This window comes from Sceloporus occidentalis, unplaced genomic scaffold, assembly GCF_023333645.1.
Source record: "Sceloporus occidentalis isolate IW3139 unplaced genomic scaffold, rSceOcc1.0.p SCAF_11, whole genome shotgun sequence".
NCBI lineage: Eukaryota > Metazoa > Chordata > Lepidosauria > Squamata > Phrynosomatidae > Sceloporus > Sceloporus occidentalis.
The window spans coordinates 2,689,015-2,977,372 of record NW_028316991.1 but is presented as its reverse complement, the minus strand read 5'-3'; the positions used below and the strand labels follow the sequence as shown (position 1 = coordinate 2,977,372).

The 288,358-nt window shown below is 38.9% G+C and overlaps 4 protein-coding genes and 1 pseudogene across 5 annotated transcripts; 2 read left to right on the top strand and 3 right to left on the bottom strand.

Moving 5' to 3' along the window:
* Positions 1-9,692: 9,692 nt before the first annotated feature.
* On the bottom strand, positions 9,693-28,597 carry LOC149305439 (YTH domain-containing family protein 3-like). 2 transcript variants are annotated; one of them, XM_089477338.1, is made up of 5 exons: positions 28,574-28,597; positions 27,657-27,681; positions 21,507-21,592; positions 15,856-17,439; positions 9,693-9,716 (listed from the first exon to the last, which is right to left on the bottom strand). In XM_089477338.1, exons 1-5 carry the CDS (start codon positions 28,595-28,597, stop codon positions 9,693-9,695), a joined length of 1,743 nt encoding a protein of 580 aa, XP_089333464.1. The 2 variants fall into 2 exon arrangements, with proteins under 2 accessions (XP_089333464.1, XP_089333465.1); XM_089477339.1 differs by having other exon boundaries at positions 21,507-21,586.
* Positions 28,598-37,086: 8,489 nt separating this feature from the next.
* LOC149305438 (alpha-tocopherol transfer protein-like) lies at positions 37,087-51,114 on the top strand. The gene is made up of 5 exons (XM_089477508.1): positions 37,087-37,290; positions 46,101-46,254; positions 47,012-47,205; positions 48,947-49,057; positions 50,941-51,114. Exons 1-5 carry the CDS (start codon positions 37,087-37,089, stop codon positions 51,112-51,114), a joined length of 837 nt encoding a protein of 278 aa, XP_089333634.1.
* Positions 51,115-73,900: 22,786 nt separating this feature from the next.
* LOC149305437 (gamma-glutamyl hydrolase-like) lies at positions 73,901-88,153 on the top strand. Its single transcript, XM_089477479.1, has 9 exons — positions 73,901-74,009; positions 77,256-77,370; positions 78,231-78,281; positions 79,874-79,958; positions 80,556-80,694; positions 85,915-86,021; positions 86,897-86,987; positions 87,172-87,309; positions 88,035-88,153. The coding sequence occupies exons 1-9, from the start codon at positions 73,901-73,903 to the stop codon at positions 88,151-88,153; spliced, it is 954 nt and encodes a 317-aa protein (XP_089333605.1).
* Positions 88,154-101,169: 13,016 nt separating this feature from the next.
* On the bottom strand, positions 101,170-282,023 carry LOC149305435 (sodium/potassium-transporting ATPase subunit beta-1-interacting protein 3). The gene is made up of 7 exons (XM_089477506.1): positions 281,970-282,023; positions 200,161-200,298; positions 199,297-199,377; positions 150,065-150,262; positions 115,474-115,591; positions 101,942-102,117; positions 101,170-101,268 (listed from the first exon to the last, which is right to left on the bottom strand). Exons 1-7 carry the CDS (start codon positions 282,021-282,023, stop codon positions 101,170-101,172), a joined length of 864 nt encoding a protein of 287 aa, XP_089333632.1.
* LOC149305436 (5S ribosomal RNA) lies at positions 216,850-216,968 on the bottom strand (annotated as a pseudogene).
* Positions 282,024-288,358: the final 6,335 nt, after the last annotated feature.

The window sequence follows — 288,358 nt, the reverse complement described above, 5'->3', positions numbered from 1 at the left end:
CCCTTAGCCATACATCTATCCACACCACCCAAACCTAATATCTGTCATCCAAAATTATTTCGGATTAATTTTTCATTTTGTTTTTACTAAACCATTTTCACGTTCCTGTTCAGAAGAAATTCTTTTAATTAAAAGTTTTTTTAATTTCTTATTTCCACTGATTTCTTCATGGAGGGGAGGGGGCAGGGGCCAGTATGAGAGACAGTGTCCTGCTGCAAAGAGGAAAAAGTGGAGGGATGCATAATGCGCGCACACAGTGCCGGTAATAGAAGCTGCTCTAAATTAGAATATAATCCTTGCTTGTCTGTAAAGGAAAATTAATGCCCTGCTTTCTTTACAGACATTGAATTGGTTGGCATTTGCTTATTGGCTGTTATACTCCTGCTGAGATTTTTACTTTAATTTAATGTAATAATGTTTTACTTCATGCAAGACTGTATCTAAGGAGATTTGTAGCTATAAAGTCCTAATGTAAGGGAGATTTACTTTACTGTGGGTGTGGTTGATATGTAGAACAGCCTCTCAGCAGAACTTGAGGTCCACAAAACCTTATCTATTTCTCACTTTTGCACCTCTTAAATATAACTTGGTTCGCTGGTTGAGATTTTTAATTTTAAAATGATCTGATATGATTTTTTAAATATATACAGTATCTCAAAAAAGTGAGTACACCCCTCACATTTTTGTAAATGTTTTATAATATCTTTTCATGTGACTGAAGAAATGACAGTCCGCTACAATGCAAAGTAGTGAGTGTACAGCCATCAAAATAACAACACACAGCCATTAATGTCTAAACCTTGGCCACAAAAGTGAGCACACCCCTAAGTGGAAATGTCCAAATTGGGCCCAAAGTATCAATATTTTGTGTGGCCACCATTTTTTTTCCAGCACTGCCTTAACCCTCTTGGGCATGGTGTTCACCAGAGCTTCACAGGTTGCCACTGGAGCCCTCTTCCACTCCTCCTTGACGTCATCACGGAGCTGGTCAATATTAGAGACCTTGCGCTCCCCCAACTTCCGTTTGAGGATGCCCCACAGATTCTCAATAAGGTTTAGGTCTGGAGACATGCTTGGCCAGTCTGTCACCTTTACCCTCAGCTTCTTTAGCAAGGCAGTGGTCGTCTTGGAGGTGTGTTTGGGGTCGTTACGTTGGAATACTGCCCTGCGGCCCAGTCTTCGAAGGGAGGGGATCATGCTCTGCCCATATATTCTGCTTTGCTATACTAAAAAAAAAAACAAAAAAAAAAAACAACCTATTGGGACCCAGGATTTTTTTTTACCATGTTTGTTAAACCATGATTCCCTGTTTCCATATTTGATGAACCAGCACGAATTACACATTGATTTGTTGAGTCGATTCATATAAATAAAATCATACATACACTTGGAACCGAGCTTACTACAGATATCTTAGTCTTTAATATCTTAAGCATCTTCATGTGGTGTATTAAAGCACATTAACTCTATAGACCATTAGTTTTTAATAAAGGAGCCATATTGAAAGGGGATGGCCTCTTCCAGAGCTTTTAGTTTACGATGATTCATTTATCACAACTATCTAGTGTTTCTACATATAGAGTTTGAGTAATTGCGTTGGAAGACCATAATTCAGATAACCTGAGTGCCTGCTGCTCACACAAGTTAAACTGCCACGGTTTGCAAAGAACGCTACAGTGAGTGTACAGGGAATATACTTAAGTATACTTCCTCTTTTCAGTAGTGGGGGCCACGGGGGGAGTAAAGCCACACAGAAATCCTATTTTCTAACCACAGTAACAAACTAAAACATGCTGATAATCTACATTTGATATGAGTACTGGAACCCTTGCAAGATGGACTTCAGTGTGCACTATACACAAGTAGCAGGGCTGGAGTATTCCTTTGAGGGCAAGGAGTAATTGTGCGGTTCCTAAGAATATGAAAATGGTCGCTTTAATCAGTAAACCTGATTACATAGGTTTATTATTTAGTGTTTTGTCAATGCCAACATACATTTCTGTATAGATACTGTTTTCTATGCTTGAGGGGCTTTGCAGTTGGATGCAGCGCAGTTTGCCCATGGGAGAAGCTTCAAACATCTCTTGCAACACTAGCCAAAGACCTTTGCAGTACTGTTGCATTGTGCCACACTGCCTTAACAGCTGGGGAGCCAAGACCGTAAGTTGTGCCTGAGCAGTCAGGGCAATGAAGACACGAAACAAAAGGAAAACTGCATTGTGTAGTAGTGCTGCTGGGGGTGCTGCTCTGGGTATGCCTGGGGCAGCTCACCTCTAATATACTTAATTCAACATGACAATTGTTCCACCCTTACAAAATGTAAAATCATCTATTAATTGAAACAATGGATCAAGTTAGGCTTAAGTGTAACATTTTATTAACACAAGAAAGTATATTTCATAGCATATAGTTCAAAATGTTATACATAAAGCTCAACCCCTATTTCTATGGCATTTTAACACATTTCATAGGCTTTATTCTTACTACTACTCTAGAAGGTTTTTAATTAACATATTACATTATTTTTTTTGGAGTTGTAAAGACCTTAGTCCACCATGTGATTGATTATAACAAAATAAACTTCTGTTATGTACTTCTCAGATGATACTGATCTTTGTCAAACATCTATGTTTTTATTTATAAACTTACATTCTCTTCAAAGTATCACCTAATTAATATGAATGACCTTTCACGAGAGCACTTTGCAAGTTAAGCCGCACGTAAATGGGCACACACCTGTACTTCACTTTCCGCATATAAATTCAAAGCCTCCACACCCTGGAGAATAGCAGCTTTTACATTTACAAAACGTCTAGGACAAAAGAAAGGAATTTTCAAGGATGTCAGGGAAGTAAATAGAAAAGAAAGCTATGTGTTGTTGATGAGAAACAATGGTACTTACCAACATACTTACTTGGAAAAAAGGCACGCTGGACGGTACAAATGACATTGGAAAAAGCAAGACATACATTTTGCTTAAAGTTTTTTTTTCCCTCAAAAAATATCCTACCTTGTGTTTTTTAGATTTTTGTCTAGTGAAATTAAGAATTGATGGGCATCAATAAAAGCAAAAGTTCACCTATTTAGTGAACCTAGAAGAATTGAGAGTACAAAATCGAAGTTTATTCCACTGGGGGCTAGTAAAATTAAATATTATAGGGGTACTCTAGCCATCGAATGGACTTCAAGGCATATGATGGCTGGGTGTCACCCTTGTGTAAGGGCCATTAGCAGCAGAGGGGAAAACTCACCTCCAGGGTTAATTTCTGGTGAACAAAAGATCTCTAACACACAAAACGAATTAACTACATTACCACACTCTTATTCTACTTTTCTAAACCTCTGACATACATAAGAGTATAATGGTGAAATTACAGTCTAAAGGGATACATAAGAAAAAATATACTTTGCCCATTTCTGTAAACTGACTCAAAATTATTTTTTGTTTGACCAATTCATTCACTACTGGAGAGTATTAACCTTATTTTATTCATCAGTATACACCCACCACATACTCTGCCTTCCAATGACATGTGTGTACCATTTGTTTATTCTATTACTATTGATAAACATACCACCTGTGTCTCATGTGACATCCTTATACCCAGGCCCGGACTGGGACAAAAAATAGGCCCGGGCATTTCAGACTGAGCAGCCCATTTTTATGAAAAAACATATATGTACATACACATACATAATACTTGGTCATTTAACATGGGAAACCTGAAGCCACAATTTAGTGCGACTAATCCTTGAAATAAATATTATAGAGTAAATAACACAATACCTTAACTTTTCCACTAAATGATTTCAGGGCCTTGAATGTTTTGTCCCCTGAAGTCACTACAAATTCAGGAGGGCACACCGACATCCAAACACACACACCAGGACAGGCTCTGCCACACCGACATCCAAACACACACACCAGGACAGGCTCTGCCACACAGACATCCAAACACACACACACACCAGGACAGTTAAAAAAAGAAAAAAATGGTTCAACACTCAACTCCCAGGAAGCTGGGAGCTAGCAGAAAAAAGGGCAAAACAAAAACAGAAAGCATAACAAAAATAGCAACATTTCAGCCAAACAGGGCCTTTTGAGCTTGACAAAGACCCTGTTTGGCCGAAACGTTGCTTTTTTGTTTTGCTTTCTTTGAATAAAGTAACCTAAGGATTGGAGTGCTGGGGTTCTTTTCTGTGTTTGTACACACACCAGGACAGGCACTGCCACACCAACACCCAAACACACACCCCAGGACAGGCTCTGCCACACTGACACCCAGACACACATCAGGACATGCTCTGCCACACTGACACCCAGACACACATCAGGACATGCTCTGCCACACTGACACCCAGACACACACACCAGAACAGGCTCTGGACAGGCACACCGACACCCAAACACACACACACCAGCACAGGCTCTGTCACACCGACAAACACACACACACCCACACCAGGACAGGCTCTGTCACACAAACACCCATACACAAACACACACCAGGACAGGCTCTGCTATACCCACACCCAAACACACACACACAACAGGACAGGCTCTGTCACACCGACAAACACCCACACACACCAAGACAGGCTCTGCCACACCGACACCCAAACATACACATGCACACCAGAACAGGCTCTGCCACACCGACACCCGCATCCGGAGGGTTTCCACGGACAGTTTCACTCAGCCTGCCTGTGGTATCTTTGCCCCCAACACAGCTTGCCTGTGGCAACTTTGCCACCAAAACAGCCTGCCTGTGGCATCTTTGCCCCCCTTACACATCCATGCCATCAGACACACATATTCGTTCACAAATATTTATTCACTAATTCACAGATAATCATTCATTCATTCATACATTGATACTCATTAATTCCCTCATTCACATTCATTCACTCACTCCTTCACAGATACTCATTAATTCACTCTTTCATTCAATCTCACATACTCCGTACAGCCTCCCTCACCCCCTTACCTGAAATGATGATGTACGCGCCGCTCGCATACTTCCACGGATCTGCACAGGGGAAGCAGACATGCAGCAGGGTCATGTGACGTACGTGATGTGCGTCCCCCTGGCGGTAGAAGAGACGCTGCTCGCGCGCGTCTGCCAGGTAAGTAGCGGGCCCGGTCGCGGTTGCTGTGGGCTTAAGGGGCACGTGCCCCTTTTGCCCTGCGTTAAGGACGGCTGCATAGGCCCACTCAATCCGGTCCTGACTGGGCCTATTTTAAGGTAGGGGCCTGGAGCTGCAGCTCCATTAGCCCCTAAGACAATCCGGCCCTGCCGCGGCCCGGTGTGCCCGATGGCCAGTCCGGGCCTGCTTATACCCACAACCTGAATAGTGAAAAAGCCGTTTCCTCCAACTTTGAGATCTCCAAACGACCCTCACTTCAATCAAATCGTCACACAAGCAGTCCTTCACCTTCTTCCTCGTCTAGCCTTAACCCTCTTCTCTGCCTACAACTAACGTGTTTTAATGTTTGTTTTCACTTTACTTTTGCAACAGCAATACAGAAGCAGCTAGCCTTTTATAAATAAAATGTAATATTAAGCCATGTTATTGTATAATCGTTTCAAATATTAGACAGTACTATGAATGTTAAAACAAAAAAAAATCACTGGTTTATTTGCAAGAGACTGAGGATATGTACCGTTTGCTTATATCTTCTAATACAGATGAAAAAAAAAAGTACTTGGTAAAACAGACATTCAAATTTTGCATGAACACCTGTGGAGTACTGTCTATTAAACATTAAAAGGGGAAACTGATCAAAAGTTAGGGGATAGTTTAAAAAGGTTAACACCTGTTGGCACAGCGGCATGGCCAGCATTATCTAATCACCTTCTTGTTCTGACATTATCTCTGTCTACTATCTCCATCCTTACAAACACTATCTGAACCAATCAGTAATCAGCAACATAATAGGACGGAGGGAACATGTTCTAGAAAATATTTAACAAGGAGTACATAGAGATCTCGTTTTTAAACATGCCCTGAGAAAATAGTGTTAAGATACCTTTCCCTATGGGTTACACACAAGGTGTATTAATTAGATTCAAAATAAGCAAGGAACGTGTAACACAATTACGTATGTTATGTTGGTTTTGGGGAAAAAGCCAAGTGGAAAACGCAGAAAGATGTTAATGATTGCTTGGGGGTGAATTTAATCAGGCCAGATATACTTTAGAGGGATTCGCAGTGACAAGAAAATTCCATACTTTCACACCAAGGCTTTAAGGAAACAGAGTGAAGACAGGGAAAAAGGCCAAGCCGTTTCTTTAAACTGAATAAATGGTTAGGTTTCATCACTAACTCGGAATTTATTAAATTTACAGGTTGTCACAAAAATGGCTTTCAATTTCAATATTTATTTATTTTAGGTACGCTTCAGCGTGGGCTGGAGGAGGAATAAAACACAGAATAGTGTTAAGGGTATTAAATAGTTTTTATCTTGTTATACTGTATGTAGTCTGACACAATTGTCATAACAAACCAGAAACCACAATTCAAAATAAACTGCAATTGAATTTTAACTTTTATTTTGCAGCTTGTTAGGACTGCTTTACTCTGCTGTATAGATATACAGTATATGGGATATCTAACTTTTTTAATCGCATACATAAAATTCATTTATACAAGACTAGTTCACCACAGTTCTCACAAGAGGCATAGTGATGCAGAGGCACAAATGTGTAATACAACTGGATTTTTACCTGTTATTAGATATTTAGAGTTACAATATAGAGTTACAGATCTAAATAACCAATTTTCAGTCACGTGCAGGGCAATATCCAACCGTAATCTGGGTGCAAAAGATAAAATGTAACTTTGTAAGATATGATTTCCCTTTAAAAACAGCAACAAGTTCTGTTTCATAAAACACAACTTTACTACACATCTATACATAGGACATATTCAAATTGAATTTATTCCAGAAGCCAGTTACTTCATATATATTTATGAATATATTTATATATAGGTATATAATAAACAGTTTTATACAACCTGACCGAGTCTCAATAGAAAGATTTATTAAAATTGTTAACCTGTATCACGTTTTTGTGTTTTGGATGGATAATATGGCCAATGAGTTAAAGATAACCATTACAAAAAGGGAGTTGAAAGGCAAATATAGAGCCTCAGGAAAAGGTAAACAGCTGCTTCGTAATACTGGCAGTGCTTGGGGACCTATTGATATCTTATCACCGAAGGGTTAAAATGAAATTAACTCAAGAACCTACCACCACCCCCCGAAAAATTCCCACGCTCGTTTCAAAATGGAAACCATAAAATAAATATCCTACGTGGAGATTCTCTGAGAACTGCCTCCGGCATAGAACAGCAGTCACGTGATCTGTCATCAGACAGGTGGCTTGCCGGTTACAGCAACAGTTGCACGAATCCCTGAGTGAGCAAGGTTTAATGGTGTTGGATTGTGCTCCGATGCAAACAGCGAACAATAACATGGCCAAGTGGAAAGAATCAGAATGTTTTCCAATGGACCAAGATTAGTGAAACATGCAAACCAAGCATGCAAACCATTACATGATCGGATACAATTGCCTTCCATACATCAAACACCACCTTAAAGTAAACCTGCCCCTTCACGAAAATATTTGTGTCTTCAGATTATAAATCTGCTGTCTAAAAGTAAAATGCTAAAAGCTGTGACAGGTCCAATTTAATGGCTAGTGTTGGAGGTTGACTAAGTAGAATAAACACTGCTTCTAAAAAGACAAATTCAATTTTAAGTTGCAATTGTATGAGACTACTTGTTAATGAAGAAATACTGCTGATGTTAAAATGTCAAAAAAATTAATCCCTTAGTATTATCAGGCTCATCTGCTTCTATTTTGAATAGCAGACCAGAACAGCAATATTAAAACTGCATTCGTGGCTGGAAATGTAATTCTAGTATTAGAGGAACCTTTTCATTACCCAATCCACCCTACACTTCAAGTACAAAGTCTCTGCGTTACAAACTTACAATTTCATTGTACAGGTATGTCCTATTTTAAAGGATTATGGTGAAGAAAAAAAGGGTCAAGGGTAAAGATAAATGCGCATATATCTTTTATAAATACTTTTTAGGTATAGCTCATGTGTTCGAAAGTGAAACTTCAGCCTCTCCTTACCATTTCAATTGTCAGTCGATCTGGCTCAGTCATTATTTCTCCACCCTTTCAATGCCATAATTCCTTTAAAATAACTCAGAGGCAATTTTCTTGTAACTTAAATGTCGATTTTAAAGAAAAAAAAATAGATTTGAACAGGATGTAATTGATTGTTCCTATACAAATCACATCCATAAAACCTGGCTCCTAATTTAATAGGGGACATATATATTTCCATAAACTACCATAAAGAAAACTTTTCAACGTCAGGGTTTAAGAAGTTTGGATACAGATATGTTCAATTTGTATTCAGAAGTCAGTATACGGTTGAAGTGACAGTAAAATAACACAATCTTTAGGATTTATGACCATACACGCTTATTCAATAACAATTCTACTGCATGAAGACTCAATTTTTTTGCACTACAATTGGCTAAGCTATAAAGCAGCTTTGAGAAAATGCACAAATTACTGCCATTTTAGTGAGGCTAATATACTTTACATTAATACATTTTTCCGCAATACATTAAAAAGAATTCAAATAACTTCTACAAACTAAAAATATAAAAGGAAACAGGCACTTAAAATTAATCAAACAAGCAACTGGGCTGAGAACGTGATTCTGTCCATTGTTATTGGAGTCAAAAGAAGAAAAGAAAAAAGTGCCATATACACGTGGGTTATATTCTTGATACGCATGTAAAAATTCTACGGGTTAATTTCTCAAACATCCAAGCAACGCAATTTTATGCATTTTTAACATAAATAGGTCATTTGGACTAATTGTTTACTCAACACTGACATTTGTGACACTGTGTGGAACTAAACAATAATTCTTGTCTGTCCCCCTTCTGTTGCCAAAATCCAGGAAAGCTATTTTTGACAGCAAAATTATTAAATATGATTACAGAAATATAATAAATGTGCATTAAAACTTGGTGGCCACAAAGCTGCATTTTAATATTTTCTTACACCAAACAGTTGGAACAAATGTCTCTACAGACTTGTAGACATCAGCTTAATTTAGCTAAACTGCATTTTAAACCTCAGCTTTGATCTTACTACAGCGATATTTGATAGACAATTGAAGTTTACCGGTTGAACATGGTATGTCGCATTTTTACTTTCATCAACAGCTGATAAAATGGACACGATATAAAGAAAATGGATACAAACAGTGAATCTCACATCATCTAGCCACATTTCTAATGGTTGTTAGTATAACAAAATTCAGAGTTAAAGAATCCTTGCATTCAGTGGGTCTCCAGCGTCTTTGCTAGGATGCATGATTACAAGACAGCAGATACCAGTAAAAGCTTCAGGACAGAAAGTGCTTGACGAAGGTAAAGTTCTCAATTGTGTTTGGTGAAGAAGGAAAAAAAAATGGGGGGGGGGCTGATGTATTGATGAAAACAATAAGAAAAAGTCAATTTGTGTTAAAGTGTTCAAAGATGTCACCTTAAGCAGAAATAAAAAGCATCAATTATGTCATCAACAAAGTAGGCAATTCCAGAGTCTGCATCATTATTAGTGTTGTGATTATGGCAGGACACCTCCATACAGTTATTGTTTGTTTCTATTTCTCTCCTAAAAAAATAAAGAAATAGACAGTTTAGCCAAACAAGAGCAAAGAACCACAGAGAGCTATTACAATATGAATACTATTGGATCATAATTTTAAGCAGACTTGTCACAAGGATAAACATAAACCAAGTGGTATATATTACATAAAATATAATATGCCCTGTGTTGATTGATAAATTGCAAGTTTGTTCTCAAAAAAATATTTTAAAAAATCCCCATTTCTTTAGCAAGAGCTTTAGAAAGTACCGAGCAATGTGCACTTTGCCATCTCTCACAGTCTTGTATCTCTAAACACTTAAACAATAAAGCACATCCCATCATGCAAATACAATTTCAAATTATTTACAATTTAAATAATTTAACAAAAAATAAAGCGTGCCTTGAAAAGAGTAAAACAGAGTAATGAATTGTTTATTTAGCTTTCCATTCACATCAAACGGAAGCAGCGCTACTTTTTTTCTTTGTTTAGAAAATTATGAATCTAGACAATGCATTAATCATACAGGAGTAGTTATTAAGGGACTTTTTATTTGGGGTCTAATTCAAAGTGAAGATGAATATTATGATGGATGACAGAAAAAAAAATTACAAAAATAAAATTTAGGAAAATCTGCAACCTGTGTTTCTTCTGACTTCAATCAAGAACATTGCCAAGCTTCGTACATGGCTGTGTCACATGGCTCCAACTACTTTAATGCAACACTACATATTCCGCAAAAATGTTATTCCCCCACACTTACCAAACTGACATTTTGGTAGTGTATGAAAAGTTCATGTAAAAAGAAAATGTTACACAAAATCTGCAAGCTTAAGTTGATCTAAACTCACAAATTTCCACTTTATATTATAAAACATTAATATTTCTCATTTGTAAATTGATATACTTTTTGTGCATGTCTAACACTAATGTACAATAGGTAAATGTGTCAGTCTAACTCTCTCAGCTAAATTCCGAATTGTAGGGATACTAATATAGTCCTTCGTAAAATGTCATCACTGCATTATTGGACTCGTGTTATATGGATCACTATCAAAATACTGCTTCAAAAACAAAATGACTAGTCAAACATATACAAATGTCTAACGATGTTCCTAGCACTAGTAAATGATTATCACTAATGACACTATGCAGACACTAGAGGAGCGTAAGCCAATTTTTCATCGGCACCACCTCTCATCTTGTACAAATTATAAAAAAAAAATAATTCAGAAGTTAAGGAGAAATCAGATTCATATCAAGATGGCAGGGGGGTTGGAAAGGTGTGCAATGGAATTTAGTTACAGAGCAAAAATAGAAAATTATCTATGTAATCGTCAATTAAGTAAATGAAGAATGCATGATGCAAGTTATATATGAAAGGATTAAGGGGGGTGTGTATCGGTGTTAGAAAAACTAACTGACCCATAAGTTGGTGATTTCATGGTACCGGCATGAGGAAAAAACATGTATTACATATATACTTTAAGAAAAATATAATTTTGTTATCAAAAAATAATTTTAAAGCAAAGCTACTAAAATAAGTCTAGGAAAATGCAATAGGCATCTGTGAATGAATGAGTATATGAGTAAATGAATGTGTGTCTGATAGCATAGATGTGTAAGTGGGGGGGGATAGCATGGCATAGGGAGCCTCTAATCAATTCTAGCATGTACAGTCTGTCTGGGCATGATATGAGCGTGATTGCTGTTAGCAATTATATATATATATATATTGATTTTTTTGTAGCGTGTTACTTACTTTTAATGAAAGTGTGGTTAATATATATATATATATATATATATATATATATATAATATAATATAATATATTTAACAGCAATCGCAGTCCTATCATGCTAAACTTCCCACAGTAGAAACTTGCTGGGGTTGGGCCTTACACAGAAACATAAAATTTTGTTTAACATATTTTGTCTGCCCATCTGATGTAGAGAATTTGACCTTAATCATGCCTTGGTCTTGTCTTAAATTCAGGATAAAGTTATGGCATGCAAGTTTTAATTTCCTAACTGTTTTAACCTCTGCTGTTTATACTGGGTGGTTGTTTCTACTACCCTCTCGGCAAGGAAAAACTTCCTTACATCTAAACCTCAGGTCCCCAGAACTGTACACAATACTCTACAAAGTCTGACCACAGATCTATTAAGTGGCAGAATCACCCTTCTTCCTGCTACCAATGCTCTTCACTATACAACCCAGCACCCTGCTTGCTTTATCCAGCACTTTTGCATTGCCATATTATATAGTGAAGCCAAGGAGCTGAAACACCACTTACATTGAATAAGCCCCAATGTCACTTTTTCTTTAACCATCTGGGACAGAGGTAAGCCAATGAGAAATATAAAACATGAGAATAAAAAATATAGGGCTGCAACAACGAATCGATAAAAACGCTCTGAAAAACTCCCGTCCTTCTATAATCCGGTCTCAAATAGAGATCGGATTATAACTCTAGAATCCAGACCCCCCGCAGAGCTGCAGGAGACCTGGATCCTCTCTGCCACCCGGTGAGGGTCTGTGCAAAACACACAGACATCCTCCGCTTCTCCCCTTCCGCTTCTCCCCTCCACTTCCGCCGGGGCTTCTATTACTGAACCTGGCGTCACGTGACCTTCCGGTGCGGCTTCCATCATGGAAGCCCCAACAGAAGCGGAGGGGAGAAGCGGCTGTCTGTACGCATCACACAGACCCCTACCGGCTGCCGGAGAGGATCCAGGTCCCGCTGCAGCGCCTGCTGGGGATTTGGATTTTAGTGCGCGATGTGCACTGTGTACTGCCACTTCCACCTGCCCCAGGAACGCTGCAGGAGACCTGGATTCCCCTCACTGTCAGCCGGTCTCTCACTTCCGTCTCTCTCCCCCCTCCCATACAACCCTCTGACTCCTCCCCCTCCCATACGTCACTCTGCCTCTCTACCCGGCTCCGTTACTGACAAGGACTTTCACTGCAGCTTCATAGAAGCCACAGTGTAAGTGAAGGGCAGTAACGGAGGCTGTCTGTGCGATGCAGACACTCACAGGCTGACAGAGAATCATCCTCTGTGTCAGCTGGTGGGGGTCTGCATCGCACAGACAGCCTCTGTTACTGTCAGTAACGGAGCCGGGTAGAGAGGCAGAGCGGTGTATGGGAGGGGGGAGGAGTCAGAAGGGTGTATGGGAGCCACCCTCCCATACACCACTGTGGCTCCTCCCCCCCAGAGAGGATGATTTTCTCTCAGCCTGTGAGTGTCCGTTACTGCACTTCACTTACACTGTGGCTTCTATGAAGCTGCAGTGAAAGTCCTTATCTAGTGAAGATCCGTTGCTGACAGGAGGCAGAGTGGAGTATGGGAGGGGGAGGAATGGAGTATAGGAGGGGGAGGAGCCAGAGTGGAGTATGGGAGGGGGAGGGGCCAGATTTGTATGGGGAGAGGGGAGGAGCCAGAGTGGTGTATGGGAGGGGGGAGGAGGCAGAGTGAAGTATGGGAGGGGGGAGGAGGCAAAGTGGTGTATGGGAGGGGGAGGAGGCAGATTGGAGTATGGGAGGGGGAGCAGGCAGAGTGGAGTATGGGAGGGGGAGCAGGCAGAGTGGAGTATGGGAGGGGGAGGAGGCAGAGTGGAGTATGGGAGGGGGAGGAGGCAGAGTAGTGTATGGGAGGGGGAGGAGCCAGAGTGGAGTATGGGAGGGGGAGGAGCCAGAGTGGTGTATGGGGGGAGGAGCCAGAGTGGTGCATGGGGGGAGGAGCCAGAGTGGTGCATGGGAGGGAGAGGAGCCAGAGTGGTGTATGGGAGGGGGAGGAGCCAGAGTGGTGTATGGGTGAGTTATAGTGGTGTATGGGGGGTATTATGAATTTCAGGGAATATAGGGGGTATATGGCATATCGATATTAGGCATATCAGGGGGTCATAAAACATCTGGGGGTAAAAGGTATATCAGGGGGCTCAGTTGCATATCACTGGCATATAAGGAGTATAAGGCATATCAGGGGCACAGTGGAATCTGGCATATAAGAGGTATAAGGCATATATGGGGGCAGAGTGGCAAGCTGGGGGTCTGATGTGCATAACCGGGGGCAGTTTGGTAAATAAAAAAAATTTAAATAAGGCTTTTTTTCCTCATAGTTTTTATTAAATATGAAAAATAGTTAACATATGAATTAATATTTACTAATAACTTTGTATTAAAACCTAGTTTGAGAAACACTGTGTTTGGGTTCTTGTAGCTTTTATTATTATGTCAGTAAAATAAGAAGCTGAATAGCGAGAGGCCATTGCAATAAAGAGATGAAAGTGTAAATTGTACGTTTTTTATTACATTATTTTAAATTTAAAAAAATTGCATTTTTTTATCCGATTAATCGATTAATCGAAAAAATAATCGGCCAACTAATCGATTATTAAAATAATCGTTAGTTGCAGCCCTAGTAAGTATTATCTTTATTTTTATGCTCATTTGCCCTGTGTTTCTTCTGTTGATATATTAACCCCTGGTGGGGCAGGTAGAATTTTTGCGGGATCTATTATGTGCATTTGTGGTTTTTTTTTATGTCTAGAATATTTGATTTATTGTCCATATATTTATATATATTTATATTGTATTGTGTATTTTTTTTGTCTATATTTAATAAATATAAAAAAACAATTTTAGTGATGTCAGTTTTTCTTATATCGGGGGGCATAAGACATATCAGGGGGCACAGTGGCATAAAGGGGCTATAAGGCATATCAGGGGGGACAGTGGCATAAAGGGGCTATAAGGTGTATCAGGGGGGACAGTGGCATAAAGGGGCTATAAGGCGTATCAGGGGGCACAGTGGCATGAAGGCGCTATAAGGCATATCAGGGGGCACAGTGGCATCTCAGTGGCATATAGGGGTAAAAGGCATATCGGGCATGGTGGCATATCAAGGGTAAAGGCATATAGGGGGCTATAAGGCATATCAGGAGGGCACAGTGGCATATCGGGGCACTGTGGCATATATATGGGGCTATAAGGCATATCAGGGGACAAAGTGGCATATCAGTGGCATATAGGGGGCTATAAGGCATATCAGGAGGGGTATAATGCATATCAGGGGGCACAGTGGCATATTAGGGGACAAAGTGGCATATAGGGGGCTATAAGGCATATCAGGAGGGGTATAATGCATATCAGGGGACAGAGTGGCATATAGGAGGTATCCCCTTATACCTCCTATATGCCACTCTGTCCCCTGATATGCCTTATACCCCTCCTGATATGCATTTCTGGGACAGAGAGGCAAGCTGGGGGTGAGATGTGCATAACTGGGCAAAAATAGTTTACATGAATATTTACTAGTAAAGCTTTTTTTGGTATTCTTTGAGTTCTTGTTAAAATATAGCTTTAATTATTATTATTATTTTTTTTTTACCCGATTAATCGAAAAAATAATCGGCCAACTAATCGATTATGAAAATAATCGTTAGTTGCAGCCCTAGAAAAATATACAGTAAACAAAGGCATTCTTTCAGACGCTGCAGAAAGTGTTTTAGGGCAAGACAAAGTTTAAGGTAAGAATAATGCCTAATTTCCCATTTTTTGGGATGACTTCTTGTAGCTGATGACATTCTTGCTATTATATGCACATTATTGCACGATAGCTGAGTGTTACTTTCAAATTAACTTTGTATTGCAGGATATGCGTTTGGGGGAAAGCATCTCATATGTGCTTGCCGCCAGCTAATTCTGGCTCACACAAGATTCCAGAGTTCTAATAAGGACCCCCCTACCCATGCATGCGCTTTACAAAGTAAAGTACACTAGACTGCCCCATTACAAATTAAACCCAGCAACCCCTTAGTGCACCACTAGAACATTAGCCTGCTAAACAAGCTAATGTGCTGACATAAAGGGGTAAAAAGAAAAACATAAGACAGATTTGGTTTATTGCAGGTGCCTAACTTTTTGTGCCATTGTATATGTCCATCTTCTAAATGCTACACTGGATTTTTCCAGCACTTTACATAACATTAAATGGGCTAGTAATTAAAAGAAAATTCACATCTGTTGAATTCCATTTTACTAGACATAAACTCCCTGAATGGTGTCTTTTTAAGCTGTTAATTTCTGTATATTATAGGCATGAAATGTATATTACTTATGTCTTAAGAAAAAAAGAGCTTGAATAAGTTAGTGAAAGCTTACCCTACGCATGGCTTCCTCCTCTTCTTGACGCTTTTCATAATGTGCAAAGTCATCAAAAATAGAGGTTGTAGGCTTGAAAGTAGCAATTATTTTTAGAACTTGCTTGGCTTTTTCTAGGGGTACTTCTTGAGTGTCCCTTGAATTGGTAACAGGCTTATTATCATTGTTTTCTAGGCGAATGTGTCGCAGCTGGTTATTGGGAACGTCCTTAACAAAGACCCATTTAACATCAAACTTTCCCTTCCACTTGTCTTGGGACCACACTCCAGCATAAGCGTTATAGTCTACAACAGACTTCATCTCAGCTACACCACAGAAATGTCCACTTCCATTTACACTAAAGAGTAAATATAGTGGGCCCTTTGCATTTAAAGATCGATAAGCAGCATCCAAACGCTTATTGCCATGTTCAGTACTGCACCAGATAGAGTACTTAATAGAACGGTGAATATCGTCCTCCGAGTAGCTTTTGATTATAAACACACGTCCATTTTTCAGACTCCAGTCAAAGTCTTTGGGATTGTAGTTATTTATGGCCTTCAGTTTCTCCAGTACTGGGTGTACCTCAACACCAGAAGGTGAGGAGCTAATAGGCACAACACCTAAACTAAAGTTATCGTTGCCTGATATATTGTTCTGATTGAAGCCCATTCCCCTGTTTCTCGGTGCTACCCAGCGATTTTGAAGCTGCTGCTGCACCTGATGTTGCTGGACCTGCTGATGAGGTCCCTGTGGCTGCTGCGGTTGCTGAAGCTGCTGTTGAGGCAGTTGGTTTTGCACCATGGGTAGAGGCTGAGTTAATGGCTGAGGATGCTGTAGTACAGGCTGAGGAGGCAGAACTGGTTGAGTGGGAGGGGACTTTACCATAGCCCCTTTATCATCCCAAGTTCCAATATTGATGTTGTGTTTTATAGGTGGAGGAGGTACAGCAGTACTACCGATGCCCACATTACCCTTAGGTTTAAGCTTAGGTTGAGGCTTTGCAGGCTTTCGAGCAATGGCAGCCCATGAGGTTGGCTTAGGTGCTGAACTACTAACCGGGGGAACACTGTTTGCTGCTATGCTTGTCATACCAGCACTAGTCAAAGCTGACCCTACAGTTTTAGTTACAGCAGCTGTCATGTCCCCGCCAATTTTCAGCCCTGTCATTCCTTGCTCAAGGCTGTTAATACCCGGAACTTTGCTTAAAGTGTCATTGCCAAAGCCAGCTTGCCCATCAGCTATGGCTCTACCAAGGGAACTATGTGGGTAACCGTAGCTACTGCTATATGCAGAACTTTGTGTTGATTGTCCCTGAGATCCACTTGTCCCCCATGTGGAGAAATCTGCATTGCCAGGAAAAAAGTTAAACCCATGCTGGCTTAAGAAGGGGGGTGTGTTCCCCAAAGCTCCAGGCTGACCGAATACTCCATCCGGGATGTAATGATGTTCCCCATTACTCATCTGTCCATATGTTGTCAAATATGGCATTGGTGGATCACCTGCAGTGGACCACGCTGCTTCACCAAGGGAGTAAGGAAATCCAATGGATGGAGCATAATAACTAGGCATGTACGGGTCCGACATTGGTGGATAGCTATTACTCTGCAATAAAAAGAGGTCCCAATTAGAATCATTGTTGCATAGTAACAGATGTTTTATGAGAATGATTTCCACATAAACTTAAATAGAAATGCAACAACCATGTTTTTCAACTCAACCAATGCAAAACAAAGCATTATATTCTTACAAATTGACCAAATGTTACCTAGACTGTAATCTCATTTCTGAAGGTCTTGAAGCCGAGATAAAGCTATCAATGGAATGCCTGGCCAAAAACACAAAGAGGCAAGCAAGTTTCGGTACCTGTAGGTTTTATTCACTAAGTAGCGAGTTGCTGATTTAACATTCTCAATTAACTATTCATTATGAAGGGCCAACACTTGCAGGTGTCTAAATGGCTGAGCTGGCCCTGCGTAATGCATAATACAGTAGGTGAGACTTGAAGATATCACACTGACTAAACTACACATTATAGCAGCAAGTAACTCACTGGAGTTTGTCTTTTATAAACGGTAAAGCAAAGTCAAAGTGTTGGGACTCGCCTGTCACTTTAGTAAACAGATCCTTCTGTGACTGGCCAAACGAAAGCTCGAAGAAATTTAGAGTTGAATGTAATCAGTATAATCAATATGCTAAGTAATTGCCACAGTCCCAAAACTGTCACAAAGTCAACACAAGTGATCACTGTTAAGCTTAATTCCTCAAGTGAAGTTCTAGGGTATATGTTAAAAAATCTTCTTTTCTCCTTTAGGAGTGTTACCACCATACAGACATGAGTTTGAAAACTAAAACAGCCCAACAAATTACTCAGACGCCAAGGACACAAGTGTGAAAGTATGCCGATTCCATGACACAAAGCAGTTAGTAGTCCGTAGTATTCTATTTCAGAACGTAAACCAACAAAACAAGGAATGGAAAAGAAATGTGTAAGTATTCAAAAGTTGAATGCAGACGTATAGTCCTTTAGGGAAACATTTTTTGGGGGATATCCAAGCTTGAGCACAAGCATTTTAACTACAAATCCTTTAAAGTAAGTGTTTTCAGGCAAGGGTACACACAATTCTGGATTTGTTTGTGGTCCTCAAATACTGGTTACTAATCTGAATTTATGAGACAACAATGATACCGTGTTTCCCCGATAGTAAGACACCCCCGATAGTAAGACGTATCGGGAGTTTCAGAGGGGTCAGCTAATATAAGCCGTACCCCGAAAGTAAGACATATGTCTTACTTTCGGGGAAACACGGGGGATTTGCCTACGGCCTACGGCCGCATTAACGCAGGGCATAAGGGGCGCCTGCCCCTTAGGCCCGCCGCACCTGCGACCGGGTCCGCCACTCTAAGGGGCCGGGAAGTCCCCACCAAGGCCGGCCTTACGTGTCTGCGGCCGCACAGGATTTAAATTAAAACATCGGGGTTTTTTTTTTAACTTTATTTAACATCCTCCATGTTAAATAAAGTTAAAAAAAACTTTATTTAACATGGAGGATGTTAAATAAAGTTTTTTTAACTTTATTTAACATGGAGGATGTTAAATAAAGTTGAAAAAAACCCCCGATGTTTTTATTTAAACCCTGTGCGGCCGCAGACCCCTAAGGCCGGCCCCTTAGAGCAGGGCCGACCTTTGGGGTGTGCGACCGCACAGGGCGCCACACTCCAGGGGGTGCCAACCTGCGGCACCCGGCACCCCTCCAGAGACGGACAGTAATGTCCGCCGCTGGAGGAGCAGGCTCGCAAGGGAGCGGTATCGGAGGTCTTTAACAGACCTCCGGCTCCCTTGAGTGATTTTAAGCCGGGTTCAACCCGGCTTAAAATCACTCAAGGGAGCCGGAGGTCTGTTAATGACCTCCGATACCGCTCCCTTGTGATCTGCGCGGCAACAGCTGTTGTGCGCCGGGGTTTCTTGTCAGATCCCGGCGCACAACACTGAAGCCGCGCCCACCGCTGTCCGTGCCCTCTGACCCGGAAGGAGACAAGAACTGGCGAAGAGGAGGAAAAGAAGCTGAAAGAAGAAAGGAAAGGTAGGAAAGCATTAAATTCGAAAATTTTTTCCCAATATAAGACATACCCCGAAAGTAAGACATAGTGGGGCTTTTAGGGATAAAAAGAAAGTAAGACGCTGTCTTACTTTCGGGGAAACACGGTAGTTGTGCCCATATCTGGTCCACACATAGCAGAGGTTTAGCAATACATCAAAACGTAGACAACTTAAGTTCTAAGGGATGAGACATTTCACCATACAGCATTAGATATGCAATACATAAAGCATCAAAGTTGCTCTTTTCAGAAGAGAAATCCTCCAGCACTCACTGAAGCTCTAGCAAGAAATATTGCATGGTTTGCATAACTCAAAGAAATGTTACAGCATCTAGGCTGTTAAGTTTCTCTTTTAAGCAAGACCTATTAAGACTTGTGACTACTGAACGAAATAAAGACTAATAGCTCAACCAGCTAACTGGTATACTAAAGGAAAGCACTATTGACTTCAACAATTGGATGTAAAGTGATTGTTAAAGGGACATTGCTTACATCATATGCATTTGAAAGCATATAGCACTTTTAATGCACAGAAAGCGCTCCCATTGATTTCAAGGGAGCGTTTCTGCTTCAAGCTGACATTTAGCGGACAACAGAAGGGTTAACTGCAGCTTTGTTTTATTTTGGAAAAAAGCATCTTAAAGTACTCAGAAATACTGTGTTAAATGGGCACGAGTTCCCACAGACATTCTACAAGGTTTCGGAGTAAGTCTTCACAGAAGAGCAAAGGGTGTTGGTATCTGTAAGAAGAAGGGGTGCAGTTCCGTATTAATGCCCATCCTTTAGGACGGGGACTTCTACAAGCTCATATAGGTGTGATGGTCAGGTATCTACATACACATGGTCATATAGTGTATGTACTGCATCCTTTGTGGTTTACAGGAAATAGAGAGGTGCCACAAATTCATTAGCAGACATTTGGATGCAGCATACATTAGGATAACGAGATATTTGTCCCATAGAGATTTCATCCTAGGGCAGCTCTTCCTTTACCATGCTTGCAAGTCAATAGGATTTGTCTCCTATTCACTAATTGTGCAGAGTACAGTGATTTTATATAGACATATCTACTACACAAACCTAGCACATGTTCTGTATTGCAGGAAATGTATGAAATGAAAGCAACATTAGAGACTATGACTGAGTAGCATACATATGATAAAGGACTATACATAAATTAAAAGAACACCCTCTACCTTCAAATTAGATGAATAGACATGGTCAGAGTTTTGTATATAAAAGATGCTTCACTGTATCACACAAGAACTTTAATCCAATTACCAATTTTGGACTTAATGTTTCTGTGCAGAGTACTGTTAAAGGCGATAGTTCCCTCAGCAGCAACAGAATTAATAATTCATGGTTTCTCACAGGCCACAAAAAGCACGTTTTTTTTTTTAGTTTTTTTACACAGGGACATTCCATATCAACTAGTTTGTTAGTAGAATGACACGCAAATGAGTTGACAATAAAGCAGGCTGGTTTTTTGTTACCATGTTTCTTTGTTGAAAATAATAAGGCTTTTCCTATAGGATGCATCATTGCAAGATCAAAAAGCATTTTTCCAGGTAGGAAATAGTGATTTAGAGCACCAACAGCCAATAGACAGCCTTTCTGAAGCCATAAGCTATTCAGCTATTCACAAATCAGCTAAGGGGCAGGGTGTATTCGAATTGTAAAACAGGTGAGAGATAAAAACTATTCACTACCAGACACGACTGTTGTAGACTAAGTGGGGAAGGCCACATGGGCTTGAGCCCAACACCTAGCTTTTGAGTGAGGAATTCAGTCTATAAATGAAGATGCGCATCTTCCACTATATGGGTGTGTGATCTAACTGAATGGATATCAATGATGTAACAGCTCTAAAAGTTTTAGATAACACTCAAAAAGTCCCATACAGTCCATGGGGAATTCTCAATTTGGATAATACTGGTTTCAAAGTCCATCATTAAAATAAATACTATTATCACCACAATATGATTATTCATTATGATTATGTATTTTGTAGAGGACATACACAAAAAATGAAGCATGAAGAAATTCAATCTGTCTCCAAAATCTTGACCTACCTGATTAGTCTGGCTGCTTAGATATGGCTCAAAATCGTCATCATTTACTGCATCCTTTTGATGCATCGAACCGTTCTGTACTGCAACTGCGGGAAAGAAAATGTACATGACGGGCTTCAACATTTGCAACAAACTTTTACACTGGTCTCTAGCATTGATAACAAGTTTACTAAAATCTGCGGCACCAATGTCAACATAAAACACATGAAAACATTACATTTGGCAAATTAATGAACAGGTATTTGTTATGATTGAGGCCTCATAATATTCTAAGCAGACCATCAGCAGATGTGCTTAGTAGGACCTTTATCATTTTGCTCTTAATCTCATCTTAAATGTTCATCTAAACATCGACAAGGTTGATCTACATAATTTTGCATAGACTTGAGCATCATATACTGAAATTTAACAGAGTCCAATTGCATATTTTTTTATATTTATATATACAAATATATATATGTATACACATATATACATACATACACACAGACGCAATTAGACTACGGATTTTACAGATTTTTGGACGAAAAAGATAAAAACCTACCATTCACTCACACTCTCGTTCACCCTCTCACTCTCTAAATGTTTCCCTACAACTTCCGCATTTTCTATCTTTTTCCTTCAATCTTTTTGTCCACATTTCCGCTGATACAACCCAGCAACTTCCGCCAAAATGGGGCCACTGTGGTGACGTCCTACCCGATCCTCTAATCAGAAGAGAGGACAGCAGTACAAGAAGATGAAGAAGCGGTAGGGGAAAATTTAGAGAGCATGAGTAAGACAGTGAGTGTGAATGTGGGCAACGAGCAATGTATTTAATTCCCTAATTACAAATGCCCTCACATTTTTGGCCATGCCAAATGGACCGGGAAAGAATTGTTGCCTGAAAACGAATGGACCAAAAACAAACAAAAAAAAAAATGGGCCAAAGATATTTCAAACCTATCTGCACATGTCTAATATATATCACCGTGAAGTTATCAAGCAGATCACAGCATTAGTGCTACTAAAAACAACTTATCCTCAGAGACAGATTGCCTGAAAACAAAAAGTTATCCTTGTATGGTTTATCTCATTCCAAAAGCTTGGGCATTACTATGACGTTGGCTCCTCTACTGAAGCTGTAACAGCCTTGACTTCATTGGGAAGGCTTTCCACAAGACTTTGGAGTGTGTCTGTGGGAATTTGTGAGGACAGGCACGGCCATTGGACGAGAAGGCCTGGCTCACCATTGGTGTTTCTATGCAGGCCACTTGAGTTCCACCACACCAAACTCCAATCATGTCTTATAGACCCTTGATTTGTGCACATGGGTAAAGTCAACAGGAAAGGGCCTTCCCCAAACATTTGCCACGAAGTTGGAAGCATACAATTGCCTTAAATGTCTTTGTATGCTGTAGCATTAACATTACCCTTCAGTAGAACTAAGGGGCCTAGCCCAAACCCTGTAGTCAAATGTTACAGCAGGTAACTGGTAGGCAGTGTTCTCTTGGCATCTGCCAAACCTAGATTTTTCCATCAGACTTCCAGATAGTAAAGTGTGATTCAACACTCAAGCGAACACGTTGCCAAAGCTCCAGGGTCCAGTGGTGGTGGTCTTTACACTACTCCAGCTGACACTTGGCATTGCGCACAGTGATATTTGGCTTGTGTGCATCTGGTCAGCTGTGAAAAACAGTTTCCTGAAGCTCTTGATGCACAGTGCTTTGCGGATGTTAAATCCATCTCTCTGTAGTGAGTGATGCTACAGACGTTTTTTATATGCTATGCACTTCAGCAGCCCTGTTCTTTGAGTCTATGTGGTCTATTGATTCATGGCTGAGCTGTTGCCCCTAGATGCTTCACAATAATAGCAACCACAGTGGACTGTGGCAGATCTAGTAGGGCAGAAATTCCATGAACAGACTTGTGACAAAGGTGTCTTCTTATGACAGTTCGACCCATTCTACTGCCTATGTGCTTGATTTTATACACCTGTTAGCAAAGGGTGTGGCTGAAACACTTAAACTTATTAGGAGGGGTATCCAAATAATTGAGGCTATATAGCGTATGCGTACACCCATAACGCATTCTACCATCCCACTGCAGTCTGTCACAAAGTAATTAAGCTTGACATCCATACAAGTGCCACATGTATTGGTCCACTTAACAGTTGTCTTTTCTGTGTGGATACAAAATTAGGGCTGCAACAACAAATCAATAAAATCGATAATCGATTATTAGTTGAATCGATTTTTATTGATTTATAAAATTATGTTTTTCAGAGCAAATGCTCTGAAAAACTCCCTTCTATAATCCGATCTCAAATAGAGATCGGATTATAACTGTAGAATCCAGACCCCCCGCAAAGCCGCAGGAGGTCTGGACCCTCTCTGCCACCCGGTGAGGGTCTGTGAAAAAAGGCGCAGACATCCTCCGCTTCTCCCCTCCCCTTCCACCGGGGCTTCTATTACTGAATCCGGCGTCACGTGACCTTCCGGTGCGGCTTCCATCATGGAAGCCCCAACAGAAGCGGAGGGGAATAGCGGCTGTCTGCGCGCATCGCACAGACCCCTACCGGCTGCCGGAGAGGATCCAGGTCCCGTGCAGCGCCTGCAGGGGATTTGGATTTTAGTGCGCGATGTGCGTAACCACCGCTACTTCATCTCACTGCCACTTCCACCTGCCCCACCAGGGGTTAATATATCAACAGAAGAAAAACAGGACAAGTAAGCAGCACTGGGTAAGTATTATCTTTATTTTTATGCTCATTTGCCCTGTGTTTCTTCTGTTGATATATTAACCCCTAGTGGGGCAGGTAGAATTTTGCAGGATCTATTAATTATGTGCATGTGTTTTTATATTTTTTGATGTCTGTAATTTTTGATTTATTGTTTATATTGTCCATATATTTATATTGTATTGTGTATTTTTTTTGTCTATATTTAATATAAATATAAAAAACTATTTTAGCGATGTCAGTTTTTCTTATATGGGGGGCATAAGACATATCAGGGGGCACAGTGGTATCAGGGGGGACAGTGGCATAAAGGGGCTTTAAGGCGTATCAGGGGGCACAGTGGCATAAAGGGGCTATAAGGCATATCAGGGGGCACAGTGGCATAAAGGGGCTATAAGGCATATCAGGGGGCACAGTGGCATCTCAGTGGCATATAGGGGTAAAATGCATATCAGGGGGCATGGTGGCATATCAAGGGTAAAAGGCATATAGGGGACTATAAGGCATATCAGGGGGCACAGTGGCATATATAGGGCTATAAGGCATATCAGGGGGCACAGTGGCATATAGGGGGTATAAGGCATATTAGGGGACAGAGTGGCATATAGGCGGTATAAGGGGGCACAGTGACATCTCTGACATATAGGAGGGTATAAGGCATATATAGGGGCAGAGTAGCATATAGGGGGTATAAGGCATTTCTGGGACAGAGAAGCAAGCTGGGGGTGAGATGTGCATAACTGGGCAAAAATAGTTTACATGAATATTTACTAGTAAAGCTTTTTTTGGTATTTTTGGGGTTCTTGTTAAAATATAGCTTTAATTATATTGTCAGTAAAATAAGAAGGCAAATCGAAGTTTTTATTTTAAATAAACGAAAAATTTGCATATTGTTTTTTTTTTACCCGATTAAATCGAAAAAATAATCGGCCAACTAATCGATTATGAAAATAATCGTTAGTTGCAGCCCTATACAAAATATAATGTAGCCTTAAGAATGAGCTGCTATATTTTAATTCTGAATTTAGCTTAACCTGCTGACATGCAACATCTGAGACATTGTTCTTTATGGCAGCGCTAACAGGTCCTTGAAAAAAGCTTTTCACCAATAGGCCTTCGTTAGATTGTTTGCGAATGAAGAACTATTACACTATTTCTGTCAGTGAAAAGTCTAGTTTCACCAAGCTAACATTGATGGGGGAAAAAAAACATCCCTTCTACAAGTAGTAATGGGACCTCTAGACTTCCACTTGCAATCACTTTAAAGTGTTCAAAAAAGATGTTTTTATAAATATAAGTGAAATTTAAGTGCACCTTAAACTACCATATTGTAGTTAAAAGTCAATAAAGATGCAAGAAATCATAGTATTTCTTATATTGCTAGTCAGTAGTTAAATACTTGAAGTAGCTGCATATTGAGGTTTAAGTCAAATTTCTTTCTAAAGTAAGCAATACAACATGGAATATATCCTCAAGCTGCCTTTTCTTCTCAGACGTCATCCAGAAACAAGTCACACTACTCTTAGGGGATAATCATCACAAGTGAACTCTCAAAACCAACATATATATTATATACTCATATTTGCGCGCGCGCGCACACACGATACTATAAGATGAACACAGGGAGAAAGGTAGATATGGTTTTCCCTTAACACATCTGCATTACTAAAAAATACAGCTAAAGAAATGTAAATCTGCCACCTATTAAACTAAACAGGTAACTGATGTTATACCTAATACAAAGGCTTCATATAGCTGCAGTGTGAATATCAGGTTTTGAAGTTCAACAATCAAACCCCGAAATGTAATTGGTGGCTGTGTAGGTACATTTACATTGTACACAATAGCTTTGCCACTCACGTATTAGTTTGTGTGTTCAGCAATCACATAGTTAACAGGGGAATGGTTAAACAATTACCTAAAGCCTGGAATTAAGTATATAACAAAATTATGACTGTGCAGCAACTATGAAATAAAGCACTGTTAAACAGGGAGTGACAACTTATATAAAAGTAAGAGAAGGGAGATTTTTAAAGGAGGAAATCCCAAGCTTTAACACTAGTATCTCTAGAGCGCCCTCTGTTTTAAAACGGCTTTCTTTTGCTACTCTGTACGAGGTTCTGCATTGTCAGACTTTTAAAATACAAAAAAATGGAAAGTTACAAATGCGGCAAATTTGCACACCCTGTAAAAAGTTACTGTTGGGAACACAATGACTGTGCTCAAGCCGTATGTTTATTATTGGTTATGTGGCAAGTTCATATGTTCCACAATCACGTGGTCTGTGTAGGAAGTGTTCTACATGAACACATTACTCTATCCGCTGGATCGCTTCATAATAAAATATAAAACTCCTTTGGTATTGAAATGTATAACAGTAACAGTGCTTCAGTTATTTTTATTGTAAATCAGACAGGATAAGATTTATTACCAAAGACACGCATAGCATATCTAAGCTTTGTTCTTCTGTGTGCACCTTAGGTAAATAAGGTTTACAATTTCAATTCAATTCGCTTTAGAACATGAATCAACAAGACACTCTGAAATCAGAGCTTGGCGGGAAAGAAAAAGAGTGAAGAGACCCTGTCTTACCAGCTAAATGTATGGCAACAATGGATATAGGGAAACCGCCTCTTTGAATGCATTATCTGTGTTGGAAAATATGACCCAACAAACATTTTCCGTGCGACTGATAAGGCAAAGGGGAAATAGATAGCACTATCAGAGCCTCCACACTACTACCAGCAGCAATAGCACAGCTTTGTCATACACCACAAAAAAAAAAGCAGGAACCGCAAACTATTTAGCGATGTTCGGTACATGAATCATATTACTGCTCTACCGCTACCTATCCCATTCTTTGCAAAGTTGCCATGAGTGGGAAAGGACCAGGCACAAGCCAACACTAGGGAACGATCGGGTCTCAGACAATGCCACGACACACTCGAGAGCAACCCACTCCCCGGAGTGTAGTGACATCAAACCATGCTAAACAGATATTTAAATTACAAAAAAGTTATACAGCAAATGTTAAGGTGCTGACTAATGTATTTAGGAACATATTTAATTCTGCATGTCTAGTTAAAGAAAAAAAAGTACAGCTTAAATGTCAATGGGAAACAGGTTTAGTCACTAAACCGTTAACTTGTGGGTCGATGAAATTAAATCATAGAACTCCACATGCACTACAATGGGCTACAATCTGGGGGATTCTTCCACAACTTGTGGAAGAGTTAATTGCATTGTGCATAAAACAATTCGCTAAAATATTTTAATTGAGTAGTAAATGTAACACTTTAAAGAAAACAAAAAACACTCAACTCGCTAAACATTAGCTGTAACAAAATAAAAATCTTTCCATGAAAACATTGAACTGTATACAAATATTTTAAAAATGACTGCATTATGGTCATCAAGGAACTTAAACATACCTTTATTTCCCTGTCCTTTAGGTCTCTGCAACAACGTGGAAAAAGAAAGAAAAAGATCACTGGAATTAAATATAGAAAATTCTTTAAAAGGTATAATAAATTTTTGGCACACACTTTCCACCCAACATAATCTAATCTACAACATATAACATAATCACAACTTTGTATTTAACCTAAATTACATTAATACAGCAACCCAGAGTAGCACAGCAGTACTTACTTTTAAAAAGTAATAAAACACTTTCAGGAACTAAGTTTCCCTGTCATCAGGTAGAACTTAAACAGCTAAGACTGTTCAATGAAATCATTTTTATTTTTTTTTAAGCACACTGCTTCCTTAGCCATTGCATCCGTATGTGTAAGGATACTTTGGTTTGTTAAGCACCTATTCATATTGTACAAACTGATAAAGTGTAGTGGGGACATACCACCGGTCAGGATGATACTACTTATGTCCTGTCTACCCATTGTACAGCGCTACGGAATTTGATGGTGCTATATAAAACAAATAATGTCTGCATGCAGATCAGGATAAATCCATGAGCAGCTATTGTTTGTAAATCCTATACCCTGTCTCCAGTGAAATTCTATGTATACGGATCAATTGAGCTTAGAAAGGGACTGCAGGCAGAAAACAACCAGTCTGTCTAGTAGCCTGACAAATTGTCCTGAATCTCATCTTAGATTTAGGATAGCCCTTTCCTTACCCCATGCACGTTTAAACTCCCTCACTGTATTGGCCTCCATCACTTCCATTGGGAGGCTGTTCCACTCATCTACCACTCTCGGTAAAAACGCAAAGCAGAACACAAACTACATTACAAGAGTTGCAATGAGATTAATATTATACGAGAACTGCTCAGTCCAATGCTGAACATGGCAGCAGGACCATGCTACCAACACCCGGACTGTGTTACCTGATCCACGCTGGTCGCAGACATTCTCTTGTGGAGCCAGAGATGGTGAAGATGCCTCCTTTGGTCGCTCAGAATACCACCTGGCTAGATCAGAATATAAAAAAAGCCTGAGGCCCAGAAAAAAAAAGTCCGCCTTTGGAGTATTCTGGGTACCCGTGGGCCCTTTATACAAGCCGATCGAGCAGTACTGCTGTATCCGCGCTTACAGACCGGAGGTGCTGCGGCCGGATATCCCTCCTAGGGCTGTAAGGACAATATATACAGATGGCCTAATAACGTTATAAGGACTACATACACATTCGGTATAAGGGCGTCAGTGCATATTCACTATAACAACGTGTGACGCACTGAATATCTATACACTGCCTTCAATTCTACGGAAACTGTATTTAGATATAGATATATAATGTTCGATTTACACCTACACGATTTAAGTGGCACGGTGTGTATGTTCCTATATATATACGAGCGCCGTGAGTGTTTTAGTACAGAGAAGCGTTATAGATCCGGTGGGGGGCCGCGGCGGCCTCCTCGCTATTGCTCTCCTCGTCCCCCGGTTTCCACTCTCGCTCTGGACGGGCTCTTTTCTCCACAATGGCGGACGAGGCCTCGCACTCTCACTTCCTTTCCGAGGCGCCCTGACCTTCCGTTCGTGACGTCAGCACCACTTCCTTGACACCTGATCTACCCGGAGGGTGTGACTTCCTAGAAACAGAGATGTCATGTGACTGGGGAAATCACGCTCATAGTTGCTCTTTACATTAGCAGGGTGGTTACCTGCAGGCTTTGCCTTCTGTGTACATGGATTTTTGCGCCATCATTTTAGTTCATACAGAGGATGACGTGTGCATGCTGTCCTCGGTGTTTCCTACCAGCACCAATTATTTCTGTTGTAATTGTGACATCATTAGTGGTTCGTGATTCGTTTTAGTTGAGAATTAGATGCAGTCCAATAAATGGTTACTCCAGCAATCGTTTGAATTTGAATGCGTTTGAGTGATCCCTTTAACCCTAGGTGCCTGCTTCCAAGATTTCCATTAAACCCTATGCTGTATATATGAAAAAACAGAAAGCTGCAGATCAGTCAAAGAATGATCAGCAGCTTCTCCTACGTTTACATTATACATTTCTATAGTGCCAGCAGATTCCGTAGCACAGTGAAATAAAATTGCACACAATAACAAAATGATACAAAAGGAGAAAAGGGCAGTAAAGTGGCATCTCCAGCTTTGATATTTAGGGGGGGGGCACATGGGGGCAATTACATATATACACTATATACATAAATATATATATATACACACCGTATATATATATATATATATATATTCCTTTGACATGCATTTTTAACTACATAATATATGCTAATCTCTTTGAAGTAAAGACCTTGATTGAAATATGATTTAAAAATAACAGATGGACTGGCAGTTATTTTTCATTCTTTAATAGTAGACCCTGCTTCAGATATATATTAATATTAGACCCTGCTGCCAATATATATAAATATTAGACCCTGCTGCTGATATATAGTAATATTAGACCCTGCTGCCGATATATATAAACCTGCTTCTCTGGGTCAACATCCGAATCCTCCAGGTCGCTGGAGCGGGGTCTTTACAGGCCTCGCCCATTTCTTCTTTAAATGGCAATGTTTCCCCCGACGGCAGTGGGAACACCCGCTTACCGCAAGGGTAGGCTCCGAGTAGCCGGAACCCAGAAGTTTCCAGGTGTGGTCATGAGAGGGTGGTTAGGGGTGTATTTGGATAGGAGGGTAGAGATATAGGGGGGTGCAGGGTTGTTAAGGGCTCTGTAGATCAGAAGTTGGGGAGCCAATTGAGTGATTGGCAAAGTGTAGCAGCAGATGAGTGGTGACAGGGAAGGATTAATCTAGCTGTAGTGTTGAGGATGGATTAGAGCGGTGAAAGTCAGGAGAGGGGGAAACCAGTTAGTATAGAGTTGCAATAATACTGACGGGATATCACAAGGGAGTAGATTGACATTTTGGTTGTTTCTTGTGTGAGAAAAGGGTCAATTCGGGAAATGTTTTTCAGGTGAATGCGGAAGGATTTGTTGAGGGACTGGATGAGAGGGATGAAGAAGACAGCAGAGTCAAGTTTGACTTGGTCTTTTGGTTGGATGGTGGCGTTCTCAACAGTAATTAGACTTGTGCATTCGTCTTCGGGCGAACATGGAAACGAACACGAAGAGTGCGTTTTCGTGTTCGTTCCGAAGACACGCCGAAGAGAAGACGGCGGCGGTAAAACGTAGGCGAAGACGAAGACACACACCACGAAGATCTTCGTGATTGTCTTCGTCTTCGTCTACCATTCTCCCCCCCTCTTCTAACTTACCTTGTCTTCGCGGCAGTTCCCGTCACGGGTTACAGGGCAGTGCGAATGAGCTTATTGGTCGCCTACAGGGACCTCCTCTGGCATCAACCAATTGGTTGATGCCAGAGGAAGACCCTGCAGGTGACCAATAGGCTCACTCGCACGGTCTTTGTAACCCCTGCCAGCGAACCTATGGATTTCCGCTCCCGTTAACCCCTTCAATGCTGCGTTATCCAACACAGCATCGAAGGGGTTAACGGGAGCGGAAATCCATAGGTTAAAGGGCCGTGCAAGCGACCAATAGGCTCACTTGCACGGTCCCTTAACCCTTTAAAAAATAAAGTTAACCCCTAACTAATTGAACAGGGAGGGAGACCAGTGGGATCTGCCGGGTAAGTTGCAGCATTGAGGTTTTAAAACCCCAATGCTGCAACTTACCCTGCCGATGCCACTGATCTCCCTCCCTGTTCAATTAGTTAAATGTCCGTACAAGCGAACAATAAAGTCGCTCGTACGGACATTTAACTAATTGAACAGGGAGGGAGATCAGTGGCATCGGCAGGGTAAGTTGCAGCATTGGGGTTTTAAAACCCCAATGCGGCAACTTACCCTGCAACTGTTCAATTAGTTAAACGTCCGTACGAGCGACGTACAGACTTTTAAAATCCCAATGCTGCAACTTACCCGGCAGATCCCACTGGTCTCCCTGTTCTATCAGTTAATAAATGATAGAACAGGGAGACCAGCGGGATCTGCCGGATAATTACGGCACCAGGAGTTTAACAGTCTGAACGAGCGACCCTATTGGTCGCCAGCAGGGGGCTCGTCTGCCATCAACCAATAGCAGACGAGCCCCCTGCTGACGACCAATAGAGTTGCTCATACGGACATTTAAACTCCTGGCGCCAGAGCGGCTTTAACCCCGTTTTAACCCCTTAACCGGGGAAAACGAAGAAAACCCGAACACGAAGAATGTCCGCGAATATTCGCCCCAAGACAGGACCAGGCGAATATTCGCGGAATACGAAGTTTTTTTTTTGCCGAAGACGAGCACGAAGACGAACACGAAGAGCCCCCTGGTGCCCAAGTCTAACAGTAATAGAGATGTCTGGAATTGTGGACAGAGGGGATGGTTGGATAACCATAAGCCCAGTCTTTGAGATGTTAAGCTTCAAATGCCGTTCACGATGCAATTCCAGAAAGACAGTCGTGAGGCGAGTTAGAAGAGAGGATGAAAGGTCAGGAGAGGAAATGTAGATTAGGGTGTCATCTGTGTATATACAGGCAGCCGCGCATTGCAGTTTGCTACCATGGTAACAGACTCTGTGGTGGGGAGAGATTTTAAGTGCCATTATGCTGCCAGCTAATCAGATCTGATCTCTGGTGACAATACTCAAGTGGGTACAATCATCAATTAAATTCTTGAGAATTCACTCCCAAAGACATAACATAATTAATATGTCCAGAGGCATAACTAGAAACCACAGGGCCCTGGTGTGAAAATTGCCCCGGTGCCCCCCAATTTCAGCAGCTGGTCTGTACTATCATTGCCCCCAAACAACTTGTCTGTGCCTTTTTTGCCCTGCCCACTCTTCCAACATACACTCTGGCACACATATGTAAACACAATTACACAAATTACACACACTCATACTCACTAACACACACATGCACATTCATTCTAACACAGTCTATCTCACCCCACTTACATACACATTACACATCCATGCTCTCACACACACACACAATTACACATCCATGCTTACACGCTATATATATATATATATATATATACACACACACATATATACATGCATCCCACTTCCCTGCTGCCCCTGCTTACCTCTGACCTCTAAAGCACCTTTCTCTTTGGCCTCGGTTTCACCGCGGGGTCACGTGATGTAATGTGACCCCAATACTTTCCTGTCTCCAGGTTCTGGTTCCGACCTGGACTGTTGCGTTCCAGGTCGGTAAGGGCCCTTTCTAAACTATTTTGAATCAGTATGAGGAGACAGGAACAAGAGGTTGCAGGGGTCGCCCTGGGCCCCCTAGAGGCATGGGGCCCGCTGCGACCCCTGTAGTTATGCCAGTGAATATGTCCCTAACTCATAACATGCTTAATTTTGGCACACCCATTCACTAAACATTATGGGGAAAGGTATCCTACTAAAAATTGTGATATTCCCTCACATTCTGCATAATCTAAGCCGCTACCTTTCTTAAATTACAAGAAAACAGGACACTTATTAAAAAAATCTTCACATTAATTTTTATGGGAAAAAAATCTAAATGTAGTCCCAAAAAAATCTCCCACCGAGAGGCTACTGGAGGTTGTAATAATTATTATTATTATCAACAAGTTACACACATCGCTTCTTACAAACATATATTCAAGATGTATAACAAAACTAGAATTGACAGAATTCCAAAAAATTGGTGCAGAAGGTTTTGCTTACAAACTTACAATATAGTACAGCCAATTTATGGCTATAGGAAATAGCCTGTCTACTGGACAAATGGGCAAAAGTCCCACAGAAACGCTACAAAATCTTGTGGAAAGCCTTCCCAGATGAGTGGATACTGTTATAGCTGCAAAGGTGGGAGGACCAATTACATATTAATGTCTATGTATTTAGGATGTGATGTCATAAAAGTCACTGTTGGTGTAATGGTTAGTGTATGGCTTTAGAGCTACAATCAAGATCTTGCCCTTTGCCTCCAGTAGAGCCAATACAATATTGGCATATAACTGATAATTAGAATAATTAAGCTCCTTTAACTGGGATGGAGAAAATGTTTTTTGATACTCACTGATCCATTACATTGGTTGTTATGCTAATAAGACTCCTTTATAAACTTTGCAACATAGCCACTTTTTACCAGTGTTTATTATTATTGTTTTGTATAGCGCCAATATATTCTGTAGCATTGTACAATGGATTGATACGTGATAAATTTTTCGTAATGATCAAACCATCGCCGGTTGTTATCTTAAAATAATTTGAGAGAGTGGAGGGTACCAGAGATAACACATTCTCATTTTTTACTAACATTGTTTGTTACCAAATGAATTAAATAGAATGTTGCAATGCACATGTAAGATCACTAGGTGGTGCTACATTTAGCAACACTAACAACCCAAACAGAATTTTAAGGCTATCAATAGATTTGTGAATTTGTATTTGGGAAATACACAAATTTCCCAAATACAAATTCACAAATGTTGCGTTTTCGTTGTTCAAACAGAAAAGAACAAATGAATATGGTGGCTGAAAAGTAAACACGAAGTTGCACAACACAAAGAATCTTCGTTTCTTTATGTTCGTCTTCCTAACTAATCTCGCTGGTTCCTTACCCCATACAAGTCACTGTCTCTAGCCTTATGTTTTCCATAGTATAGCAGGGGTTAATATGGGAATCCACAGGATCGCGCCAGGATTTACAGGTCCGTAAGAGCAACTCTTATTGGTCGCCATTTGGTCTCCGCCAGGCCAACCGCTCTGAGCAACTTGGAATGGGAGGAACGGGGATTTGAGTCCCCCTGGCAAAGGGCAGGGCGAGGTACACTTCGGAGCAACATGGCTTTGGGAGACCATTGGCTTTGGTGCCAGGATTTAAACTTTAAAGGTCCGTAACAGTGTCAATATTGGTGGAAGGCACTGTTTATTTTTTAAAACTAAGCACCCGTGGGTATTTCAAATGATGGTATTTTAACACTTTCCATGCACTTGTGATATTTATTTGTTTATTTATTGCCTTTTTTTTTTTTTACATTTATTCTATATTTCATTGCCTTGACCCTCTTTCAACATTTTCACTTTTTTTTCTGGCGAGCAGAAAGGACTCTGGAGAGCAATCACACGAGGCCCTGATTTTTTTTTATGTTGCTGAATGCCTTGATATCGAGGCATATCAGCAACACTAGCTAAGCAAAGAAGCAATCGATTGCTTCCTAAGCTTTTTTTAGGAGCTGCCATGTTCAATATGGCAAATATAATTCAAAGTGATCACATGGCACCCCTGCATATTTTTTGGTGTTGCTGAATGTCTCAATTGTCTTCAACACTGGCATGTGATTGCTCCTTAACTGTATGTTTTTCTGTGATGTGCCTGGCACGTCATTGGTCCTTAAGGAGTTAAAAGGGACATTATGGATCGCAAATGCAATTGGGCCCAGGAGACCCCTGCGACCACTTGTTCCTGTCTCCATGTGTGTGTGTGAGCATGGATATGTTATTGTGTATGTGAACATGGATATGTAATTGTATGTGTGTGAGCACGTATGTGTAAGTGGGGTGAGATGGAGTGTGTGTTAGAATTAATGTGTACGTGTGTGTTATTGAGCATGAGTATGTGTAATTTACCAAGGGGAAAAGAAGGCACAGACAAGTTGTTTGGGGGCAATGATGGCACATACCAGCTGTTTGGGGCAAAATATGGCACAGATAAGTGGTTTGGGTGCACTGGCAAGCTGGGGACAAAGATTGCACAGACAGGCTGTTTGGGGGTGAGGATGGCACTGATAAGCTGCTTGGGGCAAAGGCACACACAAGCTGTTTGGGGCAAAAGGTGGCGCTCACAAGCTGTGTAGGGCAAAAGTTGCCCTTTGGGACACATTGCTTGGTAAAGTTGGGGGCCCCAGGGCAATTTCTGCACCAGGTCTCTGTTGCTTATAGCTACGCCCCTAATGGAGATTTAAAAAGTGCAGAGGTGGGCACCAAAAGTAATAAGAGGAATGGAACGTCGCTTCTCTGCCGTTTGGCTAAGATCGAGTAAGTGGCTGGGCTTGTGTGTTAGTGTATGCTTTTAGTGTGTGTGAGAACTGTGACGGAGACCCATACTCCGACTGAGTAGCTCCGCTGAAGAGATCTTCCTTGCCACTGAAAGCTCAATTGCTCATTATCCCTTTGCAATCACCCAAACACCGCGGCAACCCGAGATACCAATAGAGAGCCCAGGGTCCAAAGATGTTATGTTCCAAAAAGCATCTTGATCCGTCGTCAGGACCCTAAGCGCTGATAACATCCCTGAGGATAGTCCATAAACTAGCTGGGCCAGAGTTCCAGAGCTGTGGCTAGGTAAACCTGGTTCTAAGGATGGGCAAGAAAACCAGGTTTCCCAAATGAGCTCCCTCTTAGTAACCGCAGATTGTGACCCACCACAAGCACAGCATAAACCCAAAAGAGCAACGTGGTAGGGCAACTGACGTCCGTAGCGTCCGCTACACAGTTCATTGGGCATTGCCACGGTTCATATCTGCGGCAGTTTTGCCACTAGGTCCCTGTCAGGTGCATGAAGCATTTCCAGCCATGTAGAACTCCCATAGCCATCTAGTCCATGGAAGTCTGGTAAGGGCAGACCAGACTGGGTTTTTGGTCACCCTGTGCCCCCATTGAGCACTTAGATATAAAAGTGGACTGGGGAGGCAGACAAGGCCCCCATCTCAAACTCAAACCTACTCCCATGTGTGCTCAGCCTGAGGGGGTTAACGTGACAAGAACATATGCTGTAAACATGTATGTGCGTGGTGTGAATGTGTCTGCTTATGGTGTTAAAATGTGTGAATGTAAGTGTACAGTGTTAGCATGAGTGTGTGTAAGTATTTGGTGCTGGCCTGCTTGTATGGTATTAGACCTAAAGTATATTTATTTAGCATTATATACAAGTATACTTTGTTAAACACATATATTTAAAAAACATTCCTGAATCCACTTATTTGGCTTGAGTTTGATCCTTAAAGTCATAAGCTTACAAACCGTTACAATGCAATGCGTTATTTTTGTCTCTCTAAAAATATTCTCCCAAAATATGCTTCATCAGAAACTCTACCCATAACCAAATGCAAACACGAATGACATTAAAGAAACACTTTCTCTTTCAAATGTCTGTGTGACTCACATACAGTTAATGCAGAAACTACTACTTACTGCAGTTATTTAACTTTATAGTCTCACATCAGACTTTGAATAATGTCACCCTGCGTTGATATTGCGCAATATATCAAATATCCTGCGTTTCCCACAGCTTTCCTTTTAAAAGGGGGCGTCGTGTCCCTTTAAGTGCCTGTCATACACGTGTTGCAGAGGCTGGCTCACTGCCAAGAGACTGTTACCTCCTCACAGCAACCACAGTGAGGAGGAGGGCCGAGGTGAGACTCCCAGAACTTCGTTAGAGTGCAGGAATATGTCGGAGGATCGAGCGGACTTTCACAGGGAGAACCCCGAGCTGAATGAGCTGTCCGATCAGTCCCCTGTAGTGCAAAAGGCCATCGAGATCTTAAGGCAGAAAGCCCAAGCTGAGACTGGTCACTGGCCCCTCGGCTTATCTGATGACTTCTTACTGAGATTCCTTAGGGCGAGGGATTTCTGCATAGAGCTGGCGTTTAAGGTATGAGTGAGCTATATGTGTCTCCTTTATATCCCAGATAGAGTTTATGGATGGGAAGTTGTGTGTTTTGTTACACCATGTCTGATAGTTGGCTTCACCCCATATCAGACTTCACAACTCATTGTTAAGTCCTTAGCAGGATTCTGGTCTTCAGGGCTTGTCTGACTACTTCTGTGAAAGTGTAATGCTCTGAAAATGCACACAACATGAAGCTCTGTCTGCATTATAGATGTGAAATGGATATTGCATCAGATCACCCTTGATGTAGAGGTATTACAGAAATACTCACACCTGAGAATGTTTTAGAAGAGATTAGCTGATATACAATATAAAGAACACACATTTGTTCTTTATCTGGTTTATATTCTGAAATGTCAGGGATTATGCATTATTTTTATTAAATCGGGGCTTCTCTTTCTTTGCCTGACCATATTGTAGCGTCGTTGAAAAGGTTAATTCTGGAAATGATTGTCTTTAATTCATCCAGCAATACAAAATTTTACTAAATGTCATTTAAAACAAAAGAAGGCAACCTTGGCAACAGTCCCGTAATAGCGGAATTAGTTTCCATTTTCCAGGTTATATCCCAAAACCAAGGAATGTCAGAGTGTAATAACCTTTTTAGTATGACCTGTGGTGCATTCCCCCATTGTGTGTATTTAACAGTGGGCATGGATTAGATGAAAGCTGCCCTAAAACACTTTGGACTTTGTTAACTTTAGATTTTCTTTTGTTGGTTCCTGGTAAATAATCATCCTATCCTATTGCAATATGTGAGATTTGGGGGGATATTGCTCTCTGGTACTCAAGGGGTTAAGGGCAAATAAATGTGAATTTTTTTTGCATACATGTTTCTTGTTCACATAAGATATGATTTATTTATTTGCATGTATAACCCTCATTGTGCACTTTTCAGATTTAAAAAAATAAATCTTGGCTTCCTTACAACATTAATGGTTTCATTTTTTTATTTTTATTTTTTTTTAGCTCTGAAGAAGTCAATAGAATATAGGGCGGAGGAGGAAACTCTCTTCTGCACACAAAACTATTTTGGAGCTTTGTGTTGTAATAATATGGAATACTGAATTTATATATTGTGTTCAACATTATCTTGCAATGCAACATAGTCAGGTTACTCAATCTCCAGAGTGGAGTAGATTTGTGTTGTTTTTGTTTCTTTATAAAAGCACACAGTGGTATTTCATTTGAGAAAACATCTCAAGAACATTGCATCCTGACTAGGGCCGATTCAAGGATCTGGTGGGCCCTGGGCAAACAATATAATAGTGGGCCCCCCTCCCGTCCTGTAGTGGGGCATACAGGTGCTGTAGGTGGGGGGACAGGGCTTGTAGTGGGGGGACAGACAGGGGCTTGTAGTGGGGGGGGCAGGGGGCTTGTAGTGGAGGGCCCACTAGCCCTGTTCCCCCACTACTAGCCTCTATTCCCCCCACTACAGCCACTGCCCCCCATTCATTCACGCAATTCATCCACATTCATTCATTATCTTCCTCATTCACACAATTCTTACAGACATTAATTCATTTATTATCTCATGCTTTCACATAATTCATCTACACATTAATTAATTTATTCTCTCACACATTCACAAAATTCATCCACTCATTAACTCTTACTTATTCTCACTCTTTCTTTAAAGATTCTTACAACCTCCCTTTCTCACAATCTCCTCCCCCTTCTCACTATCTACCCCCTCTTCCCCTTCTCACAATGTACCTCCTTTCCTTACTATCTACCCCCCCCTTTGCAGTTCACTTACCCTGGTGAAGTCCTGTGGTGGGAGCGCAAGGCCTCAGTCTCTCTGTACTGCCACGGCACGCGCAGCTTCTTTGCTGAGCGTCGGAATATGATCCAAGGAAGAAAAAGCTGTAAACTGGCGACAGGGTCATGGGCGACCAGGGCTCATTGATGCATGTGGGTGGCGAAGGCTGGCCCATATGGTGAAATCCAACAGACAAGCTACTGTAGCTCAAATTGCCAAAAAAGTGAATGGTGGTTCTGATAGAAAGGTGTCAGTACACACAGTGGACCGCAGTTTGTTGCATATGGGGCTGGGTAGCCAAAGACCAGTCATGGTGACCATACTGACCCCTGCCCACTGCTGAAAGTGCCTACAATGGAAACGTGAGCATAAGAACTGGACCACGGAGCAATGGAAGAAGGTGGCCTGGTCTAATGAATCACGTTTTCTTTAACATCACATGGATGGCCGTGTGTGTGTTGCTTACCTGAAGAACACATGGCACCAGGAAGCTTCCATGGAGGCCCCACCTCATACCTTACAGGACTAAAGGATCTACTGCTAACGTCTTGGTGCCAGATACCACAGCACACCTTCAGAGCTCTAGTGGAGTCCAGTCCTCGACGGGTTGGGGCTGTTTTGCAGGCAAAAGGGGGACCTACACAATATTAAGCAGGTGGTGATGTTATGGCTTATCGGTGTGTATATTATTTATATATATGTATATAAATAATATACACACATGTATGTATGTGTGTGTATATATATATATATATATATATATAATTACACAGTGCCCTCTGCAAATATTGGCACCTTTGGAAAATATGAGTTAACTAAAACTTCTTAGTTATTGCCTTGATAATGGAAATGGGCATTGTCAATGCTTTTGCTATTTTCTTATAGCCACTTCCCATTTTGTGAAGCCCAGCAACCTCTAGCTGCACATCACAGCTATATTCCTTGGTCTTACCCATTGTGATGAATGACTAAGGCAGGGCTCGACAAATCCCAGACGCCAGGTCGCCATGGCGACTCGGAATTTTGTCCTGGCACCTAGGTGTTTGTCAGCCTGTGATCGCGGGGGGCGCTGCTGCTGTCTGCCCAGGAGTCTGGGCAGACAGCACAGCCACGTAGAGCCCGCCCCCGAGCCTGAAATCACTCCCACGGAGTGATTCTGTAGGCTGAAACGGCGATTGCAGGAAAACCTGCAATTGCGTTTTCAGCTGCCACAGGCAGCTTCAGGAAAGGGGGTTGAGTGTTGATTGGCACAACATCCCCCTGCTGCCTGATCGCTCCATGAGAGTGAAAGTGCAGCGTTAACCCCTTCAATGCCGTGGCATTTAGGGGTTAATTCCCGTTTTGTAAGGGGCTCTGCTGCTGGTGGTCTGCCTGGAAGCCCAGGCAGACCAGCAACAGCAAAAACGAGCCCCCACAAGCCCTTTGATGATTCCTGTAGGCATGGAAGCCTACAGCAGTCATCAGAGACTCCCCCTGCAATGGCTGGTCTATAGACCAGCAATTGCGTCCCAGCTGTCAGAGTCACTCCTGACCAACTGTTAGTTTAAAAAAAAATCCTGGCTCCTAACTTTTTTAAATGGTGCCTAGGTGTACTAAAAAATGTAAAATCTCACCGGGAATATTCATCAAATATATGAATATGATTTTTCTTATATGTATTCATAGGGGTGCCAATAATTGTGCGCAACATACAATGAAGACATATTTACCAAGGGTGCCGATAATTGTAGAGGACACTGTGTGTGTGTGTGTGTGTGTGTGTGTATATATATATATATATATATATATATCCGGATTTCCCCATGTATAAGATGCACCTTTTTTAGAAAAAATTGGGGTCTAAAAACTGGGTGCATTTTATACAGTGGTGGTAGATTTTTATTTTTTTTAATTATTTTTTTTTTTTTACATTTTTACCGGAAAGGGACCTGCTGCTTTCCTCTTTGTTGCTCAGCAGCGTCTCTTGATCCGTCGAGGCGACACAGGAACCCAGTGGAGTCGCATGAATGTACATCAACAGAGGGAAACAGCAGCCCCCACGGAAGTCTGCTAGCGGAACCTTGCAGTTCGTATATGTGTGTGTGTGTGTGATAGCATGGATCCGTGTGTAGGGGGCACAGGAAGGCTGAAAGTGATATGCATGTACTGGCTGCCTGAACATGATAGGAGTGTGATTGCTAACAATTGCTAACAGCTAACATCAATCACACTCATATCATGCCCAGGCAGCCAGTACAATAACTTTATGTAATTAATATATTTTTGGGGGGTATTTTTTATCGGTTTTTGTGTTTCATAGCTATATAAAACTACAGCTATATCTAATATATATGTGTGTGTGTGTGTATATATATATTATAACCATTGTACCTTGATGAATGGCTCCACCCCTGACCTCACCCACTTATAGGGGTACTGCCCCCTTCCTCTTGCTAAACACACCAACATAGGGGTTACCTTTTGGACACCTGAAATTTTGAGGGTATATGATGGGAATCAATACATGGTAATAATAAAAATGAAGAGCAGATACTTCTTTTTACAATAAAATTTGTTTCGAAAACAGTAACCTTTTTTGTAAGTAACTCATATGAATGGTATGGAATGTGTAAAGCAAGGATTGGCATAGTTAACAAATAACAAAACAGCCGCAGGCTGATCTTTGAACCATTCTTTAAAAAAAAAAAAAAAGGAACTGCAACGTAGATTGCACTTACGCGTAGATCAAACGTCTTGGCCGTTATCATTGTGAATGAGTTATAAATAAGCCTCACTTGGGTCAATAAATTTATAAAACATAAAACTATATGGCCCATGTAGTCTGTCATTACATTAAACATAACTGTGTGCCTATTCCATGCATGTTTAAATTCACTCACTGTAATAAATTCTGCCACTCGTGCTTTAATTCTTCCTTATATTACATCTAAGCCTCTGACGTCCTAGTTTTAGATTGTGGCCTATTGTCTTAACATTTATTTTCCTTTTCAAATACAATTCCCAGTAGTACTTTGTTGAAACCACATATATATTTAAATGTTTCTTTCATATTCCTTGTTTCTCTTCTTTCCTCTAGACTGCACATGTTGAGATCCTTTAGTAGTTTTTATCCTGCAAAGGATTTACCAATTTCAAAGTCTGTCTCCTGTTTGTATGTATATATAATGTATGTCTTATATACACTATATGGAGAAAAGTATTGGGACACACCTCTTTATTATGGAATTCAGTTGTTTCAATTAGACCCAAAACTGTAAGGGTAAGCTTTTAGGAACAGCAGCACGAAACCGAAGACCATGTATAATCAGAAGAGGTGCTGAGGTGTGCGGTGGCGTATGAGGCTCTGCTGATTCCATAGCTGAGGAGTTCCAGGCTTCCACTGACACTAATATCGGCACAAAAACTGGGCAGTAGGAGCTTCATGCAATGGGTTTTAATGGCCGAGCAGCTGCATTCAAGCCTCACATCACCAAGTACAATGCCAAGCGTCTGGTTTTGGCAGATGCCAGGAGAACAGTAACTACCTGACTGCATTGTGCCAACTGTAAAGTTTGGTGGAGGAGGGATAATGGTATGGGGCTGTATTTTTTGGGTTGGGCTGAACCATTATCCCTCCTCCTCCACCACCATCCCTCCTCCTCCACCACCAAACTTTACAGTTGGCACAATGCAGGTAACGTTCTTCTCTGTGCTCCTTCAAGTCTGGGTTTGGCTGATGCCAGGAGAACAATAGGAGGTGTATAAGGCAGTCTAAGATCATGAGGCTGGGTGACAGTGGCGTCGCCCCCTGTTGCCCCCCTGCCGAATTCGGAAAAAAGTCGCAATGCGACTTTAAATCCCGTCTTTTTATTTTTTTAATGCGGAGGAGAGAGAGGGGAGCCTAGCAACCGCTCGGCGCCCCCCATTCTCCTCCACGAGGCCTCTACCTCCGTTGCGGTGCCGGCATTTCATCCTGAGCGTCATATTAAGCCAGTACATGCTGAAACCTAGCTAGCTGCCTCCCTTGTGTATTGATGCTGCCAGCAGTATGGGGTCTGCACATCACTTACAGCCACCCTGCACCAGCATGTACTGGCTGACTTGGCATGTTAGGAGTGTGATTGCTAACAGCAATCACAGTCCCATCATGCCTAGGTTCCAGCATTTACTGGTTGGATGTGTAAGTGCTGGAACCTAGGCATGATGGGACTTTGATTGCTGTTAGCAATCACACTCCTATCATGCCAAGTCAGCCAGTACATGCTGAAACCTAGCTAGCTGCCCCCTTGTGTATTGATGCTGCCAGCATGTACTGGCTGACTTGGCATGATAGGAGTGTGATTGCTAACAGCAATTACAGTCCCATCATGTCTAGGTTCCAGCACTTACGCATCCATGCTATCACACACACGCACACTCATTCATTCATTTATATACTCATTCATTCACAGATTCATTCCCTCAATCACGCATACTCATTCAAACACCCTCCCCACCCCCTTACCTGCACTCGAGGTGCGGCCGCATGTTGGACGCCCCTGCTCTAGGGGCATGAATATGTCTCTCCATGACTCCATCCCTCCGTCTATCACCTCAATTTTTTTTTTTTTTTTAAATACTTACTTTTTGTGTTGGCTTTCTTCCATTGACGTGCTCTTCTCCCTCGAGATCTTCTCCTTGTCACGCGGTACCAGCATTTACTGGTTGCCTGGGTATGATGGGAGTGTGATTGCAGTGTGGACGCCAGGGCTGGCTTTGGGGTATGCAACCTGTGATCTATGCGTGTAATTTAGGGGGTTTTAAATATACCTTTTAATTACGTGTTTTTTTGTGAATTCCAATTGATCTATACCTGCAAAGCTGGGTTTGTGTGTTATTCTGTAGATCCATATCTGCTATGCTATGTTTCCATACATTATTATGTATACCTGCAAATACAGGGTTAATATGTCTTATTCAGCTGATTAATACCTGCAATGCTGTTTCCATGTATTTATTTGATCTATACCTGCAATGCTACGTTTCATATACTATTGTATACCTGCAAATACAGCATTTGTATGTCTGATTCTGTTTATTTGAGATCACAAGTGAATTTCAGTTGATCTATACATGCAAAGCTTGGTTTGTGTGTTAATGTGTTGATCTATACCTGCTATCGGCAACTGGGGCTAATGTTGATATATATGGGCAGCAGGGGCATCAATACACAAGGGGCAAAAACACTAAGGGGGGTATAAACAACAATGCAGTGTGAAAAATCCATCCTGATGTAGACGTCTGTGATGTAGATTGTGTACTGCTGTTTGTGTGTTTTTGGTAATCAGTGTAGCAGAGCCTGTCCTCGGTGTGTGTGTATAGGTGTTGGTGTGGCAGAGCCTGTCCTCGTGTGTGTTTGGGTGTTGGTGTGGCAGAGCCTGTCCTGGTGTGTGTGTTCGGTTGTCAGTGTGTCAGAGCCTGTCCTGGTGTGTGTGTGTGTGTGTATTTGGATGTGGGTGTGGCAGAGCCTGTCCTGATGTGTGTGGGTGTCTGTGTGGGAGAGCCTGTCCTGGTGTGTGTGTTTGGTTGTTGGTGTGGCAGAGCCTGTCCTGGTGTGTGTGTCTTGGTGTCGGTGTGACAGAGCCTGTCCTGGTGTGTGTGTGTCTGGGTGTCGGTGTGACAGAGCCTGTCCTGGTGTGTGTGTCTGGGTGTTGGTGTGACAGAGCCTGTCCTGTTGTGTGTCTGTGTGGCAGAGCCTGTCCTGGTGTGTGTGTGTCTGGGTGTCGGTGTGACAGAGCCTGTCCTGGTGTGTGTGTCTGGGTGTTGGTGTCACAGAGCCTGTCCTGGTGTGTGTGTTCAGTTGTCAGTGTGGCAGAGCCTGTCCTGGTGTGTGTGTCTGGGTGTCGGTGTGGCAGAGCCTGTCCTGGTGTGTGTGTCTGTGTCACAGAGCCTGTCCTGGTGTGTGTGTCTGGGTGTTGGTGTGACAGAGCCTGTCCTGGTGTGTGTGTTCAGTTGTCAGTGTGGCAGAGCCTGTCCTGGTGTGTGTGTGTCTGGGTGTCGGTGTGACAGAGCCTGTCCTGGTGTGTGTGTGTTTGGTTGTCGGTGTGGCAGAGCCTGCCCTGGTGTGTGTGTCTGTGTCACAGAGCCTGTCCTGGTGTGTGTGTGTCTGGGTGTCGGTGTGACAGAGCTTGTCCTGGTGTGTGTGTTCAGTTGTCAGTGTGGCAGAGCCTGTCCTGGTGTGTGGGTGTCGGTGTGGCAGAGCCTGTCCTGGTGTGTGTGTGTTCAGTTGTTGGTGTGGCAGAGCCTGTCCTGGTGTGTGTGTTTGGGTGTCAGTGTGGCAGAGCCTGTCCTGGTGTGTGTGTCTGGGTGTCGGTGTGACAGAGCCTGTGTTGGTGTGTGTGTTTGGTCATCTGTTTCCTGGCACTTAACTTATAGTAGGAATTATTTAATTTATATTTATCCAGAGATAAAATGCCCTCCTGAAGTTGTAGTGACTTCAGGGGACAAAACGTTACAAGGCCCTGAAATAATTTAGTGGAAAAATTATTTATTGTGTTATATTTATTTCAAGGATTAGTCGCACTCAATTGTGTCTTCAGGCTTCCCATGTTGAATGATCAAGTATTATTTTAGCCCAATAACAAAAGTATAATTCCATAGCACATTACTTTTGGAAATTATTAATGCCCCCCCAGTTTGACTGTGGTATCTTGTGTGCCTCCCCTATATATTGTTTCTAGAGTCGCCACTGCTGGGTGATAGGTGGAACATGTACGGAGCAATGGGTAGTATAATGGGTTGGGCTTAGGGGCCAGATGTCAAGTTTGTACTCTGCCTCAAAATTTCTGATGGTGGCCCTTTCCTCATTGCTGTGTTATGTAAAAAGGTGTGTAGGTTAGTGATGTGTGCACTCTTAATGTCAGAAAGAATGCTTGTAGAAACAGTGATCTGATTTAACAGTTATGCATTTATACTTCTCCTACCTAGATCAGCTCAGCTAAAAATGTGAAACCTTTTCATGCTGTGAACAATTAATATTAACTTGTAAGTCTCATGTTAAATGGTCTTCTAGCTCCTGAAAAACTATCACAAATGGAGAAAAGAATGCCCTGAAATTACTGCAGATTTGCAACCTTCCTCTCTACTTAATCTTTTCCGTTCTGGTTACCATGGAGTCTTAAAGTCAAGGGATGCTTACGGCAGCAGAGTTCTCATTTACAGGATTGGTAAGAATATGTAACATATGGAAACTTGGTAACCCAGTGTCATTTTTTTTTCTTGAACTATTACAATTAGCAGATTCTCATTTTACACAGAAAAAAAGAGAATTTTGATTCAAACAAACAAAATTTGTTGTCGCTCACTCACACTCCTTCACTCATAAACTTTCACAAACTCTCACACAATCTCTCAATGTTTCCCTACCTTCTTTGATAAGTGGTTCTGTGTCTCCACTTCTTTGTCTCCTTCTCTGCAGTTCCACTTCTTGTTCTTCTATTTCTTCTTGCAGCTCTGCTCTGCATTATCCTGTCCTCTTCTGTGTACTCCCACAATAGGGCGCACACTCTCTCTCCGGATTGGAAGAATGGAGGAAAGGCACTGGGGTTTCACCCTGTTGAGAATGGAAGTACTACACCAGGCCAGAATAATGCAGACGTATCCACAGGGAAAGTGTAAAAACTGCATTATTCTGGTGTATTGCCACTGTAACAGAGCGGAGCCTCTTCCTCATTCCTCCAATTGAGGGAGAATGCCAGAATAATGCAAAAGGAACCGTAGAGAAAGAAGTGTAGAAACATTTTGTTTCTCCACAGAGCCACTTGCATTATTCTGACTTGTTGTACACCAATCTCTTGATCACATATCAACATGTACGGGCTCACAATGCATTGTCTTAATAGGTTTAAGGACAACCCATTGTCCTTAAGGGGTTACAATATCAAAATGTGACAATATAACCACAGTGAACCAATTGTTTTCCAGAACAATGGGACCCTAAAGAGTTCAGTGCCTATGAAGTGTTTCGGGTGAGCCTTATAACCTCTGAACTCTTAGTAAAGGATGCTGAGACACAGAGGAATGGTATTAAGGCTATATTTGATCTTCAGGGTTGGAGACTTGCACATGCATTTCAAATCACCCCAACCATTGCCAAAAGGATCGCTGCTGTTATGACAGTAGGTTAAAAAGGTTTTTATACGTAATTTTTTTTGTCTTGGTTATTTTTACTTTATTTAGGGCAGTCCAAATATAGCCTTCAAAAGCTGTAGACACAATTGATATTCTGAGTCAGTGATGCCCTTGAGGCACTACAAACCTAACAATATATGCTTAACCCCTTTAGTCCCCTATGGATATACCGGTACGTCCATAAAACGCATCTCAAGAAACCCCTATGGACGTACCGGTATGTCCTGACCTTGCAGCGGCAGGGACACATCCCTGCTGCTACACGGGAGATCAGGCTGTCAAGCTCCCCTCTGTCAGCAGAAGCCGGCATCGGAAAACAGTTTTAAATGCCCGATCACGCATTCCCTTCCAGGTCGCGTCACTGCTGACATCACCCGGAAGGTCATCGGAGGGCAGGATATACCCTCAAACCCGTTATGCCAAAAGAATAAAAAATACTACCCTATAGAGTTCTATATGTAAGGGATGTGGGGTATTTCCGTAACCAGGGGATGCAGCTGAACAATTTTGTCCGGGTTTCTCTGCCGTAACACATACCCTGTGCAAAAAAATCTAAGCAACACAGAAGTGACAAAAAGCGCAGGAAATAATTTCTGCGGCCACATTTGACAGTGATTGGTGGCCAAATAACTGCATGAAGAGTGCCTAAACACCCCTTATAAGATAGTTTGGGTTGTCTGCTTTACAGAAATATATACTTTAGTGGGTATTTTTGGTTTATTTTAATGTAAAAACTCTATGGCTTTGTAAAGAATAATGTACACCTTATAGTATGTTCCCTATAAGTGCTAGGGAAGTATGGAAATTCTATATAAATTAGGTATTTGTGTAATCAAGACACCCGAATTGATAAACTTGGAGGAGATTTTCTGTCACTTTACCTAATTTTGTGAGGATTCAGAGGGGAAAATATATAAAAAAATAGTTTTTTTTTCTAATTTTCGCTAGCTTTTACTAAATGTCTCATCCTAAATTTTCAGCGAATTATCTAACTATGGTATCAAAAGAAAGCCCTCTCTCTCCTTTGAAAAAAACAGTATATAGGTTACATGGGTACACTATTTGCAGGAAAGGAGAATAATCGCTCTGGGACTTGAGGTACCAAAAACCCTTGGGACTAAAAGAGTTAAACTCTTAAATGTTACTGAATTTGACAGCAGATAACCATTTGGCTCATCTAGTCCTTGGTCTCATTCTTCTCTTTATCTCATGGTAATATAAAAGAAAAAATGTTGCAAAAGCTGTATATAACAAAATAGTTTAACGTTGAAGAAAAGTGGATACACTTTCTTTATCTGCAGATCTGGAAGCTGCTGTTTTACGCAATTTCTATATTTAGGTGGCTTTTTCTGGTTTCAACCCCACACTGACTTGGCTGATTATGGCAATGCTAATAAAGCCCTCCTTATACACTAATATTTCCTCCATGAACTTCCATTCGTCAGAGGGTCCCTCATGGTTCTTAATACCCAAGACATTCTGTAGTTTAACATAAATCAGTATGATAAATGGGCTAAGGTAACAGTGCTAGAACACATACACAAGATGTAAGCATGCAGAGGAATAGCACTCAAGATGGTGGATGTTTAAGTATATGTTGCTGATTTTAAACACCATTACATAGCTCTACTTCATTTACAGTGACATATCTGATTAATGGTGTGAGTATGCATTACATAATCTGTGAAAAGACAAGCCATGTCATAATGCCTTTATGGTTCTTTTTAGGATTCTTTCCCTCTGAAGGTCCGTGGAATACACCTTATAAATGAACCCTTGTTCTTCTATCCTGTCTTTGCATTGATTAAGCCATTTCTGCCTGAAAAAATAAAACAACGGGTGAGTGAGCAGAAAGAAATGTACAGTGCTATGGCGCAACCAGTTATTAGGGTTAGGGACAATTACTTCTTTACATGCATGATATAGGTTTTGATTTACTCTTTACCTTTTAAATGTGGTTAAGCAAAAATAGAATAAGAAATTGGGAAGGGGCAAATACTTTTTCACATCACTGTACAAAATAAGTGTAAAATGCTATTACACACCCATTCTTCGATTTGTTCTTTTAAATAGGTTATACTACACACATTGGCATCCTATTACATTCCCTTTTCTCTGCAGCTTATGTCTATAGCACAAACCAGGTTTTATTTCACTTCTGACCTAGATAATAATTACAGAAAGTAAGATGATCAGTTTCTCTTTATTGCATGATAAAGAATTAGCCGAAACCACTGTGATCATATTACAATACTTTGTGAATTTCCTTAGCAATGTTGTACAGTGAAATGCATTTCAAATCACCAAAACTATTGTCAAAAGATGAAGCAACAATTACTTAGACCTGTGTTATGCGAAAAATGGTGTGCTTTAATGCTATTCCTGCAATAAGTCTGTTTTTGTAAGATGGGAATTAGTTAACCCCTTCAGTCCCAGAGCTTTGATACCTCGAGTCCTGTTGCTTTTTTGCCATTTTTAACATGTGTGGGTTTAATTAAGATTCCCCTTTTCCAAAATCATAGTTGAGTGTCAGTATGTAACAAAAAAAAAACAACCTAAAAAAAATATTTACAAAAATGTTTGCAATCTTCTTAGGATATTTTCTACACTTTTGGTGCCCCTGTTGAACAATGACCAAATGTATGTTCAGCAACCTCCCCTGATTGCAGCCATACCCCACATACATATATCTTTTTGTTCTACAGGGCCGAATCCATCCCTTACATAGTACCCTATAGTAGTATTTTTAATAGTTATGGCTTAACCGGTTTGGGGATAGTGAACAGGGGTGGGGTTATACTTCTGACACATAGAGCTAGGGCAATAGGATGTAAGGGCTTTTGTAATTTTTTTTTGTTTTGTTTTTTCTTTTACACTTTTTCCACCTATTGGAAGAGGGAGAAACATTATTTCTCACTCTCTTCCATGAGAACCTCCTGCACTCAAAAGACTTGCAGCGGGGATTGCTATGTGTGTGTGATCGGCCACTATGGAGAGCAATTGGACTCTAGGGGAATATCCTGCCCTCCAATGACATTCTGGTTGACGTCGGCAGTGGTACAAGATCCTGTGATCGGGGCATTCCTCATGTACCAGCTGACGATCGGCATCGGCACCGGGGGAAGCACAGGCTTTCAAAAGACAGTCTGATCTAACATGTAGTGGCAGGGAGATGTCCCTGCTGCTACAAAAAAAGTCAGGACGTACATGTGTGTTCTAAATGGCTTTATTGTGTGCCTTTTTAGGACGTACATGTACGTCTACAGGAGACTAAAGGTGGTTAATGTTAATACTATTCCAGTTTATAAAGACTGTAGAAGCAATTATATCACCTCACTCTCCTCCATTTTACTTTTTTCCATTGTACCTGTCTTACGAATCTTAATTTTCCCATCGTTTAGTAATACAAATTTAAAAAGGCCTTTTTAGTAAATATAACTGTAATAATTACAGAATGGCATACATTTTCTGACCGTAAAGAAAATGTGGTGTATATCCTCTTGCGTATATTTTGATCAGCCAAATCTTATTAGTCCTGACTACACACATATTAGAGTGCAAAAATAACCTCCACATCATGCACCTGTGACTTCTTTATAACTAAAACTGTTTTTCATAAATATGGGGTTTTTACAAGTTTTATTAAATGTTATTTTTTAATAAATTAAAAAAAAAAAACATTTCATGCATGTGTAATACTTTCTTATAAAAATTTCTTTCAGGTCCACTTGCATGGATGTAACTATTTGTCGTCCCTTCACAATCATTTTTCTGGGAATATTCTTCCCCCAGAATATGGTGGGACAGGTCCACCAATGGCTGAACTTAGTGAGGAATGGGCAGATTACATCATGAGCTCTGAAAACTATCTTCTCAGTATATCTGAGACAATTTAACCCCAAGACATGAATCATCTACAATTGATAATGGAAATCTGTGGAAAAAATATATTTTTACAATTTTATGAAGAAACCCTTGAAATTACAAGGCGTATTGGAAATTTAGCATGTGATCTATATTATATAGTAGCTGAGGTACTCAATCATTCCTTAAGTGTCTCTAGTTTCTTATGAAGGAATGTTGCTGGAGAACTCAAGTAACCATGGGTGCTATTCTATAAAGAATGGTTTACATTTTTTAAAGCAATACATAATACCACTTTTCAAGATAATTAACCCGTTTGCGGTACACTGTTATACAAGGAATGCCCGAACATTCGAACGTGACATCTGACGCCCACCGAAAGTTCACTGGAGCACAGGAGAGACTCAACAGGGTCTTTCTAGACCCTGTTGGGATTTCCGATTGCTCCCCCCTTCTGGCTAATATTGCACACAATGCAGATCAGGAGAAGGGAAAAAAAAATATGAAAAAATGAAATAAAAATTATTGGGAGCCCAGTGAAGTGACCATGTGAGGTCTGAGCCAAACTGCACTAGGAACAAACAAGAGGTTTTTTTTTTTTAAATGTCACTTAGCCCTGCCACTACAAGTAAAAAAAAAAACACTAGCCCCAAAGCCCATTGTATTAATTGTATTAATTAACAGTATTAAAAAATGTCATATGTAAAGGATGGATGTGTGGTATGACTGTAATTAGGAGATACATTAGGTCACTGTTCAGCTGTGGCACCTACAGTATACAAGATTTGTTTTTCTTACTGTAGTATAGTTTGTTTTTAATCTGGCTTCACTAATAGTGATTTTAAAAGAAGGCTCTACCTCTCCTGAACAAATTGATGTATAATTTGTGCAGGTTCATCAAATATTGAAAATCATGGTTTAACAGACATATGGTAAAAATGACAAAACTCTTAACTATAATTTGATATTTTTTTAACAAAAGTAGAAATACTTTTAAGCTTTGGCATGCATAAACACGACTATACAAATACCACTAACATTGTTTTTTTTTTTTATCAACATTTTTATAGCCATGTGTATCATTTGTAACTGCTTGCCTATTAATATTTCTTGCAAGGAAAATACATTATAATTTTTTTATATGATGTAATATACACTACCATATTCCTGGCGGTGCCTGTTTTTACAGATTTTTAATGTAATTCTATGCAGATCTAAACAATGGTGCAGTTTAGAGGTTTTTTGTATTTTTAATGGAAATATTTGGTAAAACAGTTAAAATATTTTAATATCTGAACAAAACTGTTTCTCCAGTGCAGGAGGCAATTAATAACACAACTTCTAAAACTAATGTTTTAGGCAAATGTCTATAACATGAGTTTCTTATTCTAACTAAAATTTCAAGAGAAAAATGTTGTCCTGTATAATAAATAAATTAAAAATGATTTTGTATTTGATCATTGCATTGATATTGTGCTGTCTAACAATGTTAAATATCTAACTTTTTGTTGGGGTGAACACGTTGGGGTGCTGTACTGTATGAACTTTTTTTAGTTTAAAAAATAGAGTTTTGAATAATTTATTAAAGCAAAATTATTATTTTTTGTACACTTTATTAGTAGAGCCCCTAAATGTATAGCAGTTTTACTTCACACAGAAGGTGGTAAAGGCTAATATGTAGGAATGTAAACATGCATGGGTTAAGCGTTAAGCTATCCTGAATGTAAGACATGACCAAGAAATAAATGTTCTTATCTGCTGTCAAATTCTATGTTTTTATGCTGTGGTGTGTAATCAGACTAAATATTATATATGTTATATATATATATATATATATATATTAAATATGATCATGGGACACCACTCACAGGTTCTATGTGTGAATGAAGCAGCTTTCCCACGCAGTAAAATAACGTAACTTCATTGTGTAACACTGCGAGTAAAAATACTCTTGTTGCCTTAAGTCAAGTGACACAGACCGCTTCATTTGTATGTTGATGGCTAAATAAAAAAAGGCATAACCGCTCCATTTAAAGTGAAATTAAAAAAAATGTAACCCTTAAGAAAATAAATCAACAAACACACTACTGATATGAAAAGTAAGGTTTGCACAGTTGTGACATGACCTTCCGGTGCTCCATCACAGTGGAAGGGTCGGGCAGAAGCGGAAGGTTTTCTACGCGCATCGCGCAGACGTCCACCAGCTGCCCCCCACTAGACACGGGGGCAAGTCTGGGGGGAGGCAGAGTGACATATAGGGCGGGTCATAAGGCATTTCTGGGGGGCAGAGTGGCATATGGGGGGTATAAGCCATATCTGGGAGGCAGAATGGCATACAGGAGGTATAAGGCATATCTGGGGGCAGATGTGCATAACTGGAGGGCAGGTTGGCAAATAAAAACAAAAAATGCATTTTTCTCAATTAGTTTTTATTAACTATGAAAAAATGGTTTACATGGGAATTAATATCTATTAGTAAAACATTTTTCCTATAGGGTAGTCTTATATTCTATATATTTTTTCCTAAATTAATATTCATATTTTGGGGGGTTGTCTTATAATCGAGCAAATACGATATTATTATTATTTATTTTATTTATATACAAATTTAAAGCTGTTACGGTTTTATGGAATCTTCTAGTGCTTTAGGGTAATTTAAAATTCACATAAATTGTGACTTTTTGTAACATTATGACATGTTATGTCACTTATATTCTGAAAGCACAGTAATTGTGTAAAGAAAATGTTATAAATAGCTATTAGTCCTGCAATCCTCAACCTGGCATGACCCTGTTGAAAATCAGCACTGTATCAATATACCCTATATTTAGATATTTTCATATAAATCCATGGAATCAAATGACATCTCATCTGTCTGTTAATGTTTTCTCATCTATACATACCAGGCTGGTGCAAATAGACAAAAAACTAATTTAGTTTAGTTTAATGGAAAAAGCCCTTCGATTTTCATCCAAACCGAAAGGGCAAGAAACAAAATTCATTGTCAGAAAACGAATGGCCCAAAAACTAAATTAAAGATTTGTCCATCTTGTTTTGGTAAATTTGCACAAGTCTAATTTCACCAGTATAAAATGCACATCTAGAGGCGCTCAAGAAGTAACAGAGGTAAGTTTTCATTTGTAATTCTCCTAAAAATAAAACATATTTTACACTCTATCAGATTTCATGTGCTGTCTGTTTTTTCTACAAACATTTCTGTAAACCAATGTCATATTGTAAAAAGTCAAGTTGTTTATAATAAAATTTCTTAAAATGTATCCATTTGCCAAAATATCATGCTATTTTCTGCCACGAGACACTAGGTGAAAGGATCAGCCATTTCTCCACACAAGCAATGAGACCACATTGCATCACGTTAAAGCACAGTCTGTTTTACTTAAGTATGTTTTTCCAAGCAGTTGGGATGTCCACATCAGACCCCAATTTGACTGCAGCAGTAGAGTCACACCAGTCAACATATGCCCTTAATGCATTTGACAGCTGTGTGGTCCATTTTGCAAATGTATGGGGCGATTCTGCAGAATCCCCTTAAATGCATTTGCCCCTTTCCCCACCCCTACTTAAATGCTCTGCAGGGGTACACTTAGCTCAACGGAAATCAATGCACATAATGTATTCGGTGCTGGCTTTGGTAAACACAGCGTAAAGCAGTCTGTTTACACCCCTGTACGCATGAGTGAAGTCTTCTTATTGATTTCAATGAGAGTACTTTCCTGCCACTGATTGGGTGCTTAACCACTTAAGGACCAGGCTGTGTTTTACCTTTTGTACCCTTTGGGGCCGAGACTGTTTTAACACTTTTACGTTGCTAGTGTTTAGATGTAATTTTCTCCTCAGTCATTTAGTGTGCCCACACAAGTTATGTGTTGTTTTTTTCAGGACAAGAAGGGCTTTCTTCAGATACCATTTGTTTGATCATATTATCTAACTTCCCATAAAAAAAAAAAAATGACTTCTGCCCGAAAAAAATCTTTTACTCATCCAAAAAAGCTAATGGAAAAAAACAGGCTAAATAGATTCTACTATTTGTCCTGAGTTTAGAAATACCCAATGTTTTTATGTTTTTTTTGTTTTTTTTCTGCACGTTATTGGGCAATAAGTACAAGTAGCATTTTGCTATTTCAAAACCATTTTTTTCCAAAGCTGGTCATTCTGCCCCATGTGCAATTTCCGGTATCTTTGAAGCTGGTCAATGCAATTTACCCCATCAAACCATATATTTTTGAAAACTAGACCCCTCAAGGTATTTCAAATGGTAGTATTTTAACCCTTTCCATGCATGAGATTCCACCACCCTTTCCCACACTTTGTGATAGCAATTTTTTTTGTATTTTTTTTTAACACAAATTGTACTTCGGGTATAAATGTATAGCTCCAGGTATACATCACTATCAAACAATACCCCAATGTCTGTTCAGCAACATCTCCAGAGTACAGTGATTGCACCCATGCATGGGTTTGTCTGGCGTTTGGGGTTAAAAGGCCACATTTGGGAAGTGCGCTCCCCCCCCCCCCATTTTGGTCAGTCTGTGCCTATGCCCTATCTTTGAGCCCGGCCACTCCAATTTACCTCATCAAACCATTCATTTTTTTTAAAATTAGACACCCCTTGGGTATTTTAAATGCTTTTACTTTAACTCTTTCCATGTCAAGACTTTTGGGAAGATACAGCGCTAATTTTACCACTTGCTCATAATAATAAACATTAATTTTTTTATGTCATTTACTTTATTCGTTTTGGACTTTTTTTTACATTTTGCTGGAACTGGATGGTTCCTCTGATGCATAATAATTTTTAAATGTTACCATTCCCCCCCCCCATTTTTTACAATATTTTACTAATCACATAGTGATTAGAAAGCTGGGCTCTATTGACTTGCATGGTTGAATGCAGTACCTGTATTCAATCTGCAGAGTTCTCTAGAGGGTCTGGGGACCCTCTGGTGAACTTTTCCAACTTTATTTATCACAGTGCGTCCTGGGGTGAGTGCTCAGTGTCACTGAATGCCTCATGATCGGGGCATTTCAGCAACACCATTGAAGTTTAGGAGGTGATCGTTGACCGCCTCCTAAACTTTTAAAACAGGCGTCCGCCACCATACAGTGTATGGCGGATGTTGAAGCCCACGGGGAGAGGCCAGACATGGCCCATGATGCCAATCTCAGTGTTGCTGAATGCCTCCACACAGAGGCATTACAGTAACACTGTTTAAGATCGTAGATCACTTTGTAAGCTTGTTTAATGAAATGACGTGTCAGGCACGTCATAGGTCGTTAAATGGCCATTTTTTCGTGGCGTTTCTGACCAGTCAATGGACGTTAAGGAGTTAGCTGTCTCTTGAGTAAAGTGCTACCACACATGCATGGGTTTGTTGGGTTGTTTTGGGGTAAAAATCTGAAAAAGGAACACCGGCACTCCATGAAGACAGAAGTAATCAAATAAATGTATAATAATAAAAAAATATCTTTTATTCGGATACTTGATCCCATATATATAAAAATATGATGAAGAAAAAATTTATATAAAAAATTATACAAAAAAAGAAATGAACAAACAAAAAAAAGAGTTTAATGAATATCATACCAGCCGCAGAAAAAGAGAGACCACTTGACGCGTTTCGCCACGTTAATCAAACACTTAGTGAAAAAAAAGTGAGAACCACCTGATAATGATAACAAGAATAGGTCTAATAATGTTTGTTCATTTCTTTTATTTGTATAATTTTGGATATATATATTTTTCTACATCATATTTTTATATATATGGGATTAAGCATCTGAATAAAAAGATATTATTTTTTATATTATACGTTTATTTGATTACTTCTGTCTTCATGGAGTGCTGGTGTTCCTGTGTCTGATTGATATCAGTGTTGGAGTGGATGCTCCTTCCTGCTTGAGCACCCGTGTGGGATAGCTGCTTTTGCCTTGCTTTTTACTGATATGGTCTGAGCTGGCCCTTTGTTTGTTATGTATGGGGGTACATGCTCAATTCAGTTTTTCAACTTGAAATTGACATTTTAAAAATTGTATTTGGGATAACTTTGAAGCTGGCAATTGCAATTGAACCCATCAAACTATATATTTTTGAAAACTAGACACCCCAGGGTATTTAAAATCCTGGTATTTTAACCCTTTCCACGCATTAATTTTACCACCAGCCTTTGTGAACGTTTGTGGTAGTATTTTTTTGTTTTCTTTTCACACGCATTGCAATTTAGGTATGTGTTTACAGCCCCTGGTATAGGCCACAGCCATTATGTATTTAGCAACAACTCCAGAGTACAGTGATATCACCCGTGCATTGGTTTGTTGGGGTTAAAAGGCTACATTTGGGAGGTGTTTATTTTTTTTGGGGGGGGGAATCTGGTCCCATGTCCTATTTAGGACATTTTTTAACCTGGCCAGTTAGATTTAACCAATCAAATAATACATTTTTGAAAATTAGACACCCCATGGATATTTCAAGTGCCAATAAGTTTAACTCTTTCCATGCAATGTTTTTGTGAATTATAGTGCTAATTGTACTACTTGCTCATAAACATAAATGTGATTCTGGGCCCTGATTCTATCTGTTGAGAGCTGGGTTATCCTAGCCCTCCATCTGTGAAGGATGAGAAGTGCTCAGTACAGTATACATGGTAAGCTGTGCTGGCTAGTTTCCCTTGTAAATGGTCATTGAGTAGCAAGCCATACCCCAAAGGGTGATTTCCCCCTGTGTTTGTGAGGGGGGCTGCTGCCACCAGGATTTACCACCATAAGTATAGTTGCCTTATACAAACACATCGTTTACATAGACTTCTAAATTAACAATGTTTAAACTAGGTGTATTGTTTATACTTAAAAACAATGGGTATTAACAGATAGGAATCATACTGCTGTTTATAAATTGTGCACTGTACAAAAAAAAAAGTGAAGGTCAATTTTAAAAAAAATCAAGTCCTACAGCTGCAGTAGTGCCCTGCCATCTGCTGGTGTAAATGTGAAGTACTTGAAAAGTATATATATATATTTTTTTTTAATCAAATCTTCGTTTATTAAAAAGAAATTGCACAGTACAATTGGTAGACAGATAAGATTAAAGTACAAACGATCAGCGTACATCAGGCAGTCGTCCAGCAGAAAACATGAGGCAGATGTCTTAAAAGGAGGTACAAACTGAGCCTAATACACATCATATGTAAAAGCAAATCAGATGGTACAGGTACATATATAAACAGAACGTAATGATGCAGGAGCACCATATCGCAGAACGTTGCCGTGTACAGAAGCTTAGTCGGAGAATAACCAAAAATGAACGGTTAAACAGAACCAAAAGAAGCTGACTGAAATTAGATGGACAGAGGGCGCGCTAAGGTAGACATGAAAATGAGCCAATAATATAAGGGAACAAAAGAAAACCCCTAATATGAAAATACATGAGCAAACATGTAAGCAGAGGTCGAGGACCTAAAGTACCAGATCTAAATCGGGGGGAGGTCCCGTATAGTTACCCAGGACAGTATGAAAGGAGGGAGACAAAAGGAATTCCTTCCATGGAAGACACTTCAAACCCTTCTTATACCCAAGGCCTCTGGAGGACATTACCAAATCTTCCATCTGGCAGATAAAATTGACCTTATCGAGCCAAGCTGAAATAGAGTTTTTTCCAGAAACGCGGAATAACCGCCTTGGCCGCATTGATTAAATGAAGCGACAGAGACCTCTTGTAGGAACCCACACTGGAGTTGTCAGATATTTTATGATCGAAAAACATGTATTTTATATATTCTGTATTTTACATGAGCACAAAATGGAGTCAGAGCCATTTTATTTTACTTAATCATATAATGATTATTTCTTTCTATCTTTGTTCCCTCTATAATTGAGAACAAAGAAGTATTCATGTATATAGATGTTTCAGTATATATGATCCAATTAACGTTATCTTCCATGAGAAAGTTAAGGAGTAGACACTACATATCCTTAGGAATGTAAATTGGAATGGGGGATACGTCGTAAGACCACCAAAACCTAATTTACTACCTAGGAGGCAACGTCTGGAGATATGGGTGACTACAAAGACCTGATTTACTATCTAGGAGGTAACATCTAAAGATAAGGTGACCAAGGATAAATTCCTAACACATATGTAATGGTCTTAAGTTATTTCTTAGACCAGAGCGTCTCTCGCAGGTAAATTAAGAAATTACAACGATGTAAATACGAGTAAAAGTCCTAATTATAATGGGTAAAACCCACCATTATGATTGGAGAATTCCAATCAAGAGGTGGAGGCTATGATAATAAGCCCTGTCTTTAAAAGCTTAGGTTTTTAATAATTAAGGGTCGGACCTTAAAAAAAAGAAACGGACCTGAAACAGACAGACCCTGACGGACTCATTTAAATTTACCCCAGAGAATTGGAATCTCAAGATCCTGGCACCATAATCTTACTCTTAGAATTACTTTGAGTCCCAACCTATATAACTTTTAGAAAGTATATTTCTTTCCACTTAATTTCTTGCCACTGAACCTGGATTAACTTCTACAAGGACCAATAGGACAACAGCAACAAGTGGTGGTAAATATAATTGTTTTATTATGCTGAATAGAGATAAATTTTGTCTTCTTCATATAGAATTCCCTGTTTCTGAGAAATAAATAATATATTGCATTATTGTATATGACGGCTTGTGAGACTGCAGCTTATAACCCGTGATAATGACAATAATGAAAAGGTATTTTTACCTGTAGATGAAGTTTGACATTATTCGCATCTATTAGGAATTTCACTAAATACTCTTAGACATTATTAAATTATTTTAATCTGTCATATTAGTTGAACTAATATAATAGAGTTAGTGATCTTTTTATTACCGCCCTGATTATCATTTTTGGTTGCTGAGTGGGATGGAAATTAATTGTGTGTGTTAGACTTATAAAGTAGTAATTCATATTGATAATATCGATAATATATTGTAATTGGAACTGATTCAATTTGACATGTTTTAAGAATTTTGTGTTTTATATCATGCACTGTGTGACTCCTATAGATATTTTATAAATTGTGTTTACAATAAATAATATTTTTGATTGATTATTATTGTGATATATATATCTAATTTGAATTATAATTTTCGGCGATCTGAAAGGATTTAGGATCGGAGATAAAATATAGGGTATCTCCTTAAATTAATATTGTGGATGTGGTACTACAATATTTGGTAGCGTCGTTATTTTGCGTGTGTGATAAAATATTGGTTTTACCTATTTTGTCTCATTAATATCCCTAACAGAGTCGGTGTGGTGGAACAACATCGTTTCGGGGGAGGCCTGAAAGTCAGGTTCATCAATCGCCCGAATAACCGCGGTCACAGCCGACCACAAGGGTTGTATGAGAGGACAATCCCCCCAGAGATGAATATAAGTGCCCGTACTAAGTCCGCATCTCCAGCAGTGGGGAGAGACATGGGGTATATAGTGATGGAGGTCCGCAGGAACCCGATACCATCTCTTCAGCAACTTATATGCAGATTCCTGCAGTCTACTCGAAGTGGAGCCTTTGTGTATGAGCAAAACCATCTTATCCCAATCAGCTGGATCAAACGTACGATTAAGATCCCTTTCCCAGAGACCGAAAAAATACGGTTTAGTGAGAAAGCGTTGGGCTAAGAGAAGTTGGTATAAAACGGAGAGAAGATGCGAGTGTCTGGAAGCATCGGTGCACAATAGCTCAAACGCTGTAAGTGGCCGGGTCATAATGGACGTGGGGGATAAAATGTTTGATTTGATGATAGATAAACTGCACCCTAAAGGGAAGTGGGACAGTAGGCCTCAGATCAGTTATAGAGCGCAAGGAGTTCCCTGCATAGAGGTGGGATACACGCAAAACCCTCTCCCCTCCCGCCGTGAAATGCGCCATATTATTACAATCCATACCCGGGGGAAAAGCAGGGTTAGACCAGATGACAACGGACCTGGGTAACTAGTCAGGTTAAATGCAACTAGAGTCTTGGCAATAACTCTTAGCGTGGGAGTGATGGTCGGGGGGTTAGGAAGGACGCACCTGCGATGCTAGGACATAAGCCAAGGGACCGCGGCAATATCAAAGGGAAACAATGAATCTTCAATGTGGACCCATTGTTTCTGGGCGTGAGATGTCCACTCCACCACCCGTCTAAGATGCGACGCGAGCCAGTACCCCTCGACATCCGGGAGACCTAAGCCGCCCTGCTCCTTAGATCTAATGAGGTATGAAAAGGCAAGCCTAGGGGGGCGATTCGACCAAACATATGTGGTGAAGGTCCTAATCCATTGTTTCAGAAAGGATTTGGGAAGATAAACAGGTAGGGTCTGAACTAAATATAAAAAACGGGGGAGAATGTTCATTTTTAGAACACCCACTCGGCCGAACCATGAGATGTGAGAAAAAGACCATTTTTTGAGGTCCGACGAGATAGATGATAAAAGTGGGACAAAATTGGCTTCTACCAGCGTGGAAAGGTCGACTGGGATACGAACCCCAAGGTAAGTAAGGTAAGTGTCAGCCCACCGGAAGGGATGAATGGCCTGTATGTGTGATTTGGTAGTGACGGAGATGTGTGACCCCAAAATTTCAGATTTCGTAAGGTTGGTTTTATAATAGGAAAAAGTATGAAAGTGTTGGAGTTCGGCTATGACCTGCGAGAGTGAGGTCAGGGGGTTTGTTATCATGCAAAGCATGTCATCAGCGTATATGGAGAGTTTATACTCGGTCCCAGCTACCGAAACACCAGTGATACGCGGGTTGGCCCGTATGGCATTAGCCAGGGGTTCAAGGATGAGGAGGAAGTGTAAAGGGGACAGTGGGCAACCTTGTCGTGTGCCATTGGCCACGGCAAATCTGTCAGAGAGTGTACCATTAATCCGCACATAAGCGGAGGGAGAAGTGTACAGAGCCCTAATCTGCTGCAGAAATCTAGGGCCGACATTCAGTGCCTCCAGGACCTTAAACAGCGTCCATTGAGACTAAGAGAAAAGGGGTTCGACAGCACTGAGCTATCGCCATGAGATTGATCACCTTCAGAGTGTTGTCCCTCGCCTCCCTGCCTGGCACGAAGCCCACTTGGTCATTATGAATTAGTCTGGGGAGGAGGGGGTTAAGCCTGGAGGCAAGAACTTTTGCTAAAATTTTGAGATCAGTATTAATGAGTGATATTGGGCGGTAGTTGCTACAAATTTCGGGATCTTTCCCAGGCTTGGGAATAACTGTGATATGGGCGGTGTTGGACTGGGGATCTAAATGTGTACCCGTAGCCAGGGAGTTAAAAAGAGTCACCATGTGGGGGCCAAGAATTGAGAGAAATTTACTGTAATATAGCAATGTGAAGCCGTCAGGGCCAGGGCTCTTTCCCTTGGACATGGATTTGATTGCTCTCTCTATTTCTTCCAAGTGAATGGGGGTATTAAGACTCGTTCTATCCCCCTCGGGGATTCGGGTTTTGAGATTCTTATGTAAATAATCAACCATACGGAAAAGTGTGGGTTCGGCAGGGACTCCACCCCCATCTAAATTATAAAGGCTTTTATAACCCCTTCGCGACCTTTGCCGGTTCAGGACCGTCATAACAAGAAGGTCACTAAATGACCTTTGACGGTCCTGAACCGTCAAAAAATTAAATAAGCTTAGAAAGTGATCAAGGATCACTTTCTTCGCTTAAACGGCCTTGCTGCAATGCCTCGATGTCGAGGCATTCAGCAAGGCCGAGATCGGCATCGGGGGCCATGTCTGGCCCCTCCCCGGGGCGTCAACAGCCGCCATACATTGTATGGCGGCGGACGCCCGTTTTAAAAGCGTTTAGGAGGCGCTCAACGATCGCCTCCTAAACTTAAATGGTGTCGCTGGAATGCCTCGATCAGGAGGCATCCAGCGACACCAAACACTTACCTCTGGGTGGGCTGTGACCGCTCCGGAGAGCGGTCACAGCCGCCGCTGCCGGTGATCTTCGCCATCAAGCAAGATGGCGGCGGCCCGGGAAATAAAACAATAAAGACGAAAAAGTTCGCTAGAGGGTCTCCAGACCCTCTAGAGAACTGGCTCCACTTGCTGGTTGAATACAGGTACTGCATTCAACCATGCAAGTCAATGGAGCCCAGCTTTCTAATCACTATGTGATTAGTAAAATATTCAAAAAAAATAAAAATAAATAAAAAATGGAAAAAAAATTTAAAAAAAATGTGCTAACATTTAAAAATAATTATGCAGTGATGTCACTAGATGAACCATCCAGTACCAGCAAAATGTGTAAAAAAAAATATAAAAAAAGTATTAAAAAAATAAAATTTAAAAAATAAAGTTTATTATTTTGAGCAAGTGCTAAAATTTCTCAAAAATCTCAACAAAGAGTTAAAATAAAAGCACTTCAAATACCCAAGGGGTGTCTAATATATAAAAAAAATGGCTGATGGGGTAAATTGGAGTGGCCTAGCTCAAAGATAGGGCATAGGTACAGACTGACCAAAATGGCGAAAAAAAGCGCACTTCCCAAATGTGGCATTTTAAATCTGAAACAACCCGACAAACCCATGCATGTCGGGTATCACTGCACTCAGGAGATGTTCCTGAACACACATTGGCGTGTTGTTTGACAGTGGCATATACCAGGACCTGTATATCTATAACTAAAGTACAATTTGTGTGAAAAAAAAATAAAAATAATTACTATTACAAAGTTTGACAAAGTGTAGTTCTATAATTGGTGCATGGAAAGGGTTAAAATAACAGCATTTGGAATACCCTGGGGTGTCTAGTTTTCAAAAATATATGGTTTGAATGGGTTAAATTGAGTTAACCGGCTTCAAAGATATTCCAAAGAGGAGAGGGAGGCACAATGACCAAATGACCACCTGAATTACGCATGCCCCAAAAGTAGCCTTTTACCAGCCAAACAATCTGACAAACCCATGCATGTGGGGTATCGCTGTACTCAGGAGATGTTGCTGAACACATATTGGGGTGTTGTTTGACAGTGACATATACCAGCACCTGTATATCTATAACTAAAGTACAATTTGTGTGGAAAAAAAAATAAAAAAAATTACTATTACAAAGTTTGACAAAGTGTAGTTGTATAATTGGTGCATGGAAAGGGTTAAAATAACAGCATTTGGAATACCCTGGGGTGTCTAGTTTTCAAAAATATATGGTTTGAATGGGTTAAATTGAGTTAACCGGCTTCAAAGATGTTCCAAAGAGGAGATGGAGGCAGACTGACCAGATTTGTTAAAAAAGATTTGGAAATCATAAAACGCTGCTTGTACTTATTGCCCTATAACTTACAAAAAACAGCAAAAAAACATAAAAACATTGGGTATTTCTAAACTCAGGACAAGTAGTAGAATCTATTTAGCTAGTTTTTTTACTTGCTTTTTTAGGTGAGTAAAAGATTTTTCAAATAAAAGTCATAAAATGTGTTTTTTTTTCAACTTTTCACCATGTTTTTTTAATTTTTTTTATAGTAAATAAGATGATACGATCAAAATAATGGTATCTGAAGAAAGCCCATCTTGTCCTGAAAAAAACAATATATAACTTATGTGGGTACACTAAATGGGTGAGGAGAAAATTACAGCTGAACACAAGCACCACAAAAGTGTCAAAACAGCCTCGGTCCCACAGGGTACAAAACGAAAAATGAGCCCGGTCCTTAAGGGGATAATAAGTAGAAAAACAGTGGGCGATGTCCTTCGTAAGGACATGGAGTTTACCTTTAGCATCCCTAATCTGAGGGATATGAGTAGTTAACCTCTTTGCCCTAAGCGCCCGCGCCAGAAGCTTACCTGGCTTATCGCCAAGTTCGTAAAAATGGCGCTTAGTAAGAAGAAAGTTCCTTTTAACTAGGGCTGCAACTAACGATTATTTTAATAATCGATTAGTTGGCCGATTATTTTTTTCGATTAATCGATTAATCGGATAAAAAAATGCAATTTTTTTTCAATTTAAAATAATTAATAAAAAACGTACAATTTACACTTTCATCTCTTTATTGCAATGGCCTCTCTCTCTCTCTCTATTCACCTTCTTATTTTACTGACATAATAATAAAAGCTACAAGAACCCAAACACTGTGTTTCTCAAACTAGGTTTTAATACAAAGTTATTAGTAAATATTAATTCATATGTTAACTATTTTTCATATTTAATAAAAACTATGAGAAGAAAGCCTTGTTTACATTTTTTTTTATTTACCAAACTGCCCCCGGTTATGCACATCTGACCCCCAGCTTGCCACTCTGCCCCCATATATGCCTTATACCTCTTATATGCCAGATTCCACTGTGCCCCCTGATATGCCACTGTGCCCCTGATATGCCTTATACTCCTTATATGCCAGTGATATGCAACTGAGCCCCCTGATATACCTTTTACCCCAGATATGTTTTATGCCCCCCTGATATGCCTAATATCGATATGCCTTATACCCCCTCTATGCCACTGAGCCCCCTGATATACCTTTTACCCCCAGATATGTTTTATGCCCCCCTGATATGCCTAATATCGATTTGCCTTATACCCCCTATATGCCCTGAAATTCATAATACCCCCCATACACCACTATAACTCACCCATACACCACTCTGGCTCCTCCCCCTCCCATACACCACTCTGCCTCCTCCCCCCTCCCATACTCCACTCTGCCTCCTCCCCCTCCCATACTCTACTCTGCCTCCTCCCCCCCTCCCATACTCCACTCTGCCTCCTCCCCCCTCCCATATACCACTTTGCCTCCTCCCCCTCCCATATACCACTTTGCCTCCTCCCCCCTCCCATAATCCACTCTGCCTCCTCCACCCTCTCATACTCCACTCTGCCTCCTCCCCCCTCCCATACTCCACTCTGGCTCCTCCCCCTCCCATACTCCACTCTGGCCCCTCCCCCCTCCCCATACACCACTCTGGCTCCTCCCCCTCCCATACACCACTTTGGCTCCTCCGCCCTGCCATACTCCACTCTGCCTCCTCCCCCCTCTCATACTCCACTCTGCCTCCTCCCCCCTCCCATACTCCACTCTGCCTCCTGTCAGCAACGGAGGTTCACAGACACCAGGGAGCCGGGTAGAGAGGCAGAGTGGCATATAGGGGTATAAGGCATATCATGGGGCAGAGGGGCATATAGGGAGTTAAAAGGCATATCATGGGGCACAGTGGCATATAGGAGGGTAGAAGACATTTCTGGAGGCAGAGTGGCATATAGAGGGTTAAAAGGCACATTAAGGGGCAGAGTGGCAAATAGGGGGGAATAAGGCATTTCTGGGGGCAGAGTGGCAAGCCTGGGGGCAGATGTGCATAACTGGGGGGGGCAGGTTGGCAAATAAAAGGAAATAAAAAATATATAATTTTCTCAATCATAGCTTTTATTAAATATGAAAAAATAGTTTACATTAATTAATATTTACTAGTAAAACGTTTTTCCTATAGGGTAGTCTTATATTCAGGCTTTTTGTTTTTTTCCTAAATTAATATTTTGATTTTGGGGGGTCGTTTTATAATCAGAGTCGTCTTATAATTGAGCAAATGCGGTACTTTTCCTGCAATAGCAAAATGGGAGAAGGACTTAGATACTATAATAAATATTGACGATTGGAATAAAGCATTAAATATAACATATGATACCATACATTGCTTAAATTTGAATGAGCTCCAATTCAAATTTATGAATAGATTGTATTTAGTCCCTGCTGTCCTGGCAAAAATGTTTCCCAATAATCTCCCAAATTGTTGGAGATGTGGTTTAGAAAAAGGAGATATGCTCCACATATGGTGGAACTGTAATCCTATTAAAAAATTACGGCAAAGGATTTCACATCGCCTAGTAAACAAATTTGGATCAGATTGGGAACTAACTCCAGAAAGAGCTCTACTTCATTTAAATTTACCTAACAATGAAAGAAAAGATATTCAATTCATTTTACACCTATTGACTGCAATAAAAATAGCGATCGCCAGAAATTGGCGTTCACCAGAGTCAATCCCATGGGCTAAAATAAAAGCTCAGTTAATTTATCAGTGTAATATGGAAAAGGGAATTCTGACACAAACCTGTTGGAATACTAATACTTACATTCTCTGGGAGGATAGAATAAAATTTGTAGTTGAAGGTAATTTAGACCCTTGAAATGAAATAAGAGTAACACCTGTTAGATAATATTTAAAATCACACACACAGAACTTGGATAAGAAGTCAGTAGTGTATAATGGAAGCTAATGGAATCTTTTTTTTCTAGTTCTCATGTTTTGTATGTTTTGTAATGTAATTTGTAATGTAATTTGTTTTTTCTATATGTTTATAAATAAAAAAAATAAAAAAAAGTATTATAATGCACACATTAAAAGCATTCAATAAAAATAAATAAATAAATAAAATGATTTGCTTGTCCACCTACTTTGCAGAATGTAACACTTTTATCAAATAAAGCCACATTAGAAGGATCATCACTAATAACGCAAAATGTCTGTATTGTTTTCAGACACAAGTATTAAATAAAAAAAAAAATACTATAGAAAAATAAGAGGAAAAAAATAAGCAGAAAAAGCCCCTGATTGATTAAATCAGATATTAATAAATACTGATAGCAGTAACTGCAGGGGTTGTAACTGCGAAGGGGCCTGTCCCTCTAGGGCCCGATTGACCCTTGCGACCACGTGTTCCTGTCTCCTTGTGCTGGTTCAAAATTGTTCCGAAAGGGCCCATTCAACCTGAACCAAGCCTTTCCAGGTCAGAGGGGCTCTTTCTAAAAAAATTGAACCAACACGGTAAGACAGGAACGCAGCGAGGTCATGTGACATTACGTCATGTAACCCTGCAATGAAACAGAGGCTGCCCGCACATTGTGTGAGCAGCGGACCAAAAGCCGCGAGAAAGGTAAGGAGGTACTGGAGGGAGGGGATATATATGTTTGTATGGTTTAGCGCATGGATGTCTATGCATAAGTATATGTAAGCCTGAATGTCTATGTATAAGTGTAAGTGGGCATGAATGTTTATGTATAAGTGATTGCGAGCATGGATCTCTGTGTATAAGTGTATGCAAGCATGGATGTCTATGCATAATTGTGAGGATGCCTGAATATCTGTATATAAGTGTATTTGGGCATAGAGGTCTATGCATAAGTATATGTGAGCTTGAATGTGTATGTATAAGGGTGTGTGAACATGAATGTCTATGTATAAGTGTTTGGGAGCATGTGTAAAACCTCAGATGAATAACAACACATGACATATTACACTGTCATGATTTAGTACACCCTTGCTGCTTCCATAGAAATTAAGATGCTAGGTAGCAGACGTGCTGCTAATCAAATGCCCTTGATTAATTGATCATCAGCAAGTGTGACAAACTCTGGAGCACTCAGGTGTGTGTTAACACAATGCCAAAGACAAATGGTATCAGCAATAAGCTTGGAAAAGCAATTGTTGTTGCTCATCAATCTGGGAAGGGTTAAAAAGCCATTTCCAAACAATTCCATCAGTCTACAAGTCCATCATTCTACAGTGAGAAAGATTATTTAAAAGTTAAAAACACTCAAGACAATTGCCGATTTAGACTGTGCAATTCTCAGAAAAAATGCAAAAAACCCAAGAGTTACATCTATGATTCTACAGGCCTCAGCATGTTAAATCTTAAAGTTCATGACAGTAAAATTAGAAAAAGACTGAACAAGTATGGTTTGTTTGGAAGTATTGCCAAGATAAAGCCTCCTCTTTCAAAAAAAACATGGCAAAAAGGCTTAGGTCTGCAAAGTTGCATCTGGACAAACCACAAGACTTCTGGAACAATATACTGTGGACAGACGAGACCAAAGTGGAGATGTGGAGATGTTTGGTTAAAAAGCACAGCGCCACATTTGGTGAAGACCCAACACAGCATATCATCACAAACACTTCATACCAACTGTCAAGCACGGTGGTGTAGGGGTGATGATTTGGGGTTTTTTCCAGCCACAGGACCTGGAAACCTAGCAGTCATTAAGTCGACCATGAACTCCACTGCGTATCAAAGTATTCTAGAGTCAAATGTGAAGCCATCTGTCCAACAGCTAAAGCTTGGCCGAAATTGGGTCATGCAACAGGACAACGATCCCATGCACACTAGCAAATCTACAACAGAATGGCTGGCTGAATAAAAAAAGAATCAAGGTGCTGCAATGGCCCAGTCAAAGGCCGGACTTCAACCCCATTGAAATGTTGTGGCAATAGTGTACACACTATTATTTAATAACTTGTAGAACCCCCTTTAGCAGCAATACCTTAAAGTAATCATTTTCTGTATGGCTTTATCAGTCTCTCACATTGTTTTGGGGGAATTTTAGCCTATTACTCTTAATGTTGCTTCAGTTCAATGAGGTTTATGGGCATTTGTTAATGCACAGCTATCTTAAGGTCCCTCCACAGCATTTCAATCGGATTGAGGTATGGACTTATTTTAACAAAATTTTTTTGGTAGTTTCTTGTGTGACCCCAAAGCGTTATTCACTGCTACCGCTAAATACTATTTAAGGTTTTAAAAATACCTAAGGAGGCTTAAGTGACCCCGGCAATACTCAAACTCTGGTGTGATCATGTCCCACATGTTATTTCAAAAGTACAGGTATAGTATACAGTACTGATAGCTAGATGATCCACTGTTATTTCTTAGGCCTTGTTTAACCCCCTCTGGTCATGTTTCCTGTAATTGTGAAGGTGACACTGTCAGTACGAAGTACATCTTCATGTAATGATTCTACTATGGAAACTTAACCATATTTCTTAAATCATAACTCTGTAAGATTTTATGGCACCAAGGATAGGAAGTCTGGCATCCTCTGAAGATGCCCTGCTTGGGTATTCCTTGTGTTCCACTGGTTTTATAATGGGGTCTGGCTAGATTTCCAGATAACATTTATGACAGGATCTGGCCTAAGAAAAAAATATTTTTTTCTTATTCATGTACTTGTTAACCCTTAAAGAAAGGCATTTTATATAATTACATATACACAGATATATTATAAAATATTAGGAATATATGTACCTGTTTAATACACATGTAATGTTACACTCAATTTTGTAGGATAAAATAAAGTATTTGTGTATGGTATGCACTCACTAGGTCACTGGCTTATAATCAATATGACAGATCAATGATTGGTGAAGAGTCATTCATCAGATAACTTATTGTGTTAAAGGCTGTTCAAAATAAAATAAATATTATAAAATAAAACTGTTACCGCTATCAGTTCCCTTGCAAGTGACAAGTTTTGGCCACTGACATTGATTCATTGTTACTCACCCTAATTCACAATTTCATGTACCGTATTTTCTCGATTAGAAGATGAGGTTTTGTTCAGAGCCCATCTTATAATCAGGGTCGTCTTATAATCAGACCTCAAATAGGAGGTCTGACTGTGAGACTAAGATCCGGATCCCCCGCAGCGCTGCTGGGGACCTGGATCCTCCTGTCTGGTAACCCCCCTCCAAACTTACCGGTGCTTCTGACTCCCCGATGTGTTGTCCGGGCAGCGGGTAGACGTCTACATGATTCACGTAGGCAACTTCCGCTGCAGCCGAAAGGGGGTGCGGTTAGCAGCGGGGGTTGTCTGTGTCCAGTCAAGCTCTACGAAGGTGCGATCCCTAGCCGTCCGATCATACCACCTCTTCTGTCTGCCCTGAGCTCTCTGGAGAGTCTCCTTTACTAGGGTCGTGTATCTCTGGAGCCTGTCTCGGAGCCCCAATACATACGTGCCTTCCCAATGTTCCCGCAGGAGATCTAAGGGGCCTCGAACCCTCCGGCCATATAACAGCTCGAAGGGGGAAAACCCTGTGGACTCCTGCGGGACTTCCCGGTAGGCAAACAAGAGATGGGGCAGGTGGCGCTCCCAGCTCTTGTGCTCTGTGGCAAAGGTCCGAAGCATCTGCTTCAGAGTGCCATTAAATCTGTTGCATAACCCATTGGTTTGCAGATGGTACGGGGAGCTATAAAGGGGCTTAATACTGCACGACTTCCAGAGTTGTTGGGTTACCTCGGTGGTGAACTGTGTCCCTTGATCGGACAACAGCTCCTGGGGAAACCCCACCCAGGAGAATATTTGCAACAGCGCCTCCGCTATGGTTTCGGCTTGGATGTTGCTTAATGCTACAGTCTCAGGGTACCGGGTGGCATAGTCCACCACGGTGAGTGTATATTTCTTCCCCGTGCGGCTTTGCTTAGCTAACAGGCCAATAAGATCTACTGTAACCCGGCTGAAGGTCTCTTGCACTATGGGCAGGTGCCGTAATTTAGCTTTCGGATGATCCCCTTTCTTGCCTACCCGCTGGCAGATCTTGCAAGTGCTGCAGTAGTCCCTAAAAAGTTCTGGGTGATTCTGTACTTCGTTTTTCTCTGTCCTAAATGTCCGGCCAAGGGAATGACATGTCCGATGCGTAGTATGTCTGCCCTATATATTCCATGGTGGAGCACCGGAAGGTCATGTGATGCCGGTGTCCCGTCATAGAAGCCTCGGCAGAAGTGCCAGCAGCAGCAGAGGTTGTCTGTACGCATCGCACAGACGTCCACCGGCTGCCAGAGAGGAGGATCCAGGTCCCCTGCAGCGCTGTGGGGGATCTGGATCTTAGTTTTGTAGTCAGACTTCTATTCGAGGTCTGATTATAAGACAACCTCGAATATAAGATGAGGGATATTTTTTCAGAGCATTTGTCACTGTAGGAATTATCATCACAGTGGGCTTAAAGTGAACATTTAATCAGAGGGCAGGTGGTGAAGTTTGGACCTTTGCAATAAGCTTCACCTAATGTGAGTGGTAACTGCCAGTAAGGATGGCTTAGAAGAAATGGAGGGAGCATAGGCGATGATACTGGCAGGCCCGAACTGGGACAAAAAATAGGCCCGGGCATTTAAGACTGAGCAGCCCATTTTTATTTATTGTTAAAGCCCACCCTTCATGTACCATCTTTGCATTTCCCCAAATCACTTAAACATTCATGATAGACACAAACACTTACTCATTCATTCACACAAATCATTAACACATATTCATTAATACAGTCTCACAAATCATTCAAGCAATTCATCCACACATGAATTCATTAATTCTCATACGCATTCACACAATTCATCCACACATTAATTTATTCATTCTTGTACGCATTCACACTACCCCCTCTCCCCATCCCCTTATCTGCCCCTTCTAACTATGTTCCCCCTTATCACTATGTACCCCCTTCCCCATTTCTCAATATGTACCCCCTCTCACTATCTATCCCCTCTGCCCCTTCTCACTGCACCCCCTTCCCTCACCCTACTTACCTTGTTGCCGGAGTAAGCAGCAACTGCGACCGGGTCCGCCACTCTAGGGGGCCGGGCAGCCCCCACCAGGGCCGGCCTTAGGGGTGCGCGTCCGCACAGGGCTTAAATTACATCGGGGTTTTTTTGTTGTTTTTTTTTTTACTTTATTTAACATCCTCCATGTTAAATAAAGTTAAACAAACTTTATTTAACATGAAGGATGTTAAATAAAGTAAACAAAAAACCCCCCCGATGTTTTAATTTAAGCCCTGTGCGGCCGCGCACCCCTAAGGCCTGCCCTGGTGGGGGCTGCCCGGCCCCCTAGAGTGGCGGACCCGGTCGCAGTTGCTGCGGGCTTAAGGGGCAGGTGCACCTTATGCCCTGCGTTAATGCGGCCGCATAGGCCCAGTCAGTCCGGTCCTGACTGAGCCTATTTTAAGGTAGGGGCCTGGAGCTGCAGCTCCATCAGCCCCTACGTCAATCCGGCCCTGGGCCGCCCGGCCCACCGGGGAAATGCCCGGTGTGCCCGATGGCCAGCCCGGGCCTGGATACTGGGGAGAAGTAGAGAATGAACAGGATGGTCGGCAGTGATGCAAAGAAACACAGACACAGTGATAGTCCCTTCTGGAGGAGCCGATAGATCTAATGTGCTTACAAGGAGGACAGATGGGCATGAAGAGCTGTCAGGGAGTGTTAAGGGGAAAGGTGCTGCTGAACACTAGGGAGTAAATAAAATAGACATGTAAGAGATAAAAAAAAAAGGTGGGGGGTAGACCAAAGACAGAAACAGAGAAGGAGGTTGCAGGATATAGAGAAAGAGAAGAGAGAGAAAGAGAGAGTAATGAGGAAAAAGTGAGGCAAGAGGTATAGAGAAACCAGAGGGAAAAAAGGGAGTGAGAAGGAAGGAAGAAAGTGAGTGTGAGAGAAACATAAGAAAGAAAGAGTAGAGGGTGAAGAGAGAGGAAGAGAGATATACGGAGAGACAAAAGAGAGAGGGGAGCCAGGTGTTTCATTATCAAAACAAATTGGATTATATTTGTGAGGCAACATAAAGCCATCAGACTAGGGAGAATATGGATCATAAAATCAATAATACAGACATTTTGGGTTAAACTACAACTAATATACAAAAAAGGCTCCCGGTAATGGCCCAGCAAGGTGCAGTTGCCCCACGTCCCTTGGCCAAGCTCAGCCTAACCGTTTGCCGCCTCAGGCCGGCCTATGTAAAGCCAGCGGCTGTTATCTGTGCGAGTAGGGTGGGGGCCTGTGTGGCTGTGTGGCTGACACACTGCTAGGAGGAAGTGCTTTCCCCAGACTCCATTTCTTTTCCTCGGTTTGTGACATAGCAGGGCTCGCTGATGCAATGCGGACTTTTTGGTTGTGACTTCAGGAGGAGGAGGAGGAGGGGATGCCTCGTACCTCTCTGTCACACAGACGAGTCACCGCTCTCCGGCTGTTTCTCCCTCCACTGGACGGCAGGATTAAGGAAGAAGCAGAGGTGTATTAGGCACTTAGCCGTCATGGGCTCGGCTGTGTTGCTGCTGCTCGGCGCTTTGCTGCTCTCTTCTAGGTCCCGGGCATCATTTCTATATGGCAGCGTCCACACTGCAAACCCCAGACCCATCATCGGTAAGAGACCCCGGGCATAATGGTAACAGTCCCGCCAGGGACCCGCGATGGGAGGTGTTTGTGGCGTAGACTATGATCGCAGTATCTGCTGTCTGCCCTGTCCTTTAGCACCTGTTTATAGATAAGATTCTGGGTGAAACTGAATGTCTGTATCGATATAATCAAGGAAATGTGTTTATAAGAACAGATGTGTAAACAAACACACCCGGTGGAACACCTCCTCAAATATTAGCTGCAATGGTAAACAATCACTAGAGATCCTTCAAGAAGAATCTGCTTTTTAGTCACAGATAGACATTTTGTTTTCTTTAACACATATTACAAAAAGCTGTTTTGGTGGCTTTATTACTTTTTTAAACTGTAGTTGTTTTTGTCTTCAGCTTTAACAGCAGGAGCATTTTTCCAGCATGTCATATCCTGACATCAAGTTGGTGTCCTGACTAAATGTCATCACTTTCGCTGGGTGGCTTCCATATGTTTGTGTCATACACAACAGGCATTAGGCTGAGGCCTTGTGACATCATATGTAGATAATTCAGCAACAGGGGCATAGGATTGAATGCATTTATCCAATGAATGGATTGATTACCTGGAACAAAAGGGTGACTAGTTGTCTTCTATAACTTGGGATTCTTATTAAAAAATATACCATGCAGGAGGAAATGGTTCTGATCCAACCCTGTAGAAGTTCTTTTTAGTATATCAATTAGTACAGCTTTTTCACTTTTTTGTTTTCCATATTTTAATAATTTAATAGAGTAGTTTTATTTTAACAATTAGAAAAAAACCCTGAATGTGAAGGAAAATAGGAAACATCTAGGATTCTTTATGAACACCTATGATTTCAGAGGATCAATAAGTAGAAGTAACGCTATTACCCACTTTACTTGATAATAGCTAAATGATTTTTTATATCACACTCCCAAAACCTAGACTATGTGGAATCTGGTCTTTTTCATTCCTTAACTGTTTTTCTGTTGTACCTTTTTCTTTTATAAAGTAAAACTGTGTCGGTTGCATTTGGTAGAAAGGAAAATTTGGAAGACTTTGTCTAACAGAACTATTACTGGTTCGGCGAAGCTAGACCCAGATGGCAGATATGGTAAACTAGATGGGTAGGATGTGTACAGGTGTACACATGTTGGCAAGCTTCCAAGGTCCTCCCTCTCCTGGAGAACCAGTGATGATCTGTCCATACCATCACCGCAGAAACCTGTTAGACAGGCTTGGTTAATGGTGTGAGCAAAAAGTAGAGGCTTAGTAGCCCTGCATTTGTGACGCAGGTAACCGTGTCTATTAAAAAAACCATAACTGTTCCTTTAATAATCATTTATGGAGAAAAGCTTTTAGTAGGACACTCAGTTGCCTGAAATTACTCAGTGGCAAGTAGATCATCTGTAAGACTGTGTTTTTGCTCATAGATGTAGAACCTGCAATCTAACCTCACAAAAATAATCCTTATCCCTTGGCAAGATGTATTGAGCAGATGTACAGAAATATGTGTTTCAGCAAAGGCATCAAGAATTTTTTTCAAAGAACAGTGTTAAGAAACTACTACTTACACTGTTGTTTAGTCGATATTGGCCCTTTTTCACTGCTTTTATTTGTCTTCTTGGGTGGATACCTGTTTTATCAGCGTCATACATGCCTCACATGAGCACTGACTCACTGGGGCTGCTCACTTGTATATACCTGATACTTTATTTCTCTATAGTTTTGCACATCAATGCACATGTATGGTATGGCAAAATGTTTGCTTCACATGTTCACTTGCACTTCTTCTTTTATGTGTGAAATGTATTTCTGGGAATTTTTGCGCTGGAAAATGCCACAGTAAACCTGGGTCCCAAAAGCCTCGGTAGTTCATGGGTGGGATGTGCCTTTTTGCTGACACCTCTCTTCAAAGACTTCAGTGGATTCAAAGGGTTAATTTAGGCCTCAGCTTCAGAGTAAGGAGTGCTACCTCAGAACAAGAAGATTGGGGGTCTGGTTTTCGCTGTAGGCCTACCACTTTAAAGCAACTTTCACTGACTTTCACATGACTAGATACCACATGACTGACAACAATAGCAGCTTTAAGGCCTACAAATAAAAGAGCTTTATTAGATGGAAATGAGTATTCTTTTATGCTAAACTACATTACTGTTTTTATAATGTTAAAAGAAAAAAAACATTTGTTTTTCTATAGATATTCCCTTTTTTGAGTTTGAGTCAGATGCTGGACCCCCATTTAAGGAAAAATATGGGGACTGTATTTTTATATTAACTTGCAGGAGTTAAATTGTAATATTTTGTATATTCACCCCTGTGTTTGCATTGCTGTGTGCATTAAGAATGACTCACTCTCTGGTCTACATTTAGGTGTTACTTCCCTAATCCCTTCACGTTTGTTGTGTATTCGCAGTTGATAAATCTGGTGCTAATGTTGTATGCATGATCCCATGCAATTGTGTTATATAATCCCATGGTAAAGGGATTATATAAACTACGCCCAATCCCAATAAAGAGGGTTCTCTTGCATTCTGATTGGTGTGTCATGTCATGAATGATGGTACGGTACTTTGGGAGACCCTTTATCTCAGTGGTTTGTTGATTAATGGGTAGAATAGGCACAAGTTAGTGGCTGTTAAAACCGTGCTACTTTGCTTCCCCTAGTGCCTTTATAGATATATATCAATAAAATTCTTATTCTGTATTATTGAAAATAGAGCCCTATTTATTGTGTGCCAACCATGCAACCTACTGAAAAAGTGGACACATGATTTATTAAAATAGTAGTCGAAGATAAGCGTTATGTGTGTGTTTTTTTTTTTTTCTTCTCTAAAATAGTATCTCTGTACAACAGGTCACAAAGTTTACAGTCTTTATGCACTGCAAACAAATACCCTCTCCATAGCTATAAATTAGCTGCAGTAATTATGTGGTAACTCACTAGTAACATGTTTATCTTTCAAGGACTTGGCATAAGAAGTTACTTTGTATTGCTGGGAAAAGTTTGAACAAACAGTTTGGCACTGAGAATTGATTATTTTTTTTGTGTAAATAAAAGAGAATTTTCTCAAGCATGAGATGTTATGTAGTTCAGTAAATCATGAACTGGCATTGGTTCTAGGTGCTGTCATCACAGACAATAGTATTTCAAAAACATCCATAAAAGTTACGTATAAAACGAAATGATTATTATATTCTGTTAATGGCAAAAAGCGTATATATTTTTCTGAGGCTAATTCTCCATTTCCATTACAGGGATATTAGCACAAGAGACCCACTTTGAAGAGTTACAATCCTATGGAAAATCATACATTGCTGCTTCTTATGTGAAGACACTAGAATCTGCAGGAGCAAGAGTAATTCCCATAAAGTAAGCTTGCGCTTCAAGTCATTCTAGACAAAAAATATTTACATTACTCATGGGGATGCACATTCTGAAAGTGTTATTCTCCAACATTCAGACTTGCAGTAGTCATGTTAATTGTCAGCCAATTTGTATGTAAAGGATTTTAGGATAGGGCACCAAAGTGCTAAATATCTGAAAACATAGAATTTGACAGCAGATAAGAAGCATTTGGCCAATCTAGTGTGCATGTTTTTCAGGATAGCTTTATGCCTACCACACACATGTTGAAATCCCCTCGCTGTGTTAGCATACCTGGGTTTTCCCCAGATAAAGTTATAAAGTTCCCAGATAGATGTAGTAGCCCCTACAAATTCTGATGGGAAGTTATTCCATTTATCTAGCACCCTCTGGGTAAGAGTACTTAAGGTTTTGATATTTTGTTATCTATACAGATTCGATGTTACTTTGCCATTTCTTTCATTCCTCACATTGCTTATTAAGTAGATTTATTACTCTGATGGTCTTCTTTTTGAGAGTAGTTGTTTCGGTTATATATAAATCGTTATTACTATTCTGCTGTGACAATAAGCATAGTGGTTTAGTGAATAGGCTATCATCTTTATCAACAATGAAAATCTGTCTTAAACAGAAAGCACATTGTATTCTTTTATTTTGCATGTTTTTGTCGGGCTCAGTGCACTTTATTAAAAGTTGAAGAATGAAGATATTTATTCTCATCAGAATTGAGAGAACACAATACTTATATGCTTTATTTTATGGTGTGTGGTAAGTCCACTTGAAGTGGGGTACAGCACTGAATAATTAAATTGCGTGTGTGTGTGTGTGGAACTACCTATTTATATTTTACCATTATCTTTTTAAAGGCTTAATCTTCCTGAGGAAGAGTATGTGGAGATATTCAATTCCATTAATGGGTATGTATTGACATCCATTTTCACTGGATTGCAGATAGATTTATTTAATTTTGCTTTGTGAAGTCTTCCAGAATTACATTGCTATTTTGCCAGAATGTCTTGAAATACTTGCCGTTGGAGAGTTTACCTTATAATAAAGAATACATTCACATTGTGCATACCCTCTAATTTTGTAATTAATCTACTAGACAGATGTTGTTCCTTCAGAATAGCTTCTTTTCTGCAATTAGCAAGTATGACATAAATTTGTTTATATTTTCTATGGTCATTCCTACTTGCCAGACAAGGCAAGTGAGCTTTTAACTTAGCTAGCACTATGCAGATGTACAGTAAATTATATTGTGATCAGTTGTGTACAGTAAATTATATTTAGTCAGAGGTTGAATAATAGAAACTCAGGGGACCCGGATCCTCCACTCTGGCAACCGGTGGGGGTCTTTGCAATGCGCGCAGACAACCCCCGCTGCTGCCGGCACTTCTGCCGGAGCTTCTATGACGGAGCGCCGGCATCACATGAGCTTCCAGTTCTCATTCATATAAGCCCCGGTGGAAGTGCCGGCAGCAGTGGAGGATGTCTGTGCGTATTGTGCAGACCTTCACCGGCTGCCCCACTACACACCAAGGAATCTGAAGCACGGGGAGAAGTCTTGGGAATCACTGGTAAGAGTGGCATATGGGGGGTATAAGGGCTTTCTGGAGGCAGAGGGGCCTATAGGGGGTATAAGGCATTTCTGGGGGGCAGAGTGGCATATAAGGGGGTATATGGCATATCTGGGGAGCAGATGTGCACAGCAGGGGCAGGTTGGCAAAAAAAAAAGCATTTTTCTCAATCATAGTTTTTATTAAATAGGAAAAAATTGTTTATATGTGAATTAATATTTACTAGTAAAACTTTTTTCTTATAGGGTAGTCTTATATTCAGGCATTTTTCATAAATCAATATTGAAATTTTGGGGGTCGTCTTATAATCAAGCAAATATGGTAATTTAGCAAAGCATGAATTTCAAGGATAGCTAAACATTTCAACTTCACTATGCCTTATGAACACCAAAACTCATGCGAGCTTCTCCAGTTTGGAAGAGCTTGGTTGGTTTTGTATACTATACATGTACCGTTGAGATTTTACATGTTCAGTTTATTAACCAGTGTGGGTCCTTCTTAATGAATAGTGAAGGAGCTGAGTCGTTAACACAATTGCAAAATTACTGATTTGCCTTCATGACGTCCAAATCTGAATTGATTTATGACTTCATCTCAGATAGTCCTGCTTTGTGGTGCTTTACAGCATTTTTATCACACAAATAGTTTCAAGTCATATTTTAATGTTGTCCCACAATGGATCTGCACGTTTTTCTCTGTATTGATTAAGGAGTTTTTGTGTTTCTGTTGTTATGTATTCACAGCTCCTTGGCAACATATATTCTTTATATTCAAAAATGTTTAGAAATTGTGGTTTCAGTCGTTTTGGATAATTTTGTCTGTCTCCATTCTGTCTAGTGCATCATTGCAGTTTTTCTTCAAGTTGTATACCTTCTTTGAAAATGTGTTCTAAATGCTTTATGCTTTGCTCACATTGGACTTGTTACTTTCAGAATTCTTCTCCCAGGTGGTGGCGTTGACATTATACACTCCGAATATGCTAAAGTGGCCAAAATATTTTATGACTTGGCGCTAAAGGTAACATATTGTTCAAAATCAGTATCTATGTGTACTATAGAATTGACCACAAGCCAAACTTCAATTTTCTTCTTTTAAATTTCACCAAACAACAATATAAACTTAAAAACTCTGAGTCAAATTTCTCAATCTCCATATTATCAGGTTTAAGTCTCTATTTAGTACATGAAAATTAAACTACACATTTTTTTTGTTGTTGTTGTATTTTAACTAGCCTTCCCCCAGGTTTAGCTAAATGTGAGCTAGATTTGTACATGTTACTATTTTATTTAGTGTGATCCTAAATTATAGCAGAAATTGCATAGTATTATCCTTAAAGGTACTATCGAAAAAAAGGTAATTGTTTTATTTACATATTCCGTTTTGCACGGTATCATTTTCTTCCTCTCCGTGCTTGCCTCTACTGAAAGCAGGAAGCATACTTAAGCTCATGTATCGTAGCACTCCCAATTAAAACAGTTTGTGTTGCTGCTGCCTCCAATCCCGTATATGCTTGCAGAATGCTGACCCTGAAGTGCGTACAAAATGGACTTCAGTATGCACTTTGCTTACATATGAGTTGAGTAGTCCTTTAATATACTTTTTGTTTCCGTCTAGGCCAATGACAATGGTGACTATTTTCCTATCTGGGGCACGTGTCTAGGATTTGAAGAGCTAACATACCTTACAAGCGGAGAACTATTGCTGACTCTGACTAACACCGAAGATATCTCCTTGCCACTGAACTTTAGTCCAGGTAGATACTTATACCTCTTGTGTTTGTGTTATGATTCATGAAAAAGTGTGTACATGTGTGTGTACAAATTACATTTGGTGTGGTGGAAAGTGTTAAACTTCCTTATAACATTAATTAGGTATAGTTTGGGTTATAAGTAGACTTGTGCATTCGTCTTCGGGCGAACATGAAAACGAACACGAAGAGTGCGTTTTTGTGTTCGTTCCGAAGACACGCCGAAGAGAAGACGGCGGCGGTAAAACGTAGGCGAAGACGAAGACACACACCACGAAGATCAATGCGAATGAGCCTATTGGTCGCCTACAGGGACCTCCTCTGGCATCAACCAATTGGTTGATGCCAGAGGAAGACCCTGCAGGTGACCAATAGGCTCACTCGTCTTGTAAGTTAACCCCTGACAGCGAACCTATGGATTTCCAGTGGCATCTGCAGGGTAAGTTGCAGCATTGGGTTTTTAAAACCCCAATGCTGCAACTTACCCGGCACATCCCACTGGTCTCCCTCCCTGTTCAATTAGTTAAATGTCCGTACGAGCGACTTTATTGGTCGCTCGTACGGACATTTAACCCGGCACAGACTAACTAATTGAACAGGGAGGGAGACCAGTGGCATCGGCAGGGTAAGTTGCAGCATTGGGGTTTTAAAACCCCAATGCTGCAACTTACCCTGCCGATGCCACTGGTCTCCCTCCGTGTTCAATTAGTTAAATGTCCGTACGAGCGACTTTATTGGTCGCTCGTACGGACATTTAACCCGGCACAGACTAACTAATTGAACAGGGAGGGAGACCAGTGGGATGTGCCGGGTAAGTTGCAGCATTGGGGTTTTAACCCCTTCAGGTCCGCGACGTACCTGGTACTTCCTGGTTACCAGTCACCGGTAGACCGGGACGTACCAGGTACGTCTCCTCCAAAAACCGCCCCCACATCGCCACAATCGTGGTGATCGTGGGGCGCTGTTGCAATCGCGTTTTCAGCTGCCACAGGCAGCTTCAGGGAAAGGGGGTGGTGTGTTGAATGGGTCCCCACACAAGTGTGCGGACCTGACCCAACACCCCCCTGCTGCCTGATCGCTCCATGAGAAGGTCAGTGCAGCGTTAACCCCTTCAATGAAGGGGTTAATTCCTGTTTTGTAGGGGGCTCTGCTGCTGGTGGTCTGCCTGGGTGCTTCAATGGAGCATCAGCATTGAAAGAGTTAAAAAAAAATGTAAAAAATAATAATAATAATAAAAAAAAAATTAATCAAATAATAATAATAAAAAAAAAAATAACAGCACTGATCTGAAAGTCCAGGGTGCTTCCAGGTCAAATGCTGGGCTGATCAGATCGCTCCTGGCCAATAGGAGTGATCGGATCATTATGGCAGCCCACGGATGACCCTGCTCTACAAAGAGGGTTCATCTAGGTTAAATATGAAAAAACACTATTAATAAATAAAAAAATCATAATTATCTGATGACTTGTCGGTGACATTTTAAGTCGCTGATTATTGATCGGTCTCCCTGATTGATGTCAGCGGCCTAAACCTGTCACAAAAAATATTTAAAAAAATGTAAATGCACATGTTCCAGTTTTGCCCTCATAGCTTCCTCAAAAAATGCATGTGAGGCCTTGTTGGACTCATGGGATGTTGGTGAATGTGGTGTTTTCTTCCACTGTTGCACTTATGGTGTGCAAGAAATTCAGTGCAACATTGAAATGTATGCGTTAAAAACGCAATAAAATAATTTCCCTGTGAAGTTTGGCAGACATCAGTGAAGAAATGGCTGGCTGAAAACTGTCAGAACTACCCTAGTTGAACACCTTGACTCATCTACTGTTCATAAATATATACTTTTATGGGGTAATTTACAGTGGGGGGCTTCCAAAATGTCCCAAATGGGATATGGGCCCAGGAAACCAATTTCTGAAAATTCCAAATTTGAAAACTAAAATGCGCATGTTCCAGTTTTGCCCTCATAGCTTCCTCAAAAAATGCATGAACCATGCATGTGAGGCCTTGTTGAAACCGGGGGATGTTGGTGAACACAATTTGGTGTTTTTTTCTGCAGTTGCACATATTCTATACAAAATATAATATAAAATCTAAAGCAACATTGCAACATATGCAAAAAAACCAAAAAAATTTAAAAATACCTCAAAATTTGGCAGCAATTGGCGATAAAATCCCTGTTTGAAAAGTGTCAAACTGACCCTAGTTGTACACCTTGACTTATCTACTGTTCATAAACATATAATTTTGGGGGGGATAATCAGTATCTGTGACAACTATTGCAGTTATTAGACTACCATGCCTAATTTGAAAAAAATTACATTTCAAAAACGTGATGCATGCCTTGTAATATTTGCCCTATACTGGTCAAAATAGATAAAAATCCTGGCCATGTTGGGTGGTTTCCAAATCAGGACAACTTAATGAATATATTTGGGATAATTTTTTCCCATTGGTTCAATGTGTGTACAATTTGTAAAAATTTTTTTTTTTTATTTTTTCCCCACTTTTTCCAGTTTATTTCAAACAAAACAATGCACTACCCAGCTTAATATGGTTTCAAATGAAAGCCCTACTTGTGCTGAAAAAAACAATATGATTTGTGTGGGTGCACCAATTGATAAGAGAGAAATTACAGTTGAAGAAAGACATAGCAAAAACACAAAAACGGCTCCGGTCCTTTAGCGACACCCTAGTTTAAAAATCCCGGTCCTGAAGGGGTTAAAACCCCAATGCTGCAACTTACCCTGCAGATGCCACTGGTCTTTAACTAATTGAACAGGGAGGGAGACCAGTGGCATCTGCAGGGTAAGTTGCAGCATTGGCGTTTTAAAACCTCAATGCTGCAACTTACCCGGCACATCCCACTGGTCTCCCTTCCTTTTCAATTAGTTAAATGTCCGTACGAGCGACTTTATTTGTCGCTCGTACGGACATTTAATTAATTGAACAGGGAGGGAGACCAGTGGCATCGGCAGGGTAAGTTGCAGCATTGGGGTTTTAAAAGTTGCACGAGCGACTCTGTTGGTCGCTCATGCAGACTTTTAAAACCCCAATGCTGCAACTTACCCGGCAGATCCCACCGGTCTCCCTGTTCTATCAGTTAAATGTCCGTACGAACGACTTTATTGGTCGCTCGTACGGACATTTAACTGATAGAACAGGGAGACCAGTGGGATGGGCCGGGTAAGTTACAGCACCAGGAGCCTAAAAGTCTGTACGAGCGACCAACAGAGTCACTCGTACAGACTTTTAAAATCCCAATGCTGCAACTTACCCGGCAGATCCCACTGGTCTCCCTGTTCTATCAGTTAATAAATGCTAGAACAGGGAGACCAGTGGGATCTGCCGGACAAGTTACAGCACCAGGAGTTTAGAAGTCTGTATGAGCGACCCTATTGGTCGCCACCAGGGGGCTCGTCTGCCATCAACCAGTGGCAGACGAGCCCCCTGCTGACGACCAATAGAGTTGCTCATACGGACATTTAAACTCCTGGCGCCAGAGCGGCTTTAACCCCGTATTAACCCCTTAACCGGGGAAAACGAAGAAAAAACGAACACGAAGAATGTCCACGAATATTCGCCCGAGGAGAAGACAGGACCAGGCGAATATTTGCGGAATACAAGGTTTTTTTTTTCCCCGAAGACGAGCACGAAGACGAACACGAAGAGTCCCCTGGTGCCCAAGTCTACTTATAAGCTTGATATAATTAATCTTTACATTAACAAAGTATGTTCTGGGATTTGCAGGACTTTGTTTACTAACTGTGACACATTTATTACCTGTACCTATATACAATAATTTATTTATATACATGTACATTACTGTTGTTTTTATATGCATTGATTTATATTATGATAAGCACTTAAGACCAGTGGCGTCGGCAGGGGGGGCCAGAGGGGGCCATGGCCCCCCCTAAATCATGCTGTGCCCCCCGGTGTGCCCCCCCAATTGAAACGCCGTCTTTTTTTTTTTTTTTTTTTAATAGATCCGGAGGAGAGAGAGAGAGGCGCCGAGCGGTCGCTGAGGAATAAGTTCTCAGCGACCGTTCGGCGCCTCTCACTCTTTTCCGCGACCGCGAGGCCTCTGCCTTGGTCGCAGTGCCGGCATTTCAAGCCGAGCGCCGGTATATGATGTCATATCCGGCGCTCAGCAATGAAGCCGCGCACACTGCGGCAGAACCAGGAAGACAGAGACCTCGCGATCCCGCCGCTGGACTTCTACAAGCCCAAGGTAAGTGAACTTCAAAGGGGGGGGAGGAGGGTAGAAAGTTAGGAGGGGGTTAGAGAGTGAAAAGAGGTAGATAGGAAGTGAGAAGAGGTAGATAGGGATACATTGGGAGGGAGAGAGGGGGTAGATAGGATAGATTGGGAGGGAGAGGGGGTAGTTAGGATAGATTGGGAGGGAGAGGGGGTAGTTAGGATAGATTGGTAGGGAGAGGGGGTAGTTAGGATAGATTGGGAGGGAGAGGGGGTAGTTAGGATAGTTTGGGAGGGAGAGGGAGATATTAACATATATTGGCAGCAGGGGCTAATATTAATATTAATTGGCAGCAGGGTCTAGTATTTATATTCATATTGGCAGCAGGGTCTAGTATTTATATATATATCGGCAGCAGCGGCTAATATTAATATATATTGGCTGCAGGGGCTAAGTTTATATATATATATTGGCTGCAGGGACTAATAATATATATTGGCAGTAGGGGCTAATATTAATATATACTGGTAGCAGGGTCAAATATTAATATATATCGGCAGCAGGGTATAATTTTTATGTATATCGGCAGCAGGGTATAATATAAGTATATATCCGCAGCAGGGGCTAATATCAATATATATCCGCAGCAGGGGTTAATATTAATATATATCAGAAGCAGGGTGTAATATTTCTATATATTGTCGTCAGCAGGGGCTAATATTAAAGAATGAGAAATAACTGCCTAACGTGTGTGTGTATATATGTGTATATATATAGATATATATATATATATATATATATATATATATATATATATATAGTGTATATGTACCGTTTTATAATTGGCCCCCATACTTTGGTTCCTGGCCCCCCATGTGCCCCCCCTAAATATGAAAGCTGGAGACGCCACTGCTTAAGACTAATACTTTTTATTTAAGCATGACTTCTAATGTGCATTAGTGTGTTTCACATCTAATTGTTTATTTTTTACCATATAATACACATTTTTATTTCTTTATTGATACTAGATGCATTAAAAAGCAAATTATTCAGCAATATTCCAACAGAATTATATAATGTTCTTTCCAAGAAGCCTGTAACTGCCAACTTTCACCACTGGAGCCTTTCCATGAAGGTATATTTCATAAATCTATTTATCCTACTACATCGCAATTCCTTCAACTCAAGCACTTTACACCGTTCGTGAATTTGACACCTGTCACTAAGTAACTTTTCTGTTTTGTTTTACATATTGCACCTAGTATCCCTAATTCTTGTGCTATATTTTAAAGTGCAGGCCAACCCTATATTGTACTAGTGATTTTCCAGTGCAGATGTTTGGAGACAGGTGGATGTATTTATAATCTGAAGTGCTTAACAAAGAGCTGAATTTTCAGTTAGCTATCATATGTGACCTGGTATTTTCTGTTATCATTACACTACGTGTAACCAGGGTTCATTAACTATTACCGCCAGATTTCACTTTCTGTCTTAATTTGAATTCATAGTAATCACTACTGGGGTTTTACACCTCTCTCTTAAACTCTGCCTAGAGGTATACAAAGTGGTGTTTATTCAGTAAAGTAGTTGGCCGAAGATTTGTAGTTTTAATTCGTTGACTTCATTAAACATAACAAAATTTGTCTTTCATGAAACAGTGAGCTGGCTCTGCATAATGCATATTTCAGTCAATGAGCTGATTTGCTTACAACATCTCACTGACTTTTGAACTGAATTAGAAACTGCAATTTTCAGCAAACTCCCATTTTAGAGAATAAACCCCAGAAACACTTTTGAAATCATGGAGAGACCTGGGGCACACAAAAAATGATGTCACTGCTCCTGGTACTGATAAATTGCTATTGAAATTAAATGTATTCAACAAAGGCTAGTTTTTCCCCCCAAGTGATATATAGTGTGTCGAGCCCTTGAGAACTGACATGACATACTCAAGGTAAATGGAATGCGTATCACCAGTAGTTTGACTATAGTAGTTTTTTTCCCCTGCAGAACTTTACAGCCAATGAGAGACTGAAGAAGTTCTATAATGTTTTGACAACAAACACAGATGGCGTTGTGGAATTTATTTCTACATTTGAAGGTATTTTTGGAAAAACCAGTACCCCCAATATAATTATTATCGTTTATATTATACTTCAAAATGTGAAAAAACTTAAAGGAGTCATGCAGTAAGCCTAGTCTCTAGGCTTACTGTATAGTTGCCTCAGTTTCAGTTGTGAATACAATTTTTAATATGATATTTTACTGCCTGATTTCATTTTTAGCGTACCATTATCCAATCTATGGAGTCCAGTGGCATCCAGAAAAAAATCCATTTGAATGGAAGAAAACATCTGACATCTCGCACACAGCTGAGGCTGTGCATGTAGCATTTTACATGGCTGACTTTTTTGTCAATGAAGGTTAGTAATACAATGGACTATATACAAACTTTTTTTTTAATTATTATTTTTGCTTTTCTTTTTTATTAATATTTAGCAATGTGAGTTAGAGAAAGAAGTCCAAAATTATATAGCAAGGTTTTGTGATAAATGTGTAAATTTGTAAAATGTTTCAATTTGGAAACATGAAGAAACATTAACTACTGTACATAAGGAACCTTGGAAGCATCATTTAAACCAAAGAAACAATACTTTTGTGGGCAACAGTTAAGAAGAAATACATTTAGCAAAACATGTTTACAGCAGATATGCTGTATATCTTCAGTCTATATTCAGGTCAACAGAGTGCTTTAAAGTACCGGTAAACCATAAAAAAACATTGAAACATTAATTTTGAAATTCAGAAAGCATTAACATTATAGGCTACTTTTCCCAGCTGAAACTGTCTGTGAGTTGCTGCTCTTGACCAGATTTAACTTGATTACTTACCTGAGAAATGAATGTGTTTTGTTCCATGTTTCTGTTCTGGAGACTAGCTTTGGCATGTTGATTGTATCTCGGTACACCTAATTCTTCTTGCATTAAAAATAGGTTTGGCTGTTTTCTCTGCAAAAACATTGTTAATACTTGTTAAACAAAATTGTCTTTGTTAGGGTAAAGCAGGCTATGCAGATGTTTTACCTGTTTATTACACCTTTGGGACATTGTCATAAAATATTCATTCAAGTGTTTTAACTCTTTTACAGCGAGGAAAAGCTTACACATGTTTTCAAAAGAAGAACAAGAAAATGAAGCTTTAATCTACAATTATTTCCCAAAGTACACTGGAAATATATCTGTCTTTGAGCAAATGTATTTTTTCTGATGTTTTAAATGTTCTTTTAATATAGTAGTGCAAACAATGCTACGCCTTTGTTTTTTATTTTTCATTATTGCTTAAGTGTGAAAATACCGTATTTGCTCGATTATAAGACAAGGTTTTTTTTCAGAGAAAATGCTCTGAAAAATACCCCTCGTCTTATAATCGAGGTCATCTTCTAATCAGACCTCAAAAAAATGTCCGCTGGGGCCAGGTGCTTTGGTCGCGAGCAGAGTCTCTTCTACTAGCAGCAGGAGAACAGGAAGCCAGCAGAGTCGTCACATAACTCTGCCTCCCCCTCCTTCCTCTGGGGGAGGGCCAGAGAAGTTGCTCGCACAGCCGGGCCGCTGCAGAAGTCTTCGAGTGAGAGATCTGCAGTTCAGGTAAGGGGGTGGGGGAGGGTTTTTGAGCAAGTATGTGTGATTAATGGAATGAATGAGTATTTAAATGTTTGTGAATGAGTGTGTGTGTGTGTGTGATAGCATGGATGTGTAAGGGGGGTGGTGGTGTTAGCATGGCATAGGGAGGCTGTAATCACACTCCTATCATCCCCAGGCTCCAGCATGTACTGGCTGCCTTGGCTTGATAGGAGTGTGATTGCTGTTAGCAGTTATATATATATATATATATATATATATATATATATATATATATATATATATACCTCCAGAAATGCCTTTTAACCCCTATATGTAACTGTGCCCCATGATATGCCTTTTGAGGCATATCATGGGGCAGAGGGACATATAGGGGGTTAAAAGGCATATCGTGGGGCACAGTGGCATATAGGAGGGTATAAGACATTTCTAGAGGTAGAGTGGCATATAGAGGATTAAAAGGCACATCATGGGGCAGAGTGGCAAATAGGGGGTATAAGGCATTTCTGGGGGCAGAGTGGCAAGCCTGGGGGAAGATGTGCATAACTGGGGGGCAGGTTGGCAAATGAAAGTAAATAAAAAAATATATTTTTCTCAATCATAGCTTTTATTAAATATGAAAAAAATTGTTTACATGAATTAATATTTACTAGTAAAACTTTTTTCCAATAGGGTAGTCTTATATTCAGGCTTTGTTTTTTTCCTAAATTAATATTTAGATTTTGGGGGGTCGTCTTATAATCGAGCAAATGCGGTAATTAAGATACTTTTTTCTTTTCTGTGAAAGACCATTTATTCCAGTTAATAACCAGGCTAAATGAAAATGCAGTATAAAATTTAATGGCATGTATAATGACACCGAATGTAAACAAGTCAAAAGTTTATAGGGTACACCATGTTGAATGCTGTATATTTCCTGTGGATATTATTTATTCTCTGTCTTCTAGTCACGCTTGAAAAACAATGCCAATAAATATTGCTGTTTACTTCCTCACTTGCAGACCCCTCTACAGTTTTCTATAAAAAGTGTTAGCAATCAAGCACTCAAATTTATTAAAAAATGTGTGTGTGTGTGTGTGTATGTGTATATATATATATATATATATATATATATATATATATATATATATATATATATATACTATGTATATGATTTAAATGTGTACATCTATAAAATTGGCGTATGTTTATTCATTTTGTTTGTTTCTGCATAGTACACCTCTACCCTGAATGTTCTCTAACTGGGTAAAATATTTTGGTTTTACAGTAGTATTAAGTAAGTTTAAAACAGGGGCATACAAATTTTAAAAATGTAACAGACAGTGAGTAAAGCGATCATTTTTACAAACAAAATTCTTCATACAAATGAAAAGAAGGTCTAATTGGCTTTTTGCTGCACAGCAATGTATGTACTGTCAAACCTTGCAGCATATCCAAGGACGCCCATACCATACCTACATTCTTACTAGTAGAACAATAAGCAGACTAGATTTGGACGTATTTGGAAGTAGTATGTTTGAGCAGAAGTAGAAAAACGTACTCTATAACTATAGGAGTGAAGATCTAAGTGAATCTGTTGTGCTATGTGGGCAAACAACCATGTAGGCATTCAATGTTGTGCATTTTTTCTACATTTTTTTTTTATTCCTGTTGCACAGTGCTGTCTCCTCATCGTGAATTCTGTTTCTGGGACTCAAGACCGTGTCTAGTTGGATATGACATGTAGAGTTGAATCAGAGAGGGGTCTCCAGATTTCAATCAATTGTGTGTGTTTTAGGGGTCTATTCGCCAAATTAGGTTTTATGTATTGTTCTTTGTGTGTGTATTGATGTTTTTCTGCTTGCCAGAAGGGATGGGTCCACCCTTATGTTTGACATATATTTAGATCATGTTTAAATGCCTATCCATTAAGATTCAAGGATTGCTCTATAAACAGATAACTTATGATTTCCTTAGAAAAGAGGCTATTAACGTAGTCTTTTTAGGAGAGACAGATTGGTGAAAGATTGATAATTTGGAATGAGGTGGAAGACATTTTCCTCTTGTCATTCAGGCCTCCTTGGTGGCTATTGTCTTCTCTAGCTCTATACAGTTAGAGATAAAATTCCAGGATAATGAGGGCAGCTACGCCATAATAGTGCAGAGTGTAAATAATGTAATTTATACTTTAGTAAATGTCTACCTTCCAACTTAATTTTTATCTAAATCTGGAAAGAGTTGAATAGATTAGAGATGGTATCATTGCTATAGACTTTAACTGTTTCTCTAACCCAGTGTTGGATAAAAATTATCCAGTGGTATAGATAAATCTATTGTCAAACAGGCAAGACCTTTGAAAAATATTAACATTTAATCTGTTTGACGTCTGGCACATATTTAACCTGTTGGACAGGGATTTTACTCATTTCTCCAGAGTCCATCAATCATACTCTAGGACTGATTTTGGATTACACTCTAATTAAACAGACAAAAAAAATCCATATGAGTCATACTATCTGTGCCTTCGGCATCTATAATGTCTATGTTTACTAATACAAATAATAGAATTGTGGGAAAGAATTTGTGCTCTGGTTCAACCTCAGAAACTTTACCAGACAGGGTTATTCCCTATCACCCCTTCTATATATCATATCTGTTGAGCAGTTAGCTTTAAATATAAGATACAATATCCAGATTAAAGGATTTCCTCTTGAACATGAAGATTTAAAGTTGTGTTTTTATATGCTGCTCATATCCTGTTTAATCATGTTTCTTTAAGACTCCACATGCGTTAAAGAACATACTACAGCAAAGTCTCCAATTATAAATGTAGTTCTAACAAAACTGTTGTACAATTTGAATATACTATATAAACAAGTGCAAAATGAAACAAATTCATTGGTACTATAATTTTTGTAATTCCATTAAAGACTTTAACTATTTAGCAATTAAAGTTTCTAGTAATATTAACAGAACTATGGAAATTATTTTTTTAGCCCTAATCATACAAATAAACATATGAAAGAATGGAGACACATGGAAATGGGGTATAAACATCCTTAAATCTTATGTTCTGCCCAAATGGACGTGCCTCCTCTTAATTCTCCCTTAGCAGATTCCTCCATCCTGATTAAATATGATACTTGAAGTTGGCAAATTTCGTCTGGAAGGGAAAAAAAACGGATATTAGTTTTCATGGTTGAGATTACAAGTTCGAGCAGGGAGGTACATGTTTCCCTCACATCAATAGACAGAAATACCATAGAAACATAAGAGATCGGGTCTTATCTTAAGGCAACTTATTCCAATTTCATACAAAATAAAAAAAAATTGGATCTGCATAATTTGTTTTAAAGATTGACTTAATAGAAAACAGTATTGAGGATAGTGTGCTAAATAACTGGAAGAATGGAGGTATTAAGTAGTTAAAAGATCTCTTGAAAAACCTTTATATGAAATCCTCCTAACTAATGCAAGAATACTATAATCATATTGTCAAATTCAGAGATTTTTTTTAAATATCTCAGAGTGAAACATTTTCGGAGGAAACATACAGCCATACAAACAAAATAGCGAGACTAAGCTTCACTTGAACGTACAGTATCTTTTGCCAGGAAAAAGTCTACAAAACAATTTTTAAATCTGCCTGTCTACAGTACACTAGCAATTGCCAAATGGGAAAAGATTTTAAAAGATAGATTTTCCCATTGGAAACTTCATGAATAGTTCGCAACCTCTCTTTTGTAGAAACACATTTTGAGCTAATGAGTAAATGGTAGTTAGTAACAACCAAGCTCAAGAATATGGCGGAGATGTGGTGAAGTTGTGAGAAGGTTAAGAAGCTCTGGGGTATTCCTTTGACCTGTTTCATAGCTACTAAGATTGTAATAGCTAGAGATTGGAAAATAAATCATCATTTTCCCCAACAACTTTTATGCAACCAATTATTTTTTAATACAAAATGTAAAAAGGGATGTCAGTCTAACAATTCTTACCTTTTTCCATGAGGACCACCAACTCAATCCAAATGATGAGGCCCGTGAAGACTGACTGTGTATCTCTTTACATGATTTGAGCGCAGGATATACCTCATTTTTATTTTGTTTGGACTAGAGTTCTTTGGTGAATCATAAATAACTTATTTTGTATACACCTTGAGCACTGCAGCCTCTTTACCGCTTTTTGGCACTTTAACCTGTGTTGCGCTCACCATGTCACACAAGAATTTAGCTGGTTCAAGCATATAATGGGGGTAAGACATTTAGTTTTTATTTAATGTAGTAACGTATTAATTTAGTTTACCAGCAGAGCCACCTAGTGGAAAAAAGTGGTAACTGTACCACATATATAATTTGCATGTATTTTATACTGACAGATACCAAAACAACGAAAATTTGCATACTTAATGCATCAAGGAGGTTTTAATATAGACAGGTTAATATGTCCTAATGTTTTGCTAATAATGATTTCTAATGGAGTTATTGCCAAAGCATTACCCTAATCTTTTCTGGTTTGTCTGTTCATTTTTTCAGTTTTCAAAACTTTTTGTGGGATTGAGGAAAATTCAGTTAACAACTTTCACTTTATAAAGGATCAATTTATTATGTGAATGCAAACCATTGCAAGAAGGAAAACATTAGTACCATATGCAATCGCAGTAATTAATATAAATTCATACATACCTGAGAAAGGTAGAATGTAGTCTTCTTAGAAATCCATATAACGTTCCCAGTGGGGACAAATATTTAGAAAAGATATTGGGGGGACAAAAAACAGGGAAACAAGCTTGCATACCTTGACAATATACTTGGCCCAGATTTCTCATGTCTTCCTGAGCAGAGTGCATTCCAGAGGCGGCAGGAGTAAGGAGTACTGTTCCAGTTTAACTTCTGTCCACTTACGAAGAGTCCACTGGGGATGAGGCCACTGCAGCTACATTGCCAATCAAACTTGTTTCCAAGAGAGGCCTAAGAATTTACAGGGATACCTCACAGATGTTGGATAAGATGGTTGCATAGAGGAGAGATATGTTTCACAACTTGTCTTAACAATTGCAATTAAGCTAGACAAGAGGGCACCAAAGTTAACCCTATAAAATCAGTATGGAGACAAGCAGGTTAGACATATCAGGTGAAAACAAGAGGTTAAAGAAGGGGATGGTGGATTAGATGCAATATGTTTTTACATATATTTTAAAGACTACACATAAAAAAACCCTCCAGACTGTAAAGTACCTTTTGCATGAGATATATCACTAAGCACACTTTATCACTACCAAATGTTTTCACTATTGGTCTTTTTGTGTGGTTGAGGGAAACAGCAGTGCTGGTGGTGTGTGGCCTCTGAATCAGTAGCAAAAAGGGGGAGATCATAATCCACAATTTAAACTGGTACCAGCAATACAAAAGTTTAAAATCATTTTTTACTATCTTTTTTTTTAATCTCAACCTATTTATGGTTAGTGTAAAATAAAAAAGTGTCTCCACAATCTGACACAGCAGCAGTAGGGTACGTAATGGGGGGCGGTCTGCCCCGGGTGCTGCTCATCAGGGGGGTGCCAGAGACGGACAGTAATGTCTGCCACTAGAGGAGCAGGCTCGGTCAATCTAGGGAGCGGGAGGTCTGTTAATGCAGATCCTGCTTCCTTGCGATGCATGTAGCAACTGACAGAAGAAGAGCCAAGAGGAAGAACGAAGAGAAGGAGGAGGAAAAGGAGCTGTACCGGTGTTATGTTGGACCCTGTACCATTGCCATTCTTGTTCATTATATAATTATGGGAGTTATGCTCTAACGTACATCATAACTCCCATCACTATATACTATGCCAGACATTACATGAATATGAGTATGAGTATACGAATGAGTGAATTAATGTTTATAAATGAATGTTTGTGTATGAGTGTGCGTGATAGCATGGATGTGTAAGTGTGGGGGGATAGCATGACATAGGGAGGCTGTAATCACACTCCTATCATGCCCAGGTTCCAGCATGTACTAGCAATTATGCCGCACAGTTGTGCCGCACCTGTGCGGGGAACTCTGATCTCTGACAGCCGGGGAAGGTCTGCGCGATGGACGCAGACAACCCCTGCTGCTAGCCACACCTCCTTCCGGCTGCAGCGTAAGTTGTCTGCGCGAATCGCGTAAACATCTACACGCTGCCCCGGCTACACACCGGGGACTCAGAAGCACCGGTAAGTGGGGCGGGGGGGGGGAGACAGGAGGATCCAGGTCCCCTACAGCTGCGGGGGATCTGGATCTTAGTCTCATAGTCAGACCTATTTGAGGTCTGATTATAAGACGACCCCGATTATAAGACGAGGGGTATTTTTCAGAGCATTTGCTCTGAAAAAAACCTTGTCTTATAATCGAGCAAATACGGTATCTATAGCTGTAGCCCTTCTGTCTATGTAAAACAGTGTTCAGCAACATCTCCTGAGTACAATGATACCATCCATGAATAGGTTTGCTTGGTTGTTTGGGGAGTAAGAAATCACATCTGGTCAGTCTGCACCTATGCCCTATTTGTGACATCTTTGAAACCATATTTGAAAGAATATCATGAAATAAAAGTTTTCATTTTTCTTATTTCTCAGTATTGTGAATTTAGTATACATTTTGTAACCATAATGCCATTAGCGTTACAGCTCACGCTTTGATCAAATATTACATTTTAAGTTAAAAAGTTTTGATCAAATATTCCAAGTTTTGTTTTATATTTGGGTTTTTAAAGAAAATGACTGAAATTTCCTACACAGATCACCAGGTGGCAGCATCACTTCATATAAATTTGTCTTGTTAAAAGTTCTATTTACAGCCAGTTGTGCTGAAAGTATCAAATATTTATGTTTAATGAAAATTCCAGTAACAAGTTATTACTGAAAAGATAATCAAAATCTGCAAGCAAACAAATCTTTAACAGCAAAGCTTTTTCAGATATAGCAGCACATATAAGGTAAATGAATACAACATATACTTGTGAACAATTATGTCAGTATCTCATTGTGGATTGGAACTAATATCTATTTTGTTTACTCTAGCAAACCCATTCCTTAAAACCAGTATTAGGACAGAGTTTCAGCTGTCACTCAATGCGTAGGGTCTCCATTACATTACTGATGTCTATTACACACTATGGTCTCATCACTTGGTCCCCATTTACAAATGGAAACTTCATTTTGGATGTCACTGTAGGAGAGTGTTTGGGTTCCAATGATCATCAATCAATGTGTTTTAATATAAGGACAGAGGTTGTGTTGCACAGCACCAAAACTAAGGTTTTAGAATGGCAAATTTTTGTAAAATGGAAAGATATGCAGATAAGTCTTTGTTGGCTTGGTCATATTTAAGAGATGTACTGCGAAAAGGAGAAGAGCATTGCTTTAAACTTGTTAGAATAAGAGTAAAAGAAAACCAATGTGATACCCTGCAGATATGGCACAAATATCTGGTTCAGTTTGCCAATGGTTTTGCCTGGACACTACAAAGCACTTTTAATAACTTTGGGTGTCCTGGAAAAACCATTGGCAAACTTATTTAACCCCTTCGTGACAAAGGCTGATTTTACTTTTTGTACCCTTTGTGATAATGGCCGTTTTAACATTTCTGCGCTACTCGTGTTTAGCTGTAATTTTCTTCTTTCCCGTTTACTGAACCCACACACACATTAGATATTGTTTTTTTCAGGACAAGAAGGGCTTTCTTTAGATGAGATGTTTTGATTGTATCATATTATTTACTATTAAAAAAAGTATAAAATATGGTGAAAAATTTAGAAAAAAATGACTGTTTCTAACTTTTAGTTGAAAAATCTTTTACTCATCTATAAAAGGTAATGAAAAGACCTGCTAAATAGATTCTACTATTTGTCCTGAGTTTAGAAATACCCAATGTTTTTATGTTTTTTTGCTTTTTTTCTACACATTATAGGGCAATATGTACAGGTAGCATTTTGCTATTTCAAAGCCATTTTTTCCAAATCTGGTAATTCTTCCCCCCATATGCCATTTCGGGTATCTTTGAAGCCGGCCAATGCAATTTACCCCATCAAGTCATATATTTTGGAAAACTAGACAGCCCAGGGTATTCCAAATGCTAGTATTTTAACCCTTTCGAAGCACTAATTCTACCATCAGCCTTTAGCAAACTTTATGGTAGTAATTTTTTTTGCATTTGTTTTTTCACACACATTTTACTTCAGGTATGAATAAACAGGTTCTGGTATATGTCACTATCATAAAACACCCCAATATGTGTTTAGCAACATCTCCTGAGTACAGCGATACCTCACATTAATGATTTTGCCTGGCTGTTTGGGGGCAAAAGGGCCACATTTGGGGCATGCGCATTTTCAATGTTGAACTTTGGCATTTGGGGATCCACTGCCCATGCCCTATTTGGTACATCTTTGAGCCGGGCCATTTCAGTGTGCCCAACAAAACCATATATTTTTGAAAACTAGACACCCCAGGGTATTTTAAATGCTGGTATTTTAACTCTGCATGCACACATTTTACCACCAGAATTTTTTCAAAGTCTGCAGTAGTATTCTTTTGTGTGTATTTTTCCCCCACACACCTATGTTATGTATGAATTTACAGCTCCTGGTATATGCCGCTGTCACATGACACCCCAATATGTGTTCAGCAACATCTCCTGAGTACAGTTATTTTTTGAGGGAACTAAAAGACCACATTTGGTACGTGTGCATTTTTCTAATTGGAAATTAGATGTGTGGCCATCCTTCCCCCCGTGTTAATTGGGACATTGTTGAACCCGGCCAATTCAATTTACCCCATCAAATCATACATTTTTTAAAAGTAGACACCCCATGGGCATTTAATATGCCAGTATTTTAACTCTTTCCATGCGAGAATTGTTTTAAGCTAATATGCTAATTTTAGGACTTGCTCACAAAGATATATTTTTTATATATATATTTTATTTTTTTTTGCCTTTTTTTTTATTTTTTTTTAACATTTTTTCTCAACTTGAAGTTTCCCCTGATAGTGACATCAGTGGGAAATTATTTTTACATTTTACTGTTTGTTTTACTATTTTTTTCTAATTATTATTAATTTTATTTTATTTTTTTATTTATTTTTACTAATCACACTGTGATTAGAAAGCTGGGCTCCATTGACTTGCATGGTTGAATGCAGTACCTGTATTCAACCTGCAGGTGGAGCCAGAGTTCTCTAGAGGGTCTGGCAACCATCTAGCGAACTTTTTCATCTTTATTGTTTTTTTTCCCGGGCTGCCGCCATCTTGCTGATGGTGAAGATCACTCCATCCCGAGGTAAGTGTTTGGTGTTGCTGGATGCCTCCTTTTAAAACGGGCATCCGCCGCCATACAATGTATGGCGGATGTTGATGCCCCGGGGAGGGGCCAGAGATGGCCCCTTAGTGCCGATCACGGCGTTGCTGAATGCCTCGAGGTCGAGGCATTACAGCAACGCCGTTTGGGTGCAGAAAGCGAAAGTAGATCGCTTTCTACACCCGTTTAAAGGTCCTCGCACGTCAATTGTCGTAAACGACATGTTTTTCCGTGACGTGCCCGGACCGGCAATTGCCATCAAGGGGTTAATCAGTCAGTATTGACAGGAGTAGTTCAAGGAGATTGGATTTTGGCAATTGTGGTATTGCTTTACAAAAAAGACCAGTTAGTCTCATGACGGTAGTTGGCAAATTAATGGAAACTGTGCTAAAGGAAAAGTTTGTTCAATATCTGGATGTAAATGGATTCTAAGATTAGAAACAGCAAACTGAAATAAGTCTTTTGACTGGGTAAAATAATTGAGTAGAGAACAGCTCTTGATATAGGCTATCTAGAGTAGGCACTGTCCACCTATAAATACACTGAAGCGTTTAGGTTTGGGTGTTTGGGACACATACTTTTTAATATGTTTATTAGCAATATTACAAATGATCTTAATGGTACGGTATGTATTTTTTGCAGATGATACAACAATAAACTTTAATGTTGCTAAATGTAAAATAAGACACAGGATATAAACATCCTAAGGCAACATATAGCACTGAGGGGACTGAGTGGAGAGTCATTGACAACTGAAGAGAGAGATTTTGAATGTATTACTTAGGACTTCAGGTAAGCAGCCAGGGCAATAAAGCATTGCAAATAGCAAGCATGGTGCTGGGTTATAAAGCTGGAGGTATAAGGAAGAGGGAGGTGGTTCTGCCACGTTACAGATCTCTGGTCAGAACACACCAAAAGTAATGTGTTCAGCTCTGGAGACCCCATTTCCAGAAGAGTAATGACATTTTGGAGAGAGAGGAAAAAACACAGAGACGTGATAGAAAAATGTAAATGCTAACAAAGTACAAATTGGAAGCTTATTACAAAGGAGGGGAAATGCTAGAAGAGATCATAGTCTAAAACTAAAGAGTCAGAGGTTTAGATGTAATTTAAGGAAGTTTTATTTTTCTGAGAAAGTGGTAGATAAATAGAACAGCCTCCCATCAGAAGTGGCAGAGACTAATACTAGAGAGGAAATTCAAATGGGATAGGCATCTATCAGCTATCCTGAATCTAAGACAAGATCAAGGAATGATTAAGACCTGAGTCTTGCATCAGGAAAAATGGGCAGACTAGATAGGCTAAATGGTTCTTACCTGCCATCAAATTTTATGTTTCTATGAATGAATTGAATACCAATGAGCAAAAGAAGCACTACCAGTTTGTTTGAAGGACAACCTTTCAACTGCAATCAGTGCAAGCCTATCACAAAAGTAATTGGATTGTCACCCTGGTATGACCTGTAAAAACAGCTATGATCAAGAATGCCCTTCTGGATGCACTTTGCAAGGGTTTTCTTTTAGCAGCATCAACAATAAACAACCAATTTACATGACTTAATCACAAAGATTCATTATCATAAGTAATTTATAACAAAGAAATGAATATGGTCATATTGGTCCAAAAGAAGTTAGAGTCTTTAACCAAAGGGGATCGTTTTTATGGAGCCACCAAGAAAATATAGTTATATATACTCAGAGGTCTCTTCTAGCATCAACAAAAATAGACCTATTTGGCACACCTTCAATGACTCTACGTTGTAACAAAGGAACCATAAAACATATGTAAAAAATAAGTAAAGTGCAGAAACATACACCCTAATATGTTAGAATCAAAATTAATAAAAAAGATCTTAGTGTGCTCACGCTGGAGCCCCACACAAGACACCCCTTTGTTGTCAATCAGTAGTAAAGGCAGTTTGCTGCTATAGTGTAGTGGAAGCTTATTTCAAAGGAGAAATTTTAGAATAAGAAACTATAGTTTGAAACGAGAGTGTCTGATTTTTAGATTGTAAGCTTATGAGGGCTAGGAAATTTGTGTAAATGTACCATAATGCTAGATGGCAAGCTCACTTGCAGGGTACTCAATTCCTGAATGTGTAAATTAATATTGGTTATGAATGTTTTTAACCACCTCATTTAAACTGTACAATGCTGCATAATTAGTTGGCACTTAATAAAAAATAATAATAATGTAAGAAAGTTTTACTTTACTGGGAGGACGGTAGCCTCCCATCAGAAGTGGTAGATGCTAATAAGTAGGGTATATAAACATGAATGGAAATACATAAAGCTATTCTGAATGTAAGACAAGACCAAGGACTGATTAAAGTCTGATTCTGTACAGCAGGTAAAATGAGCAGACTACATGGGCTGAATGTTTTTTAACTGCTGTCAGACTTTGTTTCTATGTTCCTGGAAATTAAATTTACAGCAATAATCCACTAAATATATGTTAGGGTCTTCAACACATTCTGACAGCATTCATTATGGCCAAGTTATTGGAGTGTTTAAGCATTTAAACTGTACCATAGAAAGCCTATTTAGTACATTTACATTAATTATGTAGTCAATGCTTTCAAAAACACTCTCTGATTGATTGGGTATTTTTTCTCTGCTGCCAACGACTCTCTTTGGGAGTTTACAAAATAAGAATAAATACCTTTTCAGCAAAACTCACATATTAGTATAATTAAAGAGGAATATTTATTTTTACATCTCATATACTGAAACATCTAAAATGTCCACAAAATTGAGCCAGTGTTTTCTATAAAAAGACAATTATATTATAAGTAATCCATTGAAAATGTTTATTTGGATTTGAGGTGGGAAACACAAAACAAAATAATAATAGTAATAATAAAAAAATTACTTTTTAAATATTTAATTACAAAAACTATTTATATACCACAGATGCTAAATATCATAATTAAGAACACATGTAAATCCATGTAAAGAATGGATAACAGCACCAGTTTCTTGTTATTTGTATTTATAGTTCTGTTTATTTTTACTGTTCCACATTTTTAACTATTGGTTATTTTTATACATTCTGGAAGCAATCATCTTCCGTTACATTAACAGTAATTGTGTGAATAATACACATTTTGTTTCACATTATATCTAAGTTTGTGAAGAAGAAAAAAAAAACCAACTTCTGTACCAAGAAAACCCTTACACATATCCATTGGTTTCATGCTGCACATTATAAAAAAGAACAATTCAAAAAGTGTACAGTTTCAGTGTCCAATTAAATTTAATACTGAAAAAAGCTCCATCCAGTAAATGAAATAGGGAGTTGTGATTTTAAATAGTGTCTCCTGCAAAATATGCTGCTGAATCAGGTTGTAATCATTGAAAAAATTTGATCTCTTCCATGAGATGTTTTTTCCAGAGTTCAAAAACACCACTTAAGTTCTTTGTAGCACTACCAGCTTCATTTATGTCGACCTAAAGGATGTAAAAAAATGCACATTAACAACAGAAAGAAAAACAATTTTAAAACGAGGTTTAATGGCACACCAGAGACATTAATAATTACAACTTTGTATACAAATGGTTTATTGTCATTTTTTATAATGTTCTTAAAAAGCTTGTTCAGTCGGTTATGGGTTCCCTTAGAGATTAATAGGAAGACCCGCCATTTTCTGATGTCAGATTAAAAATACATTTTTTTTTAAAATAGTGTGCTGTTTTCTTTTTCTCTACTTTTTACCTAATATAATGTATACATTAGTATGTGTCCTATGCCCAATATACTAACCCAACATCCTGACTCCATATTATACTGCCTGTTACAAGCAATACAATGACCCATTACCTAACCAGACATTCTGATTAATGAAGATCTATGGAGGAAGGGACTACTTAGCAATGCTGTCTTTCATCAGGTCCACAGCCGGCTCATGATTTCCTTTGGACACTGGTAGACATGTGCAAATCTTTTTGTTCAACTAATTAAATTACCTGCCCATTGCGTTCGATTGAAAATTCATGGGCATTTTTAATTTGGGAACATATTTGTTACCCTGTGCCAGCATTCACTCTCACACTCTCATTCTCGTTCACTCTCTCTAACACTCTTTAAATGTTTCTCTACCCTCCACTTCCGCTTCATGCCGACCACTTCCACATCTTCATTTTCTATTATCTCTTCTCTTCTGTCTTCGCCCTTTAATCTGCTATCTTCTTTCTCCGTCCGCATCTCCATTGACATAACCCGTCGAGAACTTTCGACAAAATGAACGTGCTTGTGGTGATGTCTTCTCACCAATCTTCCAATCAGGGAAGAGTATGTGACTGAAAGTGCCAATTGAGGGCAATATAGGGGAGCTTGTGGTGACATAATCTCCCTGATTATCCAATCAGTGGAGAGGATGTCACCACAAGCACCATCATTTTGCCCTCATGTAAAGATCCCGCCAGGTTATGTTTCCATAGATGCGGAGAAAGAAGATAGAACGGAAAATAGAGAAGAGAAGGGAGAAGATGAAGAAGAAGATGTGGAAGCGGACATGGTCAGCAGAAGCGGAAGTGGTCGGCAGAGAAGGTAGAGAAACATTTAGAGAGCAAGAGAGAGAATGGGAATGAGTGTGAGTGAATGTGGACCCATTCATTTTGGACGGTCTGGCCTTGCTTTCGGTGCTTCGTACGAACCACGGAATTTACAAAAATTTGGTAAGTTTACAATTCATGCGAATCTGAATGGACAAGTTTAGACACCGGGTTGGAATGAAAGACATCACTATAATTATATGAGTAATGTGCATATTTGAGAACTTCCCAGAATTGTCCCCTACTCTGAGCTTGCCTTCTCAGGAAGGAGAGTCTTAAGGAGGCAGGCTATTCATATTAAATTAAAAGGAGGTGGGAGGGGATCAGGGCACAACCTAGGAGGACCAAATACCACTTTCTTGCCCTTAAAAATACTAAGATTTCTAGTACTCATTTCTTACTTATTCAGCATCAAAACAAAATCTTAGTTCATATATATATGGTATGTGTGCTGCCAACTTTTGCATGCATGAGACACACAGCTTAGCACATTAGTATACTTCTAAAGTTCCTAGGGTAGTCTATCCAGGGCTCCCCTTCTTCTGGATAGTGGATTTTTGAAGGGGCAGGAATGGTCATTCCTAAGAGCAGGGCTAGCCCCAGACAGTCTGTAGTTAATGGATAGTGGACAAAACAGACTATGATGATCACACCGATCAGCCATAGCATGACCACTGAAAGGTGAAGTGAATAACACTGATAATCTTGTTATCATGGCACGTGTCAGTGGGTGGGATATACTAAGCAACAAGTGAACATTTTGTCCTCAAAGTTGATGTTTTAGAAGCAGGAAAAATGGACAAGCGTAAGGATCTGAGTGACATTAACAAGGGCCAAATTGTGATGCTTGACGACTGGGTCAGAGCATCTTCAAAACTGCAGCTCTTGTGGGGTGTTCCCAGTATGCAGCGGTCCAAGAAAGGAAAAACAGTGAACCAGCAACAGTCATGGACGGCCAAGGTTCATTGATGCACGTGAGGGGCCCATGTGGTCAAATCCATCAGCTGTGATACTGTAGCTCAAATCACCAATATTTATGAAAATGCATCCTTCCTTGATATAATTCCATGACAGTAAAATTTAAAAGCGCTTAATGACAGTGGTTGATCAGTCCTTATTGTCTGGCTCAGTAAAGCATTTCTGCTTTCCTTACTCCCACCTATGACTGAATCAAGCAGAACTATATAATCTATATATATTTTAATGTTTTACCCTTTTAACCGTGAAAAAGCCTAAAGCACTTTTATCTTGAACATAATTTTAGAGGAAACAGCATGACAAAGCACCATTTTCTGGCTTCTAGGAACAAAATTAAATAGCTTCCTACTTTAACTTGTTGACATATGGGCAGACTAGATGGGCCAAATGGTTCTCCTCTGCCTTCAAATTCCGTGTTTCTATTTTTGTGATTCTATTAAAAATTATTGCTAGAAAATGCTGCTATAGTGTCCTAATTATTTTCAAATATTTTTATCAAGACTTCTAAATCGATTGGTTACAGGCCTGCAAGGAGAAAGGCAAAATTCACTATGTACTGCACAGTACTGTAATTTAATTATCTTTTTCTTTGTGAATCGTGTATGTGTATGAGTGAAACAAGGAAGGACTTAAGTTGGCTTGGGTAGAGATAAGTGGGGCAAGATATAAGTCAGAGACTTTTTTAAAGTCAAAACATAGGCTTTTACCACTTTTCTAATCAAGGGGTGTTTATCACAATTTATGCAAACATGATCAACCAATAGGACATCTGGCTGAGCTTCAGCCCACCCGATTCTTGTGATAGGTCCGTAATGGTGGAACAACAATCCCACTGTAAACCCAAGAAAGAGTTAAATAAAAAAGAAACCATCTTAAAAACTGTTTATTAATCATATAAAATTTCTAATATCCTGCAAATCACCCTGCTATACATGGCTCTAGAGATCCCAAAATACTTAGCATTCCATTTGTAAAAGATGTTCACCCCAATAAAAGCTATCAACTTTTACTAAATATTCAATTTTCTCTTGGGCTCATATTGTAATATCTATTTTTTTTAATAGTCAGCACATAGGATTTCAATGTAAGTACTGAGAGTGAATGATTTAAGAAACCACACATTCAGTTGATATTATACGTATAAAACAATTATTCTTCTAATTAAGACTATTTTTAATATAAACACATAAGAAGCTGGACAGAAGCCATCACGCACATTGCCTAACACCTGTACCCACATTGAACCTTAACCACATTTTCTGGGAACATTGCCAAAAATGCTATTTAAAGCTTCTGACCCTAACAAAAGTGATATCTTCTACCTAACAATCCTACCCAGAAAATGTGTGAGGGGGATGGGTGACTCAGCTACAGCAGGGTTAATGAATCTTAAAAAAAATTCAGAGGTTTTCCAGTCATTATGGTTTGTTTCATTGGGGCCCTCCTCCTTATCAAAGATTTGTACAAAGCATGAAATAACCAACATTTGTTAGAAATCTGAATGCACAAGTCTTGTTTTTATGTCAAAAGATCTACCTTTATCAATAGGGAAGACAAGTTACACAAAACTGAAAAGGTCATTCTGCCTAAGTGGCTGGCTAACAGGATTTGAAGAATTATCTTAATCATTTCAAATGTTCAACTGTTTAATTGAACAATTATTCATGATTCCTTCCTACCTAATGAAGATTCGTGAAGAGCGTTAACTGACTAACTTTCAAAATAACTGAGCTGAAATAGTAATTTAAGAAAACCCTCAATAATTTGATTGGAACATTTGGAGATAACTACACTATGTTGGAACAGAGCACAATCTTAGACCATCTGGCACAAACTGAGATACTGTTTACAAATATGTTATGGCCCATCAACTTCTCACTAGAGCATAAGATTTTATTTTACAGGACTGATGAAATTATTAATTCATACACACATCCAGAAAAGCAGATTTTTATACAATGACATCTGAGTAAAACATTCTATCATATGTTGACAGCAGAAGAATGCAGTTCAGAGATGTCTTATGGATTTTGGTGGCCCTAAGCAAATTATTCAAGTGGTCCCCTTAAACCCAGATAACATCCCAAATCACTACCTTGGATAAGATTCATGAAACTGAAAGTAATACAGCCAGAAGGGCATTGGCACAAAAATCCAAAGCAGCAGGCCCAGACTGGCCATCTGGCACACCGTGCAAATGCCCAGTGGGCTACTGGTTGACAGCACTCCAGCACCCGATCTGGTGCTGCAGTGTGCAGCCACTGGCTGGAAATGCCCGGCCACACGCTACGGAAGCAAAAGGTGGCCACTTGCCTTAAAGTGCCAAGTGACTCATTATCCCCAGTTCAACCCTGCAGTGCAGCATAGTTATTGTCTCCCTTCATCCCCTTGCACATCCTCTGCATACTAACCTATTTAAAATTCATACATATTTTTTGTTCTACTTAAATTTTAGTATTATTTCAAAACAGTGTGGAGATTTTATATAACAATAATTGTGTATGCTTTTTTAAACTTTACTATTATTCTTGTATTACTACCTGCAATGAATAGGATTATTTTCGATCTAACAATCCTTTCTGACTTTTACAGTTTATTTGTAATTACCTAGAGCCTAGGAATTGTGATACATTTCTAGTTGTTATTCTTCAATATATAATAGCTTTCCCAGAGGCGACATTTTCTTTTGTTTTCTTTAGAATATAAATGATTTGAGTAATGCAAGACATTTTAAGAAAACATTGCGTGTTAGTATGAATTTTTATTCTTTAATTTTAATAATAATAGTAGTAGAAATCTTCTCCATCATTATAACAACAGTTCTTAGATTTAATAGAAATCTGTGTTTGCAAAAAATATTTTTGTTTGTTATTAAACAAATGAAGAACGAAAGGAGAATTATCAATAAACATTGTCTGTAGACAAAACATGAATGCATTAATTTTTCTACAAAATTGATTAAACCGTAAATTCCACAAAAAAGACTGATGGTTTAGAGTCTATGTGTTTCCATCTAAAATCAGATTAATAAATGTTTACAATATATCTGTCCAGAATACGCCTACCTACCTCTAATTAACAAAAATAATAAATGTAACATTTTGAAACTACATAAAGCATTGGTTACATTTATTTATTATTCTTTATGTGTCTTCCAATTCTGCCAGCATTTTTTCTAGATGACTTTTGTACCCAATAATTATGTGACATAAGGAGAAGGCAATAGTAATTTTGTTAATATTGTTTTCTGTAACAAACAATATCCACTAACCTATTATTCATTCCAGGGACTTTGAAGATATATCACTTTTAACTTATCTAAATAACATAATGTGAGTGATCCAAAACAGCATCATGTCATATTTAGTAAATCCAGAGGGTATGCATGAATGAATGAATGAATGATCCATCATATGGTATATATATATATATATATATTACAGAAACTTTTGTGGAAATATTATTCCTGTTGAAAGAGTTCTAGCATATTGTGCTGCTCTGCATGTTATTCGTAATTATAGTATTTTACTCCATATGGTTATATACTTGTCTTTGAGTAATCATAGTTTTTTTTAACTACATGGGGCATTCTGTATACTGCTACTGCATATTGATGTAATGTGATGGGACTGGGAGTAAAAAAATTATGTTTAACCCCTTAAGGACCGGGCTCATTTTTCATTTTGTACCCTGTGGGACCGAGGCTGTTTTGACACTTTTGTGGTGCTTGTGTTTAGCTGTAATTTTCTCCTCACCCATTTAGTGTACCCACATAAGTTATATATTGTTTTTTTCAGGACAAGATGGGCTTTCTTCAGATACCATTATTTTGATCGTATCATCTTATTTACTATAAAAAAATAAAAAAAACATGGTGAAAAATTATGACTTTTATTTGAAAAATCTTTTAAAAAAACTAGCTAAATAGATTCTACAAAGAACGCTAGGGGGCGCTCGTGTATACCGGTAGTGAACAATGAGAGAAAAAACAAGAAAAACTATGATTGTGTAATATTCAACACAGGTGCTGTCGCTGTAAGTCTATATAATGCACTTACAGTGTTCACTTGTATTCAGGCTTTAATAGACCATCCTGTCTTCCGGATGTATATGCAGTAAATATATGCAAAAGAGCAGAGAGACAAATAGGGACCCCAATGGTGTATTATCATGCACTGTTTGTAACACGCAAATACCAAAATGCACTTACACTTCTGAAGAGGTTTTATATCCCTTACACGTCAGATGTCTTTTCCTCTGTTCCTCTTGTGGAAAATGGAATCAGGCTAGAACCACTCTCTGGTGTAGTATAAAAGCTATTTATTCGAGACTAACATACTAAAACAATAAAAATGTTCATATACATCCACCAAGGGATGCTATAAAAGTTAATAAAAAGTCTAGGTAAAAGAATAAGTAGAGCTCTGTAAAATCCTCAACGCGTTTCGCCAGTTCCGTGGCTTCATCAGGAGTAATATTCGTTGTTGCTGCGAGGTCGTTTTAAATTCTGTGCGGCGCCATCTTTTTGCCGGCGTCTGACGTCAATGCGCTCCTCGTCATCATTTCGTCCGTCGCGCCGCCCTCCCATCTGTCTTCTCCTCCTCCGATGCTCCGTGGGATCCAGAAACAATCGGTAGGTAAGTGAAAACATATATTAATAGTTCCGTTTGTGAACGATCAGATATATCGATCAAAATCCTCATTCAATGATCGTCTAATGTGCGTAGTGGGTGCCTATAGATGCCGCCCATACTGTGCATTTAGTGATCAAAAAAACCGGACATAATGTGGAGAGAGAGGGACAGAAAGGGAAGGTGACTAATGAAGTATAGTCTACAGTGTCGTTCATTATGTTTAAAAACGTAGTGTTTAAAAAACGCCCTATATAGTAGCGATGTAGACAGATGAACAGTGAAGGAAACCTATACGGACCAACTTAAAAGGAAAATCTATATTCCAATAATGTATTTGTATTACTGTTATGGTCTATTCTTTTTTAGGGTCAATGGACACAAAAAATGGAGAATCAGGGACAGTATACGGAATACCATTTCTCCATGAATAACGGATCAATCGATCCCCATATCGTTGGTGATATGTAATCAATATTGTCCTTAAGTGATGTCAATTAAAAATGTGTAAGTGTACACCGATAACATGTATAATGTATTTTAAATAATAAACCATGTATATGCAAAAAATTATGTCCTGTTTTTTTCTTCAAACGTAAATTAAATCGGTGAATGTATCTGTACTAACATATGTGGACTAGTACCTTACAATTGGCACTAAAACTTTTGGTGTGTGGAACATGAAATGTTCCCACTTGGATATTTCCATAGGGACCATATGTAACACATTACATGTTCTCACATATACGTGAATATATCTAATTCCATATTGAGGCCACCTTTTTTGAAGGTTTTCAGTTTAAAAATCCACTCGGTTTCCCGTTTGGACAAATTCTCTACAGTATTGCCTCCTCTCCAATTTGGGGGTACCCAGTCAATCCCCATAATTTTTAGAGACTCTATTGAATATTTTGGACATCTATTACAGTGTCGTGGGACACTGTGTTTTGTATAATTTTTTCTCATATTCCCAAGGTGTTCTAGCACCCTCTCCTTCATAGATCTTATTGTCCTCCCCACATATTGAAGACCGCACCCACATTTTAAAAAAACAGGATCATTAAAAACAATATTAGCCCCGAGCGTTCTACCAAAACATATAGCAATAAGGAAACCTGGAACACTCATAGGGAGCAAACCGAATGGGTTTTATAAATGTGGCCACTGTAAAATGTGTGCTTTATTACCAAAAAAAACCAATGAATTCATAGGTACAGCAACAGGCCAAACATATATCATAAAGCATTTTATAAACTGTTCAACAAAAAATATAGTCTATTTATTGGAATGTGGGTGCGGTCTTCAATATGTGGGGAGGACAATAAGATCTATGAAGGAGAGGGTGCTAGAACACCTTGGGAATATAAGAAAAAATGATACAAAACACAGTGTCCCACGACACTGTAATAGATGTCCAAAATATTCAATAGAGTCTCTAAAAATTATGGGGATTGACTGGGTACCCCCAAATTGGAGAGGAGGCAATACTGTAGAGAATTTGTCCAAACGGGAAACCGAGTGGATTTTTAAACTGAAAACCTTCAAAAAAGGTGGCCTCAATATGGAATTAGATATATTCACGTATATGTGAGAACATGTAATGTGTTACATATGGTCCCTATGGAAATATCCAAGTGGGAACATTTCATGTTCCACACACCAAAAGTTTTAGTGCCAATTGTAAGGTACTAGTCCACATATGTTAGTACAGATACATTCACCGATTTAATTTACGTTTGAAGAAAAAAACAGGACATAATTTTTTGCATATACATGGTTTATTATTTAAAATACATTATACATGTTATCGGTGTACACTTACACATTTTTAATTGACATCACTTAAGGACAATATTGATTACATATCACCAACGATATGGGGATCGATTGATCCGTTATTCATGGAGAAATGGTATTCCGTATACTGTCCCTGATTCTCCATTTTTTGTGTCCATTGCCCCTAAAAAAGAATAGACCATAACAGTAATACAAATACATTATTGGAATATAGATTTTCCTTTTAAGTTGGTCCGTATAGGTTTCCTTCACTGTTCATCTGTCTACATCGCTACTATATAGGGCGTTTTTTAAACACTACGTTTTTAAACATAATGAACGACACTGTAGACTATACTTCATTAGTCACCTTCCCTTTCTGTCCCTCTCTCTCCACATTATGTCCGTTTTTTTTGATCACTAAATGCACAGTATGGGCGGCATCTATAGGCACCCACTACGCACATTAGACGATCATTGAATGAGGATTTTGATCGATATATCTGATCGTTCACAAACGGAACTATTGATATATGTTTTCACTTACCTACCGATTGTTTCTGGATCCCACGGAGCATCGGAGGAGGAGAAGACAGATGGGAGGGCGGCGCGACGGACAAAATGATGACGAGGAGCGCATTGACGTCAGACGCCGGCAAAAAGATGGCGCCGCACAGAATTTAAAAGGACCTCGCAGCAACAACGAATATTACTCCTGATGAAGCCACGGAACTGGCGAAACGCGTTGAGGATTTTACAGAGCTCTACTTATTCTTTTACCTAGACTTTTTATTAACTTTTATAGCATCCCTTGGTGGATGTATATGAACATTTTTATTGTTTTAGTATGTTAGTCTCGAATAAATAGCTTTTATACTACACCAGAGAGTGGTTCTAGCCTGATTTCATTTTCCACAAGAGGAACAGAGGAAAAGACATCTGACGTGTAAGGGATATAAAACCTCTTCAGAAGTGTAAGTGCATTTTGGTATTTGCGTGTTACAAACAGTGCATGATAATACACCATTGGGGTCCCTATTTGTCTCTCTGCTCTTTTGCATATATTTACTGCATATACATCCGGAAGACAGGATGGTCTATTAAAGCCTGAATACAAGTGAACACTGTAAGTGCATTATATAGACTTACAGCGACAGCACCTGTGTTGAATATTACACAATCATATTTTTTCTTGTTTTTTCTCTCATTGTTCACGACCGGTATACACGAGCGCCCCCTAGCGTTCTTTGTCTCTATTTTGAAACACCTGGAGAGTGTTTTTGTACGGGTTGCAGCCGAGTATCCGGGATATTACCCACCATAAAGGGAAGTATTTTCTAATCGTATTTTTCTCTGTATACCCATTCCACACTGTTTTTCATCACTTCTTCTTTCACATAAATAGATTCTACGACTTGTCCTGAGTTTAGAAATACCAAATGTTTTTATGTTTTTTTGCTGTTTTTTGTAAGTTATAGGGCAATAAGTACAAGCAGCGTTTTATGATTTCCAAATCTTTTTTAACAAATCTGGTCAGTCTGCCTCCATCTCCTCTTTGGAATATCTTTGAAGCCGGTTAACTCAATTTAACCCATTCAAACCATATATTTTTGAAAACTAGACACCCCAGGGTATTCCAAATGCTGTTATTTTAACCCTTTCCATGTACCAATTATAGAACTACACTTTGTCAAACTTTGTAATAGTAATTTTTTTTATTTTTTTTTTCACACAAATTGTACTTTAGTTATAGATATACAGGTTCTGGTATATGTCACTGTCAAACAACACCCCAGTGTGTGTTCAGGAACATCTCCTGAGTGCAGTGATACCCGACATGCATGGGTTTGCCGGGTTGTTTGAGATGTAAAATGCCACATTTGGGAAGTGCGCTTTTTTTCTCCATTTTGGTCAGTCTGTACCTATGCCCTATCTTTGAGCTCGGCCACTCCAATTTACCCCATCAGCCATTTTTTATATATATTAGACACCCCTTGGGTATTTGAAGTGCTTTTATTTTAACTCTTTGTTGAGATTTTTGAGAAATTTTAGCACTTGCTCAAAATAATAAACTTTATTTTTTTATTTAATTTTATTTTTTTAATACTTTTTTTATATTTTTTTGACACATTTTGCTGGTACTGGATGGTTCATCAAGTGACATCACTGCATAATTATTTTTAAATGTTAGCACATTTTTTTTTAATTATTTTTTTCATTTATTTTTTGAATATTTTACTAATCACATAGTGATTAGAAAGCTGGGTTCCATTGACTTGCTTGGTTGAATGCAGTACCTGTATTCAACCTGCAAGTGGAGCCAGAGTTCTCTAGAGGGTCTGGAGACCGTCTAGCGAACTCTTTCTTCTTTATTGGTTTTTTTCCCGGGCCGCCGCCATCTTGCTGATGGCGAAGATCACCGGCAGCTGCGGCTGTGACCGCTCTACGGAGCGGTCACAATCCATCCCGAGGTAAGTGTTTGGTGTCGCTGGATGCCTCCTGATCGAGGCATTCCAGCGACACCATTTAAGTTTAGGAGGCGCCTATACAATGTATGGCGGCTGTTGACGCCCCGGGGAGGGGCCAGACATGGCCCCCGATGCCGATCTCAGCGTTACTGAATGCCTCGACATCGAGGCATTACAGTAACGCCGTTTAAGCGAAGAAAGTGATCGTTGATCACTTTCTAAGCTTATTTAATTTTTTGACGGTTCAGAACCGTCAAAGGTCATTTAGTGACCTTCTTGTCATGACGGTCCTGAACCGGCAAAGGTCGCGAAGGGGTTAATACATTAAAAAACAGCTAATCTTAACAAAATAAAATTTAAATATGGAAAAATTGGACCCTAGGCATTTCCTTGGGACCCTGCTTGTAATCATCCCCAGAGTCCCTTTGTCCCTGATTCACTAAGCCACACCTTACTCCCTGTAGTTCAGGTATAGATCAAATAAACAACACATGCAAACAGCATGTGCATGTATAGATTAACTGAATAAGAAATACAAACCCTGTATTTGCAGGTATACATAAATAATGTATGGAAACATAGCATAGCAGATACAGATCAACAGAATAACACACAAACACAGCTTTGCAGATACAGATCAACTGGAAATCACATAACAACTAAGCATTAAAGGTATAGATAAAACCCCCTAAATTACAGGCATAGATCACAGGATGTACACCCCTAAAGCCAGCGCTGGTGTCCACACTGCCCATATAGAACACGACCAGCACCAAGATAACATTAACAAATTACAGTCCAGAGTGAGCCAACTTTGTCCCCAAACAGCCCAGCATGAGCCAATTTTGTCCCCAAACAGCCCGTCCTGACACCAGTACAGGCTCTACAACACTGACACCCAAACACACACTCCAGGACAGGCTCTGCCACACCGACACACAAACAGACACACCAGGACAGGCTCTGACACCCAAACACACACACCAGGACATGCTCTGCCACACCGACACCCAAACACACACACACCAGGACAGGCTCTGCCACTCCGACACCCAGACACACACACCAGGACAGGTTCTGCCACACCGACACCCAAACACACACACCAGGACAGGCCCTGCCACACAGACAGCCAAACACACACACCAGAACAGGCCCTGCCACACAGACAGCCAAACACACACACACCAGGACAGGCTCTGCCACACCGACACCCACACACACACACACACCAGGACAGGCTCTGCCACACAGACAGCCAAACACACAGACACCCGGACAATCTCTGCCACACCGATATCCAAACACACACACAAACCAGGACAGGCTCTGCCACACCTTAACCCAAACACACACACACACACCAGGACAGGCTCTACAACACTGACACCCACATCCAAAATGCTTTCCACACTGGTTTGCTGTTAGTTTGTTTTTTCCCCTTGTGTATTGATGCCCAAGCCAGCCCCCCTTTGGTTTTAATGTATTTCCCCCCACACCCTTGTGTATTGCTCCATGTGGATGTGTGCCCCCTGCCAAACCCCTTTGTACATTATGCCCCTTGTGTATTGCCCCATGTGGATTTTTGCCCCCAGCCAGCCCTCTTTGTACATTATGCCCAAACACCCTTGTGTATTGATTTATGTGATGTCCCTAGCCAGCCCCCTCCCTTGTGTATTGATGCCCCCTTTGCATTGTTAATGACCCATGTATATTGAACCCAGCCACCCCCCCACCTTTGTGTATTGATTTATGTGGTGCCCCAACCACCCTGTTGTGTACTTATACCCCCTAGCCACCCCCATTTTGCATTTAATTGTTGTCCCAATGCAGTCCCCCCATTGAATATGGCCCCCCTTCCGCCTATTACCCCAACAATTTTTTAAATTTTTTTAATACTTACGTTTTTGCTGCCATCCTTCACTGCTGCTGTCCTCCAAAGGGCTCTTCTAGCTGTCACGAGGAACTGTTCCGTGTGATTCCACCCCCTTAAGCGGCCCATCATATTGACAATGTGATGCGCCGCTCAAGGGGGTGGAGTCACACGGATTTTAAAGCGGCCAGCGTGTCTTACCGCCGCTTCAAGAGTCACAACCACATCGGCTGCAATGGCATCTCGGTGTGCCGGCCGAAGCGGATGCTGCTGGCATTAAAGACGGCCCTGGCGTGGCCGAATCGGCCACTTAAATGGGCGTTTAATGTAGATTCAGGGCAGCCTGGGGGGCAATTGCCCTCCTGCCCCCCGGCCCAGCCCGCCCCTGACGATGGATGGGGCCATGTACCGTCAAATCTTGGGTGAGAACCTCTTTCCCTCAGCCAGGATATTGAAAATGGGTCGTGGATGGGTATTCCAGCATGACAGTGACCCAAAACACCCAGCCAAGGCAACAAAGGAGTGGCCTAGCCAGTCTCCAAACCTTAATCCCGTAGAAAATCTGTGGATGGAGCTGAAGGTTTGAGTTGCCAAATGTCAGCCTTGAAACCTTAATGACTTAAAGATCTGCAGGATCTGCAGAGGAGTGGGACTAAATCCCTCCTGAGATGTGTGCAAACCTGGTGGCCAATTACAAGAAACGTCTGACCTCTGTGATTGCCAACAAGGGTTTTGCCACCAAGTACTAGTAGTAAAATTTAAATCAGATAAACGTACGATTGAAATTATAGACTGATCATGTCTTTGTCAGTGGGCAAACACAAAATCAGCAGGGGATTAATATTTTTTTCATTCACTGCATGCATGCTAATGCTAAATATTAATTCACAACACCATACACTAATACACTACACCATGCCAACACCATACACTAATACCCACACACTCATGTTAATGGCAAATACTAACACACTCATGCTAACAACATACATCGACACAAACACACACTCGAGCGACATATGCTGATACACATTCCCATGGCCATCATAGAATTACACACACTCAGTATAACACTATACACTTACACATATACACACACACTTCCTTTAACACCATACACTTACACATACATACATACATATACACACACACTCATTCTTTTTTTCATGATCACTGAATGATCTATTCTTCTGTGTATTAATTCACTTGATGACATTTTCAATGTGGCATTTTATAAAATAAATTTGTGTATCACACTCTTGTCCAAAAACACAATTCAATTTATATTATTGGCTTCTGTGTTAAATTCATCCAAAGTTTCACCTTATTTTCACTTTTGTTAAAACCTAACCTAATGTGTGAAGAATGACTGTACTTTGAGCTGAATAGCCTTTACTAATGATAATTCCACATGAAATGGAGTAGTACTTACAGATGTCCTCTTCATCTGTGAAAACACTGATCACATAACAAGCATACACAAAACCAACGAGCTGTGTGGGGACAAGAGAAAGAAAACTCTGTTAGTAGGTTATCATTAAAGAGGTATTCACAAGAAGCATATAGCTCTACACAACATTTTACATTTCACTTGGCATGAATTGTTCATATGTCAGTAACAAATTTACAAAAAGAGAAGCAAGATAACATACCGTATTGGCTCGAATATAGGCCGCACTTTCCCCCCCCACTTTAAGTCTTTAAAGTGGGGGTGCGGCCTATATTCGGGGTCTAGCGCCCGACGCCCGGGACATGCAGTCCCGGGCGCCGGCAGGCAGTGGGGTTAGGATACAGATCCCCCTCAGCGGTGCAGGGGACCTGCATCCTACTCTCTGATACGCCGAGACAGCCTCCCCTGCCAGCACTTTCAATGGGGGGAGTGCAGGCACGTGAGGTTGTCTAAGCGCATCGCGCAGACGTTCACCAGCAGCGGCGATGCGAGCGTAAACAGCCCCCGCTGCCGGCACATCTGCACAATGTGCTTTAACAATCTCCTTTGCCGGGAATTCCCACGGGGGGAGTCCCGGCAAGGGAGATTGTTAAAGCACATCGTGCAGACGTGCCGGCAGCGGAGGTTGTTAACGCTTGCATCGCCGCAGCCGGTGAACGTCTGAGCGATGTACGCTAACAATCTTCCTTGCCGCCACTTCCCACGGTGGAAGTGCCAGCACCGGAAGTTTAATACGCGTACTGCGTAGCTGTCCCTCGCCGGCCCTGCAAGACCTCAGGGAGTCTGCACCGGTAAGTCTAGGGGGGGGACCTCTTGGGGGCAGAGTGGCAGCATATCTCAGGGGGGGATAGAGTGGCATCATATCTCGGGGGGGCACATCTCGGGGGCAGAGTGCATATCTCAGGGGGGGATAGAGTGGCAACATAACTCGGGGGGGCAGAGTGGCAGCATATCTGGGGAGGGCAGAGTGGCAGCATGTCTGGGGAGGGCAGAGTGGCAGCATATCTGTTACACTAAGTATTTTTTTTTCCTAAGACATTTTTTTCTTTAAAAAATCACCTAACTTTTAGGGTGCGGCCTATATTCGGTGCGGCCTATATCCGAGGCAATACGGTATTTGAAAGCTGATTTTTTTTAATTCTATAGAACTTCTTTATATTACCTGTTTTCACAATGCATAAATAAATCGGTAGAGAGATGGATAAGGTACAATATGAAAGGAAGCACCCCATAGTGCCCACAACTATACCCAGGGGCACAACACATGCCCTTATAGGCATTAGGTACAAGGGACCCCCAGGTCTTAGGCAGTCCCAAGGCTTATTGGCATATAAATGAGCCCTCTGAAATTATCCATAATCTCTTGTTAATTATAAAAAACAAAAACTGTCTGCACTTCTTACCCTAATAAAGTGCCCACTATGTAGGAGGTGAGAGTAGGTTCTCACCCTATTGAGAGTGTGCCTTGACGTGGCGGGTGAGCTTAATTATGCTTTGGCCAATTCATATAACCAAAACCTCTCATTTATATTATGTTTATATATTTGTTGCCAACTTTATTAGGGTAAGAAGTGCAGACAGTTTTTTATTTTTTGTATACATTGTACAGCCAATACACTGTATTTGCAGCATGCTTACACCTGTTTGGTAGGCCTCGTATTACATATTTGTATTATTTGAGCCTGAGACTAGCTTAGCGCACCGACATTTTTTCTTTTCTCTTGTTAATTATGTTTGCATTTTTTTATCAATAAGAATATCCAAAGTGGTTTTTTTTTACATAATACTGGCTCATACTGGACACTATGTCTTGATGTTATTGATGCATCTAATTGCATTTTTTGCATAAATTATTATATTTTCTTTCTAAATATAATTTACTCTGTTTGCCCTGTGACCTTTTATTGTCATATTTTGTTATTTGAATATATTCTGGTAATTTATTTTGCTTTTGTTTGCATGATTAAATCATTAAACATTCAAACATATATGTTATTGGTGCATAAATATGGGATTTTGACCTATATTGTCCTTGAAGACTTAATTACAAGCCAATCCAGAAACTGCAGCATATGGCATTTGATATATATCAGCGTGTTTCAAATATCACAAGTAAAGGGAATACATAAGTTTAATTCTGGAAGGTTAATACTTTACCATTTAAAGATGCAGCATTAAATTGTTCCCAAAGGTAATGTATAAAAAATTAATCTATTCTGGAAGCGCATTCTTCTTCTAAAATACTCATTGGTCATGGACAATTTTGTGCAAAATTCATTGCACTGGAAAATAAAGAACATTTTAAACTTTGTGTAAGAAACTCATAATTCCCAGGATGTGTATTTGCACCAATACCTTCTGTTTCTGCTTTAATATGTTATTTTTACATACAACGCTATGTAATCTGTTGGTGCCATATAAATAAATTATAATAAAATGTTGGTATGCAAACGTTTCTCAAACATTCTACAGCAGCTTAATGAAACAAACCTAATTCTCTACTGGTGTGTTTCTCACTGAGAATTATGAAGAAGCTAATGTAATGGCTGAGAGCACACAAGGCGCAGGGGAAGCAGAATATGCTACAAAGCACTTTAAAATGTTGAAACATTATGCACACAGGGGCCATCCAGAAGGACCAGAAAATATAAAAAAGTGAAGGAGACAAATAAAGGTGAAATGTTTGATATTAATCAGAATTTAACACCATCCTGTAAGGGTCCTTGTGGATCCTGGACAATAACAATATATTTACTACCATTGACTTTCCTTCTACAGCTGTCTGCAACCATAGCTTCATACCTAGACGATTCCCAGGGCAGGCTACTGGAGCTCTCACTCTTTTGCAAATGTGGCTTCAGTTTTGAGTAGGAGGGAAAGTGGGCGGGGAGTGAATAAATATTGCTCCACCTACCCTAAGAAGTCACCTGGAGACCCAGGGAAGCAGTTCTTCACAGTTATTCTTCTATTAGTTCACATATACTCTGAGTGGAACTAATAGACTTCCAAGTTTGGTTCTGAGTATAGGGAGGTTACACTATTTCCAAGGTGAAGTTTTCTGCGTCACACAGTTTGGAGCTGACTTCTTTATATTCTGATATTATTTGATAAAAATCCATGTTAGTATTTTTTCCCACTGGCATATCACATCTACAATCTACAATGGTTTCATATGGACAGTTATTTGAGCCATTGAGTTACCATCTTTAGCAACTTATCTCTGTGATGGCTATTGTCAGGATTACTAAAATGACCCCTAAAAGGAGGCAGGGTGCATAGTACCAAAGGGTGATTCAAACTCATTGTTAATCGGACAAAGGTCAGAGACTGGCAGCAAGGTTTACAAACAGTAGGTTAAGCAAGGGTCAAAATGCAAAAGGTCAGATAGAATAGCAAAAACACACTCTCTGGGGCAAGATAGCTATACAACCAAGTAAAAGGTAAAAGGGCAGGTCACTTTATATATATGGAACCCCCTTATTACCAAAATCAGGTGAAAGGATGAGGTATCACTTTAAGAGGTGTGCACAGGGTGCGAGGGCTAGAGGAACAGAAGCTGATGCTGCTTCCTTGAGTTAAGTGATGGGACTGGCGAAGTATGACACCTCCAGCAAGGCGCTACTGTGTAGTGGAGGGCATGGGTGCCGACAGTCCACCCCTTTGTTACATTGCCTGCATTATCCCCCACAAGTTCTTACAACTTTGTAGTGGTCTAAAACACAATAAAAAACGTTATTCTATTTTGTAACTCAGGCATATCAGCAACATATATTTTTTGTACTATAATCTTTCCAGTGTTAGTGTTTTTAGCTTTTGTTTTCCAAATAATCTTGAAATATTTTACAAATATTGTAGCTGAACTGACACCTGAGATTTTATTACATAAAACTGAGCTGGGATTGTGATTTCCTCAAGAAATACAGAGCATAGTTTCCGATTCCCAGTATACTAATCAAAATGGCTATCCTGACAATGGCAAAGACAGTACTCTACTAGGTTCGCTACAGAACCAAACCACAATGAGGAAAGTATCAGGAGTGCATGAATCCTTTGCATACTTACTATTACACTCTGGTAGATGCCTACTTATTGTTTGTTTTTGACACCAACTACTTTATTCCTCACTATGATATCTATTCACTAACTTTAGTTTACGGTAGATAGGCTTATGAATAACTGCCATATTCCGAACATTTAGTAAGCAGGTTTCGTTACCCTACGCCTAACCTCTGAATTATTAAATTATTAAAAGAAGGCCTGATAAGGGAGGGTGAGCTGTGCAGTGAAGGTATGAGCACAGATAAATAGGTAGAGCAGGCCAGAAAGTAGGGTAGGCCAACTTAATGTCACCCCCCAACAAGAGACTAAAGGTTGTTCCAGTAAGTAGTTGTTATAACCAGAGCCTCCAGAGAAAATTTGTGGATAACCATGGGAAAGAGGAGAACAAATTGTCCTCTACTATGGCAGACCATTTTAAGTCTGGCACCCAGAGGCTGACTGACAGCTGCATATCACATATATCACAATAATTATGCAAAAGGAGTTCAAAATTTCAAACTTTCTATTCAGTTATACTAAAATACAAGTTTCCTACTCAGGGCTGTTTGTTATAATGAAAATAAATAGAATTGATGGACAAAATAGTAAAAAAGTGACACACTTTTTCATTAAAAAAAATAAAAAAAATAAAAAAATAAACACTTCGACCTTTGACGATTTGATACAGTTCATTTTATATCATTACTTGCTGTGTTACTTTGTGTTACTTTCTTACTGCTGTGTCCGTAATTTCTATTTATTTTCGCTCTAAGAAAGTCATTAGCCAGATCTGACAGATATCTACCAAAATTAATATAGATATATTTGTAGAATCTATATTTAGGTAGGCAAAAACAGATTTGAGAGGCATATAAACAAATATTTTTGTTTCATTAATCATTATTCTTTAATGCCATAACATTTCCTAAAAATTGATAAAACGTTTTATAGATTATTAGCTATTATTTATAATGGCATTGTGAAAAAAACTTTATATGACATGACAGGTGATATGGCTAGTTGATGGTTAGTTACATTGAGAAGAATTCCTCCTGGATATATTCAAATGATAGCATATAAAAATGCAAATCTGATTAAGTAACATAAGGCAACAAACAAAACAGTACTGCTTCCTTTCTGCTTTTCCAAAGTGCAGACTAAATATTTGAATACATTTATACAAATAAACCTAAAAATATAGAACATATATCACAGATATGTGCATCCAGACATATCCATTCAAGTGATTGGCAAGTAGTCAATTCCCATTTCCTTTACAGCTGACCCCATTAGCTTGGAAGTACAGAGATGGAAAGGCAATGTAAACCTTGTTTCTTGTTAACCTTCTTTGAGTATCGAGAGCTTCGAGGTTATTATAATTACTTTATAGGGTAGGGCATCAATAGCAGTAAAAAGATCTACATGAAATTTAACTCTATGGCAAACCATTTACAAAAACGTTCCCTAATGTGCTCTGTTATGTTTTATTTTCAATATAAAATGAAAGCGAGAAAGAGTAGGTTGTGTCATCAGAAGCATGATGCATGAAAGGTATTTTTTTTGCACTTCTGTCACTTTGTTTTTCACTTGGCTAATACCGTTTATGTCTGTATACTTTTTGTCCGGGCCCTCATACTGTACAAGACATTTACTGCTCGACCTAGTGCTGCAATGTCTTTTGCTTACAGTACTAAATTCTACAAAAATTTCCAGAATGAAATGAAGAAACAATACTACATAACTCTATCAGTAAATTCCACAGTGACAGCTCCAGAAAGCATTTGCTCCAACTCCATATGTCTGCTCAGCAGCTTTTTTTTATTTATGTTTCTTTGTTTATTAAGGACAGCAAAAATAACCAAACGTATTACACATTATACATTTTTAAGAGCTTTTATTGAATTCTTAGGTATTGCAAAACTATGAAATTATAATTTGCAACAAAACACTTTAGCTGAGGGCCACTAAAATCTAAAAACTTGGGTCTTAAAAAAATGATCAGGAACAGCAATATACTGGTAAGCTGTGAACAAAATAAATATCCTAACAACAAAATAATAAAATAAAAGGCTAGCTCCCAGTTGGAGCACTCTCTGACCTATACTGGTTTAGAATGAGCAGCCTAAATGTCCCATCTTTATCAGACCCAGCAAACTTCCATCAAAATCAACAGAATTGGTCTTTCAACACCAAGCATGGATCTGTAGTTGGATCAGTCTCTCTCTCTATCTATCTCTGTCTTTTTTTTAAGCTCTCAGCATAAGTTGCCATGGTAAAAAAGTGAATTATCCACTTTTAATATCCAGAATTACAAGTGAAAATAAGAGATGGCGTGAAAGCCCTGCACGTCTTTTTAATCTAATACTGGTGAATATTGTAGCACACTTGCTCGTAATATATTTTAATGTTATCATCACAGTAATTACTGCATTCCATCTTACATTCCCTGGGCACGTTAATACAATATTTATGCAGACAAATTGCAATTGTGTTACCTTTCAAGCCTTTTCCATAGCCATTAATATTGCAGCACTTCAGAAAATCTATTCAGTAATCATGCTAATCACTAATTTGTTGCAGTTATGAGTAGGGCTTCATTCTGCTTTCAAGTATATTTAAGCTTATGGTTTTACTGCTACTATTAATGGCAAATTACTGTGATCCAGAAAATTATTTTGTTAACAGTCAACAAAAAAATACTTTTTTTAATAATAGATTTGGACTGAATATCAGACTTGCCACTCTTAGCGGAAGCCAGATTCACTTGCAGAGCATAAGTTTTTCTTTTTTTTCTTTTGGCAAATTTACCGTATTTGCTTGATTATAAGACAACCCTGATTATAAGACGACCCCCCCAAATTTTAATATTAATTTTGAAAAAAAGCCTATAAGACTACCCTATAGGAAAAACGTTTTACTAGTAAATATTAATTCACATGTAAACTATTTTTTTATATTTAATAAAAACTATGATTGAGAAAAATGAATATTTTTGTTTTTTTATGTCCATTTATTTGCCAACCTGTCCCCCAGTTATGCACATCTGCCCCACAGCTTGCTACTCTTCACCCCAGATATGCCTTATACCCCCCATATATGCCACTCTACCCTCCCTGATATGCGCTGCAGGGGATCTGGATCTTAGTCTTATAGTCAGACCTCTGCATGTCTTAGGACTTGTTCATAGTCAGTTAAAACCTGTTGTTTAAAAGGCATCGCAGGGAAAATGTTACTATTGATTTTACTTTATTTGCAGCATTATCTTGCAGCGATTTAAAGTTGATATCATTATTCTGTTTTAATCTTTCTCTGTCACCATTCCTCATCTGCTGTTCCACTCCATTGGCTCCCCATCAAATTCTAACTTTTGACGTTGACATCCACTCCATTGGCTTCCCATCAAATCCTAACTTTTGACCTACATAGCCCTTATCATGTCTACTATATCCCCCTATGTCTAACATCCATTATTTCTTCTCATTCCCATATTCAGGATTTCCCCTGTGCTGCACCCCTTCTCTGGAATTTGTTACCCTATTCCGTCAGAATGTCTCCTTCGTACAGGACTTTCAAAAACTCTCTTAAAACCCACCTTTTTCAAGCATACAACCTTCCCACCTAACAATCTCAGCCTAATCAAGCCATCTGAATGACCAAAAACCTCTACAGATCATCTGAACCCTTTGAAGTCCTCCCCATCCCAGCAGTCCTCTCCTACTGTTTGACCTGCCCCTCACCCACCAACTAGATTGTAAGCTTGCAAGAGCAGGGCCCTCTTCTCTTTCTGTACTAGTTTGTTATTATGCATGATTAAATTAAATAAAATTATTGTACTGACTATTGTAACAGTGCTACGGAATCTTAAGGCACTATATAAATGTAAAAACAAACACATACAGATAGTGGGGTCTACTAATTTGAATACAACAAAAGAAATTGAACCCCTGTCAATGTATTTAAGTACAGAATGTGTCATCTCATAAAATCAAATGAAAACGTCTTAAAAATAAAACTTCTTAGTGCATATTGCTTCCATATAATAACCTATCCTCATTGAAAACCAACTGGTCTTTGATTATTCGGACAATCGTAAGGTACAAATTCTAAATACTTAGGGGATCGGCCATTTTTTTCTCAGAGAAGACTCATGGCAAGTCAACCCCTAACAGAAACAAGTCACTAGGCCAATCTAAACAAAATATCTAAAGTCAGGTAGCTCAACCTAAATCAATGGATCTACAAGGCCATTTCTGCCCAATGGAGACCTGCAAACACACAACCCAATACATACTATGTCACTCTCTACAATAGCTTCATCAGGAAGAAAATAAGCTCATGTATCTCTATTGCCACACATTGGGAACACCTAAGATTTTAAGGCCCCTGCATTGTTGGGGCCTATGTCATGTCTCCATGTTACCTTTTAGACCATAGGTAGAATGCTGAATTGCTTATTTAAACTTAGGACCTAATATTGTTATATCACAAACAATATAAATATAATATTTCCTAAAGATTTCTGTTTCATCTTACAAAGTAAGGTTATACATATGTTTTTTTTATATCTATTTCGAGCCAAGCAGTACTAGTTTACAGTTTCAAATGCATCAAATTGCATTTCTTTAAATCACAAGACTATCTATCAGGGAATAAGTTGGAGTTTTATTGCTACAAGAAAAAAAAATCAATCAACGTCTTCAGCTGCAAATCTCTTTGTACTCTTCCCACTTAACTATAATCCTTAACATTTCCAAGTGAATCATTTTAGAGGCCTATGTTGTTAAAACACTACGTGGAATGAATGAAGATGAAAAAAAAATACAATGCTAATGTGTTTTGGAAACCAACAAGGACAATATTAAAAGTAAACAGAAAAACTGTGGTGCATTTAGAAACTCTTCTCTTTAAACTGAAACAATAAAATCATTATTGTAAAAACATTTTAGATGTCTTCTTTCTTGCTGTAAGCTACAGTTTTTCTTCAACATGATATATCCAGAATGATCCCCTAGCAAAATCAGTTCCCTACAGCTGGTCTGGCCATGTGGGTTTTAGAATCTCCCCCAGAGCAAGAATTCATCCAGAATCTTGGAGCTTTTTGTTACAAAGATAATATTAAGCAAAAGCAGACTGTTTTTGAGAAAGTATTTGAGAATAGGTTTTCTCTCATCAAACTCTTTTTCTTAACCTGCCTCCTTGCTATCTACAACACCCCACTGAAACAGCACCATATCTGGGAAGTCTCTCCGTTTGACCCAGACTCTCATGATGAAGCCCTGCTACCCTGGGTCTTTGGACCAGTTTCTTAATTTTTCTCAGTATAGAGTGCTACGTGGCTGTGTCTATTCCTCGTCAACTTTCCCACCCACAAAGGGCACTCTGGGGCTAGCCCACGGCCACATGCAGGACTAACGATGCCCTGCGGTTAGCGCCACAACACAAAACCGATCCCCTACAGAAGTGAGAGCTCATGGTAGCCGGCCTTGGGAAGTTCCCAGGTATGAACATTATATAGTACTAACTTTTTTGATAGCTTTCCAAAAAGAGACTGCTTTGTATTAGACGAAGACATTAATTGGGAGGGGTGTCCAGAAAAGCAGACACTCTAAATGAAAACACAATCGACTTTATGACAAAGTTTGCAGGAAAATCGATACAAATCAATCTATTACTATGGGTATATTGAAGCTGTCTATTTATTCATTGATTGGAATTCTATTAAAAATGTTGAACTAGAGTTTTGGTCATCATAGAAACGTTTCCACAGCAAAATAAATGTATGCCAAGCTTTTTTTCCCAGCCAAGCACCACCATATCTGGCAACTATGGGAATATGGGTTTAACCCAGAGTCTCTGGGGGAATGGCTGCTCCACAGGTCTCTAGCCTAATTTTTTCTTTCTCCAGGCAGGGCAGCCATGTTTGGCCACAAAAGTAAAATATTCTGTCAAACTAGTGTCCTCGATATAAACCTCTCATTTAACCTGTGTTTCTAATACCAACTGCCTCCAACAGAGTACTGGTAACATCTGAAAGGTTCCATCAGACATTTGTCACACACCAGAGCCTTAGAAATTCGGCCTTTAGTCATTAGCTTCTGCTGGGCAACCCATCATTTTTTAGAAACACGTTGATATTATCTTAATTTTATGACACAAGTTTAAATACAACTAAATAATTACAAGCAATTTGGTAGCATTAAATTAAATAGGTAAGCATTGTCCAGGATAATAAAAGGTACATGCGATAAAGGTCATAAGATGAGTTACAACTAGATACATTATCGTGCTCTCTTTGAACAAATTAATTTAAACTGTGAGAAAACCACAGTAAAGCAACCTCAGTTAAAGATATACTATAGATGAATAGGGATATACTGAAATATGTATACATATAACCAGAGTACTTACCTGTAATATACTAGTTGTGATAAGCAATTATGTCTACATAAAATAGATTCAGTATAGCTTCATCTGCCAATTTTCTGTGCCACCTGGAGATACCTTCCACAACTGTGATATGTGCAATAATCTGATGAACTGTATATGTACTTGAATTTACATTTCAGTGCTTATCGCATTGTCGGTTATAACCCGAAGCAAAAGCTGCCAAATGTATTCCTTGGTTTCTCATAAAAGACAATTGACGGGACTATGATGTGTATGCGATAATAATCACTGTCACTATATAGTTGTGCTCAGTTTACTAAGATGTCAGGCACGCACATTTTTTAGCATCAGGTTTATAACACAGTTCCTCTTCATTTGGTACAATTCACTACCCAGTGGGACAGTTACTTGGGGCAGCCTGACAGTTCCTAAAAACCAGTACTGTTCAGTAAAAAACATGACAGTTCATTAGTATGGTTAACAACAAATGGTGAGGTGGCTGAAGTCATACTAATCCGAAAAGAAGCTCCAGCCCAACTACCTCTTCCTCTGCTAACAAACCCCATCAAAGATGTCCAGCTTTGGGCACCTGGAATGCCGACGGTATGGGAAGGTACTTTTGTGTTGCTTCTGATTTAATGATCATTTAAAAAGAATAAATCCACAATTCATGGTTTTTGGGTAATCCATATATTTATGACTCTAAATGTACGCATACATTTCCATATAGCATGTAGCATATATATTACTGTTATGTGTGTGTGTCATTTTGTGTTCTGTCATTTAATGTGCGATAACATTATGATAATTATGTTATTTTGTTTGCTCTTTCATGAGAGATTTGCTACTTATCTTGGCTCCTGTTGCTTAGCAACAACTTCCTTAAGATTCATACTCTTTAAGTTTCCTTAAGGTATTTAAGCAAGCATCTGTATATTATAATCTTCATGAGCTCCCGTATTAGGTCCTAAACATTACATATAATTGTTATTGTTTAAAGTGGCCCCCAGAGACCCTCAGATCACTTCTTATAAATTGGGCTAGTGTGCCGTAGCACAAGAACACTCATTTAGCACCAATTACCTCTAATTCAGAATGTTTTATTTAGATCATGTGGAGCATTTTTCAGAAAATAAACTTTCAGACTGACAAATTTGTTGTTGCACCCAATAATTCACTTAATATGTGTCATTGCTTAATATCAGAGGATGATATTCCTAAATAATTTCTTTTATCCCCCTGTTCAATGCTATTAATTAGGGACCAAATCTTGCTAATGTTTTAGGATTTCGTTCATGAAAAGAAAATTTGTCTTGGAGCCTCGGACTTTAACACTTCTTTTATATTGCGTACTTGAGAGCCTCTTTTCATTCTCTTAACAATAATGAAGTAATTCTGCCTTGATAACCAGAATTTATCATCTTGGGTGGCTATTTTCAGTATGCATAATCAGCATCAGACTGGCGATGACGGGCGGCCCTGGCTGATGGCTGCTATGTTCCTGTAGGGTGCAGCTGACGATATCCACCCGCTAGCCCCACGCTGTGGAAACTTGATCTGCTGATGGAGCAGCACACGGAGAGTATTTGACAATGTGGAAATTTATAAACATTCTATTAACCATTGACACTTGCAGCATTCATATATCCATAGAACTCTTTATGAATGTATCAATAAATTGCCCCCTGCCACATGAATCACATTTTTTCATATATATGTCATTCACAAATACTGTCAGCATTATATATATATATAGGTATCTCCAGGTTTAAACTTTGTATAAAGTGGGTAAGCCAGTTCAAAACACATTATATATGAGTAAAAAGTGTGTATTTACCATTTATAAATATAATATAAATATGATTAAAAGTAACATACTTTCAAAAAGAATAAGATACGTGGTACGAACAAACTGAATAACTTATATATGTGTTTAAAAGATTTTAAATTTAATGAATTTATTTCATTAAGTTCTTAGGATATCTAATAATCAAAACAGCAATTGATTTCCCATTCCCGATTAATTTCCAGAGACGCTTTGGTTCCCATTTTCCAGTACACGTCGCTCTTTCTCAGAAGGCTTACAAGGTTTCCATCCCTCATTCCAAGTTTACAGTGCTCAGCTCCCATTAAGGTGAAAAAGTTAACATCACCTCCTAGGCATATCTGAAAGTGTCTGTTCACCGAAGATCCTCACATCATTGCAATTGATGTCTGAGACATGCTCTTTAATCCTCTGTAGTGTTCTACTTGTGCGACCTATATACTGGATCTTACACTGTTAACACATTATCAAATAGCTCACACACTTAGTGTTTTAGAAATGTTGGCATATTTACAGCAACTAGACCTTGTAGAGCAGACCTGGGCAAAGCACGGCCCGCGGGCCACATCCGGCCTGCTGAATAGCTCGGACCGGCCCGCAAAGAGTGTCCTGGTGACTCACCAATGAGTCCGGTGTCCCCCCCCGCCCCGGTCACTTACCTTAAACTCCTGTGTTGGAAGCGTTTGTCTCGGGTGCCGGCGCTTTACGCTGGGCGCCGGCATATGACGTCAGACGCCGGCGATCAGCAGTGAAGCGCCGGCACCCGAGACAAACGCCTCACGCTTCCAACACAGGAGTTTAAGGTAAGTGACCGGGGCGGGGGGGGGGAGATCCTGAGAAGGGGGGGTTAGGGAGTTAGAGGGGAGATACTGAGAAGGGGGGGTTAGGGAGTTAGAGGGGAGATACTGAGAAGGGGGGTTAGGGAGGGAGGTCTTACTGTGTGTGTGTGTCTTACTGTGTTTGTGTGTGTGTGTCTTACTGTGTGTGTGTGTCTCACTGTGTCTGTGTGTGTCTTACTGTGTCTGTGTGTGTCTCACTGTGTCTGTGTGTGTCTGTGTGTGTCTTACTGTGTCTGTGTGTGTCTTACTGTGTCTGTGTGTGTCTCACTGTGTCTGTGTGTGTCTTACTGTGTCTGTGTGTGTCTTACTGTGTCTGTGTGTGTCTCACTGTGTCTGTGTGTATCTTACTGTATCTGTGTGTGTCTCACTGTGTCTGTGTGTGTCTTACTGTGTCTGTGTGTGTCTCACTGTGTCTGTGTGTGTCTTACTGTGTCTGTGTGTGTCTTACTGCGTGTGTCTTACTGTGTTCATAGCTTATTCAGTTATTGTAATAAATATTTTAGCCCATTTTTTAGCTCAAAATATTTTTTCCTTTTTTTTCTCCTCTAAAATCTAGGTGCGTCTTATCAGCAGGTGCGTCTTATAGAGCGAAAAATACGGTATGCACTCCGAAGCCTTGTTCATTTTGTTCACTTCTGTGCTGTGCTAATAGTTATTCAGGCCTTACTTATTCAAGCACCTCTACCAATGACGTAGGCTTGAATAACTTTATTAAACAGCACATAAGTTAACAAAATGGACAAGGCTTCGGAGTTTGTAGTTTGTAGAGGTCTGGCCCTCTAAAACCATTCCAATTTCTCATGTGGCCCCATGGGAAAATTAATTGCCCACCCCTGTTGTAGAGCCTCATGGATACACATCTGGAGGTTAGAGTATTATTTAGGGAACATGCCTTGCGTGTAATGAACTTTACCATTAAACATATTGCAAAGTTGTTGGGTTTTTTTTATCAGCTTTCAGAATAGGTAATTTTTTTGGACTACATCCCTTATTTTGCAAAATGCTATGCTGTAGTCCATCACATTCACTTTCCATCACATCCTCAGAGATGACCATTCCGATGTATTTAACTTAATCTTTATAACCTCTTTGTTTTTTTAATTTCTTCCTGTTTTAGAAGAGGCTGCCCTAACAAAGTGGGCCTATTGTTTACCTAAAAGTATACTTTATCGATTATCTTTAGAGGGTAGCCTCGAGCAGTCTCACTCGTAAATTTGCTGCCTGTCTTTTAAAATCAGAAATTAAGGAGCAATTCTGCCTCAGGCGTAAAAACTCTCCTACAGGGATATTACGTGTAACATGTTTGGAATGGCAACTAGAATAAAATAGAACCGTATTGTCAGCTGTGGACCTCCTATATCCAATAGTAATAATCTCACCCTCATAGTTACGAGAGAGATTCACATCCAGAAAGGATTGCATTTACCAGCAGAGGACAGAAATGACCTGTTTGCTTATTCAAATATTTTTTTTTCTAAACTACAAGGTTTGATACCCTTTTACAGTAGCACCTGGCAATTGCCTTAACTCTGCTAATAAACCATATATCAGCATGGTGAGCTGTTCTTAACAGACTTTAACCCCTTCATGACAAAGCCCGTACATGTACGGGCTCAAAATTTATTGTTTTCAATGTGTTTAGGGACCGCCCATTGTCCTTAAGGGGTTAAGGGGTTAAGGAAACAAAGCCCCTCCATCTGTTGCAAATTAGACTTTCCATCGCTTGAGTACACAGCACTCAAATTAATAACGCAACTTTAAGAAATTATGTTTTGTATCACTCAGTCTCCTCTGTATAATTATATGTGTAATTCCAGAGTATATTTGGTAGTTAACATTCTTGTGGAATATAAGCATAAGAAATACAAGCATCATTTTTGTCCTTATTTTGTGATAGAAAGCCACACAAATCACTGTAAATGTGCCTGTAAATGTTGTATTATCACATTTAGTCTTTGCTAATAAAAATTCTACATTTTATTCCGCTTCTTTGTATATAGTATTAACAATGGCCACAGTGGCAATTTACAGCTGAGAGGTATAAGAATTTTTTAGCAACATATAATTATTCATAAGCATAATTACAAAATTATCACCCAGCAGTTCCAGCTTAGATCTTAAAACAACACCGGTGATTTTTTAAATTGAAATAGGAATGTGTGATTTGCTGTATTATTTTAACTCATAGAAATCTAGAACTGTTAATGAATAATAACTGATATATTATTCAGGAAGAAATATGTTCAGTATATCGGACTTCAAGTTGAGTTTGAAATTGGAGAGGGCCCCAAATGCTTGCAACTGCCCCTCCAAATTAATCAGGAATACTGTAGGTTTCTTTTTGAAGAAGTGTTCTAGCTGGGCCTCTTGATCCGCAATGACCACCAAGTCCATCAAAATGTACTCATTAAGCCTCCTAGCGGTGGATGCAGATGGAGGTGCATGGACCCACAAGGTTACCAGTGTGTGATCCAACACGGTTGATTCTATCTCCGTCCATGACAATGAACCCAAATAGTAGTGCTCCACAAACAAGGCATCTATTCTGGAGTAATCCCTCTCCCGTGGATGGATTGCCATCCAGCAGCCCAAACGCCTGTTTTAATGCAGGAGGCAAAACAAAGGGATTTGTCTAGAAATAAGGACCTGGATATTACAGGTAAAGTCAATTATTCTTCAATTTGTAAGAAATACTTCTTTCTACATTTATTCAAAGTATTTTTCTTTAAAGGAGAAGTATTATTTACTACAAACAAAAAATATACTACAATAGTATGGAGGGTTATTTTTTCCGTTATTGGATCTGTTTACATTTATCTATGATATTAATTACTAGCAGAGTTCTACAGAATTTTTCCTTTTTAAATTGCATAGTAAGAGTTGCTGTAGGATTTTCTCATTGGTAAAATTTGATGTTCCTTGAAAGATAGTGGTAACATACTGTAGAGATTCCTCCACGGAACCTTTAAACGCATTACACTTGTTTTAAGAAATGCTTCCATTCTATGTCCCTTTAAATTATTTTGATTCTTTTGTTCCATTACAACGTTTTGACACCTTCACTTATTAACAAGGTTGGGAAAGAACAACAACATACCATTAAGTGGGTTATGCAGAATTGAACCATAGGGTAAATCACAAATTATATTTATAAACAAAGAAAACATAGCTGTTTTTGTTGGTACCCATGCACATTCTTATTTTGTCCCATCTATCAGTACTGATCATAAACACAATATACTGTTCATATAAATTTTCATGTTTTGTACACAGCTACAGAAGAACAAACTAACAATATTGCTATATTATAAACTTCTACATGAACCCCAAAACAAAACACCCATGATAAAATGTCTATAACATTAAATAAAATGTAGCTCCACATTTTTCATATATAATATAGAATATATATATATAATACATATTAACGGCACATATCAGAGTCACAAATATATATGCTGTGCACAAAGCATTGTGACGCAGAGGATACGGTATTAAGCGTCTAAGGAAACATAGAATAAAGACACAATCATTTAGAATAAAGACACATAGACAATCTCCATATAAGTTATTCAAGCCACAGTCTGAGTGTTCAGAAGGACAGGCTGAAGACTGAAGGTGACGGGGTGAATCTCAGCTGGAGCTTTGAACTTCAATGTACAATGTGATTTGATCAAAGCAGCTTTTTGTGTAAAATCTGAGGCTTTCTTAGAAAACTCCAATATTTTTTTTTCTCGGATACAGAATCAATTTCTATATGATGTGGCTTCTGCCATTTAGCTGAATCTTCTTGAGACAATATATATATAAAACAGCATTTCAGTAAACAAGACTGCTAAGAATTCTCCAGAAACAGAATTTGACAGCAGATAAGAACCATTCAGCAAATCTAGTCTGCCTATTCTTTCCCTGCTATCATATCTGGGGAAAAAAAACTATCCTTCTAGTCAAACCAAGCAAACACATCAGTCAAACACTGCATCAGCCAAATACTAGGAAGTAAAGCATTAAATGTGAAGGGTAATTTCCAAACCTTGCGCAAAATCCACCCATGCAGGATCATTAAAGTGAACAGTATATGATGGCTGGAGTGTCCCTTTAAAGGCTTTACTTTTTTTTTGTTATTTTTTAGTGATTGAACTTTCAGGATACATAATAAAATTATATTCTAAGGCTTATGTCTTAATATGTTTAATATAATAGTTTAATAAGAAGTGGGTCAAAAGCTGGTTGAAAGGGTTGATAAAAAAACCTTCTTTAAAATCTCTAAATCTCTTTAACAACTCCAAAGGTACTTACCCGCCTACACTAGCAAAACTACTCTTTGGCTCACTAAAAGCTTCACGTACCATATTTGCAGCATAGTCCAAAATACTGTATATTAATGACTAATGGTACATAAAGCATACCAAATATCAGAGCCCTATGTATTCTAAAATATATTAACCCTGCTGATCACATTCCACCCTTTTCTTCAAACTGATCGGGTGTTTGTGGCAAAGCTTATATTTTTCATTAAGTAAACTTTGTAAGCTTGGCTTTATGTTTTGGTACATGTAACTAAAACATATGGAATAGAGGCAGAATTTATGTAATTTACACTTCGGAGTATTTCCTATTAATCAAATTAAGTTATGTAGGTGTATTTACCAAAATCCTTAAGTTATAAAACACCAAGGTGATTAAAAAATTAAACACTACAAAACAATAATTCTCCCCCTGCATGATGGCAGTGGATTGCTGGTTTCAAGGGTACACGTATATATTCTGACAGCAGGATCAAGTTGTTTAATGACAAATTACATTAACTCATTAGTTAGTGGTGCCAGGGTGCAGTATTTCTTTGGTGTCCCTTATAACTAAAACACATACACATACACATACACATACTAACAAACCAACTCGCAAGATACATTTACACTTAAATACATACCCTCCCTCCTTTCCCTTGCACCGTTAACCATAGGCCCAGCAAGCTGCAACCAGACTAATGAGGAGCCAACAACCTCAAATATGTGCAAACAGGGAAAAGAAAAAATGTCGGTGCGCTAAGCTAGTCACAGGCTCAAATAATACAAATGTATAATACGAGGCCTACCAAACAGGTGTAAGCATGCTGCAAAAACAGTGTATTGGCTGTACAATGTATACAAAAAAACAAAAACTGTCTGCGCTTCTTACCCTAATAAAGTTGGCAACAGGTTGCAGCTTGCTGTCCAGGGGTTAATAGGGAGGAGGTTTAATTGCACCTCCCCCAACACATTAATAAGGCTTTGGTAGCAGTATAAACTGCTTTGTGTGCCCACTATGTAGGAGGTGAGAGTAGGATCTCACCCTATTGAGAGTGTGCCTTGACGTGGCGGGTGAGCTTAATTATGCTTTGGCCAATTCATATAACCAAAACCTCTCATTTATATTATGTTTATATATTTGTTGCCAACTTTATTAGGGTAAGAAGCGGAGACAGTTTTTGTTTTTTTAGAATAAATATTAGCAAAGAAAATCACACATAATGACACATGAAAGAATGGAATAAAGTAAATAATAGGATTTTAATAGCAAACCACTAAATAAGATTCTTACCACATGGCTCTGCTCAAGGATACCACTTTTGTTTTTATTATATTTTATCTTTTACCAAGCAGGCAGTGCAAAATCAAGTCTTTTGAATCTGCACCATTATAGTAAAGAAGACACATAAAAAACATAACATTTTACAGCCAGTATTAACACAATGAATGTATGATAATAAGCACCTTGTATGAAAACTGATTTCACCACAACCCTGGCTCACAAAAATACTAGTACTACTATTACAAAAATAAACTCATTGTTTTAAGTCTGTATGTTTACAACAGAGCACTACCAATGCTATATTTATCCAAGACAATATTCTGAAGGTAAAATATTTACAAATAATCATATATTTTGTCAACTAATACACCTGAAACACCTCTGTTTAAGGAATGTATTAAAAATTGAAATGGGAAAAAATTACTACATATGGTTACTAACTACATTACAGAGCCATTAGTATAGAATTCTACTGTCAATTCACATACTAATGTACATAACACAAAGTATAACTTAAAATACACTAAAAACAGCCACTTTGCTCGAAAATGACCTCAAAATCCCTTTAAATGTTTCACCGAAACAAGAATTTCAGAGTCTTTGACTTTATACCACCCGCACAGCGTATGATGTATCAAATAGTTTTCATTTGTACTTGTAGCGAAAATATTTTTTCCTTCTAGAATACATGTATATGTTCATTTAAAAGTGCTCTGTTATAGTGCATCTTCCTGTCATTAGTGTCACCTCTCTTAATGACGTCTTCTGGTGATAACAGATAACAGGTGATAACTCTTAAATTCACCTGAGGAAGACTGTACAGAGAGTAATGTGTGTGTGTGCTGATTATTTAACCTATTCAATGCTGGACCGGAGTATGAAACCTCCACTGACCTTAAGTTCATAATTGGCAGTATTTAAAGAACATTTACTGCATATAACAAGAAGAGGGAGGGCACCATTATCTCCCCCTTTATATTATTAGTCGATCTTCATTGGTGATTACAATTTACATAGATATATTTGTATGCATTTGTACAATAAAAATGTTTGTGGTGTGGTTTTTTTTAAATTATACTTTTGAAGCAATGCTGGCACATGCTAGAGGCTAGGAGTATGAATATGGAAAGTTAAAGGGATACGCCAGCCATCAAATGCACTTTTACATTTTCATGAGGTCCCCTTACTAAGGCATAGTGTTATGAAGAATCCTTCCATATGCATTTGCCTTCTCCTTTACCACTCACTCTTTCCCATGAGATTTATTCAGGCAGACACATGATATATTTACAACCTGTTACAAGAAGTAACCCCCTATGTGCATTCATGGAAAGTGTTCACATTAATTTCAAAGATAGAACCTTTCTGCCACTGAATGACTACTTCAATCAGTCTAACAAAAATTCTCATACTGTAAAAAGGGTTTTAAAAATAACCCTTACAACAGTGGCAATTTCTGTTTAAAATACATTAAACATGGGCAGTTTAGTTATTTATTTATATTGATTGATTGATCATGTAATTATCCCCTAAGCATGCATGAGAAGTAAAAATCACAGCAGGGGACAAATGCAGATCATCGGATCAACAGACAGAGACCAGGTAGGAGCTAATAAGTAAGGGAACCACAATAAGCCTTAGTTGCATCTCATGTTATGAATGATGGCATTGTTTTAAGATGAAGGTGGCAATTTTTCTTAAACAGATTGGATATGAGGAGTGAATGAGGGGCTTGAGTCAAGGGTGACCCCAAGACAGTGAGCAGGTAGCGATGGGGTGATAATTGCACCATTGACATTGAAGGAAGGACATTGAAGGAATGCTAGTATTAGAGAGGAATGATAAAAAGTTCAGTTTTGGAGACATTTAGACATCCTGTTAGAAACAGAGGCAAGGCGATTAGTTACACAATTTAAGAGGGATTGAGAGAGATTGGGAGGAGATAGGTAGAGCTGAGTGTCATCAACATACAAGTGGTATACAGGCAGCTATCACATTCAATCGGGCAATGAAGGATTCTCATTTGTGGCTGGTAAATCATATTTATTTGCTCTGTGCATTGGCTGTGTTAGTTTTACCTTTTCAAAGTGTGTAAATTAAGTTTTGACCATTCCCTAAATTTCTAGACTTACTTTTTGTTCACCTGACTGACTGAAATGTACCGATTTAACACACAATAATTTATGGGGCAGTGTGCGGGGGAACTCTGATCTCTGACAGTCGGGGAAGGTCTGCGTGATGGACGCAGACAACCCCCGCTGCTAGCCACGCCTCCTTCCGGCTGCAGCGTAAGTGCGTGGGATCTACACGCTGCCCCGGCTACATGACAGGGAAGTCAGAAGCACCGGTAAGTTTGGGGGGGGGGGGCGGGGCGTTGGAGTGTTATATGGGGGGCATAAGGCATTTCTGGAGGCAGAGTGCTCTGTGAAATGCCTTTTAACCCCCTTAATGCCACTCTGCCTCCAGAAATGCCTTTTTAACCCTCTATACGCCACTCTGCCTCCTGAATGCCTTAAACCTCCCTATATGCCACTCTTCCCCATAATATGTCTTTTAACCCTCTAAATGCCAGAGTGGCATATAGGGGTATAAGGCATTTCTGGAGGCAGAGTGGCACATAGGGGGTCAAAAGGCATATCATGGGGCACAGTGCCATATAGGGTTAAAAGGCATATCATGGGGCACAGTGGCATTTAGAGGGTTTAAAGGCATATCATGGGGCACAGTGGCATATAGGGGGTATAAGGCATTTCTGGGGCAGATGTGCATAACTGGGGGGCAGGTTGGAAAATAGAAGGAAATAAAACCAAAATATTTTTCTCAATCATAGCTTTTATTAAAAAAAATAGTTTAGATGAATTAACATTTACTGGTAAAACTTTTTTCCTATAGGGTCGTCTTATATTCAGGCTTTTTCTTTGTTTTCCTAAATTAATATTCAGATTTGGGGGGTCGTCTTATAATCAGGGTCGTCTTATAATCGAGCAAATACGGTATTTCCCTAAAATATCTTTCATGCTTAATAACTTAATTACATTTTCTTGATTCGTTTTAACGTCCCTCTGCTTCTTTATTTTGGAAATATTTAACAGTAAACACTTTTGCTCAGTGTAAAAAGTGCATGAAAACATGCTGAAACTTCTGTAAGAAAATGTGTTCCAACAGTTACAACATACTGTTTAGGTCACAACACACACATATGTTCCAGAAGCAGGTGTGTTACTAGGTCTCCAAAATATCTCGAGCCAGAGCCAAGGCAAATTTGATAGAAGGGGAGGAAAGAAGCTCACATGCTTGGGTGGACATATAAAGGTTTTATATGATGATGCCAACAGAGCCGGCCTTAAGTGTTCTGGCGCCCTGTGCGGACTACTCCTCTGGCGCCCCCCCATCCCCCCCCCAAAAAAGGAAAAAAATCTCCCCCCTCTGCCCCTTCTCACTGCCTTTCCCCCCTCTGCTTCTTCTCACTGCCTTCCCCCCTCTGCCCCTTCTCACTCCCCTCCCCCCTTTGCCCCTTCTCACTCCCCTCCCCCCTTTGCCCCTTCTCACTGCCTTCCCCCCCTGCCCCTTATCACTGCCTTCCCCCCCTGCCCCTTATCACTATCTACCCCCCCTGCCCCTTATCACTATATATACCCCCTATCCTTACTTACCTTGTTGCCGGAGTCCTGTGGTGGGAGCGGGAGGCATCCGTCTTCCCGCTCTGCCGCGGTGCACGCTTCACAGCTGAGCGCCAGAATAATTCTGGCGCTCAGCACGAAACGCCAGCACCGAGTGAGGGGCGCCGAGCGGTTGCTTAAAACTTCACGAGCAAACGCTCGGCGCCCCTGCCGGGACTTAAATGAAAACACCTTTTTTTTGTTTAACTTTATTTAACATCCTCCATGTTAAATAAAGTTAAAAAAATTTTTTATTCAACATGGAGGATGTTAAATAAAGTTACAAAAAACCCAAACAATGTTATAATTGAAGTCCCAGACGGCACCCCTGTTGCCATGGCGCCCTGTGCGGCCGCACAGGTTGCACACCCCTAAGGCCGGCCCTGGATGCCAATGAGCAATATGTATTTAAAATATAAGCAATGAGCAATAAGTACACATAAAGGAATTATATGACACCAATGAGCAGTAAACTTATATGTAAGGCTTTATACCAATAGAAATATCAAAGTGATGTATATGATTCCAAAGAGCAGTAAATGAATACATACATTACATAAATAAACTTTGTATATGATGTCAATGAGCAGTATATGTATAAACTTTGTGAACATAGATGTCTGTGTACAAAAGTATGTGAAAATGGATGTCAATGTATAAGTGTGTGTGAGCATGGATGTCAATGTATAAGTGTATGTGAGCATGATTGTGTATGTATAAGTGTATGTGAGCATGCATTTGTATGTATATGTATGTGTGAGTATGAATGTGTGTATAAGTGTGTGTGAGCATGGATGTGTATGTGTAAGTGTGTGTGAGCATTTATGTGTAAGTGTGTGTGAGCAGGTATGTGTATGTGGTGTGAGATGATGCGTGTGTTAGAATGAGTGTGTACCTGTGTGAGTTAGTGAGTATGAGTAAGTGTGTGTGTTAGCATGTGTACATTTTTGTAAGTGTGTTTACATATATTTGCGAGAGTGTATGTCGAAGAGGGGCACGGGGCAATGATGGCACAGACAAGCTGCTTAGGGGTTCAGATGGCACTGATAAGCTGTCTGGGGCAAAGGTGGCACTCATAAGCTGTTTGGTGGCACCATGAGACATATTGCTTGTTGAAGTTAGGGGCCCCAGGGAATTTTTTGCATTAGGGCCTGTGGTTTCTAATTATGCCCCTGTGCTGAAATTACACCTTTCTATTACCAGCTAAATTTAATGGAATATATCTATCACATACCATTTTGGTAGCTTGCTGGTGTTGGGTTGGAAGGCAACAAATCCTATGTGAAAACTAACTTTTGTGACATCATAAAGCTTACACAAGTAGTGGGATACTTATACACATACCACATACTGTAGCTATAAACTATGTTTCAGTTTTAGAGGTGGGTGAGCAGAGAAACATGTGCTCAGCATGAGCCAAGCCAGATCACAGAAACAAAACACAAAAAGGGTGGTAAATGAACTAGCTCAGTTTAAGCCCAATTTGGTTTACTAACTTAAAATCTGGCTCTGTGTACCTCTTAGTATGCATATTTGTATCTCTCCCTCTCCATGCATGGTTGCCTTTCTACATGTCTTTTTGCCTCTTACTGCATCTTTCTGTTTTTTTTTTCTCTCATACTAGTTCATTTCACATTAACATGAGAAAAATTGAATTATTCAGGAATATTTTATATAATAGTGGCTACAAAACTATTTACTGCAGGCATAAAACAAAATAATATGCAGAAACAAAGGTGTTATGGTGAACGTTACCTCTCTAAACTATGGCATTTTGTAGACCCTTTCACAGAATTGAAGTCAATTTTAATGCAAATTATTTATACAACAATAATTCATAAACTACCAATCATACTCAGTGGGTAATACGATAATATTAAAACAGATTCTTGAGGAATATAATTTACTCATATAGGGTTTAGACTTTTAACTCTGGAAGTAAACTACAAAAATATCATCAAATTATATAAAAAGCTTTACACTTATCTTAAAGAACTAAAACAATTATTGTATTAGAGATGTATTATATTATTGTATAGATATTGTAGATGTATTATAATATACAGTATATGCTGTCTGCCTTTCTGAATCTGTAACATAGTCTTGAGACTAATGCCTGGGTAATAAACCTGAAAGTTATAAATCATATCTTTTTACTTAGTTGAAATGTTGAAATCCAATTTCTGCACTTTATTGAATTAAAAAAACAGTACTATTTTTAAAGCTACGGTGCATTATTAGTTTTTGGCCAATATTGCATTTTTTATTACTTCGCCTGACAATCAAAGAAAACTCTTACCAAGATTTAACACAGAAATATTTTTTCCAAGGTCAGGTAGGAGAGCAACTTGTTTGATCTTTTTGCATTCCTTCACTGGTTTAGTCAAGATATACCTCTGAGTGGAGTGGGAGTATTTTATTAAACCTTGGGGGTTATGTTTCCCTGATTCACAGTCCCTAGAGTCGGACACTAGGGACTGTGAATCAGGGAAACATAACCCCCAAGGTTTAATAAAATACTCCCACTCCACTCAGAGGTATATCTTGACTAGGTGATGACCTACGTCTGTGCATGTGCAAAGGGGAACCCTTTTGCTCAATAGAGTGATCTACCCTCAGCTATGTGGAAGAGGAGCTGCCGCCTCACTTAAACCTCCCCAGTTATGAACTGGTGCCCTTGGGCTAGGTGTACTAACCCAGAATACTTGTCATTCACATTCAAATTACTCATTTAAGTTGATGCATGTTTCAATTATGCAAGTGGTAGTTGAGTTAGAACTTAAGACCCAACGCATCTGCAAACAGGATGGTGCATAAGTGCAAAGGTGTGGGTAACTTCTGTTCCATAGAATATAGAAACATAGAATTTTACAGCAGATAAGAAATGTTTGGCTGATCTACTCTGTCTATTTTTCTTATGAGAAGACTAAGGCTTTACTCAGCCCTTAGTTTCATCTTAAATTCAGGATAGCTTTATGTCTATCCCATGTATGTTCAAATTCCTTTACTGTATTCCTTTACAGTATTAGCCCCAACACTTCTTATGTTCCATTTATCTACCAACCTCTCAGTAAATTACACCCTCTCAGTCTCATTACACTTAAACCCCCATCCTAGAGCAGTCTTTGCCCCAATATATGGGTGTGTGTATATATATATATATATATATATATATATATATATATATATAAAACAACAAACAAGGAGGAAAATTTTAAATATATTTTGAATATTTCCCCTTATTATACCATTATTCCATTATACTAGTAGCTAAAATGAAATGGTATAGCCAATAGCACTGCCTTTCAAGAAGAATTAGATCAGACTAACTTGGAATATAATTATAGTATTCTGACTATGCAGAATACTGGGAGTATGTAAATGGAAATGTAGAAATACCTACAAAGATGTAATCTTAATAAATTAAAGCCCCATGTGGTTGAGGAAAAAAACTAAGATACATGGTTAAGTCCATGAAAAATATCAAAATTCACAGACTGGGATATTTAAGCGAAGTATATCACATTACTTTTGTAGAACGGATATAATACCACCTGCTGCTTGGAAAGAGTAAATTAAATTTTGCTTGAATATTAACCTTAGCTTTCCTTTTTTAATTAATGTTTCATTTTATACAATAGAAGGCTTTGAGGTGTCCACTTCTTCATGCTCATGTTTCCAGGATATCACCTATAGTGTACCTTCACAATTGTTCAGAGAGCCATACAATCTATGCTTTTTATATCCACTACCTGCGTTCTTAAAAAAATCACTCATTCACCTGAGATCTCCATATGACCCTTAATACAATCAAATCATCTCCTTTCCATACAGTGTCTCAGCTTTAGTCCATTTCTCCTTTAACCTCCTCTATAAATGGTAGGCTCGTTCTTTATTGATCCTTTTAATGCATTTTTATTACTATTTGTTGAGTTATATAGCACCATCATATTGTAAAGGGCTGTACAACGGGTAAATAGGATATAACAAGTAGACCGTATTAATTTGTACTTACAGATATAAAAAGTAAGGCAAATGAGGGCATTATAGAGAATGGGGCAGCCCCTGAGAAGTCCTGTATACATGCATGAGAGGTAGAGTTCGAAACAAAGGGCAGACTATGATCATTAGGCAAGCAGAAATGTCAGGTAGGAGGGTATTTGGAAATAAGTGAGGAGATTTTGGTAGGGGAACCACAATGAATCCTAAAGTGTACAGGGAACCAGTAAAGACACTTTCAGAAGGGAGTTGTGTTTGTAGTGAGACGGATTGTAAGGGATAAGAGGTAGAGCAGCTAAGACAGAGTTGCAGTAGTCGAGACGGGAGGTAATGAGTGCATAAACAAGAACATTCATTGCATCTGCTATTAAGTGGTGAATGGGGTCAATCTTTTAAAAAAAAAAATGTAAAAAAATTGATGTGACGGGTGACTTATAATATGGTGACACTAAGACAATGAGCATCTGGGAAAGGGGTGAAGACAGTACCAATGAAGTTGAGTGAAATTATGGAAGGGATGGTAGCGCTAGAGGAAAGGAATACAATAAGCTTAATTTTGAAGATATTACGTTTTAGAAACAGAAAGCCTATCTTGGTTTGATCGATGGAACCTGACAAGGCACTATCCTGTGAATACCCACAAAGTAGCCAGGAAGTACAGACAGGGATGAGATGTAGGACCCCAGGAAGCTGGAAACTGAGCTGGAGATGGATGGCACAGTCAGGCTGAAGATAACAATGTTCAGCAGATGTGAATGCATGGTCAGAACACCCAGCCAGTAACAGCACCAAGTAAGCGAGGTAAAGAGACAAGCTTGGGTCAGTAACAGATAGAGCAGTGAACGAGCCTGGGTCAGCAGCGGGTATATAAAACTAGGCGAAGTACCACAGAGCAGATGTACAAATGAGACAGATGAACAATATTGTGTCAGAACTAGAATAGCAGCCAAAAATGAGAAGGGAACAGGGAAAATGGAAGCCAGGAAGTGGTGCATGACTTAGGATACTGTAGGATTGAGGATTGGGACGACAAAATGCTGAGTTCCAATAAGAACACTAGAACAACTGAGCAACTAATTGAGGAATCCAGGGCCCTAAATACTGCCCCAGAACCCCAGGAGGCACTCCTACTACCAGAACTGGGATGCGGCCCCTTTAAGAGCAAAATACTGCCAGTATATGTACATGTGTGCGTAGTGCTTGCTGCAAAGCACAGGAGAAGGAGACTCACTGACTTCTTCTCACAGCTGGTGCATGTCAAGGGACCATTCCAGGATGTCGAGGGACCTTAGCCCACTGGTCCCCGTGGCAGAGGTGAGTGTAGGTCCTGACATATTGGCATACAGGTGATACTGAAAAAACAATAAAAGGGGTGCTATAACTGACCGTTGGGGAACACCAACTGAGAGGGGAACAGATCCAGAAGGGGCTTCTTGTCCAACACTGCCTTACCTCACAAATGGTCTTTTGGTTCAGTGGGCACAAATTCCCACAGACATGCTCCAAAATCTTGGGAAAGCCTTCCCAGTACAGTGGAGTCCGTTATAGCTGTAAAGAGGAGCCAACTCCATATTAATGACTATGATTTTTGAATAGAATGTCCAACAAGATCATATAGGTGTGATGGCCCAACATCCACATACTTGTGGTCATATATTAAGAAAAGAATGGGTTACTCAGGAAAGAATGTTGCATTTTTTAATTATGTAGTTGTAAAATTGTGTCAGTATGTGAATTTTTGTTGATGGTAGAAATTTGCCAACTGTTAATGATTTTTGTGAAAAGTAATATTGCAAGCACAGAAATTAGATGCCAAGTGCTTCTCTCTCGAGCATATGCTTGAGCTGTAGATATATAATATATATATATAACCATTAGATTTTAGTAACTTGCACTGTAAATTTGAAATTTATTTTTGAACAGTCTCAATTTCTATACTGTCTACAGACCCTGTGTACCAATGCTTGTAACTGGTCTTTCCCACTTTTGTAAACATGCTCTATAAAATAATATAGTTTTTTCACAGTGTAGTGAGCAGCTGTCTAAGAAATACTATACCAGATGCAGCTTACACAGTAATACAGCAAAACATACAGTCTCTAAGCAGTCACTAAGCATTTTGAAGCATATCGAGGAAGGGAATTATATCAGAGAGACAAGATAATGATGAAATAATATTATTCCTCTCTGTTTCACAAATTCTATCAATGAGAAGTACAATAATCAGCAATAACAACCGAAACGGTCTGAGCTGGAAGTCATTCTTTACACATGAACAAACAATCACAATGGCAAGTATATATTCTTGATGCACAACCATTCGAACCGTGAAAATGTACTATTCATGCAGTAGCAAAAGTGTCAGAACTCTGTTGGCCTCAATGCTCCAGCATGATCATTACAGTAAAACACAAACGGAATTATGATTATACCTGTTGTTCCACGATCATCTTTCTTTTTTGTAGAAAAGCATCTTTCAAATGCCTTCCAAAATGTGCAAAATTAATTCAATTAAGTAGACTTGTGCAAATAGACCTAGAACGATTTTTCGTTTAGGTTTTGGTCTGTTCTTTCTTGGACAACTGCCCTTCTAACTGCCTATCTAAGTAGTAAGTACTGAACTAATCAGTTTATTAGTATGCAAGCAGACAAACGTAGAAGAACTATACTGTTATTGCTATGAAATTGTTCTCACGTGGCTTGAATTAACCAATCAATGATTGCTTTAATACTTAGGCTACTTTTATTCCATTTTCCCTTTTCACAATAGTGAAGACCAGAGAGATGTCTGCGAGCATCAGAAATGCTATTATCACCAAAGATAATACTATCTTGGCATCTCTGTTTCAACAGTTTGCAGTGATATTAAGAACCTCCTGAGATGTGGTGGCAAGGGGCAAATGGATCAAAAAAGCCTTTGAAGGTTAGTGGAAATTGTATAAAAAACACCATGCAAGATATCGACACAGCTAAAGACCGACCAGGAGTGATGTTTCAACACCTATTATTTGGCTCATACAAAACCAATAAGGCATTTATGGGCGAAGGAGGATTTCACTGCTGAAAGCAATACATAAAGGTACTGGAGGCCTTTAGTGTATTAATGGAATATGCCAGAAGAAGAGACCAAGCTTGCAATCCATTGTATGTCAGTTAGCCAATAAAGGTATCATCTTTGCCAAATTTGCTTATTAGTTCATAATTAAGATTATCTTATTTTTAGCTTTGTATTTTTAGATTAGTTTAAGGGGAGAGGAGTCCCGTTCTGTTAGAAATCTTCCCATCTTAGGAATTGTATAAAGGTAATACTCACGTAAGAACATTTTAGAATCATGAGATATGTGTACATTTTGGTTTTTACCAATATTTTATGTAAGAAAATAATTAAATAGCATAAGATTGTTTAGACTTAAATGCTTTATGTTGCAGTTTTTAAAAGTCAGATGTTCTTTTTTTCTGAGAAGTTGAGACAGGTAAGCAAAAACTTGTGGTATCATATGCACTTTTGTTTTTGACTATTTTCAAAAGCATTTTGAAATCTACAATCAGCGCTATTCTCGTTTTGTCTGTGTGCAAGTTGCTGAGTGGGCCTGGCTTTACATCAGAAAATAACATTGTTCAGTGATATCACTTTTAAGAGTACTTGAGACTGTTGGATGATTTCAGCTTCACCTTAACACATTACAAATTAAACCCGAACTAGACACCCTCAGAAAATTAATTAGGCAGTAGAGGTGCGGGTTACATCTTAAGAATTAATCTCATATCCTTGCAATTACCTTGAAACATGTTTACAGTCACTGAATGTGCTATATGTTAAGCATTAAACTAATTAGAAGGCCAATTTGTGTTAGGAAAAAACTCCATGTTTGAGCTAAGCGGCTCCGAGAACACATTGGACGGTGATATATAAAGAACCCTTTGCTTAATAAATGAAGAAAAGACAATCTTTAAAAAAATATATCTTGTAGAATAACCAATGCTTGTTTCGTCGGAGCAGACCCTCCCACCATATTCCGCAGTACTAGCTCAGCACATTGAAGTACAAATTATTATATTAAAGAATATCCTTTTTTATGGGAAGATAAACTTTTAAATTTTACTCTCCTGTATTCTCCATTTTGAGGTAGGTGGTCCATTTCTGTTCCTTATCCAAAATAACAGATGGACTATTTGAATCACAATATAGTATTGGGGTGGTAGAGTGTGATATTATGTCAGCTTCTTTTGGGTCTTTTTCTTTCAATTTATGAATTAACTTCATTTATGAATATTTAATGGGGTTAGAAGTAGGTCTTCCATGGTATCATCTGTCCATAGAGGGGAATCCGTATTCCTAGTTCTATACTGGTTGTACTCTGTTACGGAAATACCACAGCAAATTCTTTATCATGCCTATTCTTACACCCACAAAGTCCTTTGATATTAATAGGTTAATTATGGGCTGTTACTGTTTGTGTAAAACAGATTATGTACTGATTGTATTAGCTAAGCATATAAATGGAAATACTACTGCATAATTATTTTACTTCTATCTTTATTTGCTTATGACACCGTGTTCAATATATATTATATCAAAGAAAAAACTCTGTTATTTCCATTTCAAAACTGCTGAGTGGTGAATTTCAAGTACATTTATTGGAGAATATGGTAGCTTTGTTTCATCAAGAACACTCCAGGGTGCTCTTAAACTTGGGAGAGTAAGTTAATTGAAAAATATTTTGTCTGGTAGACATATGTCAGCACAATAAAGGGAACAATATTTTATGAGCAATTCCACAGTAAGACCAGTATAAACTAAAACCAACATTTTTTTTAGAATCCATTTGCATGTTTAATCAATTGCACGAAGCTGTTAGATTAAAGTTTGTTTTCCAGTTTATACAGATGGTAGGTTATAGCGGTTTCATGTGTCTGTGATTTTCCACATAATATACCTTATATTTGATGATGTAAAATGTGGTCTTTCAGCCAAATTTGAGGAAGATGCAGAAGACTCATTCTACTGTCTGAACTAAAAGCATGTGTTGTTAGTGATGTATCAACCCTTTTAAATAACAAACCAATTGTTTCTCCTCAGAAGTAATATTACAGGTCAGACATTGTCTTCGATGTTCATGGGTACTATAGTGGCTAATGTTCCCCAGATCTTAAGAGGCAATGTGTGGACACTAATCAATAGTATTTGATAACCCCTCCTCCCAAATCAATATCGTGTATTCAAATCTCACAAAACCCTGTCTTCACCTTAACTTTATTTTTCAAGTATATTTTGTTATTCTGAACATGTAATGTGTCTCCATTATTACAATTCCTAATTCTGTCATGAGCTTACCTTAAAATATGTACCCCTCCCTGACGAGCATCACATCAGACTTAAGTCAATATTAATATATATATATTATGACAGGGAGCAGGACATGGTGGTTTACTGCAGTACAATAGGTTGTTTGATAACCCCAGGGGGAATGTTAAATTACAGTCAGAATAAAGGAAATTATGTTATTTAGTTTGGGGCCCTGGGGTGGAGCATTTTGGAGAGAAGGGTGGGCGTGTGCTCCATTCCATAGTTTACTTACAGCAGGTGGGGAGTCCAGTCCAGGTGTTCTGGATCACCCAGGTAGGTAATCGCCTGTTGGCAATGAACAGTAGGAGGCTGCTACAAAGTTTCCTTGTGAGGGATTCAGTGAGGAAGGACTATTCCTTACAAAGAAAATGGTCTGTGCTTTATTTTGTTTTGTTGGCAGCTGGTAAAACGTCCAACTATAGTCAGTTACAAATGTTAGTGCTCAGAGAGAGCAAGGCTTTTCTTTTGTTTGTTTTATATGTTGTTTGCCAGGCCTTGTAATAAACAGGACTGTCATTTCTAAAGAAATACACACATCGATCAGACATAACATTATGACCACCTGCTTAATATTGTGTAGGTCCCCTTTTACCACTAAAACAGCCATGTCCCATCGAAGCATGGACTCTATTAGACCTCTGAAGGTATGCTGTGGTATTTGGCACCAAGACTTTAGCAGCAGACCCATTGAGTCCTGTTAGTTGCGAGGGGGGCCTCCATGGACGCATCCTAATGCCATGTGTTCTCCAGGTAAGTGACGCACACAGTCATCCATGTGATGTAAAAGAAAACGTGATTCATCAGACCAGGCTACCTTCTTCCACGGTCCACTTCTTATGCTCGCGTGTCTATCGTAGGCTTGTTCGGCAGTGGACGGGGCCAGCATGGGCACCCTTACTGGTCTGCAGCTACTCAGCCCCATGCACAACAAACTGTACTGTGTGTTCTGACACCTTTCTATCAAAACCAGCATTAACTTTTTCAGCAATGTGGGCTACAGTAGTTCGTCTGTTGCTTTGACCACACTGGTCAGCCTTCCCCCCTACGTGCATCAATGAGCCTTGGCCACCCATGACAGTGTTGCCGGTTCACCACTTTTCTTTTCTTGGACCACTTTTGATACTGAGCACTGCAGACCGGAAACACCCCACAAGAGCTTCAGTTTTGGAGATGTTCTGACTCATTTGTATAGCCATCACAAATAGGACCTTGTCGCTCAGATCCTTACCCTTGGCCATTTTTCCTGCTTCTAACACATAAACTTTGAGAACAAAATGTTCACTTGCTGCCTAACATATCGCATCCACTATTATTATTATTCACTTCGTCTGTCAGTGGTCATAATGTTATGGCTGATGAGTGTATGTACTAGTCTTGTGCATTAGTATTTGGGAGAACATAAAAACGAACATGAATGTTGCGTTTTCATGGTTTAAACTGAATAACGAATGAACGTACACAAATACGAAGACACACAACACAAAGAATCTTTGTTTCTTCGTGTTTGTCTTTGTATATATACTAAGCTAGCCTATTAGTTAAGACAAAATACCTAAATATCTACTAGCTAATCTCCCTGGTCCCTTCCAAGTCGTTGCCTCTAACCTATCTTAAGTCTTCAGTAGTATAGGAGGGGTAAATACAGGAATCTGTAGGATCGTGCCAGGATTTAAAGGTCCATAAGAGCGACTCTATTGGTCGCTGGCAGGGGGCTCGTTTGGCATCAACCAATGAAGAGCAGATGCCTTTCCCATTCACATTAAAGAATGAATGGAAAAGGGCAGCTGCTTTTCATTAGTTGATGCCAGATGAGCACCCTGCAGGTGACCAATAGAGTCACTCTTACGGACCTTTAAATCCTGGCTTTGGTGCCATTTTCCATTCATTCTTTAGTGTAAATGGGAAAACTCCCTTCTCAATGAAGAGCAGATGCCTTTCCCGTTCACATTAAAGAATGAATGGAAAAGGGCAGCTGCTCTTCATTGGTTGATGCCAGACGAGCCTCCTGCTGGCGACCAATAGAGTTGCTCTTACGGACCTTTTAATTTTGGCATGATCCTACGGATTCCCCTATTAACCCTACTATAATAAGGAAGACTTAAGAAAACAAAGTAAAAAATTAATATGAAGAACGTATATAAATAAACACAGGAATGAGCAAATATTCGTAGAATATGAAAAATTATTTTTTCCCCCGAAGATGCACATGAAGATGAACACAAATAGTTCTAGTATATACTAATTTCTGCATTCCTGCCTTCATCACCTACACCAGTTTATGACAACCTTTGAGGCACAAGATCTTACCTTCTACTTCAAATGCAAATATTCACTATAACTTCATTATCATATTAAGAAGACATCTGTCACTTTCCTGTTTTTGCATGTTCCAGGTTTCGCATTCCTCACTCTGCTTTCTAAACAAATAGTCTATTGGTATGTGCTATAAGTAAATGTGACTGCAGTCTATTTGTTCGAGGTGGGTACCTCCCTGGTAAAAGTAGGTAAAAGTGATGGAACCCACCCCTATGATAAAACTATTAAAATCAATAAAATACATTTTTAACCTTACAGATTCTCACACTTCAAAGTCTCATATTATCCAAAGCTCTTTCAAGAAGACTTTATGCAAATGTCCCTTCTGCTTCAAAGCTGCAGCATGAGAAACACTAGGGTGGGAAGTGAAAATGTCTGCTGTCATTTGGGCAAGCCATTTCCTAAAGCAGATTCATACATCTTTTGGTCAATGCATCAATGTGTTCATGTGACAAATATATATATATATATATATATATATATATATATATATATATTTTATACAGGAGCATTTTAGCAGAAATTAACTTACTGAAAGCAGTATTTGGACAGCACTGTGGATGACTTCCAAGTACTGAAACTCAATCATACAATTTGTCACTGAGATAAATGAGTGGTCTCCAAGGGTCCTGCTTGCTGGAGGTGGCACAACTTTCCGTACACAACCCGGTCCATGTTCTCTCCACCATGAACGATGGATGGAGATGTTAAATGTCATGAGATCTGTATCCTGCAAAGAAGATTTAAAGAAACTCAATATTGATTACAACATTCCATTGCATACCTATATATATTGAGTGATAGAATATTAAGGCTAGTATCATCTAGGCAGATTTAATAACTTTTGGACACAGCTTGGACATTGATTACTTTATTTGACAGTGACCATGAATGTTGTAAAGGTCAAGATGCTGCAAAACAGCTTGTGTTATTCCCATGACTATAATTATACTAAGTGTTGATGAAAATGAATAAGCATAATCACTTTTTTCTACTTCATATCTTCATAACTATGGAACCCCTTATAAATCTTTAAAACATTTAGTTACCTGTAACTTTTTATGTTAAGATATAAGATAAGATCATGTTCATTATATATAAATACTGTATACAACTTCTACTTAGTTAATCCACCTGTACAAACTGTCATAATGAAACTCTCCATTCTTTTTATAAATTTCTGTTAACCACTTTATTTTATGTTTATGTTATTAGATCCCTATGAACAATGCTAAGCATCGGCTGATGAGATAGAGTGAGATAATCCAAAACACCAGGGATGTATCTCTATTCAAGCAACCATAAAAACACATCGCCTTTAGATCCCTTTTATTCTCTTTAGGCACCACCTAATTTTTTGGGGCAAATCTGTGCCCCTCCTTTCTAAAAATTAGAACTTGATGTTACATTCATAGAACAACATATATCCTAGGGTGACCAAATATACTCATTTCCAGGGGACAGTCACTGGATAACCACAAAACACATCTATGTTTATTATTTCAGGTTTTACCGGACAATGACTGGTGACCTTTTCAAACTTGTGTGTTGGTGTTATATTTAATTGGGTAACTGAACCGAGCATGGCCCGTGAGTTGAAGCTACATCTGTCAAGGGAAGGTTAAGTATGCAAAAATGCTAGTTACTATTGTTAATATTTATTACATCATACTTAGTTATATTTCATAATAATATATTAAGAAGCACTTTTCCAATGAGGTATGCTTATGTCTTTAAAGGTTGAACGAAGATGTTTGAGACACTAAATTAAATATTTGCCACTCTTACTTGACCTCTAATGTCTTATTTCGCAAAATAGAATCACTAGCATTCTGCGTGCTGATAAAAGCTACACCACAAATCAATAACTGCAGGCTTCAAAAATCAATTTGGCATACAAGCCAAAGCTTGGCTCCTTTTTAACTTCTTGGAAACCTCTGTAAAAGATGGTAAGATGCCATCAAAAAATCTATTACTGCATGAATTTATTATCATTTACAGGAATTTATCGGAGAGAAATCTACACGAAAGTTAATGGGAAATGGAAGCAATGAACCTCATAATGTGGCATAACAGTTAATATTACATATAACTAACAAGACATAAGATAACCTAGTGTGGGTAGTTTAAAAGGGGCATGCCATCTCCCCAGTGCTTATTCCAAAGGAATTAAGTACAGAGTTTTAGCTTAGGCACTTACCAAGTATCTGTCAGCTACTCTAAATTGAGCATACTTGAAAAATGTTATTTATTTCTTCTTTGAGTTTGCCATCTATTAAAAAAACAAGTTTTGTGATATTGCATAAAGCCAAGCTGCAAGCCATTACTTAAATATGCTAATATCAACATTGCTACTTTTAGGGAATGCAATGCATCATAATGTAATATGGTGGGTGGCACCAACATATTTAAAACCTTTTATTTTTCTTGTTCTGTAAACCTGCTTTTTATTAGCAAATTGGTATTGGCACTGCAGATACATTGAAACAACTATAGTATTCATTATTCATACGCAAACAGGCTAGTGTGAGAAGATCAGAGGTGGCATTTGCTGAGTATTCAGGTAACATTTGCTTTGTGGTTACTGAAATGTGGATACTCAGACCTGCATTAGCCTTTTTCTTGGAGGCATTTGATTGCTTGTCATCTGATGCCAAAGGCAAACATCTTCTCTTTTTACAGCAGGTTGCACAGTTCTCATAACAGACTTTTGGATTTCAGATTTTTTTTATGTCTGGAAACTGTCCTAAAGAGATTTTTCATTTTCCTTTTTTCGTTTTATCCTGCCAACCATAACATGCAATATTTGGTCTGCTAGGAGGTCTTCTTCTCTTGCTGTCAGTTGTCATACAGTTTTGTAATATTACAACAAAAGATAGGAAGGCCCTCAAAAAACTGCAGAAATAAATGTATTTAAGTCTGTGAAAAAGTTAGCTCTTGATTTATAAATGTTATATATAAACATATACCACACAAATCACTTAATATGTTAATATTTAGTTGATAAAGGGGAACCATGGTGCTTCCAAAATAGATTAAAATAGGTAAACAATAAGTAATATAGGCAAGGGCTGACACTTTTTGGCACACGTTTACACAAACTTACACACTCACGCTAAAATATACACTCACACTAATTATGACATACTTACTCATAGTCAGTTAACACGCATACAAGTGCATGCTAACACACACATACATATATACCGTATATTCCGGCGTATAAGACGACCCCCAACTTTTCCAGGTAAAATATAGAGTTTGGGCTATACTCGCCGTATAAGACTACCCCTCTACCCAGTATACAACAACCAGCCAATCACGGCAAGCGATGTACCTTACCGGTGATTGGCTGGTTGTTATACAGACATATACATACATACACTGCCCTTACACACACACACATACATTATATATATATATATATATATATATATATATTATATATATATATATACATATCTACACATACTGTCAGGCATCACCTAGAGTCCCACAGACCGCAAGGTGTGGCCGCCCCTTTAAGAGGCCCGGCTGGACTTAAACTCACTGTCATCAACTAGTTCTGTTCTGGACTGAACCCCGCCTCTCTCACCTGGCCTCATCAGGCTTTAACCCCTTCGAGACAAAGGCTGATTTTACTTTTTGTACCCTTTGTGACAATGGCCTTTTTAACATTTCTGCGCTGCTTGTGTTTAGCTGTAATTTTCTTCTTTCCCGTTTACTGAACCCACACACATTAGATATTGTTTTTTTCAGGACAAGAAGGGCTTTCTTTAGATGACATTGTTTTGATTGTATCATATTATTTACTATTAAAAAAATTATAAAATATGGTGAAAAATTTAGAAAAAAATGACTGTTTCTAACTTTTAGTTGAAAAATCTTTTACTCATCTATAAAAGGTAATGAAAAAACCTGCTAAATAGATTCTACTATTTGTCCTGAGTTTAGAAATACCCAATGTTTTTATGTTTTTTTGCTTTTTTCTACCCATTATGGGGCAATAAGTACAGGTAGCGTTTTGCTATTTCAAAGCCATTTTTTCCAAATCTGGTAATTCTTCCCCCCATGTGCCATTTCGGGTATCTTTGAACCCGGCCAATGCAATTTACCCCATCAAGTCATATATTTTTGAAAACTAGACAGCCCAGGGTATTCCAAATGCTAGTATTTTAACTCTTTCCATGCACCATATCTACCACCAGTCTTTGTCAAACTTTATGGTAGTCATTTTTTTGCATTTGTTTTGTCATACACATTTTACTTCAGGTATGAATTAAAATGTTCTAGTTTATGTCACTATCACAAAACACCCCAATATGTGTTCAGCAACATCTCCTGAGCGCAGCGATACCCCACATGAATGATTTTGCCTGGCTGTTTGGGGGCAAAAGGGCCACATTTGGGGCATGCGCATTTTTCAATGTTGAACTTTGGCATTTGGGGACCACTGCCCATGCCCTATTTGGTACATCTTTGAGCCGGGCCATTTCAGTGTGCCCAATAAACCCATATATTTTTGAAAACTAGACACCCCAGGGTATTTCAAATGCTAGTATTTTAACTCTTTCCATGCACCATATCTACCACCAGTCTTTGTCAAACTTTGTGGTAGTCATTTTTTTGCATTTGGTTTTCCACACACATTTTAATTCAGGTATGAATTAAAATGTTCTCGTATATGTCACTATCACAAAACACCCCAATATGTGTTCAGCAACATCTCCTGAGTACAGCGATACCTCACATGAATGATTTTGCCTGGCTGTTTTGGGGCAAAAGGGCCACATTTGGGGCATGCGCTTTTTTCAATGTTGAACTTTGGCATTTGAGATCCACTGCCCATGCCCTATTTGGTACATCTTTGAGCCGGGCCATTTCAGTGTGCCCAACAAAACCATATATTTTTCAAAACTAGACACCACAGGGTATTTTAAATGCTGGTATTTTAACTCTTTGCATGCACATATTTTACCACCAGCATTTTTTCAAAGTTTGCAGTAATATTTTTGTGTGTGTATTTTTCCCACACACACCTACTTTATGTATGAATTTACAGCTCCTGGTATATGCCGCTGTCACACGACACCCCATAATGTGTTCAGCAACATCTCCTGAGTGCAGTGATACCCCACATGCATGGGTGTGTCATTTTTTGGGGGAACTAAAAGGCCACATTTGGTACGTGTGCATTTTTCTAATTGGAAATTAGATGTGTGGCCATCCTTCCCCCCGTGTTAATTGGGACGTTGTTGAACCTGGCCCATTCAATTTACCCCATCAAATCATACATTTTTTAAAAGTAGACACCCCACGGGCATTTAATATGCCAGTATTTTAACTCTTTCCATGCGAGAATTGTTTTAAGCTAATATGCTAATTTTAGGACTTGCTCACAAAAATATATTTTTTATATATATATATATATTTTTTTTATTATTTTTTTTAAAAAAAAATTTAACATTTTTTTTCAACTTGGAGGTTCCCCTGATAGTGACATCAGTGGGAAATGATTTTTACATTTTACTGTTTTTTTACTATTTTTTTCTAATTATTATTAATTTTATTTTATTTTTTAATTTATTTTTACTAATCACACTGTGATTAGAAAGCTGGGCTCCATTGACTTGCATGGTGAATGCAGTACCTGTATTCAACCTGCAAGTGGAGCCAAAGTTCTCTAGATGGTCTGGACCATCTAGCGAACTTTTAAAATTTGTGGTTCCTGTTACAGGACGGCGGCCATCTTCCTTGATGGCGAAGATTGCCGGCAGCTGCGGCTGTGACCGCTCTCCGGAGCGGTCACAGCCCATCAAAAGGTTAGTGTTTGGTGTCGCTGGATGCCTCCTGATCGAGGCATTCCAGCGACACCATTTAAGTTTAGGAGGCGATCGTCGATCGCCTCCTAAACGCTTTTAAAACGGGCGTCCGCCGCCATACAAAGTATGGCGGATGTTGACGCCCCGTGGAGGGGCCAGAGATGGCCCCTTCGTGCCGATCGCGGCGTTGCTGAATGCCTCGAGGTCGAGGCATTCAGCAACGCTTTTTGGGTGCAGAAAGCGATAGTAGATCGCTTTCTGCACCCGTTTAAAGACGTGCCGGTCCTGGCACGTCAATTGTCGTAAAGCACATGCTTTTCCGTGCCGTGCCAGGACCGGCAATTGTCATTAAGGGGTTAAAAGATCAACCTCACCTCCAGCCCAGTATCTGGTTGTTGTTGTTTTTGCTTCTGGATGCGCTGTGAGTATTTGCTTGATTTCCTGGACTTTGACCTCTGCTCTAATACCTTGTTTCTGAACCTACACTGCCTGCCTGTGACCTTGGAACTGCTTTTGACTACGCTATTTGCCTTTGCCCTTTATACTGGAACTGTGACCTCGTTTATGAACCTACGCCGCCTGCCTTTGACCTTGGAACTGCTTTTGACTACGCTACTTGCCTTTGCCCTTTGTACTGGAACTGTGATTTAGTTTATGAATCTACACCGAATGCCTTTGTCCGTGGCACTGTTTAATTAACTACACTACCGGGTTTCTTTCGTTGGGACTGTGTTTATTATTGGTTGCTCATTAAAACACCTCGCTTATCAAATCTGCGCTACGCTCCATCCCTGTTTCTGACACATACTAACATACACCTGTCCATACATACACATTTATACACTGCACTCACCACACACCCCTGCCTTTACACACACACACACACACATATATATATATATATATAAACACCAGCTTACAAACACACAAATACCTACACTGCTCTTACACACACCTGACCATACACATACACTGACCATCTCACACCAACATATATACACATACACTGCACTCACACCCCTTTCTCCCCACCTCTTACCTTTCTCATCTTCTTTCTTCCATCCAGTTGTGGGAGTGTGAGGTCTGTCATTTCAGACCTCTGTTTACTACGCGCCGGCAATTGATGCCGAGCGCCGGGACATGACGTCATCCCCGCGCTCGGCATCAATAGCCGGCTTGTACTGATTAGGGAGCAGGGAAGCCAAGGTCTGAAGTGCCAGACCTCGAGCTCCCTAATGTTGGGCTAGTTAGAGGGAGGTCGTGATCTCCCCAACCAGCCCTGCTCATCGGGCACCCGCTGATCAGGGCTAGTTGGGGAGATCACGATCTTGCACCTACCTCGGTGCGGACCTGAAGACCGGCCGAGGAGAGGCGGCTTCTCCGCTCGGCCCTCCCCTAGAGATTCGTGGCTTCGTGGGGAATCTCCGGCTTGGTAAGTTTTAGTACCCGGTGTATAAGATGACCCCCGACTTTTGAGAAGATTTTCTTGGGTTAAAAAGTCGTCTTATACGCCGGAATATACGGTACTCACATATACACTATCTCTTCCTCTCTCTTTCTTTCTTTCAATCACTCCCTTACCTTGAACCTCACGTTACATGACCCAACTGTTTTCCTACCTTCACAAGTGGCCTACTCCCCGTCAGATCGTCCCTTTATGAGCAATTTTGGACCGGCTCAGGCCCCGCTGCCCCCCAGGCCATCCCTGATTAACCAAAGTATCAGTTTTAGTAGCCCTTCTTTCAAACTATTTTGACTTTGCGGCAAAGGAATCGTCTAACATTCTCATTACAGAAGAAAATAAAAAATGGTTGAAATACCTAATATTAATGTGGCAAAAAGCTCACAATGGAGCCAAATACCTAACAAAGTTTTATGCAGTTTACACAAATTATACCTATATAATATAGGTAAAATATTATTCTTTACGTGGTATTTTTATATTGCTTTAGTGCAATTTCCACATAACAAAGGAGATATGAGGCACTCTAGCATGTGCATTTATCCATTATTTCACATGAATGTACAACATGTACTCTTGGTTCGCAGAACCATGTACTATGTTATACAATGAATGGGCCGCTAAGCTGATGGATGTCAGTTGTGATTGCAAAAGCGTAGTTTTGTGCACCACTTCAGTTATGAGTAATACAAATAAATCGAAAGAAAAATACTCATGTAAAAAATGTCAGTTAGCTGGACCATCCGTAGGTATAAAAAGTTACTTTTATTAATAAATTAAATAAAAAGTAGAAGATTACACCAAATAACACAGAACAAATATCCCTCAGCAGAGTGGTGGTTACTTCTGACGCGTTTTGTCCAAGAGGCTGCACTTTTTTGTAGATCAGGTAAAGTACTTTTCATGCCCATATGGGATTTTTTCTTTCAACTTATTTGCAATATGATGTCTTGAGGCATGGTACCCAGTAGACAGCATTTATTACTGTGCAGCTGCTGCACTCAATGTTAAATACATGTAATACAAGACATGAATTTCAAAAATAAGAAATTTCAAACCCACGGAAAACTGGTAGATGAGTCATGTCAGCGAGTTGAGTTGACATGCTGTTCTGCACATGCTCAATAGAAGCAAGTAGGAGAGTAAGAAAATGAGACAGATTTGAGTAACTTCAATTAAAAGCAAACTGCACTAAGATGTTCTAGAGCCCATGCAAAATGTGCACTTTATGAACCCTTTGAGTACCACATAGGTACTCGGGGACGCCAGTATGGCTGCTTGCATCGCAACAGATGCTGTAGGGAAGGGGATTTGAAGTCGAAGCATTCTGCCAGCTGACCTGTTGCGAGATCGACAAGCCAGCATGGTGCCCCAGTAAAAAAAGTTAAAATTAAATAAATAAATAAATAAAAAATCAAGATACAAGTTATTTTATAAAAATAAATATATTTTATATGTTTTAAAAAATAGAAAGTAAAGGTTGTTTAAAGGGACTTTAACACCCATCATTTTCAGCCAGCATAACGGTGCAATTCATGGGGACTATAATCCTTAAAAGTGTGTTTGGTGGTATTCTTCCATGCCAGCGCTTCTTCACATGCCATATGATTTGCTTCCTGATGCAGTCAACAACAATACCCTGCTTCTCCCTACCAATAACGCATGGAAGAAGAGTATCGAGTCACCCTCAAATTGCAGTGGCGGTATACTCTATATCGACCATTATTGAGCAACCCTGCTTTTGAGGAGGACAAAGCGACATGGGTCTTACATCTATATACTAATTTGTAGACTGCACGTATCTCTCAATGCTGTGCTTACACCAGTGCAGAGATACATTTCAAGGCCTGAATATACCGTGGTACCTTCAACTCCAGAGTTATATTACCTCTGTTTCTAAACATTTTACACAAACACACTGGAATAATGATTTTGATAAAATAGAGGTGGAACTCACTATATTATTTCCCTATATAAATTATCAACGCTTCATGCACCTCAATGGATCATGTGGGGGATTGGAGCGTTGGTCAACCTTTCTACATGAACTTGACAAAATTGACATCTGTAAGGCTGTCTTGCGATGGGGCAACATGCTTCCAATGGCCTCCTACACAGAGATGTTCTATAAAACGGTACATGATGCATACTTAACACCTGACAGAATGTTTAGATTGGGTGTGAGGGAGAATGATCGCTGCCCCAAATGTGCATCTCCTAACGCAGATTTCGTTCACTGTTTTTGGCAATGTCTGTGTACTTAAACCTTTTGGTCACAAATTCGTATGCATCTCACTATAAATAAAATTGCTAACTTCACACTAACCCCAAAGTTAGCATAAAACAACCATGGGACCAGGTATCTACGAGGCTGATTCATATGAAAAATATCGTGCAATGCTGGATGAGACCACCAACTCTCACTATAGTTAAATCCAAATTATATCATTTGCTCTGCATAGATTGGGTGGAGGCTACACTAGCTAAAGAAAAAATAACCATTTTTACATTTTGGGGGAATTATATTAACTCCTTAGATGTTGAATTGCGGGTTTTAGTGAATACCATCTTTTAATATACCTCATAGTACAGCCTGTAATTATTACATTACAACACAGCTATTTTAATACCCAACAACCCATAATACATATTTTAGATTTCCTACACTTCGACTGGACTGGAGTGACATGACAATGGGTGGGGTGCGGTCTTATTGGTCTATACTTTCTTTTCTCTGAGACAAAAAGTATGATGTTAACTATAAAGGGAACATAGGATACTCAGGTTTTACTTGGTTAACATTTTGTTTCTGTTTTCTTGATTTATCTTTTAAATACAATGTACTCTATGCTTTACAGATACAGTATGCAGTCCATTTTTCATCTCTTTTTATATTCATATAATATTGATAGTTAAAACCTCAAGGCCCTCCATATCACAAGGGTTTACCTAATTAAACTTGAGGGTCAGTTCACTTGCTTTGGGAGAATTATTGCATTGTATCATAAGAAAAGATAGGACATGGCACACAGTTGTAATGTTTTACATTTATTGGTCGTCACCGTATCCAATTGTATAACCACGACAACTGCATACTATGGAAAATAATAAAAATGTTTTGAAATAAAAGTGTGTTTGTAGTTTGTAACAGTAAAATATCTTCCTGTACTAATACAAAGTCAAAGGCTTTAGTGCTTTAAATCTGATTAGTTTTCGTTATTCACTCATTAGAAACTGTTGAGTAGATGGAATTTGAACTGCCTTGCAAAAGTGTGTTTAACTAGGGTTAATCCCATTGCCATAAAAGCAAAGGCTGTCAAATGTAATGACCTATGAGAGCTTTGACTCTCCAAAGGATTCACATTGATTTTTGCCACAGAGAAAATCTTGTACAAGTCTTAGAAACTAGAAGTACTTTTAAGATGTGTTTTTATTAACCATTATGAGGGAATGTGGCAACATGGAAAGAAGTAATGTTCAATCTTAATTTGCTGATATTTTTTCCAGTTGTACCAATATATTTTACTTAATGGTCAGCAGATATTTGTTGCAAAATAACATGTAAAATGTGTAAAAAAAATAAATGCTAAAAATTAGTATTAGCACATAACACAAAAACATAATAATAGACCCCTTCAACAAAAACTCAATGGAAGGGACACTTCAGCCATTATATGCAATTTAGTGCACATGATAGCTGAGTGGTACCTTTAAATGTTTACATTGTTCCTCCTTCAAATGTAGAATTTCCTCATGTGCATTTGCTCCTTTCTCTCTGTATGAATATAAAATGTATTAAAATGTATGTATAAAATAAAAAAAAGAATATTCTGCTAAAAAACAAGAAAACAAACATAATAAACATGTCCTGTAACCTTTAACCCATTTATGTCTCTTGATTACTTAGGATGTATTAGTAAGTTCAGGATTTTTGAAGCAGCAGTTAATTTCCCACTCTTCCAAAATACCGTATTGGCTCGAATATAGGCCGCACTTTTTCCCCCCACTTTAAGTCTTTAAAGTCTTTAAAGTGGGGGTGCGGCCTATATTCGGGGTCTAGCGCCCGACGCCCGGGACATGCAGTCCCGGGCGCCGGGCAGGCAGCGGGGTTAGGATACAGATCCCCCGCAGCGGTGCAGGGGACCTGCATCCTACTCCCCGATACGCTCAGACAGCCTCCCCTTCCAGCACTTTCCACGGTGGGGGGGCCGGCACGGGAGGTTGTCTAAGCGCATCGTACGGATGGTCACCGGCTGCGGAGGTTGTTTACCCCGCATCGCCGCAGCCGGTGACCGTCCGCACGATGCGTTTTACCTCTGCCCCCAAGACTTACCAGAGCAGACTCCCGGGTGTCTTGTGGGGCCGGCGGGGGACATCTACGCAATACGCTTATACAACTTCCGGTGCCGGCACTCAGCGGATGTGCCGGCACCGGAAGTTGTATACGCGTATTGCGTAGATGTCCCCCGCCGGCCCCGCAAGACACCCGGGAGTCTCCTCTGGTAAGTCGGGGGGGGGGGGGCAGAGTGGCAGCATATCTCGGGGGGGGGAGGAGGACAGTGGCAGCATATCTCGAGGGGGGAGGAGGACAGTGGCAGCATATCTCGGGGGGGCAGTGGCAGCATATCTCGAGGGGGGAGGAGGACAGTGGCAGCATATCTCGGGGGGAGAGACAGAGTGGCAGCATATCTCGGGGGGGGAGACAGAGTGGCAGCATATCTCGGGGGGGAGACAGAGTGGCAGCATGTTTTTTTGGTGCTTTTTTAAAGAAAAACTTTTTCTTTAAAAAAGCACCAAACTTTTAGGGTGCGGCCTATATACGGGGGCGGCCTATATCCGAGCCAATACGGTAATTATAAAAGAAAAAAAATAATGTTATATGTCACCATGACATCACAAGCATTCAGAAGATACAAGAGAGATACCAAAGTGGATCTCTCTAACTAAAGGTGGGACAATTCCCAACGAAAAAACTAAACAATAACAAAAAGGGACAAATATTAAAGCAAAAAAATATATAAGTAAAAAAATACGAGACTTGTGCATTTGGATTCGTATAAAAAATTGACTGTTTCATACATGTGTACGAATCTTCAAGAACAAGGGCGATCCCTGATGAAACAAATTGCAAAACCCCTGAAATTTCATTAAATACGTTCATTCGTTTGCCTGCTATAGATGAGTTTTCTCTCCCAGTCACACATTTTCTGAAACAGTGGTCAGTAATTACAAAAAGTTGCTTTATCTGGAGTCATACAGACTTAAACAAGTTATGATTAGCATTTTTGGCAACATTCTAAGAAAATGTGGTTAAGGTTCAAAGTGGGTACATGTGTTAAGCATTCAGAGCCCAATCAATCTAGTAGGCACTGCTTTTTAAGTATTAGCAAATGCAAACACCACAGGGAACAATCAAGGTCAGGGTGCAAAAGGTTACCTACTGCAAAAGAAAAAAGGGCTTCTGTTTTGAAATGCCAGACATTAAAAAAATCCTATCTCAGATCACTATAAAATTTAATTTTTAGCAATAGCTTTTAAAATCTAAAGCAAAGTACCAACTTATATTACAAATGTGCAAAGTTGTGAAATATAAAGATCTCAGGGGTTCTGTGGACCACAAGTTACTTCTAGTGGGAAGCTGTTCCACATATCACCAAGTCATCCTAAGTACATTAAGTATAACTTTATTATATTAAATAAAAGTAAAAACCTCACAAGGACCATAATTAACATGCAAATAGCAATAAACCATCTCAGCGTCTGTAAGTAAAGCTGTGCATTAATTTACCACTACAGACAAACAAGGCTTATAATAATATTTAGAGAAACTTCTATTGCACTACACCCCTCCTCCTTCTCCTGTGCTTTCTATTCAGCAGTACCCTGCCTTGCATACTAACTCCCCTCCTTCCCACTCCCTGTCAGCATGGTCCCTGCATTTGTCAAAAATCAGTGTAGATAAGAAAAGCAGCTACATAAGGTAAGTAAGCAGGTGAGGGATATACAAGGCAGGGGTAGGGTGCAGGGGGAACGACAAGACTGGGGAGCAGAGAGCAAAAAGTGTTTTTGTTTCTGAATTTATAAAAGCACCCAAATTTTGTCCAAAATGTAAGGGCAGGAAACAAAATTTGTTGCTTAATTTTTTTTTTTTTGAAAAATGATAAAATCCATGCAATACTGTAAAATGGGCCCTGATTGCATTTATCCCTACCACCAGAAGTAGAAAAATGATATTGATATCAAAATTTATATCATATTAACAACCCATAAGCTACTTGAGAATAATTTTTACGTTGGAAAAGAAAAGCCTTAAAAAGATCTGCTTTTATATTAAATTAAGCGCTGATGGAATCATGGTTTACAAAATCAAAAAGCAAAAAGCCCCAGAGCCCTGTATTACATCCATGATCCCACACAATCTTCTGTTTTGCACTCCAACATTGAGTGGGTTAACTACACAAAGATGTTTTAAGCATCAGTACTGGCAAGATGGATGTTTTGCACATGGATGTTCTGAATACATTAACTATATATATATATATATTGTTATTAGCAAATATCAGTACCCTAGACTGAGATGAGGCATCAGACTTAATCTCAGATTTACTGTGTGCTACTATGTTATATTATATGACATACATATAATACATCTTAAATATTTTGCCCAACACCTCCTGTGCCCCACTACAAATTTTGCCCTACTGCTGACTCTAGGAGAGCCCAGTGCCTAACTGCTAATTCTAGGGGCTTCCTCAGATAATTAAAGATAATAAAATACTTTGTTAAAAAAAAAATGTGTGTTCTGTCTATAATGCCATAATTAGGCCCATCAGAATTTTCAGCTCCAGGCACACAAATCCTTTAATCCAGCACTGCCAATATGCTTATTGAAGTGATTTCCTGGGTGCAAATGATAAGAAAAATCAACAGAACAAAAAAATGGAGCTGCACTAACAGGTCTTGCAAAAATTTTTTTTTATATTAAATGGTCAACTTTTTTTATTAATCATGATGAAGGTGACCATAGAGTCACATGTTCTATATGCTGTTGTATTATTTTTTGAAGCTCAACCAATTTTATTCCATTTTCTGCTGCTTTCGAGTTTTATTGATTTAAAAAGCTTTTATGAGTTCATGAGTAGATATGATTTACAGTGTAAAGTCAAAATGAAAAAAATGAAACAATGTATCAGATGCCAAGCAATCAAATGCCTCCAAGAAAAAAAGGGCTAATGCAGGTCTGTGAATCCACATTTCAGTAACCACAAAGCAATTGTTACCTGAATACTCAGAATAGAACATGCACAACACAAAAACATCAGAAATGTTTTGCATCATGTTTGACAGAGTATTACATTTGTCGAAATAATGGGTCTAGTTCAATGTGTCCCATAAAATAATAATATAAAACTGTTCACACTGCAACACACCAATTACTTACACTCTAGAAAAAAAAAATGCCACATATACCAATTTTATTATACAATAATCCCACTAATAAATAATAATACCACTATGCATTAAATCAAGACACAACATACACATTATAAGTAAAAGTAGCCCCTGAGATATGAACAGTTTTTGCTTTTTTTGTAATTATTTCTTGCAACAGGCTACATCATATCATTTCATGATACATTTAACTTCTTAAAACAACACAGTTAATGGAATGTCAGAGTTAATGCAGTCCTGGTAGAGTGGATATTGTGTCCACAGCGTCATGCATGACACTCTGCGTGTACCTCTGAAGCACTTGTTCCTGCCTGCACCTCTTGAGCTAGATATTCATGTTTTAGATGTGGAGTGGATAGCTGCTGGTGGTGGCATTGGCTTTCCTGGGTCCTCTGGCAGGTCTCCTGGAACAATTGGTTTAAGGTTATGTGGAAGATGGATTGGATGGGAGAAGGGGAAGACACTTGGGCTCCTCATATCAAGTTCTTCTCTTTTACATGTGAACTTGCAGGGGTCTGGTTTTCTGAAGTTGCAGCAGGTGTTGAGAAGTGTTGGAATGCCAGAACAGCAGCAGCCAAAAGTAATACTGTTATAACCTAACTAGGCAGTATCCGAGAGGAAAAACCTTGGGACAGAGCAGTGACAATGGGCCCAAGCAGGATGTGTAATAGAGCTATGGTCCATAGATTGATAGGTGCTAAAAAACGCAATGTAGGCAGCAATTACTGTGGTGCTAGTTGCTGCAAACTCATATTTTCCACCAACTTTCACTTACACTCTTAGCTCAGTGAATACACCTGTTTTTCTGAGCTGTTGCTGAAGCTTGCCTCGGCAGTCATTTCTAGCGGAAGCCTTTTCATCTGTTCTATGTCATTATTTTTATTTTAACACAAATTCAAGATAAAGACCATCACAGGCCATTGTCAGACTACATGATATTTTGGCATAAAAAATACTTAGCAATATTGTGTATAACTACAGGTATACAAGGGAAATTTAACAAATGAACAAAGGTATAACAAAGCCCAAAAAACTTTTTTTTGACAATACGGCTGCATTATAATTCTGTAGTTTACTTTATCACATTTTCTTTTACTGACCTACTGGTTTGACTCACAGTATGAAGTCACATACTACAAACATATATTACCATACAATTATAAAACCTTAAGTCAATCGTGTACTTTAATATGAAACACTTAATTTATGTAAAACATTAAAACAGGCTTATAAACCATACTAGCTTCCAGCAAAAGGTCACCTAAAATGTTTTGTAACAAAATTCACTCAATCAAAGTGTCGCACAGTACTTTGTGGACAAAATTTGTTGATCCTCCTTGCCTAACTGCTCTATTTACTAAGACATACCATCTGACCAATATTAGACATCACTGGAATATGTACAGAATATTATACAGTATTATATAATAATAGTGATATGTATTTCCTTATAATATAGTGACTAAAATTATCTCATTCACGCATGATCCTCATAGTAAAGGAATCAACCAATTCCTGGTAGTGAAGGAAATAACCAATTAAATTATTTACACAATAACAATTACAAAAAGAGAAGACATTTCTAAATAGTAATACTATGAACTGATACTTGAATGTGAAAGTAAGACCTTATAGTAATGTTTCCTGTGTGTTATATGCATAATGACTACATGTTACTTTCATTATGAATGCCAAATAAAACAGCACTTTAGAAAAGGCGTTTTTTTCTTCCTCAAGAAATGACAAACTACATTCACTTCAAATAAAAATATTCAAATAAAACTAAAGTCTATGAATAAAAGTACAACAACACGATGGGGAGAGTAAAAAAGAAAACATATCAATGATTTCTACCCCTGGGGAAATGTATTCTCTGCTTTTCAAACAGCTATAATTTTCATAATACATTGGTTTAAAATCGAGGAATGAATTCATGTTCAAATTGATCTTAAGATATGGATTTTATAGGGTATCAATGTCACAGTAAGCACTTAATGTAGTATAAAGACCCTATCAGTGACAGCAAAGTGAATAGCACAAAAATAATTGGGCGTCTATTCATTGTCTCAGAATCATATAATAAGTTTTGAAGCAAAAAATAAACAAAAAAAAATAAATAAAAAAAAAAGAAATATCAGATCCTTTCCTATTTTTCCAAGCTAACAAAACTTAATTTCCCCTCTAACTCTATGAAACTATAGTCAGTTCTTTTATCCTGCTCTGTGGAGGATATTTTTTGATAGATGTTTTACTTAGATGAAAATGAGAAAAAATAGTACATTTATTTTTGGTAGGAAAAAAACACACAAACACAACTGCAATTTTACTTTTACAAATATATACATGGAATGAGGAACCAATTTCATAGTCTTTTGCTGAATACCAAAATGAATTCCTATAAAGATCTAAAGGGTAATTAATTATTACAATAAAGTCCTTTTTTGTACTTCTAAAAGTATGGTAGTGTAATTTACTTCATGCAGACAAAAAATGGAAAGGTGTATTCCTGCAATGCTGCTATTGGCAGGAGGAAGTGGCCTTAATTGATAGCCAATATAATCCATTAGAGCCTAACTGTGAGCTGTGTTACTAAAGCTCTGTGCTCAAAACAGGACTGTCTTTAACACAGGGATAAAGGTTAACACATTTATTTTAGGGGGTGGCTACTGGTATGGTAGGAGGCAGGGCTTTACTATGTCACCTAGTGTTCTATTGAAAGCTATTTATTTACCTAAGGGGGTCAGTTTCTATTAGGGGCTATGGGCTAGCTGGGGAGATCATAGATCTCCCTCTAACCAGCCCCAAACTAATGTAGAGCACTGGAATATAATGCCATATCCCGGCACTCAGAACCAGCGGCATCCATAGAGGGGGGGCCGTCCACCCCGTTTGCCACTCACTGCCTCACCACAATCTATTCCTTCCCCCCAGTCTGGCCCTTTGTGAAAAAATTTGCACTGCCCAAGGGAGGCAAGAACTGGGCGTGGTCACGTAATGCAAGCTACAGGCTGTGCAAAGAAAAGCCACTGTTGAGCTGTGGGGAGTGAGGGAAGGAGGGAGAGGATAAGAGGGGAAACAGTATAAGTGTTTGTGAGCATGCATGCATGTATGTATTTTTGTGTCTGAGCATGTTTGTGTATGAGCATGAATTTGTGTGTGAGCATGTTTGTGTATTTCTGAGCATGGATGTGTGAGCATGAATGTGTTAGTGTATGAGCATGGATGTGTAAGTGTGTGTCAGCATGGATACGTGTGTGTGTCAGCATGAATATATGTGTGTGTCAGCATGGATATGTGCGTGTGTCAGCATGGACGTGTATATGGGTGTGTTAACTACGTCTTTTAGTAGGGGGATCAGGGGTGACAACTGGAGCTGGAGTGGAAACGGAAGCGGCCTAAACCACAGGCTGTTGAGGGGGTGTTAATAAGGAGTGTTTGGAAGGCTAATGCAAACTGGTCCATGCGCTGGTCCACCAGGTCCAACTTAGAATATATGTTTAGTACCAGTACCCTCTGGAATAATGACCCTTGTGTAATGTAAGGGACCAGGAACCAGACACAGACAATGTAACAAAATTGTGATCCAAAAGAAGTAATCTAAAAAACAAACTGGAGTCAGTAACCAAAGTGGGTAATCAGACAAGCCGGAGATCAGCGAAGTCAGGGTACACAGGATACCCAGGAACGCGCTTGGTAGCCCGAACAAAACACAAGGGCAAGGAGGAAATGAGTTTTAAGTGAAGATCAGATGACGTCAGGCATATTTAGCGTGCTATGGCCATAGTCATCAGCTGAGTAACCCTGATAGTATCCCTCTCTTAACAACTCTCCCCACCACAGGAGGGTCCAGGCTTCTGGGGAAAAGTGTACAACACCTGATAGTGCCATTCAGTCCCCCATTCAAATACAAAACAGGTCTAAACCTGCTTTGCTTCCTAGATCAGGCATATTCACAGTGGTATAGCCATAGACATCAGCTAGCTAGGTAACCCTGACACCTGGTTAAAATGGAAGTCCACAGCTGCAACATACCTTGTGCTATCCCAATTCCCCCCCATGCCTTTTGACTGGAAAAAAGTGTTAATTTAAGTGTGTCACTCAGATATCATATGCATTAAGGTGTATATGATGGCTCAAGCATTCCTTTTTAAGATACATTTTTGTTCAGATAAAATTTATTACATTACAGTTCTTTATAAAGCACTAGCAGAATCCCTATTTCACAAAGACATATTAGTACGTAACAAGAGGGCGCTGGCTTTTGGAATCTTACAATGTATTTTATTTTACAATGTATTATCTTTCTTTCTTACCTATTCATATGATATAATCCTGAAACTTTTTTTTTGTTTTTAAAAGTTAACATATAACATATTGTAAGTGCTTCCTATAACATATCTGAAAGTGAGAGAAACCTTGCTGTATGCATGCTGTACATAGAAGTGGCCTAAATGCAAATATTTATAGATTTTGCAAAGAGTTAACAACTTAATGCTTCAGATTAATATTAAAATAGTCAAAACACCACTCTTTTTTATTATATTATAAATTTTGCCTATGAGAATGGAGAGATTGTTAGCTCAGCCTATTATTTAAATTATGTTTCTCTGCTAGCTTCAGGCATTAGCAGCTGCATCTTTAGTGTTTTAAAGATATGGAGGAGAAAATATGAAAAGAAACATAAGCGTCTAAAGAGCATAGATGTAGATTCATGTTACATTAGGCCTTTCAAATAATACTTGCAATAATCAAGGTGCTTGTTCCACTGGCAAAATATTAATTGTTCTTTCTAGTTTGTTAAGAAAACTTTACAACAACCTATTAGTGTCCGCTTTTGTGTCACATGACAATTAAATGTTTCTAGCAAAAAAAAAAAAAAAGGTTGTGAATGGTCTGCACAGTGAATATTACAAAGAATGATGTTTTTAGTGGTGCATTTAGTAAAACAAATAATAATAATAATAAAAAAAATCGGATGGCAACTTGAAGATCAATTAGTTTTAGAACATTTTGAAAAATTCCAGATATAACACTATTATAGCTTTTGTGTACTGCAGCTTATAAGCACTGCATGATACGCAGACAAGGAAAACAAGACACAGTAAGTATAACCATAATTAGGTTGTTGGTATGATCCAACGATATAACAACATCTGCAAAATAATTTAATTATGTATAACCTTCCCAGGTCAATTTAACAATATTGTAACTTTTATCACAGTTTTATAGCTTGGATTAAAAACAAATCCTGGAGAGTCCAGTTTTTACGCAAGTTTTCATTCAAATTATTTTGTCCTATGATATAATAGACTTGCAATATACATAAGATCCTAAAACAACTAGCTATCTAGGAATTGATACTGTTAACAAAAATGTTAATGTGTTGAAAAACATGATTTAAGTTCTACCTCCTCTTGAATCTTTGGATAATTAATTCATCAGAACATAGAGGATTAGGTTAATTGGGATTAAATATAATATTAGATTTTTTTATCTGGATGCACAACATAATTTCAGTTTCAGACTATAATTCATTTCAATTATATCTGTAATTTGCTTTCACCTGTGGATTTTAAAAGCACATGGTTTAGCATAAATTCACAAATTTGCAAGTGAAAAAAGAAAGGTGTTATTCATCACATTCTATAAAAGGTCAGACTACATGTTTTTCATTCTGCATTTCAAAATAATTGTGAGATGCACAGAGTATTCTTTACGAGGAATCTTAAAGCAACTAATTCTTGTAATGATTTGCGTTACAAATTTGTCCTGAGATAAAACTGATCAGAAATGTTGTATCAAATAGATACATTTATATGTAAATATCTTGTATTATTGGAATATGTTGATGGAGATTGTTTTTTTTTTTTAATTCAATCATTATTTGATTCAAGGACCAGTGGTCAACAAAACCATTTATGGTGGTTCTCGGAAATGCCATAAAAAGTGTAGGTTGCCTTTATTGAAATGGTTACATGTACTATATATAGAAAGTAGAACCACAGGGAATGGGTCATGAAGTAGAATATTATACCTTGCATTACTTTAAAGTTGTTATCGTACATGTTTATTTTTAGCATCGAAAATTTCCGGGGGAAAGTAGGTAAGATGTTGTAAGGTTTCATACTTTTATAAAGTGGTCCAAGACATAGCATTTGACAATCTTTGCTGTGTTATGTTCTAATGAGTTAAAACACTGCTGGGGTACAATGTAAGGATTTTTGTACTTTAAGTCCAAAGACAGCCTAATTTAAAGTTAAAGGGGAGCTATAATGTTCTAAATTTTAGCACATAGCAAAAACATGTCTACTGATTTTTTCCAAATGATGCTTAAATGTTGCCACAAGGTTGTGGCAAGTTCTAAAGATACCACCCGCTTATAAGAGGAGGTTGGAATGTGAAAATGGTAAGACACTGATAAGGAACTAAAGCTTCACACTAAAAGGTCTGTGAAAGCCACAACAACCCAAATAGGACTGATGTTGTTATGAAAACTTAAACTAATTCAGAGTCTATAATGCATCACAAAGCAGTGTTTCACTGTTTAAAGTAAGGGTGGATAAAATACATTGAACTTCACTTTCACTTTGTGAACATCAATTATCACATTTGCTAGTGCTTTAAATGCACAAGAAATACATGATCCTTTAATTGCCTGGGGCTCTATATAATATTGTTTCAGATTGCCCATAGATCACTTAAATAATCTTAGTAGTAGTGACATGGCATTTTCCCCCTTAATATTGTATTATTTATCTTGTATATCAAGGATCCCCCAACCATCATTTAATGAGAGCTACTTATGATAAGTATATACTTATGATCTACTACAAACATGTATATAACATATTGAAAAAGACATTTTAAGGATTAATGTGTATTTAAAAAAAAAATATTTTGAAGTTATGTTCTATGTGTATAGCTTTCTAAGGAATAGTTGAGCTAGAATCTGTGTTGCCACCCTTTGCTGAGCTTTTTCCTGGACATTGAGTGGTTGAGCTTATTATTTTTATTACCGTATTTGCTCGATTATAAGACAAGGTTTTTTCCATAGCAAATGCTCTGAAAAATACGCCTCGTCTTATAATCGGGGTTGTCTTATAATTAGACCTCTAATAGGTCTAACTATGAGACTAAGATCCAGATCCCCCGCAGCGATGCAGGGGACCTGGATCCTCCTGTGTTATGCCCCCCCAATTTACCGGTGCTTGTGAGTCCCCGGTGCTTAGTCCGGGCAGCGTGTAGTGCTCTATGCGATTCGCGTAGAGCTGTACACACTGCCCGGACTAAGCACCGGGGACTCAAATGCAGGGGACCTGGATCCTCCTGTGTTATGCCCCTCCCCCAACTTACCGGTGCTTCTGAGTCCCCGGTGCTTAGTCCGGGCAGCGTGTAGAGCTCTACGTGCTGCCCGGACTAAACACCGGGGACTCAGAAGCACCGGTAAGTTTGGGGGAGGGAGTGTTAAATGGGGGGCATAAGGCATTTCTGGAGGCAGAGTGCTCTGTGAAATGCCTTTTAACCCCCTTAATGCCACTCTGCCTTCAGAAATGCCTTTAACCCTCTATATGCCACTCTGCCTCCTAAAATGCCTTATACCTCCCTATATGCCACTCTGCCCCATAATATGCCTTTTAACCCCCTAAATGCCAGAGTGGCATATAGGTGTATATGGCAATTCTGGAGGCAGAGTGGCACATAGGGGGTCAAAAGGCATATCATGGGACAAAGTGTCATGTAGAGGGTTAAAAGGCGTATCATGGGGCACAGTGGCATTTAGAGGGTTAAAAGGCATATCATGGGGCAGAGTGGCAAGCCTGGGGGTAGATGTGCATAACCGGGGGGGCAGGCTGAAAAAAAAGGAAATAAAAACAAAATATTTTTCTCAATCATACCTTTTATTAACAAACAATTGTTCACATAGTTTACATGAATTAACATTTACTGGTAAAACTTTTTTTTCCTATAGGGTCATCTTATATTCAGGCTTTTTCTTTTTTTCATAAGTTAATATTCAGATTTTGGGGGGTCATCCTATAATCGAGCAAATACGGTATTACCTTTTATTTATTAAGTGCAAACCAATTACGCAGCATTGTACAATTTAAATGGGGCAGATACATAACAAATATACATTAATACATACAGACACATTAGGAGTTGAGAACCTTGCCATCTAGCCTTATGGTACTTCTTCTTGGCAGGAATGGTGTGCTTTTAGTGCCCCACTTGCAGAGGCGTATCTAGTGAAAATAGCGCCTATGGCAAGCACTGAAATTGGGCCCCTGTCCAAACTTCCACACATTAATTCACACTCTTTACTACCCCCTCTCACTCCCTTGTCACTTTCTAACCCCTTTCCCTCCCCTTTCCCTACTACCCTCTTCCTCTCCCCCTTTGTAGTTCTCTCACCTTGAGGTCCAGCGACGGGAGTCTTCTGTCTTCCTGCACTGCTGCGGTGCACGCTGCTTCACTGCTGAGCGCCATAATATGACGTCATGTTTCGGCGCTCAGCAGTGAAGCAGCAGGCACCAGCGAGCGGCTTTTAAACGCTGTCTTTTTTTTATGATGCGGTGGAGAATGAGGGGCGCCGAGCCGTTGCTAGGCATCCCTCTCTCTCCTCCGCATCAAAAAAAAAAAAAGACAGTGTTTAAAAGCCGCTCGCTGGTGCCCGCTGCTTCACTGCTGACCGCCGAAATATAACGTCATATTACGGCGCTCAGCATGAAATGGCGGCACCGGGACGGAGGTAGAGGCAGTGGAGACTCTAGAAAGCACACAAGATACCACAGTCAAACTGGGGGGGCATTCATAATTTCCAAAAGTAATGTGCTATGGAATTATACTTTTGTTATTGGGCTAAAATAATACTTAATCATTCAACATGGGAAGCCTGAAGCCACAATTGAGTGCGACTAATCCTTGAAATAAATATTATAACACAATAAATAACTTTTCCACTAAATGATTTCAGGGCCTTGAATGTTTTGTCCCCTGAAGTCACTACAACTTCAGGAGGGCATTTTATCTCTGGATAAATATAAATTAAATATTTCCTACTGTAAGTTAAGTGCCAGGAAACAGATGACCAAACACACACACCAACACAGGCTCTGTCACACCGACACCCAGACACACACACCAGGACAGGCTCTGCCACACCGACAACCAAACACACACACCAGGACAGGCTCTGCCACACAGACACCCACACACATCAGGACAGGCTCTGCCACACCCACATCCAAACACACACACAAACCAGGACAGGCTCTGCCACACCAACACCCAAACACACACCAGGACAGGCTCTGCCTCACCAACACCTATACACACACACCCGAGGACAGGCTGTGCTACACTGATAACCAAAAACACACAAACAGCAGGACACAATCTACGTCACAGACGTCTACATCAGGATGGATTTTTCACACTGCATTGTCGTTTATACCCCCCTTAGTGTTTTTGCCGCCAGCAGGTATAGATCAACACATTAACACACAAACCAAGCTTTGCATGTATAGATAAACTGAAATTCACTTGTGATCTCAGCACTGAAGGTATATATCAAATAAACAGAATCAGACATACAAATCCTGTACTTGCAGGTATACAATAGTATATGAAACGTAGCACTGCAGGTATAGATCAAAAAAATACATGGAAACAGCATTGCAGGTATTAATCAACTGAATAACACATACAAACACTGTATTTGCAGGTATACATAAATAATGTATGGGAATATATAGATATGGATCTACAGAATAACGCAAAAACCGAGCTTTGCGGGTATAGATCAATTGGAATTCACATAAAAACACGTCATTAAAAGGTATATTTAAAACCCCCTAAATTACAGGCATAGATCACAGGTTGCACACCCCAAAGCCAGCCCTGCCGTCCACACTGCCCACACAGCAATCACACTCCTATCATACCCAGAAAACCAGTAAATGCTGGTACCTAGGCATGATGGGACTGTGCTTGCTGTGATTGCTGTTAGCAATCACACTCCTATCATGCCAAGTCAGCCAGTACATGCTGGTACAGGGTGGCTGTAAGTGATGTGCAGACCCCATACTGCTGGCAGCATCAATACACAAGGGGGGCAGCTAGCTAGGTTTCAGCATGTACTGGCTGACTTGGCATGATAGGAGTGTGATTGCTAACAGCAATCACAGTCCCATCATGCCTAGGTTCCAGCACTTACACATCCATGCTATCACACACACACTCATTCATTCATATACTCATTCATTCACAGAGTAATTCCCTCAATCACGCATACTCATTCAAACACCTTCCCCACCCCCTTACCTGCACTGCAGCTCCTCGATGCCGCTCACAGACTTCAGCAGAGGGCGCGTTCTCTGCGTTCTCTGGTACTGCACAGAGGAAGCAGGACTGGAGCAGAGTCATGTGATGTCACGTGAACTCTGCTAGGTTCCGCTTCCTCTATGCAGTACAGAAGACCCTTCCACAGGTAAGTAGCAGGGCTCGAGGTGCGGCCTGCGTAAGATCGGTTGCCCTGGCTGCCGATCTCACGCAGGCCGCATCCTCTCTCTCCTCAGCATTAAAAAAAAAAAAAGACGGGATTTAAAGTCGAATTGCGACTTTATTCCAAATCCGGCAGGGGGGCAATGGGGGGGGCAAGGATTAACCTAGGGGGGGCTATTGCCCCCCTGTAGTGACGCTACTAGGTAGAGGGCTCGTGGAGGAGGACAGCGGCGCCCCTCTCTCTCCTCCGCATAAAAAAAAAAAAAGATGGCGCTTAAAAGACGCTCACTGGCGCCCCTTGTGAGCTTACAATCTAATGAGTAGTAATTGAAACAAAAGGATGGATGAAAGATTGTTACAAGTGATAGCAGTGATTTTACCGGAGACAGCTAAAATGTTTGGTTTAGAAGAGAGAAAGAGCAGGGGAGAAAATAGAAATTAAAAGAGAGATTGGAGGATAGAGAATAGAGAGAAGAAAACAGAGGAGAAAACACTTGGATAAAGACAGAGAGGAGGGAAATCAGTGGAGGGAGAGAGAAGGAAAAGAAAAGGGAGAGTAAAGAGAATGTCACTTCCACATTCTACAAACCTCCAGCACATGCACACCTTAATGGTATAGCTTAACTTTCCTCCCATGCATCACCCGGGGTATGCACATCAAATCTCTCCCCAACCAATACGGAATGTTTTCCCTCCCTCCACATGTTCTCCATGTGCACACCATATACACACAGATAGCCCTTTTACTAGTCCAAAGTCAACTGGAATGCAAACTAATATGGCCATAGGCTCAGTCTATCACGGGACATAAATTCACGACCAAGACCTTTTCTCAAAAGATATCACTAATGCCATGACATTTACAAGGCAGAATACCCTGACACGCAGCTCTAAGTGTTCAGAAATCACTTCCCAAACATATAAGACCATACATGCACTGTTTCCTGACCAGGGCACCTCAATTCTGCCCTAGAAATACCATTTTATGGACCCACCATATTTCACATAAATAGTACGAAGGAACTGGTTTGTGGCTACACAGGTCGAGCATAAACTGATTATCACGCTAAACAACGTAATAGAAAAAGGAAGTACAACAATACTGGTATGTTTAACCCAGGGCCGGCCCAAGACATAATGCCGCCTGGGGCGAAGTTTAAAATGACGCCCCCCCCCCCCCCGTCGAAGCCAGGGGTCATTATCTACACTTCCTCTCCCTCCCTCCTTCCTATTATCTACCCTACCTCCCCCCTTTGTACTTCACTTACCTTTCAGCAGTCCTGCGGCGAGTCTCCCTGCTCTGCCACGGTGCGCGCTGTTTTACTGCTGAGTGCAGGAAATTACGTCATATTCCAGTATGAATAGAAATAACATGAAATGTGTGATATTTTAATGTTGTTTAAGTTAAGATTTCAAAACACATATATGTACAACACTGAGAATATGATAGGACTATTCTAGTTTTGACATTAGTGGTAGATGTTTTTTTTTTATTTAGATGTCCATACCTCTGTTACACCAAATGTTTACCTTTTAACAGTACATAAAAGTAGCCTTATTTAACTGATGAGTTGAAGTGATTATATGCTGTAACAAAAAGCCACAGTTAAACAAGACCGTTTTAAAATATTTATTCTCTTTATTGCTAGACTTGGCATCCCAACCTTAGAACTCACTGTGTCTATTGCAGACAACTGGAAAGAAAAATAAGAAGAAATATTTATTATTATTATTATTATTACTTTCAATTACTGCTATTTCTGTAGGCTAATCCATGACTTTAAGCAATTTTCTCATATTATGTCTAATTAATTGTCCGTCCTTTATTGCTATAACAGCTTACCTCAATTGAAGCAATTGAAAAAGCATCAAAGAAAATGGGCAATGATCAAAGACTTATTGAATTCCTAGCCACAAATGAGTACTTCAATATAATTCTAAATCAATACATGGAAGAGAGTGAATTTGATTTCCTATCTTTGGAATGATGCCATGTACTAATTGTTAGAATTACACTTTCCTGTCTTTGCCTGTGTTCAGATGAACAGTAACTTATCTGTGTAAGCACAATGCAGGATGCATTATAAAAATCGCATATTTTCCAATATCCAAAGTTTTCTATGCGGATGATTTGTAAGTAAAATTCACCTCTTAAAACAGTTATTTAATATTATTGTGATGATATCTTAAGGCTGTCCCTGCTTTCCATTAATGTGACCGATTCTGGATCAAGAATTACAAGCACCTAACCTAAGCAAATCATTTTACTACTGCAACACAGCTATCAAACTTCATTATTTAAGGGAAGTATAAAAAAATATAACTACATGAGGATTACTGAGATTGAGCAATGTCAATGGGAAGACTGCCCAACAGCTCTTATGTTTCCCTATGTGAAAAAATTACAAAGTATATATATATATATATATATATATATATACACTGCATATTTATTGATTTTACATATGGTATGAGTGCTTTAATTGTCAAGGTGCATAGGTATGCAAGATAGCCTATCATAGATGCCAACACCCCCAAATTATTCAGCACAGTCGAGGTGGCAGCCCCCCCCCCCCAAAAAAAAATCTATTGTGACTTAGCATGGACGTATTGAAACGATATGAGGCGGGCAGTTAGGCTGCTTAAAATTGTCTGCATAAAAAGTAATCATTGTATATAAAAATGGGACAAAGGCCCCCCAGGTCTTGCGAGAAAATACACATATGTACTTTCTACAACTGTCCATGGTGGTATATGTTGGACATGGCTTTACTTAGGATTTGTGATCTATTGATCTATTGATATTTGTTGATGTGATTAAGTAATGCATTTAAAAGAACATAGATAATGTAATTTATTTTTTTGCTTCACAGATTATTGTGAATTTCAGGTCTGCCCTTTAATGGTTAATGCTAGAGGAGGCCCCTGCTGTTGATCAATAGAGTCGCTCTTATGGACCTTTAACTCCTGTTCACTTCCCAGGCAGAGTCTCGCCGTCAGGAGATAAAGTTCTGTATGAGCGAGTCTGACATGAACCAATGAAGAGCAACTGCCCTTCATTGGTTGAGAGCAGAGGAGGCCCCTGCCGACAGCCAATAGAGTTGCTTGTACAGACCTGGCGCCAAATGGCATAAAATGAAGAAAAAACAAACATGAAGAATATACACGAATATTCGCCCAAACTGAACACAAGAACAGGTGAATATTCGTGGAATACGAAGATTTTTTTCCCCACAAAGACATTGTTGGCCAGCGCCCAAGTCTAATATTGGCCAGCGCCCAAGTCTAATATTAACCCTTTACTCAACAATTCACATTTACATCAACATTCCTTCATCACACTTTTAACTCTTTTGCATAACAATCCTCTTCCGGGCACTATAGAGAGACCCTAATGACATTCCTTTGCATGCTATCTAATACAGTATCTTATTGATCTTTTCTATTTGCAAAATAATAACCATAATACTTCTATAATATTATAACTACCGTATTTGCTCGATTATAAGACGACCCCCCAAATCTGAATATTAATTTAGGAAAAAAAAGAAAAAGCCTGAATATAAGACGACCCTATAGGAAAAAAGTTTTACCAGTAAATGTTAATTCATGTAAACTATTTTTTTAATAAAAGCTATGATTGAGAAAAATATTTTGGTTTTATTTCCTTCTATTTTCCAACCTGCCCCCCCAGTTATGCACATCTGCCCCAGAAATGCCTTATACCCCCTATATGCCACTGTGCCCCATGATATGCCTTTTGACCCCCTATGTGCCACTGTGCCCCATGATATGCCTTTTAACCCTCTAAATGCCACTGTGCCCCATGATATGCCTTTTGACCCCCTATGTGCCACTGTGCCCCATGATATGCCTTTTAACCCTATATGCCACTGTGCCCCATGATATGCTTTTTGACCCCCTATGTGCCACTCTGCCTCCAGAAATGCCTTATACCCATATATGCCACTCTGGCATTAAGGGGGTTAAAAGGCATATTATGGGGCAGAGTGGCATATAGGGAGGTGTAAGGCATTTCAGGAGGCAGAGTGGCATTAAGGGGGTTAAAAGGCATTTCATAGAGCACTCTGCCACAGAAATGTCTTATGCCCCCCATTTAACACCCCCCCCCAACTTACCGGTGCTTCTGACTCCCCTGTCATGTAGCCGGGGCAGTGTGTAGACCTTACACTGCAGCCGGAAGGAGGCGTGGCTAGCAGCGGGGGTTGTCTGCGTCCATCGCCCAGACCTTCCCCAGCTGTCAGATGGTAGAATGTTTACAAACACCATTGATAGATGTACAAGCTATGGCCAATTAGGGGACTACTTTTACAAATAGTTGACATGCCAAAAAAACACTCATACTTGACCTAAGAGATGGAGACCAACATTAAAGTAGGGAGCTATGCCTCAAATGTTAATTAAACAAACTGCTTTGCTGTCAGTATCTGCAAATGAATACATGGAAGTCAGCCCCTGCCATATGCCAATAGTAGTGTGCAAAATGCAGTTCATATGCTATATGACCAGGACTGGACTGAGAATATTATTAACTACCAGTCCCATACGTCATGCTGTGATTATTGTGCACATGGCACACATGTGAAGTTATAACTCTAATATCTGAAAAGAACACATTTGTAAATGTATATGAAAACACATTTACGGTGGCCCATGACATCATGTAATGGGCTGGGACCAACTGGGAGAGCACTGGCATAGTCTAAGAAATGTGAAAAAGTATTTTATGTATGAGATTACCCATTTTGAGGTTTATTTAAATACATTACTGAGAACAAAGTTCTTTAAAACACATAAATCACTTTCGCAGTATATAATAAAAAGTGATCATAAACTTGTATCTCTCCTAAAATATTTTTTAGAGCTAAACATGTAACCAGGAGGTTGAGGGAGGGGGAAGTATGTGAGCATGAACGACCAGAGAGAAAGAGACCACTGGAGGCAGAAGGGGTTACATGACCCAGCCATGCACTCAGGAAGGAACTGGGGGAGGATTTGGGGTTAAACATCGGTCAGCTACTCAGTATCACCTGGGTGGGATTTACTTTGGAGGGAAAATATACTGTATAAATTTATGTGAAAATAACCATATTTATTATTTCAACTGATATACAGAGGAGAGAAGATTCCCGCCCTCCCTCCCCGTGTCTAGGAGTTCAGCGGAGGGATGCTGCATTGGATTGCGTTGGGATCTGGCGGAGTGATCCAGAGGTTTTTAGACCTTGATCTAGTTTGTGGTATGGGCATACATTCATGTTGTAGGTTAGATGATAGATGTTAGAGTGATGCCCATACAGGTTTGTCTACATTCAAGGTGTTTATTGCCCCGACCCATCGTGTCCTGAGTTTTACAACGACCGGTGGTATCTGGCGGGGCTGGTGTCGTTAATAGGACCATTAAGTTATGGTCGGTTCAGTTTTAAATTCAGAATTTTAAGACGTGTACATTTCTTTAATACTGTTAAATTTGGAGTAATAAACAATGTCTAAATCCAATGTGCCTCCGTGTCATTTTTTCGGTGTTCGAACAGTTAATATACAGTGCCGTAATGATAATGTGAAGTGCATGGGTCATGAGTGTTTATATATGTATATACACACTAGATGGACAAACCCATTAACATAATGGGACACTCGTATTAATTATTGAATTCAGGTGTTTCAATCAGACCCATTGCCACAGGTGTATAAAATCAAGGACCTAGAGACGCAGCCTGCATTTACAAACATTTGTGACAAAAATGGGTCAGTGAATTCAAGTGTGGTACTGTGATAGGATGCCACCTTTGCAATAAATCAGTTAGTGAAATGCCATTGCTGCTAGATATTTCATGGTCAACTGTAAGTGGTTTTATTATAAAAATGAAAGCATTTAGGAACAGCAGCAACTCAGCTGCGAAACAGAAGACCACATAAAGTCACAGAGCTGGGTCACCGAGTGCTGAGGCGCATGGTGGGTAAAAGTCTCCAACGCTCTGCTGATTTCATAGCTGAAGAGTTACAAACTTCTACTGGCATTAATATCAGCAGTGATATTAATCATGAAGCAGCTGACCGGAGGACCTTCACAGCCGGAGGACGGAGCAGGGCCAGGATCTCCCGCGGCGACGCAGAGGACCACCAGAGGGAGACGCGCACGACCCCCCGAGAGGCTCAGCCTGGACTGGTCCACCGGCAGGCGGCAGAGTTTCCGAGTTCCAGGACGGGCGGAAGTCAGCCCGCGACGATCCCGTCAGGAGGAGGTGAGCGTGGCGGTGCCGGAGCCCCGAGCGGCTCGCAGGAGCACCAGGACGGCCGTGCGGCGTGAAGGGCGGGGACGGCGTGTATCGTTGTCCCCGGCTCCAAGTTCAGCCTGCGTTTCGGAGGCGGGACGCCCGGCAACCCGGCAGAGCTGAACGGCGGTCTCCCTCCCGGTCAAGTGACCGCTCGTCCGCCGCAGCTTCCAGAGACAGGAGCAGGACTCGCTCCTCACGGCGGTCCTGTTCGCGGCGTGCATCTCCTCCTCGTTCCAGTGTGGGTGGCCGTTCTGATGCGGCTGCCCCTTCTTCTGTACCGGCAGCAGCCGGGCTTCGTCTTCTCAACGGCTGGCTGCTACTCCTGACCTCTTCACCACTCCTGCCCAGGGCTCTCTGATGACTTCAGGAACGGCTGAGCAGACACCACATGGCCAGCCTGGTGAGTCTTCAGGGATTCTGGTCCCGCGGGGGTTATGTTGGCTACACCTTTAACGTTTTCACAATCTGTGACGGGGGTTAAGGATGTGTCTGGGGTTAATCCAGGGGATTGGGGTTCTTTTGTGGGGGCATTAGCTTCCCTTTTGCAGAAATTCCCGGCAGCATCTCCGGGCAGTTCTGGGGTTGCGCCTGCGTCACCAACAGTGGTGTGGGGGGGTACCGGTATCAGTGGTACGGCCTGGTACGCCTGTTGCACCCGCTGCACCTGTTGCGACTGCTGTGCCTGTTACGCCTGCGGCGCCTGTCATGCCTGCTGTGCCCGCTGAGGCTACTGTTTCTGTGGCTTCTGTTTCTTCTGGGACTGAGGCTTCTGGGGTGGGTTTGTCTCCGGTTTCTGTGCCTGCTTCTGGTGTGGTGGCGACGGCCGCTGTGGCTGATCCGGTGCGTCCGTCTGATACGGCAAAGGGGGAGGTGTACGTCTGTTTTGATGGTCCTTTGGGGGCTCATTTAAAGCAGGAAGTGAAAGAAAAAATTTGGAAGGGGGAGTATGTGGATATTTTCACCCTTCTGCCATTGGAGCGTTTTCAGTTGGATAGGTCGTCTAAGTCTGATGAGAAAAAGAAGGAGGACGAGGAAAAGCGGAGGTATCGCCTGATACCTAGAACTTTTCAGGTTGCAGGCATTTGCTATCCTAGCTAGCGGGATTGGGGAGAAGGCTTCTGACCAATGTTCCCAGCTCTTTTGCTACATGGAGAGTATTGGGGAAGCTCACAGGGTATATGGTGGGTTAGCCTGGCTCCGCTATGACGAACAGTTTCGTCAGCATAAGGCGGTACGTTCGTCCATACGGTGGGACCATAAAGACATTGCCTTATGGCTTAAGGTCACGGCCCGTTCGGCAGCCATTTTCAGGGACTGCCGGCAGGGCCAGCAACTCGTCGCCGGCAGGGCTCAAAAAGGGATATTGCTAGCAGTTTAAGGGCAGTGCAAGTGGGGTACCAGCTGCAGATTTAAGCACGAGTGTTCCGGATGCTCTGGTTCCCACCCCTGTCTAAATGTTTTAAGAAGGGAAAGGGGGGAAAGGGGTCTGGGTCTGGCTCAAAAGGGGATGACTCCAGTGAAGCTAAATGAGATGCTCCCTTGGTTGTCTCGTTACCCTGATAGGACGGCTACGGGGTTGTTGGAAGCTGTTTTTTTTTCCGTTTACTGACGTTAGTGTTTGTGGCGTTCCAAAAAACTTTTGCCCTGTCCTTTGCGGACGTTGCGGGGGAGAAATTAGCTCTGGGTCGGATGGCGGGCCCTTTCCTTACCCCCCCCTTGACCATTTGCGTATTTCGCCTTTGGGTGTGGTTCCCAAAAAGGAACCCGGAACGTTTCGGATGATTCATCACCTTTCCTTTCCTACAGGGGGTTCCGTGAACAACGGGATTGACAAGGAGTTGTGTACCGTTTCATATGCCTCTTTTGACACGGCATTGCACTGGGTTCGGCGTTATGGGCGGGGGGCGTTGTTTGCTAAGACCGACATTGAGTCGGCCTTTCGGCTCCTTCCTGTTCATCCGGATTGTTTTCACCTTTTGGGTTGTTTATGGGAAGAACAATACTTCGTGGATAAGTGTCTCCCTATGGGGTGTCCTATTTCCTGTTTTTACTTTGAAACCTTTAGCTGTTTTCTGGAATGGGTGGTCAGGGAAGAGGCTGGGGTTTCTTCTGTCATCCACTACTTAGATGATTTTCTGTGTGTCGGTCCCGGGGGGTCGCAGGCCTGTGCGATGATTTTGTCTAAGCTCCAGAGTGTCATGAGGCGTTTTGGGGTCCCCTTGGCCCCCGACAAGACGGAAGCGCCAGTTACTAGGTTGAAGTTTCTAGGGATAGAAATTGATTCGGTGGCCATGATTTTCCAGTTGCCTATGGATAAGGTGACTGACTTGCGTTTTTTGGTTGGTCATTTTCGTTCGGTTAAGAAGGTAACTCTGAAGCAGCTGCAGTCTCTTTTGGGGAAACTTAACTTTGCTTGTCGCATAATCCCGATGGGGCGGGTTTTTTGTCGGCGGTTGGCAATGGCCTCAGCCGGTGTTAAGGCCTTTATCCGGATCACGCATGATTTTCGGGAGGATTTAGCGGTCTGGGACATGTTTTTAAGTGAATATAATGGGAGAGCTGTTTGGATGGATGAGGTGGTTTCTAATGTGGATCTGGAGTTTTACACGGATGCTGCTGGTGGCGACGGTTACGGGGCTTTCCTGGGGGGTCAGTGGAGTGCCTCTACTTGGCCCGCGGATTGGAAGGAGTCTGGCCTTTGTCGGAATCTAGTGTTCCTTGAACTTTTTTTTCCGGTGGTTGTGGCTGTGGAATTGTGGGGCGCTTTATTTCGGAATAAGCAAGTGCATTTGCATTGTGACAATTTGGGTGTGGTGATGGCCATTAATAACGTGTCAGCCTCTTCGCCCCCGGTCGTGAAATTGTTAAGGCATCTTGTTTTGCGCTGTTTGCAACTTAACATGTGTGACAGGGAACAGGGCATTGTGGTGGATAACATGTACATTTCCCACAAAATACTGCAGTGCAATGTATTCGATAACCCCAGGGAGAATGTTTTGTTACCAGCAAAGTAATGGTAATGTTGTAGTTATGTTTGGGTCCCTGGGGTGGAGCAGTGGTCCCCTAGGGAGGGCCAGTGCTCCACTCCACAGTTTACTTGCAGCAGGTGATGCAGCCAGTCCAGGAGTTCTGGTTCAGAGATTTACTCACCTGTTACCAATGAGCAGCAGGGGGCTGCTACAAAAAGGAGCCCTATAAGTTAGTCAGGGGAGAAACATACAAGCAGTGAGTGAGACTGCATTTTCTCCTAAACAAATCTGCTGAACGGTTCCTAAACGAAAAAGGTCTGTGCTAAATGTTTTTTGTTGGTAGCGGGTAAGCCGTCCAACGATAGTTAGTTTTTGTTTGTCAGTAAGTGCTCAGAGAGCAAGGCTTTTCTTTTTGTTTGTTTTATTTATGTTTGTTTACAGACCTTTTAATAAAAAGGACTACAATTCTAAAAATAATTCAGCCTTATGTGGTATTTCAAACCTTAAGACTGTGTGGTTACATGATCCCAGCTCACACATGTTTTTGACGGCAGTCCATATACCCGGTATTGAGAATTCTATTGCTGATGCTTTGTCTCGACAGCAGTGGTCGCGGTTTCGGGAGCTGGCGCCTACGGCCCTTCCGGTGGGCTTGCCTTGCCCGTCCTGGCTTTGGACGATGGGGGACGTCGCGCCTTGAACCTGATACGTCGGTCGCTGGCTCCCTCTACTTGGACGGCCTATCAGAAGGCTTGGACGTACTGGGATGCTTTCCTGGGGTCCTGCGGAAACCCTTCCTCTGCTGGTGCTGGTGCTGGTGTTGCTGAGGTATTTAGGTGACTCGTTTGAGAGAGGGGTATCGGTTTCTAAGGTGAACCAATTGGTCTCTGCTCTCTCGTTTCGTTGTAAACTGGTGGGTGAAGCGGATTTTTGTAAAGCCTTTGTGGTTCAACAGGCTTTAAGAGGTTTTCGAAAGGGTTTTCAGACAAGGGACTCTCGTCGGCCGGTTACTTTTCAGATACTGGGCAGGCTCTGCGAAGGTTTGGGTGCGATTTGCAAGGACTCGTATGAGGTAGTCTTGTTTCGTGCTGCTTTCGTGGTGGCCTTCTTTGGGGCCTTGCGCATACGCAAATTCGTTAGTCCATCGCGTGCGGTCGGTGGTGGTGTGCGCTTGCAGGACGTGTTGATCGGTGTTGACGTAGTAAAGTTGTTTATTCGAAGGTCCAAAACGGATCAGTTGGGTAAGGGTTTTACGGTCTCTTTGTTTCAGTTGTCTGAGTCGTCCTTATGTCCGGTTGTGTGCTTGTCGCGATTTTTACAGTTGCGCCCTAGTGTACAGGGGCCATTTTTTGTGCACGCTGATGGTTCCTTTTTATCGCGCTATCAGTTCGTAGCGATCTTTCGTAAGGGGCTTGCGCGGCTGGGACTGTCTCCTGGTACGTTCGCGTCTCACTCGTTCCGGATAGGTGCGGCCACGGAGGCAGCTAGGTGGGGCCTTCCTGATGAGACCATTCAGCGCAATGGGCGGTGGAGATCGTCTCGGTTTCGATCTTATGTCCGGCCTCAGCTCGTTTGATGTGGTTGTTTTTTGCCCCCCTCCTTTCTGTTGGGTTTTGTGTTAACCGGTTTTTGGTTTGTTTGTTTTGCAGATCGTGCCTGCTGCAAGGTGTGGATTTTTGGCCATTCCTTTGTCTACTGGGCAGAAAGGAGGGCGGCCGTTCGGGAACAGGGTGCTCAATTGGGCCTTTCCGTTGACGACGCTCAGGTTAGCTGATTCGGTTTTAGGGGCAAGACTTGGGGGGAGATTATCGCCGAATTTTATGCTAAGGTACGGTCCGGTTCTCCTCCGCATGTTTTAGTATTGCATGGAGGTGGTAATGACCTTTGTGGAGTTCCATTGAGGGTTTTAATTAGGAACATTAAATGTGATTTGTTGCGGTTGTGGATGCGTTTTCCGGGGCTGGTGATGGTTTGGTCCCATATCACTCCTTGGCTTTTTTGGCGCGGTGCCAGGTCCTTGCAGGGTGTTAACAGGGCCAGGGTGAAGGTCAACAAGGCAGTGTCTAGGTTTGTGTCCAGATTTGGGGGTATTGTGGTGCCTCACTCTGACCCGAGGGCGATAATGCGGCTTTGTTCCGCAGGGATGGTGTTCACCTGACCGACGTTGGCTCGGACATATGGTTGTTAGACGTTAGGTGTGGTAAAAGCTGTGTCTTTGTGGAGGAGCCAGCGCATTCAAGTGGGGTCAAATGCGCTGGCTGTGGCAGGGAACTGAGGTTCCCGTCAGGTTTTATGGTTGGTTTATTCATGGTACGAGGTGAAATTGTCTCGGTTTTCATCCGAGGTATGGAATCCGTGGTTATTGAGAGTTATGGTGGGCCTTTTTTCCACGGGCAGGGTCCCATGGGAATGGGAGGGCCTTCGTTTACACCACGAGCTAGTGCGGTTTACGGCTCGTGGTTGGTGTACGCGGCAACATGTTTGTGTGAGTTACCTGTGATGAGGTATCGATGTTAAGTCACTTAGTTGTCGCACGGTCGGTGGTTGTAACCTCCTTGATTCTAAAGGGTAAAATCTGGCTGTTCGTACATTAAGATTGGAGGTTACACAAGTTTAAGGAAATGTATGTTTTAAAAGTTTGAATAAAGTTTTACGTGTCACAGTATTTTCCATAAATAAAACTGTGGCCTTTCAAAATCCAATTGGTGTCTGTAGTTATTTATTGAACCTATACTCTCAACATGACCCACAAATGTATCTAGTGCCTTGATCATGTATTTCTATGGCCAAGCAGCTGCATGCAAGCCTCACATCACCGAGTAGAGCACAACGCCACTGGTCTCTGGAGCAGTGGAAACGTGTTCTGTGGAGTGACGAATCACGCTTCTCTGTTTCACGGTCTGATGGGAGACTCTGGGTTTGGAGGATGCCAGGAGAAATTTACTTGCCTGACTGCATTGTGCCAACTGTAAAGTTTGGTGTAGGAGGGATAATGGTATGGGACTGTTTTGCAGGGGTTGGGCCCCTTGCTTCCAGTTAAGAGAAATCTTAATGATGCAGCATACCAAGACTTTTTGCACAGTGGTATGCTTCCACTTTTGTGGTAACAGTTTGGGAAAGGCCCTTTTTGTATTCCAGCCTTGATTGGCCCTCACAGAGCCCTGACCTTAACCCCATCGGACACCTTTGAGATGAACTGGAATGGAGATTACGAGCCAGACAATCTAGTCCAATATCAGTGCCTGGCCCCACAAATGCTTTACTTGATCAATGTGCAAAAATGCCCACAAAAACATTCCAAAATCTTGTGGAAAGGCATCCCAGAATAATGAAAGATGTTATAGCTGCAATAGGGGCAATGTCATTAAAGCCCCTGTTGGTATAATGGTCAGGTGCCCCAATACTTTTATCAATATAGTGTATGGTGTTAGAGTGGGGGTATGTGAATCTTTGTATGTGTAAGTTTATGGTATTAGAGTGCATCTGTATGTATGTATGTATGTATGTGTAAGTGTAGACCTGCCCCTGACCATCATCATTATCCCCCAACCACCATATTCATAGTCCCATCATCATTATTCCTCCCCACCATAATTTCCATCCCCCACCATTGTCACCTCAAATAGCACCAAATCTGGCACACATATTTAAACACACATTCTCACACTAACATACACTTTCACAAACTAAGACATACATACACGTGTTAAACATACTCACATTCACACAGACTTAAACACTTATACTAACATACATGTATGCATATACACTAATGCTAACACACATACACATTCACATACACATTCATGCTAAGATACACTCCCTCTAACACACACTTACACACTATCGCTATCACACACAGAAACACGCTAACACATACATACTCATGGTTACACACTTATACATACACACTTATGGTAATACACACTCTAATACACACTTAAACATTCATGTTAACACACTTACACATGCACACTCATGCTAACACATACTCATGCTAACAGGAAAGGTGGCCTACCAAGAAACAGTCTTGCCCTGTATATAAGAGCTTGAGGACTGTGAAATTAGATGAGACTAATGAATAGTTTAACAAAATATGGAACACAATGGTTTAGATAAGCACAAATGCTCTAACTGAAACAAACAGGAGCAGACTGCACTGCTCTTCTAAACTTGATGTAACTAGCTAGAGACAAAGTACAGAGAAGATGACCCAACATACTAGAGATAGAGATCATGCCATATGGACCTCAGTCAAACTGACCTGACCATAAAGTATTTTCTATTACAAGAAAATACATCTAAGGACTTGAAAGCTTATGTAAATAGTATCATGTTTTACCACAGAGCACATGGTCATATTTTTGTACAAGTTACCATACACACTAACACTCACCATAACTGGTTGAGTAAGTGGTGGTGCTGTCATATAACAGTGTTTTAAGGCTACAATAGAAAGACTGCAATCAAAACCTTATACCTGCAAAATGGTTTTCTTTTTTTATCAAATGCCCATGCATGCTGCAGGGTATATAATATACTCTAAAATTATTTTAATTTCATCCTATTGCTTGTGTAAACATAGATGATGCCATATACTTTCCCTGTAGAGGCAATCAATATCCTATTTGTATACATTCTCAATAAAAAGGACATTTTAATATATATATCTGGCATTTTAAAATGATTTTATTGGGTAGGAGATGGGGGGGATTAGGCAGAAAGTAGAACATCCCCTTCTGATCCTGTTGCGCACTTGGTGAAATGTTTAATCTCCAGGCATGTCACTTTCAACCTTAGCAGATAGTTTCTTTTGTGTATATGGAACTAAAGTTAGTATTGCAGAATGCAGTTTTAATTCAAGCATTTTACAGAAGATGACACAATCAGTGAATTAAAGAAAATAATGTTGGGGCAATAACAATGTTTATATTTTTTTCCATTGGACTCACATCTGAATCAACAGGCCCAGACATTTACAGACATGATTTATATATAGAACTCTGAATTAAATGTACTGTGACAAATGACATATTTACTGCCAATAACTTCAGCTTTGTCAAAATTATTTACAGTTGTATGTTTTCTATCTTCATCTCTTTCTCTTGCTATTTTAAACAAGCATCTTTTGTTAAACCAGGAACGTGTGACAATTGACTGAAGATCATCAGCTCTTAAACTATGCCATAGAGAATGTATTATATAATGTGTCAACCTGACATTTTAAATTAAGAATATGCTGTTCGTTTATGGAGACAGATTTAGTCTTTTCTGTAAATTGCAGCTTGTGGTATTGAAAAACACTGTGGATTGCTGACAAGGGACAATGTCTCTGACTGCAAGGATAACTTGACTTTTACAACTTAACCATCTCTTAAATTATTCATGCATATTATTCGGAGTTTATGCAGTTTGACAGCCATTGATTCCAGAGAGCTCCTGTCTGCATTTTCGTGAAAACATAGTTTTTCTGATAGGAAAGGAAGCATTGTACAGGTTAGATTTAAAAGTCAATCGGCATGACAAAGGCATGGAGGACACTAGACAAATGTGACTAATCTGGTTAGATGTGGTATGACTACTTGTCTGCTGTATTATTATTCTCACTTCTTGATTGGGTAAACTGAACTTAAAAACTAGTGACGCATAACAATGTTTTTTGGACAATTTAAGCAAGAGGTGAGGAAAGCCCTGCCCATAGAGCTTAAAATCTAGGAAGAGGTGGCAAATATTACACAAAACCACAAAAAAGTACAAATCACATAAAAAACACCATTGTTTGAGGTGGACCAGGTACACAAGTATATCTCATTTTTAACACTGATTAAATAAATGATATCACAGGATATAAGTACAGAAAGTACAAAAGTGGGGATATGAAAGGTGAGGCCAAGGTAAGGGAGGAAGGAGGAGAGTTAATCTGTCAATTTCCAACCTCATGTTACCATCAGGGGAACCACCCAGTTGCAAAAAATTTACCAATTACCAGAAGCTGTTAATGCATACCTAAATTACATTGTGTATGAAAAAATTCACAAAAGATACTGCCATATAGTTTGAAAAAGGCAGATGGTAGTGCATGGAAAGAGTTAAAATATCAACATCTGCAATACTATGAGGTGTCTAGTTTTAAAACATACATGGAGTATGGGTTAATTGAATCGGCCAGCTTCAAAGATGTCCCAAAAAGTGCATGAAAGAGGAATGACCAGATATCAAAATTCAAAACTGAAAGATGCACACCTCCCAAATGTGGCCCTTCATCCCTCAAACATACTGACAAGCCTATGCATGGGTGATATCACTGTACTCAGGAAATGTTGCTGAACACATATTGTTCTTTGGCAGTGACATATACCAGAAGCTGTAAATTTAAACCTGAAGTACAATGTGTGTGAAGAAAACAAATGTAAAACAATTACTACTGCAAAGTTTGACAAAGGCTAGTAGTAGAATAATTGCATGGAAAGAGTTAAAATGATAGCATTTGAAATACTCTGGGGTGTCTAGTTTTGAAAAATATATGATTTGATGGGGTAAATTGAATTGACCAGGTTCAAAAATGTCCCGATTAGGGTATAGACACAGGATGTCAAAATTCTAATTTTAAAAATGCACACCTCCCAGGTGTTCCCCTTTAGCCCTCAAACAACCAGGCAAACATATGCAAGAGTGGTATCACTGTACTCAGAAGATGTTGCTGAACACATATTGAGTTTTGTTTGACAGTGACATATACCAGAGCTATAAATTCATACCTGAAGTACAATGTGTGTGTTAAAAAATGCACAGAAATGACTACCATACATTTTGACAAAGGCTGATAGTAAAATCATTTGAAATACTCTAGGGTGTCTAGTTTCCAAAAATATATGGTTTGATGGGGTAAATTGAATTGACCAGCTTCAAAGATGTCCCAAATGAGACATGGGGTAGGATTACAAAAATAGTTTTGAAATAGCAATGCTCTACTTGTACTTATTGGCCTATAACTTGCAAAAAAAACCCAAAAACATTGAAACATCGGGTATTCCTAAACTCAGGACAAATATTAGAATCTACTTAGCCAGATGTTTTATTAGCCTTCGTAGACACATAAAAAATTGTTCAAATAAAGTCAGAAAAACGGTTTGTTTTTTTCATTTTCACTATATTTTATGATTTTTTTAAATAGTAAATTAGATGATATGATTGAAATAATAATCTAAAAAAGCCTTTCTTGTCCTGAAATATATATAACTTGTGTGGGTACACTGAAGGAGAGATAAGCAAATGACAGCTAATCACAGGCACTGCAAACATGTTAAAAAAGCCTCAGTCAAGAAAGGTACAAAAATAAAAATACAGCTTTGTCCTTAAGGGTTTGGAGTGTCAAAATTATACATTAGGGTTGCCACCTTTTCTTCAAGGCAAGGTTTTATATTCAAGGTCGTCTTATAATCACACCTAAAATAGAGGTTTGAATATAAGACTAAGATCCAGATCCCCCGCAGCGCTGCAGGGGACCTGGATCCTCCTCTCTGGCAGCCAGTGGACATCTGTGCGATGCGCGCAGACAACCTCCGCTGCTGCCAGCAATTCTGTCAGGGCTTCTATGACGGAGCGCTGGCTTGACATGACCTTTCCGGTGCTCCACAATAGAAGCCCTGGCAGAAGTACCGGGTAGCAGCAGCGGAGGGTGTCTGCAGGCATCGCACAGATTCCCACCGGCTGCCAGAGTGGAGGATCCCCCGCATAGTGGAGGATCCTACTGCTAGCAGACACTTCCGCCAGGGCTTCTATGACGGAGCACCCTGGTGACATGACCTTCCGGTGCTCAGTCATAGAAGCCCCGGCAAAAGTCTCGGTAGCAGCGGAGGTTGTCTGTGTGCACCGCGCAGAAGTCCACCGGCTACCCTCACTTGACACCAGGTAGTCTGGAACACGGGGGATAAGTCTAGGGATGCATCGGTAAGTCGGGGGGGATATAAGGCATATCAGGGGGGAGATTGGCAAATCAGGGGGGCAGAGTGGCATATAGGGAGGGTATAAGGCATATATGGGGGGGCAGAGTAGCAAGCCGTGGGGCAGATATGCATAACTGGGGTGGGGGCAGGTTGGAAAATAAGAGGAAATAAAAACAAAAATGCATTTTTCTCAATCATAGTTTTATTAAATATGAAAAATATGTGTATACATGCGAATTAATATTTACTAATAAAACGTTTTTCTTTTAGAGTAGTCTTATATTCAGTCTTTTTCTTTTTTTTATGAATATTCAAATTTTGGTTTAATATTCAAATCAAGGTTGTCTTATAATCAAGCAAATACGGAAAATACGAAGCCATAGTTCACATAATTCACGGGTCATGATCAGTCCACAGGGGCAGAGCCAAAAAGGGGCAGAGTCACTCGACATTAAGTTCCCCCTTGAGTTGATTGAGTTGCAGCCTCCCCTGAGGGAGTTTTTACTCCCACGCAGTAACAGTGCGTCCTGGGGTGGGTTTTCGATGTTGCTGAATACCTCGCTATCAAGGCTTTTCGGTGACATGATTTAAGCATAGGAGGCGAAGCTCTTTTAAGCCAGGCGTCCATCGCCACACAGTATATGGCGGGCATTGACATCTGGGGGAGGCGCCACACAGGGCCCCTACTGCAGAGTTTGTTGTTGCTGAATGCCTCCACATTGATACATTACATCAACACCATTTGGGTGAACAATCATAGATCGCTTTCAACACCCTTTTAAAGTCATGTCACGCACGTCAATTTGTCCAACAGGATGTTTTTCTGTGACATACCTGGCACTAAATTGTCATGAAGGGGTTAATAATAAAAAAAGTCCATTGCCCTATCACTACATATTTATGCGTGGTACATCTGTAATCAGGGGATGCTGCCAAACATAAGTTTCAGTCACTGTGCGAAAGAGGCACAAAATTTGTTGAAGAAAGTCTAAGAAAAAAACAATAGCAATTTTGAAGTTCTGTTTGTTCTACAAAAAGGATGTATAATTTGTGTTGGTACATCAAACAAGGAAAAGGGGAATCTTAATTAAACAGACATATGGTCAGAAGGGTGGAGGAGTGTTTAAACTAGGGAAAGGGGGGGAGGGAAACTACAATATAGAAGGGGAAGGTAGTGTAGATAGAGAGCTGGGGCTTATAAATGTACCTGGGGGTGGAGCAGAGGGAGGGGTTAGAATAGTTAATAGGGATAGGCTTCATAGGGAAAAAAACCATACACCTCTAAATTGTATGCTTACTAATGCCAGAAGTCTGACCAATAAAACTGACGAACTGGAGTTAATAATGTCTGAAGAAAATTATGACATAGTGGGTATAACAGAGACATGGTTGGATGATAGCTATGACTGGGCGGTTAACATACAGGGTTATAGTCTATTCAGGAAGGATCGGTAAAAACGAAAAGGGGGAGGAGTTTGCCTTTATGTAAAGTCCAGCCTAAAGGCCACACTGCGGGAGAATATATGTGAGGGAAATGATAATGTGGAGTCATTATGGGTAGAAATATATGGAAATAAAAATAATAAAATACTGATCGGGGTTTGCTATAAGCCACCAAATATAATGGAAGCAGCAGAAGATCAATTATTAAAGCAAATAAACAAGGCAGCTAATCACAATGAGGTGGTTATTATGGGGGACTTTAACTATCCCGACATAAACTGGGAAACCGAGACCTGTGAATCTCATAAAGGAAATCGGTTTCTGACTATAAGTAAGGATAATTATCTGTCCCAAATGGTACAGGACCCGACCAGAGGGGGCGCCCTACTGGACTTAATATTAACCAACAGACCTGACAGAGTAACTAATGTGCAGGTCAGGGGACATCTAGGAAATAGTGATCACAATATGATGCATTATAACTTGTCCTTCAATAAGGGAACTCTTAGAGGAGCCACAAGAACTATGCACTTTAGGAGGGCAAAGTTTGATCAACTAAGAGAAGCCCTTAACACTGTAAATTGGGAAAATGTCCTCAAAAACAAGAGTACAGACGCTCAATGGGAGATTTTTAAGAATATCTTAAATTCTCACTGTGAAAGGTACATACCGTATGGGAATAAAAGAGTCAGGAACAAGAGAAAACCAATGTGGATAAATAAAAATGTAAAGGGGGCAATAAATGGCAAAAAAAGGCATTTAAGCTACTAAAACAGGAAGGCAGTGAGGAAGCACTAAAAAGCTATCGGGAAAAAAATAAAATATGTAAAAATCAGATAAAAGCAGCAAAATTGGAGACAGAAAGACTCATTGCCAAAGAGAGTAAAACAAACCCCAAAATGTTCTTTAACTATATAAATAGTAAAAAGGTTAACAATGAAAGCGTTGGCCCCTTAAAAAGTAATGAGGGAGAAGTTATAGACGGGGATCAGGAAAAAGCTAATCTATTAAATATATTCTTCTCTGCTGTATTCACAGAGGAAAATGAAATGCCAGGTAATATACAGCAGGATGAGATAAATGCCCCAGTACATGTCGCCTGTCTAACGCAGGAAGAAGTGCAGTGCCGCCTAAAAAAAATCAAAATAGACAAATCACCAGGTCCAGATGGCATTCACCCCCGCGTTCTAAGGGAGTTAAGTAATGTAATAGACAGACCCCTATTTCTAATATTCAAGGACTCTATAGTGACAGGGTCTGTTCCCCAGGACTGGCGCATAGCAAATGTTGTGCCAATATTCAAAAAGGGGACAAAAAGTGACCCGGGGAATTATAGGCCTGTTAGTTTAACTTCTGTTGTGTGTAAACTGTTTGAGGGTTTCCTAAGAGATGCTATTTTGGAGTATCTCAATGAAAATAAGTGTATGACTCCATATCAGCATGGGTTTACAAGGGATCGGTCCTGTCAAACTAACCTGATCAGCTTTTATGAGGAGGTGAGCTCAAGACTGGATCGGGGTGAATCGCTGGATGTCGTATATCTTGATTTTTCCAAAGCATTTGATACGGTGCCACATAAAAGGCTCGTACATAAAATGAGAATGCTTGGGCTGGGGGAGAATGTGTGTATGTGGGTAAGTAACTGGCTCAGTGATAGGAAACAGAGGGTGGTTATTAATGGTACATACTCTGAGTGGGTGACTGTTGCTAGTGGGGTACCACAGGGGTCAGTTTTGGGTCCTATTCTTTTTAATATATTTATTAATGACCTTGTAGAGGGATTGTATAGTAAAGTATCAATCTTTGCAGACGATACTAAGCTCTGTAACGTGGTTAACACAATAGAGGACAGCGCACGATTACAAATGGATCTGCATAGGTTGGAGGCTTGGGCTGGGATGTGGCAGATGAGGTTCAACACAGATAAATGTAAGGTTATGCACATGGGGAAGAAAAATCCAGGCTGGGAATATGTATTAAATGGGAAAACACTGGGGACGACTGACATGGAAAAGGACTTAGGAGTTTTAGTTAACAGTAAATTTACCTGTAGCGACCAGTGTCAGGCAGCTGCTGCTAAGGCAAATAAAATCATGGGGTGCATCAAAAGGGGCATAGATGCTCACGACAAGGAAATAATTCTACCCCTGTACAAGTCACTAGTCAGACCACACATGGAATACTGTGTACAGTACTGGGCACCAGTGTACAAGAAAGATATAGTGGAGCTGGAGAGGGTTCAAAGACGGGCAACCAGAGTAATAAGGGGAATGGGAGGACTACAGTACCCAGAAAGATTATCAGAATTGGGGTTATTTAGTTTGGAAAAAAGACGGCTTAGGGGGGACTTAATAACTATGTATAAATATATAAGGGGACAGTACAGAGATCACTCCCAGGACCTATTTATACCCAGGACTGTATCTATAACAAGGGGACATCCTCTACGGCTGGAGGAAAGAAGGTTTCTACACCAGCACAGACGGGGGTTCTTTACAGTAAGAGCGGTGAGATTATGGAACTCTCTGCCAGAGGAAGTGGTGATGGTAAACTCAATAAAAGAGTTCAAAAGGCGCCTGGACGTGTTTCTTGAAAGCAATAATATTACAAGTTATCGATATTAGACAGAATAGGGACAGAACGTTGATCCAGGGATTTATTCTGATTGCCATATTTGGAGTCGGGAAGGAATTTTCCCCCTGGTATGGGGCAATTGGCATCTGCTTCATAAGGGTTTTTTGCCTTCCTCTGGATCAACACAGTAGGGACACAATATGTATATAGGTTGAACTTGATGGACTTTGGTCTTTTTTCAACCTTATGAACTATGTTACTATGTTACTATGGTAAAAATGGAAAATAGCTCTGGGACTTTAAGTACAAAAAACCTCTGGGACTGAAGGGGTTAAACTGAATCCAGCTCGTGTGTAGCACTGGGCATTGCATAGGTGGCAGTAATCTGTAAGTGCCCTTTTTGTCCACTTGCCAGTGCCATCTTTGGCCAAAAACAGCTTATCTCTGCTATTTTTGTGCCCATACAGTTTAACAGTGCCACAGCATCTCTTTGCCGAAACAGCTTAACAGTGCCATAGTTTTCCCCAACCGCATTGTCAGCTGGGAATTACTAATTGGTTTTGACATTGTTTTTTCTTTATTTCTCTTTTTATTTACTTTTTGTTTCTTCTTTCCTCTCCCTACCCCACACTTGACACATTCTTATACAGAATTCCTTAACTGGAGCTTACCTGGCTAAAGACTTTAATTTCACTAGTTTTTTCTGTGACTGTATGTTCATGTACAAAAAAATAATCTCATATAAATAATTATATACCACAAGGTGGTTTTACTTCATTATTTTCTGCATATTTTATGCTCTACAAACTAATCCTATCTGTTTATTAAAATAAATGATTTTTGTTGTTGTGCAACATTCCCTAATCGGTTTAACTGTTGAATATTCTATTGTTTTCAAAAATGATAATTAACAAAAAGAACCATTTGTTGGCAAATTAAAATGTGTTAATTCAATCTGACAAAAAAAGCCAATGGAAGAACAGTGTGTTAAGTAAACTTAACACATTTGATAGTAATATAAAATAACACAAGTAGTAATGTAATGTGTACCATTCCAGCTAGTTTAGGAATTGCTATAGTGTATTTTTCATTATTATTACTGTCAACAAATAAAGTTTTATCGATTAGTCTATGATAACTGTTTGTCCTAATGATGTATTACATCAACTAAAAAATGGGACTATCCAAATCAGTGTATGGTATAGAGATTTGGAATCTGTCATTTGAAAGAAACCGTTTCTAGGTCAAAAAGTCCAGTGGTAACACCCCAAAGTACATTTGTAGGTAACATTCTATATCAAACACACACATATACAGAAACAGAATATATAAGTCCATTAACAGATCACAGAAAAGCTCCAGTCAGAAAATGTTGTCGTAAACCCTTTTTACCCTAGTGGCTATATGTGGAATTTCATGAAAAAGACAATAACACCTTTATCCAACAAAATGTGGTTTCTAGCTTGTTGTGTATAATGAGAGTTGACAGAAGCTTGATGGTCACAACTTGTTCTACTTTGGTTTAGACAATTAAAACTGGCGAATTGGAGTATTGTTCTTTTAATACAACCAAATGCTATTTAGTTTTGTCCTTTTCTCCATTTATCATATCTTGAACAGCAGCCAATCTGATAAGCAGGGCTTGCATCTAATTTCAGATTAATAGCTATTTAATTATGCATTTAGAGCTTTGTATGGCATATCTTTGGAGACTAAATTTCCTTTCAACCAGAAATACAGAAAATGTGCAATTTGCAACTGTATTGATATTAGACTTGTGAGGTTGGATTGGTACAAATGTTCAGTTTAATAAAATTCACCAACTTTAGTACAAATGTCCAAAAATAAGGAAGTACCCCAACAAAACAAACTAAAACAAAGTAGAAAGCTCTGAAATGTCATTATTTTTTCATCCTCACTCACGCTGTCTCTCAATGTCACCCTGCCTTCTCCGCCAACCGCTTCCGTGTCCCCACCCTCTTTTCCACAGCTATACTTCTTGCCTTGCCTCTTCTTGTTCTTCTGTCTTTATTCCTAGTCGACTTCCCCCCACTATCCGCTCCATTGACCTGGCATTCTAAAGCGTTTCTATAAAAGGCCACATTTCCCTCATTCCTCAAATCGCCCGAAAGAGTGTATGCATAGGCTATGCTTTTTTTTTTTTTAAGAAGCCTTAGGGAGGGCAGGATAACACAGCGGGTAGTGAGGAGACGCAGATGAGAAAAAGAAGAAAGAATACAGAAGAACCGAAGAACAAGAAGATGCAAAACAAGAAGCAAAGCTGCTGAAAAAGGAGACGGAGACATGGAAGCGGTTGGCGGAGAAGGTAGCAACAAATTTTGTTTACTATTGAAAAAGCCCTCCAAATTTTGTCTGAACCGAAAGGGCAGGAAATAAAATTCTTTGAAAAAATGCGGACCAAAAATCAAATGAAAACATTGGCCATATCGTGTTTGTTAAACCAAGATTCCCTTTTACCTCATACTCTGCATTTTCACTTTCAGTGTTTTACATGTTTTTTACTCATGTAATTTGTATTCTGCAAAACATGGTATTTTAACACTAGAATATTTAGTTGAGAACATCTCCAGACAGCTCCAGATGGCTTTACAAAATGTATGAAATCACAGCATCTGATTGACACCAATAATTATCTATCAGACGCTTTGTTTATTTTCTGATAGAACTCGTTCTTGCTCGTTATGTTGTTCCTATTTTTGCCACACAAAACGTGATAAACACTTAAATAGGAAACAAGTTCCAGACTACATTTTTTTTTTACTAAATTAACATTCTCCCCCTGATTTTAAAGCATAAGAAACTCTTTATCCTTTGTTGGAAAATGAAGCGCTTATCTCTTATACATTTTAAAAAGATTATTTAATGTTTTATTGCGATAAAAACATATTATAGAAGCACTTACCTTGATGGACGTTAAGAGTCGTTGGGCCTGTCTCGATTGCCCATTTAAGATTCATCCGGAAATGAATCTCCACATTCTAATAATGAGTTTACGAAGGATATATATTCAAATTTAAATCCGGACAGTACAGCTTAGAGATAAAATTATACCAGCGTACAGAAAAATCCAGTAGGTCCAACAATAACACACGTGGTAACACAAGTACTCTTTTTTTTCTGTGAAAGTCTGGAAAGGACTCTCTTTGTGCACATACAGTAAATATTAAATGTTTCCACCTCAAGGTCTTTAGTGGTATATTATTAGGTATTAAACATTTTTGTTTGTTTGTTTTTGTAGACATTCAATTTGATTAAACAAAGACCGAAAAACCTTACCTTTGAGAGTCCTCCCAATTCCAAATAAAAACAGATTATGAAAACATTCCATGCCACCCAGAATGCTGTCCAAATTGTGTACTAAATAACAGAATAAGAAAAGTTTAAGGGCAGGGGTAGTTAATGCTAAATCAGTAACAAACTGATAGAAGTAATAGTAAAAAAAATACATAATGAATCCATTCAACAGGACAGGTTAAAAAACAAAACATTTTTTTAATTCTTTCCCTATTATTTTTAGTTTATATTATCACTATTCTGTTATGGATTGATACCATCAATTGTCCCATAACCTCATGGGAGTATTTACGAGTATGTATGATTAAGGGAATAAGTATATGAATGAGTTAATGAATGTTTGTAAATGAGTAAATTAATGAATATGTGTGTGATAGCATGGGTGTCTAAGTGGGGGAAGGCCAATCCCATTACATTACATCAATATGCATTAGAAAATCAGGAAAAGATGGGCATGGATGGTGGGCTGATTCGGTGGCGCAATGGGCCACTTGACTAGGCTGCTAGCTCTCCCCTGCTTATGTCTGCCTAAAAAATTTCTGCCTGGGAAATTTTTCTGATGCAGTATAACTACCTTGTGTCTTGCTGCTGTGCTTAGTCTTGCCATGTTGTATGACTTTTGATATTATTAGTGAGGTTGGCGGTTCCTCGCTTAGTTTTATTTCTCCTACACAGCTGTTTCTGTTTTTTTAATGATTGTGTTTCAAGCTACATATTAAATTGATCATTGGCACCTACATTTATTACAATTTTCAACACCTTCCTAAAATGTTTTCACAGTACGCTGTATATATACACACACAAGCACACACACAACAAAAAAAGGTAAAATTAGCTTATACTTACAACTACAATGTATCGTGGTCTATATTGTATTGTGCCAAATAGTCCTAATATCACAACAATTATATGAAGAAAATTCCCAAGGATTGGTGCCCACTGGTATCCAAGAAAATCAAATATTTGTCTTTCCAATGCTGCCAACTATTATGAAAAAACAACAGAAAAATGACAGTTAGTTCCTGGAATTCACTCACATACTACAGGGAAAAATAACACTATTGTTTAGTGACTGTTTTAATACATTATAAAACATCTTTGGTGAATTCACTTTATTCAGGAATTTGAAAAAGAAATATAAAATGTAAAGCAGCTTATTAAATATTAATGTTTTGTGCGGTCTTGTGGATAGTAAGAAGTGCAGGTGCCAAACTTCTCACTGTTTTGGGAATATGACAGCTGCCTTAGGTTCATATTCAGTCTATTGTTATCCATAAAACACAGGTTATTAAAATTAAACGCATTGGTGCATTTCTTCAAAAATTATAGTATTGCGTTTTATTTTCTAGAACCACAATATATCTCACATGAATTTCTCCCAAGCATTAAATCACTTAGAAGGTCTTGTTTTCTGCTTAGTAGCTTTGTAAATCCCTCATACATTTTTCATTTTTGCCAACAATCCCGAATTTCCCCCGATAAACTAGTTTTTTGGGGTCTTGGCCTGTCAAATTTAGGTCTACCACGGCTGTCTAAATTCTGGTAAATGAGCAGGGTTCTGCAGCGCTGCATAACCTCGTCCACTTTAGACTCCACTCCATTTGTCCCGGGACACCAGGAGCCAAAGTTGGCAAACTTATTTTGAAATATAAACTACAGTAATCATGAGAAGCCTTAACATAAAGTGTTGCCTTTAACATCTAACTCCATTAACACTATTAAAAGTGGGGCACCGGGATACCATAGGTCAAAATATGAATGTTAAAAAACCAACTAATAAGCAAATCTTCTGCTGTTCAGATTGTATGCTGGCTCTACAAACTTGTCAAAAAAATCTCAAGTATCTTTCATTTACAATTTTTTTCTGCTTTCCAGTAGACTTTTAAACAAGGTATATGGAAGTGTTTTGCTTTAAGAACAGAGAGGCAATTGTGATGGATCAGGCTGACAAGGGAATCTATTTAATTGGCTTATAGCAAACCATGGTTGTAAAACAATGTATAATAATGCATCTATAGACCATTTATCAGGATAGTATTTCCAGTTACCTTGTGGAATATATTAGAATAATACATAAACACAAAATACCCAAACTGAAGATCATGAAGGAGTCACCCACAAATATTACATATCCTGATTACTGTATGTGAACACACCACATGAGAGAAGGCAGAAGGAGATGTACTTATCCTCTTCCAGTTCCAATGACACCATGTCTGAGGCAGTACCCTTGTTCAGAAAAGGATAAAACTTTAGAAAAGGTTTTCTGCCTAAAAAGTCATGTTGGTTTTTAGTTGAGCCTCTGGGTACTGTTACATTTTATTTATAGAGAAGAACTCTATAATACTGGTATATTATATTTTCATCATAATCTACCAAAGAGATATCTACTTGCTGTGAAGGGAAGAAAAAGGAGAGATCTATACTGTATGACATAATTGAATTCTGAACTTAACTGCAGTCCATGGTCCTGTACCGTTAATGAAATTATCCATGTGTAGGCAGGTAGAAATACACATGTATAAATTGTTCAACTGCACATTTACGTGTGTTCTTGTTTAGTCTTTTTGGTGATTCAGTGGTTGTTGATACTGTATGTTTCAGTTTGTCTGCTTACCTAATATTAACATTTTAAATAGCATTAAAATTAGATACTATGGTAATTTATATCACACTGAATTAGAAGATTTTTTTATTACTGCACCCAGTGGTGTACTTAGGGCGGGGATGGTTCATTCATCAGGCACACAAGGCATGATCCAATATTCTTCACAAAGGGCCAGTCTGACCAGTCCACTGTGAATAATTTTGGACTAGCCCATGGAGGCAAGAATGCAGCAGGGTCACATAATGTGAGGTTATGTGACCCTGCAGTTAAACCTTAGGCTGCTCACACATGTGCGAGCAGCAGAAGAAAGTTGCGCATGAGGTAGAGTAGGCATGTATGACTGTATGTACATGTCACAGTTCTATGCTATTTTTAAATGAGAAGCCATTCCTCCCTGTGTCAGGCTAAATCAGCTGATTGCTAACAAGCAGTCTTGAATTCCCTGTGTCAAGACCGACTCAGCTGATGTCTTACAAACTGCCTCCTAATTCCATAGTTACCCACCGGGTAACTAAGCCAGCTCCATTTCATCTTTGCCCTTGTGTCTCTTCCGGATTCCAAGTACATTATATTGTATCCTGTATTCCTGTGTATGACCTGGCTACGCCTGACTTCTCTCCTGGCTCCTGATCCCTGGCTATTGTATACTGACTTCACTGATCTTCATATTCCTGAACCCGGCTCTTCTGACTCCCCTTTTGGCTACTGAACCCGGTTTATGTTTTGGACTACGATTCTGTACTTTGCATTTGCCTTATTAAAGGTGTCATTATATTTTACCTTTTGTGTCTATCTGGTTCCTGGTTCCTTACATTACAGTAGAGTTAGTATAAGTTAGTATAAGTGTTTGTGTGTGATCATGTATGTGTATGTGTAAATGTGTATGATCATGGATGTGTTTGTAAGCATGGATGTGTATGTGTAAGTTTGTGCGAGTATGAATGTGTAAGTGTGTGAGCATAGATATGTTTGTGTAAGCGTGTGTAAGCATGGATGTTTATGTGTAAGCGTGTTAGCATGAAGATGGATGTGGGAGCATGGATGTGTATGTGTGCAAGCAAGAATTGTATGTCTGAGAGGTAGTATATGTTAACATGAGTGTGTAAGAGCAAGTTAGTGAGTATGTGTGTGAGCATGTGTGTTGACATGAGTGTGTAAGTCTGTGCAAATGTGCGTAAAAAATGTTGCCAGCGAATATGGGAGTTACCGGAAGGCAAGAGGCCGATGGGGGTGCCAAATGTAGGATCTGCCCTGGGTGCCAAATACTATATATATATATATATATATATATATACATACATATAGTGTATGTAATGCATGTTAATTTAAGAAATTAACAATATTTGTTAATGCTTATTATTAGCTGCAAAGAAAAGCATCATGATAATCTTAATTTCCTTAGATTTTATGGTATAATTAATGAACTCTGAGTTGTAAGCATTAGATATGTTTGCTAACTATGATTACTGGATACCTTGTGCAGACTGTTGTGCTACCAGTGTATCTTTGCAGTACCATGTATGTCTTTTGCATATCTTTTAATAAACTGTGAATTGTAAAAAAAACAAACAAACAAAAAACTATGATTACTGGGTCCCACACATCCTTAAAATAAAGCACAGAAGATGGCCGCCTCAGCAGTAAATGGTGAGGAAAAGCTGGAGTATTGGCTTTGGTCAGGCAAAAGGCAGCTTCCCCCCAAATACGTCACCGGCTTTAGGTTAAAATGATTTGCTGCAAGATATCTCTGTCCTTGTAAGCTTTCAGAGGCAGACCCCATTGTCTATGTACGGTATACATGACCATCAGGATTGCAAAACAACACTTACGTTTCTGCTCTAAAGAAGTTTATTTGCAGTGTCCAGTAGACTTTGTCTTGGGCTTACTTTTGTGTGTTTCTTGATCTATAGCCTTCTGATTCTAGACCTAAATATTACCAAAAACAGTGTATCATACCATATATCATATAGATGGATCTCTATACCCCAACAATGGAGTTGTTGGGTAAAGATTTTCAAAGTCTGTGAAATATAGTCATTGTTAAATTAAAGAAGAAGAATTAAACAAATGAAAACAACATACAAGAAGAGCTGGTATTAAGAGAGTAACCAGGACAAGACATTCTTCTTCTTCCATCACATCATCACATCCAAAGGACTTGGATAAGTCAGGCATGCCATTAATAAAGATTATGTTCATTTATGTACCAAAGTAAGTATCAACATATTGTGTGATTCCGTGCAATGGAAAGACATGACATACACATACTGTAATTGCTGACATTTCAGACACACTGGGATAAAAATTGAAAAGACACCCATCAAAACAGTTAGCAAACATGGTAACAGACACTAGGAAAAGATGGTAATCAGAAGCAGTAATGGCCATCTTAAATGTGTTCCCTTTAATTGTGTTTGACTTTGATTACCACAATGTCCCTAATAGTTACTAACTGGCATCTCGCATTGGAACTAGAGCAATGTAATAGTCATTTATTTCTCTAGAAGACTCCAGATTTTTTCAACCTATGAAAAAACAAAAACATATCAAGATCCCGCTCTTCTTATGCAGTATGGTGAGTGATAACAAGCCCATTCGAAGCTACTATGAGCATTTAACTTACTCCTGGGCGATTTTAATATTAATGTTACTGTGTAGCTCAACTGGGGTTTTATTTAGATTTTTGTTTTGGAAAAATAGCTGGACTCGGATACATTTTCAATACCTTAACAAGCTTAGCTATTTGTTTAGTAATATAAAGTCAAGTGCAAGCAAATGATGTAGTCTCAACACGACACCTTAACGTGAGTAAGCAGTAACACTTTGATTTTATGTTGACGTTTTTCTTTTTATACAAAAGCATGTTTCTAACAAATGGTTTAAACAGAATACTTCACAGAGGGTTTTGTGTATTTATTTACCAGAATACAAAATTTTATCAGAAAAAAACATCATCAGGATTAACATAAATAAAATAACTAATGTCCCTGATGTCCCTGTCCAAAGCAGTTCCCCAATGTGTTTTTTCCCGTAGCCACACTAGGCCTCTCCTTGCCCTGGGAGCACAGGAGAACTTCTTTTCTCCTCAACAGTCTCCTTAATTCTGAGGTTTCATTGGGTTTAAATGTCCGTGCCCTAATTCAGACACATTTTGTACCTTGGGCTTAGAGTGTTACACACTAAATACCATTAGGACTGTAACTTAGGTTTCTTCCTGTTTCTGAGACAGTAATACTTTTGACTCTTGTAAGATACGTGCCATTTGTTATTTATAAACATGAATACATCTATTGAATGCATAGTATCAAAATTCAATGACATTTGGCTGCAGTGTCTGCTCAGGGTGCATTTGTGTTGAGTTAGGATGAGTTAGAGTCCCTCTGTAAAGCAGAGATTTACGTGATTACACAGGCATGTGTTGTCACCACACATAAAATATATCCTCCAAAAAAAATAAAGACAGCTCTGGATTGGTTTGGTACTTATAAAACAAAATGCAGTGTAATATGTATTTCTGGGACATTTTAAGACAATGTGATTGTTCCTTTAAGGTTTAGTTATGATAATCAGTCCTTGGAAGCTTATACTGGCATGGAGTTGTTTATCACTTTACGCACATAAAATATAATCTTGGAAAACACAACAGAAGAAAGCACTTTTCAAGCAACATAAAACACATGCTGAGTGAGCATATCTGCCAACAGTTCATGATAGGGTCATTACAAATTGAAGAAGTGACACAAACCTACTCCAAAAATAGACGATGATTAATGTATCTTATTTTTAGTGGCAACAGTTACTTTAGCTTATAAATTCTCCATGTCTTGATACCTAAAAAATACCTAATTGAGACAGCCCAGCCTAGATGATATAGTCAAGGCAAGCATTGTATGTTCCTTTCAGTTTAATATATAGTATTACACTTCATAGCAAAGTGAGACATAACGCAAGTGTAACTTAAAATATTGACCATACAGAGAGTTATGGTCAATTGATTCTATTTTATAAAATAATGCTCTGTCCTACTTTACTGCACATACCCTTTGAGACTTTTTCCTATAATCTGTTATGCCTGCTATATAAAACAGACTAATTGTTTTGTCAATCACTGGGCTGAATGTACTGTAGATATACCTCGGGTTAATCCTGATAAGAAACTGTCACAGGTCCCTCGCTGGCTAAAATGGAATTGTTTTGTTGCACACAGCTCTACAGAATGATATTCAACAGTTTCCATCAGTTTCACTCAAAGATGAAGAGGGTGAGCCATGTACATTCTGTGATAGTTCTATCTTACTTCCAAGCCAACCGCTTGATTGAGTGCTGGATTTTCCAAAACAGGGAAATGGTACAGAATTGCACAAAAAAAGCCAAGAGAAATTGTTAAAATGTATGGGATGGAAAAAAAGGAGCGGTTGGACCATGGCCCCCTTTGGCAATATGTATTCTCATTCTCATTCTTCCTTGGTCAATATTAAAAATGAAAATATTTTTGATATAAACCTAAGAGAAGAGTGCACTGGTTTGGTGCTCTTTACTAAATTAGAAAGGTTTGATCTATTTTAAATTAGTGTCAGAGCCACCTAAACATAACTATTGTATGTAATAACACAGCTTGTATGTTATATTTCAAATAAAACAAATAGCCAGGGAATTACTTTTCATTATCTGCTTTTAAATGTTTTGTATGGTTCATTATGTAAAGCCTATAGTGCCGGGCCACTGTTAAATTTCTAGATGCATAGCCTTAATTAGACAAATGGGAATGAGTATGCTTTCATTGCTCCAAAAAATGGGCTATTTACTCTAATTGCATTGGGATCTCTTAGGTGTGTCCCAGGTCAAATTGGTTAGGCAGGATTTTCATATATATATATATATGTATATATATATATATACTACACAGGTGTCATCTGGATCGAAGATGCCCCTACCATATACCTGATATCATTTTGTCCTTTTGGCATACTGTGTCTAAGCATGTCAGTGAAAGGGTCTCTTAGCTTGATTCCTAGCTGAAAGCTGGGCAAGTAAAACAGAAATAAAGGACTCTTGGTATTAAGGGAAATGTAAAAACATTTAGCTCTGTGCCTGCTGATATATTATTGCCTATAATATTATTATACTTTGTGCACTCCAGCCCATCAGCCGAGACCCCTAAGATTAGTAAGAGTTATTCTCTTGTCTGTAGCCACTACCCAAACACACTAATTTCATTTAAATGAAGGATTTGTTATAATAAAATGACACATATCCTTGCTTCTCAGGCAAAAAAAAAAACATAGCGAAAAGACATTTAAATCAGGGACAAGAAAGTGAGTGTTCCCTAGTCTACAAAACACACAATACCTATGTCATCCTGATGTTAATTAGAAAATCGAAATATAATTTGCCATTCTATATTAACAGATGACATTAAAAAGTGTAAACAATGTGTGTCAGCTGTGTTTATTTTTGCTAAATCTCATAGGAAAAAAACATGTTTGATATACTACATATAAGCACAACGGTTCCTGCCTAGAAAACTGCTGGCTGTACTTGAAGATTACCGTTTAAAAGACCTGTGTGTGTGGCATTTAAATAGCTTAGCTAAGTGAAACTATTTGCTTTACTTCACATCTTTGTTAAGAAGCTGTCTGGACCAATCAGTGTCTGACAGACCCCTGGGATACAGGCTTGCGAAACTACAATTATCTTTACTTGAATGGACATTGAAGTGTGATTGATCCTGGTTTATCTGATAACATGTCAAGATCACAACAAGCTATAGTTGCTATATTTAAATAGCTCTTGAAATAATAGGTTTTGCTTTCGAGTTATTTTGTATACTGTAGTAATATAAAAAAAAGCCTAAAAGTGCAAGTGTATTTTTCATTAAAAGAAAATAGTTCAGGATAGTTTTGTTAGTATACACAATATATATGAAACACTGGAGAACAAAATGTAGTGGTCACACAGAGAGACATACATTGAAAATAAGTTCTTAGATACAGCAAATTATTGAAATCAAAAACAGTTTATTAAACGTATGAGTCCCAAGGTCAGTGAAACCCTAAGAGAGGTCCAAATTGAGGTTCAGTTGCCACAAATAGTACAGAAATAGACTTATTCATCTATAGTGAGTATGCACGATTATAGCATGTTGATGGGACATGAGAAAATGCCCTAGATTCTAGGGATCCTAAGTTAATTCTCATAGGAAATTAAAACACCCTGCTTTGAGTTATTGTCTTGATGCCCATCCATTACTGCAGCACTGCTTTTGAGAAGCCAGAGGTTACATTGTGGCATACATGTATAACAAACTATCCATTCAGTCAATGTACAGCATGATTTAACCCATCCCTACTGCCCAGTCATGTTTTAATGCTGTAATATATTGTCTAGAACAAGTTGTACGTTATGAAGAAAGATGGCCTTTGCCGTGGAATGTTAATAATTTAGCAAAAATCCATCAGTTGTCCCCAGGAGTACTTTCCTGACAAGTATATTGAGTGTATCTAATCACATATTTCTAAAAATGTCCTTCAGTATTGTTGTGCTTGGTGGATTAAGCCAAGCTTATTGGAACTAAATAGAGAAGCACTTGTCCAGAAGTCTGTGATTTATAATTTATTAAATACTTTAATATGTTTCTGTGTAATAATAAATGTAATAAAAACATTAATTTTAATGACATTCATATCACTCAAAAAGAAATGCATGTTGTTAATGTCTTTCAATGTCATGGTAAAGATCTGTAATTAGAAAGAATCTACTGTTTTTAGACCTGTACCTAATTTAATTGTTGTGGATACTGGCAAGGTCGATTTATCTGACCATACAGCTCAACTAGCATGTGAACCAGACCAGAACCATAGAAACGGAAATATCTCAAACTACATGGTTGATGAAAATAATTTCTAACGTTAAAAGTAGAAACAAAAATTGTCATCAGTTATTAAACTACATAATGTCTTCAGCACCATGTCATGCAAATAATATTATACTGTGTTAATGAAGACAAATTTAAATAATGGTAACTATAAAGCTTACTTTTCACATAGGCATGCAACTGTAAGATATTGTAATGTACTGTATATCATCAAGGATGGACCCACAGTGGGGCACTTAACTATTAGATAATGCTTCTTTATCTGCAATGCCCCTACAGAGGTTTCTTTTATAAACACTCTAGAGGATGAATCCCTGGATACTCTGTGGCCAGTGTGACAGTGTGACAGATATGGGGGGCTTTAAAGGGCTTTCTGGAGGCAGAGTAGCATATAGGGATTAAAAAGAATATCAGGGAGGCAGAGTGTCATATAGGGGGTTAAAAGGAATATCAGGGAGGCAGAGTGGCATATAGGTGGTTAAAAGGAATATCAGGGAGGCAGAGTGGCAAATAGAGGGTTAAAAGGAATATCAGGGAGGCAGAGTGGCATAGAGGAGGTTAAAAGGAATATATGGGAGGTAGAGTGGCATATAGGGGGGTTAAAAGGAATATCAGGGAGGAAGAGTGACATATAGGGGGTATAAGGCATTTCTGGGGGGGCAGAGTGGCCTATAGGGGGTTAAAAGGAATGTTAGGGAGGCAGAGTGGCATAGAGGGGGTTAAAAGGAATATATGGGAGGTAGAGTGGCATATAGGGGGGTTAAAAGGAATATCTGGGAGGCAGAGTGCCATATAGGGGGTATAAGGCATTTCTGGGGGCAGAGTGGCATATAAGGGGGTATAAGGTATATCTGGGGGGCAGGTTGGCAAAAAAAAATAAATGCATTTTTCTCAAAGATAGTTTTACTAAATATGAAAAAATAGTTTACATGTGAATTCATATTTACTAGTAAAATGTTTTCTTATAGGGTGGTCTTATATTTGGGCTTTTTCTTTTTTCCTAAATTAATATTCAAATTTTGGGGGTCTTCTTATAATCGAGCAAATACGGTATATATCTATGGGAAAAATTAGAAAAGAAAGACATTCATGTGACAGCCTCTTGAAACCGCCTATTGTAGATAACAGACATCTTCTTTATGGAGAAGCTTTTAATCTCTTGACAATTTGAAACCAATTGTAGTAATGTTGCACTAGTTAAACACTAGGAAGGGCAAAAAAGTCACGTATCATTCCCTTAATCTATAAAGTAACAGAAAGGAGATAAATGTGGCTTTGTTACTCCCTGCAGAACAGAGATGTTACTTTACATCATCAGCGCACAAAGCTGTGCCACTCAGACAGGATTATAACGCAAGGACAAAAGTTCTGTAGAAAAATAAAAATGACAGCAGCTAACTTGATAAGGAATACAGATGTGCAGTATTTTAGGACTCCTCAGATGAAAAAATGAACGCTATGAACCTAGATATTACATTTAAGCAACAAAGAATGAAAAGGATAATGCTCCTACACAGTATGAGCGGAGGGTTAAAACTGAAGGGAAATAATGAGATATCAACCAAATGGGATTTTAATCAACGAATTTGGGGAAGTGATTGGATAAATTATAGGTAAGGTATCACAGACCACCAAGCTTTAGATTCAGACATTTCTCTGCATGGGGTATATATGCATTTTCAATGCAAGAAAACCCTGCAACAATCTGTTTTTCCCATTATTTATGAAAACACATACTCCTATGTGTCCCTGTTGAGGAGGAACGATCGCTCTTTTGGACCTAATTCCTCAGCCTTTCCAGACAATTTGCTTATAACTTCAAACCACACTGTATTATGTTTTTTAAAGAGCGCCAGCAGAATCTGTATCACTATTACAGTTAACAATTAACGACAACTGACACTATATAATTGAGTAACAAATGTTAAAGAAAATGTTAAAACATACTGGTACAGAAGAATATAGCCTTATTCTTGCAATCTTACAAAATACTAGGAGGCTAAGCATAAATAAGACAGTAAGGATGATTTGATTGTATAAAGGGTATTGTGGAGAGGTGAGTGGCATGAAGATATTAAAGGTGTGACTGGAGGGAAACTGCACCAGCACCACCATCTCCCCTTGCACTCAGCAGGTAACACAGCTATAATCCCACTTTCACTAACTCCTCAGTATTGAGATGCAACCAGAATGCAACCCCGGCATCCCTTTCTTCTGCGCCCTCTGGAATTCTGTGCAACAACCTCAATGCTCTCCACAATATTTTCATCTTTAACCACCTCAGTCTCTTACAGTTACTGAAATGTGGTAAACACCCTCCAAAACTACCTCTCCTGCTGCTTTCTCTTATGGTGGGCTACACTACCGCCACACACCTTAACCTGATGACATACACTCTGTCTATATCTTCTCCCCAAATGCCATGCATGTTGCAGTGATATAAACACCAGCCACCTGCAAACTGCTGTCTCACAATGGACTACCTTCCCACACACCATGTTGGCCACCAAATTGACCTAGTGTTCTCCAATCTTTGCTCAATATCTCACTTCTTTTTGTTTGACCACAGTCTGTTAACATGCAACCTTGCCATATCTCCCATACCTCCTTTACCTAAAAAAATCACATTAACCTTGTCAAGTGAGAGAGCAGAGAGATCGGGCCCGGTAAACCAGTACCAGGCATGTGGCGCCCCTGATGGCGGCCCTGATCTATAGTATGTGGCATGCACCATATAAGTTGTCTCTCTATAAATACTAATTTTATGTAACCTTGTATGTCTTTCTCTTGCTGTGTACTGTTCAATGTTCTCCCTCTCAGTGCGCATATGCTCTGTGTAATTGGAGAGTCTGCTTCTGTACTCCTGGCTTTCGTTGGAATGGGTGATTGCAGTAACAGGTACCTGTTTAATCTTGTCTCGTATAGACAGTCATGTTACTAGACTTGTGCATTCAGATTAGAATTGCAAATTTAAAGAACTTTTGGTAAATTCAGCGATTCGTACAAATCCCTGAAACAATGTTAGACTCCCACACAAATTGGATTGGAAAACAAAGCAAAAAGCTCTAAATATTCATCTGACATTTATGGGCCCATATTCACTGACAATCTCACTCACTCTCTCACTCTGACACTTTCGTTAACGCTCTCTTTTTCACAGTCTAAATGCTTCCTTACCTTTTCTGCCAACCAATTCCGCTTCTGCCGACCACTTCCCCATCTACTTCCGCATTTTTTTTTTTTTAATCTTTTATCTTCCCTGCTTATATCTTCTATTTTCATCCGCATCTCTGGGGACATGACCAGGAGGGAACTTCTGCCAAAATGGCAGCATTTGCGCTCTCCAATCAGGGGGAAACGACTTTACTGAAAGCCTCATCATTTTGCCATAATTTAAAATTGGGGCAATGTGGCTTTTATCTTCTATCTTTGCCCACATCTCCACGGAGATCCCCCATCATGAAATTCCTATCCCTGTGCCACCATTTTGTCATTACGTGAACGTCCAACAGAATTGTTGCACTTTCAGTTACGTCCTCTCCCCGCATTGTCATTTTGCCAAAAAGCTCTTTCTTTGGAATATCAGGGGAGAGAATGTCATGGGAAGTGCCACAATTATGGTGGAACTTTAGGTCAAGTTATGTCCGCCGATATGCGGACAAGGATAGCAGAGAGAAGATAGAAGATAAAAGAGAGAAGATTAAAGAGATAAGATAGAAGAGAGAAGATGAATAACAAGATGTGGAAAAGGAAGCGGTCGGCACAGAAAGCAGGAAAACATTTAGAGAGCGTGAGAGAAAGTGAACAGGAATGAGAATGAATGTGAGCTTCGGGCAATAAATTTCATTCCAAATCAAAAATTTCCCTGATTTTCATCTGAAAAAATAACCAAATAATTTAGAGTTGTTTCTGGTGCATGTGCACATGTCTGATAAGCATCCTCTGTTTTTGGTATTTTCTTATTGATTGGTGTGTTATGAGAATTATGTTTAACCCAGTATACTCTATTTAATTATTGAACCAATTATTTTTTACCTTCCTTATCATTCTCATGGTACTCATCTGCCCCTCAGCTAATAATATACATGAACAAAGGCAGAATTTAAATACAATTCATGTGAAATGTAACAAAATACTAGCATTATAAATGTGAAGGTGAATTACAGTGGTTGTTCAATGTGAATATTGGGTCTCTATATTACTGTGATGAATGTATTATTATGATTTATTTAAGGAGCACACTAAACGATTAAATGGATCATACATCTTTGCCAGCAGTACTCCTGATGTACAAATTTCTGTTGAAGTTAGTTTGGCTGGATGAGTTTTTAAAAACTATTACGAATGGCACATGGATAGATCAACATCATTTATTCAAAATGTTATTCTCATTATCCCTCGGCAAAACAAAATGCTAATTTGTCGTGTGTAATGGTGTATAAACTTAGCACTTCCAAGTGTTATTTAATGTGTAATTGATCTCATGCTAACTACAGATGGGAGAAAGAACACAACAATAAAAAAGGCTAAGCTCATTACAATGACATGTTTTGTGTAAAATAACTATGGCCCCTACATGACAAAAGGGTAATTGTTGAGAAATTATTATTGGTGTCTATTTTTATTTTGCAGGAATTCACAGGATCTATTCTAAATGCAGTTACTATGTACAATTGTAATACAAATGTATTTGTATTAATATTATTATCTTTTATTTATATAGCACCAACAATTTATGCAGCACTTCTTACACTATTATAATCAAGACTAGAATTGACAGACTAAGAAACCCATACTTTAGCTGGAGAGGGCCCTGCTCGCAAGCTTACAATCTTGAGGGAATGGGGTGAGGACAAATATAAGGAACAGAGAAAAGTGAGAGGTAGTGTGGTGGTCACATGGTTGTATCCAGGGACACAGTGCGGTTTATCAAATTAAGCAGGAGATAGCAGCAGAGTTTTAGGAGAGTTTTTCATCTCATTGACTTTAATATCCACTATGATTAGCCAAACCTAATGAGCTTCTGCTCTAGGAGTTACTTGGTTGGCTCTCTGTATATTTAAAACCCTTTCCTTACCAAGGCTTTTTAGTGCCCTATTAGGTTTTATAATTATGCTACTTTTTTGCCATTTTTACCACATGCAGGTAGCTGCCCCTCATTGGTTAATGCCAGAGGAGGCTCCTGCCGGCGACCAATAGAGTCGCTCTTACGGACCTTTAACTCCTTGTGCGATCCTATGGATTCCCATTGCCGTTAACCCCTTGCGATGCTACGTAGACAAGATAGGCCAGAGCCAGTGACTTGTATGGGGGGGGCAGGGAAACTAGCTAGGAGATATTAATGATAATTTTGTGTATGTTTACCCACCACCATATTATTTTATTCTGTATTCGGTTTGAACAACGAAAATGCAACATTCATGTTCGTTTTCATGTTCTCCTGAATACTAATGCTATAAATAACCATAATAATTGTGAATGCTAGTACGCAAAAACCTATACTAAAATATTATTTTAGTAATAGAAACAAAAAAGCACCTTCACGTGAAATAAATTGGTTGTGAAATAATGTGGGTAAAAAAATAATAATAATAAATATACTCCTACACATTCTGCAGCTCCCTGGAACATGTGTACAGCAACAGAATATCAGAAAGAGGGGTGCATAAACATGTGGAAAAAAATAACAACACAATAGTGTAGTACAATCAAATATAGTGATGTGATAAATAATATATTGCACTCACAAAAGTGATAAGTAAAGAAGGCCCATCAGATGGAAGATAATCTTCTTGAAATCTGGAAAGCAAATAAGGAAACCAATGGTGCAGTATCACAAAGCTTATGTTTAATATAAAGAAGCCTGCATTTTTGTTATGCCCCTAAAAAAACAGTAAGTGATGTTTTATCCCTGAGCATTATCAGGTATGTCTACACACAACTCCATGTACAACAAACAATTTCAGACTTTTCACTTTTATTTTGGACTCTATTTGGAACCTATAGAATATTTATATATACTGTAACTAAGCTTTTGTTAGTTAGCTGATCCATGGTGCTACTGTATGTGGGTTATGGTTGGAATACAATTTTCTAAATTGCGTGTATACTTTGCATATGAAGCATTGTAATTATGTGTATTGTATTTTCAAATTTGCTAGGACTGAGGGTCTGCCAACACATAACAAAATGTTAAATGGAACTGTCATTCATTTAGCAACTGTGTTCCTGCACCATAACCAAATTTGTTTTCATGGAAAAATGCGGAGGAAGAGGAAAGCCTACATTTTATTCATCTGAAACATATATAAAGTTTGACTCGGATACCCTTCCAATCAGCAGGATACTTCCATCAACAGCGCAACGGGAAATTGAGAAAGGTTAAAGCAACTAAATCACATAAACTAATTAAACAAATTGGCAAACAAACATCTGTTCTTCCTGGGCTACAAACAAAAAGTGTTACATTAAAATCTGTGAGAATCATTGCATATGAATTTCACAGTTACTGTTGTACTTTAACTTCCAAAGTAATTTATTAAAAGGTTAAATTCATACTTTATTATATTCATAATACTGATAACTCGTACCCATACCGTATTCGTCACTGTCGCTGATTATGTTGCATGACCAGAGGACCTGGAGGGGGCTTGGACTACATCTATGTCAAAAAAGTCAAATTTAAACCTCCTTGCAACACCTTTCCACATTATGTACAGTAATATGGTAGCTGAGATAATTCATGGGGTTGGATGTGAGAGGACCCCTTCGAGATGCATGTGCCTAAAAGCCCACTTGTTGATCTAAAACATGATTCATAATATTCATAAGAAATCAGGAATCCTCCTCTGAGAAACTGAATACACAACTAACTGTTGTCTGTTAATAAAGTAAAACAACATTTGTGTCTAGAATGGTAATTTCCTGCTTATAAAAAGACATGGTTTATTAAAATCAAGAATAAAAAGTAGAAAAATATTGTAAAGATGACCTTTAACCTTTTGGTGAGAAAAAAATGAGTAGCTGCAGACAAAATGATGATGATGATGATAAATACTGACTGATGACCTAGAGCAACTGCTACCTCTCTGCAGTTATGTTGAGATAAAACATAAATTAACATAACATGATGTGTCATTTAAGCATTTTTTTTACATAGTTACATAGTTACCAACGGTCAGGTAAGTTGTAGTAACTGGGGGCATGCTTGGCAGTGGGAGGCTGGGACAAAGATAGCTATGGGAGACTGGGGGCAAAGGCAAACTCTGTCCCAAATTTCCTATAGGCATCTTTGTCACTAAATAGCTTTCCCATAGTCCCATGTTTAGTGACAAAGATGCCTATGGGAAACTGGGGGCAAAGGCAAATTCTGTCCCCAGGTTCCCATAGGCATCTTTGTCACTAAACATGGGACTATAGGAAGCTATAGCTTCCCATAGTCCCATGTTTAGTGACAAAGATGCCTATAGGAAACTGGGGACAGAGTTAATTAATGGGTATGTGTGTGTGTGTGTGTGAGAGAGAGAGAGACTGCCTGAGTCTGTGTGTGTGAGAGAGAGAGAGAGAGACTGCCTGAGTCTGTGTGCATGTGTGAGAGACTGCCTGAGTCTCTGTGTGAGAGAGACTGCCTGAGTCTCTGTGAGAGAGACTGCCTAGGTCTCTGTGTGAGAGAGACTGCCTGAGTGTGTGAGAGACTGCCTGAGTCTGTGTGTGTGTGAGAGAGATAGAGACTGCCTGAGTCTGTGTGTGTGTGAGAGAGAGAGAGATTTTCTGAGTCTCTGTGTGAGAGAGACTGCCTGAGTGTGTGAGAGAGAGACTGCCTGAGTCTGTGTGTGTGTGTGTGTGTGAGAGAGAGAGATAGAGACTGCCTGAGTCTGTGTGTGTGAGAGGCTGCAGGTGTGAAAGTGTTTTGTTTTACTCCTCTTCTTCGGTTGCTGCTGCTTGTCACACAGAGAGAATTATAAGCCCTGGGACAGGACAGAGAAGGTGAGAAGGTTCAAATAAGGGCTTAAAGCTTTGATGATGAGCAAGAAACACATGTGAGAAAAGAAAAAGCCTTCAACACCTGGTATTCCCAGGGGGTCTCCCATCCCAGTATTAACCAGGCACAAGCCTGCTTAGCTTCAGAGATCAGAGGAGATCGGGCCCTTTCAGGGTGGTATGGCTACAAGTGTGAAAGTGTTTTGTTTTACTCCTCTTCTTCTGTTGCTGTTGCTTGTCACACAGAGAGAACTATAAGCCCTGGTACAGGACAGAGAAAAGAGGAAGTCTTCAACACCTGGTATTCCCAGGGGGTCTCCCATCCAGATACTAACCAGGCCCAACCCTGCTTAGCATCCAAGATGATACAAGATCAGGCGCTTTCAGGGTGGTAGGGCCAGATGTATCAAAGTGTTTTGTTTTACTCCTCTTCTTCTGTTGCTGCTGCTTGTCACACAAAGAGAATTATAAGCCCTGGGACAGGACAGAGAACGTGAGAAGGTTCAAATAAGCTTTGATGATGACCAAGAAACACGTGAGAAAAGAAGAAGCCTACAGCACCAGGAATTCCCAGGTGGTCTCCCATCCAGGTATTAACCAGGGCCAAGCCTGCTTAGCTTCCAAGATCAGACGCTTTCAGGGTGGTATAGCCGCAAGTGTGAAAGTGTTTTGTTTTACTCCTCTTCTTCTGTTGCTGCTGCGTGCACACAGAGAATTATAAGCCCAGAATCGCATATGAGGGGGCAGAATGGCATATAGGAGGGTATAAGGCATATCTGGGGCAGAGTGGCATGTAAGGGGTATAGGGCATATCTGGGGGGTAATAAAAACAAATGCATTTTTCTCAATCATAGTTTTTATTAAATAAAAAAAAGTACATGTGAATTGATATTTACTAGTAAAACTTTTTTCTATAGGGTAGTCTTATATTCAGGCCTTTTTTTTCTAAATTAATATTCAAATTTTGGGGGTCGTCTCATAATCAAGCAAATACGGTACATTTTCCAATCTACACTGTGAATGTATTCAATATGGACAAGAACAATACAATAAAATGGTTTTAGTTAAAACAGATTGTATTTGTTCATGATTGTAACTTAGATGCAGATCATATCATATTTTAAGACATGTTTCTATATAAATGATGGTAATTCCAAAGGGTTCACTTACTTATCACTGTGCATTTTTTAGTAAGGAAAACTGTTTTGTATTAAGTTCTTTTCATGTACCAAGAGGTAAATGTAAATCAGAAAAATGTAATTAAATTAATAATGGGGATCCTGTGCGTAGTTTGTTACTGTATTGATAGCTGATTTTTGTTTTAACCCCTTCGTGACAAAGGCTGATTTTACTTTTTGTACCCTTCGTGACAATGGCCGTTTTAACATTTCTGCGCTGCTCGTGTTTAGTTGTAATTTTCTTCTTTCCCGTTTACTGAACCCACACACATTAGATATTGTTTTTTTCAGGACAAGAAGGGCTTTCTTTAGATGACATTGTTTTGATTGTATCATATTATTTACTATTAAAAAAAGTATAAAATATGGTGAAAAATGTAGAAAAAAATGACTGTTTCTAACTTTTAGTTGAAACATCTTTTACTCATCTATAAAAGGTAATGAAAAAACCTGCTAAATAGATTCTACTATTTGTCCTGAGTTTAGAAATACCCAATGTTTTTATGTTTTTTTGCTTTTTTCTACACATTATGGGGCAAAAAGTACAGGTAGCGTTTTGCTATTTCAAAGCCTTTTTTTCCAAATCTGGTAATTCTTCCCCCCATGTGCCATTTCGGGTATCTTTGAAGCCGGCCAATGCAATTTACCCCATCAAGTCATATATTTTTGAAAACTAGACAGCCCAGGGTATTCCAAGTGCTAGTATTTTAACCCTTTCCAAGCACTAATTCTACCATCAGCCTTTGTCAAACTTTATGGTAGTCATTTTTTTTGCATTTGTTTTTTCACACACATTTTACTTTAGGTATGAATAAACAGGTTCTGGTATATGTCACTATCATAAAACACCCCAATATGTGTTTAGCAACATCTCCTGAGTACAGCGATACCTCACATGAATGATTTGGGGGCAAAAGGGCCACATTTGGGGCATGCGCATTTTCAATGTTGAACTTTGGCATTTGGGGAACCACTGCCCATGCCCTATTTGGTACATCTTTGAGCCGGGCCATTTCAGTATGCCCAATAAAGCCATATATTTTTGAAAACTAGACACCCCAGGGTATTTCAAATGCTAGTATTTTAACTCTTTCCATGTACCATATCTACCACCAGTCTTTGTCAAACTTTGTGGTAGTCATTTTTTTGCATTTGTTTTTTCACACACATTTTACTTCAGGTATGAATTAAAAAGTTCTCGTATATGTCACTATCACAAAACAGTGTCCAACAAAACCATATATTTTTGAAAACTAGACACCCCAGGGTATTTTAAATGCTGGTATTTTAACTCTTTGCATGCACACATTTTACCACCAGCATTTTTTCAAAGTTTGCAGTAGTATTTTTGTGTGTGTATTTTTCCCACACACACCTACTTTATGTATGAATTTACAGCTCCTGGTATATGCCACTGTCACACGACACCCCAATATGTGTTCAGCAACATCTCCTGAGTACAGTGATACCCCACATGCATGGGTTTGTCATTTTGGGGGGGAACTAAAAGGCCACATTTGGTACGTGTGCATTTTTCGAATTGGAAATTAGATGTGTGGCCATCCTTCCCCCGTGTTAATTGGGACCTTGTTGAACCCGGCCAATTCAATTTAACCCATCAAATCATACATTTTTTAAAAGTAGACACCCCATGGGCATATAATATGCCAGTATTTTAACTCTTTCCATGCGAGAATTGTTTTAAGCTAATGTGCTAATTTCAGGACTTGCTCACAAAAATATATTTTTTATATATATATTTTAATTTTTTTTTGCCTTTTTTAAAACATTTTTAACATTTTTTTTCAACTTGAAGGTTCCCCTGATAGTGACATCAGAGGGAAATAATTTTTACATTTTACTGGTTTTTTACTATTTTTTTTCTAATGATTATTAATTTTATTTTATTTTTAACTTATTTTTTTCTAATCACACTGTGATTAGAAAGCTGGGCTCCATTGACTTGCATGGTTGAATGCAGTACCTGTATTCAACCTGCAAGTGGAGCCAGAGTTCTCTAGAGGGTCAGGAGACCGTCTAGCGAACTTTTTCGTCTTTATTATTTTTTTTCCCGGGCCGCCGCCGCCATCTTGCTGATGGCGAAGATCACCGGCAGCTGCGGCTGTGACTGCTCTCCGGAGCGGTCACAGTCCATCAAGAGGTAAGTGTTTGGTGTCGCTGGATGCCTCCTGATCGAGGCATTCCAGCGACACCATTTAAGTTTAGGAGGTGATCGTTGATCGCCTCCTAAACGCTTTTAAAACGGGCGTCCGCCGCCATACATTGTATGGCGGATGTTGACGCCCCGGGGAGGGGCCAGACATGGCCCCTGATTCCGATCATGGCATTGCTGAATGCCTCGAGGTCGAGGCATTACAGCAACGCCGTTTGGGTAAAAAAATCGATCACGGATCGATTTTTTTTACCCGTTTTAACAAATGACGGTCCTGGCACATCATTTGTCGTTAACGACATGTTTTTCCGTGACGTGCCCGGACCGGCAATTGTCATCAAGGGGTTAAAGCTTGATATTAAAAATAATATCCAAAAATATAACATTGCATTAATATGTATTTCCGTGTCTATTTTTCTGTTCTGTTTTCCCTTACCACACTCCACACCACTGTTTTGAGGAAACAAAAACCTTTCTAGCACAAGGGCTTTCATTTACCACTTCATTTTATATGATGGGTCAAGCAAATCTAAACATATTAACCTGACCTTTTAAATGGCAATGGCTCCTAAAATGAATGTCACTCATATATTTTAAATATCATCTGTTCATTGGCTGCCACAGGTCACATCATCCAGGCTGTACATAAATAAAGGCTTCAGTGTTATTTACATCTGGTCACAGCTTGTGGCATAACACAAACACAGCACATTCCACTGTCAATAGTTTAAAAAAAGGCTCTGCACGAGCTAGCAGGAGTAAGGAATGAGCTGTGCCGATACGAAGGGGTACAGTCTGACTCACGGAACCAAAAGGTAAATCAAATGATTCTCGAGAGCACTTAGCAGGATGCAGCTAGAAACCACCCCTATAAATCAAAGAAATACTTAACCCCTTTGTTACCCTATGAATGTACATCCACAAAAGGTGTGGCAAGATTACCTTTAAGATGCACCTGTGGGTCCTGCATTTTTCACAGCAACAAGGATATCTCCCTGCTGCTGAACAGGAGGATGTCTATTGACAGCTCAGACCCCCCTCAGCCAGCACAATTGCATGATCAGGCATTCCCTTCCAGTAGGCGTCATTGCTGACACTAACGAGAAAGCCGCTGGAGCACAGGAGAGACTCCTCTGCCAGGTTATTACAAGTATAGTGACCAATAATGTAAGTCCATCGAGCCCTGCTTGCTAATCACAATATCACTTATATATATATATATATATATATATATATATAAGAACACCATCTTTGAATTCAATGGTTTTACATGTCAGAACTTAATAACAATCATCTGTTCCGTAGCAGGTCTAAACAACAGAAAATAATTCAAGTTATTGCTGCTAAAGGTGGTTGTACAAGCATGGCTTCTCCATTTTGGCACCATTTTTGTTGAATAAATCATGACACAGTGTAATATGTCGTGTTGTATTTACCTAATTTTTAGACCTGATAAGGAACAAATTATTGTTATTATGTCCTCATATGTAAAACCATATAATTCAAAGAGGGTGTACTTTCTTTTTCACATTCACATATATTTTAAAGCCCTTACATCCCATTGCTCTAGCAATACATGTAAAAATTATAAACCCCCCCCCCACTACAATCAAACTCCCTAAGCAAAAAGTATTAAGAATACTACCCTATAGGGTACTAAGTAAGGGATGGATAAACGCATACATAAAAAGGTATATGTGTGGGGGGTATGTCTGTAATCAGGGGATGTTACCAAAAAAAATATTGTTATTGTTAATCAGTGGCACCAACTGTGGAGAAGAAGTTCTAAGCAAAATAGCATTTAAAAAAAATAGTACAGGTTTTTACATGTTTATATGGTTTTGTAAAAAAAAAAAGAATGTATAACTTGTGTGGGTACATCAAACATGGAAAAGGTGAATCTTGATTTAAAATGAAAAAGTATGGTATGTATGGCACTAAAAAGACTTGGTAAGGAATGGGTTAGACTAGTTCTGGCTGCCCATCCGCTTGTATGCTTCTGGCTAAGACCAACTCTCCCAGTCTTAATTAAGGTAATGTATGAGTTTGATGTGTAAAGTCAATATAGTCATATTATAACAACACACGTATGAGTGTTATATATCACACTGAGTTTGTATATAGATTTTACAAGATTGAAGAGGTTTTATTTCACCAACATTGCTTTAGAAGGAGCCTAATTAAACAACTGTATATTTTCTTTCTCATAGATCCAAGAGAACTCTCACCTATATTTCATATATCATAAAAGAAATGCAAAATGTGGCTCAGTTCCATGATACATCAAATTGTGATTTGCAGCAAAGAGAATAAAACCGTCCCAAGCTGTGATCAAAATTACTAACGACTTTGGGGTTTCCATTCAGAATTGATTTTAATTTCTGCACAACCAAGAACGCCTAAAATAAATAATGACATGTAATGCTTTATACTATCAGCTTTATTAAAAAATCTATTGCACTGTTAAGCAAATTACCTGTCACCCTTGTTGTGGTACATTAAATTTTACATTAACAAGAAACTTGCTTGGTATCCTCTATCCCTGCAGCTAAAGCCCCAAGACTTGGCATTAGTAATTGCAATATTAATTTGGAGGTTAATGGACATGCAATGCCATCTGCAGTAACCAACTAGAAAAATCAGCCATTATAAATTAAGCTAATTAACACCCATTATTGTTATTTATATATTTACTTCAAAGGCCATAAATAGTAAACCCGTACTAATTATCTTTGGCTTGGGAAATTCACAACAAAGGATTCATGATATCAACATGTCCTTATCAGGTAATAAGGCAGTATTTAAATTTTAAAAAGCTACATAGAGCTACAATTACTGTAGTAACAGTTTGAATAATCTCACACTGTACAGTATATATAATTTGTACCTGTAACATATTGATTAAAGGGATACGCTAGTCAATGCATATTTAACTACTTTCTAAGTTGCTTCATATGCTTTCACCTAACCTGTAAAAAAAGAAAAGAAAAAATAGATTTACCTTGAGGAGCAGCTGTAGTTCTGATGCCTCCTCCATGTCCGAGCATTTCATGTCATAGATTGGCTGCAGTGGTAAGAAAGATCTCTGATTGTAATCAATATGAGCACGAGCACAGTGGTCTCATTAGACCCCCCACACAGAGAATTAATTGAGCCAGCTCTGGAGCTGTGTGGCGGTGTGTATCTTATGTATCCTATATGGTGAATAGTTGGGGTATGGAAAAGGGGAAAATGTATGTAGGGGAATTTTGTAGAAGGGGGGCCTCAAGACAATTTAAAGTGACTTGTCAGCTATCATATGCATTAACATGCATATTATGGACGGAGGGTCCCTTTAAGCACTAAGTACCCCAACAAAAAAACAAGTTGTACACATTGGATAGATTGTAAAATTCTACAGATTTTCTGGTTGCATGTACTAGATTTTCTTGTTGCATGTACTAGATTTTCTTGTTGCATGGACTACAGATACAATCTAACTTTAAGAATTTGATTGAAACATTCTACAGAATTTGATTGAAACAAGCTCGCATTTAGTCTGGATTGCTTCCTTCAGAGAAGTAAGCAGGGTCAGCAGCTTTACAACTTTTGAGGTGGTTTTATGGTGGTTGCAATGGCATATAGAAACAGAACAACTTTGAAAGCTCACAGTTGATTTGGCAACTAGTGAATTCACCAAGTTCTCCAAGAACCCAAAAGCTTTCACAAGCTCTATGAGTTTTTGCAGTGCAAATTGTGATGGTTTATTAGTACTATGTCTTGTCTGAAAGAAAACCTTTTTCATTCCTTTTTAAAATATATACGTCTGTCTCTTCCATAAGTTCAATGAGTTTGTCTCCTTGTGCACCTGCACACAGCATGGCTTCAACATACAATAGGAAGATAATGTCTGAAATACAAAAATACCAAACCAACTTATCTTGGGTCTGAGCTGAGTAAGAGATTCAGCTCTACTTCTGGAAGAAGATGTTCAGACCTACATTTTACAGAACCTGCATCAGCAAAAATTGAGCACTGCAATATTAATATAAAATAAACAGCCTCTGATGTACTGTATTATGCTGAAAGGAATGAAATGAACAAAAACCATAGAAATACAATTATTTTACAGAATTGGACTTTGGGATGTTAACACTGGACCTGCTGATCAGTTGTAGTACTACCTGTACTTCTTTTACTTGCCTAGGTAGCAAGCCCCCAAAATGTTTTGTTACCTAGTACATCCAGTAGAATATGTACCCAATGCACCCGAGCCAGTCTGTCCAACATAATTAGGTGTTTGATAACTGTGTATATTCTGTGTAAATCCCTTTGTTACTGGGCTGTATGGAAGACCGCAGTGTAGTACCACCTGTTCTCCTTTTACTTACAACACTAGCCACTGAGCATTTTATTACATGCTGTATACTTTTGTGATATTATCCTTACTCGCTATATGTAAGTAGAAAACCCATAGCTATGGATTTTTTCTCATCTAAGTACCTAAATGTGAAGTATAATTGGGTGGAACATCAAAAGACTTGAAGAATGTTTTCCCTTTATGAATGAACCAAAAATTCTCAGCAAGCCCAACAAAAAGATAGTGTCATGTATCCCTAGTGTTCTTGGCAGAATATGTACCCAATGCAGTTTGTCTAACATAATGTGGTTTTTTTTAATAATGGTATAGATACTGCTTAAATCTCTTGTTATTTAGCTGTCTGTAAAATTGTATTAAAAAAAAACCTTTAGTAGCTGCCCAAACTCTTAAGATTTAGCACAGCCCAGAGGCCAACTCTATTCTACCCTGTTCCAGGGGTTCAATTATTCAAGAGCTGTCTGCATGCTTGCATTGAGTTATCATTGATAACATTGCCCAAGTCATAGCAACAAAAAAAATCAAGGTTATAATATACAATAACCGAAGAGTTGTTGACCAAGCGTTTCCATACTTGAGTATGCAAAATGAAACACTCAATACATACAAAGACAGCAAGTGCCACACTGAACTGTTCTAGGAGAAACTGGAACTGCAAACCTTAAACATTAAGATTGTCTTGTTTCATAAAAGAATGATTAAATAAATGGGTAAACTGCCTTAGAGCAGTGTCCAACTTGAAACAAATATCCCCCACAATTTGATAATAAGTGCTACACTGTGATATAATGTCTTGGCTTGAGTCATCAGAGGTCCAACTGAAATAGACATTAAAATCCAATTTTAAAACGTAAAATAAGTACATATTTATTTAGTGAAATAACCTTATGAAAGGAACAGCTTTAGGGCATCGTTGCATATTTGACACCTTAGTGTTTCTTAGACTCATCTATCATTTATGTTCTTTGCTATGACAGGTTGAACATCATTTTAACCTTTTATATATGTTCCTTAAATATATCAAGGCTATTCTGTTCTATTTGGAATGAGCTGTCTGTGCCATTGCACACGGAAACCATAAGTTAATAATAGCTTTGCACAATTTCTCATCTTTCCACACAAATGTCTTATGCTTTATCCTTACGGCTATCAATATAATTTTAATGACATGAAAAGCCATCACTGATTTTTAACACTGTACAAAGACTGTTTCCTCCAGAAATAAAAAGACCTTAGAGACTCTTAAATTCTGTGGACCATATCCAGTGTCATTTATTTGCTATTATAAAGTCTAAGGCTGTCAGAATTGAAATGGACTGCATGAATGCATATCTTTAAAACAGAAACCAATTCTTTTGAAGTATCAAGCTGTCTGCTTATAGTGGGGTTTATGTAATAAACAGTATGTTGTGCTTTATCTCACAAGGGAGTTGTTTCTGGTAGAGTTGACTAAATTAGCCCTTTCAGTTCTATCCAATAAAGTACTAGCGTTTGCAAATTTGCAAAAAATGTGGGTTTGCAGTAGCAAACTCGTGCGAGTCCAACTCAAGATTTTACTAAAACCATCTCACATAAGCACTCACAAAAAAAATAATGATAATAAAAAACTTGCATACAGTTGCGTGCAAGAAGTGCATGTCCTCATCTGCAACTCACAAAATGTAAGTCTTAGGCTCACATGACCTCATAAACAACTCACAGATTAATGACTTGACTTCTTAGATAGATCCATTTGTGATGTAGTTAGTGAATAACGTTTTAATGAATAAACCCTGGTTCCTATTTTGATTTACAATACTGCCTTCAAAAGCAATTGGGTCTATTTATAAAGGAAGACTTGGCAGCAGGGTTGGCAGCAGGGTTTAAACTTCATCAGTAACTGAGTCTATTATTTAAGGTTGGCATGAACATGCTGCACATTTCCTCTGCCAAGGCTGGCACTGTTCGGGAAATGCATTGCTGCAGGGCAAAAAGAGTAAACGTGATATCACAAATGTGAGTGTTGCTAGAACGCACCATTGCAGCTATTGTATGATATTTTGTTGTTTCCATCACTTGTTTATGCTTTCAGTTTGCATTGGGCCACTATTAAAATATAAACTTTAATTTTCAGCTTTAAGGAATAAATGTTATATTTGTTAGTGTCCTTTACCTCTCTTTATTCGTATTTACTTTATACTCATTACCATTAGTGTTAAGCTGTATCAATGTTGTGATGGGGCCCAAATAGTATCTGTTTCTGTATTGACATCATTTGTTCTATTTTCTAAAGTATAAGTTGGCAGAGGAGTTTATAGGAGAGTTGGGCTTTCAGCTCTGTGAATTTGCTATTATGAGGGGACATCCCTGACATATGTCTCCAAAACACTGGCTGAGCTGGCTCTGCATAAATGGCCATCAAAGCTATTCTTGGAGACAAAGATCTTTGGGTTTTACTATTCATAATGTCAAGTGAAGGCAGTGAGACTTAACTGTGACTCTCCTGCAAACTCTCCAGACAGCTACTTCTTTTTGGAATAAGTCCCAAGGAATGTTTAATGACATAATGATACCACACCAATGTCATGAGCTGTATATACTTCTAAGGGCTACAGAAGTGGCTTCTGCCTTAGGGGAAGATGTCCCAGCTGGCTATATGGTTTTCAGATTGAAATTCTGAAATTCTGCTGTATTCTCATCCATGTCATGTATACCAGCTTTTGTTGAATCACATTTCAATAAAATAATACTATTTTTAATAATAAAATGCATTCTATGTTTATACACATACATATATGAATGAATTGAGATATATCAGTGCACGCTACTGACAAGAAATTACTGGGAAAACATAAGTATTTAGTGTAAGTCATACACAATAGTATTATTTATTGTATATAAAAAGATCTATTTTAAAAGACACTCCACCAGAGGTGGCACTATGAAATAATTGTACCAATATATAATAGTATCACACATGTAATAAAGTACCAATATATTTTTCCTGTCCCGAATTTATATTGTTATATATGCTGTGTAGGACTTCTGTTTACTTTGGGGTTTCTCTTCTTAAGTGATATAGTAAAAAAAACGATCAGTTTATGAGTAACATGAACATAAAACTCAAGATTCCTGTTGAGTCATTTTATTTTTATTTGTTAGTGTTTTGCAGTGGTTGCCTCAATTAGACATTTGGGAGATGAGGAGATGAGTTGGTTGATAATCTTTAAATGCCTATTCTTTCTTTATTTGCAATTAAATCTTTGAAGTGTGTGGTTAAATTAAATTCTTTGCTTTAGAGATCTGCATAAAATGTAGGTTATTTAATTACAGTGTATCATTTTCCAATTGAACACAAGAATAATTAGCATAACAAAAGTCATTTTATAAACAATACGAATGGATCTAGGTTTTTGACCATAACTAGTTATTGATAACCTTGATCTACTTACAGAATCACTCAAGATAAATGTCAAGACTTTTTCTTATGATGGCAAAACTCAATATGTCGCAAGGTAATAAACTGAGGGGAACTATAGAATCACAATTATCAATTGTTTTCATCCTTGTTCGTAAGATAGTGCTTCAAAAAATAAACTAACTAAAATAAAATCACACAAACTATTTCAATGTCATTGATTGTTTCAGTCAGCTTTTGTGGAAGAACTTCAGGTAAGGAAATTGATTAAAAAGAGCTGATGCTGCTGTCACTGTTAAATATTTTCTTTAACCATGCATTTTATATTCCATAGAGATACAGTACACCAAATTACATACTTGGAAACTAAAATTCAGTTGTAATAATGACCACTAACAGATGTACCGGTATATCTATTTTACAATCAGCAGTCTAGATCCATATATTTGATAGAAAGAGGGGCACAGACAGCTGTCTTTTATTCAGTAACACTTTATGTAGAAGGAAATTGGAACTATTGCTTGCAGTATTCTGAGTGAAATATTAACAGTGAATGTGTTGTACACACAGAATGTGGATAAGAAAACTAGGACTAGCTGATACGTTTCCCAAACTTAGTTTGTCTTAAGGAGAAGAGTTATTCATTTCTGTAGGTGGAAAAAAAGTTACCGAAAGTACCCGAATTACAATGTATATTTAGTTTTATTGCATATGAGAACAAAAATACAATTCTCACAATAAAAGAAATACTGATCATAACACAGGTTCTCAGTCTTTCATTTTTATAAACTAAAAATAAAGAACAACTGAAAGTGGGGTATAATGGAAGGCAAAAAATATGGAGGCAAATGAAAGAAGAGAATGGGAGACCTTTGCTATGGATCAGAAAACCAAAATAAAATATTATAAACATGTTCAGATTGGTTAATAACATCCCACATATTACTATGTAGCTAGAGCTAAATCACTCTTATAAACTCAGACTTATAAATATATGGACCCCAAATGATTTCGTAAATTTCTCAAAAATTTATAGTTGCCTAACTAAAAAGTGCAACAATTAGAGAAATATTATATTTAATAATTAGTACGGACGTACCAAGTTAGCACCATCAAGTGGAGACAGATTCTCACTCTGAGTACATTGGCATGTCCTATAGGGCTGCATGTCTGTGGGAAACAGTCATTTTTTTGTAGGACATATACAAACACTGGCCACTTTATTAGGTACACCTTTTTAATTGCTTGTTAACACAAATAGCTAATCAGCCAATCACATGGAAGCAACTCAATGATTCTAGGAATGCAGGCATGGTCAAGACAACTTGCTGAAGTTCAAACCGAGCATCAGAATGTGGAAGAAAGGGGATTTAAGTGACTTTGAATGTGGCATGGTTGTTGGTGCCAGATGGGCTGGTCTAAGTATTTAAGAAACTGCTGATCTATTGGGATTTTCATGCACAACCATCTCTAGGGTTTACAGAGAATGGTCAGAAAAAGAGAAAATATCCAGTGAGTGGCAGTTGTGTGGCCGAAAATGCCTTGTTGATGTCAGAGGTCAGAAGAGAATTGGCAGACTGGTTTGAGATAACAGAAAGGCAGCAGTAACTCAAATATCCAGTCGTTACAACCAACGTATTGAGAATACCATCTCTGAATGCAACAACATGTCGAACCTTGAAGCAGATGGGCTCCAGCAGCATTAGACCACACCATGTGCCACTCCTGTCAGCTAACAGCAGGAAACTGGCTACATGTCGCACAGGCTCACCAGAATTGGACAATGGAAGACTGGAAGAACGTTGCCTGGTCTGATGAGTCTCAATTCAGATGGCAGGGTCGGACTTTGGTGTAAACATCATGAAATCATGCATCCATCTTGCCATCTCGTGTATCAGCGGTTCAGGCTGCTGGTGGTGTAATGGTGTGGGGGACATTTTCTTGGCACACTTTGGGCCCCTTAGTACCAATTGAGCATCATTTAAACGCGACAGCCTACCTGAGTACTGTTGCTGTCCATGTCCATCCATTTATGATCACAGTGTACCCATCTTCTGATGGCTACTTTCAGCAGGATAATGCATCATGTCACAAAGCTCAAATCATCTCAAACTGGTTTCTCATGACAATGAGTTCACTGGACTCCAATGGCCTCCACAGTCACCAGATCTCAATCCAATAGAGCACCCCTTTGGGATGTGGTAGAATGGGAGATTCGCATCATGGATGTGCAGCCGACAAGTCTGCAGCAACTGCATGATGCCATCATGTCCATCTGGACCAAAATCTCTGTAGAAAGTTTCCAGCACCTTATAGAAAGTATGCCACGAAGAATGAAGGCAGTTCTGAAGGCAAAAGGGGGGTCTAACCCGGTTCTAGAAAGGTATACCTAATAAAGTGGCCAGTAAGTGTACATTTCACATGTTGCTGATCTGCCACACTGTAGTGTGTGGGATGTACAACTCAGTAACTCATTCACTTATTTGAGTTTCTATATCCCAGCATTTTAACCAATTACATTTTAACTATTTCATTGGTTGCTATGGTTACAAGATCACTTTCCAAATAATTTTTATACATACTTCGCCCTGGATGCTTATGATAGAATCAATTATTTTTTTCCAAATTTTAGAGGACTATTTTAACCAAAATGTAAAACATTATTTTTTTAATTAATTGCTGCTGATACTACATTTGATATTAAGTGTTATAGATTTATAATCTGATATATTTACAGCAGGTTGTGGAGCTTTAATTGGTTGCAGCCATGAAACCTGATGCTCCAGTTTAAGGGATTCATTGACCTAAATGCTGCGAAAGGTAATGATTTTGTAACAAAAAATAAGAACACAGTCTAAAGTGTTGAATTCTTGTTTAAAATATAAATATAGCTTAAATGTGTTAGTCAATACTCAATTAAGCCGTAACATGTCAGCTATTATGATTTTCTCTAGAAAACTCCTCATTTGTTAGCACATTAATAACAATATAATTGACAGTCAATTGCAGTTAACACAATGGGTAAGCTGTTTTGTTTCAGACATAATAATTTACTTTTATATTACTAACCCATTGTTGAAAAAAAAATGGGTAACAAAGAACCTAAGTAAAACAGTGAACTAAATTAAATGGTGTCATTCTACCTAAAAACAAAATGCCCCCCCCCTAAAAAAAATACATGGGATAGACATTAAACTATCCTGAATATAAAACTGAGATATAAGGTCAAGAACCAAATAAGGTCTGAGCCTCTACATCAGGAAAAATTAGTAATTTCTAATAATTCAGTAAATTATATATTACCCTACGGATTAACATTATTGGATCTTCCTTTTTGTTTTCTATTTCATTTTCTTCCAATAACCCTAGGAGGGAAACATTCATTGGATCTTTCTATTAACCTTTGCTGCTCTTTATTGGACACAAAATTTGGACATTTTTTCCATGAGCTAAGTAGTATTAGATTGGACTTAAATATCTATTTATTCTATGTATTTAATTTATCCTATTTATTTATTATTTACTCATATATTGACTTATTTATTTTAATACTTTTTTTAGATTTCATTGCACATTTTGCATATGAGTATTTATGATATAATGTTTGGATATACATATATTTATTGATATATTAGTACAAATTTATTTGCACATATGTTTTACTTATTTGTATGGTTTATTTATTTGCACAACTTATTTATTTGCATATATTTGTAGTAAACATACCTGGGAACTCTCCGGGTTTGACCCGGCCCGGGTGAAGAACCGCTTTTCCGGGTCAACACCTGAATCCTCCGGGTCGCGGGAGCGGGGTCTTTCTCCTTTAAATGGGGATGTTTTCTGTGATGTCAGCAGGACCGCCCACTGACATCAGCAGGACCGCTGTCAGTGGGCAGTCTTGGCTGCGTCCCGCAAGGCAAGGCTCCGGGTAGTCGGAGCTCAGAAGTTCCCAAGGTATGGTAGTAGATTTATAGCGTACTGCACTTTAAGGCTGAATATTTTTTTTTGTATTTTCATCACAAATCTTTAGGGGTTACATTTTTGGTGGAGCTTCTGTCTTTTTGCTGCTTACAAAGGAGCTGAACTCTATTTTTTTCTTAAGGAGTCAATTGGCACATAAGTTTAACTGAGGATTCCCTGCACAGTAAAGCAAAATATACTCCAACATGGATTAAAAATAAAAATGCTAAACTGGCCCTATAAAAGTGATACAATTGGAACAATCAGCCTCATGATGTTACTGCTTTGCAATAGATTAATTTATACCATTTAAGTACTAATTAGCTGTAAAAGCAGTGTTCCACATCATTCTGGGTCAAAAACAACAAACCAATGTATACAATATAAAAATGCTAAACAGCAAAAAAAACCACATATCTGACCTTCTCATTTCTTTTATAACCTTCTGCAAGCCTGGAGGCAATCTACATTTTCCATTTTATAATACTCAGTCATACCGCTGATACCAGCTGCGCCCGAGGCAGTATGTAGAATTCTTAACTCACAAGAGTAATATACCATGCATGAAGAACAAACAAGCACAAATGACTTTTACTGCTTCTGCTTTGCAAAACTTTGTTGTTGATTTATATAACTCTTTGTATTGAAATATAGGGTGCAAATATTAAAAATATATGTTGCAATCACTTGTAAAATATCTGGTGACCACTATTTCACTTTAACCTGCCCTGGACAGTATATTTTATTGATTTATAGAATGCTTTTTAAGCATCCTGTGAAGAGGGTCGCACATATATATGTTAAAACAGAAAAGGAAAAACTATAAAAGCAAGTCACACTAGCAAATGTATCAGTACCTCCAGTACTAGCAAGCATATCAGTGCATTCTCAACTCTCTTTGAAATCAGAAGGAAGAACCAGTGTGACTAGGATGTCAGGAAAAGCATTTTACCCCTTAAGGACCGAACTGTTTTTTTTCTTTTTGTACCCTTCATGCCAAGGCTGTTTTAACATTTTTGCGTAGCTCGTATTTTAGCCAGGAGTTTAAATGTCCGTATGAGCAACTCTATACATCTGCCATCAACCATTGGTGATGGCGCTCAGTCGCTCATACGGACATTTAAACTCCTAATACAGCAACTTGTCTGGCAGCTCATTTCCGCTTCCGTCAACTCCTGCGATGCCGCGAAGACAAGGTAGGCTAGATGGGGAAGGGACCAGGAAGATTAGTAGACGAAGATGAAGACGATCATGAAGATTCTTCGTGTGTGTGTCTTCGTTTTCGTCTACGTTTTACCGCCGCTCTCTTCTCTTTGTGTCTTCGGAACGAACACCAAAACGCACTCTTTGGTGAAAAAGTTGGGGAAAAGCATTTTTTCTGACTTTTATATGAAAAATCTTTTACTCATCTGCAAAAGCTAATGAACTTGCTAAATAGATTCTAAATATATTCTACTATTTATCCTGAGTTTATAAATATCCAATGTTTTTAGTTTTTTTTAAAGGTTAAAAGTTAAAAGGCAATAAGTACAAGTAGTATTTTGATATTTTAAAACCATTTTTTTCAAATCTGGCAATCCTTTCCCCATGTCCTATTTGAGACATATTTTAAGGTCACCAATTCAATTTACCCCCATGAAATCATGCATTTTTCAAAAACTAGACATCCCAGAGTATTTCAAATGCTGACATTTTAACAATTTCCTATTGAACAAATCCTATGCACTATTCTAATACCAGCCTTTGTCAAAGTTTGTGGTAGTAATTTAGTGGGGGGGGTTGGTATAAATGTACAGCTCCTGATATATGTCACTTCAAAAGAACCCCCCAATATGTGTTCAACAACATCTCCTGAGTACGGTGATACCACCCATGCATGCATATTGTCAGATAATTTGGGGACTAAAAGGCCACATTTGGTACATGTACAATCCAGTTTTTCAACTTGGAAGTTTGACATCTGGTCCTTCTGACCCCATGTCCAATTTGGGACATCTTTGAAGTCAGATGATTCAATTTACCCCTGACAAACCATATATTTTTGAAAGACACTCCAGGGTATTTCAAATAGTGATATGTTAACAATTTTCATGCATTAATTCTACCACAAGCCTTTTCCAGTTTGTGGTGGTATTTTTTTCCCAGAAAAATTGTACTACAGGTATACATGTACAGCTTCCGGTATATGTCCCTCCCAATAACACCCCAATATATGTTCAACAACATCTCCCAAATACAGTGATACCACTCATGCATGGGTTTTTCAACTTGGAACTTTGACATCTAGTCATCCTGTCTCTGTGTCCTATTCGGGACATCTTTAAAGCTGACCAATTGAACTTACCCCGATCAAAGCATATTTTCTTTTTAAACTAGATACCCCAGTGTATTTCAAATGTTGGTATCTTAACTTATTCCACAGAATGCCTTGTTATCAAGGAATTTCAGCAACACTGTTCAAGCTTAGGAGGTGATCGTTGATTGTATTGTATATGGTGGATGTTGACTCCACAGCGAGGGGCCAGATGGGGTCCCTGGAGCAGATTTCATTGTTGCTGAGTACCTCGGCATCGAATTTTATTCTGGCTCATACACTGTATGACCTTGGCTATTCTGACTTTGATCATGCTCCTGCCACAGTCTGGTAGTTGTTATGTTCCATCCACAGACATAGGTTTCTGCTGTTGTCTGCAATGCTCTTCTGCCACAGGCTGTCGTCTGCAGTGTGCCCCTGCAGACTACATTTATCCAGAGACTCATACAAAAAAGGTCTCCCTGTCTGTGGATCTAAACCTTTTGGCCACAGCCTTCTGCCCTCTTGCTCTGTCCACTAAATGGCTACAAGCCTTGTAGGTAGATGACATGTGGAAAGTTAAGGCTGCAGCAACCAACAGAAAACATGGGTCTGACAAAATATCTGTCCCTGCACAAGGACTCCTGTCAGGCCTGGTACCCTCATTTGTGATGAGTACAACAAGCCTGGGTTACGAGATGATCAGACCCTTTTGGTGAGAGGAAATAATATATGCCACAAATAATATGTGCAATATCCATAGTTCCCATACCTTAGAACAGAAAGCAGTAGCATACTCAGTCTTAGGAGGCATCTCCTCAGAGCCCCATCTTAACAATAATTTCGACCTCTTGTAGAGTAGGGGCAAAAGTTTTTTCCACACACTCACTGGGAAGCTAAAAGAACAGTCACTATAAGCTTGCATTGTACATGAATTACCCATGTATAGCAATGCAACCTTAAGACAGGAGGGAAAATCCAGTAAATTTGTCAAGATGGAAAATACAATCCTTCCAAAAATGACCTATTGAGGGGACACTAATTCCAAATGTAAGCCATGGTACCTGTAGGACCACAGTGCTCCCTGCATCTCCTGGAGACTGATGGGAACAGTGTATTAGGTTTAACTGGGACCATGTAGCAGTGAGATAGCACTGTTTTGTTAAGCTGTAATTGCTTCACATGTCTAGGAGCCAGCCTCACGAAAGTGCCATGGACCATTGTTCTTAAGAAAACATTGCTCTTGTCACGCATGGCTTCCGTATTGACAAAGGAATACCCAGTATTGCTAAGTAAGAAAGAGAAAACACTTTTTAACATAAGGTGTTTACTTTGCAAACTTTTCAGTTCTGACAAATTCAGGCATGCATCTTAAACCTCATTGAAATACCAAAGGTCTCTTCCCCTTCATTCCTTAGAAATGCAATTACAGCAGTCTTCTGTGATGATGCAGTTCAGCAGATAATTAAGTCAGTTACACTTCCACCACAGGTGGCTTCACCTGCATTTATCATTGTCTTCTGAACATTAATCAGGAAAAACTGAATTGCTGTGAATTTAAATAATTAATTCCAAATCTCTCTCATCATTAAATAGCATTGGCAAGTATAATCACGTGTAATCTCTTTGATTTTCAAAAAATGCATACTGCACACTCTGTATGCCGTATCCAGTCTACTAACTCCTAGTTATTGTAAGGTTTCTTATTGAGCTTGCCGCACACGCAGAAATGATTTAATCACAAAGTACTTACTTTTAAAATTGTGCAAGTAATTAGTATATAATTCAGAAGGAAAATAATCAGTCATCTCTTTTTTATGCACCTGGTGTTTCAATATATTGTAATAAGTGTATCAGTTTTCTTTTCACCGTTTGTGTGCAAGAATTTCATTTCATGTAAAGTACTGTAATTTGCAGGAGTGATGTGGAGTCAAACCCAGGAACTTCACGAATAAACTGATTTTTCAAATAATAATCCATTTAATAGACTATCAAATGCATTTTGTTGTAGTGACAAACTAATTATGTCAATCAAATGGTTCTAATAACTGTCTTACTGAATACAGCAACTTGTCAGTAGGCAGGAGCATGCTCTCCTAGGTCAACTGTATTCAAGAATGGATTTAAACTACATTGTAAAAGTCAAAAAAGCGCCTATTGTAATGCTCACAAGTCATTAAATAACAGCAGAATATGGAGCAAAGTTCAGACTGTGTCCCCAAGATCCTGACCCTTCATTCCAAAATCCTATGATTGGTGTCAAAACCAAGAGACACGGGGTCAAACAGAAGAGTACCTATGTTATAAAACACATTTGTGCAGAGTTTTGTAAAATGACTGCTGTCCTGCATAACAAATTCATTAGAAAGGTAGTTTGCAAAGTCTTAAAACAGATGATAGTAGTTGGAGGGTACTATCCCTTTCGTGCTCCAAGTGTGTCACTACCTATCCTAGTGGAGTATCCAGAATTTCTGAATTTATTATACATAGATTATGCTTGGGCCCATAAAACCTTATTGTAATTTCTTCCTCTGGGGTTCATTCATAAAGGTCAACTGTTCACAAAGGTGTCACATTGACAGTTGAGTTAAGTTGTTTAAGTCTATGCAATTGAGTTGGCTAAAATTAGCAACTCATTTATTCATTTAAAGTCGACTTGAGTGCCAACTAGCAGCACATTCCAATGAATCTTTCCTGGAAAATTAGCACACTCATCAAAACAATCCGGCTTTTGTCCAGATTGTCTAAATCCAGTTGTGCCTTGTGGTAGCTTTACTAAATAAGCGTTAGAGCTGTGTTCAACTAAGGAGTATGATAAATGTGTCACAATAATATAATGAGTGTATTAATACTTTATATTAGAAGGTATGTAACCCATAAAGATGTAAGAAATCTAAATATATATCTATACATAATGTATAGCCTTCAAAAGGTGAACATCTGAGCTGTCAAATTGAGGCAAATCTATAATCCGAGACTTAAATCTTTGCTCCTCAATAAATTGAGTTCAAAAGTTTTTTTTAAATGAACATCTTTTTTGGCACAGCTGGTCTTTTACTAGTGTTATCAAATTGGGTCATGGGTCAGAGATAACTGACTGATTATGCAGGAGTACATTGAGGATCCTGATCGCCACTAGGGCCAGATTTTACAAAAGAGGGACCTGCCACCTTAGATCAGTATACTTTACACTAGTGCATAGCAAGCAAAATTGATTTGGCCAACATTTTTGTTTTGTTTTTGATACATTTGTTTCCAGACAACAATTTTGTTTTCTGACCATTTGGTTCAGACGAGGACAGAAATGAAATTCGGGGAGGGGGTTTTTCCAAAGGGGGAGGTTCCTATCACCTTCTGGACTCACCTTTCACTTACATCAGCAGCATCTCAAGATTTAGGAAGAGATCTAGACTCGATCAACTCCTCCTGCTCTTGCTCATAATTGAAATCTAGCTCATTAACATTGTTGATAACCATATTCTTTCCCACTTGTGCATAAGGCAGAGAAAGACCCATTTGTGCTGCAAGGGTTCATCTTCCCTCTTCTTACTTTCTTCTGGCCAAACATAGATCTGCTGCTATCATCTGCCTGGCCATCTTTACTCTGGGGAGTTAGAAACATTACAATGATGGCGGTGCTTGTGGTAGTAGCGGCAACAGTAGCAGTTGTGGTGGCACTGCTAGTTATGTTATTCCGAGCTTCAGCATAGAATACCTGGTACTGTAAATGTGTTTCAGGAACAGTATTTTAAGAACTAAACCACTGTGCATGCATGCCCAGTCCCCTGCCCTACCTAATTTGTCACCAAAATTAATCATACAACAACCCAGCGAGTAACCCTTAAGCAAACCACTATACCTCTGCAAACAGACTGGACAAGGAGATCTCCATAGTCATCTAGAACTGTTTTGTGTATTATTATTTTCCTGTTTCTGTGTTAAGTTAACCATTTTTCCTCTCTATCAAGTGTGGGCACTCCTGACCTCTGCGACATTCTTATACAGAATATTTGTTTTTGGCAAAATATATTTCATGCCTGTTTTCTGTTAGGTCTATTTTATTTTATGTTCTCTTTTTCTTCTCCATCAACACCTGATCTCCTATATCTACACTCTTACTGCCCCTGTCCACTCTAACAGTATATTTAACACTCTCTCCTACAGTCATCATAAAGCATGCCACACATTCATCCATCTTCCCACAATTTTGTTGGCTCTATATAAACAACTAATAATAATTTGTTTGGTGTTGTCCAAAAACAAAAGGTTTTGCTGGTAGTATTACTAAAGCACAACTTCATAGGAAAATGTCAAAGTATTTAAAAAATAAATACATTAAAAAAAAGGAAAAACCTTCTGCTGCAGTTCCAATAAGTCAATAAAATGAACTATAATTGTACAACTTTCACCCCAGAAACTTTTCTGCACTATACTGCTTGACTTTTGCAGTCTGTGGCTGATGATAACAAGTTAAAAGTGCATTGGACCCATATATGTCTATGCTTGTCCCTTCACCTTATAAATGCTGATTGACCATAGTGCTGTGCTGTTCATTACCTCCATTTGATCCCTTGTAGATTGTCTCAAGTTACTCTCTGGTCTCCCTACACTGTTTTCTTTACTTCCTATTTTACTTTGGGTTACATTATGTTGCAATTCTTTTTATATTTTATTCATCCAAGTAAATGTTCTCTGTGCCTTTGATTAATAATTCCAGTCTCTATCTATATAAGGTGATCAAGTTCAGTCATCTCCATTATTCATTTGCGCCAGACCACTTCACCCATACCATGGTTCAACCATACCATGTAGAGTAGTAGTACTGTATTTCTTGCTGAGATCATTAAAGTAAAGCAGAAGCAAAATGAAGCATATGTTTTGCTCATCCATAATACTTTTTTCTGAATCAGGGTTTCACAGCAAGGGCTTTAGCTTTTACTTCATGCAAAATGTGATGGACCAAAAAAAAATCAATACTGGTCTCCACATGATTCTATTGATTTTAGTAATTTTCAAGGAAAAGTAACATTTTCACTGTGTGTAACAAGTTTCAGAGTCTATGGGTTTTTGTAGCACTGCTTTTCTGTGTCTTTGTGTCTAATTTAATAGCACAAAGCACAACATTTTAGTATTCTCTAAAAATATTCTAAGACATCATGTCTGAGTCACTGTGTGGTATGATGCCAATCTACTATGACTCATTGTCATTAGCAGGGATTTGCAAATTATTTTTTTGGAAGCTACTATATTTTTTTAAATATAAGGCTCAGTCTCAAAAAGTAACCCATTCTTAGTTTTCAAGGTCAATTTCATATTTAGACCTCTACACACAAGTTTTCTTCTGTTATCTAGGGGGCTTGCCTCTTCTACATAGAGCCAACTGTTGTCTGTCTAAGCCCTGGAGCACTTGGGGAACCCGGATGAATGCACACTCAGTTAGAGAAGCTATCAGAGGTCCTAAACATGGCCATAATATAAAAGCGTGCTAGTGGAGTGAAAATTTGCTATAAACAGAGAGGATATGCAGGTAATGGTTTTAGATTTTGTCTCATAGTAGCCTAATATTCAAGCATCTTTTTAAGTCTAAAATTTCAGAGTTGCCTAAAATATAAAAACTTCAACTACATTAAAGCTGTGTTGTAACATAACTGAATAAGAGTAAGAATTGAGAAAACACAAATTGAATCAATACGTAACAGTGACATGGCCTTTGAAATGTATTCTTATAAAAAGGGCAAATACATACCTAACAACTTATTTTATGCAGAACAGTTATGATTTCCAGGTGCTTTTCCTGCCAAGCTACCCCACTGTCCTTCCTTTGTGGGCAGTAGTAATCATGGGTCAGCTGGGAAGATCAGAAGTTTTACCATGACTGGTCCAGGTGCTGTAGACCACAGCATGAAGCACACAAGCGGCCACAATTTCGGCATACCACAGCTTAAGCAGATATCCCTAATAAAAGTTAATTTTAATTAATTAAATTGTTATTTTTTTAATTAATTGATACGTTTTATTTAAAACTACTTGTTTTCAGACAAGGATAAACAAGGCAGCTCTCAGGTCCTGGAGTTGCGTATCCATGTAACAGAACATCAAAGTCAGCTGGACTTTGTTTCTTACAACTGGATCAAAGGTCTAAAAAAGTAGTTCTCACTCACTGATTTGCCTCACATCAATAATAATTAACAGACATTTTTCTTTTCAAAAGGCACAGCTGTTTTTAGAGGATTTATATAATTTACATATGGCTGAGAGATAGAAAAGTAGATTGTTTAATTTACTCAAGAAATTACTTGATGCAGTATAACTGATACACTAGGTAGGGAGAAGAATCTGCAGATAAACAAAGATGCTACAGAGGAACATCTAACAAATGTCACATTTAACCTTTACTTCTAGATTCTGTTTTGAGGGATAGTATTTATGTTTCTGGACCTGATACTTTCTTATAATTAGAAGAAAAGAAAAGAAAGAAGAAAGAAGAAAGAAAAAACACATAACACCAAAACAAAGTGGCTGCAGAACCTGAGAACAGACATCCAACAGCGAGTCAATAACATGAAGAGCTGTACAGTACCTGGTCCAGACATGGTCCACACCTACTGGCTGAAGAAACTGACAGCAATACATCAACGCTGGCAGCACAGGCTCTCATCCAGATTGGCTCACACAAGGAAGGACAGTGCTGATCATGAAAGATCCTTATAAGGGTAGAACACCCTCCAACTACCGGCCAATAAAAATGCTTCCCCACAACATGCAAAGTCCTATAAGACATAATAGCCACTGAGCTACAGGGCCACATGGTCATGCTAAGAAGGGCATTGGAAACAACATCAGAGAACCCAAGCACCAGTTGCTCATAGACAGAGCAGTCGCCCAAGACACAAAGTCTAGACAGACCAACCTGAGCACAGCCTGGATTGACTACAGGAAAGCCTACAATTCAATACCACATACATAGATCTGTGAATGCCTGAAGCTATGCAAAGTCAACAGGATGCTAACGACCTTCAAGATTCTCATTAAGTTCTTGAGGAAGACAACACTGGAGGCTAACTCAAGACAGCTAGCACAAGTGACCATCAAATGCGGCATATACCAAGGTTATGCACCATCCCTGCTGCTGTTTAGCATAGGCTTGGACCCCCTCAGCCAGCTGATCACAAGGACTGGATATGGGTACATGTTCAAGAGTGGAACTACCATCATACTGAGCTGGGCAAAGGAGGACATGGAGGCTGCCAACGAGAAGACTTGAAAGCTCCTCACAACATACAGAGGTTTCCACCCCAAGTCCAACACCCAGAGACTGTACATAATCCAGAAAGCAGGCAGATGGGGTCTGGTTAGTGTCAAAGCCACTGTCCTAGATGAAACCAAGAGCATCTGGGAGTACATCATTAAAGTGGCACTCAAAGATGAGCTGCTGAGAGGATGCCTGAATCAGCAACAGACATTTTCAAGTTCAATTGGATCAAAAAGAGGAAGCCAAGACCCTGCATGGGATGTGCCATCGACAACTAGCTGAGGTGACTCAAAGACACCACTGAGGCACTGAGCACCAGATCTATAGAGGCAGACATCTACCGCACCAGACAGGCCCCAAGGTGCAGACTTTGTAGAGAGGCTTCTGAGACAGTCCAACACATGGTGGCAAGGTGTAAGATGCTGGCAGGAACAGCGTTCACCGAACGGCATGGTATACAGGAACATCTGCACAGAGTATGAGCTAAAACCTCCCAAATCCAAATGACAGATTCCATAGAACATTGTGGAGAATAGCAGGGCTAAGACCCTGTGACACTTCCAGATCCAGATGGACAAGTAGGTACCAGCCAATTAAGCTGACATTGTTGTGGTGGACAAAGACCAGAAGACAGCGGTGGTGATGGATGTAGTGGTGCCAAGTGACAGAAACATCAGGAAAAAGGAGTATGAGAAGCTGGAGAAGTACCAGGGCCTGAAAGAAGAACTAGAGAAGATGTTTAGAGTGAAGGCCAAAGTATTGCCCATGGTCATAGGAGCACTTGAGGCTGTGACTCCTAAGCTGGGAGAGTGGCTCCAACAGATTCCAGGAACAACATCAGAACACTCTGTCCAGAAGAGTGCTACGAACTGTCAAGCTAATGCGCAGAAGCCTTAAACTCCCAGGCCTCTGGTAGAGGACCCAAGGTCAAGGAAGGGAATATATATATATATATATATATATATATATTAGTATATAGCAAGTAAACTACCATTACAATTGGTTTCATCTAAAGCAGAAACTCTTTACACTGTTATAGCACATAAAACAGATGACGGTTTGTGGGTTCATATAATTGGCCAAATTTATCAAGCAGTACATTTTAATGTGTATTGAGTTTTGTTGAATTTGTTACCCTTCGCTTGCTGCAAGATACATTAAAATGATTTTAGCATTTTGTTAAGGGAGAAACACTTGAAACAAATCACAATCACAATGAAAGATTCTTTTTTGGTCAAGGTGCTGGTTTCATCCCCTCTGTATTCTTTGACCATAATGGGCCCTGAAAACACATTGAATACATTCATGTATAATAATAGAATGCGATATAAAAAGGACCAAAGGGACATAAAATACTGGGACCTTAAAGGAAGGGAATTGCTTTTTAACAGTTTTAAGGTAGTTGGCATTAGATAAAACTTTATAACTTGATTTGTGGTGTAAGAACAACTGCAGAAAGGCCAAAATATATCAGATTCTCAGTTCTTCTGCCACAACATTGTGTGTTCCTAATCTGGGTTCAGTATGATCTATTTTGCGTATACCTACCAAGTGTATATTTTTCAGTGTGCACTGAACTCCATTGTAACACTAACGGTTTTCCATTTTACTATAATCCAAAAAGATGCTTTGATGTTTCACAGCTATTTTAAATGATTCATTATATTTTAGCTTGTGAATTATTATTGACTGGTTTGTGTTCCCTGTGGGTCTCATCTTCTTCAGCTCTGTGACCTCGGTGTGAGTTAGATGGCAGATCTATTTATAATCTCCTCTTCTTCTGCTATTATTCATGCATATTTTCTATTATATATGACTATGGTTTCGCTGAAGCCTATCATAACATTGTTATATTTAAGATACAAGATTTTCAATATTATCTATCTGTATTATAATATAGTATTGTTTAAAACAGTATATTACAGACATAATAGATAATATTACATAAATGATTTGTTACATTACAGCACCTATGTTGTACTGGCCAGATGCCTTGGCTTCCATAACTGCTGCTGTGCATGACTCTTCTGAAAAGTTTGGTAACCTTTTAGAATGCACTGTATATTTCTTAACATAATTCCCAAATGCATATTATATATTATATTATTGGTTGTCTCTTCTAGATGCCTTCTCATTCTAGAAGATGATAAGCAGTGCCTACCATTCACAACTATTCAGCCTGAATTTATTCTGCCATTAGAAGGAAATTGACATTTAGATTTCTGCATTCTGCAGAATAATTAACAAAAGCACAAGAATGTTTAATGCAGTGTTTTGCAGAGGCATTCTATGTTTTATACCTAGTACATCATATGTCTAAAATGGTAATTCTCTAATTGGTTTTGGAAAAAAATTAACAATTAAAAGGAGATTTTGCAGGAGTTGAACTCACTCTAATGGACCACCTTTTCTCTGCTAGAAGGGCTGAACTGGTTCTGTATAATGCGTAGTTCAGTGAGGTGACATTCAAGAAATCTCTCTGATTTTTATTAACTTTTATTTTATTCCATGGTATTTCTTCATTCTAAGTAGTGAAGGAAGAAATACAACTAAAAGAAATAATATTGGCTATATTTGAAAATAGTATCCAGCATGTCCCGGCGATACTTTCAATTGAATAGTAGAGGGAAACTCGATGATGCCTTAAGTACAGCCTGCCTAAAATTCCTAAAACACAGGAGACCTAACAGTTAATAAGTGACGTGAGGAGATGACCCCGATTGTTGTTATGACTATTGCTATTAACTAAAGCAGATTCCTGCTGAATGCTACTATGCTGATCACGGAGGTCTAAGCTGTGAATCCTTACCCTACCACATCTGCTTATATTGTCAAGTACTCCATTAGTTAATTGAATCGGTTGTATGTTTTTTTCTCCTTTTCCGTGAATTCATAATAACATTTCATATTCTTATACTTGGCCATTCCTATGGTAAACTCTTGGAACAATCTGACTGGGGTTGAATTTGTTACCCTCTGGGACAATATTGGATACCCTTGTATATATATATATGTGTATTCATCATGGCAGCTTGTTGTGTCACAAAAAGAAAAACAAACTAGACTAAAGAAAGGGGAGAGGGGAATTCACAAAACAGACCAACTTTTTATATATATATTTTACTTACAAAAATAGGATACTGCTTCAGATGTTTTATCTGCAAGTGGTTTAAAAACCACTAATATCTTAAGAGCAATTCCCAGGAATTGCTAAACTGCATTGAAAAGCTATATATTAAATGTAATAGTTATTTGTTCTGGGTTTTTTTTTGTCGTTTTTTTTTGCTGTCTTATTTGATCTCTCTTTCCTGCAAGGAACTGCACTAAGTGATTAATTCATTGTTGAAAGAAGGAAAAAAGCGCCATGCAGAACATGTTCAGAACTGATGTAATGTCTCCAAAAATGTGCAGCTATAAGCTTAATTATTATGAATCTTAAGGATGTTCTCATGACAGCATTCTCCGGCACCTTATTGTAACAATCCAGGATGCACATGTATTACCGTATTGGCTCGGATATAGGCCGCCCCCGTATATAGGCCGCACCCTAAAAGTTTGGTGCTTTTTTAAAGAAAAAGTTTTTTTCTTTAAAAAAGCACCAAAAAAACATGCTGCCACTCTGTCTCCCCCCCGAGATATGCTGCCACTGTCCCCCCCCTGAGATATGCTGCCACTGTCCTCCCTCCCAGAGATATGCTACCACTGTCCTCCTCCTCCTCCCCCCCGAGATATGCTACCACTGTCCTCCTCCTCCCCCCCGAGATATGCTGCCACTGTCCTCCTCCTCCCCCCCGAGATATGCTGCCACTGTCCTCCCTCCCCGAGATATGCTACCACTGTCCTCCTCCTCCCCCCCGAGATATGCTGCCACTGTCCTCCTCCTCCCCCCCGAGATATGCTACCACTGTCCTCCTCCCCCCCCGAGATATGCTGCCACTGTCCTCCTCCCCCCCGAGATATGCTACCACTGTCCTCCCCCCGAGATATGCTGCCACTGTCCTCCCTCCCCGAGATATGCTGCCACTGTCCTCCTCCCCCACCCCGGAATATGCTGCCACTGTCCTCCTCTGCCCCCCCGACTTACCGGAGCAGACTCCCGGGTGTCTTGCGGGGCCGGCGGGGGACATATACGCAATACGCGTATACAACTTCCGGTGCCGGCACTCAGCGGATGTGCCGGCACCGGAAGTTGTATACACGTATTGCGTAGATGTCCCCCGCCGGCCCCGCAAGACACTCGGGAGTCTGCTCCGGTAAGTCGGGGGGGGGGCAGAGGTAAAACAGTGGGAAGTGCTGGCAGGGGAGGCTGTCTGAGCGTATCGGGGAGTAGGATGCAGGTCCCCTGCACCGCTGCAGGGGATCTGTATCCTAACCCCGTTGCCTGCCCGGCGCCCGGGACTGCATGTCCCGGGCGTCGGGCGCTAGACCCCGAATATAGGCCGCACCCCCACTTTAAAGACTTAAAGTGGGGGGGGAAAGTGCGGCCTATATTCGAGCCAATACGGTATTTTAATGCATCGTAACAAGGGTTAGGGTCCCATAGACCTATTTGTATTTTTCCATTGCTTTGTAATTTGTTTTTTCTCATTTGGAATTATTTTATTCACAAAGGTTTTGTTTCTTGCCATTCATGCCTGTCTATACAGGACAACTCAGCATAACTCATTTTAAGTAAAAACTCTAGCCAGGTTTCCATCAATGCTAATGCCTGCAACATCTTATTGCCCCTTCTACTAGTTTAAATGGCTTTAGCTTCAGAGAAGGATAGTGATCACTAAAACAATCACTGTTTCACTAATCTCTGTGAAAATCAGACATTGCTTTTATTATATTATTTTGTCTTTATGGAATATGAAGTTAAATAAAAAAGAAAATCTGCAGAGAATATGTGGTTTTATAGTAAATGGAGTGCTTTTTTTTTTACTATATTCCCTGATTCCCCAGTCTTGATATATCACAATATCAACAGAGCAGCCAACATTCCACATAGTCACATGTTTCTGTCAGTGCCTTTGGTCAGATCTTTACAAATAAAATTAGTAGTCCACTGCATAACAGTCTGTGAGCTAGAGCCCTTCACATATAAGATTAAAGTCTGAAGAATGGGTTTTGCAAAAGTAATTTAATTGCATTTAACCCATGAAGCATGGCTTCAAATATTCAGCTTGGCATATACTAGTGTACTGTAAATTTCAATACAAGTATGCAGATAATTCCTCCTCTTTTTATATTACAAACTTTGTAGGATTTTTTTTTTAACATTAATATGTATTATACATGTGTTTATACATTCTATGTATGTTTGCTGGATGCTATATATTATACATACAAGACACTTCATAATTGTAAGCTTTTTTTAGATACGGAACTAATACTGCATAATACTCAGAATTCCAATAGGTAATCAAGATATAGGCTATAAAACCTGAAATAATGTTTCATTTTTAAGACAAATTATTGATGGCAGTGTTTGGACATTGTTCACTCGGAAGCCTCTAGGTAGTCATCCACATTAAAAGAATGATCTAGTTAACAGAATTGTATTTTTTTAATGGGTGTTGGAGACCATTTTTCATTTACTGCATGCAAACTGGTGAAGACATTGTTTAGCAAATTGACTTTTGTTTCATCTTTTTGATGTTTTATCCTATTAGTGCTAACTACATACATGGTACACATAACATATTATGTAATGTATAGTTTGCCTTAAACTAGTTATCTATAAATATCTTTTAATTTTTCTTTTCTTCAATAAAGAAGAATTAATGTTCTTATTTCAAGATTTTTCTAAGGTTTCCCCTATATCCCCTATATCTATCTATATCCTTTATAGCTAACTGTAGCCAAACTACAGAAATTGGCCTGACCTTCTACAGGGGAACATGTATCCTGGCTGCCTCTACTAAAACAAGGAAGCATTAGCCGGGACGTTTTTTACGCATGTTGAGTAATTGGCCATTCAATGGGAGCAGTAATGTATGTATGCTCGCAAGATATCAATAATCAGCTAGCATACCTGTGATTGGCTGCCGCTACACCATGCAACGTATTCTTTAAATGGAATATCCTTGTGGGAAACTACCAATGAGAAGGACTTAGGAATAACGGTTGACAACAGACTTGACAACAGTGCACAATGCCAGCAAGCAGCTGCGAGGGCCAATAAGGTGTTGGCATGCATAAAAAGAGGTATCGATTCAAGGGAGGAGGCTATTATCTTGCCTCTTTACAGGTCATTGGTAAGACCTCACCTTGAATATGCGGTACAATTCTGGGCACCGGTCCTTAAAAAGGACATTATGGAAAAAGTGCAAAGGAGGGCTACGAAATTAATAAGGGGATTGGTAGATACTAGTTACGAAGAGAGACTAAAAAAGTTAAAAATTATATACGCTGGAAAAACAGCGTCTCAGAGGGGATATGATAACATTATATAAATATATGCAGGGCCAATATAAAGAGCTCTTCAGTGACCTGTTCATTAACAGAAACATACAAAGAACAAGACGTCACCCTCTGAGACTGGAAGAGCGGAGATTTCATAGACGACAAAGGAAGGGATTATTTACAGTGAGGACAATAAAGGTATGGAATTCACTTCCAAGGGAGGTGGTGTTATCAAATACATTAGATACCTTCAAAAGGGGCCTCGATATTTTCTTAGAAAGGCATGACATACAGGGCTATAAATAGAATAACATTAATATTTTAGAGCTTCTTGATCCAAGGAGAAATCCGATTGCCTCTTGGAGTCAAGAAGGAATTTTTTCCCCTGATGGCAGAATTTGAAGTAGCTTAATTAGAGGTTTTTTGCCTTCTTTTGGATCAAGAATAGGAAGGTTAGGTAGAAGGGTTGAACTTGATGGACTTAGGTCTTTTTTCAACCTTATGAACTATGTAACTATGTAACCATACTAAGAGTGAGATGCAGAAAAAACAAAATAGAATTTGTTCGTATTTGTGTGAGGACTTTACAGCGGGAGGTGGTAGTTAAGATGTGAGAGGTTCTTTCACAACATGAATAGCCACCAGGGCAAGATGTTCAATAAGGGAAATTATGAATGTGTCTAGAGTGCCATATAAACCAGACAGCAAGGACATAGAGATAAGCCTAGGGTCCAAGAATTCCCATGAATTATATTTGTATATGCACCAAAAAAAGGACCGTTCCTCTTTCAGTCAGCGATCCCTCTGCCCCCATCATCTCCAGCTGTGTTTTGGATCAACAGCAAGAAATAAACTGCTGTGGGAAAGGCTTGATGGACGCATGTCTTTTTTCAGTCTAACTATGTAACTATCTATGTATCAATGCTCCCATTTTCTTGGAAAATTTAGTGAGTATGAGTGTATTACAACCCAAAGTGACACGATACTGTGTATACAAGTGGTTTTCAACTCCAAGACTCAAGCGTCACAAACTTTTTTCCAGGAAATAATACACATAATTCCTAAAATTTTGGATGTCCAAATTTAGCATTTATTTAAATAATTGAGATGCCTTGGTCAATTTGGATATCCAAAAAATGTGGCCTGTCGGAGCCCTTTAAGCTCTGAAATTGAAAACTATTGACACATAGAAACAGTAAGTATATGAATAATAATATTAAAAACCTTATTATAGCCTTAGTTACATAATCAGCTATAAATAAGTAAAGCCATGCACCTCTAACTATACCCCCAAATCAAAAATGTCCCTATTTGTCCATTTCATTTGTTGCTAAATATACAACAGCATGCTATAGAATGTTCTTTTAAAAAAAAGGCAAAGTCGCTTATGTTTCCATACACTGCAACCAACATAAAAGAGACTAGGAAAAAGGCTATTATCCAATCATTAAATTTACTAGACATGGACTAAATGAAAGAATTAGAATTTGCTTCTATTAGCATCTGCTGGTAGACTTAAGTGTGAATCACATCATATTACAAAAAACACATCTCTATTAAAATGAATCCAGGATGCAAATGTAAGCCATTTTATGTCAATGCAATGTACTAATGGTATAAAATTTCTGCATTTGGCTTATATATTTTTCACATTTATTTCTTTAATAGCTACTATTAAAATGCATTAAAAATCTCAAATAATGATGTGCAATGACTGACTGCATTTCTGATATACTAATCATTTTAGATTCCTATCTAAACATGATATAGTATCTAATTACAAGACCCCTAAACTTTAAATTAAGCATAAAACGTGAACAAATGTCAATTAGATTAATTTATTCAACTTTTTCTATTTCTTCCTTATAGTACAACATCTTCTTTCTTAATAAGGAGAATGTTAAAAGAAGAGATACATGATTCAAAGGTTATATCTTACTTTTATTAGGATCATTTTATTGTTCTGCTTTATCTTCCACAGAAGAATGTGTCTAATAAAAAGAACGAACAGCGGTTTTCGTAACGAGAACAACTTGAAGCAATAAAAATAACTAAAATCGAAATTGTTTCTAGCTCACCAAAGCTAATTTTTTTTTTTTAATTTTTTTTTTTACTGCAAATTAATCCATTTCAGGATAATTGAAGTGTTCTATTAAGCTTAACCTGTATATACATGCTTGTATATGTACTGAATGCTTCCCAAGCAGTCCTCTTTAAGAACAGTTTCACTTTTCTCTACTGAAATACCCCTTTTGTAGGAGCACAAAGGATTTTGTGCACAGATTCTGCACATATCATGTGTGTGGGTCCCTGGGGTGGAAGCATTTCGGCAGCAGGGCAGGCCAATGCCCCAACTGACTGGAAGTCCATATTGGTTTTGACAATCCAGTCCAAAACATTGATGAAGCCTTTAACAGGTACAGGTGATGGACATTTTCACCCCTTCAAGCAATAGATTCAGTGAGACTGCTGAGTGTAGGTTAGTTCATATGTGCTCCTAGGACAAGGAGAGGAATTAATAGAGGAACCCCTCTATTATTATTATTGGATGTTCTGGCTGGTCCACTTGGAGTTAGGCTTTATTTGATTTGGATTTTTCATGTATGAATCAGAGTTTTTGGGCCTTATTTTCCTAAAGGACCATGTTTAAGATCTTTAGAAGTAACATTTATGGCCCTCAGCTACTGAGGTTTGTCACAGAGCTTAGAATGTTTGGTGGATATGAGTGTATCTCAATGTTCTAGAGCCCTAAAAGTCCTAACAATGTATACTTAAAAAAATGGGTATTTTTATATAAATTGTGCAAATACAATGAATTACTCTTCTAAATGGCACAAATATATTTAATTATAAAAATAGCTGTCAATAAGGCACAGTCATAGTATGGCCCTTTCTCCCCAGCATCCATTTGTGTATTCTACTTTAGGTGGCCCTCTTTGGTCATTTCAAATGTTGGGAGGTGGTTCTGTGTGTGCAATTTATATGGTGGGTTTCTTCCTGTAGTGGGCCCTCAGGGATTTTCTTAATTAAAAAGTTGCATTACCCTTACGAAAAAATTATGGCAGTTTTTCTGAAGTAATACTGCAGTTTTTTGGACATGAAAAAAACTGCAATACTGCACTTTTACTGCAGTATTACTGCACATTTACTGCAGTTTTACTGCATTTGTACTTCACTGTACTGCAGTTTTACTGCAGTTATTTTTGTACGGAAGTACAAATGCAATAAAGCTACAGTACATTGAAGTACAACTGCAGGTTTGCAATATAAAAAAAAAGTGCGGTAAATGTGCAGTAATACTGCAGTACAGTGAAGTACAAATGTGTACAGTAAAAGTGCAGTATTGCAGTTTTTTCATGTCCAAAAAACTGCAGTATTACTTCAGAAAAACTGCAGTAATTTTTCGTAAGGGTAAACCTATTTTTTTTTACAGTTTTGGGGAATTTTCATCACTTGCGTTAATGTTATTGCTCACAGGACTGTCAACATTCCAGTTGAAATAACTTCTTTAGATTCCAATTTTCTGTTGTAATGCTCATTTTAGATTAAAGCTGATAAAGAGAAACAGACCCTTCTTTTTTCTTTTTGACAATTTCATAAATCTAAAAGAAAACAGTCACACCTGTTTGTAAGGCTCAAACAATAATTTCAGAAACGTTTTGACAGAATACATCTACTGGCACTCATTGTACAGAGACATCAAACGTTTTGCAGTGACAAGTGACAAAACATAACTGCCTACACAAACTATAACAGTTTGTTTAACTTAGTTTAAAACTTTTATGGAAAAAACAATACTTACCACCCATATGGTACAGTTTTACATTTCCAATTTCATAGTCAATAACTAGGACTGAGGTGACCCTCCGTAATGCATAGTTAAATTAATGAGGGGGCATTCATTAAATCTGTCCACGTTTTCTATGCTTTATGAAGGCCCTTTATCATGCATTATGAAGATAATGAAGTACCTATTTGGTACCTGGGCAGATCCTGTATGTTGCACCCCCCCACACACACACACACTTTAAAACTGCATAGTTTCTATCATAATATACTGGTGCAGACATTGACGGTGGTACAGCATAACTGTTATCATTATATACTGAGGCAGGCATTGACGGTGGTACAACAATCTCATTCCTATGATGCCCAGGCAGCCAATACATGCTGGAACCTGGGCATGATAGAAGTGAGATTACAGCTTCCCTATGCCATGCTATCCCCCCACTCACTTACACATCCATGCTATCACACACACACTCATTCACAAACATTCATTCACAAACATTCACTCACTCATTCATTTACTCATATTCATGTAATGTCTGGCATATTATATAGTGATGGGAGTTATGATGTACTTTTTTATACTCCCATACTTATATAATGAACAAGACATTGGCAATAGTACAGGTTACAGCATAACCACCATCACTCTCACACACTTGCTAATCCACACTTACTAATCCACTCTCACTGAATGTTTTCCTATCTTTCCTCTGTCACTGTCACTTTTCCCGCTATAGCTCCTTTTCCTCCTCCTCCTTTTTGTTCTTCCTCCAGGCTCCTCTTATTAAGTCTCCTTCTGGTGCAGTGAGCGCGGAAGGCGGTGGGCGCGGCTTTAGTATTGTGCACCGGGATATGACAGCAAATCCTGGTGCACAGCACCAGTTGCCGTGCGCATCGCAACTGAGCACGATCAGAGGTCTGCATTAACAGACCTTCCACTCCCTTGATTGACTTTAAGCCGGTTAGAGGGAGATTCTTGATCTCTCCAACCAAGCCTGCTCCTCTAGCGGCGGACTTTACTGTCCATCTCTGGAGGGGTGCCGGAGTGGTGGCACCACCCTGATTGAGCGGCACCCAGGGTGTACCCGCTAGGTACACTACTGAGGCTAGCTTAAGGCAGGAATTGTGGAACTTAGGGTAGGAGGATATTTAAGGTTGGTGGTCACAGGGGTAAGAAGCCATTTTGTTTAACCTTATCTGGTGTTGTTTGTCCCACCCTCCCTACCCTAATGTGGTTGAGTTTGTCGAGTGGTATTGCTGAATTAGTCACAGTTGTGGGCAGTAGCTTGCCAGGTATCCAAGGGGTTAATGTGGCGGTATGATCATTGGTGGTATTAACTGGTTGGAGGTGGTGCTTGGAAGCTAAGGTCTGGGATAGGGTTGGGTCCTCTGCCAAAATTGGCGTGAGGTATGGTACCTGGATAACTTGGCAAGCTAGGCTGGTTTGGGTGAAGTCATTGTCTCTGTTAACACATCTATGTTTATTATTTCAGGTTTTAAGGGACAATCACTGTTAAATAAAAGGGATGTGGCCTATTCCAACCCATATTGTGTGTTGGTGTTTTATTTAATTGAGTAACTGAGCTAAGCCTGGCCCATGGGTGGAAGGTACATCTGTCATAGGCTCCTTTAAACCAGCTCCTTTACACAAAAAGCTGCACTATTCAAAGTGGGTTTTGGTGGCCAATAAATACAAATCACCTTAATTTAAAAAAAAACAGACCCCTGTGTTCACAAGGGCCAACAATTCCATCTGCATTTGCAAAAGGAATGCTGCACGGAGAACACCTTTATTCTCAAAGTGATTGTTACTGAGAGCAAGTGGCATGCCACAAGTCATCTCGCCATGGCTCTAATACCCCCCTAACAATGATTCTGCAGACCATGGCTATTAAAAAACATGCATGAAAGTGCTTGGGAAATTTATTTTCAGACTAATTCAACGGCATCTGATACATACTAGCCACATTAAAATGATGCACATTTACTTTTTATTATCAGATGAAGTTTTTAGACCAACACCAATCAGGCCTATAATCATGAAGATGCTGGGTTTAATGGTGGCTTATTCAATCAGGTCCAATTAGTTGAAAGACGGTTCTCCTGCTTACTCTTACATAAACTGATGTAAATAAACTTCATAGGCTAATTTGAAAGGCTATTCTAAAGGCTAGTAGACATAAATGTTTTCAACAAATATGTTTAATTACAAGTGCTTATTATAGTGCAGATAATACAATATTTTAAGGCTTAGCCCCACACAGAGAAACAAATATAAGCATCATCTCTTACCTTACCACAAATTGCCATCATTCATTATACATTACTTAAGAACATGCTAGCCCTATATAATTAAAATATACTACTAAAAATAATATTTAATCAACAGATTAATGTCTCTGATACCCGCCATTAAAGAAGAATACAAATACAAGTAAAGTAAAATCCATTCCACAGTGAAAACAGATCTAGGACACAATAATTGATCTAACTAACTTATTGCATTTTTTTTAATAATATACTTTATCGATACAAATAAGAACGTTTTATATTGATTGAACTATTAACAAACATTGTTTCTAATATATTTTGTGAGTTTAACAGAAACATGTTTTGCACCTTGCTTTTTTAAATCACTATATTTGTTAGCTCCTGGTGTCTTAAACATTCTGTATTTTTACTACTAAATTATAATTTAGAATCCATGTTCACACTATTATATGGCTAGAATGATTGGCGTCTGTCAAACTGAATAGGCTCTGAAAACTAAAACTGAAACATCCAAGTTCACTGCTTAAGTTAACCACAGTATGCTACCTGTACAGCCGAGACATACTATGCCCCTGATTGTATCTACCTTTTGCAGCTATGTAGGTAAACAGTAGTTGAAGAGTTAATCTGCATGATTTAATATTGCTTTTGTTGTTCAACCTTTTAGCTTTTCAAATTGTCTGGTTTAGAGACAAACATTTGAAGAATGTCTTGCATCTAGAAAATAGAGCGGCAACATATAAATATTCAAGCCGATTAAAATTTCAAATTGAGTTTTATGAAAGTACATGACAACAGTGAGCTTAGCGAGATGTAACTAAAAAAATAAACTGATATGATAATAGGTCTATCTTCTCCCTATGTTACCGTCCTAGAGAGAGAATCATTTGAATCTGTCCAGCAGAACTACATCAATGGATACAGCTGATCAGCATTAAAATTTCCATATGAATAGAAACAACCTTTTCTATGCAGTCTATAATAAGCACTTAATGTACCCGGGATGAAACAAGTATTAAACTTAGTTTCAAGATAATTGTGTTTAAATTAGACTAGATCCATAGTGAAGAACAGTTTTAAAAAGTAGCTCATTTACCGTAAATGAAAATATGATTTACAGGGTCAGTGGGTTAATAGATCAAGCTGGTTTGCTTTATAAAAAAGGGAAAAAATTAGTATATAAAGACCAATGGCTCATGTTATTCTTTTTCATTTGCATATATATTAGAAATCTTAGTACAGTATATATGTAAGCTCCCTGTTGTTCCCGTCATTTGTCTGTATTGGCGTTCGCATGGAACTGTATATTTGTACTATTAGGTCTGATCACAATATCAAAACAGAGATTCAATACATGTACAACATTCAAGTGAAAACCAATTTTCACACCCCACCATGCAAAGCTAATCTGACAATCTGTTTTCAGTAGGTGTTGTTTGTCAGAAAAAAAAATGTATATATATTTTTATTTATTTTCCAATCCACCACACTATGAAACTATTTCAACCGGGCTTTAAATTCAAACCACAATTTGGTATATAATTGTCAGGCCCCATTCAGGCTGCGGAGCTGCTTATCTCTAGGTTCCCCTGTCTCGCTACAGTTCCCCTTTTGCTGTAATCCATTCCTGAATTTCCTTATGCTCTGTCCTATACTTCTGATTCTTTGATTCCAGTCTTGCTCTTAGTTTCAGCCCCTGTTTCCGTTATAAGGTGTGCCTCACCCATTTGTTATGTTTGTCTCAGTCTGCAGTCTCTAGGTATGTCCTTCTCTGTTCTGTGTTGAGATTTACTGCTTAGTTTCAGCTTATTAGTGATTCAGTAGACAGGATTTAGCGCTAGGACCCACCGAATATTGGAGTACTTTGGTGGGCTAAGCATACTATGGCCATTAGATGTGACTAAATATCCAATTGTTATAGGCTAGTCCTGTATTTATGTGTGTCAGTCTTTTATGTGCCTTTGCCCTCTTTTTCCTTATCATCTGAGGATTTCGGTTCCTCTTTCCTCTCCCCATGTCCCAGTTTAAGATTTCCCATCCTTGCTAAAAGGAGAAACGTCTGAAGATCCCGGCTCCTCACTCCATCCCTTGTGTGCCTTGTTTCCCTATTCTCTGTTGTGGCCTGTACCAGGTATGTCTTGTCTGGCTATGTTTCTTGCCTGTCTCCCTGTTCCTTGTTCTGTCCCCGTTGCTTGCTATGTTCTCCTGTTCTCTGCTTAGCTTCCCTACTGCAGGATACCACTTTGTTCTGTTCTGGATAACATCCACTGCTATGTCAGGGCCCTGGTGTGTGGCCGCACAACCCTAGATGCTCAACACCCTGGAGAGTGCAGTCCCCCGGAACCAGGTCCTGTCCAACTGCACTCTTGCACAGTGACTCCTGAAATTCCATCATTGGGCTCTATGGGTCATTACTGTCATCTGTATGGACCCTGTTTGTGTCAATAATACAAATGCCTGAGTATCTATTAGATTTTCTATGATGCTAAAGGTTTCAGGAGTAGGGAAATGTATTAAACAGGCAGTATATAGAATTTATATAGTATTAATAAATAGTATTTATTAATCATGTCTCCAAATTCTCCAAAACTGTCCTGCGATTAATTTAAGGGTTAGAATTTAATGAAAATGTTAACAGATTTAATTCACCCAAACATTTTCTCCTTTGCACGTGTAATTAAGCTTTATATATTTTCATGTTTTGAAAATTGACATTTTATTTGTGATAAAGTATTTTTTTTTTACACATGCTATGACTTATACTTTGTCAGTCTCTATTGTGCTCCTTATACTGCTGCTTATATCTTACTTAGATGTCTATGGTTAGTATTGCTTTTGACTTGACGAAGGGAGGTTTATACTCTCGAACACTCTTCCAAAGAATGCAATGTTACTTCAATAAAAAGTGTTATATTATGTGACAGAATGACCTGTCATACAGGCCCCCAAGGTACTCAGAGATGGCTCCAGCCCGGCTGTCAAACAAAGAGGTAGGAACTCCATTGTTTAACAAAATCCCATTAATAGGATTGCTGCCAGGGGGATTAAAGGTTGGGTTGTATACATGTATCTGTTTATCTATGATAATGCAGTTCTTTATGAGGCTAAGTTTTACAACAATAAAATGTTCATTCTTGCTGTACTCAACTGAAGGTAGTTGTGTCTACTTATTGGGTACACATAGCAGGGTTCCAAGGTGTGCATGCTGGCTGGTGCTGGAAGTGTTTCTGGGGATAACAGGAGGATACATGTGGGTGATCTCTGGGAGTGACTGCAGCTCTCTTGGTGAACCCGTTACATTTTATATTTCAATTTCTTTTTAAATGTATTTTTACACGGTAATGCCTTTCCAAGTAGTTTGCCTCACATACCTATATATTTATTTACAGTAAAGTACTTGAAGATAGGACATTCACATACACAAAACAGAAACACGCAGTGTCATTTTCCTACAATGTTGGATCGAAATTATATATTATACTTGAAATTAGGGCTGCAACAAACGATTATTTTAATAATCGATTAGTTGGCCGATTATTTTTTCGATTAATCGATTAATCGGATAAAAAAATGCAATTTTTTTAAATTTTAAATAATGTAATAAAAAACGTACAAGTTACACTTTCATCTCTTTATTGCAATGGCCTCTCTCTATTCACCTTCTTATTTTACTGACATAATAATAAAAGCTACAAGAACCCAAACACGGTGTTTCTCAAACTAGGTTTTAATACAAAGTTATTAGTAAATATTAATTCGTATGTTAACTATTTTTCATATTTAATAATAAACTATGAGGAAAAAAAGCCTTATTAAAATTTTTTTTATTTACCAAACTGCCCCCGGTTATGCACATCAGACCCCCAGCTTGCCACTCTGCCCCCATATATGCCTTATACCTCTTATATGCCAGATTCCACTGTGCCCCTGATATGCCTTATACTCCTTATATGCCAGTGATATGCAACTGAGCCCCCTGATATACCTTTTACCCCCAGATGTTTTATGACCCCCTGATATGCCTAATATCGATATGCCTTATACCCCCTATATTCCCTGAAATTCATAATACCCCCCATATACCACTATAACTCACCCATACACCACTCTGGCTCCTCCCCCTCCCATACACCACTCTGGCTCCTCCCCCTCCCATGCACCACTCTGGCTCCTCCCCCCATACTCCACTCTGCCGCCTCCCCCTCCCATACACCACTCTGGCTCCTCCCCCTCCCATACTCCACTCTGCCTCCTCCCCCCTCCCATACACTACTCTGCCTCCTCCCCCTCCCATACACCACTCTGGCTCCTCCCCCTCCCATACTCCACTCTGCCTCCTCCCCCTCCCATACTCCACTCTGCCTCCTCCCCCTCCCATACATCACCTTGGCTCCTCCCCCTCCCATACATCACTTTGCCTCCTCCCCCTCCCATACACCACTTTGCCTCCTCCCCCTCCCATACTCCACTCTGCCGCCTCCCCCTCCCATACACCACTCTGCCTCCTCCCCCCTCCCATACACCACTCTGCCTCCTCCCCCCTCCCATACACCACTCTGGCTCCTCCCCTCTCCTATACACCACTCTGGCCCCTCCCCCTCCCATACTCCACTCTGGCTCCTCCTATACTCCACTCTGCCTCCTCCCCCTCCCATACTCCACTCTGCCTCCTGTCAGCAACGGATCTTCACTAGACAAGGACTTTCACTGCAGCTTCATAGAAGCCACAGTGTAAGTGAAGTGCAGTAACGGACACTCACAGGCTGACAGAAATCATCCTCTCTGGGGGGGAGGAGCCACAGTGGTGTATGGGAGGGTGGCTCCCATACACCCTTCTGACTCCTCCCCCCTCCCATACACCGCTCTGCCTCTCTACCCGGCTCCGTTACTGACAGTAACGGAGGCTGTCTGTGCGATGCAGACCCCCACCAGCTGACAAAGAGGATGATTCTCTGTCAGCCTTTTGCTCTGAAAAAACCCCTCTTTTTATAATCGATAAAAATCGATTCGATTAATCGATGATGAAATTCGTTGCCAACGATTTTCATAATCGATTATTATCGATTTTATCGATTTGTTGTTTCAGCCCTACTTGAAATGTTCCTGCAGTTATAATGGCAGTTGTATTCACTTTTTGGACTATAGAGATGTGCAAAGTATTATGATTTAAACAGCAGCATCATATTCCACAGCGCTGTACAACGAGTAAACGGGGCATCACAAGTAGTGCATCACACAGCAATTTGGACATTCAGAAACAAACAGTAAGGATTAGACTTGTGCATTCGTATTTGGGCGAACGTGAAAACGAACACGAAGTGTGCATTTTCGTTGTTCTGCCCGAATACCGAACATGGCGACACACAACACCAAGAATCTTCCTGTTCATCTTCGTCTACTAATCTCCTTGGTCCCTTCCCCATCTAGCCTAGCTTATCTACGCAGCATCACAGGGGTTAATGGGAGCGGAAATTCATAGGTTCCCAGTCAGGAGTTAAAAAGGCCGTGCGAGTGAGTCTATTGGTCGCCTGCAGGGGCCTCCTCTGCCATCAACTAATTGGTTGATTGGCGAACCTACGGATTTCCGCTCCCGTTAACCCCTGCAATGCTGAGTAGATAGCGGGAGCGGAAATCCGTAGGTTCGCCGTCAGGGGTTAAAAGGCCGTGCAAGCGACCAATAGGCTCACTCGCACGGCCCTTTAACTCCTTACGGTGCAACTTGGCCAACAGAGACCACTGGTCTCTCTGTTCCAACAGTTAATAGTCCGTACGAACGACGAATAAAGTCGCTTGTACGGACCTTTAACTGTTGGAGCAGGGAGACCAGTGGTCTCTCCTGGCCAAGTTGCTGCACCAGGATTTTAAAAGGCTGAATACGAAGATTTTTTCCCCCCACAAAGACGAACACGCAGACAAACACGAAGAGTTGGCCGGTGCCCAAGTCTAGTAAGGATGGCTTTAGTCAAATAAGCTTTTAATATAGGAGAAAGTGAAGGTTTATTACACAAGAGGAAAAATATATAAAAAATATCGTGAACCGAAAAAACAAAAAAACACGTGTCACTCAGGTGGGGTATAATAAAAATTAAATAATAGTAATACTTCCCTAATTGGACCGCAGCTCCCAAACAACACTCTTCCTCAAAGTGTAAAAATGCAAACAAACCAAAAATGTATGGGGCGCAGGAACATATATAGGAAAAAAACAAAATGGAAAACAACACAATATAGTGTAGATTGTACTTCCAATATTAGTGATTAAGTGATATACTGCACTCACAGGAAAAAGAGGCAAATCCAACCCTTCAATATGGACTGTAAAAAGGCTTTAATATTCTTCAATGAAAATCTAAAAAACAAATTTAAAATAGTGCAGTATCTTAGGTAAAAAGCATATACCAAATAGAAATGCACTCACAATTTCTTCATGCATAAAATGCATATACAGGCATAGGTTGAAGTCCAATTGAGTCTTTTTCTACGCGTTTCGCCCTTAGGCTTCTTCAGGTCAGGAAGACCTTACCAATTGATTTCCTGAAGAAGCCTAAGGGCGAAACGCGTAGAAAAAGACTCAATTGGACTTCAACCTATGCCTGTATATGCATTTTATGCATGAAGAAATTGTGAGTGCATTTCTAATTGGTATATGCTTTTTACCTAAGATACTGCACTATTTTAAATTTGTTTTTTAGATTTTCATTGAAGAATATTAAAGCCCTTTTACAGTCCATATTGAAGGGTTGGATTTGCCTCTTTTTCCTGTGAGTGCAATATATCACTTAATCACTAATATTGGAAGTTCCTGCGCCCCATACATTTTTGGTTTATTACACAAGAGGTCCGAATATACATCATAAGTATTTGAGGTGGACAAGCAATGCAACATGCAGTTGTCAGGACAATTAATCCTATGTGATCCAGTACAAGAGAGCAGGAAGATTTCTATTCCATGCTACCCATTGTTTTTTGCACATATTGCTAAATGAGTGTAGATATATAATATATACAGCGCACACATTCAATACCACTGGGAAGCCCGATTACCCAACAGCGGTATCTTATTACCAGATTATATTGCTTAACTGTAAAATATGTTTTTGTGAACAAGTGTGTACAGTCCATTTGCCAGTAATAAGATCAACTCTACACTGAAATGCTCTTATAGGTGACATTTAAAGGCTCTGAATGCATTAACTAGGGCATGATATAGCTTTCACACCATAGCAGGAAGTTAAATTACGTGAAGTAAGTTTAGTCAAGATTTTCTATTTAAAGTATTTCTTTTTTTTCCAGCAGCTCTCAGCTTCCCTCAAATTCTTTTACATTTATGAGACTGGGAGACAGTGTACAGAATACATCATGTTAGCTTTGTCCAAGATTATAATTGATGGGATGGAGCATTCCAGGTGATTGATGTCATAGACTGTAGGTGGTAGTGAATCAGCAACTGAAAGCTTTCATTCGTTTTCTAATACATTACTGATGCTTTTACATTAACATTACTGCTGTTTAACCCTTTGAGTACTTAGGCAAAAAATATTCTGTATGTTTAAACTGTATATGTACCTTACCTCAGATCTATGGTTTTTGAGTCCCCTGATGCCTAGTGTCATGTTCTTCAGGGTACAAACTACCAGTCTCGTGGGCACAGGACATGTGTGGACTAATTCTTCATTATGATCAGCCAGACTCCTGAGACTGCCAAGTCTTACCAAACATCATCATGGAGGCCAACACTGACACTAGCTACAGTACCAAACGTTACCACTTCCAAACATGTTCAATGCTATCTAGTTCAAATCTGCTCTGTATCTATAATGGAAGGATTTACTGTCAGTCACTATTTATAAGATGTATATCTTCCTAATGTGTTAAAATATTGACATTGCAAATCACTCAGCAGTCATTATGTGCATTTCTCAGAGTCTAAAGCACTATTTACTGAGGTCTGGACTCATAAGGCAAATGTTCTCATACAGCACTCGGAGAAAAGCATTTAGCTTGAATTGTTTGGTTCAGGAAGTTATCTGCTGATATATGGAATACCACTTAGTACAGGTAATATAGGTTATTGTAATGGAACAATACATTTTCCAGTAAAGAGCAATACAAAGCACTATGTAACCTTTTTTCCAACTGAAATTATTAACATACCATAATACAAATAGAACTATATATTTTCCAACCTAGACTGACTACGCAGTAACCATGTAACATTACAAGAGGCAGATCGCCCTAATCCCGTGCCACTGCTCAATGGGCCGGTTGGGGATATTGGAGATCCCCTTTCTAATCATCCCATTTACACTTGGGAATTCTGCACTGAACTGGCACAGTCTCCATTATATATCTACCTCCTGCATGTTCTTCTGATGCAGAGTGACAAGCTTTGTCCCAGAATTCAAATCCTACAGTACATGGAATGCAAGGAAGAGAAATTGCCTAAGGTATTGCTTGGGTATGCTGCCCTGGGTCAGACCTACAAATAAATTCACAACTGTTTAAAATGATTGAAGAATTAATGACAGAACGAAGTTCTGGTTTTTGCCTTTTGTTAACATAAAAAAAATCATTTATATGATTACCTTCTAGAACTGTCTGTTCACCAGGTAGTTTATGGACTGAATTAACCCATTTAGGCTGTTCCTACCTGCCAGACCTACTCAATCCTTTACGTGGCTTGTGCTGCACACAAAGATTATTAAGCTGCGCCGCCCCAAAAAATTATTGAATGGGCTGGCTCAATTCTTCTTCAAGTGAGTAGGGGTGCCACAAAACCAGTAACTACCGCCAAGGTAAGCTAGTAAGTTTGGGACAAGTTGACATTGGGAGGCTGTTTGGGGACAAAGTTGTTACTGGGAAACTGGGCACAAAGATGGCACTATATACTATTTTTTCCATTGGTTAGTTTATTATGAGTGTCTTTCTCACATAATACTAAATTAATAATCCATTGAATTAATATTATGATACTACTTTTATTATAAGTACAAATTTTATACAACAATAAAGTGCGGATGGTTATATGGATCTAAAAGCACTGGGTTCTATGGGAGATCAACGCCAATCTGCTTGTCACCTTATCTCTCTGATAAACAACTATGGCAAAGTCACAACTTAATGTTACCACAATACCATAATTGCTAGCTGACATTCATTGAATAATTTGGCTAGGTACTCTTATATGAAAATAATCTGATGACTACATAAATGGCCTGGTTGAACTTGCATTATTTCAAGGGGTCTATTTTCTAAATGCTAAATCAGCCCAAGAATAGCTCAGAGATTAACTTTTCTACTTATCCTGTGTTTGAAAGGCCACCTCAGCCCTACTTGTAGGGATATTTTGCCAGTTGCACTCCTCAATTCAGGTTTGTTTAAACACAATGGCAATTGTAAGAAACTTTAGTAATGGTGAAATGACAGAAAACGCCCACCCTTGGTGCTTGTGATTGTTCTTAACCCAAATATTTGTCTATGTGTGTTCACTGCCCTTACTGCCTGGGCTTCACCAAGACCAAATCCACAATGGTTCCCAATATGTACACACTAACATTCACAATTCTTCCCCACCATCAGAAGCAAATATATATTGCCCTCTTAATCACACCATATTCATATCACACATGTAGGGGAAAAAAGTATGATAAAAAAAAACCTGGAAGATTCACTTAAAAGATAAAATGTAAATTCAGTTCTTAATTTAACCCTTCTAACTCCTAAAGTTTTCAAAAGGTTTCTCTTATGCATTGCAGGAATTGTTTCATATGGACTTTTATTGTGATCTAAAATACCCATTAAATACTTTCTAAGTTAGATCTCAGTGTGTAAATATACAGTTTTAAAATACAAAATAATTAGTATTCTTAAAGGAAATAATTTGAAAAAAAGCTAATATAAGAGTGAACACAACAGAGTATTGTGTAACAAAATGCTTTATAGTTTGTTTTTCTTAATGGCTTGTAAGCATAAAAGCAAACTTACAGTTAACACATTGCAGTAAAATAGGATGGATGTAAATATATATATATATATATATATATATATATATATAGCCCATGAACAAACAGGTCAGCTAGACATTTAACTAAAACTCAAATCAAATTAGGCAAATGATTCCTTGCACAAAATGTTTCTTTAATTATCAAAATAGGAAAAAAGTACCAATGGCTCCGTGAGTTTTTTTCAAATTTCTCTATTATGAATACAATCCCATTTTTAATAGAAAATATTCAGAATTTTGACCCTTAAACTTTAACTACACTATGTAATTAAAGTTTTTTCAGTTGCAATTAAAATTTGACACCCCTACAGTGAAGTAATGAGACAGTAGTTTTTAGAATTATATACTTTGATGGTTTTTTTGTTGTTGCATTACATATACATAAAGACATGGAAAACAGCCAAGTAATGAAAATTGTAGATATTGCCCACATTTGAATCTTTGCATTATAAAATAATGTTGTAATTTCAGTACATTATAATAGAATGATCTTCTCACGCAAGCAAATATATAATGTGCTGATGCAACAACAGTTCAGCACTTTCAAACCTTTCTTTTCGATTGTATTATAATTAGTCACAAAGGCCCTTCCAGAGTATATTAGAAAAAATAGAATGTGATATCGGGATGTGAAATTGGGAGAAACATAATAGTCAAATAGCTTTTTTCTATTATTCTCCTCTATCAATTTCCCTATAATGGGCCTTTTTTTCAGAGTCTAATTTTCTAAGGATGTGTGTGATATCTGGTTGCAAATCCCTCATTAAAGGGGAGGATAGATGTACATAGGGAATATGATCCAACACACTAAAAATTATTTATATAAGAAAAGCTTTTACTTATCAATGATCCAAAGTGATTACAGAGACGGAAAACAAGAAATGTGTAATATACAATGTAATATAAAGTTGGTAATATAACTCATTAGAATTGGTGTAGAGATAATTATGCCTTGCTCCCTTCATTTCTTCTCGATCTACCTCTTCATATTCTTTGTAGCTCGCTTTAGATACCTTTACCTACTCTACTCCATACTGTCACTTCTTCCTATTTGTATCCTTTTGTTTCTGCCCGCCACCACTTCACATTAAAATGGGCAACATATAAAAACATGTGGGAATTAAGGTGAAACGCAGTCTGTTTGTGGAAATAATTACTGCCAAAAAAAGGGTATTTTTTGCCCACTGGCATCACGCCATATGCAATGTATCCCTGCCATATCCTGAAGTGAAGGTACTCCCTTTCTTCACCCTGGAAATCTTCACACGCCTATCCTTCTCTTTTATCTATCCATATCATTCAGTTCATCTGCCTTCCTCAATCACAACTTTTCCTGCTTTTCTTCTTCAGTCCACTGTCCTGATATTCCTTCTCTCATTCACCTTTTCCCATTTCCTCTATCCCGTCACTACTGCCTACACTATTCTTCCTATTATAATCCCTTTCACTTCCAATCTTCCATCTCTTCCTTGATTTCTTTCAATCTGCATCCATCCTGTATCCCCAAATCATGTGGCATATAGTAGCAATATAATAGGAAATATTCTCCTTGCCGTATAAATAAAAAGTTTCTTAAGCATTATACAGGAACAGCTAAACAGACCCATTTGGTTGGCAACTGAATTAAATTTCAGAATGAATGCATAGATTATACACAGCCTGAGGGATCTGAGGTATTTCATATGTTCCGTCTAATAGTTCTTAGCTAGAAAATGAATTATTTTTCTTATTTGTCAGCAAAGAAGCATGAAAGTGACCTTTAATGCTTACACACTGACATAATATCTACATTGGCAGCTATTGATACAGCATCTCCGGCAGTCATTTCAAAAAGCTGTTAAGCTTGAGGCGACTTTCAAACCTTGGTATCATTATTGTGTATACTGCTGTGGGAAATGGTGCAAAAGACACTAAAATGTAGAAATATCTATTTATGGAGGCTTTACTACAGCAAATGCGACATAAAAATACAAACGACCTGGTTCACAAATGATTTTGGTTTTAACTGTGCCCAGCATACACTTTTTCATATATGGCACAAAAGACAGTTTAATCGATGAAATGCTCCATGTGTGCAGATGTTGGAAAATATACTTTTACTATACAACAGAAAACAGATATTCGTAAAAACATTTTGCAGGGCCTAAAAGATAGTCACCAAATTGCCATAAAAATTTACTGCTTTACACCAGTGGTAAAATGTAAATATCATAACCCCAGGGCTGTAACATGGGCTTCTGTGGGACAGGCCACTTGGTACGCAAGTTGACTCTTTCATATTTTTATTGCTAGTATCATATTAGAGATACATTTAAGAACAATTTTTATGCTCACAACAATGTGAGATTTTGTAATCAAGAGGAAAATTCATAAGCCTATGCCTATATTTACATAAAGAAAATACTATTATACAAGTAATTGCAATGCAAGCATAGAACATACAAATTATACATGTAAATATAATACATTCTATCGCTTTCCAGACTGCGACGATATAATGCTCTCAAGGGACATATAATTAAGTATTTGTAGACAACAAACATATCAAGAGTTTTAAGTGTCAGCTGCTGCAAGGGCCAGTAAAATATGGGAGTTATTTCCTCATGTAAGGAAGATATAATGTCTGCCTCTGTATAAGTCAATGGTAAGACCCCACTATATGTAGTGCAAGTTTGGGCACCTGTTCTTTAAAAGGAGCTTGAAAAAGTACAGAGATGGGGAAAGGAATAAGAAAAGCAAGGCTAAAAATGTTGAATTTGTTTACACTATTAAAACAGATTCCCTAAATCACATGTTAATAATAAAATGTCAAGGGTACTTTCCATACAATATGCATGTTTCATTTTTTTTAATGTAAATATTAATTATAAGGTACTTACTTATTTTTAGGCTAAAGAGAGTAAGACTTTAATTTAATGCTTCTTACACATAGTGCTAATGGAATGAATATAATTTTAAGTCTTTTAGAGATTAAAAGGTTAGAATGCTGGAAATATTCTGTTTGCTTGCATACTAGTTGAAACTAGCAGGTTTATCAGAGAGACCACATGCCTCAGACACCAGGAGAATTGAATTCATTCCAGGAACTCAAAAGAACCGCCGGCTCAAGCCTCATTAAAGTGGGACTGAATAGAATTACCCATTGTCAGGGTGCTGTAACGCTGGTATCCGCTTCACAATCCTCTGCATCCAAGCATGATCAAATCACGCATCAGTCGACACCGGACCACAAAGGTACAAGTCTTTGACTAAGTATGCTGTGCTTTTAGTCACCACCTCATTTCTACTGCTTTACCCACCTGTGATCAAATGCACTTTGCTAGCATCTTAGCGCTGCCAAAATGTGAGCTGCTGTGTGCTTCTCAACCATAACCTCAGCATGAAGTACAAAGGGTGTACAAAGGGTGTATATACCAACAAGCTGGTGCAATAGCTTAGTTGGTAAAGCCTATTCAAACCTCAAGTTCAGATCCTGACAGGGTCAACTCAGCCCAACTCAGCCCAACTCAGCCCATTCACTAGGTGTTATGTTGTGCGAGCAAATTCAATTGATGCCTTTAAAAATGAACCGGATGCTTTTTGTTTTTTTTCTAAGCAAGGAATACACAGGAATATTGAAATTAATAAGAGCATAATTAATTATATATTTTCGATCCAGTGAAACATAAGATTACCATTTTGGAGTCATGAAGGAATTTTTTCCCTTGTTGACACACAATTGGTAATTGCGTTACTAGAAACGGGTATAGCTTAAGGACCAGTCTTGGCATTATATTATTATTATTATTATTATTATTATCTTTTATTTAAGTCCCAACAAATTATGCAGACATCAAGTGTCCCAAGTCAGGAGGGGGCACACTAATGCAGTCCATGAGGTCCATGACAAACAGCAGTTTGTGTTACCTGTATGCATGTTCTTTTTCATAAGTCTGACACAGTAGCAGCACAGAAAAAGGTTACGTGTTTTTTTTATATAGTAGGGAGCCTTGAAAGGGTCCCAAGCAATAGGGATTGTGGGTGAGGGAGAGTTTTTAATTAGACTTAGGTCATGGGGTAAAGGGGCATTTTAATTAAATATGGTGGCCATGTATACTTTAAATTAAATATCTAAGGCCATAGGAAGGGGGTTAGGTTCTGTCTTTATGTGAAGTATTTTTAAGTTATTGCTCATGAGTGTGTTGATTGGTTTGTTATTTTAACTTAGCTACCATGTTTGAGGTCTCATGGGTTTCTGTTAACTAGTTGACATTTTCCAACCTGCTCCACAATGAGAGAATTATTGTACAAATTGTAGCCCAGATTGTCACACCAATCCATTTATATCATTTTCTTTCATGCTACCTCTGGCTATGTTCCCATTTGTCTATAATCAATCTAATCCTTAGAGTACAAACATCTGTATTGTGTCTGAATATAACAAGAAACAGATGCTCAACCAAGATGGTCAGATGTTAGATCAATTCATTAAATACCAAATTACCAAAAGCAAACAGTTCTGCGTGTCTACTCTACAGATAATTCCTACTTGTGCAACAATGTTAACAAGTATTATTATAGAGACTCATCTGGACCAACTTTTTTGGAATACATAAGTAGTGTGATTTTATCTACCTGAAGAAGAAATCAAGGCTTAAGATCAGATTGTTACACTGTTTACCAAATGCGACCAATTCTTCTCTGAAATATATATAATTATATATTTAATCCTGTGATTTATGTTGGTTTAAGTAAACATATAGTATATTAATAACGTGTTTTCACTTGTTTTTGTTACATTATAGCCCATTTTTATTTTATTTTTATAAATTCAATGGCAAATCTGGAACTGTGTTTACATTTTAAAGATACATTCTGATTATGGTGTGTGCAACACATTTTTCCTTCCAATAAAGATAAAATTTAGCAGCCAAATTAGAGCCCTTCACTTATAAGCGGAAATGATTTGGTCAGTCACCTATCTCAACTAAAGAGCCAAGGAACACGTTGACATAATCAATGCACATGTGCTGGTCAGACAGATATAGAAAATAAGGCGTAAAATCCCAAGTGGAAATAAAGAAAAATGTCGGCTTTCATCAACTCTGTTAAAAAGCTCTTAAGAATTTACTGTCTCTTTAAGAGACTGTGATGGTCCAAAACATGGTTTCCCATACTGAATTTTGAAATAGAATCGTAATATGTAAATGTATTTTATTTGGTTTCATTGGAGTCTACGCTTTTCACTGCATTCCCTATTGTATTGATCTAGCAACGTTTCCAAAACAAATAAATAACAGAATGTTCTCTGTAAACTTTTATGTTATGTCAGCTAGTAATGGATGCCATATTAAAAGTAAATTGTGTACTATAGACTTTGATAATGTTATCCTTTTAATTGATTCCCCTTATTTATTATTTCCTGAACATGTATATTTTAGTATAGTAGTTATGATCTTGAGTATACTTATAGTGGATGATATAATATATAACTTTTTAAAGTATCTATACATATTAACATACCTAAGGTCAGCTAATTCTTTTTGTTTAGCTTTCCCCCTTCTACACCCCCCCCCCCCAAAAGTCACTCTAAGGCTATCAATACCCCCAAGTGAAGCAACCCAACCAGCATTTAAACATGTAGGTTATGTTTACAGTTATAAGGAAATAACCTTTTGTAAACATCACCCATGTTCTCAAGAATAGACTTTCAAATGCAATAATGGAAAGGGAAGACATTTTGGGCCAATCCAGGCTTTGAGCTCAAGATCACATTGGCTTGCCTAGCTAAAATAATATACCTATTCAGTGACAAAAGTCTAAAATAAGCAATTTTCAGTCACTTCATTATAGTGTACCTGTGATGTCATGTTGTGAAAACGAAAGGTGAGGTCACTTAGACCCAGGGAAAGTTCCCAAATTTCTGATCTCTCTGCCCCTGATACTATTGTCCGAATTGATATTCCCTAAATTATTAAGGGGTCAGAATCTAAAACAAGCTTTATTTAAATTCTATACAGTTTCATTTATATAATATATGTTGCTATAAAAATCTTCACGGGACAGTTTCTGGTTAAATATATAGAAACTGATGTGACATTTTTCATTTAAAAAGCTATGTATGAATTATGCATGTTTTTTTTGATTGCTACATAACACTACTACAGTAAATTCGCAAATATACACTTTTCATACTGTGATGCTATATCAAGTGGCTGGGGGAAGTTATTTTCATCTGAACACCTTCCTCTCTACAAAGAAGCCTTCACTTACAGCCCTGCAGGAAATTAAAGGTACGAAGGGAAATTACTTCCCTATATGCTAAAGTAGCACCGATAATACAAGCAATTTTAAGAAATGTTTATATTTAGGGGCCTTCTCATCCATTTTATAGTGTACCCTTTCATAAAAAAGAAATCTATATTTTAACATAGCTAACTTTTCACGTTGGGCAATAAACAAGCTCTGAATAACCAATTTTGTTGTTTTTCCATGGGCTCCAATCCGGACAATGCTGGTTTCTATTGCATGAAGAAACATGCTTTATATATAGTGATATTGGTGAGCTTTCATATGACATGGGCATGGCCGATTATCAATTACCCAATAAAGACAAGAGACCTGCTGGATTTTAAAACGGCCTCAGATTTTATTAAAACACCTGCAACAAACATAAATGTAAACTTCAAATATGTAAACATAAATTAATATTCCACAATTAGCCCCAGCTAATAACATCATAATAAAGTGCTTAAACAATTTAATTAGCTTACTAGGACAGGATCCCCCGTGAATGCTAGCTTAGGCGTAAACGATGTTAAGAGCACTTACCAGCGTCCTCCCTGCACGGTAGCAAAACCGAAATGAACTCCCCGGGGCCATCCCATGGGAAGTCCTGCATCAAGCCGTTCGGCTTATGCCACCCGAGTTGCCATATCTCAGATGGGCCAACTCCTGCACTGATGCCAGACCCAATGGGACCCCCTGCCATACCCAGAACACAACAAAACAAGGGAGGGTGGGCGGGAACTTTACTTCTGTATAACTTTCTAAAACTAAAAGGAAATCCCCCCTGCATATAAACAAATACCCCTTGGGAGGGGTAACAGATAACATTAACATAATCCTTATCAGAGGGTCCCTATTGGGCTACCACCTAAAAAGATACATTGGGCAACTTACGGCCAGCCCAGCGTGTATGTCCCTTTCAGGCCAATACTACACATAGTTGATCCGGTGAGATGAAATGTTTCATCCCGATGCAATTTACCTAAAGCTCGTAAGTTTCTAATTAAGCTCCAGTGATAGATCACATAAGATAGTGGTGAAAGTGTGAAGATGCTTACATTTCAAGTCTTCTTTTGCCGAAGAAGCGTCAATAAGACTCCCTGCTGGCAGCATTTTTAAGGCGGTGGATCATTTGCAGTTGTACCGTTTAAAAACGTATTTAATGACATGATTTTAAATGTATTCCGTTAAAGTTCCGCATAAAAAAGCAATATTTTACAACTAAGACCATTTTCATGGTGTTTTTCCTTACTTGTGTTTGAAGAAGAGCATTTAATGAACAACACCACAGTAAGCTGTATGCTGAAATTAAGCTGATTACCAAAAATTACTTTAAAAAGGTCAATATATGTTGAACAACACCTCATTTGCTTGTTTAATCTTTTGCTATAAAGCGTCTAGATAGATAATTATATTTAAATTAGCGAACCAGATAAATAATTTATGAAACATTCCACATAACAATAAAAAAGGACCCATCCTAATACCATATAATATTTATTTCTTATAACATTTATGCTGGCTATAGTTTATTTGAGCTTTAAAAAGATAAATGCTTTAGGGTAGTCTTCAATGTGAATGAACACCCTAGTGACTGTGGTTGCCAGCTCCTTTTAACCTACAAATACTATATACTACAATGCCTGCCTCTAATATCTTGCATTATACAAAGGCTCTGTCCCATTATATCACAAAGTCAAATAATGCCCGTGCAGAGAAAGTCTTTCTTTATTCTGTGAAGCCATTGTCCGGCATGGATAATGCAAAGTAAAAGATACCTTTACAAAAGAAATAGATCATGTAACATCAGCTTGTGCCTTCTTTGATAAAATTCTTTATATTCTTTATATTCTTTGTGTTTAAAAATGTGTAATCGCTTGTGGTCTTGTAGCTCTATTGTCCCATTTTGGAAAGCTCTACAATCCTACATCAATGACACTCTGGGCATTCGTTTTGTGTTATCTGTTGAATGGGCTATTTTTGGTATATTCCCTGACCACATTTCCCCACCTGTAGCGAGGGCTAAATTTCTCCTGCTCATTCTTTCCGCAGTGGCAAAGCGGGCAATACTATCTCAATGGATTGCTCCACAGCCTCCACTGCTTCCTATGGTCCTGTCGCGTCTGCATTTCTTGGTTCAGATGGACTGGCTCGAAGCTGTCCTCCATAAGGAGAGCAAGGTCAAGTATCTTTTCAATCGCTGGTCCCCATTTATTGCAACATTAGATAGAACTACCAGATTGTCATTGTTCCAAACGTTCAACACCACAGAGTGGTATTGTCTCCAGGTCCTAAAAGGTATTCGTCCCATTCCGGGGTTCTGACCTAGTTGTGGGTTGGGGCGTCTCTGGGTTGCGGTCCGGTGTTCTGTGACTGAGGAGGTGTTGTTACCTACATTGTATGTCTTATTGGAATTGTGCATTACTTGTACCTGTACGCATCTAATTTGTTACCATGTCTATTTGTACCATTGTTCTTCTGCTGTATGCTTTGTTTTCTCCATGTAATAAAGAAGTTAAAAAAAAAAATAAAAAAAAATGTGTAATCAAGTGTTATCTACTTTATCCCGGTTAAAATCAATACACAAATGTCTTTAAATTATGTGTTATGGTCATTCTTTTTCTTAGAATACAGCATTTTATAGCGATATCTGTGGCAAAGGTACCTAATATCACCTGTCTGAGCATGGATAGGGTGTGTGGGCTGCCAGATACCATAAACTGCAAATTATAAATTATACATTCTATAATGTCTGAGCCTGTTCTTACAACACAATGTCGTACAAACTAAACCTCACAACTACATAAAAAATGTGCACAGTAGTGGGATAAACATTTTAAAATTCATCTGGGATTTTGGAGAGGTTGCTGTCAATTTATATACGTTTGAAAGGAAGCTCTACTTGTCCTTAAAAATTAAATATACAATTTGTGTGGGTGCACTAAATGAGTTATATGCCAAACTAGCTCCTATCTTTAAAGTGTGCCAATGCAAATATATAATTGTGAAAATATAAAAGGGTTAAAATGGATCAATAACTTTCATCTTGGGTTTTTCATTGCAGTCTATGAAAAATTGGTATTTTATTACCAGGGAAAAAAACATCTCCGGTAATAGAATATGGAACCCTTGAAACCTCTAGCTTTTAAGCTGCTAGTGTCAACAACTCATGTGGCGTGCCAGAAGTTTTCTATTTCTGAATGATGTTGCATTGATCAGAAAGCCATTTGGAAAAAAAGGTAATTTAAAGCAATGAACCATTTCTCATGGACCAGCTTTTATCAATTTTTACCTGTTAATAAAAAGTAAATATGTACAGGAAAATCTATGAGCCCAATGTTTAAGCAGCTACCATGAAAAAAACCCCCAAAATTAAACATATTGTAGCTCCTGTAATGCATAAAGACATTTTTAATCCCAAATATACTGTATGCAATGACTTTAAAGTATACTCAATTTTAATATTGGTTTAATTGGTGTAATTTCCCAATTTTGTTGGGTCCCCTCCAGTCTGGGTTGTGGTGAGGACCTAGGTTGTATTAACAGTAGACGTGCAAATGGGCCAAAAAGGATTAATTCGACTAATCTATCAGTTTGTTCTTAGCCCATTTTCGGGCAATAAATTTTGTTCCCTGCCCATTACTTTCGGCCTAAATTTCGTGGGCATTATTAATTTGGAAACAACATTTTTTTGCCTGGTGTCCACATTCACTCTCGCTTACTATCTCTCTCACTCTCATTCACGCTCTCTCCCACACTCTCTAAGTGCTTCCCTACCTTCTCTGCCGCTTACTTCTGCTGTCAACTTCGGCTTTCCCATTTTCTTCGGCATCTTCTTTCTTCTCTTCCATCTTCAATCTGCTACCTTCTTTCTTCGTCTGCATCTCCGTGGACATAACCCGGCTTGACTCCACAGTTTCTGACTTTTTTTCTGGATTTTGCTCCTGGTTTGCCCTTCGTTTGTGATGCTCTTTAACCCACCGTTTACTGACCCTGATTGTACCCTGCCTGTGTTTACTCCTGCAGTTACAGTTCCAGAATTACGATGGCCTGTAAGGGTCTACGTATGCAAACCTTGCTCTAGTTATATCATAAAAATCATTATTTATTATTTATCACAGGATACAATATGCTTAATTCCCGTGTTTATGAGTGTATTTAAAGATAAAGTGAGAAAAAAAAAAGTGAAAAAGAAAAAATGTGATATACTTCCCGCAGCAGCACTCTTCCTCAGGGTGCAAATGTACAGATAAGCAAATAGTTGGGGCGCAGGTACATGTAAGGGAAGAAAATAAATATATAGTGTAAAAAGTATAAATACTGAAAAATGAGTATAATTGTGGTTGCACTCACAAACGGATAAGATGCTTCAGGCCCTTCAAATTGTGTTGAAAAATATCTTTAATAAGTCTTCATACAGAATCTAAAAAATAAAACTGAACATGGTGCAGTATCCTCAATGAAACAGTTGTTACTATTCAGAATGCACTCACAGTTCGTCCATGCACTGAGTGCATATAAAAGCGATGGGTTAAAGTCCACCAAAAAACTTGATCAAAGGGGGGGTGTCCCGTGTGATCCTTCTGACGCGTTTCGCCGACCAAAATCTTTCTCTTGCGGAAGCCTATACGGCGAAATGCGTCAGAAGGACTTTAACCCATCGCTTTTATATGCACTCAGTGCATGGACCAACTATTTGCTTATCTATTTATTATTTATCACAAATGCTCCCAGGTTAGATTGTTTGGCGTGCTCTGTACTGATCGTCCACTTCTATTAACTTATTTCTATGCAAAGGTGTTGCACGGTGTAGACTTTTACTGCTGCATAATACTGGGATGAAATATGACATCTAGAGCAAATTGAACTGGATGAACATCAGGAGCACATTTGTAGAGACATGACTTTATTAAAATATAAATTTCATGTTAACAGCTTTTAGCTAGAAGGCAAGGAGCAAGGGTTTTACTTTACAATAAAAGATAATCAATCGGTAAGTCATGTATTCAGTTTGAATATTTCAAGCATCAGCAATATGATTTGCAAAATAGGATTTCTACGTGCAAATCTTGCAATACACAAAAGCCAAGGTACCGTAATGACCTGATAAAGAACTAGTAATGGAAATTCACTGCATTATATGTCTATATGATAAAGGTATACGACTAAAGTGCTCACTGTTAGTAGTGCATTACCTTTGGACTTTTAGATACAAAGAGGTATCTAACGAGTTAATGCTAATGCATTAGTACCTCTGTATAATGTTTTTTGTTGTTAGAGTTACCACCACCAACATGGAGATCTAATCAGAAACACAGTAAAGAACAAAAAATCTTAAGTAAGAGCCATCATATATAGTTAACACTTTTCTGCTCCCTGGCTGTACCAAAATATATTAAGGGCTTGGTTACTGGGTTGTAATCTCCAAATGCCATGAGCTATTAGAAATATGCTTTGCCTTTCTCCTGTTAGATCATCAGTAAACGGGATCATATGGGTTGCACTAGTAGCTAAATTCCTATGAACTTAGAGTTATTAAGTCACTTTATAGGAAAAAGCAATGAGTTTCCATCTAAAAGAATATTGCACAGTCTTCCGGCATATTGTGCTCTCTCTCCAGATGGTTTCTGACCAAACTACATTTACAAGCAACATTTTTGGTTTTCTTTATGGCAAAGGAAGCCAATAAGTATATTAATACACGTAGATCTGCGTGCATGCTATTAGGTCAAATTAAGTAAACCCTGAACACATTTTAAAATAATGTGTCTCCCCTTTGATGATTTGGGCATTTTATGCATTATTACAACCTATTACATTAAAGCTCCTTCCAATAACTGAACCTTCTTTTTTTTGGCTGTTACATTGAGGCTTGAGTGGCATAAAAAATATATGTCTCAGAAACACATTTCTCCTTTTTTTACTTCAAGAGAAAACTGCAGGAATTTGCTTTCATAGTCAATGTCAGTTTGTAATGCACCAAAAATAGCATGCCTTTGTAAAAAAAAGATAGTATCTTAAAGTATATTACTTTGTACAATGCCACTAGACACACACCTTTATACCTATCATATATATCATATAGATCAGTGTTGTAGCATATGATGCCATTATTTAAAATCAATAAATACTAATTACAATAATATCTCCATTAGCTTTCATGTAGAACAGTATATATTTGCTATTCTTTCCATTTTACTGTACGGTTGAAAACCTTTAAAACCATTTACATATTGTACTGTTAGTCAGCTCATTTTCAATTTTTGACCAAACCAAGTACCAGATGCACAACTCCACATGAAAGGATAAGCATTTATGTTACAGTTCTATTACTAAACATTCCTTTTTATAGAAACAGTAAAAAAAATTACTCTTAAAGCAGATATATTGTTTGTGTCTGGAATAAAGGGGTTTGAATCATGCCAGAATTGATAGTATGCATCAAAATAAATTTCATAGAACATGTATTAGCATTTTTAAATATATTATTAATTAATTATTATAAATAACATCTGCTATTTCAGCATGCCCTTCATCAGTACAGACAAACATGTATGTATCTTCAGATCAGATCAGCATCGTAACTTGAACCACCTTACGGAAATCACTTGGTTACACATTTTTCAACTGATTTTTTCTAAGCATTTACTCATTACTTAATAAACAAAACAAAAAAAGATGACGATTGAGGGAGTACAAAAAAGAACCAAAACCAAACTCTGGATCCTCAAGTACAAATATGCAGTTTCAGGCATTTGCCAACAAATCTTGTGCTTGCTTACCTTGAAGGTATCAGTTGAAGCAAAGGCAGTAATATCAAGAAAAAATAATGCTATAAGGCTAGGTTTCCACTTGGGTTTTTGTCCTGCGTTATTTTCTTGATGAAAAACGCCATGAAAAACGCCATGAAAACTGCCACTGCATTTACCTGCGTTTTGGCGTTTTTTCTGGCGTTTTAGCCTTTCTGTGGAAATTGCTCTTTTGACCTTAGGCAGTTTTTCCAGCCTTTACACGTTAGAACTGTCACCCAGCTAAAAGGGATTAGGATAAATGGCAAGTATCTGCCCCCTCCTGATGTCATTTTCTTGGTAGAGTTCTACTTAAACGCCCCGGCGGACCCTTTTGTCTCTTTTCTGTGGTTTGTAAGGCCTGCTTTATTCCGAATGTCTGCCTATCTAGGAAGATTGGCCCCAAATGATGGTGCAAATAGTTTGCTGTTGCTTTTGGCACGCAGGATCCAGTTGGGTATGTTTGTTTGTAATGGCATGTTTGTTCCAAATGGTGTAAAATTCAATATGAACTTTGTTTTGTGTGAAACTGTTTGTTTCCAGCCTATTTCTCGTAGGACACACAGATACTGGGTCCATCCTCTGCATTGTTACTGTGGAAAAAAACCCATAAAAAACGCCAAGGCAAAAAACCCACATGGCTTTTTCATGGCGTTTTTTCTCTCCCATAGACTTCTATTGGAGAAAAACGCCAAGATTTCCTTGCAAAAAACGCCAGAGTGTCGACATGCTGCGATTTTGAAAAACTGCCAGAGCCCAAAAAAGCAGAAAAACGCCAAAGAGGACTGAAAAAACGCCAAACAGAAAAACGCCAAGTGGATATGGCATTCTGCGATTTCCTATTGAAGAACAGCTAACATCTGGCCGCAGCGTTTTTTCAAAAAAAAACGCCATGTGGCTGAATTGGCGTTTTTATGGGCGTTTTTAGCACAAAAAAAACAAGTGGAAACCTAGCCTAAATGTGCCAATCCTTACTTAACTTATTACCCTGAATAAGGACAATGAGAAACCTAAATACATAGTCTGTCGAGTTCTTCAGTACAACATGAAATCTGGAATTTGTGATTTTTCACTGGGGTATGCAGCAGCGCAAGTATTTTAGTAATATTTTATTACAGAAAAACAAAAACTGGTATGTTGCTTGCATAATTATTCAACCCCCAGGTTGTCCAGTTTGGTTGATTGCCGTCTGTGGACCACAATTTCTTATTCCTGTCACAGATTTCCAATGGAATTGGAAAGCAGAAAGTTCACTGGTCCGATTAAAATATTTATCTGTTTTGTTCTTGAGCTACTCCAACGTTGCTTTGGCCATGTGAGGTCAATGTCCTGCTTCAGTTTTTCATGGACTCCAGCGTGCTCTTTTCCAGGAGACCTCTTACGATTCCTATCCCCACAAAATGATGCTGCCAGTACCATACTTCTCTGTAAGAATTATGTTTTGAGGCGTACGGCAGTATAGAGTTTGCACCACATATAGCTATTTGAGTTTTTTTATATGATTGACTGGGACACAATTACTCCACTTTCATCTACTGAACTCTGTAGTTCCTTCAAAGTGTTTGAATGCCTCTCTATGGCTTCTGACATAAGTCTCCTTCTTTTGTGGTATGGAATTTTGAAGGACAGCCTTTGCTTGACAGTGTCTGATTTGTTAGTGTCTGAGTTAGTCTATTGGGAGATACATGACAGTCAACGTCTGTAGAATGCTCTATTCTGTTCAGATCCACAGCCTGACCACTGATCCTTCAACAAAAGGTTTTTTCTTGAAACTTGACAACTTTTATGGTTGTTTAGGCGAATGGTAGGTTGTGTTCTGCCCAATTTCGGCAAATGTCCCCATACAATTATTAGTTTAAATTTTTAATATAAAACATCACACAACAACATTTTAGGACCATTTGTAAGTCAGTAATATAAGATGACTGATACAATGTTAGAATATATTTTATTATTATTATTATTATCTTTCATCTGTTTTGGGACTGCAGGCTAGAATTAAGCATGCCATCAGACTTTTTGAGGGAAAATATAGCAAAGTTATTTGGGGATATAAAAAAAATAGTTTTGATGTTTCTAATGTTGTTAAATGTGTTGTATTTATCCATAGAAAAGCACATTTAAGACCTATGGTGAATTAATCTAATTTCAGAGAACACCTCTGAGAATCACAAGCATGGTTTTAATGAGCAACATTTTCTAAAAGTAACACAGTTAAAAAATTATCATACCCTTTTAAATAACTATGGGCATAAGTGTTAAATGCTTCCATCTACAGATATATGTATTTAAAAAATGAATTCCTATACTAAATATTCACACCACAACCATGTGTTCTGACTGGAATTAATTCCCATTCTTGTTGATTATTGAATACATTACAGGAAACAGATGGTCAGAGGCAAGGATTGGAGCAGTTATGAGGAGCATGCTGCTTTATAATATATCCTGATCAGCACTGGACATCCATTTGGCTAAAGTCACAAAAATGCATGCGCAATATACCTAGGTGTTAATGACATTGGTTTACTAGCTTAGTGACAATATGTTGTAAATAACTTTTTTGAAAAGTGAGTGATCCATTTTTGGGATTGTGTGTTGAATATTTGGATTTACACCCAGACATTTATCAGTGATAGATGTATCAGTGATACATAAGTGATTCTATTTCCTTCTCTATGTTTATGAAATTAACAAACCCAGATACACAAATTATTAATATATACCATAAAGTCTACAGAACAGGGACCTTTGCTTATGGATCTATTGTACCTCATCAAAATGTCTGTATGACTACTGTACTTTTTATAGGACTGTCTTCTCTAATATACTGTATAGCATTAAGTACATTCTGTTAGCACTAAATAAATAAAAGCACACATACATATATAACATTTCAAAATGGAATTCTTTAATTCTGCTTTAGTTGTTATTTTTTTCCTCTGCTGGTCTATCGCTGAAAAGGATATTACTGCATTAATGTTTAATACAGATAAACCGTTAAAGAAATTTACATTTTAGATTTAGATACTGAGAGAGAAATATACCCTTGTAATTCTCTCTGTTGAGTCAATAAAGTAATATTTTCATGTTATATCTACACCTATGTGTATATACATAAATCTGTCTTTACAATGTTGTGCTTGCAATGACCTGCCATGGACAGAAGACAGAATAGGTCTCACTAAGTGAGAGATAAAAATATGGATGTGCTTTGAGCACTTTACAGCTAGTACCCAAATGGCTAACTGAAAGAGAATAAATCTACTATTTGCTTCTAAAATATCATGACCTTGCTATAGAGTTCAATACAGTATGTCAAAGTTATAATACTGAGTGAGTGTTCATCTTTTTGACTTGTGCCAGACAGCATCAAATCAGTAGTACCTATGGTCCACAATTTTTGAAACAATAGCATTGCAACCCATGTACTCTCTGTAATTAAGACTCAGGATCAATATTCTGTTGTTTATTTGGTTGTTTTACATGGGACAGGTTTACCATCCTTAATGAATTCCTAATTAGTAAATTATAGCACCATTCAGCAGGTTATTTCATAAATATCAGATGCAGTTATGTATCCATCCAGATGTTATTGAACATTTATTATCATCTTCATCATCCACTTGTACATTGAGACATTTCATAGAGAATGTTGTACAAAGGCTACAACTTTCCAGGGCTGGAACCAGCAGTCTGGGCAGCTCTTGTAAAATAAAGCCCCAAGGTGCCGACTTAATATCACTGGGAATCATAAATTGATTAACTAGATGTATGGAGAGTGACTTGACATATCCACTGTTCCAAGGTCTATAAATGTTTTGCATTGTCCTTCTCGCCTTAGCTGGATCTGTAAGGGTCAACATACCTTCCAGTGAACATTACTCCAATTAATAGGGGGAATGGGTTAAATGGATATTGCACTTTGACCTTCTGAAGCTGCCATGATTGGCACCAAAGTTTTACCAAATGGCCAAATCATGCATCTGGCACATCTCTCTCCCAATCTTCATTATGGTTGTTAGATCACTCAAAACATTTTAATTATATATATATATATATATATATATATATATATATATACACACACATCTATTTCTATTTGGTTGAACATGAAGGAGACAAACAAGCACAATTCAATGTATGGAACCACACAATGAACACCATGTTCTTAAAAGCAGTAAGGAAAATGACATCCTCTTTGCTTGATTTATTGACAGAGAAAATGATTTAATAATCACCTAAAGGTGACAGCTTTTTAGCAGAAAGTTGGATCTTTAACAGCACAAGCAAAGAAAACTGCACCTTTTGTGTCTTAACCACAAGGAAAAGCAATTCAGCCATCAATACAAAATCTTACCAGAACACCCCTGATAAGATGCCTGCAGGATATAAATACAAGTATTTAATTAAGACCATAATCAAATACTCATGCCAAAAAAATAGCCTTTTCTTTGTGGGATGAACTGTATGGCAGATCACGTCCATAAATAAATATGCATCAGTTTATTAAACTGGTTTTATACAGTCACACTGCCACAAGGTATCCCTGGCACTGCAGCAGCAGTGGACTAAAATCCCCATCATGCTAATGCATGATGGGAGTTGTACATCACAACAGTTGTAGCTGGAGTAACAAGGCTTGGCTATCCCTGTATAGTCTTGTATGGAGCTGCCAAGCCTGTGACACCTGAGGTCACTTTTGAGACTGGATTTAGATATGATGACAAAACATTAAAGCCACTAGTGCAATAATACCAGGCATGACATTCAATCGGATAGTCTCCCCTATCCTGCCAGTTGAACAAGATTAAAATAAGAACATAGTTGCAGCAAATGACAAGAACACATTAATAATATAGCACAGAGAATCCAATCATTTTAAGAGCAGCGAACCTAACATTCAGAGCCATCTTACGTTAGCACTAGACAAAGCAACATATCCTTCAAATCAGGGATTCCACTCCAAGTTCTTACTGTGGTGGAAGTGCTGGTAGGCAATCAATGCGTTCTGCTGCTATTTTAAAACATTAATAAGATGATTGGAGAGAAGTGGCCATTTAGGTTCTACTCACCATCTGTAAAGAGCAGAGGAAAATCAACGTGCATCGCCCAGTACAACAGCCCATGGTGTGAAGAAAGGCTCACAGTGACCTGGGGTGCTGAAGTAGCGCTGGACAGCTCCTAAGGCGCAGCTCCACTTTCTTACGGCTGCTGCAGCTGGAGGATTCAGCACCTGCAGGAACAGCCCAGCAGACTGTAAATCCCGGTGTAGTATTCCAATGATTCATTCAATAGAATCAGAACAAGGAGGCTACAATCCTGCTACGAAATCCGGATGAGTATGCAATAATCCCATAGAGCACCCCAAATACCCAAACACCAAATAAGAACAAGCACTGTAATCCAATACTCAGAGATCTCCTTTCTTTCTTCCCTTTTTCCCCGATTGACTTTTCTCTGCTTATGAGCCGGATGAAGGCTCTCTACTGCCATCTAGTGTGCTAACACAGTATCAACTCCCCAAGGTTTTACAGCATCTTGGTGTCTTGTATGAAGCTATCTTGTATCAATTATAAAATTATTATTATTATTAATAGTAGTAGTATAATTCATTATAATTACTATTATTGTTGTTGTTATTATCTTTTATTTATATACCACCAACAATTTACATAGATCTTCTTGCAATACATACATTCAAAGGTTATAACCAAAGTAAAATTTACAGAAATTCTGGAAATCAGTGTATATGCTTTTTTTCTGGTCATACACATTAATACTTACTCAAAAAAAAATAAATGCAAATTTTGTTGTAAGTTATAAAATTAGATAAAGCCATCAACAAAGTGATAGACAGAACAAATATTAATAATTTTAGTTTTTAAGAAGGGATGTGTGTCTGTGGACAACTGTACATCCTGTCCAAAGAAGTAATAATTCTTGTATTCTACCCAGATATATCATATAACAGCATTCACTTTAATTTGAGTCAATTTACAGCAATGCAAGCTTTAATGTGAATATAGTATAGTGTGTAGTTATTTTGAGATGCCACTTTGAATGGTATATAGTAGGTTGTTACATTAAGACTAAATCTTTGGTTTTGAATTATCTCAGTGTGTTTCTGTAGGTTCTACTGTGAGAAGGGCAGAAAGACCTGACTATTTTATTCTACTCAGACAGCCTCAGACTTGCATTTTTCTTTACTTTTAAACTTTTGCTCCCCATGTTCTTTTCTATTTAAACAACCTCATATCACTGTATTATCATTGGCATACTCTGTATAATATCCAGCTCTGCCATATTTAAATGTATATATATAATCTAGAACATTTTTGACCCATTTGTTTTTGGGCAATGAATTTCGCTCCATGCCTTTTTGGTTCAGCCACGAATTTGGGTGGCATTTTTGTTTTGAGAATTAAATTAGTTGCCTGGTGCCCACATTCACTCTCATTCACTCTATCTGTCATGCTGCCTAAATATTTCCCAACCTTTTCTGCCAACCACTTTCGCTTCTGCCGACCATCTTCTCTCCTATCGTCTATCTGTAATCTGCTATCTTCGTCTACATTTCCGCGGATATAACCCGGCAGGAACTGGTGCTTGCGGTGATGGCTTCTCCTTGATCCTCAAATCAGGGAGGAGGACCTCACCGAAAGCTCCAATTGAGGGCAATATGGCGGCAATTGTGGTGACATCTTCCCCCTGATCCACCGATTGGTGCAGAGGAAGTCACCACAATAAGCACCATTTTTGCAGAAGTTCCTGTCGTGTTATGTCCGCGGAGATGCAGATGAAGAAAGAAGGTAGCATATTGAAGATAGAAGAGAATGGAGAAGATAGAAGATGAAGAAATAGAAGATGAAGAAGATGTGGAAGAAGATGCGGTAGTGGATGTGGTCGGCAGAAATCTAAGTGGTCGGCAAAGAAGGTAGGGAAACATTTAGAGAGGTAAGAGAGTGAACGAGTGTGAGAAAGTTAGTGAGAATGTCAGTGTGATAGAAGAGAAGGGAGAAAATAGAAGATGAAAAAATAGAAGATGAAGAAGATGCGAAAGTGGAAGTGGTCGGCAGAAGTGGAAGTGGTCAGCAAAGAAGGTAAGGAAACATTTAGGGTGAGAGAGTGAACAAGTGTGAGAAAGTAAATAATAAAAAGTAAATATAAATAACATTCATTTTCATGGTAGTTCTTCATGGAAGTTAATACAGAATATTGTCATATCTCATTTGCATCATAATACTCTTGGTTTCTGAATGCACAATGAAATGTAGAATTTAGATGTGCTTTTAGCGCTCCCTAGTGGTTATGGTTTGTAAATTCCATATGTCTAATGTTCTCAATTTTTAAAATGTAGAGTTTATGCAGGTATAAAAAAAACTGGGACCATAAGTCTGGCTAAAAATGCAGGTAGTAAGGCACTTTATTAACCTATATTTTGAGCTTTATATGTAGTAAAGTGCATGCAGACCGGCAGGTACCATAGGTGGAATGGTTGTAAACAGGGCATAACAAGATTTTACTTAGAGAAACAAAAGGGTAAGGAGAGACCTGCTCAAATGAGAAGGAAAGGTGAACGTAAGAAGGATGGGGAGCGTTTACACGTACATTCATAGGCATCCCTGAAGAATTGGGTTTTGAGGGATTATTTCAAGGACCAAAGGCAGGGGGAAAGAAGGACATTCCAGAAGATTCGGGCAGGCCAGCGTGCAAAAGAACTAAAAAACAGAGCGGAGAACAGATGAAGATCATCGGATTATGGGAGAGATGGGGTATTTGGAGATGAGTGAGGAGATGTAGGAAGGGGACCACTATGAAGAGGTTTGAAAGTAAAAGTAAGGATTTTGAAATGAATCTTGAATTGTACAGGCAACCAGTGATACATGAGTGAGGCAGCAGCAATGAGAAAATATAAATAATTGTGGGAAAGTACAGCTATTATTCCAGATTATTGCATTGTCAAATAGAGCTCATTTATTAAGATTCTGAAACCCAGGCAGGGTAAATGAGAACTATGTTTGTCTAGATTCTCTTTTCCCTTGATCCCAATATTAAACTTGTCCTCACAATTAGGTTCTAAATGACCTCCTCAATATTCCACTTCCCTATTGAACACAATTTAATATAGCAACATCAAAGATGAGTCATTCTAATTGCAGAATGAAAAGTCAAAAATTAATTTTCCATGTTGTTTCTGTGAACATGTTCATCCGTTTACTGTCTAGATCACTAATGATCTATGTTATCTAGTGATGGGTCTTTAATGACCCTGAGTCATGCAGTCTTGAATTATCTGGTTATTCAAATATATCTCAGTTATAACAGTGTAATAATAGGTAGCTTTTTTATTATTATTATGTATTTTGGTACACAATAAAGCATTTAGTTTAGAATTTCAGCTACACTTTATATATTTGAACTAACTACAACCTAAGAACAACATTGTGAATTTAGTATAAAGCAGATTAAAAAAAACTTCAGCTGTTTTAATCACAACTCAAGGACAAAAAGATTGTTAAGCTATATTCCCAGACGGCAGGGATTTGTTTAGAGAAAAAGACGCTAGAAGCAATATTGTTAAGCTCTTTCTGAATTTAAATATTAATTACCTCAATAATAAAATGAATGTTCAAATTTCATTTTGCATACACACACACACACATTTTTAAGAGACACTAACATATATTGACACTTACTCATTTAGATTACATATTTATTCTTTCTGAGAGTGAGCCTATCTTATTATTTCTTCGCATTACAAGTCATTGGAAGCACTCGGGCAAATTACCTTTGAAGTGAATTAGTGTGCCGCTGAACTTGGACTATGTTCAGATATATATTTATATAAGTAACTTTTAGGGATATTAAAGCACTGTCCTCTAGAATGTCTCCAAAACAAAATCATGAAAATACAGTCTAGCTCAATTGGAGTACTCTATGGCTATACTTTGCTAGCCTAAATACCCACTAACTTAACTAAGCCAGGCTCTGGAAAGCCTCTCCCAAACAAAACACACAGATCCAGAAAGATAATGCCACACTTGGCTCAGGGATCCTCTCTCCTTGACCGTTTCTCCAAATCTGTCGCTAGAGGGAGTTTGCATGTCTATCACCTGTACCTGATGCAAGCTTCATAAGAATCCTGGACTGGATCATGCAGACATCCAGTCTATTGCAAAAACTGGAGTTGGAGTATTGCCCCACCCTACTTTACAAATGCTTCACCCCAGGGACCCATATACACAATTCACACATTATCTGGGCATAGAATCCACACAACACACATCTCCCTGGGTCGTAGCAGTATCATATTTATATACGTATATATATATATATATATATATAGTGACACACCAAGGAGACAATTTGTGTGCATACTTAGATGCTTTGTGGGTACAGCAATTAGAGACCAGAGTGGGCAAAGGAGTCATTCACCTTCATTTGAAAAAGATAGGAAGATTGTCCAGTCTGTCAGTGTTTGATAAAGCATACAAGAGGTGCAAAAGGTAGACATCCAAGTGAGATTCAAATGAGTGGATAGGAAGTTTCCCTGTGATCCTAGGGCAATAAGAGGCCCTGGAAGAATATATCCAAGCCAAGCAAGGCAGTACCTGCCTGGACCAATGTGTGGCTTCTGGGAGGCTTTCTAAAAGCTGGCTTAGGTGTCTGCTGTCAAATGAGTACATGAAATGGTTTGAGGTTTTAAAATGAGCTTTGTAAAATCAGATCATTTGACAGATTTCAATCTGTATACAATGGAAATATACTGCACTGTTATATGATGTAAATATCTTTATCAGACATTTTCAACAGAGAAACAAATATGTTGTCTTTTATAGATAACAAAAAATTGCAAAAGGCAAGTGAATTTTATGATTAATATGTAACTTCATAATCCTAGGCACAAATAACCTTTCTGATAGCAAATGCATCCAAGGTGAATAGTTAAGATCTAAAAATCATTTTTGTGACAACCAGGATAAAACCTACAAAACTGTAGTATAACAGTATTCTCAGGTGCCTTGTAAGGTACATAACTCCCTTGTATGGTACAAAAATAACTGGGTATGTCTAGTTACATGATTAACCAATATTAACTAATAATATAACTTATTAACTAATGCATACATAACAATAACAATTCAGCCAACACATGGGGGGCCTTCATACCAACCTACAACCACATTATCATTAAAGTCAATTTGTGGAGCATCCATAAGTTGCACTAATACAGATTTCTCCCATTAAATTGCAAAGGGACCATAAAAGATTAACTTGCAAGGAAAGGTCTTCTGGAAGCACCATTACATAAGATAAAAATAAATACTGCTCCATCCACCCGAAAGGTTCTCTCAAAAGTATATACCGTGTTTCCCCGATAGTAAGACACCCCCGATAGTAAGACGTATCGGGAGTTTCAGAGGGGTCAGCTAATATAAGCCGTACCCCGAAAGTAAGACATATGTCTTACTTTCGGGGAAACACGGGGGATTTGCCTACGGCCTACGGCCGCATTAACGCAGGGCATAAGGGGCGCCTGCCCCTTAGGCCCGCCGCACCTGCGACCGGGTCCGCCACTCTAAGGGGCCGGGAAGTCCCCACCAAGGCCGGCCTTACGTGTCTGCGGCCGCACAGGATTTAAATTAAAACATCGGGGTTTTTTTTTTAACTTTATTTAACATCCTCCATGTTAAATAAAGTTAAAAAAAACTTTATTTAACATGGAGGATGTTAAATAAAGTTTTTTTAACTTTATTTAACATGGAGGATGTTAAATAAAGTTTTTTTAACTTTATTTAACATGGAGGATGTTAAATAAAGTTGAAAAAAAACCCCGATGTTTTTATTTAAACCCTGTGCGGCCGCAGACCCCTAAGGCCGGCCCCTTAGAGCAGGGCCGACCTTTGGGGTGTGCGACCGCACAGGGCGCCACACTCCAGGGGGTGCCAACCTGCGGCACCCGGCACCCCTCCAGAGACGGACAGTAATGTCCGCCGCTGGAGGAGCAGGCTCGCAAGGGAGCGGTATCGGAGGTCTTTAACAGACCTCCGGCTCCCTTGAGTGATTTTAAGCCGGGTTCAACCCGGCTTAAAATCACTCAAGGGAGCCGGAGGTCTGTTAATGACCTCCGATACCGCTCCCTTGTGATCTGCGCGGCAACAGCTGTTGTGCGCCGGGGTTTCTTGTCAGATCCCGGCGCACAACACTGAAGCCGCGCCCACCGCTGTCCGTGCCCTCTGACCCGGAAGGAGACAAGAACTGGCGAAGAGGAGGAAAAGAAGCTGAAAGAAGAAAGGAAAGGTAGGAAAGCATTAAATTCGAAAAAATTTTCCCAATATAAGACATACCCCGAAAGTAAGACATAGTGGGGCTTTTAGGGATAAAAAGAAAGTAAGACGCTGTCTTACTTTCGGGGAAACACGGTAGAGCTTAATGGTTCTATTAATTGTTCTATAAAATA

What these genes read in the sequence shown, in the direction of transcription:
- LOC149305439 (XM_089477338.1), bottom strand. Translation starts at nt 28,597, where the DNA reads ATGTCTGCGACCAGCGTGGATCAG. An exon ending in TAAAGGACAGGGAAATAAAG is followed by an intron (nt 21,593 to 27,656) that starts GTATGTTTAAGT and finishes TCTTTCCCGCAG; the next exon opens with TTGCAGTACAGAACGGTTCG. An exon ending in TAAGCAGCCAGACTAATCAG is followed by an intron (nt 17,440 to 21,506) that starts GTAGGTCAAGAT and finishes TTTTTATTGCAG; the next exon opens with AGTAATAGCTATCCACCAAT.
- LOC149305438 (XM_089477508.1), top strand. Translation starts at nt 37,087, where the DNA reads ATGTCGGAGGATCGAGCGGACTTTCACAGGGAGAACCCCGAGCTGAAT. An exon ending in GCATAGAGCTGGCGTTTAAG is followed by an intron (nt 37,291 to 46,100) that starts GTATGAGTGAGC and finishes ATGGTCTTCTAG; the next exon opens with CTCCTGAAAAACTATCACAA. An exon ending in GGATCGCTGCTGTTATGACA is followed by an intron (nt 47,206 to 48,946) that starts GTAGGTTAAAAA and finishes GGTTCTTTTTAG; the next exon opens with GATTCTTTCCCTCTGAAGGT.
- LOC149305437 (XM_089477479.1), top strand. Translation starts at nt 73,901, where the DNA reads ATGGGCTCGGCTGTGTTGCTGCTGCTCGGCGCTTTGCTGCTCTCTTCT. An exon ending in ATATTCAATTCCATTAATGG is followed by an intron (nt 78,282 to 79,873) that starts GTATGTATTGAC and finishes TGTTACTTTCAG; the next exon opens with AATTCTTCTCCCAGGTGGTG. An exon ending in TTTATGACTTGGCGCTAAAG is followed by an intron (nt 79,959 to 80,555) that starts GTAACATATTGT and finishes GTTTCCGTCTAG; the next exon opens with GCCAATGACAATGGTGACTA.
- LOC149305435 (XM_089477506.1), bottom strand. Translation starts at nt 282,023, where the DNA reads ATGGGCTGTTGTACTGGGCGATGCACGTTGATTTTCCTCTGCTCTTTA. An exon ending in TCCTCTGCTCTTTACAGATG is followed by an intron (nt 200,299 to 281,969) that starts GTGAGTAGAACC and finishes TTTTCATAATAG; the next exon opens with TTGGCAGCATTGGAAAGACA. An exon ending in GACCACGATACATTGTAGTT is followed by an intron (nt 199,378 to 200,160) that starts GTAAGTATAAGC and finishes TCTGTTATTTAG; the next exon opens with TACACAATTTGGACAGCATT.